Source organism: Mus musculus, chromosome 13 (genome assembly GCF_000001635.26).
Source record: "Mus musculus strain C57BL/6J chromosome 13, GRCm38.p6 C57BL/6J".
Classification (NCBI taxonomy): domain Eukaryota; kingdom Metazoa; phylum Chordata; class Mammalia; order Rodentia; family Muridae; genus Mus; species Mus musculus.
Window position 1 is genome coordinate 43,349,491 of NC_000079.6, and position 261,731 is coordinate 43,611,221.

Genomic DNA, 261,731 nt, shown 5'->3' on the forward strand with positions numbered 1-261,731 from the left:
CACTTGAGAGAGGCACACCCGAGAACTTCTGCTGGCATTCCTTGTGATCGGAATCCCTCCTGCTGACTCATGCCCATTCAGCGGGCCTGGCTGTCTTTGCTAGGTCATGCCACCACTGTTGATCTGCTGATTAGTGTTTGCTATACCAACACTGCCAAACTGGACTGCTGGTGTATCTATGAAGTGTTTGAGAGTGGATCGAGCTGCTGCTGCTGACCTGTGAACTGAACCGCTGATTTCCTGACAATGCAGATGGGATTTGCTCCAAAGAACCCTTTCTAAACAGGTCCATTCCCCTGTATTCTAATAACCTTTCTTTTCTACTACCACTGGTGGGTGGTGGGCTAGGAGGGAGGTTAGAGTGTTTAAGAACCATTACTAAAATTAGGTTGAGAAAAATCTAAAGTTGCACTCTACTCTTCCAACCCATGCACAATCATTTGAATGACTGCCACGTTTTCATTAAATGTGACTATAGACGTATGAATTTCTTGACCCTCAGTTCTACTCCACTGATCTATGTCTGTCCTCGAATCGGATCACACTGTCTGGTACTTCTTGTGCTTAAGCATTGGCACAGCGTTTCACTAACCGGATTTTGATCTGGTATTAAAATGAGAAAGGTTTACAGACTGAACACATGGCTCAACGCACCAGTTCTCCTGATAACCATAAAGGACCAAGGTTCCTACTCAAGTCTGAGTATCAGATAAACCACAGATAATAATACCTCTAAAATGGCCTTGCAGAATCTTTTTGAAACTCAGACTTTGCTGGGACATTCCGACTTTCTCTAACCCCACGAGATCTTTGGAAGTGTCTGGAGACTTTTGTGGTTGTCACAAGTTGGCTATGCTGCTGAGCTCTGGTGGGGATGGGCCAGGGGTCTGCTGAGCACAGGCAGAGCCTCCCAACAAAGAACCCAACAGGCCCACCAGGTCTTAGGTCTTGCCTTTCAGGTTCTCTAAAGAATGAATCTCTAGTCTCCCATCTGACAGTTGGGGGGGGGGGAGTTGGGGGCTACATGCACTTGGGGCCCAGGGCAGGGCACCAGCATCTACGTTTTAAAGCTCAGCATGACTTATTTTCCATAGTCACAGTGAGGACTGCAATATTTTTTTTTTCCTTCTTGGTTTTCTTCCATACCAAATAAGCATTCTAAGGAAATGCTGACCAAGATAAGATAGCATTTACACGAAGCCGAAGGACTGAAAGGCCAGCCTGCCCATGACCCTGGTGCCTTCCTTTTCTGGTAAATCCCACAGTCAGAACTAGCCTCACAGAGAAGTGCTGGAAAGATGAGGTAGGGCCTGAGGTTGCGTTGCCTGTCTCCTTCAGGCCAGGAGGGCCACCCTTCCTGAGGGAGCCGCACACAGCTACCTCCTCATGAACAGAGCCTTTCTTTTCTCTGCAGGGATATAAGCAAATAGCCTGAGGTGGGGACGGTATGGCACCGCTCTTAATCAAACAACTTGGAAATGAGCAGGGGAGGAAGGAAGCGCAGGGGTGGGGCGGGTCCTGAATGCTTTCTGCTTAGGAGATGGGTATGAACTCATGGGAGGTTATTTGAGGCTATTCATCCCTGGCACAATTCACAGTTGTCATTAAAGTGAATACCAGCATGTTAGAAATCAGGGATAATGGCCTCTTTCTTGCCATGACTGGTCCCTGTTTCCATCCTGTGTAGATCTCTGTGCCACACATGTGCTTATGTGGAGGCAGAATGAACACATACTGTGATCCGCCCACTCTGGAGACTTAAGATATTCTCAGGGAAAGAATTAGAGAATAGTAGAGTTCCATCCTCCCCCAAACTTTATTTATTTTTAATAAGACATATAAAACCAAAAAGGAACCAAATCTCTGTTGACTGGAAAATAGACGCTGGGTTTGGGGTGGAGGTGGTAAGAGTAAAAAATCTATTTGCGCATTCATTAAGAAAGCAAATTAAATCGGGCTTTGGCTACACAAAAGCTTTGCTTTTACGGAAAGAAGTCTGTCTGTCTGACTTGCTGCAGGAAAGAACACAAGAAGGGGAAGCTACACAGAAGGGTAAGCCCTGGGAAAGCCTGCTTGGGGCTCATGTGGTCCAGCATGGCCTAGGTGGGGGATGGGCAGGGCATATAGTTTCTTTCTTCTTGATAACCGGGAATGACCAGATATGCTGTCAAATAACTTCTGTAATGACTATACAAACTTCAATAGCCATCTGGGTCCATCTTTTATCTTTGGAGAGTGGATACTGTTGAAACTAGTATGTCTCATGAGCTACTGTGAAGCGTTTGTGTGTGTTCACCGCATCTATCTGTACCCGAGAACCCAGGTCTGTCCCCAGCCTTGTTTTCCAGCCTTCTGTCTTCATTTCAGTCATTTCAGGACATCAGGTAGCAGTTAAGCACTTTTCTTATTGCTGTGACCAGATATCTGCCAAGAACAGTTTTTTTTTCTAAAGAATTATTTATTTATTTTATGTATATGAATACACTGTAGCTGTACAGATGGTTGTGAGCCTTCCTGTGGTTGTTGGATATTGAATTTATGACCTCTGCTTGCTCCAGTTGGCCCTGCTTGTTCAGCTCACTCCGGCCCAAAGATTGATTTATTATTATAAATAAGTACACTGTAGCTGTCTTTGGACACACCAGAAGAGGGCGTCATATCTCATTATGGGTGGTTGTGAGCCACCATGTGGTTGCTCGGTCTTGAACTCAGGACCTTTGGAAGAGAAGTCAGTAATCTTACCCAATGAGCCATCTAGCCAGCCCAGCCAAGAACAGTCTTAAGCAATGACTTTAGCTTGTGGTAAAGGGCACCATCCACCCTGTCAGGAAAGGATAAATTGCAGGAGACTGCTCACACACAGGCTTGCTCACACACAGGCTTGTTCACACACAGGCTTGCTCACATCTCCACAGATTAGGAGGAATTAGAGTAGGACAGGGAGTAGGGTTGGGCTACAAAGTTGTAAGACCAATCCCCTCAGTGACCCATTTATTCCAGAGAGGTCCAAAGATGCCACCCCAAACAGTACCACAAACCGGAAAACCAAACGTTCAAACTCATGAGCCTGTGAGAGACAGTTCATATGTGTGATGGTTTGTATATTTGTGGCCCAGGAGTGGCACTATTAGGGGGTGTGGCCTTGTTGGAGTGGGTGTTTCACTGTGGGTGTGGGCTTTCAGACCCTCGTCCTAGCTGCCTGGATGCCAGTCTTCCACTAGCATCCTTCAGATGAAGATGTAGAACTCTCAGCTCCTCCTGCACCATGTCTGCCTGGATGCTGCCATGTTCCTACCTTGATGATAATGGACTGAACCTCTGAACCAATAAGGCAGCCCCAATTAAATGTTGTCCTTTATAAGACTTGCCTTGGTCGTGGTATCCGTTCACAGTAGTAAAATCCTAACTAAGACAATATTCAAACTGTGTGTGTGGTGGGGGTGAGGTTAGGCAGGGGTAGGAGAGGGGTAGGGATGGTAATGCTAAACAATCATGTCCATACTTCCTCTACTTCCTGTGGATGGGCCAAACTACTGGCAAGGTGCTAGGGATACTCCACCACCCATGGGAGAGTTCTGGGGCAAGGCTGACAGGAGGATTGGATTGTTTCTGTCCCAGCTTACAGACTATACTACAAGAGGACCAAGATCCCTTGGAAAGAAGGAGTAGGAAGAAGATACACATTTAAAGGAAAAAAAAAAAAAAAAAAAAAAAAACAAGAGAAGATTGTCAGCCCATTTCAGTCGGAGTGAGGAAGCCCAACCAGTTCTAGTCAAAGATTTCAACTATCAACATTAATCAGAAATTATATGTTGTGAGTCCACCATGTGGGCAAATGTCAAACAGAGACAAAGATCATCCCCTGGGGACAGTGCCTTGCCATTCTGTCTCTACTGAGCACGATACAAAAGAAAGTGAGTTTTCATGGCAGGCTAAGAGCTTGAAATGAGATGCAACAAAGGAGTTTTTATTTATTCATTTTTTTAACCTTCTATAATGAGAGCTGTTAGATGCTAGGCAGGCTTGCCAAAAGATCAGGGAGCCAGGAGCATGAAGAGGCTGGCTCAAACCCATCAGTTCTGCGTGGACACAGACCTGTGGCTCACAGCAACCAGTTGTTCAAATAAATCTGGGGGTGAGGTGGCCATATGTCATCTCTCTGCGTGTGTTACTTTAAACGTTGAATTGCACTGGGAAACCTCTTGGAAATGTTAAAAGCACTTCACCCAGATGAGAGAAATCACAAGAAATGTTGAGTTTCAGTATATGCTGTCAGATGAATGAAATATTTTACTTTATACCTACATACAAGGGAAAATGAAGTTCAGACTAGTCTATCAGTTGTTGACTGTTTTTTGTTTTTGTTTTTAAATCAACTAAATAGTCTAAGATAACCAGATCTTTTTCTTTTTTTCTTTTTTTCTTTCTCTGAGACTGGATCTTTCTGTGTAGCCCTGGCTGGCCTGGAACTCACTCTTAGACCAGGCTGGCCTTTAACTCAGGGATCTGCCTGCCTCTGCCTCCCAAGTGCAGGGATTAAAGGTGTGGGCCACCACTGTCTGACAATAGTCAGGTTATTAATGTGACTGCACACAATGGTTTTATTCCGTGTGTGCATATATCATCATCATTTTACACACACACACACACACACACACACACACACACACATTAAAATGAAATAAAGATATATCATGGGAAGATCTGCAATATGGCACAGTGTATAAATGTGCTTACCACAGCCTGATGACCAGAATTCAGTCATGTGGAGAAAACAACTGCCATGGGTTATCCTCTGACACACACGTACCCCCAGTACTCACATATACACCAAGGAATAAATGTCAAAAAAGTTAATGAGAAAAGAATGCACTGGTGGGAATGTTGCCAGAAGCACTGCAGAAAGGCAGGGTGGGAAGGTCTGTTTTATAAGCCTCGGGTGCTAACCGATAACGTTCTTAACCTTTACGTTGGCAAAAGCTAGGGGGTCTGTTCATAAATCATGAAATTATTTACCAAATAGTCTCAGGGCTGTTAGGTTACACCCAGACGCGTGCACTCAAGGACTATTTAAAGGGCAGAGATAGCCCAGGATGGTTTGGCTCTGGACCCGAAACATTCCAGCCCTCCCCAATCACAGAAGTTGCGATCTGTCCGTCAGCCTTGCGGAATCTTTAATATAGTCATGCCCACCCCCACCCCCACCCCACCCCCGCCGAGTCCCCCCAGGAACCTCAGTCTGCAAATGTAATACTTTAAGGATAGAGAACAGAGCTTTTTGTAGGCACGCTTAGCTCAAGATCCTGGGGCACATGTTTAAGGGTAAAGTGGTGGACAGGAATGTCTTTGCGCATGCTCAGCTTCCATCGTGACGTTCTGGCTGAGAATATATTAAGGATTACTTTGAAGGTGCTTTAGTAGAGGCATCTGCCCCAATGGTGCCTGCCTCACTTAGTGGTCAACAACTCGATACGGAAAATCTCCTGACCACAACTGTAGCAGTTCCGATGTTCTTTTAAAGAAAAATCTAAATCCCCAAATTCGTTGTACGGTCGGCGGTCTTAAACCATAAATGAAAGGAGCTAAACAAGAACCCAGAAGTTGTGCACATCTCCGTGTAGGTGAAGGAGATTACAAAGTGTGATTTAGTGCCTGAGGCAGCAGTTTAGCTCTGTTTCTGCAGAGTTATGACCCAGAAATGGCCACGTTCAGTAGTGTCTTAGTTACTGTTCTGTTGCTGTGAAGAGACGCCACGACCAAGGCAGCTCTTATAAGAAAGCATTTGTTGGAGCTGTGCTTACAGTTTTAGAGGGTTGGTCCATGATCATCATGGCAGGAAGGAGACAGGCTTGGTGATGGAGGCAGAAGCTGAGAGCGTTACATACTAATCCACAGCAGTGAGCAGAGAGACAGAAGGAGAGAGAACATGAGAGAGGCTTTAAAGCCTGCCCTCACTAACACACCTCCTCCAACAAAGCCACAGCACATCCAATAAGGTCACTGCTCCTAATCTTTCCCAAACAGTTCTACTAACTGGGGACTAAGCATTCAATCATATGAACAGCAGCCTCTGATACTGTTGCTGCTGCTGCTGCTGCTGCTGCTGCTGCTGCTGCTGAGGCATGGTGTCTCTTCACAGCAAGAGACTAGTAACTAAAACATAACACCTCTCCAAGAAGCTCTGATTGGCCTGGGATTCCGTGTATACACAAGGTTCATTTTAATCTCAGACAGATCCACCAGCTTCAGCAGGAGTAATACTGTCTTCCTCCTTGCTCTGGGTCTGAGTGTCCCAGAGCACATAGGACATCGGACCCTTGTCTTCGTCAGGGTTTCTATTCCTGCACAAACATCGTGACCAAGAAGCAAGTTGGGGAGGAAAGGGTTTATTCAGCTTCCACTTTCCACATTGCTGTTCATCACCAAAGGAAGTCAGGACTGGAATTCAAGCAGGGCAGGAAGCAGGAGCTGATGCAGAGGCCATGGAGGGATGTTCTTTACTGGCTTGCCTCCCCTGGCTTTCTCAGCTTGCTCTCTTATAGAACCCAAGACTACCAGCCCAGGGATGGCACCACCCACACTGAGTCCTCCCACCCTTAATCACTAATTGAGAAAATGCCTTACAGCTGGATCTCATGGAGGCATTTCCTCAAGGGAGGCTCCTTTCGCTGTGATAACTCCAGCGTGTGTCAAGTTGACACACAAAACCAGCCAGTGCACCCCTCCACCTCTGTCACCCTTGAGGTAGTCATGTAGCCTGGTGGCCAAATTATAGGTTTAAACCCCTCTCTCCATCTGAGGGCATGTTCAGCAAGTGCTGGAATTCCTCTTCATGCAAATGGAGCACTCCCAGCATCTCGGCACCAGCCAAGAATGCACCCTTGACCCAGAAACCCCTACCCACTCCCCAATAAAAGAGAGCCATTTTTCTGAAAACTGTCCCTGAAAAAGCTATTTCTCCTGGCACTCCTGCTGCCCTAGATCCTGGTCCCCATCAGCCCTGCTTCATGCCATTCCTTCAAGTCCAACAGCCAAGACACCCTGCGGGCAGACGCAGAACCAGGCTGGCAGTCTATGCCACCACTGCTGACATAATTTCTTTTGGTCTTACATAGGCCAACTAGCTTGGGGAACACAGCTCACAGTGTGGGAGAAACAAGAGAGGCACAGCTTCAACAAAGTGGCAGGTGAAGCCCACCTCTGAAGAGTATTCTCCGACCTCTACATTTGTGCCTGCACACACACACACACACACACACACACACACACACACACACACACTAATAATAAATAAAACTTAATTTACAAAGCAAATGTTCAGTGCCGGTCCAGTTGGTTTCTCCTGGATATCTGTGTGTGCTTGACTCGCAGCCATCCGACTCATCCATATGGCACAGTGGGTTATCCCTGCCTGTCCTACAGGTCTGTGCTCTCTGGGAAATAACCAGAGATCGAAAGGAGCCTAGCAGCGTTGGTCGGTGCAGAAAGGCCTGACTACAAGTGTGGACGGTGCAGCCAGTCAGGACGAGCGATTCTCACTGAATCTGGAGCTTAAGGAAGTGGGGCTGCAATACCTGTTAGAGCTTCCTCCACATTCGCTGGGGTCTTAAGGAACACAACTGAACAGGGACACCATCCCCACACTGTAGAACTGACTGAACAGGGACACCATCCCCACACTGTAGAACTGACTGAACAGGGACACCATCCCCACACTGTAGAAACATTGAACAACATCCCTACCCCGTAGAACAGCTGAGCAACACCATCCCCTGAGTAGCCCCGAGTAACCCCTGCTCACTGGTTCAGGAGCTGACTGTCCTTAGCGGTAAGGGCAAGCGGGTGCTGGGTTATGTGTGCTGTAGTGATGTGGCCCAGCTAAGTGCACTCCAGAAGGAAGGAGAAACTTTCTGGCTGGGCTGAGGCAGCAGGCACAGTGTGCAGGCTCCTTATTGGCCCATCCCCAGGATGCGCTGAAAACGACACTCTCAAAGATTTCCTTGGTCTCCATCCAATGTCCACCTGAAGCCCACCAGGCTTAGGCAACTAGGTGACATTCCTTCGTGAATTCTTTCTCCTTTTCCAGGTTTTATTGTCTTCAATTTTTTTTTTTTTTGGTTGTTTTTGGTTTGTTGTGGTTGTTGTTGTGGTTGTTTGCTTATTGTTTTCCTAGACAGGGTTTCTCTGTGTAACAGTGTTGGCTGTCCTGAAACTCAATCTGTATGTAGACCAGGCTTTCCTGGAACCACCATCCTGCAATCTTTCACTACTTTTTAATTTTTTTAAATAAATTTATTTATTTATTTGTTTATTTTACACTCCATATTTCATTCCCCACCTCTCCCATCCACCCTCCTACTGCTCCACATCCCATACCTCCTCCCTGCCCTGTCTCCACGTGGATGTCCCCATCCTCCAGCCCACCTAACCTCTAAACTCCCTAAGGCCTCCAGGCTCTTGAGGGTTAGGTGCATCATCTCTGAATGAACACAGACCCTGAAGTCCTCTACTGTATGTGTTGGGGGCCTCGTATCAGCTGGTGCATGCTGCCTGTTTGGTGGTCCAGTGTTTGAGAGATCTCGGGGGCCCAGATTCATTGAGACTGCTGGTCCTCCTACAGGATTGCCCTTCTCCTCAGCTCTTTTCAGCCTTTCCCTAATTCAACCACAGGGGTCAGCTGCTTCTGTCCATTGGTTGGGTGCAAATATCTGCATCTGACTCTTTCAGCTGCTTGTTGAGTCTTCTGGAGTGCAGTCATACTTTTTAATTTTTAGAATCAGAGTCTCACTAGATACTCCTGGCTGGCCTCAAACTTACTATGTAGTTCATACAGTCTTCAAAATCATCATCATCATCATTATTATCATCACTCTGCCTTAGAATTCAGAGCTGAGATTACAGCCATGAGCCTCCATGCCTGACGTCTCTCCTTATTTCGAGAATTCTACACGAAGGTATAACTTTTAGCTAAATATATCTTAAACTATTTATACTAAATAGAATATGGACTATCTAACACATTTACAAATGATAAGTAGAATATTGGCTATTTAATTCATTTTAGAAAGTGATTTTAGACTAGGGAGATAGATGGCTCAGAGGTCTAAAACACACATTGCTCTTGCAGAGGACCCAAGTTCAGTTCCCAGCATCCTTGTCAGGTAGTTCCCAAATGCCAGTAACTCCAGCTCCCAGGGATCTGGCACCTCTGGCCTTCTTGGCACCTACAGTCATATGCACATACCCACACACAATGACACAGGCATATAAAAATAAAAAAATCTTCTATATTAAGATTTAAAATTTAATTACTCTGAGCCTAGATGACCTTTTCCATTGATCCCTAATATTACCGTTTTGAATAGTCAAGAATGGTGGTAGATGGGGCTGGGGAGTGGGGCAAGATTTCAAAGCCAGCCTTGGCTATAGTGAGTTTGTGACCAGCCTGGGCCACATGAGACCCTGCCTCAAACAAGAACAGCAAGAACAAGTCGTTGCTAGAATGTAGGGGTGAAGACCCAGGGCAAGGTGTCCAGTGACTGTGCTGTTTGTGGCTGAGGTGCCCTGCTGGATTGGTTTAGAAGTCTTGGGACGGGTAGGTAATTAACATTGGCCTGCACAACCCTAGGCCACGTTTTAAAAGGGATCAAACCGGCATGCAATTAATCCTCCTGGTGCCTTTGACTTTTAAAGCGGCCTGACTGAATCCAGCCTTTTTCCAATGAATAATGCAGTGCTGGGCTTTTCTCCTTCGGTTGAATCCTGCACTCCCAGGCTCACCATCAGTTCACTCTCTAACCTTGGGCCAGCCACTTAACCCCGAGTCTGGATAGCTGCCCTTGAAGTAGATGGAGTCGATACTGATCTGGAGATTCACGGGATGATAGCTTATTAATGACTTGAAAGCACTTAGGATGTATCAAGTGTTATATTAAAAAAAAAAAAACAAAACAAAACCAAAAACAGTCTTCCTACAATAATGTATGGATAGCTAAGTGAATCGTGACGGCCAATTGCCCGCACGGAAATAAAGCACTTAGGTGCTTTTTGATGTTCTGTGAAATTTAAAGCATTGAGGAAAATGTTCATTTGAGGCAAGGTTTTTGCCAAAGGACAAATACATCTAAGTGAATGAGTGGATAGCATTCTGCTCAATTCCCTCTGAGGGTATCAGAGCAATTTGACATGGCTGATTATACACACACACACACACACACACACACACACACACATATATATATATATATATATATATATATATATATATATACATACATACATATGGATCTCCACATTATTTTTGAGCTCTCTCTCTCTTTTTCTCTCTGTCTCTCTATCTTTGTGTGTGTGTGTGTGTATAAGTCAGAGATTGGAATCAAGTGTCTTCTTTGATTAATATCCCCATTAACTTTTTGAGACAGTGTCTCTCACTGAGCCCAGAGCTCACTAATTTGGTTAGACTGCTGGCCACTGAGGCCCAAGAATCTCCCTGTCTCTGCCTCCCAAGATCTGGAATGATAGGCCCACACTGCCACACCCCACTTTTCAATATTATTTATTTAATGTATGAGTACACACTGTAGCTGTCTTCAGACACACCAGAAGAGGGCATCATCCCACTATGGATGGTTGTGAATCACCATGTGGCTGCTGGGAATTGAACTCAGGACCTCTGGAAGAGCAGCCAGTGCTCTTAACTGCTAAGCCATCTCTCCAGCCCCACACCCCACTTTTTATGTAGGTGCTGGGGTTCCAAACTCAGTCTCTCATGCTAGAGCGACAAGCACGCCACCTACTCAACCACCTCACCAGCCCTTTTTTTGACCTCTTGTGGCTATGAGGAAGAGAGATAAGTTTGTGGAATAGACAATGTAAGAGCAGGTTAGCAGTGTGCTCGTATTTAGCCACTCTGGTGGAGCATGCAGAGGAAGAGATCCAGAGGCAGTGGACAGCCAGTGTGCCTGTCTACTGTTAGAAAACATGAGGCCATGTTACTACAACACAAAGCATTTCCAGATCAAAAGAAAGGAATTAAAGCCAAGGCTTAAACGGAGTGCTGCTTGCTCTTACAGAGTGCCAGGGTCCTTCTTTAGAGGCTAAGTATTTGTATCCACTTCCTATGGGTTTTACTGGGAGGCAGTCTTCCTTTCATACCAGAAAGTAAAATTACCGACTTTTCCCTTCCCCAGGGCATAGAGGTTCTGTCAATCAGAGGCTTCTTATCTGGGCTTTGCAAGAGAGCCAACCAGTGGTGACAAGGAGCCAGAACGAGCTCTTTCTGACAGTGGAAGAGAATGCAGATGAACTTCTTCTACTGTGCTGCAGGTCAACCCCAGGATATGGTGCATGCTAAACCGGCTCTCCACTACGGAGCCATATTCCCTGCCTTTAAGAAATTTAACTCACTGAGGTCTGAAGAAATGGCTTAGTGATTGAGAGAACGTGCAGAGGGCCTAGGTTTGATTTCCAGCACCCAACATGGTGACTTGCAACTCCATTTCTAAGAGAATCTGATACCCTCTTCTGGCTTCCACAGGCACGGTATGCATGTGGTGCACACACGTGCAGGTGTGCACTAACACAGGCAACACACACACATAAAATAAATCTTATGAAAGAAAAGAAATTTGACTTTTGAATGGCAACTGTAAAGGCAGCTTTCACAGTAGGTGAGCCTGATCTAAGCCCAGAGATGGGTCCTGTGGTGTCAGGATGCTCTGCATGACACTGCTCAGGCAGAGGCTCCTAGACCTGGTCTTGGGGATTCTGTGAGCTACATATCCACTTTCACCGTTGCTATTTAATATGAACTGTTTTTAAAATACATGCCAAGATAGCAGCAATGCTGGAGATGGCTCAGTTGGGAAAGCACAAAGACCTGAGTTTGATTCCCCAGAACCCATATGAAAAATGTGGGTGTGGTAGTTGAGGTCTTGTAAACCCAGTGTTGGGGAGGCTGAAACAATCTCTACAGCTCATTGGCCACCCAGCCTACATCAGGAGCTCCTGGCCAATAGGAAGTCCTGCCTCAAAAAGCAAGGTGGCTAGGACCTGAAGAATGGTATGATATGTGTACATGCACGCATGCATATGTACGGACACACATGAACACACAGAAAGACAAAAAAACCCAATACATTGATTAATCCTCCTCATTCATCTCCTTGCCCCTTCCCGGGGCTATGAAGCTAACTATGAAGCTAACTATGAAGCTAACTATGAAGCTAACTATGAAGCTAACTATGAAGCTAACTATGAAGCTATGAAGCTAACTATGAAGCTAACTATGAAGCTAACTATGAAGCTAACTATGAAGCTAACATACTGCAGTTGAACAGCAGTGAGGTCTGCTTCTGCGTTCTGGTGCCTTGCGAGAACGCTTGGATCCAAAGCAACTTGGAAAGGAAAGGATTCATTTGGCTTTGACACTTGCACATCACAGTCCATCCTTGAGGGAACTCAGGGCAAGAACTGAAGCAGAGACCCTGGAGGAATGCTTCGCACTGGCTTGCTCTTTAAGGCTCACTCGGCTAGTTTCCTATGTATGCCTATGGGTGACACCGCCCACAGTGGGCTGTGCCCTTTCCACATCAATCATTAATGAAGAAAATGCCTCACAGACTTGTCTACAGGCCAATCTGGTAGAGACATTTTCTCAATTTAGATTCCCTCTTCCCAGGTGACCCTAGCTTGTGATGATAAATCCCTCTTTAATATAGATTCAGCTTCTCATTTCCTCTGGAGAGTCCTGACCAGTAGACGCTGTTTCCACTTGGGAGGGATAGGAACAGCTGTTATCTGGTATCAACAAAGCCAGTTTTCTAATTAAACCACTCCTTAAGCAGTGGCTCCTGTAGCTCGCCATGGTTAGACTGCTCTTCCTCTCGAGCCAGCCTAATCCCCAAATATCACCCGAGGGAACAAACAAGGTCACTTTATGACGTAAATGGTTGTGTTTCTGTCAACCAAACATCCACACCGTATTAGTACGGCATCCTCGGCTTCTTTTCTATTTTATTTCTCCAAGACAGAGGGCAAAGGATCGTGCTCAACCCGAGAGGCACTCCTCTGTCAGCAGTTGGCTTGGCAGTGTTCCCTGAGCGCTTCCAAGTGATGGATAATGAGTTACAAATATCTCTCTCTCTCTCTCTCTCTCTCTCTCTCTCTCTAAATTTAATTTAATATTTTTCCATTTGTTTTTTCAAAATAGGGTTTCTCTGTGTAGTGTGTAGCCTCTGGCTGTCCTGGACCTCTGTAAATCAGGCTGGCCTCAAACTCAGAGATCTTCCTGCTTTTGTCTCTGCTGGGATTAAAGGTGTGTGCCACCACTGCCTGGCTATGAATCCAGTTCTTTTAAAGACTCTGGAGGCCCTGGAATAGTGTCTCAGAATCCAAGCACTGCAGAGTTCAATGAGCCAAACACTTTAGTTTTATATCAGCCATTCCCACTTTCTTTTTTCTTTTTCTTTTTAAAAAAGATTTAATTATTTTATGTATATGAGTACACTGTAGCTGTACAGATGGTTGTGAGCCATCATGTGATTGCTGGGAATTGAACTCAGGACCTCTGTTTGCTCCAGGCCCCACTCAGCCCTGCTTGCTTCTGCCCAAAGATCTATTTATTATTATATATAAGTACACTGTAGCTGTCTTCAGATACACCAAAAAAGGGCATCAGATTCTATTACAGATGGTTGTGAGCCATTATGTGGTTGCTGGGATTTGAACTCAGGACCTTCAGAAGAGTAGTCAGTGCTCTTAACTGCTGAGCCATCTCTGTAGCCCCCCAGCCATTTCCATCTTCCTGTATTGTCAAGGGGCAGAGTCAAAAACAATAAGTATACAGTGCCTGGAACTGTGATCCCCCAAACCTCAGAACCACCATGGATTCTCTCTCAGCTGCTCAACATGCCTTCTTTTGTCTTTCCTTAGAAAGGATTGCTTTTCAGGGGTCTGTAATCTTTCCTGCTTGTGAGACTCTTCTCTATTACCCTCCCAGATCCCCAGATGCCTCTTCTGGTGGCATCTTTTACCATGTGCACCTATCATGGTATGGATGACCAAGTCTGAAGTCTGACCTGAGTTAAGTCTGAGCCTGGAAACTTACCACAGCCACTGCCATTTCTTGTCCTCGGACACTTTTTTGGCCACTGATTCCAAAATACCGAGGAAACATTGTAGCTTAGATTTTTTCAAAACCTACTTTTAATCAGGGTTCTCAAATGCTTTGACCCTCCTTCTAGCCCACAGTTCAAAGGTTGGGGAGAGAAAAATAGCAAACAAGACAAGGAGATGTGGACCTGTTTAGAAGTGGTTCTTTGGGGGTGATTCCAATCACTATTGTCAGGACACCAGCAATATAGTTCTGTAGTGTCAGGATACCAAACACAAATCAACAGTGGCAGCAGGATCCAGCAGAAACCACCAGGCCTACACCAAATTGGATCAGCTGGGACACCGGGAAACGTTCTTTGCCGTAACTCCATCAATGAAGCAAAGATCAGCAAAGGCTGGAGACCAATGAAGCATTGCAAAGCTAGCTAAGCAAGCATCTCACCCCATTCTGTTGAGTCCTATTTATACTCTCTTCAAAGCTCTTGGTGTCCTTCCATGGATCTTGCCTCAGCAAGACACCATGTGAGTCTGCATCACATGACACTACCTGAAATTTCCACTTCAGACCATCTCTTGTGTGAGGTGAGGTTGGGAAAAGGTGGCCTTTCCAAGCCTAGAAGAAAGGTTAGAGTGGCCGGAGCATCAGAGCTGGGATGTGGGGGAAGTCTCCTGGACTTTGATGAAATACAGCGTCTCAAACAACAATATGAACTAACCAGTACCCCGGAGCTCTTGTCTCTAGGTGCATATGTATCAAAAGATGGCCTAGTCGGCCATCACTGGAAAGAGAGGCCCATTGGACTTGCGAACTTTATATGCCCCAGTACAGGGGAACGCCAGGGCCAAAAAGGGGGAGTGGGTGGGTAGGGGAGTGGGGGGGGTATGGGGGACTTTTGGGATAGCATTGGAAATGTAAATGAGGAAAATACCTAATTAAAAAAAAAAAGAAAGAAAGAAATGGCAGACCCCGTGGGTGATGGAGGGCTACATATGCAATAAGAAGCTGAATGTCTCTCCCTGTCCTCCACGTATTGATAGTAAAGAATTAACGTGTGTGGCAGTTATTGTCACAAGCATGAAAAGCAACTGAAGAGCTGGAGATGTAGCTCAGTGGTAGCGTGCTTGCATAACACGAGAAAGGTGCAGGGTTCAACATCTCCAACACCAAAAGAAGAGAAGAGGGGGAGGGGGAGGGGGAGGGGAGAGGAGAGGCGAGGAGAGATTTTTTGTTTGTTTGTTTGTTTTGTTTTTTGGTTTCTCTGTGTAGCCCTGGCTGTCCTGGAACTCAACTCACTTTGTAGACCAGGCTGGCCTCAAACTCAGAAATCCGCCTGCCTCTGCCTCCCTAGTCTAGTGCTGGGTTTAAAGGCGTGCGCCACCACGCCCAGCGACATTTGAGTTTTAACCTGGGAAAGATAAATGTGAACTGTTTGCTCCCAAATTCTCGGATTATTTCCCTTTCTGGTTCCCTGGCTCCATCACCAATTGAAGTATTAGAAAAGCCATGCTGATGAGCCTGACCAGAGAAGTCTGTCCCTAAAGCTAGTCGATCTTGCACCAGCAGTAGTGATCATAACCTCTAGGTTGTGTTGGAGCAGTTTGGGCTAGCCCGGAACCGACTCGCCAGGCCACAGATTTTCAGGGGAATCGACTCTGATTTTGCTAAGCTCTGTGCTGAAATTGCATCCCCCAGTGTGCTCAAGGAGGCCACAGAGCAGGCGGTAGGTAGTTCTTGACCTATTTGGGCAGTGGAATGAGCCTTGGAAGGTCACAAAGACACATGCAAGTCGCCTCTCCTTCCACTGACTCGTGGTCCCACCAATAGTATGTCGCGCTCCGGGTCTCCGGCAGGGGCCGCTGCAGCCAGGGCTTGGCACCAGGACGTGGAGCGCCCCGCCCCAGGCCTCTCCTGCTCCACGGTCCCCACCGCTTTTTGCAGGTGCGTGTCTGGCACTGGTGGGGGTCTGGGCTTTGTTTCGGCTCCGCGCGCCCCATCCCGCGCATGCGCGATGGGGTGCCGGTGGGGTCGGCGGCGACGCTGTGGTTGGCTGGATGGGCCAGGCGTAGGAGTGAAACCTAGGGGAGCAGCTGGGCCCGGGAAGGCAGTGACCGGAAGGAAGGGCACTTTGGCTAAGGTGACAGGGACGGGTTGTAGTGGTGGCGGTGGGAGTGCAGAAAGGGTAGGATCACGACACAACCTGAAGGTGGAGCCGGCAGGATGTGGTGATCGTGGCAGCAGAGAAAGGGGGAAAGGTCAAAGCGCAGCCACGAGCCGGGAGGATGGTGCCCCAAAGTTTTTGAGAGGGGGGCAGGGTTGGGGGTAGCGCACTTTTCAACTCTGGGAAGATGGGAGCTCAGGAGCGACAGCTGCAGAGGTGGGCCGAAAACCCTCCGAGGGTGGGGGCTGGAGGGTGGGCACGCACGTGTTGGGAAAGGTGATCAGCTGGGTTCCAGGCTGTACCCTTTAGGTTAGAAGGCAGGTAGCCCTGAGCAGGTATGAGCGGAGAGGGTTGGTGTCAAGGCCTGGGACTCTTGGGGTGCTGATCTCATTTGGGAGCTTTTGGTGTCCAAAAAGTCTTTATGGAAGGCCTGTGAACGTTTCTGCAGGACAGTTGCCATGCACTCTGCCCTGTGCCTACTCCTGCATTTCAGTTGGTAGTGTATATTGCTGGGCTGCAGTGGGGACTTTTGATAAATGCATGGATTATATATAAGAAGAGATAGCTAAGCTGATTAATGTGTCTGTCATCTCGAAATTTTTTAGTAAGAACCTTACGAGTTCACTCGTTTTAAAGTTTTGAAATGTGCATCACTTCATTATCAACTTTGGTTGCTGTGCCCTACAAAAGACCAGTCAAACTTGCCCTTGACAGACATCTCCATGCCCCCATCTTGTTCCCCACACCCAGCCTCTGGTGACCACCATTCTGTTCCTTTCTATGCTCCTCGTGTGAAATCGGTCCACCTGCCCTGCTCTGCTTAGCTTATTTCACTTAGGTTAGCAGGGTCATTTTTTTTTAAAGATTTATTTATTATATGTAAGTACACTGTAGCTGTCTTCAGACACGCCAGAAGAGGGAGTTCTCCTCACGAATGGTTGTGAGCCACCATGTGGTTGCTGAGATTTGAATCCAGGACCTTTGGAAGAGCAGTCGGTGCCCTTAACCGCTGAGCCATCTCCCCAGCCCGAGAACTTGTTCTAATATTGTATTGTGTGTGCACAGGCTACACTTGCCTTAGTCCTCTGTTGATTGCCACCTAGATTGTTTCCATGTGGGTAACACCAAAATTAACATCGAAGTGTAGATACCTCTCTCCTGCCCACATTGACCTTCAATCCCTTCATAACAAGCTCGGAGGGGCTTGCTAGAGTACGTGCTAATTCTGGTTTGAAGTTGTTGAGTGATCTCCATATTGATTACCAAAACCGCTATGCTAACTGACATTCGCAGTATCTCAGTTCCTTTTCATCCACATCCTTGTTAATGTTAGCTTTTGTCTTTTTGATAACTAGCCAATTCCAGCAGATTTGTGCTGATAGTTCATTGTGGCTTCATTCCATGGTCCCAGTGTCTTCCTTTGAGAAATACCCACTCAGGTACCCTGCTCAGTTCTAAAAGTAGGTGGCTTTCTTGCCACTGATAGGCCTTGGTGCTCTGTTAAATATAAGCCATGCCATAAAACACCATCACCAGGTAAGGTTCCATGTGACCACAGTGAATGAGGACAAAAATCCAGACCACTCAGTAATCCTGTCTAAGTCACGAACCCAAAAGCCTGCTGCTTTTCAAGAATCAGATGACCAAAGCAAAACATTCCCACACATAAAACAAATAAACCTAAATAAAAACATCTCACAACTAACACCCTTTAGTTTCTCCATGATTTGTGCTGCCTGGAAGACACTGACAGTCCACATAAGATATTCACTCACATAGATATTGAAACCCTGGCTTCCCTTCATATCTCCCTATATACTATTTCCTACCCACACCTAATTCTTTTACTAATTTCTTGTGGATTCATAATTTTATGCATCCTAATAAGTACCAAATTCTTGTCATCCCTATCTCTCACTAATTAACCTTTCCCCTCCAGCAATGTGTTCTGCTGATCTCTATCCGGTGATATAAAACTCTCATTCTGACTTCTAAAAACTGGTTACATCCTGACAGTGGTGGCAAGCGCTTTTAACCGCAGCAGTAGGGGAGGCAGAGGCAGGCAGATCTTGGTGAGTTCAAGGTCTAGTCAGCCTGGTTGAGTTCCATGACGGACAGGAAGGGCTACATGGAGAGACCCTGTCTCAATTAAATAAATAAATAAATAAATAAATAAATAAATAAATAGTCAAAGTGCAGAGAACACACAGTTTGCCCTTAGTTCCATTTTTATCCCTGTGACTACATACCTTTCCAAAACAACTTTCAGAAGGAGGGGTTTGTTCTGGCTCACAGTTTGAGGGCCAGAGCATCATCACTGGGAAGGCATGACAACAGGATCCGGAGACAGCTGGTCACACCACATCTGCAGTCGGGAAGCAGAGCGGATGAATGCTGGTACCCAGCCAACTTTTCTCCTTTTTCATTTTTAAAGATATATTTATTTTATGTATATGAGTATACAGTCGCTATACTGTTCAGACACACCAGAAAAGGGTCTCGGACCCCATTACAGATGGTTGTGAGCCACCATGTGGTTGCTGGGATTTGAACTCAGGACCTCTGGAAGGACAGTCAGTGCTCTTAACCACTAAGCCATCTCTCCAGCCCGCTTTCTCCTTTTGATTCAGTCCAGGACCCCAGCCCATGTGACCGAGCCGTCTTCCCTCCTCAGAGGCCCCCTCAAAGATGATCTCAGAGGTGTGTTTCCATGGTGATCTAAATGGAGTCAGGATGACAATGAACATAACCGTCCCACAGAACTAACATTTTTGGGGGTGGGGAGGGAGGTGTTCGAGACAGGATTTCTTTGTATAACCTCGGTTGTCTTGGTACTTGCTCTGTAGACAAGGCTGGCCTGGACTTCAGAGATCCAGCTGCCTCTGGCTCCTAAATATTGGGATCAAAGGCATGTGCCACCACTGCCCAGCTAGCCCTAACCATTTTAAAGCCACTGTATAGTCATAGTTGGTGGCTGGGACATTCTTCCCCTGAACTTCATCCTTTAAAGCTAAAAGTTTTTACTTGTTATTTGTAAATAGACCTCAGATATAGTCAAATGAACCCTTTGAGTTTAGAGTTCTGTAAGTTCTGATAGACATGCCATGTAACTGTCACCATGATCAGGACACAGGACACATTCATTGCTCCTGCTTTCCTACGTCTGTACCTCCTCTCCTTCCCTAGTCTTTATTTATTTTGGCATGTCATAGGAATACAACCATGAATTCTGTACAAAAATTGATGTGTATGTGAATATATATATTTGTGTGTGTGTGTACAAATGTATATATGAAGGCCAGAGGCCATTTTTGGTTATCTTCTTGTATTGCTAACTCGTTTAAATTTTTTAAAAAACATGTATGTGTGGGTGAGTGAAGGTCAGGGGACAGAGGATTCAATTCTCTTGTGTTCACACCACAGCACACTGTGAAGGTCAGGAGACAGAGGAGTCACTTCTCTTGTGTTCACACCACAGCACACTGTGAAGGTCAGGGGACAGAGGAGTCACTTCTCTTGTGTTCACACCACAGCACACTGTGAAGGTCAGGGGACAGAGGAGTCACTTCTCTTGTGTTCACACCACAGCACACTGTGAAGGTCAGGGGACAGAGGAGTCACTTCTCTTGTGTTCACACCACAGCACACTGTGAAGGTCAGGGGACAGAGGAGTCACTTCTCTGTGTTCACACCACAGCACACTGTGAAGGTCAGGGGACAGAGGAGTCACTTCTCTTGTGTTCACACCACAGCACACTGTGAAGGTCAGGGGACAGAAGAGTCACTTCTCTGTGGGTGCTGGAGATCATCACCAGGTCACCGGGCTTGGCGACAGGCACCATCTCACTGGTCCTTCACTTTTGGAGGCAGGGTTTCTCACTGAACCTTGGACTTGAGAGTTTGTCTAGGCTGCCTGGCTGGCCATTTCTATCCTTTCTCCACAAGCTCCCTCCCCTCAGTGATGGTGCGCGGTGGCACACACCTTTAATTCCCAGAGCTTGGGAGGCAGAGGCAGGTAGATTGCTCAGAGGTCTGCAGAACAAGTTCCAGGGTAGCCAGGGCTCCACAGAGAAAAACTCTGTTTTGAAAAAAACAAACAAAGAAAGCAAACAAAACACAAAAGATTACCTAGTTGGCTTGTGGGCTCGGCCATGTGTCTTGACTCTGGTCTGGGGTGAGAGCGTCCCTCAGACTCTCAAATGCTACTTGCAGGTGTGCGGCCCCAGTTGAGGAGCCCTACAAGTCCAAGCCGCAGTCCAGTGGATAAATGAAAACAACCAGGCTAAATGTCTATCGGAGTTAAGGGTGTCTTTTTATTTTTATCTTTCTTTCTTTTATCTTGTTTTTGTTGTGGTGGTTTTTTGTTTGTTTTGTTTTGTTGAGACAGGCTCTCTCTGACCTTGAACTCCCTCTCCCCCCTCATCCACCATGTTCAAGGTATTCTTAACAGTACAGTCCCTTGCTCACAGTGACCTATGACCTCACTCCAGGGTTTTTTTTAGCTCTACTGGTGCAATGTTTAGTTCCATGTTCAATAAATCACAAGATAAGGATCCGGAGCGTAGGTCCCGACCGCCCGGGACAATCAAAGCCCTGGACTTCACCCATCTCCAAATGCCTAAAAGATATTTCTCTCCTCGGGGTGGCATACAGGCTTGTAATCTCAGGCTTTGGGAGTCTGCAATGGGAGGAACATTATTCAACACTACCCTGCAGTATGTAACCAGTCTCTCTCTCTCTTAAAAACAAAAAGCAAAATAAAATTAGAAATTGTGAGATGTTTGATACTTTAACACGGATCTCATGTTACATGTTCTGTGTGACTAGTTATCTTGAGTCAACCAGCAAATGTTTGTACCTATATACAAGTAACAACACTGAGAGTGAGACAAAGACACACTATGTATGTGAATGTTTTCTGATTGCTTCTGTGTGCTTGATAATTTTTCTACAGCCTGCCTGGGGAAGTAAGACTTCAACGAAAACCTGATGCGACCTCTCCTGATTGCTCCGGGCCGATTCATTTCCCAGTTGTGTTGTAGACGAAAGCCTCCTGCCTCCCCACAAAGCAAGATCTGCCTCACCATGGCTCGTCCAAGTTCAAGTAAGTCATCTGTATTACGCGTCTCCATGGGCCACGGTGCTGAGAGGGCTTTAGCGTGATTTCCACAGGGCACGCGACTAGGACGAGAATTTTAGATATTTGGTACCTACCTGGCCTCAGTTCAGCCTGGTCATAAACACAAAGGCGTTATCTTGACTTTCCACAGGAAATTTGGATCCATGAACCTTTTAAATCTCTACATCTGTGCTCTACAACAGGCTATGCACACCAAGCAGCCCAGGGAACTGTGTATAGAAAGACTAAGTATAGTAGATCACAAGGAGGTATCGAAGTGAAGCTGAGATGCTGAGCCAATGAGTGCCCAAAGCTCTCGTTTCCTGGAGAGGCTGCCACGCACCCACCCATCAAGTGTATAAGCTTGTATCTTCATGATGCAGGAAATGTTTTTAAAAAACGTTTATATTTATTTATTTAAGGGAGAGGGACATGTGTGTGCCATGGTGTGTCTCAAGGTCAAAGGACAACTTGTAGAAGTCCCATCTCCTAAAACCACGTGGCTTCCAGAGATTGAACTCAGGTCATCAAGGCTTGGTGACAATGCCTTTCCTCTGAGTCATCTCGCCAGCCCTGAGGAATACTTTTTATTGGAATATCCAAAATATATATATTTTTTAAGATTTATTTATTTATATGTGTGAGTGTTTGCCCGTATGTTTGCATGTGTGTGCCTGCTGGCCACAGAGATCAGAAGAAGGCACCAGATCCCCTGGATCCGGAGTTGCAGATGGTTGTGAACTGCCATGTAAGTGTTGGGAACCGAACCCCCGTTCTCTGCAAGAGCAACGAGTGCTCTTATTAGCTGAGCCGTCTTTTACTATTGGAGTATTGTACAGTATACTTTTTCTTTTTTCTGGTGTTAAGGTTCATGACATACAAAGGTGATATGGAATATGAATGTCCAGCTGGCACTCTGGATTGACACGGGTTTTATTTTCTGTTTAGATATGGCAGACTTTCGGAAGTGTTTTGCGAACGCCAAGCACATAGCCATCATCTCGGGGGCTGGCGTTAGTGCGGAGAGTGGGGTTCCCACTTTCAGAGGCGCTGGAGGTTACTGGAGAAAATGGCAGGCTCAGGTTAGTAACGCTTCCAGAACACCAAAGGCTTTTCTGAATGAAGCTTTTACGGAGTTCCGATCCAGCATCCACACAGAAGCGCAGGGGCCGTGCTGGAGACGGGCAGTGACCATTTTCTCCTCTTGGTTTTGCTGTCAACACAGTCTCTATCCCCGATGACTACGGGAGCAAATCTGGGGCCGGGCGATACGGAAAAGCACTTGTGTGAGCATCAGGCTTGAGGACCTCAGTCTGAATCCCAGCACCCACAGAAAGGGCTGGGCAGGCACGGCTCCGCATGCATGAAACCCAGCCCTGGGAAGGGGAGACAGGAGGCTCCTGAAAGCTTGCCGAGGCTACACAGCAAGCTTCTAGTTCACTGAGAGACTGTGTCTCAAGGCAAGAAGGCAGAGAAAAATAGGAAGATGCTCAGTAGTCTCTGGCTCCTGAATACTTCTGCTTCATAGGTGTATGCAATTGCATACTTATGTGTATGAAACACACACACACACACACACACACACTTCACCCCAGAAAGGGAGCCCCTGACAGACCAAAGTAATGAGTGTACCCACTGTCCAATTTGGTGACGTAGTGAGTCTTTTATTGTAGTTACTAACGGGAGTATGAGTGTGTGTGTGTGTGGGGGGGTGTTACTTATAAGGAGTGGGATAATTCATCAGTTGGATTGCTGGAAAGCTTGCCTCAACCAGTGTGACCCCAAAACTGTGTCCTATGTGGTACAGAGGACCCCAGAGCTTCTCTACACGGCTTGCAGGCAGCTCCGCAGGGAGCGTCTTTCTCTCTGGGTGGTCGATCTCACCTCGCGACAATTGTTTACTCCCTTCACGCTGAGGTTGGGTCCTCAGATGTAAAGCTAAATATACGAAGATAATTGGAAGTTAAGTATTAAACACTATAAAACTTCTGTGAAACTTGTTGAAGGCTCAGAGCTTGGTGTTTAAACAATGACATGAAGAACACTGCAACATAAGTTCTGTGGGGTTGAATGAATTTATTATTAAAAAGCTTTATTATTTATTTGATCTTCTTTATGTGTATGTGTGTATCTGTGTATAGGTATATGTACATATGTGTGGGTTCCCAAGGAAGCCAGAAGAGGGCGCTGGCTCCCCTGAAGCTAGAGGTACAGGCAATTGTGAGCCATCTAGTGTGGATGCTGAGAACTGAACTTGGGTTCTCTGCAAGAGGAGTGTTCTTAACCACTGAGTTCTCTCTCCAGTCCTGCTTGGCTGGTCTGTTGTTTTATTATTTGGTTATTAGTTTGTTAAAATAGACATGGATGAATGTACCCATGTTTAGCATACAGTTCAGTGAGTTTTAGCAGATGGATGAAGTTGTACCGTCAATACCATGGTTTTAAGTCAGGACATTTCTGTGTGATATACTATCCCTGGTTAGGTTTCTGAAAGACCATGGTGCAACTTGAGGAAGTAAAGGGTTCATTTCATCTTACAACTCTCAGGTCACAGTTCATCACCGAGGAAAGGCAAAGCAAAAGCCCAAGGCAGAAACCTGGAGGCAGGAATTGATGCAGAGGCCAAGGGAGGGGTGGGGGATGCTGCTTCTTATATCACCCAGTACCAACCACCCAGGGGTGCCACTACTCCAAGTGGGCTGGACTCTTCCATATCAATTGTTAATCAGGAAAATGTCCTACAGACTTGCCTACAGGCCAATCTGATGGAGGCCTTTGCTCAACTGATCTTTCTTCTCAGATGACTCTAGCTTTTGGCAAATCAATAAATAAATAGCCACTACACACCTATATACAGCTACACACACACACACACACACACACACACACACACACACACACAGACACACACAGACAGACAGACAGACACTATACATATAGCTACAGGTACTTATAAACAATACATATATACATGCACATGTACACATCTGCACATGTTACATGCACATAGCCACAAACTATACATATAGAAGTCCTCTCTGTTTCTTTAAGAGATATCTGAGATGTTCGGCTTATAAAGAGAAAAGGTTGATTTTAACTCAAAGTTTGGGAAGTTTTCGTCCATGTTCCATTGGCCCTGTGGCGTTGGGGCCCGTCTTGAGAAGACACATCATGGCCATGAGCATGGGGAACACAAAGCAGAGCAAGGCTATGGCTTAGAACCAAAAAAAAAGATGAAGCGACAAGGGCCTCTCACGATGCTTCGCTTTATCCCCAGTGACCTAAGCTCTCCCATCAGGCCGAAGCTCTCTTCTCAAAGGCTCACAGCTTTTTGCTTCCACCAAACGGGCGGGCAGCCGTATCTCCCACAGCTGGGCCTTGAGAAGATAGTGCAGATGCAAACGATAGCACTATTTCTTCAGTTACGTTAAAATCCATAGTCTTACATGTTTATTTCATTTCTATTTTTAGCTGTGTGTATGTGGGTGGGAGTGGTACATACGTGCATATGACGCCCTCTGAGAACAGAGGAGGACATTATGTCCACTGCAGCTGCAGCTACAGGGGAGTGTGCATAGCCTAATGTTGGCCCTATGCTTGGGCCCTCTTAACTGCCTAGGCATCTTTCTCATCCTGGAAATCCCTAGTTTTAGAGAGCGGCAAACTCCGTGTGTTGGATCCATTGTGATGCTCCCAGCCCCAGAATGCTGGCACACGATGCAGGCTTCAGACATTTTGGTTGTTTAGATGAAGACAAAATGAACCACCTTAGTGCGAGCCTTGCAGCTGTCCTTTCCTTCCTCCGAAAGGTTGAAGCAGGTGAAATTGTGGGATGCTCTGGCATTCCTCCCGCCCAGGAGGGGAGAAGGGAATAGAGAGCCTCTAGAGTCCAAGAAGAAAGAAGGTTCCCAGAGGCATCCCTGGAGAGCAGCAGCCAGTGGCAGGAAGAGCTTGGGCGGGGGTGGGGTGGGGGTGGGGGTGGGGGTTGGGGCTGCTCCAGTGTCAGGGGAAGCTCAGAGTTGCCAGTAAGATGAGAGGTGAGAGGGCATATCTGATTCCAACTCTGCCCCCAAGGGCCCTTGTATGTACTCTCACAGTTCCTAGGTTAGTGCACAGGTGCTCCTGGCCAGGGTATCCTAGGTGATGGGATACAGGGTTCCTGAGGGCCTCACATTGCACTTTGAAAGGAAAGGCTATTGTCCCTGCCTGGGGTTGGGGTGTGCCTGTGAGTGGGGTGCATCTTTGGTGTGCTTCTTTTCAAAATTAACATAGACTGGAATGAACCCGTTGGTTGTGTATTCAGTTCAGTGAGGACCTGAGGTGACACAGGCAGGATATGGGACATTTCCGTGACTGTTAAGAGTTTCCTTGTGCACTTCCTGTTAGCTTCCAACTGGGACAGCTGTGCTGTGAGCCTCTATCACAGGAATGAACTGTCTGTCTCAGAAGAGGGCTAGTGTCTTGAGTCCAGATATTTCTTGCATTCTGCTAATATATATTGTTCTTATGCATATGTGTGCATGTGTTCAATGTGGCTCATCTATATGTATGGTTCGGTGTGTGTGCATTTATATATGTAGTTTGTAAGTACATATAGCTGTTTGTATAGACGCTCCCGTCTTCCTAAGCATGGAGCATCCTTTCTTAAAGGGTCCAGGCCCTATTTTCTAGATTGGTCCAAGTTCTCCTGACCTTCCTTCACATGTATGTACATATGTGTAGTTTATGAGTACATTGCATTCTCTCTCTCTCTCTCTCTCTCTCTATATATATATATATATATATACACACACACACATATATATATGTATATACATATATATGGTTTTTATATGTACGTACATACATGTGATTTGTGTGTAAGTAGATAGAACATGTTATTTATGTAGTTGTATGCATGTGTGTATATATTTGTTCATGTATAAGTATATGCAACTAAATGTTTATGTTTAGTTGTATGCATGCATACATGTGTACTTCTAAGTACATGTAGCTACGTGTGTATAGCTGAATACACTGTATAACTGTGTCTAAGTGTGTATATATGCAGTTTGTATGTGGCTACATGCATATACTTGTGTGTATGTGTGTATATGTATCTCATTTACATGTAAGTATGTACAACTGTTTATATGTACTTATGGGTATGGATGCATATGTATGTAGATTATGTATACTTATTTACATGTGGCTGTATATATGCATGCAGTTGTGTGTATATAAACATCTACATGTAGTTTTAGCATAAATATATGTAACTATGTGTACCTATATAATTGTGTGTATATAAATATGAATACCCATATGGTTATAGCTCTGTATAGGTGCATGTACATGTCTAGTTTGTACACAATACATATAATTGTATGTAGTTGTGTAGATGTGTATAGTTGTGTGCTGTGTGCTTGTACGTGCTGTGCTTTTAGTTGTGTGTATGTATGTGTGTGTCTGTGCATGTATGTGTAGTTGTCTGTCTGAGCTCCTTTCTGGGCCTGATGTATTTTGCTGGGGCAATTTTCCTTTCATGTTTTTCTTGAAGATCCTACACAGTGAAATTGATTTCTCATAGCTCTATGGGGGTAAATTCCAACCCCAGATCTTTCCCCACATGTCACTTGACTCCCTGTTCATAATTTGTGAGCTGAGTGAGGGGGGTTTCGTTGCTTCTGTCTCAACAGTGGGAGAGTTAAGAGTGACTGGTTGGTCCCAGAGCTGGGATCTAAGCCAGTGATATGCACTCTAGCCTGACCTACTGCCCGCTCATTTCCACCTCCACAGGTCCCTCGCTGACCTCTGCCTCTCTCCCCTCAGGACCTGGCAACCCCTCAGGCCTTTGCTCGAAACCCATCACAGGTGTGGGAGTTTTACCACTACCGGAGGGAGGTCATGCGGAGCAAAGAACCCAACCCCGGGCACCTGGCCATTGCCCAGTGTGAAGCCCGGCTTCGTGACCAGGGCAGACGGGTTGTGGTCATCACCCAGAACATTGACGAGTTGCATCGCAAGGCTGGCACCAAGAACCTTCTGGAAATCCACGGTGAGGAGAACGAGACTTTAAAACACAGCTTGTCCATCCTACTCTACTAGACACCTGCCCTTCCCCCGAATGCTGTGGCGCTTCCCTCAGGGGCACAGTGGTGCCCAAGAGCACCTGGACAGTTGGTAACAAGGGACACCTTGCCCACTGGGCACAACTCACTTGTTTCCTGCAGCCTGGTCTTTGGAGGATGGACTAAGATCAATAGTGTCAACACCCCTGGGTTTCAGTTAGATAGGCCTTACCGGGGCATACCACAAGAAACCCCACGTTCCTCCCACAGACCCCACCACACACCAGGGAGTACCAGTGTTCCTGCCCACTGTGGCCTACACAGCCACAAGCCCCTGTCCCTGGGGCATCTATGGAAGAAGGTGGTGCTTGACACAGCTATCCATGGAGGGAAGCAGACAGGCCTGGGAGGGAGCTAGCATCACTGTGGCTTCAGCAGGACTGGACATGGCTGGCTGTGACTTCAACATCCTGAGGGCATTCACTTATCCCTTGTCGTCAGCAGGGAATTTGCTGATGAAGGCGTCATCCTGTTCCACCAGAGTGCCTGAGGGAACAAGCCCACCATGTTGTTGTAGCATCCATGGAGTTTGTCTTGCCTTGCTCTGGGTTCTCTCCTCTGTGGTTTTCTGCTCAAGGCCGTTAGCTTTAGCGTCTACAAACCCAAGGAATGGGTTTCCCCACGCACAGGTTAAGAAGCAGTCCACTCGTGTTGTCTATTCTGTACAGGTACACTGGAGTGCTACACTCAGCCAGCTTACGGGTACCTGACACAGAAATCTGTTCTCTGCTTGTCTTAGTTGGGTTTTATTGCAACTCTTATAAAAGAAAACATTTAATTGGGGCTGGTTTAGAGCTCCAAAGGTTTAGTTCATTATCATGGCAGGAAGCAGGCAGACATGGGACTGGAGGAGCCAAGAGTTCTACATCTTGGTCAGCAGGCAGGAGAAGCGACTATGAGCCATACTAGGCATAGCTTGAGCATAGGAAACCTCAAATCCCACCCCCTACAGTGATGCACTTCCTTCAACAAGGCCACACCTCCTAACAGCGCCACTTCCCATAGGCAGAGTATTCAAACATCTGAGTCTATGGGGTCCATACCTATTCAAACCACCACACTGGTCAACGCTGAACTCTGCTGGCTGTGTGTCAGTCATCAAATGTCTGTCCATTTCTCTACAATGTCAACCCACGAGCCATTTTCCTAGCCATGCAATACGTCAGCCTTATAGGGTTCTTTAAAGAATTGCAAAAGGTCGCATGTGCGTATTGGGTGGGTTTTTTTTTAAATTATTATTATTTTTCTGTTACAAATGATGAGAACTTTCCCCTGAGGTAACAATAAAGGAAGCCCCCTCATTTCATTAAATTCAGTTATGATTTTGAGATACACGTGGGTGCTGAGAATAGAGTTTACATCGTCCGCAATAATACCAAGTGCTTCTAACCACTGAGCCATCTCTCCAGCCTGAACGTCCCTCAGCTAAATTTCTTTGGAAACACCTTCACAGACGTGCCCAGAGGTGTATATGCTAGGTGATCATAAAATGTATTGAGACGACAGTCAAGATTAACCATCACAGCTAGCCCCTCAGAAAACTGTACCCTCTGGGGTAATCACAGGCCGTGTGATTGATGGCTCCATCTGCTCAGCATGGGGTAGAGGAGCGATGGTCCCTGAAGAAGGCAGATTAGGCACACTGTGACTGTCTGTGTGTACTGGTGGGGATGTACCTCAGAGCAGCCTGAACATGCAGTTTGGATTGTGGCCACCTCATTGTACAAAGTTGCTATTACTAGCACTTCTTCTTATTTTGTTAGTTAATTGCTCATTTTCTGAGTTTCGGTGCTAGAGGAGATTCAAGTTCTATTAAATCATAGGTAAGATTCTGTGACCTTTTAGGTGTGAATCTAAACCCTGAACAGCTGCCTCGTCTTCCCCAGCCCACTGGCCTTTTATAATTAAGCATCTAGTTAGTAACTCAGACCCTTAGCTTCAGGCAGAGCAGTTGCTTCTCTCTGGACCACTCCAGCTACGCCTGGACATCATTCCAGAGTCAGCTGCATGAGGTTAGCCATGCATGCAGTCATAGCCATATCTTCTCTAAGTCGTGATGACCTTGAAAGCATCTGGTTTTGGTTGGTTAAACGGTTGTACATGTGCGGTGGTCTGAATAAAAATGGCCCCCAGAGGCCCATATATTTGAACTCTTAGTCATCAAGGATTGGCAGTATTTGAGGAGAATTAGGAGGTGTGTCCTTGTCGGAGGAAGTGTATTACTAGGGGTGGGTTTTGAGATTAGGCCAGTGTTGCTCTCTCTTCCTGCGGAGCTGTTACAGTTCCAATGTCATGAGTGCTTCCATGTTCCCGCTATGCCCCCACCGTGTTCCCACCATGCCCCCACCATGCTCCCACTGTGCCCCCACCATGCCCCCATCATGTCCCCACCATGTTCCCATTGTGCCCCACTTTGCCGCCACCGTGACGATAATAGAATAGCCCTCTGAAACTATAAATAAGCCCACAATTAAATTCTTTCTATTCTGGGGGTTGCCTTGGTCTCTTGACAGCCATAGGACAGTGACTAAGACAGTGTGTTTTTATATTTCCCATGATTCCTAGGGTGGACCTAACCATAAAAATGCACGTAGGATGACTAAGTATTGTCTGGCCTCTCAGACAGGGAGACTTTAATACTGAGTGCTGAACTTGCTTGTCACTTATCTTTTTTTTCAGGAACCTTATTTAAAACTCGGTGTACCTCGTGTGGCACTGTTGCCGAGAACTATAGGAGTCCGATCTGCCCAGCTTTAGCAGGAAAAGGGTAAGTATAGCATACTGCAGAATAAACGCTATCTCTCCTCTAACTGAACATAACTATAAGGACATTGAAAGTTCACTGAAGATTCCAGTGGATATTTTTCTTCCTTTTTTTTGTTTTTTTTCCAGTGGCTATATCTAAAGTGCAAGACTAGATGCGGTACAGATATTTGATGAAAGGAAAACTTGACTCATAACTGTAAGGTGCCAGAGTTCTTTGCTGTGGTGTGATTCCAAAGTTTTATTTACACAAGTTCACATCCTGTCTCCACATATCTGTATATTAGTGAAAAGACCACAAGAAACACACAGCAAAGGGTTAACTGTGACCTTCAGGAACGGGGACATTATGAGTCATTTTTATTTCTCCTTCAGATCATAGGGATTTCCCTAACATTTTCATGATGGATGTGTATTATTGTTTACAATTAGGAAAATTTGGAGCCAACATAAACTACTGGAAAAAAAAATATCTTCTGGACCGTTTCAGAGCAGTATAAATGTATAGAAGCAAAATCCTAACATGGTGTCATTGGAGAAGTATCAGAATTATCCCACTCAGACTCCCTGACACAGCTTCCTGTTGAAGTCAGTATTGCGGGTTAACCCTACTAAGTTAGCACACATGAGCAAGCTTTGTACCATGCGCCACCAGGCAAATGCACAAAGGGCCACGTCACCTTCTTCCTCTGTTTCTTGACTTTACCATCAGTATTCATTCTCTTTAATGCTATTTGCTCCAGGGCCCCAGAGCCAGAGACTCAAGACGCCAGAATCCCAGTCGACAAACTTCCCCGGTAGGTAAAACAAAACAAAACAAAACAAAACAAAACAAAACAAAACAAAACAAAACAAACGTGGGATATGAGTCGTCCCCAGAGCTCTGGCTTTCCCGAATAAAGCCTCATGTGGTTTGCAACAAAAAAAAACAAAACAAAACAAAAAAACAAAACAAAACTGATGTCTATCTGGTGTTCAAGATTGGAGGGCAGGAGAGATGGCTCAGTGGTTAGGAACATTAGCTGCTCTTCCAAATGTTCAATTCCCAGCACTCCCAGGGCAGTTTACAACTGCCCACAATTCCAGTTTGGAGGGATCTGACACCCTCATACAGACATACGTGCAGGCAGAGTACCATTGTATATAAAGTAAAAAAAAAAAAAAAAGTATAAAAATCAAAATCTTAACTTTTTTTTTCCGGTTTAGGGAGATGCCTTTTAAGTGCACCGATGTAGCAATGGTCCCTGACCTCGCAGTCTAGGGTTGAAAGGACAAAAGATGAAGCATCTTCCAGTCCTTTTTAGAGAGCCAGGTTTACTATGTTGCCCAAGCTAGCCTCAAGCTCCTAGGCTCAAGTGATCTTTCTGCCCCCGGTGTTCAAGCAGCTACACAGAAACTGCCTGACTTTGATCTCTCTGTGTCTTGACAGATCCCTTGGGGTCTGGGAAGTTTCTGAAGCAGGGACGTGACAGAAGGTGATCTGTGCACCGGAATCACATTCTAATTACCATTAGAGAGCATTTATAGTATAATTAGTAAGTAGCCCTCGTCCTCTTCCTCTGCGTGTCTCCCAGGCCAAGACTGAGGAGGTGGCAAAGGTCTTGCAAAGGTGAAATGACAGAACTAAAAAAAATTGGGGCTGGAGAGATGGGTCAGTGGTTAAGAGCACTGGCTGCCGATCCAGAGGACCTGGGTTCAATTCCTAGCACCCACCTGATCATTCCCAACTGCCTGTAACTCCATTTCCAGGGGATCTGAGGCTCTCTCCTGGCCTTGAGGGCACTGCATCTTCTTGGTGCACATACTTAAATGCATTCAGAATATTCATACACATAAAGTAAATAAATCTAAAAATAATTGAAATATACTTTCGTATTGTTATAAAGTACATTTGATTTTTAAAATGTCGGTTTTTTTAAAACCAGGCACTGAAACAGTGCTTCCAAAGGGAGTTAGTTCCTCGGGGCCTGGAAGAAGATCAGTGCTAAAGGGCTCACTAGGCAAACAAGAGAACCCCAGTGTGGCTTCTCAAGACTCCCAGAAGAGCTAGGCCTTGCCACTGTACCTAAAACCCCAGGGCTGACAGACATCCTTGGGGCTTGCTAGACAGCCAGTCTAGCCAAAACAGCAACCTCCATGTTCAATGAGAGACTCTACCTCAGCAGATAATACGGAGGGCAATAGGGGCAGATGCCCTAGTTCATCTCTGACCTCTACCTACTCATACACACACACACACACACACACACACACACACACACACACACACGCAGGCCAGAGCATGTGCGCATAACAAAACAAGGCAAACCAGACCTCTGTGAGTTCCAGGACACCCAGACCCTGTATCTCTCCCTCCCTCCCTCCCTCCCTTCCTTCCTTCCTTCCTTCCTTCCTTCCTTCCTTCCTTCCTTTTCTTTCTTTCTTCTTCCTTTCCTTTCCTTTCCTTTCCTTTCCTTTCCTTTCCTTTCCTTTCCTTTCCTCTTTCTCTCTCTCTTTCTTTCTTTCTTTCTTTCTTTCTTTCTTTCTTTCTTTCTTTCTTTCTTTCTTTCTTTCTTGGGGAGCAGGTTCAAGACAGGGTTTCCCTTTGTATCCCTGGCTGTTCTGAAACTCACTCTGTAGACCATGCTGGTCTCAGTCTTGAACTCAGAGATCTACCTGCCTCTGCCTCCTGAGGGCTGGGGTTAAAGATGTGCGCCACTACCACATCTGGCCAAGAAGTCAGATTTTTTTTTTAAAGCTAGCCTTTTGGCCCAGGCTTGTAATCCCTGCTATTTCAAAGGTTGAGGCAGGAGGATCACAAGTTCATGCGTGACCTGGCCCACAAGTGTATTCAAGGTCAGCTGGGGCAATTTAGCCAGTCAGCCTGAAAGCCAAAAATTAAAAGGAATTTAGGGAGTTGGCCAGTTGGTAGAAATCATTGACCACATGCAAAGCCCAGGTTCCAGTGAGCAAGGTGGAGGAGAGAGGATTTCGGCATGGAGCACATGGCTGTAGACCACTCTCAAGAAATAAGTGATTTGAGAAAGCAAATGGAGGTCATTGGTGGAAAGAGGTGGTCCCTGTGTTGAGGGCAGCCCTGCGGTCTGGCCAATGGGAATACATTTGCATCAATAAGCACGGTATCCGGGGAGAGAAACAAGCTTTTAGTGTAAGGACAAGCTTAGCTGAAACAGTGCCTACCCAGCTCATCGAATGAAAACAAGACACGAACTTAGTAGAGAAGAGTCACCTCAGTGGCCCCATCCCAGGCAAGTTCCCATCCGCTAACCAGCATGGCAGCCCAGTTTCCTTGGTATCCTGGACAGTCCTGACCCAAGCAGTTAGAGGCAATCTAAGGGCGATGCTCTTCCAGGTGCGAGGAGGCAGGATGCGGAGGCTTGCTGCGACCTCACGTGGTGTGGTTTGGAGAAAACCTGGATCCTGCCATTCTGGAGGAGGTGGACAGAGAGCTCGCCCTCTGTGACCTGTGTCTAGTGGTAAGTCACATGTGGCCCTAGTCTTCAGGCCCTGGAAAGACTCGGGTGGAGTGTCTGTCTGCCATCTTCCTCCCTCCCTTCTGTCTTGTCCTTCCACCCCCTCTTCCTCCTTTTCTTCTTCACTCCCTCCTCCCCTCCCTCTCTAAAATACATGTGTAGAAGTCTGTAGTGTCCTGGAGAAAAACCAAGAAGCAATAAATAAGAGTTTATCTTTTTTAAAAGATTTGTTTAATTATTTTAAATTATGTTTAGGTGTGTGTGTCTGCATGTGGGTATGTGCACATAAATTCAACGTCCTTGGAGGCCAGGGGCTTTGGGACCCCTGGAGTTACAAATAGTTGTGAGCCACCTGACATGAGTGTTGGGAACTAAACCTGGGTCGTCTGGAAGAGCAGCAACTGTTCGTTGCTTGAGTTCATAACGGAGCCCTCTCTCCAGCCCCAAGAACTGATCTTAAAATATGAAACTAGGCACAACCATCCTCTGAGCATCTTTAAAAACCTCTCTTCCCCCACAAAACAAAAACAAAAAAACAAAAGGAGCATGCTTTTTTGTAGAGCAGTATAAATTTGGGGAGCATCAGATTTTCTTTATTCATCCACCATATGTGTACGCATGATGATTGTGTGTTAATGTGCCACGTGCATTTGTGGAGGTCAGAGGACAACGTCATAGAGTCAGTTTTCTCCCTCCCCCTTTACATGGTTTCTAAGGACAGAACTCCGGTTGCCAGGCTTTTACCGCAAGCTCCTCCACCTGCCCAGCCATCTCACTGGCCCTGGCCTAGGTTTTAAATATAATGCACACTCATTACTAAATGTCGTTGATAAAATAATGAATGAATCAAAGCCTAAGAAGGAAATTAGAAATCACCACATAATACCATCTGGAAATAATCTCCAGTAGCATTTTGACCTTTTCTTCTAGAGCAGAGGTGAACGAACCACAGCCTCTAGATTAGCTCAGTTTGCACCATTTTGTGAATAGTTGTGTTAGAATAGTTGTGTCTTTCCACACATTGACTGTGGCTGCTTTTGTCCCACAGTGTGAGAGCTGAGTCCTGTCGGCAGAGTCTGGATGGCTTATAGAACCTAACAATTTAACTGTATGGCTCTTTTTGCAAAGAAAGTTGGCAACTTCTGATCTAAATCCTTCCATATGTATAATATATATATATATATATATGCACATATATGTATACGTATGTATATCATATCATATTTTCTTTATTCATCTATCATATGTATATCATATCAGATTTACACACTCTATCACTTTATTCATATAATAACTCAATTAGCCTATTGCATTATTCCATGCCAACATATCCAAAGCTGCCACATCTTTTAGTTTACTGCATGTTTTTCTGGTACACAGATAATATCGTGAGAAAATCCTATCGCAGGACATCTGGGTTGTTTCAGACTGTTTTTTGAATAGCATCTAATGCAGCTCAGCAGGGTATTACATCACTATATAGCTAAAAACCAGGTTTGAATTCTTCATCCTCCTGCTTCTACCTCCCACATGCTAGGATTACAGGCATGCACCCTACCCCAGCTGTTACACATTTTGGCATTTGATACAGTGTTGCATGCGTACCTGACGATGGGATGTGTTTCTCAGGCGGTTTCCTTAGGACACATTCCCTGGACGTGGAATTAACTGGAAAGAGCCCACAGAGTTCACAGCTTCTTTAGTGTGTCTTTAAGAGCAGAGAGCCTTTGCGGCAGGTCTATTTTCATTCTGTATTTACTGCATACATCCCATATTGTGTGCAGCCTCTGCCAGGGTGGTCGTTAGTGAGGAAACAAACCTGCTTTCCAAAATGTGTTCTGGCCTTTGCATTCCTAGGGAGGGCGTGTGTGCACGTCAAAGGTTATCAGTGACTATTTCCCACCTTAGAAAAAGAACGTGGATCATTCACACAACTTCAAAGACCAGAAGAAATGTGATCTTTGAGTCATGTCCTTTGGGCCTTCTGAGTTCAATTTCCAGCAACCACATGGTGGCTCACATCTATCAGTAATAAGATCAGATGCCCTCTTCTTTGATCTCTGCCCATTTGTGTAACTGTCCCTTTGTGTCACATGTTCTTGCCCATTCCTGGTGAGCACCTTAGTACCTTTTGCACATCTCCACGCCGTACCTCCTGACATGTAGTGCGCCCTTCCTCATACCTCCATTCACGCATGGTCCTGCCTGAGCAAGTTTCTCTGTTGTTTCCTTTCCTCCCAGTGCTGTCACTATCTCCTTGCTTTGTAGGTGGGAACATCCTCTGTGGTCTACCCGGCTGCCATGTTTGCCCCTCAGGTGGCTTCCAGGGGAGTCCCGGTGGCCGAGTTTAACATGGAGACCACCCCAGCCACCGACAGATTCAGGTACAGGGACAACCGAACTGGGTGATGGGAGATGGAGGGTGGGCGTGGGGATGCCATCCCAACAGATAGTACAGTTCTTTTTTTGTTTGTTTATTTTTTGCTTCTTGTTTTTCGAGACAGGGTTTCTCTGTGTAGCCCTGGCTGTCCTGGAACTCACTTTGTAGACCAGGCTGGCCTCGAACTCAGAAATCTGCCTGCCTCTGCCTCCCAAGTGCTGGGATTAAAGGCGTGCACCACCACACCCGGTGACTGTACAGTTCTGATTTCTGTGGAGGACCAGAGAGGAGAATGTGGGCAAAAAAGAGAGAGTTGGTGACTTGACTTTTATGAAAGAACAAAATGGCATTAACAGCAGACTGGGTGTTAATGTGTGTTTCGCTACATGGGAGTTTCCATGGTTTTCCCGTTGGCACAATATATTCTTCTCCAGACTTTATACTTGCATCTGTAGTTTTCAACTAGATGTGTTAGCGGCCTTTATATGTAGGCAACAGACACCATTTCCCCATCAGATCGGCTTTCTTCGGTGAGTGCTGTTACAGTAAATACAGGGCGTTTCCTGATGCCCTCAATGTTTTGTCTGACTGGTCCCCAGGGATCCTTTGTCAGATTTGCATATGGCCTACACAGAGATGGTAGACCAGATGCCCTCTTCTGGTGTGTCTGAAGACAGCTACAGTGTACTCATATAAATAAAATAAATAAATCTTAAAAAAGAAAAAAGAACTTTCCAGATTCTGGTCTACCTGACACAAAGGCCCAAGGTAGAAAGATGCACACTGGGCAGTGTATGGATCACTAAGGGGTCCACCTGACTGCAGGGATGGTCAGAGGGGAGAGTCCAGGAGAGGTGATTATAGTTAATAAGGTAACCCATTGATTGGCATGTGGCAAGGAAAGGTACTTGCAGCTGAATGCTGATTCCTGGTGGAGACTAGACGTCTAAGGAATTAGCCCGAAAGCTAAGTAGAGAATGATGTCACTTATTTGAAGAGCCCTTGCTTTTAAGTCCCAGTGGCCACATTTGATGGGGTAGTTGGTGCTACCCTGGCTGTGCCATCATAAGTAGAAAGCAAGGCTTTCTCTGCCTGTGTAGCTGGGCACCGATTGGTCTCTTAATCTACGAGTTTACTTAAGAGAAGTCTAAAGAAAAATGACAAATGTTTGCCTTGAAATATATTGTTGGGAGCCGCGCCCACATTCGCCGTTACAAGATGGCGCTGACAGCTGTGTTCTAAGTGGTAAACAAATAATCTGCGCATATGCCGAGGGTGGTTCTCCACTCCATGTGCTCTGCCTTCCCCGTGACGTCAACTCGGCCGATGGGCTGCAGCCAATCAGGGAGTGACACGTCCTAGGCGAAATATAACTCTCCTAAAAAAGGGACGGGGTTTCGTTTTCTCTCTCTCTTGCTTCTTGCACTCTGGCTCCTGAAGATGTAAGCAATAAAGCTTTGCCGCAGAAGATTCTGGTTTGTTGCGTCTTTCCTGGCCGGTCGTGAGAACGCGTCTAATAACAATTGGTGCCGAATTCCGGGACGAGAAAAAACTCGGGACTGGCGCAAGGAAGATCCCTCATTCCAGAACCAGAACTGCGGGTCGCGGTAATAAAGGTTCCCGTAAAGCAGACTGTTAAGAAGGATTCAACTGTATGAATTCAGAACTTTTCAGCTGGGGAACGAGAGTACCAGTGAGTACAGCTTTACGAGGTAAGTCTGATCTTGAACTTTCTAAGGAAATTCAAGACAGTCTATCAGAAGTAAAGTGGAATATGTTTGGCCTTGAATTTTTTCTGGTGTTAGGAGCCCTTTTGTTCCTTTTCACATGTTATCAAGTGATTAAGATAGGGCTGAAAATTCTAGAGGAAATTCAGGACAAGCTATCAGAAGTAAAGTGGGGAGAGAGAGTAGGAACAAAGAGGAAATATGGTACACAAAATAAGTATACAGGCCTTTCCAAGGGTCTTGAACCCGAGGAAAAGTTAAGGTTAGGTAGGAATACCTGGAGAGAGATTAGAAGAAAAAGAGGAAAAAGGGAAAAGAAGAAAGATCAATTAGCGGAGGTCTCTAGGAAAAGGAGCCTGTGCTCATCGCTGGATGGGCTCGGGGAGCCAGCTCTTAGTAGCTCTGAAGCAGATGAAGAATTCTCCTCTGAAGAAACAGACTGGGAGGAAGAAGCAGCTCATTATGAGAAAAAAGGGTACCAGCCAGGTAAAGTGCTAGCTAATCAGTTAAGGAAGCCAAAAGCGGCTGGCGAAGGCCAGTTTGCTGATTGGCCTCAGGGCAGTCGGCTTCAAGGTCCGCCCTATGCGGAGTCCCCGCCCTGCGTAGTGCGTCAGCCCTGCGCAGAGAGGCAATGCGCAGAGAGGCAGTGCGCAGACTCATTCATTCCCAGAGAGGAACAAAGGAAAATACAACAGGCATTTCCGGTCTTTGAAGGAGCCGAGGGTGGGCGTGTCCACGCTCCGGTAGAATACTTACAAATTAAAGAACTCGCCGAGTCGGTCCGTAAATACGGAACCAATGCTAATTTTACCTTGGTGCAGTTAGACAGGCTTGCCGGCATGGCACTAACTCCTGCTGACTGGCAAACGGTTGTAAAAGCCGCTCTCCCTAGTATGGGCAAATATATGGAATGGAGAGCTCTTTGGCATGAAACTGCACAAGCGCAGGCCCGAGCAAACGCAGCTGCTTTGACTCCAGAGCAGAGAGATTGGACTTTTGACTTGTTAACGGGTCAGGGAGCTTATTCTGCTGATCAAACAAACTACCATTGGGGAGCTTATGCCCAGATTTCTTCCACGGCTATTAGGGCCTGGAAGGCGCTCTCCCGAGCAGGTGAAACCACTGGTCAATTAACAAAAGTTGTCCAGGGACCTCAGGAATCCTTCTCAGATTTTGTGGCCAGAATGACAGAGGCAGCAGAGCGTATTTTTGGAGATTCAGAGCAAGCCGCGCCTCTGGTAGAACAGCTAATCTATGAGCAAGCCACAAAGGAGTGCCGAGCGGCCATAGCCCCAAGAAAGAACAAAGGCTTACAAGACTGGCTCAGGGTCTGTCGAGAGCTTGGGGGACCTCTCACCAATGCAGGCTTAGCGGCCGCCATCCTTCAATCTCAGAACCGCTCCATGGGCAGAAATGATCAGAGGACATGTTTTAATTGCGGAAAGCCTGGGCATTTTAAGAAAGATTGCAGAGCTCCAGATAAACAGGGAGGGACTCTCACTCTTTGCTCTAAGTGTGGCAAGGGTTATCATAGAGCTGACCAGTGTCGCTCTGTGAGGGATATAAAGGGCAGAGTCCTTCCCCCACCTGATAGTCAATCAACTGATGTGCCAAAAAACGGGTCATCGGGCCCTCGGTCCCAGGGCCCTCAAAGATATGGGAACCGGTTTGTCAGGACCCAGGAAGCAGTCAGAGAGGCGACCCAGGAAGACCCACAAGGGTGGACCTGCGTGCCGCCTCCGACTTCCTATTAATGCCTCAAATGAGTATTCAGCCGGTGCCAGTGGAGCCTATACCATCCTTGCCCCCGGGAACCATGGGCCTTATTCTCGGCCGGGGTTCACTCACCTTGCAGGGCTTAGTAGTCCACCCTGGAGTTATGGATTGTCAACATTCCCCTGAAATACAGGTCCTGTGCTCAAGCCCTAAAGGCGTTTTTTCTATTAGTAAAGGAGATAGGATAGCTCAGCTGCTGCTCCTCCCTGATAATACCAGGGAGAAATTTGCAGGACCTGAGATAAAGAAAATGGGCTCCTCAGGAAATGATTCTGCCTATTTGGTTGTATCTTTAAATGATAGACCTAAGCTCCGCCTTAAGATTAATGGAAAAGAGTTTGAAGGCATCCTTGATACCGGAGCAGATAAAAGTATAATCTCTACACATTGGTGGCCCAAAGCATGGCCCACCACAGAGTCATCTCATTCATTACAGGGCCTAGGATATCAATCATGTCCCACTATAAGCTCCGTTGCCTTGACGTGGGAATCCTCTGAAGGACAGCAAGGGAAATTCATACCTTATGTGCTCCCACTCCCGGTTAACCTCTGGGGAAGGGATATTATGCAGCATTTGGGCCTTATTTTGTCCAATGAAAACGCCCCATCGGGAGGGTATTCAACTAAAGCAAAAAATATCATGGCAAAGATGGGTTATAAAGAAGGAAAAGGGTTAGGACATCAAGAACAGGGAAGGATAGAGCCCATCTCACCTAATGGAAACCAAGACAGACAGGGTCTGGGTTTTCCTTAGCGGCCATTGGGGCAGCACGACCCATACCATGGAAAACAGGGGACCCAGTGTGGGTTCCTCAATGGCACCTATCCTCTGAAAAACTAGAAGCTGTGATTCAACTGGTAGAGGAACAATTAAAATTAGGCCATATTGAACCCTCTACCTCACCTTGGAATACTCCAATTTTTGTAATTAAGAAAAAGTCAGGAAAGTGGAGACTGCTCCATGACCTCAGAGCCATTAATGAGCAAATGAACTTATTTGGCCCAGTACAGAGGGGTCTCCCTGTACTTTCCGCCTTACCACGTGGCTGGAATTTAATTATTATAGATATTAAAGATTGTTTCTTTTCTATACCTTTGTGTCCAAGAGATAGGCCCAGATTTGCCTTTACCATCCCCTCTATTAATCACATGGAACCTGATAAGAGGTATCAATGGAAGGTCTTACCACAGGGAATGTCCAATAGTCCTACTATGTGTCAACTTTATGTGCAAGAAGCTCTTTTGCCAGTGAGGGAACAATTCCCCTCTTTAATTTTGCTCCTTTACATGGATGACATCCTCCTGTGCCATAAAGACCTTACCATGCTACAAAAGGCATATCCTTTTCTACTTAAAACTTTAAGTCAGTGGGGTTTACAGATAGCCACAGAAAAGGTCCAAATTTCTGATACAGGACAATTCTTGGGCTCTGTGGTGTCCCCAGATAAGATTGTGCCCCAAAAGGTAGAGATAAGAAGAGATCACCTCCATACCTTAAATGATTTTCAAAAGCTGTTGGGAGATATTAATTGGCTTAGACCTTTTTTAAAGATTCCTTCCGCTGAGTTAAGGCCTTTGTTTGGTATTTTAGAAGGAGATCCTCATATCTCCTCCCCTAGGACTCTTACTCTAGCTGCTAACCAGGCCTTACAAAAGGTGGAAAAAGCCTTACAGAATGCACAATTACAACGTATTGAGGATTCGCAACCTTTCAGTTTGTGTGTCTTTAAGATAGCACAATTGCCAACTGCAGTTTTGTGGCAGAATGGGCCATTGTTGTGGATCCATCCAAACGTATCCCCAGCTAAAATAATAGATTGGTATCCTGATGCAATTGCACAGCTTGCCCTTAAAGGTCTAAAAGCAGCAATCACCCACTTTGGGCAAAGTCCATATCTTTTAATTGTACCTTATACCGCTGCACAGGTTCAAACCTTGGCAGCCACATCTAATGATTGGGCAGTTTTAGTTACCTCCTTTTCAGGAAAAATAGATAACCATTATCCAAAACATCCAATCTTACAGTTTGCCCAAAATCAATCTGTTGTGTTTCCACAAATAACAGTAAGAAACCCACTTAAAAATGGGATTGTGGTATATACTGATGGATCAAAAACTGGCATAGGTGCCTATGTGGCTAATGGTAAAGTGGTATCCAAACAATATAATGAAAATTCACCTCAAGTGGTAGAATGTTTAGTGGTCTTAGAAGTTTTAAAAACCTTTTTAGAACCCCTTAATATTGTGTCAGATTCCTGTTATGTGGTTAATGCAGTAAATCTTTTAGAAGTGGCTGGAGTGATTAAGCCTTCCAGTAGAGTTGCCAATATTTTTCAGCAAATACAATTAGTTTTGTTATCTAGAAGATTTCCTGTTTATATTACTCATGTTAGAGCCCATTCAGGCCTACCTGGCCCCATGGCTCTGGGAAATGATTTGGCAGATAAGGCCACTAAAGTGGTGGCTGCTGCCCTATCATCCCCGGTAGAGGCTGCAAGAAATTTTCATAACAATTTTCATGTGACGGCTGAAACATTACGCAGTCGTTTCTCCTTGACAAGAAAAGAAGCCCGTGACATTGTTACTCAATGTCAAAGCTGCTGTGAGTTCTTGCCAGTTCCTCATGTGGGAATTAACCCACGCGGTATTCGACCTCTACAGGTCTGGCAAATGGATGTTACACATGTTTCTTCCTTTGGAAAACTTCAATATCTCCATGTGTCCATTGACACATGTTCTGGCATCATGTTTGCTTCTCCGTTAACCGGAGAAAAAGCCTCACATGTGATTCAACATTGTCTTGAGGCATGGAGTGCTTGGGGGAAACCCAAACTCCTTAAGACTGATAATGGACCAGCTTATACATCTCAAAAATTCCAGCAGTTCTGCCGTCAGATGGATGTGACCCACCTGACTGGACTTCCATACAACCCTCAAGGACAGGGTATTGTTGAGCGTGCGCATCGCACCCTCAAATCCTATCTATTAAAACAGAAGAGGGGAATTGAAGAGATTTTACCCCGAGCACCAAGAGTGTCTGTGTCTTTGGCACTCTTTACACTCAATTTTTTAAATATTGATGCTCATGGCCATACTGCGGCTGAACGTCATTGTACAGAGCCAGATAGGCCCAATGAGATGGTTAAATGGAAAAATGTCCTTGATAATAAATGGTATGGCCCGGATCCTATTTTGATAAGATCCAGGGGAGCGGTCTGTGTTTTCCCACAGAATGAAGACAACCCATTTTGGATACCAGAAAGACTCACCCGAAAAATCCAGACTGACCAAGGGAATACTAATGTCCCTCGTCTTGGTGATGTCCAGGGCGTCAATAATAAAGAGAGAGCAGCGTTGGGGGATAATGTCGACATTTCCACTCCCAATGACGGTGATGTATAATGCTCAAGTATCCTCCTGTTTTTTTTACCACTAACTGGGAACTGGGTTTGGCCTTGATTCAGACAGCCTTGGCTCTGTCTGGACAGGTCCAGACGACTGACACCATTAACACTTTGTCAGCCTCAGTGACTACAGTCATAGATAAACAGGCCTCAGCTAATGTCAAGATACAGAGAGGTCTCATGCTGGTTAATCAACTCATAGATCTTGTCCAGATACAACTAGATGTATTATGACAAATAACTCAGCAGGGTTGTGAACAAAAGTTTCCGGGATTGTGTGTTATTTCCATTCAGTATGTTAAATTTACTAGGGCAGCTAAATTGTCAAAAAGTCTTTTTCAGTATATGTTACAGAATTGGATGGCTGAATTTGAACAGATCCTTCGGGAATTGAGACTTCAGGTCAACTCCACGCGCTTGGACCTGTCGCTGACCAAAGGATTACCCAATTGGATCTCCTCAGCATTTTCCTTCTTTAAAAAATTGGGTGGGATTAATATTATTTGGAGATACACTTTGCTGTGGATTAGTGTTGCTTCTTTGATTGGTCTGTAAGCTTAAGGCCCAAACTAGGAGAGACAAGGTGGTTATTGCCCAGGCGCTTGCAGGACTAGAACATGGAGCTCCCCCTGATATATGGTTATCTATGCTTAGGCAATAGGTCGCTGGCCACTCAGCTCTTACATCTCACGAGGCTAGACTCATTGCACGGGATAGAGTGAGTGTGCTTCAGCAGCCCGAGAGAGTTGCACGGCTAAGCACTGCAATGGAAAGGCTCTGCGGCATATATGAGCCTATTCTAGGGAGACATGTCATCTTTCATGAAGGTTCAGTGTCCTAGTTCCCTTCCCCCAGGCAAAACGACACGGGAGCAGGTCAGGGTTGCTCTGGGTAAAAGCCTGTGAGCCTAAGAGCTAATCCTGTACATGGCTCCTTTACCTACACACTGGGGATTTGACCTCTATCTCCACTCTCATTAATATGGGTGGCCTATTTGCTCTTATTAAAAGGAAAGGGGGAGATGTTGGGAGCCGCGCCCACATTCGCCGTTACAAGATGGCGCTGACAGCTGTGTTCTAAGTGGTAAACAAATAATCTGCGCATATGCCGAGGGTGGTTCTCCACTCCATGTGCTCTGCCTTCCCCGTGACGTCAACTCGGCCGATGGGCTGCAGCCAATCAGGGAGTGACACGTCCTAGGCGAAATATAACTCTCCTAAAAAAGGGACGGGGTTTCGTTTTCTCTCTCTCTTGCTTCTTGCACTCTGGCTCCTGAAGATGTAAGCAATAAAGCTTTGCCGCAGAAGATTCTGGTTTGTTGCGTCTTTCCTGGCCGGTCGTGAGAACGCGTCTAATAACAATATATATATTTCATTGTCTATATAATTATATATTCCATTATATAGGAAGCACAAATGAATGCTTATTAGTTTCATCTTTGCTCTTTTTGGTTAGCACACAGGCCTTCCATTTGAGATGGAATTGGCTAATAGGAGCCCACCTTTCCTCATTCCTATAATTTTCCTGGTGTTCCCTTAATCTTCCCAAAGATTCTGATCACCCTAGCCCTTATGAATAGACACCCAGACTTCCTGAACCAGAATTTACAGCTGGGGAGTAGCTGTTTGTTTTATTTAGGGTTTTACTGCTGTGAGCAGACACTGTGACCAAGGCAATTCTTATAAAGGACAACATTTAATTGTGGCTGGCTTACAAGTTCAGAGATTCAGTCCATTATCATCAAGGTAGGAGCATGGTAGCATCCAGGCAGACAGGCATGGTGCAGGCAGAGCTGAGAGTTCTACATCTTCATCTGAAGGCTGCTAGCAGAATACTGACTTCCAGGTAGCTAGGAGGGTCTTAAAGCCCACACCCACAGTGACATACCTACTCCAACAAAGCCACTCCTACTCCAATATGGCCACACCTCCTAATAATGCCACTCCCTGGGCCAAGAATATTCAAACCACCACACACACCTTTAATCCTGGCATTTGGGAGGCAGAGACTAGCTGATCTCTGTGAGTTCAAGGCTAGCCTGGTTGGTCTACACAACAAGTTCCAGGCTAGCCAGGGTTACATAATGAGATCCTGTCAAAAGGAAAAAAAAAATCTATTAAAAATTTAAAACACCATTAGCTATATGCTATTGGCTGTAGTTGTACATTCGTTTTGCTGACTCGCACCTCCTAATTCTGCTGTATGGCTTCTTGTGTTTAGGTTTCATTTTCCCGGACCCTGTGGGAAAACTCTTCCTGAAGCCCTTGCTCCTCATGAAACTGAAAGGACTTCTTAACCGCCCTGTGGAAAGAGGAGAAGGACCTGCAGTACGGTATCCTGGAGTGCTAAAGCAGGGCACTAACGGGAAAAATGGCTTTATGGATGGTGAGCTGAACTCTGGAAAAATATGGAAACACCCTTCAAGCCCCAAGCAGACAATCTGTTACGTGATGGGTTTCAAAATACCAGCAGCAAATGTGTTTGATCTGGAAGAGGCTGTCAAGTCCTTCCATATTATTTGATTTGAACTGAAATATGAGTAATTGGGATTTGATATTTTTTGGTTAGTTACTGGAAGGGAAAATTTTGTAATTAAATTGCTTTAGAAGGCAATTATCCTGATTGTATGTTTGCATCTTGGGCAAAAACAGAAAAAGAGAATTAAAACCCTGAAAGTTAAACCCTCATACTTATTTTTTTGTACTTTTTTTTTGTAGAAATGCAACTACTTTTATAACTGGTAACTTACTGTATAAGGATGTTCCTCCAAGAGCTGCCCTGGCTTGGGGCTTCGTTTCTTTTCAGTGCTTACTTCCCTTGGATGTCTTACCTTAAAGAATACTGAATAACTTGCAGCAAGAAGTCACGCAAAGCAAGAAGAGGAATGTCCGAGTAGAGACATCAGAATGAGGACAGGAACACTGCAAATCCACGTTGAAGCAGATGTGCTGCCTCTAAGGAAAGGAAGTGATGGATGACCGTTGCTTCACGTCATAAGTGAAGGAGAGATAGTCTTTGCCGGAGCTACAGGTCCTTGAGAGGATGGCCTTTTTAACCTTGCAATAAAGTAGCAAGAACGCTGCTCTGTCTTTAAGCTCTACCTGCTGATGCAGCCGGGGCCTGAATGAGAGGGATGAGAGGCCCAGAAGGAAGCTGTGGCCACTAACATAGTAAATGCCCTCCTTTGGATCCAGTCAGTTCTCCAGGTAACTATGGACCTGGTCCGCCTCCCCTCAGCCCCTTCAGAAATCCATTTGCTTTAATATCTTGGGTTTCTGTCCCTAGTTACGTGGCTATGACCAAAGTACCCGAGAAAACTTAAAAGAATGAAAGAAAGGTCCATCATGTCTCGGCTCACAGTTCAGAGGAAGGCATCTCAGCAAGGAAGACCTGGGGGAGGGAATGGCTTGGTCTGCGGCTGCGCAGGAAGCAGAGCCAGGGACTTCCAGTACTCCATTCGCTTTCCCGGTTCCCTAAGACTACAGTCCGCTCCTCCCATTCAGGGTATTTCTTCCTCAGCGAATCCTCTCTGGGAACCAGCAGGCACATGGAAAAGGTGTGCCTCACTGTTGCGTTAGGTGTTTGCCGAACCCGGCATAGCCGGGTACTGGAAAGCTGAAGACAGCAAGTTGGAAACGAAGAGGTGACAGACATCGGAACAAATGCCAGAAAGGCATGCAGAAAAGCTGGGGTCGGGTGGGTTGCGTCACTTGGATGGAGGCCACGTCCTATGCAACTCGGGGACTCAGCAAGTTTATTATGGGTAGCAGAAGGAATAGGGGTTCAGAAGTCTCTATGGGAAGACTGGAGGGGAGCCATTTCAGGTTGTAGTCGCCCACGAGGAAGGAGCTGCCCTTGCTAGTTTTTGCACACACTGCCAACATTGGCACAGGAAGCCTTTGCCATTTCCCTGAACCTGACCCAGGGAAAGCTTTGCCACTGGGGCATCAGGGTCCTTGACACTGACGTGGCTGGACCCATGTCAACAATACTCATTTACTCAGGACTTCGTGGCTCCCCACAGGTGTTTGTTAGTCCAACCATGTTGACATTTAAAATGATCTACCGCAGGCAACAAGGGAGAGTTGCGTGTACCATAGGTGACAGTCATTTGTAACAAATCCTAAAAGTCCTTTGCGTGAAGGAGATAGATTATCTGACCAATTGGGAGTCTGGAGAAGTAGCCAGGCAGCATGAGGGTCACACTGGAGGTGGTAAGCTGAAGCTAGGGAGCTAGTTATAATTTCAGTGATACCTTTCCAAGGTGTGTGTCTGTGTGTCTGTCTGTATGCAATGGCTATGCGTACTGCAGGGGCCAAAGCCCTTGGAGCCCCTGGAACTAGTCATAAGTGGTTATGTAGCGGGCGGTGGTGGCGCACGCCTTTAATCCCAGCACTCTGGAGGCAGAGACAGGAGGATTTCTGAGTTCAAGGCCAGCCTGGTCTACAAAGTGAGTTCCAGGACTGCTAGGGCTACACAGAGAAACCCTGTCTCGAAAAACAAAACAAAACAAAACAACAAAAAAAAGTGGTTGTGTGCTGCTTGACATAGGTACTAGAAACTGAACTAAGGTTCTCTGGAAGAGCAAGCAGTAAGTTGAAGTTCTCTTAACTGCCGAGCCGTCTCTCCTGCCCTCTGTGACACTTTAATGCGGCATCTACACGTATGGACCATCACATGCTTTTGGTAGGTTGTCACCGGGCTTCAGTTTAACCTCTCTCAATGCTAGTTACTGTAGGGGTCTGCTGATGCAAACATTTGTTTTCTTGCAATAGGTTTCACTTTAGTTCAGGCTGGCCCAGACTTTAAGATGTTCTTGCTTCGGCTTCCCGAGTGCTGGGATTTCAGGCGTGCACTACTCTGCCGGACTCAGAGAATGTTTTTCATTTGTATTTTCTATCTGACCGAGCCCAGACGTTTCAGAGCCACCCTCCCCATCCTTCTCTGCCTACGATGTCTCTAGCAGTTCTTGTTTTGTTTTGTTTCTGAGACAGGGTTTCTCTGTGTAGCCTTGGCTTTCCTGGAACTCACTCCATAGACCAGGCTGGCCTAGACTCACAAGAGTTCCTCCTGCCTCTGCCCCGCACCACTAGGATGAAAGGCATGCACCACCACCTACAGGCCTTGTTTTGATCTTTTTATCCACACTTATTTGTTCTTTTTAAATTGGAAACTGCTTCTAAACAAGAGGGGGGGGGGGATAAGGTTTAGAAGTAGGAAGTATATATGTTAACTAACCATTTGTCGAACATATAGTGTGACATTAGAAATCAATGACTTTAGAATGGTAGAAGCAACAGCCAGGTGACTTGAGTATTTAGAGAATAGTGTAACTAAACATGCCATGGTCTCTGGGTGGGACGTTGAAAGTCAACCGTTCTGCGTAGGGGAACACATATCAGAGAGGACAGCTCATCCAAGTGCACGGATAGATTAGGGAATGAAGAATCATTTCCTACTGTATAGCTGGTAAAAGACATCACGTGGGCCATGTATTCCCAAAAAATATATGGGCAGAGGATTGCAAGGGTTGGAGGGGGTGGGGGTGGTGATGGGGGTGGGTCGTACACAATACATACAGGGATGCATCTCACAAGCAACGATGGTCATTTATTTCGTTATTTATTATACCCTTGCCTCTGTTCCATAGATCTAAGCAACCTGGGGGAGAAAAAAAAAAAAAAAAAAAAAAAAAGGCGGCGACACCTAGCAGCACGAAACCACGCCCTCTTACCCCCCCCCCCCGTCTCAGCCATGAAAAGCCCCGCCCTCCCGCGCACGCGCCTCAGCACGTTTCGCGGCCTCCGAACCAGCAGAGGGCGTAGAGAGCGCGCACCGCGCACGGCTGCTTCCGGGTCAAGGGTCAGACAGCCGCCTTTCCGTTTGCCATGGTGCAGCTCCGGCCCCGCTTGTCGCGTATTCCCGCGCCGGCTGAGGCGATGGTGGACGAGGACCAGGCGGCCTCGGAGGAGGAGGAGGCGGAGCACGGCCTGCTGCTCGCGCAGCCTAGCAGTGGCGCGGCCGCCGAGCCCCTGGACGAGGAGGAGGACGCGGACGACGAAGCCCCGGAGGAGCTGACTTTCGCCAGCGCCCAGGCGGAAGCCCGGGAGGAGGAGCTGCGCGTGCGCGCGAGTGCTCGCAGGTGCAGCGCCCGGGAATGTTGGCGCCTCGGGACTCCCCAGGCTCGGCCGGCGCTGACCCGACTCCTTTCCTTCCAGGGATAAAACGCTGTTGAAGGAGAAGAGGAAACGGCGCGAGGAGCTGTTCATCGAACAGAAGGTTGGACGCGGGACTTGTCGCTTATGTAAACTCGGCCGGGGCTAGAGTTCCCTTGCTAAAAGCTCCTTAAAGGATAGGGTACTGGAGAGGTGCAAGGGCCATTGGCGTTTCTTGGAGTCTGCCGTAATTCAAAGTAGGCGTGGAAGCACTGACACTCATCTATCCCTGACAGTAGGTCTTACAGGCTTCCAGAGGTGGTGAGGTTTGCTTGAGTTTTTAAAATTCTAGGCTGGAGCTAATGATTTCTTTTTTCGCACCCCAGAGATCTGATTTCGAGTGGCCATACCTAAATACCTTTCAGTTAGTAGCCGGGATACTTGAACGTTGAGCTACTTTGGGTAAAATGACAGGGAATGTATTGGGCTTTCTTTTCTTTTCTTTTTTTTTTTTTTTTTTTTTTTTTTCTTCCGAGACAGGGTTTCTCTGTATAGCCCTGGCTGTCCTGGAACTCACTTTGTAGACCAGGCTGGCCTCGAACTCAGAAATCCGCCTGCCTCTGCCTCCTGAGTGCTGGGATTAAAGGCGTGCGCCACCATGTCCGGCCTGTATTGGGCTTTCTAAATCCAGTCTTAATGTTGTCGGTTTAGAGGCAGCAGGGACGTATTCACAGATTGGCCCGAATTCAGGACTGTTCGAAATGAGTAACGTTAGAAGTTATCTCCAGGCATACCTGTACCTCACTTTAACTTGTCATCAAATGTCTTTATCCCCAAAGAAAAGAAAGCTGCTTCCAGATGCTGTATTAGAGCAGCTAACTACAGCTTCAGAGGCCGAGTAAGTATTGCAGTTTCTACGTGCATAAAGTCTGTAGACCCTAAGAAATTCTCCCCAAACTTAAAAGCTACACAGTGCTTTTGGAGTTCCTCAACTTTGTCTAGCAAGATAGATGGTAAGTAAGTGACTGAGAACATTTAGTGTTGCAGCAGGAACTTAAACCCAGACTTTCCTTTAGCTTGCTCTACCTGCCGCCACCCCTTTCTCTGTTCCTCATTTCGTTTAGCAGCCGTGTTGCCAGTGCTTCAAACCCAAAGCTTGAGTTTACGCCCTGCTGAATTCACTCCTTGGTACATTCTTTTTGTTTTTCTAGACAGGGTTTCAGTAGCCCTGACTGTCATGTAACTCTTGCTCTGTAGACCAGGCTGACCTCAAACACAGATTTGCCTGCCTCTGCCTCTTGGTGCTGGGATTAAAGGTGTGCACCACCACACCTGACCTTAGAACATTCTAACTTCTCAAGTCTTTTTTCTTTTAAATCAGAATAGTAGTTCCAAATTGTTGGTTACTTTCCATAATTATTCAGATCTTTAATCCATGAGGTATATAAGCAGATGTTTGTGCTTTTAGGTGAGGTCCTTCTCTTTCCTACCCGAGGTCAAGTGTGGACCCTTTCTTCTCGCTCCCTCCTCCATAACTTCCCATCTGTACAGGCCTCTGTGCTTTCTCTTCCAGGCAGTTTAGTCACTCCGTAGGTACCTGGAACTCATCCTTGGTCTCCAGGGTCCAAACTGTTGTCTAAATCTAGTTTCTCAATACTGTGAGACTAGCACCAGCCTTTACTTGATCTTTGGAATGCTAAGTTAACAGTTCTGAGTTTCTATTAACAGTGCTCAAATTTAAGTTCTGAGGACACTCCATACTAGTCAAATGACTGGGAGTTGTGGCAGCGCTGTGTGGCTCAGTGAGGAAAGATTAAGGGCAGGGGTCATGAAATCGAGAGAGGATCTTGGATACTTGTTTTGAGTACTCTCTATTGCCTGCCAGTCCCATCTTTCGTTTTTTTTTTTTTTCCTCCCGCAGCATAAAGAAATCACCAGAAAACGTAAAAGGTATGACTTGTCCTTGGTTAAGTAACTTCATGTAATGGTAAAGTGCACTTGCAGAAATTTTTGGTTATTTGTGGTCCTTAGGCCTGGCCAAAGTTGGCTTAAGCCTGTTTTCCACTATTTTCTTCAAAATAAAACCTGTACTCACATGATAGGTGGTCACCAAAGTGAGTAACTTCCATTAGGTGTTAATTTATATAAATACTACTTACAAAGTGGATCTTATTTTTTCAGTTAATTTGAAAAAGAAAAGTGAACAGCATGCAAAAGGAAGAAACTCCAAGAAAGTTAAAGTACAGAAAGTGCAGTCTGTCGGGTAATGAGTTTTGTTCCGTTTTCCCCGTGGGATGCAGTTTCCATGTAGTTGATAGTATTGGTTTACTTGTAGAAAAGTATCAGTTTTGATAGTAACAAAGTGAGATCATGTAGGCGTTAGGAGTCATAAAGTACAGTCCCTGCCTTGTTTCTGTGAGGCCCTGAGTTTGACACCACCCTAACCCCATCCACCTTAAGGACGGAAAAAGTTGGGTTAAGGATGTTGGCCAAGTGGTACAGTACGTACGTAGTGTATGGGAGCCACCTTGGGTTGACTGTCCCCAGCACCATACACTACAGAGTTATGCAGGAGAACAAGCATGTACCCTCTAATTTACGTTGACCTTTTGTATTAATCACCAGTCAGATTGAAAGCTACATGGCTGTAAGGCTTAAAGATGAAGATCTGAGAGATTCAAGGCAAGAGGCAGCCAAACACTTCATCCACAGTTGTTTATATGGTTCAGATTCCAAAAGGACTACTGGTAATTTTCTTATGGACTATGTCTGTCTCTCCCTTAGTTTCTCACAATGACAAAGCAGTGATGTGTGATTCTTCCCTTTAGTAAACAAGTTCCTGTCTCTGAACAACAAGAGGTCACCAGTGAAAAAGGCTGCAGCCCAGTTTCTGACTAGCACCTGGGGTAAGATAGCGCGTTCATCTGTTGGCTTTAGTAGTTTTTACAAATAAAAGGTTTTTGGAAGGAGGTGGGTCATGATTTTAAGTTGAAAGATCTACTTTATGTAAACTAGACGCTCAGACTTTGTTTCTTGGGTTTTGAATACCTGTTGACTGTTTTTACACCTGGAGCTTCTGTTCTCTTATAGGAGCTCAGAAACAACAAAATGCCAAGAGGTTTAAAAAACGGTGGATGGCCAAAAAGATGAAGAAGAAAACTTATAAGTGAATCAAAGTCAAGTGAAATGAAAAACCTGCATTTTGCATGCATAGTTTAAGATTACTGGGTGCAGAGAGGGTTCATTTCTCAAAATTTAGTCACTGATAAATCATTGTAACGGATCATTATAAAAATCATAAACATATTTTGTTTGGGAAAACAGCTGGTCACATTTCTTTTCTAGAACACAATTGAGTGTCCTGGAGGGAGAAGCACTCACTTAAAGAGGAATCTTCATCTTTTGAGTGGCCCCAGGAAGGGGAACAGAGACCATTCATGAAGTCTTTTAGTACAGCTGAAAAGCTATTCTGGTGTTATTGATGTGATTCCTGTTGTCAAGGAATAAGAAGTCATTGTTAAAAAGCACAGTGTAAAAAACAAACAAAAAATCCACAGAACAGGTAAATAAACATGTGTTGGAGAAGACTTCAACCTCAGCTAGTACCTTTACCTCACCATGGACGAAATTCATTGGAATTAAGTGTTTTTTGTTCTTTAAAGAGAAAGGTAGGGGTGTGTGTGTCACACACATAGCTGGTGTGTCAGGAGACAATTTATATAGATTCTTCCCTACCATGTGTGTCCAGAGGTTGTAACTAAGTACCTTTACCTGCTGAGCAATCTTGCCAGCTCTGGAACAGCTTTTCAAATTTTATTTTTAACTAGTTTGGAGGTTTTGCTTGGTTGACAGTTACCTGTTAAGTTCCTATTTTTCTATTTCCTTGCACAGTGTAAGGTTTTAACTAATGCAGTTACCTAAAGGTAGTTTTAGTCTGTAGAACTTGAACTGACTCTAAGCAGTATATGAGAACCTAATACATAAAATTCAACTGACACTAATATCTGTAGAAGTAAATTTTTAATGGCTGGTTAATTATATCGCTACATTTTTTTTAATATCGCTACATTTTTTATTGCAATATAGTACTCATTTAAGCACTTAAAAATGGAAGGTGTACAAAGATTAAATTAAGACACGGTAAATTGACTAAATATTTGGTTTTTATATAAATAAAGGTCATAACCACACTGTTGACATGTAATACTGTTATAATACAACAGTTAAACTTGTGAGTCTACAACAGAAGTCATCTGTAGTTAAACAGGAAACAAAGTTGAAAAAGACCATGTTAAAACAAAACTACTGGGACTAACAGGTTGGGATTGTAAGTAGCAACAAACATACTCACTCAGCTCCTGAGTATTTCAAGTTTTACAGTACACATTAAAAATGATTTCTTCCATCAACACTATTAATTCAAACTGTCGGATGTTTATGCATTTTGCAAGTTACACTGATTGAATGCTTACACAGGAGCGGGGGTCGGAACAGCTCCCAATTTGTAGTTTACATCACCCACATGCTAACACAAACACAACTTGTTCCATTTCCTTCCCCCTTCTCCCCCCAACAAAGAAGGCAGGATTTTTGGTTTCTTTTAGGTAATTGTTTTAAAGGATTTCTGATGATCAATTTGAACGTCTGAAATTCAGTAATATTTAACTCTTAGACAACTAAGAGGTTAAAAGATGGAAAATATTTTCTCCTAACACTAAGTTAGAAAATCATTTGCATCATGCTGTAAACTAGGAAGCAATGTAAAGCGACAAAAACCTGTCCCCAGTACATAATTAAAAAAAAATCTAAATTTCAAATCAGCAGAGCCGGTCTACTTCCATGTTGACTGTTTGCCACAATGTGAGTGTGAGCTCTTGAAGTGCATAGCTAATGTAGGTAGTCTTCCACTGTGGCAAATGCACAGGACCCAACTCCTGACCGAGCCATCAGGCCTAGACACTGTGTGGCCTGTCCCATGGCTAGGGCAAGTGGAGGTTGCTTTGGCAGATTGTGGGTTTCTAAGGAAAAAGAATTAGAAAGTGAAAATAGCAATTAACAACCATTTTAAAAATCATCTTTCAATCAGGGCCATAAAATATTTTGCTACATCAGTGTCTGAGGATCTGAACTATCTGACTAGCAAAGCAAATTGATATTTCTAAGAAAGGTACTTGGGGAATGGAGGTACTTTTTTTAATTTTATTTTTTGATACATGGTCTCACTTTGCTTTCCTGTCTGTCCTGGAATTCAGAGATCCTTGTTAAATATATATATTCAACCTTTTACTTCTCAGTGAACATTGATGGAAAATATGTAACCTAGCTGACATCTGAGGTTGAGATAAGGAAAATCTACCATCCATCTACTTAGGCATGGCCAGCTGACAGTAACAAGAAAAGGCAGTACCAGGTTTTCACTCAAAGTTTCCAGTGATCATACCCCACCCACCCCTATAGATAAACTCCAGTGAGGGCTGTTGTGTTGAGCTGCCTCTAAGGTGTGCTCAGAAACATTTTTCAGAAGCAAGTGAAGGCCTGTCAGAGTACAGAGCAAAGCCATCCTAGAGTCGAGGAGGTTGACCTCTGATTAGTTCAGATACTTAAATAAATAGAATGTTCTTGGGTGTTAGGCATTATTACCCTCAGACATTCTGTAGACCAGGCTGGCATCCACCCTCTGAGTGCTGGGAGTAAATGTGCAGTCATTACAAAGGATGGCGTGAACTAAGGGCAACGGGACCCAACTCACATGCTAATATTTCTATTTGGAGATGGTGTCCAAACTTTTGAAAAACTAATCAGTCCTCTGCTGGCAAATTCACAGGGGCAAAACCAGTACCAATGGCTGCCAAGCCCTCTATCCAATTATCTACAACCTCAGCTCAGAGTTTACAAAAAACTCTCAAGGAATGAAGCATATAGAAAATAAGAGCATGGAGCAGACTGGGTCAGAAAATACAGTCTAATTAAAAGTGGTCTGAGGGCTAAGATTATTGAAATACTCATTTATTGATATATACAAAGGGAAATGTTTTAAGAGTTATAGGAAGTATCTTTGCTCACTCAAGTGAGCACGGGGCGGGGGCATTACTAGACTGACTAAAGGAGGCCTCTGCTTTTAATCATCTTTAAGCTTTTAAGATATATACAACACACAGTACATTATGCATTACATATGTCTGCTCATGAGTAGCAAAAAGATTGTTTAAATTTATCATTTTTAATACAAATATAAGCATTCTTAATAGATTCCTCCACCCCACCCTAGGTGTAACTCTGTAGTCCCGACTAGCCAGAAAGTCTCTTATGTAAGACCTGCTGGCTTCAAACTCAGAGACCTGCCTGCTTGCCTAGAGTTGAAGAACTCAAGAAATTAAAAGACACTACAAGAAAGGTAGCCACTCAGAAACTCATTGCCTAAAACAGCAATCAGATATTATTACATTACTAAAAAAGCAATCAGATATTATTACATCAGCTGTGTTAGCAAAAATAAGAAAATGTAATAATATCTGATTATTATTATAAAAAAGTTCATTGCCTAAAACAGCAATCAGATATTATTACATTTTCTTATTTTTGCTAACACAGCTGATCTTATTTAGCCACTGAAAATACAACACACAAACCAAATTTGTATTATTCTACACATAAATCCTAATTTAAGAAACTAACACAAAAGCCACTATTCTTATACAAATGGCAGTATTGACCCTTATCACTGGATTAATGATAAATACAAGCACTCCATCCATGGCTTCCTTTACATTTCTGTAAGATGAATATTAGCCTTCAGTCCAAGTATCAATGTCTAAATTACTCTTTACTCACCTAACGGTTAAGATTCTAAACCTCACCAGGCCAAAATTCAGCACAAACTTCTAAACTGGATTGGAGTCTCATTTTACTGGGGAAGTCAAGACTATGAAAGTCAGATGTAAAGTAACCCTTGATCTAAATTACCTCTGAAGAAAACAGCTTAGAAATTAACCCTGTGACATTTCATAGGCGTGTAAATACAGAATTTGCATAAAAGTATTCAGTATGCAATTACTATTTACATCACTGCAGTGACAGAGAAACTAACCAGACAGCGTTCCACTTCCCATCTACACCGACAAAGCCTTACTACTGACTCGGCCTGCAAATGTTTGAGTGCAGGGGTTGCTGGTACTGCTTATGTCTTAAGCACAGGAGCTGTGACATGGGAGCTTCAGCTACCCTTACTCCTTAGGGTGACTCCAGCTGTGATTCCTGAGTTACCTGAGTACTCCCTTCTAGCCTCACTTTCCTGTGGAGCAACTATCACAACTCATTGGAAACATGCCCAAATTTCTTTTACAGCAGCCAAACCAAGTTTTGCTCAGTCTATTAAACATAGCTACTGACAGAAAAGTTCTGTACCTTCCTATATTGTCAATATAGTCGCCTTTCTCACCTGAGCTAGTGAAGGTCACCTGTTAACTTGGTATTTCCTACTTCTTCCACAACTTAGCCCTAATGACATACACTTGGAAAAACAAAAGGCTATTCCCCAACCATGTCCATATCCTCTTCTATACAGGAGCAGCAGCAGCTTAGGCCAGGTAGATGAGAGAATTTAGAAGAAGAATGAATGCCTGTGATTCCCATTCCCAAAATGGATAGAGTGCCTTTTCAGTATGGTTTTTCATTTAGACACAAAGATGCCCAAACACCTTGTTCTAAATGGAAAGACTCATTAGTATTTATATATATGCAGGCAAAAACTTTTCCAAGATACATTCCAGAATCCACCACTTTATCAGAATCCATGTAATCTGTTCAGTATGGAGGAAATTTTCTGCTTTAAAAAGAATGATACGTCACTACTATTTTGCTGAAACAAATATTAGGACAATATCCTCTCAACTCCTGAGAGCGTGTACCTGAAGTCTAGGTGACTTGCTTTAGTTACTTACCTAATATTGCACTGTTAAGAGCTGAGCACACAGGTTCTCTCTGAATTGGGTCAAGCTGATTTCCAACTGGACTATTCCAAGGATCCGAATATGCTAGTAAGCTGAATGCGTCCTGTTGAAACAATGTCAATGTGTTCACAGCAGCTCCAGGTTGAAAGGTTAAGATAGTCTTAAGACACTGGGTGATTATATCCTTTAAACTTATGGTTTTATGTTTCAGAACACAGCAAAGTCTAACTGGCTTCCACTTTTCGTGTTTATTTCTGCCATTCCTCCACCACAAGCAAACCGGGGAAATTAACCAGTTCTGAAGGAATGGGCTAATACGAAGAAGGAAGAGACAAACGTCCAGATGCTTTCTCACATGTGACCTCTGATATCAATTTGACACCAGGGGATAAGCCCTGCCTTATTTTTGGACAAATATGGGCACTGAAGAGATTTCATTGACTACCATCTCAAGTTTAGTGGTAGTAGAATATTAAAGCCAAGATGGATCTTGTAGACTCCAGTATATTATTTCCAGCTATCCTGAAGCAATTTGTCTTACAGCTTTAAAACAACTGGCACATAGCTTCCTCTTTACTCTCCTTTACTTTACCATGGGAGGCACATGCTAGATTCAGACACTGCTTCAAGTCCAAGCTGTACTACTTGCTAGCTTTGTGGCCCTTTACCAAAAAATCCCAGATTGTCCTAAATGACAGTTTCATCATCGGACTGTGATTTTGGGTGATTACAAAGAGAAGTTATTACACAGAAAGAATTGTGTGAGAACCAATGAAATTAGCAATGTCCTATGGTGGTCTGAGTGAGAGTGACCCCTGTAGGCGATGTTTGAAAGCTTGGTACCCAGTTAATGAACTGTTTGGAGAGAGTTAGGTGTGCTTGCTGGAAGAGGTAGTTACTGGGATTGAACCTTGCGATTTCAAAAGTCTGCACCAAAGCCCAGTATCTCTGCTGCTGCTTGTGGACCAAAGATGTAAGGCTCTCAGCTGGCACTCCAGCACCAAGCTGTCTGCTTCTTGCATGATCATGGGCTAACCCTCATGTGAACCAGCCCCAATAAAACTGTAAGAATTGCCTTGATAATAGTGTCTCTTCATAGCAACAGAACAGTAACTAAGACAACTAAGGCAGTTATAGTATTTTTGTATTTGCCAATTCAATAGCCTCACCTAGAGTAATATTCCACACACAAGGGAATAAATACAAAATGGACAAGAGACTGTAGTGTGGGCTGGAGAGATGGCTCAGTGGTTAAGAGCACTGACTGCTCTTCCAGAGGTCCCGAGTTCAAATCCCAGCAACCACATCTGTAATAAGACCTGATGCCCTCTTCTGGTATGTCTGAAGACAGCTACAGTGCATTTACATATAATAAGTAGATCTTTAAAAAAATTAAAAGTGACAGCAGTGCAGACAGACAAATGAAGGGTTGTAAACAGAGGTTGCAAACTTATAAACTGGGAAGCACAGCACCCTGAAATGACGAATGCTACAGTTTCTGAAGAACACCTAGACTAGCTGCTCAAGCACATTTCCCTTATTCAGCATTACTGCATGTCTCTGCTAAAGCAGGTTCGAGGGCAGGGAAATACTTCTTGGTCAGTTGTATTCAGGCTTATGTCTTCCACACAGTCCGTGATAAAATCTGAAGTTAGTCTGAGGCTACAAAAATGGAACACACATGCCTCTAAATACACACACGACTCATCCACTGGCTTTTATTACTGAATATTTCATTGAGGTTAGACTGCCCAATCACAATGAGAGTTCTAGAAACACAGAAGTTTCTTAATATACCAGTTAAGAGTTACTGGTAACTACTCATAGGTATAGGATATAAGAAAGCTTCTATGTACCTGTATGGTAACAGTAACTGCTCTTTATGATACTAACCATGATTTTGTGTCCAACAGATGTAGTTCTCTTGCTTATCCCACACTCAACCTCCAGCTTACTGTTTAAAAAACAGTTCATTATCCCACAGAGCTAACTTATTAGTCATATTATTTCTAAGACTCTGATCAATACTAATTTACCCTGCAAACCACAGCCATCTGATGAGATGTTGCATCCCCACTGTGCAGCTACATTTTAAATGTTGCCAAGACTATGGCCAATGAGCAATTAGTACATAGACTCAAATTTAAACTAGGCATGGATCTATACCCTGACACCACCAAAAAGACAGAAATTCTCAACCCCCTTTAATATTTAAAAATAAAAACTCACAGAAATGATAGCTGTAATAAATTATTGTTGGCCAATATTTTACATTTAAGGCACTCAAAGATCACCTCAACTGCTTTCACCGGAGGTTGGTATTCCCATCCTACAGATTTTATCTGAGGCATCTTAGTTTAAGATGAGAGATGAAGATCACACAGTATTGTAAGACAGAGTTACTGTCTACACATCAATAAGAGCTAGAATTTTACTTGTAGTTTGGTGAGTACAGACAGGGCACAAACATCAACAACCAGAACCTCATCAGTGCTTTTAGCATTATTTCAACTGACTAACGGTAAACTGAGGCTAAGAGATAGGAAAAAAAAATGCACGGTTAAGGAGAAGCTAGATCCTAAAATACTCCAAAACCACATGACGAAAATGTTTTTCCAGCCGGGTGTGGTGGCGCACGCCTTTAATCCCAGCACTCGGGAGGCAGAGGCAGGCAGATTTCTGAGTTCGAGGCCAGCCTGGTCTACAGAGTGAGTTCCAGGACAGCCAGGGCTATACAGAGAAACCCTGTCTTGAAAAACCAAAAAATAAAATAAAATAATAAAAAAACATACCTTCCTCTTCAAGTGATATACAATTACATGTGTGATCTAGAAGGGTCTCAAAATCCCCAAGCACTAAAAAAAAAATCAACTCATAATCAAACATAACCCCAAATAAAGAATAACAAGGAATAATTTCAGAACCTCGTCTGCATTTCTGTTTTCCTCATATCTCCCAGACTTCTTACAGATTACTTAAGATGCTTATCTCTAGCCAAAGCAAGTAAGTTTGGAAAAACGAGGAGGGAAGAAGTTAGAAGTGCAATTGTCTTTAGGCAAAGATGAACTTTTCACCTAATTCAGTATAATCAAGAAATCCTTCTGAGATATGGTCACGTAATGACACTTTCTGAGTTTCATGTTAAACCAAAGACATGGTGAGATTATGGGAATATAATCATAAATATTCAAAGACAGTAGATAACCACACACTCCTTCATCCAGTTCAGTTAGCGAAGAGTTCTGAGAGTATACACAGTCAGATGACTTGAGTGTAAGAAAACCTAAGAATTCTTGAGCACATTTCATATCTCAAATATCACTTAAATGAGACATTTCCAATAGTGTGGTCCAGAGACAGTGTTTAGGCTACTTTCAATGAAGTGTCAAGCTCAAAATCACTCACGTTTTCCCTGCCCATTTCACTTACATTGATCAAATGTCTGATTTATGGACGCCATGCAGAAGCAGGTATAATAGACTATAGCTCACCTATTGTATTAGGGATACCCCCCAAATAAAAATAATGCTAGTTCTCATTTAAGTGGGGGTATATTTTCATCAAGATTTTAAAATGAGTATTTCCAGTTTTGGAAATGTGGTTTTAACTTCTAGTACCATATATACCAGTAGATGTAACACATTTAAGCAAAAACCATTGGAAAACTATCTCTCTCTCTCCCTCCCTCTCTCCCTCCGTCCCTCCCTCCCTTCCTCCCTCCCTCCCCCTCCCCCCCTTCTGTGTGTGTGTGTGAGTCCATGCCTGTGTAAAATCTGGAGCCTCCTCCAGCTCAGGTAAGCATTTGACCACTGAGCTGAACTGTTGTCCTCCATCAACAATTTTAAAGGGCTGAAACATCAGAAATATTAAGAACCAACGCCCTAAAGTAGCCCTCATCATCTTGCAGAGTACTGTTCAGATGCCTAGAAATTTACCAATGGCCCACACATTAACTTCCTTTCCTAACACTGCTCAACAGGTACTTCTGAAGAGCTGCATAGGGATACGTATTGGTGCTGCAGACTGGAATGTACTCAAGAGATGTACTTAACACTGAAAGACAAAATCTGGACGCCAGAAAATCCTCTAATGCAAATGTGGACAGTCACTTTCCTGGTAGACTATCCGTTTCTACCAACTCTTATATCTAGTAAAAAATAGGAATTTAACTCTCTTGATTGCTGCAGATTACCACTAGGAACTCAACTGTCATGTTACACAGCACAAGATGTGCTATGGTGACTACACTTCTCTTCCAACGTCAGCTACTGAAATGTAAGACAGAATGCCTTTAACTGAGGCTCCTATGCGAGTAATATTTACTAGTGCTGGCTTTCTGCCGAGGGTAAGATACTGGGTACTATCACAAGTTACTGACCACTAAATTCTCAGTTCATGCTTAGAACAAACACAAGCAGTCATCTGCCATTTCATGTAATCTCTAATTAGTCACAAGGGCCATTCTTTGCTTTCTAGGCTGTGCTGTGTTGTGATGTGAAATGTTTCTCACAGACTAGATCAGCAGTAGTAGGCCCTGAAACCATGTCTTTGAAGGCTATAGATGATCCCAGTTTCTTCCTTTCTCGTTGCTTTTTCTCTGCCACGGGGTGAAAGCCTCTTCCTCCATGTGTTCTTGCTTACAATATTCTGCCCTATCAGGGGCCAGAATCAATAGGATTTGGGGATGACTGCAGGTAATAGACAGGAGTTATCAAAGAGGATATAAAGCTATTTTTCTAGTTTTACTTCTTTCATAAATTTTTGTTTTTTATGGTGGTAGATGAATATGTAAAACTATATTTGATAGTGAAAATGTAAAAATATAATGTGAAGCCCCAGAGCATCAGAGCTGCTGTTCTAACGATGCCAACATTCACTGGGATAGACTACAGTCTTTGAGTCTCTGTAATTCTGGTGTGTGCTATTTTATTTGTAACAATTCAACTTTTAAACACTCAAAAATCAATAGAATTAAATGTAATCTAGTTTAACAAAGCACCCCATCTTCAACTAATACACAAAACCGTGGTTAACTTTTTATTGAAACTTTATCCTTATCATATGTCTACTACAGGCACATCCAGAAGAGATTTCAAAATGCATTTTAACCATTCTAAACATGAAAGATGATCTAATCCTTCACTGATCTCCATAAGACCAATGTGATCTGCTGCAACCCTGAATGTTTAGTAAAAAATACTTCTCAGGTTTGTGGTTTCAGCAGCACACTGCCACTGCACAGGGAGTCACAGGGGACACGGCACTGCCATGCAGTACAGTCGGCAATTATGACTGTATGTGTGTGGAACCCAAAGTTCTAGATCATGGCTGCTTAATGCCATTCAGGAATTCTGACTCACAAATGGGCACAGTTCTGAGGGGAAATCCCAGGTACACATTCCCAAGAGTTTCTACCATTTTGCTCAATGTTTAACAAAACTATATCTGGTACCTCTGACACATTTATAAGTCTCAAGGGAAAACACATGGTATGGTTTGAATATGAAATATTCCCTCAAAAGCTCATGTGTGAGGGACTAGGTCCCCAGGCAGAACTGAAGTCAGTGGAAGGTCCTGGATGCTTGCCTGCAAAGGCTCTAGTCTGTACTTAGCCCTATGCTCTCTCCTAGTCAGCCTGCTCTGCTGTGTTCCCTGCACTGAGGTTCTCTCTCTCTCTCTCTTACCACAGACCCAGGAACAACGCTGGCAAGGGGGAACAGACCGAAACCTCCACATAAGCTTCCCAGCCCCAGGGGTTTATCCCGGAAAGCAGGCGACAGACACCCTTACCTTCAGCATTTTCTTATTTGCTGTGTTCTTGCCACATTCTCTCCTCAGCTGCTCACTCATGGCTTGTAGCTCTCGGCCAAAGTGAATCATCCTCTCTATGGCAGCCTGACTTCCTCCACACAGCTGGCGTCTTAACTGACTGCAGTCAACTTCTGTAAGCAAAACAACAGCTAGTTCACTACTTAGTGCATAGAAAACAGTACAAAGTGAGATTACACGTTTTATTTTTAACATTGTATACTCTTTAGTAACTACTATTTAGTACTTTATCTAAATATAGCTATATATGAACATTTTGAAGACAAGGTCTTGTCAGTGACCTCCCAAGGGCTGGAGTTACAGGCATGTACCACATGCATGGCTGCTAAACACAGAAATTCAAAGATGTTTTATGTAGAATGTTGTAGAGAGTCTAGAATCCAGTGTTCCATGTGCAGCCATGAGACAAAAGAACCTTCCAGTGTCGCAGGCAGTTAAGTGTAACGCTCTACATGACACAGTATGGGGGATGACACAAGGTCATTCCCTCTCAGGCTTTAACAGACAACAGACAGCAAACAGAAATGGAATAAAACGTGCAAGTTAAGACCCCAAAAGAAAACACATGATATTTTATCTTACTAATGAAAAAGACCAACTACACTATTAAGGGAAATCTTACCATTAGAAATATTTTATATTATATATGTTAACTAATACTTAGTAACTGGCACACTGTATTCATAAAAATCACTATTAGTAACAGCATTCATATAACAATAAAGAAAATGGCTAACATTAACAAGTACTTGATATAATTCGCTTTTCAGAGATGAATTCACCTGCTCTTCAGTGACTAAGATTTATTTTACCCATTTTACAGATGAAAAAACTGAGGCACAGAGCAGTTAAGTGTTCTGTCTGAGGTCAAGCAGCTAGTAAGTAGCAGTTGCAGTTTTCAAATCCAGGTAAGTCTGGCTCTAGAACTCTTGCCCTACCCAGTATATATAAGTATGTCTAGATACAGAGGTCTTCCATCAACAGGGAAGATCAGACTGTCCCTTAAACAACTTCAATGTTTACCTTTCAGTCTCAAAATATGAAGAAACCTAACACTGCAGCAAATTATAATAATGTATAAGTCAATCATTTTCATTGTTTGATAAGAAAAGGGAGGCATTCGAATGCATCATTAAGGTGTTGTTTTAAAAAAAGAGAAGTCACATCCACAGATAGCACTAGACATGCCATATATTTGCATTTAATGAACTTAAAGAGACCAGCTTAGTTGAAAGTTACAACATAATTCCTACCCACTTAGACTCACTGACTACACTGAAATCAGTGTAAAAGCGCTTTCTATCTCCAGCCTTCACCCTGAGGCAGTGAAGTACAAAGGACAGCTGAGCCAGGAAGACTGGCTCCAGCCTCAGAGCCCAAAGGTTGCCCTGTCCAGCAACCCATGCTCACAAGTGTTCTGTGAAATGTTTCATCTGGAAATCTGGCTTATGCTTAGCTGTGAATCAGTCCAAGTAAAAACATAACCTTGTAGCCACCATTTTTTATTAAAATGTAAGAAATATCACTGCAGACCCATTTCGGTGTCACAATCTTCCATTTCGTGGTCATGTTTAGAGCTACCATTTAGGAAACCATTGGATGAAGTTTCTCCAACTCCATTGGAGTAGTGATCTGTTTCCATGTCTACATCATTACTGAAAATGAAGAAAACAAACCTAATTTTAGAAATTAGTTTAAGATAAATTACTACAACACAACTTTGTAGCCTGTAAGAAACTAATTTTCATAAGATAATAGCAATCTGCAAATGAGGTAAATGAGGTTAAATCTCAAATGTACCAAACCATACAGGACTGATCGTTAACAAATTTGCACTCCTGGAGATGAAGGAGCAGAGGCCCGTGCAAAAGTGTAATTATTCTTGTCACTTTACATAAGTATGGAAAAGTCATGTTTTGGCATAATACTTATTTTTCAAACTCACATCTGTACTTTTTTGTTATGCCTGAATCTTTCTGAGACAACCCCCTCCACTGCTTCCGTATGCTTCTAGACTGTTTCATATCTACATTAGTGAAACCTTGTTTTTGTTATCAGTCCTTGCTATTTAAAACTATGCTGTTTCAAAAATAACTAATAAATAAAACAAACAAAATCCAAGGTACTCCGTCTCACCTGCTTCCACCTTCTTAGATCTCCACAGCACTACGACTGTCCAGGCTGTCTTTTGGCTAGTGACTCTAAAGGACCATTAAATCTTCACTTTCATTTTTATTTTTACATGATCTATATTGCCCAGGCTTTGAATTTACAATCCCCCTGCCTCCACCTCCTAAATAGTTGAAATCACAGCTAAGTACCACCACTCCCAGCTCAACCACTTTTATTTTTAAACAGTAGTCAATGTTTTTGAACAGGTTCCATGCTTGCTCATGCTGCATCCTAACAAAACAAAAGCCAAATCCTAGTACAGATAACCCAGTCACTGTCAGCTGAACAAGGCTGTACACATGCACACGACACCTAACGCCTCCCTACCTCTACCCACCCCTTCCTGGGCAACAAATCTGTAAGGTAAAGAAAGGCCAGGCAGGAGGAGGCAAAGGACTCAGGACTACAGAACAGACTGACCTCGCTGGAGGGGACACCTGGCCCTGGGTCTTAAGGGCAGAACAGCAGCGAATGGGTAGAGCGCTTCAGAGAATGGGGGAGAGAAGCACTAGTTCCTAAGTCAGAAATCCTGGTAAGAACTTTCAGCTCTGCAACTGACTACCTAATTAGTGACCTTAAGAAACAGCATTTACTTTCTGATATTCAGCTATACATCTGTAAAATGGTTTAAAGAGCTAATGCCATCTTTAATCAACTTCACAATACTGGTGCAGAAAAGTCATTACTCAAGTACAAATACTTCTTACTGGTTAGCAGTTTTAAAAGTACTTGCTAAGTTTAATGTCTTGCTTTCTTTACTGCAAAGGAGGATGTTGTATCATCAACCCTGTGGCTAAGCAAGAATGCAGGTAATAATTGGTTTACTGAGCAACTTCCTGCCAAGAGGGCAGCATCTAAGAGAAAATGTCACAGACCAGCAGAAAACTTACCACAGGACAAAGGCAGAACTCTGTCAACAATCAAAATACCAACTATAAAGTTCTAATTAACATCTGGGCTTCCCACTCAGAATTTGTTTCCTTTTTATTCTAAGAAATCAACCGACTATGAAAGAGTACCCACCCTCTACAACAGTTCTTTCTCCTACTGTTCTCCATCTTTTGTGCCCTGCCCCAAGATCCTGTACCTTTTCCCCTTAAAAGTTTCTGTCATATGTGATAGATAACCTAGGAACTTCAGTGTCTTTCTAAATTCTCAAATATAATTTTAAAAATTGTATTTTCAATTTAAAATACTATTTGTTCTGAGATTCCATGCTAACAGTTGGTTCTCCTTCAATAAGTAATTCAGAACACTGTTTGAAAATGCAGTGTTTCTGATTCTAGTTATAGAAAAGGCTACATCACTGGGCAGACTGAATACTTACAAATTTGTTCTTAAATGCGTGTTGTCCAGAGATTATACTGCATGGGTTTTAAAAATCCAGGAATGTTAAATCTGAGAGTGTAAAGGCATATGATATGTTCATTAACATATATATCTTCTGTTTGTTTGTTTTCTGAGACAGAGTCTCTCTAGGTAGCCTTGGCTCTCCTGGAACTTACTCTGTAGACCAGAGCTCTATACACGAGGAACTTAAAAGCCTATGGGAAACAGAGTCCCTATCGTTTTACTTGATGGGAGCCCAGAGCTGCAGAGTGCAGTGTGGACTACAGAAGTTCTTCAGATAATTATCAGTAAAGATGGCATCAATGTTCTGGCCATCCCTAGGGATACAGAAATTAGGGAAGTCACTCTATTACCTGGTAAAGTTATTAACTTGCTGTGACCTTGATACATTGAGACTGTTTAGCTCCGGTACAGTCAAGCTGGATAGCTGGTGTTTACTATGGCAATATGATTGGTGTGCTTTATTTGATATTACACCATTGCTACAACTTTCAAAACCTGAGAAGAAAACAGAAAAAAAAAAAGTTACAACCTAGAAATGAACAGCAATTTGATTAGGTTGTAAATAATACTTTTATATTTGATTTACATTTAACAATTTTAGAATGTAGGAAAGCCAATGGGGTATTTAAATGTTTTTTTTTTTTTTAAAGCTGGATAGTGTATTAAAAGTTCATTGTGAAATATGACTTCCTCTGAGTTGAATTCCCGGTATCAGTTTGTGAGAACAACCAGTGTTATGAGGGCACTTCAGTGTTTACACCAAGGACTCTTATGGAAACTGGGTTAATAATTTCATTGACATGCTAACATTGTCGATACTCTTACAAATGCCTAGATGGTCAAGCTTATCTAGGCAAAGTGGGATAGCCTAAGCCTCCTAGGCTATAAACCTGGACAGCATGTTACTATACTATACAACATGCTCTAAGAAATCATAATATGGGACTGGAGAGATGGCTCAGCAGTTAAGAGCTCTCTAGCTGCTCTTGCAGAGGACCTGGGCTCAATTTCCACCACCCACATGGTACATCACGACCATCTGATAACCCCAGTTCTAGGAGATCCAATACCCTCTCTGGCCTCTCTTGACCATGCACACATGTGGTACACAAGCATACATACATGCAGGCAAAGTACCCATATATTAAAATGAAAACACGTATTTTTTTCTCTAAAGAAAGGAGAGTGCAATGACATATATTTACATACTTTGACATAGAAAATATTACAATAAAAATACCATGTGATTTTGTGATATTTTTCTCCTCCATCAAGATGCATGAGGCTACTTTACATAGTTTGTCACTAACAGAAATGTCATTATGTGGCATGTTATAATCATCACCTTTTATCTATGAATATACCAACTGTATGATAGATACTCAAGAGTGATGTCATCCTGTCACTGAGGCAAGTCTTGTCCTCAACATACAGGACAGTGACTCAAAAAGCCTGAGGTAAAGCAGTGCAGCCTGACTGCAGGAAAGAACAGAGATGGCACTGATGGGAGAAAAATACCTGATCTGCTTTACAGAGTTAAATACAGGCTTGGCAGGATCATGAGCTGGGAGGATGGCAGATAAACAGGAAAACAAAGAAAATGGAGGAGCAGAAAGTAGACAGAACAAAAAGAAAGATTTTTTGTTTCTCCTAAACAGTGACAGTGTATGTGTAAGGCTCTGGGGATGAGCAGAGTCCTTACACTGAATCAGTGGATATTACTGACAATCTTGTCGGAGTTCATCACTGAGAATCACCGGCAAGACAATGTCAACTGGAGGAGAAGGACAAGTCCAAACTGTCGGTCTTCTTAATTTAAAAGGACCCAAGAAAACTTACTAGAGCTGTAGATTAAATGGATAAAGAATTCAAAAGGGCTAGAAAAGCTTTTTGGCCAAGATCTTGATACCATTAATGATTTCTGAAATTATGGTATTTTCTGTGGAGGCCATAAATTAAACTGTTTTCTTTAGTAGTCCTGATAGGCATGCAATGAAAGAGGTCTTCAGTTTTAGATTCCTAACCCAAGCTTTTAACATCCGGCTTTATCTGGCCATATTCAGATTGCTTCCTGGAGTTTCATGAGGAAACCTAGGATAAAGTGCTGCAAAGCATGCAGTCCCACATGTGAAGTCAAGCAGAGTTTATGCTTTAGTTGGATCATTTGTGCACTGCAAGCTGTCTGCCGGGGGTGTATATGTGAAATTTAAACGTCCTTTTGACTTTGATAAAGTAGTTGAGACCTGTACTCTATGCATCTGAAGGTTTTAGACAACAGTGGGCTGAGAGGTTATTAAAGAGAGTGACTAATTTCTTTCTTAAGGAACCAAGTTTTAATAAAATTATCTATCTTAATAGATCCTTTGCTGTCATATTCTTTTCAAAGAGCAGTGTCCTGTGTTTTTGTAAAGAACTAAAAGTTTTATGTTAGGACTTCTGTGTTGAGGAGCCTTTTGATTTAAAACCTTCTTGCATTTATAATATATTTGTTAAGTTTTAATTTCCTTGATAAAATTAAAGCCTCTGAAAGAAAATGCTTCAGTAGGAAGAGTAACAGACAAGGATTTGGGGCAGTGTTTTTCCGACATAACTGCAAGTACTTTCGTTGTGGAAATATATACCTAAATAAAACCGTCCTTTTATGGCTATTCAAACTACTCATGTAGACTGTATATTTAGGTAACTACATTAAATGAGTATTATATGTAGCTTATAATAAGTGAGGATTAAAATTGTGCTTAAGAGGTCAAACTCTGTAAAACTTGTTGGTACTTCTTAATGTCTCTAAATCAGTACCTGGGAAAACACTACTTGCTTAATCCATTAATTCAAGAATAAAGAATGAGGGAGCTGGAGAGATGGCTCAGTGTTTAAGAGCACTGGCTGCGCTGCCAGAGGTCCTGAGTTCAATTCCCACCAATCACATGGTGGCTCACAACTATCTGTAATGGGATCTGATGCCCTCTTCTGGTGTGTCTGAAGACAGCTACAGTGTACTCATATAAATAAAATAAATAAATCTTTAAGAATGAAAAATCAAACAACAAAAATAAAGTTAAATACATAGAGCTAAGAGTCCATGCTGGGAAAGACAGAGATGCAAAGAGAAGACTGAGGATTAGAGAAAGGTCTGTAGCAGTGACAGCACGAGAGGCAGCAAAGGAAACTGTCATTCCGGGAACACCGGGGGCCAGAGTGAGCAGTAACAAGCCGAACAGGGGACAGGGGAGGACATGAGCTTGTAAAGAACATTAGGAGCAAGTCAGGAGAGACAGGAGCGCAGCTGAGCTTGGCCATCAGGGGGACAGCACAGCCAGACCCCAGTTAGTCCCACGCTTTATTAAATCCCTCACTGTGTTCTCACTATTGTCAGTGGTTAGTGACAACTTATTTTGAATGATGACATGTAGTTGGGGACATCTAGTAACAGTCTCAGTTTCTCATGAATTCTTAGTATTAGTGTCCTGCCCATGTTCTGTCATATGAAACAGGACACTGTACACATACAACTGGAAAAAGGTACAAGAATGCTTAGATTAAAAAAACTGTTTAATTCAAAATTACATAAAGGAGAGTAAAAATTTAAAAGACGTCGTCTCACCAGAAAAATGTGCAGTGCTGCTTTTGCCTGGTGCTAAGCTGTGGATACTCATTCCATGACTGGGGCTCATGCTTGGACTACTAAAGGGTCGAGGACTGACGGGATAACTGTCTTGAGATTTTGGACTTCGGCCTCCCAAACACCGCACTTCACTGTCTGTACCATTCACCATTTCTATAAACTGACGTACTCTGAAAGAAAAAAGTAAGTTTACTTAGGCATAATCATTACGTCATATGAAAACTGAAAATCAGTATTTACTTGGTATCATATCAAGTGAGTTAAGTAAGCAAGATTTGGCACGCATGCACCTGTACAGCCTTCTCTCTCCCACACAGCCCTTCCTGACCCAGCCCAGGCTGCACATCAAGCTCTCAGCCACAATGGACCTCAGTTGACTTTGTACTGCTTACAAGACTGAAATCCTAAGCTGAGTTTGACTTTGTACTGCTTACAAGACTGAAATCCTAAGCTGAGTAGCATCCCAACCCCCGTTTTGTTTTTTTATAGAGGGTCTTACTTTGCAGCCCTGGCTGGCCTTAAACTTGTTATATGCAGACCAGACCGGCCTTGAAATTTCTGAGATTCACCTGCCTCTGTGTTATGAATGGTGGGTTGATTAAAGGCATTCTTTTTAAGTAACAAAGATTTTTTTTTTTAAATGTCAAATTAGAAACCTAAAATGCAGAAAATACGTGTTGATGATGACGTGGAAAGATTGGAACCCTTCTACTCTGCAGGAAGGAAACCAGAGTGCAGCAAAGAACCAGTACATGGGGTTCTCAAAATGCTGAGCACAGCAATGAACCAGCAATTCTACTTTTAGGTAAATAAAGAATTGAAAGCCAGGCCTCAAGCAGATGCCTGTATGCCTTTTTCCACAGTAGAATTATTTAGTCTTCTAAAGTCAACTGAGGTCCATTTTGGTTGAGAGCTTGGTATAGCAGAGACAGACAGAAGCAACTCCATCAACAGACAGAAGACTAAACAACATGCACTGCTTACACACGATGGGATCATCTTCAGCCTTCAAAATTAAGGAAAATTCTGACACATGCTACAGTACAGATGAAACTTATAAGGAGCGTACACTCAGTGACTAAGCCAGTCACAAAATCAATAGTCTCTGAGGACTCTGGGCAAGTGAACAAGGGAGAAGCAGCTAGTGTTTAAAGGGCAGTCTAAGACAGAAAAGTCCCAGCAATACACAGAAACGCAAGTGCACCTAAATGTGTAATAATGGGTAAAAGAGCAAACTGTGTTCATACTTTACTATCACTTTTCAATATATCCAAAGAGCTACTCAAGCTATCTTTCAAAGAGCTGGCATTACTGCTTTCTAAGGAGACATTCACAGTGTAAAGATGGAATGATAAAAGCCAATCCAAGTACCATGTGCACAGAGACCCTAACACAAAGCACCTTCTCTAGTCACACACGCTAAGCATCTGCTCTGCTACTCGGGACATGCTTAGCTCCACATGTTCTTTAAAATGTCATTTAAATGTGCTATATTATCTAATTATATGTAAATAACTGAAGCAAGGGAGACCAAAAATCAAAACCGGAAGTTATGAAGATAATTTTAATTACTTCAGATGTACAGCATATAAAATAACATTTACTAAAACTTACTTTAATGTGAAAAGGAGATTGGGATTTCTTTCAAGTAAACTTGGGTATAACTGTTGTGTTGTTTCAATGGCTTCTCCCATTCGTCCTGCTAACACCAACTTCTGAATTCCTATTCAGAAATAAAAGCAAAAATATTAAACTCTACAAAAGCAGAGACAACCTTAAATCGCTCCAGAAAATAAGTAACAGTGAAAACCTCTAAACAATTATTGTCAAACTCTCTTTGTCTACTAGCTTTAAGTTTAGATTAGAAAATCCAAGAAAAAAATTAGAAAAGTTACTTCAGTAACTACTTTAAAATATCATAAATAAAAATATGTAAATATTATAGGGAAAACATGCATTGTACAGTATTATATTTTCAAACAGTAAGATTTAGAAGACTACACTTAAGAGAAGACATAAACTCTTACTGGCTCTTCAGACTCAGGCCTGGAGCCGCAGCCCTTGCCTAGGCTGGAGCTTCAGTAGACTAAAACCCTGAGTTAGTCACCTCCCCTGCTGAAGGAGGGCACTAGGGCAGGGGGAGGGAGCAGCATGCGGGGAGCACAGCACCAGCGCCTGGCTCACCCTAGCCGCCTGGCTCACCCTAGCCGTCGCACCTAGGACAAGATCCGTCCGCCCAGCCTACTGATTCTGTTTGCCTGTCCGATTTCCCACCCTGCCCATCAGGTGGGATCTACACTCACGGGCTGCAGTACTGACTTTGGAATGTCTGACTTACATCGGCTGTCAGTCTGCCTTGCCCTGATGAAAACAGTACCAGCCACAAGGCCCTAAGCAGTAACATACTTATGATCAACACTGCCTTAAATTTAGGCAGCAAATTAGAAGATATTTAAATTTCTTTCAAAGAAAAAACTTATTTCATATACTATCTCCACTACCTCATCAAGACTACCAAACCAACAAAAGGAAACTTTGCATCTCTGAAAGCTTAAGGCGGCTTTCCTGCCCCATCCTCCACCTGCTGGGTGCTGACACCTCCATCCCAACCCACAGGAAAGTCGGGTGATTTTTTAATGGAAACACAATAAAGCCATTTACTTTTAAAGTTCTAAGCTGCATTTCTACATTTAAAACTCCAGTGTGAACTTTTAAAACAAAACTGTCCTGAGTGTGGCATGAGGGTGAGCAGCTCGAGGTCAAGCCTGGGCTACAAAACCCTGCCACAAACAAAAACAAACACCTCAGAGAGTCAGTGCAGACAGATTTGGAGGCATCCACTTTAAAACAATATATTGGGGAAATTTTTAATAAAAATTAAGTTTTCTAAAAGTCAAAGCAACCAAATGTATGATTTAAAAACAAGTATTTGCTGTGTACCACAGTATTCTTACTTTGTCTATTCTTAATGGAAGCTAATTCTTCTAGAACAGTCTGGTCTGTAGATCTGGCAAAGGCCTCTGCTGTGGCACAGTACCCATGGTGGACTAAATAAGATGAAACCATTCTTAAAACAAAAAGAAGAAACACATCTTTTAGTCAGGAGAATACATGCTTCAGACTACAATTTTTGTTAACAAAGTACAACTTGGTATTACAAAAATCAATCTATTTCCTTGAAGCCTGGCTCTTCAATCTTCAATTTTAAAATAACTTGAGAGTAACATTTTGCTCTAGTTATGAATAGTCCAAAACATAATTTAAGATAAGACGAAAGACATTAAAATCGTCTTTTTTACATTTAATCCTTGGGTCCTATTACCCTGGTTCTTTATCCATGTTCCCATTATTCAATCCTACTAACCAAAATGTCTGTCTCACCTTAATTACAGACATCCCAAAAAGAGGTTAGTTCAGAATAAAACACCTAGCTTTGAGATAACTGATTAGTACTTGGTGTTCCGCAGTTCCAACAGCATTCTGTGTTCATCCTGCAGATGAGATGAGATCTCACAAGTGTGAGGAGAGACTCTAATGTTAGCCCAGAGAGAGAACTGCTCAGAACAGAGTCCACAAGAAACAATTAAACAATGTGGAATCAGTCTTGCATCAATTTGATCGTTTTGGACAGAAAATTCATTGTGCAAGATTTAAAGACAGTGATACATTTCTAAGACAACAAACTTCCTTTTAAAATATAGTTAGCAAAACTGGTAATCCAATATATTAATAAAAAACTTGTTACCTCCAATCACTATCTTCCCTAAACAATACACAAAAAGGTTTTCTTAATATTTAAATCATCCCCCAAGAGCTCCCAGGAACTAAGCCATCAACAAACATGGTGCCAGCTGCATATGTAGCAGAGGATGGCCTTGTCATGCAACAATGGGAGGTGGGGGTGGGTGGATGGAGGAACGTCCTCATAGAAGCAGGGGGAGGGAGGATGGGATAGGGAGTTTGGGGGGGCAGATAAGGGGATAACATTTGTAATGTAAATAAAATACCCAACAAAAAGAATAAAAGAAAAAAATTTAAATCAAAGAACCTTTAAAGCAATTATAAATATACTTTCACAACCATGGCATACTGATGATATATTTGAAGATGTTGGCTATTTTACTGGCCTAGATTATACAATCAGAATGGTTTAATTTAATGGTATTTAACTTTTGTATATATGCAGTCTACATCAGTCTTTAACAACTGTCACTTAATGCTAGTGCTATCTAGGCACTGTCTCTAGACTTTTGACAGACATATAGTCTAGAAAAGTCGAGTGTCACAGGAATTCAATTTTGTTGCTGCTCCTTACAAAATTCTATGAAATAAAGCATATAAAGCCACTACAAAGCTCTTCCTCCTAACAGATTTTAACACTTACTTTCTTCTCTGCTGCTGGCCATCCTCCATTATTATTAATGAATTCAAAGTATATATGCTGCACTTGGGCTAACTCCACAGTCATTGCTCCTTGGTCTTCATTTCCTTTACCTTATCCTAAGTGTCTAATGGTAACTTATATAAGAAATAGCATTAAAAATAGTTACTAAGGCTTTTTTATTTCTAAGATTACAGTTACTTACTTGTTTATTGTGAGTATGCATACACACACAATAGCACACATGTGGAGGTCAGAGGACCTGTAAGGGCTTGTTTCTCCTTCTAGTATGTGGGTCCCAGGAACAGAACTTGGGAGGAAAAGCTTGGCAGCAAGCCATCTTTCTGCCATCTTGGTGGAATAGCTTCCCTACCCAAGTTTTTAAATTTTAATTTAAATTTTGAAGTCTTTTGAGTAGAGACCTATGGGTAGATTCCTGGAATGAAATGCTAAATACAAAGTAAAGAAGGGGTTCGCTCCAATCATTAGAGCCACCCTGCTAACACTCTTACAGAGACGAGCAACCCACACTCCTCAGCGCTGGACCATCCCGTGTGCCCACTCTGGCTGTACCCTCATACTTGTCTGCATTGAGAGGAAGCATCAAACAACCATTCTTTTTCCTCCATATGTACCTGAACTACTGCTGACGATGATCACAGAACCCACAATAACATACGATCTAGGTCACCCTCTAAACTTATCTCTTTTTTGTCAACATTTTTAGAAGTTTGACTGCATAACCTACAGACTTCACTGAGTCATCTTAGTAAGGGTAAAAAAACTGAATTACGCTACTTTTATGGTCAAGTGTCTCTTTACTACCTCCATCCAGTTAAATCAGACAGACACAATTCTGAGGGTGCTTAAACCAATGCTATTTTACTCCAATTGGTGGATTACCTTTTGAGATTAAAATATAATCACTAGTACACACAAATGATTAGGATTTAAACTAGACTTCTGGAGATACATCTTTGAAGACAAAAAGAATAGTTTGCCTATAAACGTTCAGTGTTTGAATCTGTACATTTAAAATTCCTTGCTCTTACTTTTGGATCATGGTCTGCCATTCTCCTTCTCGATCCCCGATAGGAAAGCGGTCTATCTGGGCCTGTATTTTGGTTCTCCATTCTCGCATGTAGTCTTCTATATCAAACACAAAAGGATGTTGCCCAAAGTTGGCATCAACCACTTCTCCTGGTGTCTGAAGCCCCACAGTAGGATACAAATTTGGCTGTAAGACAACATATTTCCTTAAGTATCTAGTTATTGTACACTAAGGACTTCATTGCCTTTGCATTGCAAGTATAGAAGCATAAATTATATAATGAGTATTTTAAAACCTCAATCTAAATATGAGCAGAGGACAACTAAAACAAAATACATTATATGCTGGATGAAAAAGTGTTCTTTCCTTCACTGTAACCATCAAAAAAATATAAACTAAGATACCCACATGGGTGACTCTGGGGCCCTGCCACACAACCCATGTGGCCTTGCATTTCTAATGCATGGAAATTTAACCCATGTCTTCAGAATATCATATAACAGTTATTAAGCTTTAAAATTAACTCAGCCTTTATATAAACTACATATCTAAAAAATGTATATTATAGCTGGTTCACAGAAAGTACCATTTAAAAATCACTACAATCATTACCAGACTATTTGTAAGGCCTGCCTTTACAAAGACAGTTATAAAAACTTGCTTTAAGCAAGACACAGTGTGGCTATAAGGATTCACCACCACCCCCCGCCCCTGAAAGCATGGAACACTTCACAAATTTGCAGGTCCTCCTTGCACAGGAGCCATGCTAATCTTCTCTGTATCGTTCCAATTTTAGTGTTTATGTGCTGCTAAAGTGAGCACACTTTGGGGACTTTCAATGCAAAACTAAAACCTCAAAAGTATAATTTCAAAGGAAGAGACAAATCTGAATATTCAAACTGAAATGCATTCAAATATACCCTAAGTTATTAAAGTGAAAAAAAAACCTCATCAAATATAAAAAGAAGTTATCTTCAAATACACACAGACAAAATGCCAGATCCCTTCTTTTTGCTGTTACTGACTGTTGCATTTAAAGAGATCATGTCCTAGTACTCTCTAAATGCCAATTTCACTCCTTAGAATCACTGTGAGGTGCTTGCTGCCATTACACAGATGCACAAACTGAGAACCAGAAGTTAAATAACTTGCCCAGGGTTGCTCTACTACCAACAAGCAAACTCAGCACACAGGCTGCCAACACTAGAGCAAGTTTCATCTTCATCCCGGGACTCCAACCCTCCCACTTTAGTGTCTGGACGTGAGCCTTGTTTCTTTGCTTTTATTTGTAGGTATCACAAGTATCTTCACTACAAACAAGGTAAATATATTTTGTAGCAGACTACAAAATATTTAAAAGTAACTTCAACAAGCAACATAAATCAAAAACAAAGTAATATGTCAAAACGAATACAAAATTGTATTAGATCATTCAGATAAGATATGTGGTAAGACAAAAGTATTGATTCTTTGTGCTGGGGAGATTATGGCTATGTATGTCCTCTTTATTGTGACAAGTCTCAGGTAGCCTTGAACTCAGCCTCCCAAGTGTTAAGATTACAGGGGTGATCCATCATGCCTAGCTTTAACTCTTCATAATCAGCAGAATTAACACATTAAAAATTTAAACCCAAAGCAGGTAAGACACTCAGGATAGTCTTCTCATGTCAACACTTAGAAAACATGAGACCTGAGACAATCCAAAAGCACACAGCTTGTTAATGGCATCGTGTAAAAGAAAAAATTTCTTCTAGCATAATAAACTTTTCATCCAAATCCATCACAGAATTAATTATTAAATACTTTAAAAACAAAAAATATAAGGAACCAAAGGCATCAACAAAGGTGCAAGACAATTCTGTAATTTCAGGACAAAAACTATAAGCTTAAGGAGGAGTGGTTTACCATGCATTTATATACATTTAGAATATAGATCGGAAATTCCTCTTTTAAAAATTTATCATCCCCACCAGGCCGTGGTGGCAAACAATTTTCATTCCAGCAGGCAGATCTCTGTGAATTCCAGGCCAGCCTGCTCCTACAGGAACAGTTCTAGAACAGCCAAGGCTACACACAGAGAAACCTCGTCTTAAACATTTTATTCCTACTAACGTACACATTCAAATGAATATTTAACAATTTAAGTTTTATTCTATTATAAATATTTCTTCTGAAAACAGCAAAACAACAATAACAACAAAAAACAAAAGCAAATAAATGGCAACTACGTTCAAGTCAGCTTGTTGCCTTGGAAAGTAGCAATGCTCTAAATGAGCAGGGGCTAGAGAGGGTGATGCAGCTAAAAGCCCTTGCTGCTTTTGCAGAGGGCCCAGGTTCAGTTCCCAGCACCCACATGGCAATTCACAACTGTCTATAACTCCAGTTCCAGGGAATCCTACTGCAGCCTCTGCTAGCACCAAACATGCATGTACTATATAGATATACATGCAGGTAAAACATGACTATACCTAAAATTTAAAAATCTTAAAGGAGAACAGCTAATGACAATAAAAGGAATATATATGTACCCAATTTCAAACTGAATTGGTGTTTTAAAAGATATTTCTCAAACAAGGGAAAATTATTTTTTAAAAATACAAGGTCTAGTAGAAAGCTATCCCAGGAGGCTGGGAAAGGGTCATCATAGGTCCCAGCCAAGCTGCATCTCAAACAAACAACAAAACGATGTAAGGTTGTCAGAACTGGGTAAAGATGCTATGACCGAAGAATAGTACAATACAGTCAAGGACAAGATTTTTTGCAAATATACTCCCCCAGGATTCAATGCTCCAAACAACTCAAAAGAAAGCATAGATAAGGGACATATAAATATTTTCTAAGCAATTCCTGTAAGGGAAAGACTAGAGTTTCCTTTATTCTTGCAGTAGAAAAGTGAAATATAGCCTGCGGAAGTCCCAGAAGACTTTAGAGCCCTAGAGACCCAGGCCATCAAAGGAAACCTGTAAGAACTACCACCATGTTTACCTTGTTCAGTGACACAAAGTTGCCACTGCCTCACTCTACATGGGGCTAGGGGAGGCTACCACACATCACCAAAGAGGGACAGACACACACACACAGACAAAACTCACACACTGCTGAAAACCAGGTATGCCTTCGCTGAATGATCCCTGCTACGCTGGCCAACCACGAGGAAAGAGAACTACTACAGCACGGCCGCCGTCATGTGTTAACATGCTCAGGGCATCAACAGCAAAATGCCCAGCAACAAAACCCTGTAACAGTTACAAGTGTTTTTATGAAAGAGCCCCCAATAGTTAAGGATGCCATCATCTTACCTGCAGAATTTACCTGCAGGGTAGGTGCAGTGGATAAGAATTTGCTGTGAAAGCAGGAGAAACTGAGTTTAAGTCCCCAGGACCCGTGTAAAAGCTGGGCATGGTTATGTGTGCATGTAATCTCAATGATGGGGCAGAGACAGTGGATTCCCACCAGAAAACAGCAAGCTTCAGGTTCAGTGAGGGCAACAGAGAGAGATTCCTAATGTTTTCTTACTTTGGCCTCAGGGTGTGTGTGTGTGTGTGTGCGCGCGTGCAAATGCACACAGACACTACCCTGTCTGTCACCACCACAAAACTTTATTTCCTTGGCCTGCTGCCAAGCTTCTCTGCCATAACAAGACTCCTATCCCTTGGAACCAGAAGCCAAAACAAGTTCTTCCGTAAGCCATTTTTGGTAGTTTTATCACTTATCTTTATCCTAGCAACTGGAAAGTAATACAGCTTCTCCCTGGATTGTATCTTCAGCTGGCTTTCAGCAGGTATTCTTTCTTACCTCACTAATTAATTCTCAATTTCTTTTTGATAGTTTCTTTTTGTTTTGTTTTGTTTTTTGGTTTTTGTGTTTTTGTTTTTCGAGACAGGGTTTCTCTGTGTAGCCCTGGCTGTCCTGGAACTCACTCTGTAGACCAGGCTGGCCTCGAATTCAGAGATCCGCCTGCCTCTGCCTCCCAAGTGCTAGGATTAAAGGCGTGCACCACCACACCCGGCTTTTTGATAGTTTCTTATTTTCACCTAAACTTATCATGCCCTAGAAATCTGTCTACTTCTCTTCTGTGTCAACACACACCTACAGTTGTCCACGTGCACTTAAAACTTGAACACTTAGCCTTACCATGGATGAGTCTCTTTAATTCCAGTTTGCAAACCCAACTGTGTATGTGACCATATTTGACTCTTCTACCCAACTAAGAATCACCCTGCCCCCCAAAATGTTCCAACAGATGTTGTGGTGTCTACCAGGAAGGTTATGGCAGAAGGATGCCTGAGCAATTGCTCAAGCAGAAGTTTAGGGGCAGATGGGGCAACATGGACAGCTCCCACCTTAAGATTAAAAGACCAAGTGCTGGGGTGTAGCTCAGTGCTAAGCTTTTGCCAACCATGTGCAAGAGTCTGGGGTCTGATCCTCAGACACAAAGCAATAAGCAAAGAAAGCTGCTCTGCTTATCACCAAGCAGCCCCACCTCCACCATGGACTCAGGTCCTCAGGCCTACCATCCTAAGTCAAGTCTGCTTTCTTTTTTAAAAAAGGTTTATTTATGTGTATGAATACAAGATTACAGAGGCCAGAAAAGGATGTCAGATGCCCTGAAGCTAGAGTTACAGGTAGTTATGAGCTGCCTGACATGGGCTCTGAGAACTGAACTCTGGTTCTTTGGAAGAACAATGTATGTTCTTAATTGATAAGCCATCTCTTTAGCCCCCAAACCTGGTCTTAGACTCTGTCTGACCACTTTTCTCTCCTCTTAAATACTCTTGTCCTGCATATCCACTGACCTACTCTGTCAGAGTCTCAGCTCAAGTTCCACTTTGAGCAAAGCACACAACTTCTACAGCTCTTTCTCTCCAAAGTACATAAACTTCAAAATATAACAATTCACTATTTTTCATGTGCTCATTCTGTAAATTTCCTTACCGTAGACACTAATCTCAAAACCTAACTCCAGACATCTTTACTGGCTGCTAATGGACACAAAAGCACAGGAGCTGATGATTCCAACAACACACCTTAGGTGAATGCACAGTTACAAGTGTACAATCCTAGCTGAAAAGCTCAAACATAACCAGGAACCACACTTTAAATGAGCACATAGTATCAAAAGAGTGTTTTGGGGCTGGGGAATAGCTCAGTGTAAAGGAATGCTTATTGCACGGGAAGCCACAGGTCCAATCCACAAGCAAAGCTTTCTGGGTGTTTTAGGTAATCCCACGTGAGCTGTGCAGCAGGACGCAATGCGTTTGGAGCATTTTCTGAAGCTCCCGAGGCCTGGGGAAGGTCCTCTGTCTGATGGCAGCTCATGCACTTAGAATGAGGGAGGCTGCTCCACATGCCTACTTCTAGTTTCTTGAACTTCTTTTAGTTAAAAATAAATAAGATCTTTCAAAAAATTAGGTCTTACCGGTAAGTCGGTGAAAGCAATACCTAAAAAGAAAAAAGAAAGGTATTAGTTGGCTTTTTTTCGAAGGAGGGTAATATCAAAAACCTAAATATCTAACTAAAGCAATGGGGGACAACAGGAAAGGAAGAAGAGGTAAAAGAAAAGCCTAACTTTGTGTGACTGCTGTCCTATAGAGATCGTCAGTCCTACTGGTCACACACACTTTATTTCTGGGATACAGGCATTAACTCGAGAGTTTTAAAGTGATCTTAGATAAGCCTTCAGTGCTATATGAGAACACTGGCTGCAACAGTGTCAGATTTGATAATTTCACCCAAAAGTTGTATTATCCACCTCAGTACTAAATGCTGGTCTAGATTTAGCTTTTATAAAAGCAGTGCATGCCCGCAATCCCAGCACTCAAAAGACAGAGGCAAGCTCAAGGCATCCTTGGCAACACAGCAAATTCAATCTGAGCTTGGGGAGACTCTGTCTCCAAAAATCAAAAATAAATAAAAACTACTTTACGTAAAAAGAACAGACATTTTCTAGTAAAAAAAAAAAAAGTGAACACAAGAAAGCATTGTACTTATTTCTAAAACAACAAAACAAAACAGTTTCTTGACAGGATGCCTGTTATCCTAGCACTCAGGAAACTGAGTTACAAGGACCTCTATATGAGGCCAGTCTAGGCTACATGCTGAGACCCTGTCTCAAAACACAACCCAACAAATCTATTCTTTCTTGAAGGATGGCGAGTGCTCCTGAATATCTCAACAGGAATTTCAACATAACCATGTGCCAAAGAACTGGAACACCAGTAATGGCATAAGTATACTGGCAGTCTGAACTACAAAGAATACAACAAAAGAGGTTAAGCATTTCTATAGCATCTTACTCTACTGTTTTTAAAAAGTAACATCTCAAGTAAGGGCTGATGAACCCATCAGCCTCTGCACACATTGGAAGCATACAAACAGCCCTAGCACAAGCACCTCTCTTGTTCTGACAAGCATCAAAAGTGTAAGAGCATCTAGTACTATGCTGTGCCAAGAGAAAACCAATCTCACCTGAAGCTATCTGACTCTACTTATTATAGTAATAAAGTAAAAAGGCACGATGAATATAAATATCATAGGCTGAACAATTCTAAGCTGAAAATCCAAACTCTAAAACTAACGGTGCCATTAGGGCCAAGTTCTACCACAACACACGTGATAGGTCATGTTCAAAATGCAGGCAGACTAAAAACAGGGCCTAAAATGACTGTTAGGTTATATGTGTCAGGCACATAGGAAACTCCAGTGATATTTTCCGCTCACACTTGGGTTCCATCCCGTAGGATATATCTCCTACAGATATATACACACAAATATCCTACAATCCAAAATCTTCCATGTTTCTGGTCCTAAGCATTTCAGATAAGAGATATTTAACTTGTGATTTATTTTTGTATGTAAAAATGCTTGTGACTGGTAAAGCTTGCTCTGTGCATCTCTCAAAGGAAGGCTCAGCTCGGCGCATTGCTTCTGTCACTCCATACAAAACATCCTCACTACAGCTTCACTCAGTGAATAGGAGCCAAAGATAAAAACTTACTCCAAAATCATCAGGAAATTAAACAATACAAAAAAAGTGAGAGGACATCTTAACAAATCATGATATCATTTTAAAAACATTTTAGTGTAGCCTAATTATTTTTCTCAAAGATATGTGCTTATATATAGGTCTCTAAATTTACATTGTTTTACTAAAAATTCTTTGTCAGTAGTTACTAAAGTTTTTTCTCTTTATCAAGAATGCTAATAAAAATTCCAGATTAGCTCCAGAGATCGGCACTTTTGGCCATGGGCAAATAAGTGTGCACACCTACATAGTTCAGGGCCACAAACAGGTGCCTAGAGAGGAAGCTGGGAGAACTACAGACATTTCACTTTCCAAGCTCGTTCCTGACCTGCTGAGAAAGCTTTCTGAAATGTTATCTCTAAGTAACAAATGATGTCTGATTTAAAAAAAAAAAAGTTAAAAAAAATCTTGTTACTTAAGCTCTCTTATTTTTCCAAATAAAAACCTCTCCATTTTTCTTTATATAGTAAGTACATGTTCAATTTTAAAACCCTGGTTTCAGCCAGAAACACAGCTCTGCCAATCTTATTGTAGAAATATCCCTCTACAAACGCCCTTGGGAATAGGAATGGATAGGGACTGAGTAACATTTTATCTTCCAGATTCCAGAGTCCAGACAGTCCTGTAAGTGGTCAACTAGGTAGTACTTTCTAGGTAGTAATGGTGTCTCTGTCACCACTATTCAACTCTGCCACTGGCCCAGGAAAGCAGCCACAGAAAACCTGTAACTGATGTAAAGGAATGAATGGGTGGGGCTGTGTTCTACTGCAGCATCTTAGGGACGCTCTGTTCACAGGGATAACTTCTTCTTTAACCAGGTCACCTCTTCAGCCCTGGCACCCAGACAGAGGTACCCAGCATCTGTAACTGCTCAGGTATCACTTCAGCTTTCTCTAATGAGCTTACTATGGCAGCCGTGACAGGCATTCTGTTTTTATAAACTGAGAAATGTTCAGTAAGCTGCCTAAGGGCACATGGCAAAGAAACCTCTTGAGTCAAACCCAGTCAAGACTGACTGCAGGGCTCTGACTAACTATTATTATATTTCCTATGTGCTCAATATTTATGAATTTATGAATACCATCAAACATTTCAAATTTACAGAAAACTAGAACATAATTCCATCATAGGTACCCTTTTCTTAAGCATCTTACCTTTTAAAATGGCTTTCTTATTCAATGAAAGGGTTTGAGTTAAATGTTTGTGAAAATCTAATAGGAAAAAAATCACATCACCTGTGATCTTCCCATCTCCCAAAATAAAATTTCTTCTCTGAAAAGTTTAAAAAATTAGTGTTAAAAAGGCTAATCGTGGTTTTCTAAAAATGTCTTGTTTTGCATTTTTGAGCTGTCAAACCCAAAAGCAGATTTCCCTTAAGTTTATGATCTTAAACAGTTTAAAAGCAGCTGGTACAAAACTAGTGTCAGTTAACTACTTTGCATATAGTCTGCACGGGGTCATTAAATGATACATGGATGAGAATACTTGTTGTTTTTTTTTTCCAGACCTGTAATAATTTTTAAGTCACATAAAAGAGAAGAGTTTCAGAACTAAAAAAAAAAAAAAAGAGAGAGAAGAAAGGAAGGCAGGCAGGCAGGCAGGCAAGCAAGCAAGCAAGCAAGCAAGCAAAAATCTTAAGGCAGACAGGAGCACAAAGACTTTATACATGGGCTGTGCTGTGGTACTACAGAAGTCTGCTGCGATGCAAATGAAACTTAAGAATGAATCTTCTTTGATGTAACGGCACACAGAGGCTTGCCGTTTAAGATATTGCATTATATACATAAGCAGACTACTTGCAGTTCAACTTTTACAGTGTTGTTCAGAAGTAAAGCAGCTTCTACCCTCTAAGATTATTTACTTTTTATTTCTATCCATTAGAAATAATCTACTGTGAGCATATACTTTTCCCAATGGTAAAAATGAAGTTTTAAAAAACAGTAGTCTCATTACCTTCTATATTTCTTGCAATTTAAAAAGAACAGTGGGTTAGAGAGATGGCTCAGCAGTTAAGAACTCTTTCTGCTCGTCTAGAAGACCCAAGTTCAGTTCTCAGCACCCACACTCATCAACTCAAATCACCAGAAGTTCAGTAGACCCCACACCTCCTCCTGCCCTCCTCCAGTACCCACAAATGCATGGCACACACTCACACAAACATACCCAAGTGTACACATAAATACAATAAAAACACATTTTTTAAAAAAGGAAAATTACAGTAACTACACACAATGCTACTAATGAACGAATGCACATTTGGCTAGAGCCTTTCATTTTGTATTATTCCTACAACATGATTCTTTGTTTCATTGCCATACTTTAGCCCACGTGTCTTTTTATTTCTGTTATTTACTTAATTCTTTCCTGTGCCACAAACTTGTCTCAGACACCATCCTTCAGCAACACCATTAGCAGGCCTAAGGTGTAAGCATGTCCACTCTGCTCTTTTACAGTTCACTTCCGTTAACTGCTCCCCCGATATTCTTAGAACTGAATGTTTTAAATTGTACTAGAGAACTGAATAACTAATGAAGTTTTTGTCCAAGCCAAGCTTGGCATTTCTATCACTAGGACTGGGTGGTCACTTCTAGTATTACTTCTGTACATAAGTTAGCCTTAACTGAATACAAGTTTTTATCACTTCCTTAACATGGACATGGATAGAATAATTAAACAGAATCACATAATAAACAAAACCATCATGCTTAGTAAAATAATCACAATATTTGGCTATTTTGTATTTAAAACAACATCTCAGTACCTAAACTATGTCCATTCTTCGTGTAAAAGCAGGTATTGTTGATAAGATTAACACAACAGCCAATGACATCACCAGTTGTAAAAGTTGGTCCATACGGTTGTCCAGTTCCAGAAGAACAAAATGAATGTCCATCATCCCCATGGTAACCATATGAATGTTTATCCCAACCTGGAGAGACAGGTTCAGTATATTTACAATGATAAACAAGGCTCTTCATCAGTCACTTACCACTAACGTTGTAAGATGACTCAGAACGGCACGACAGATATTATACAGATAAAAGCTCCAAGTGTCCATCTACATTCTCAATAACTAAATTATATAGTGATTTCAGCATTAGGATGCTGTCTACAACATTAAGGAAAATAAACTCACCACCCAGAACAGTAAAAACAAGTACTGAGGAGAAAGAATTTCTACCAGGAATGTGAACATAAACAGCAGTCATGCCAGGTTATGTTTTTCCATGCATTAGTTCTTTAGCTAATATAGCATAGGAGTTTTGCTTTTATTTGAATAACACACACATGCTTTAATGTAAAGTATAACTTTCAGTTACCACAAACTTCTCAAGGTGATCCAGAGGTAAAAGTCATGTAATTTGTAACCATTTTATACACACAACTATACACATTCTTACCTATTATAATTAAGACCTCACTTAAACCTTCATAACTTTTGGCAGAAGCATGCGATGAAACCCCATCCAGTTCTACAAGAATCCAGTGAGGTGGCAGCAGCACTGGCTTGCTGTGTGCCCACTCAATGCACTTACTGTAGTGGTCTGCACAGGTCAGTTAGCTTTTTAAATACAAACTTTCTGCTACTATTGATTTTTAACATCAGGAAACAGAATCAATTCCTTCTGCTAACTGGTTTTCACACAGCATTCCACATCAGCCACACACTCCTGAGCTCACTTCTGTCATCTGTCCCTACTCTCACACGGGCACACAATTAACATGGGCTAAAGGTCAGGATAAGACTGGTGGCAAAAGAACCAGAGACATTAAAATATTTCAAGTGGCTGATACAGTATATAAAGTTTAAAAGGATGAAACATTAACAGAAAAACAAAGCATAGGTATTATGTTATGTAAATTCTACAGAGGAACATGAAATTTAATTCACTTCCACTTAGAATTCATAATATAAAGTGATCAAAATCTAAAAAGCTATTACCTTTCAACTATTTCAATTACTTAACAATTTAATGCAGAAACGTCAGTCCTAAATGTCAGGCTCTAACAATACTATAATTCACTTTCAAGTGTACCTGGTAGTCTATTCATGTTCACACCTTGAGCAGAAAGACCAATTCCCATGTAGCTGTTGGAGAACAAAGGAAAGGAAATGCAGGTTATTACAGTCAGGTACGGACATAGCACTACATACTCAAAACATAACTAGAAACAAGCCAAAACTGAGGCTTCTAAGATAGCCACAGAAATGTTATTACAATGTATTCCATAGCAACAAAGAGCACTATTAACCAGCAATAAGACCTAGATTCAGTAAACTATAGTAATCCTTCGTATATACATTAAAAGTATTAGTAATGGCTGCAGAGCTGGCTCAGTGGGTGAGATGGCATTCAGAACCAAGCCTGATGAACGAGTTTAATCCGTAGCAGATATCTACGTGGTGGAAGGAGAGGACTGCCTGTCACCAGCTTCCTCTCCATACACACACAATGCCAATACTACATTCTACATGCCAAGAAGGAGAAACCTGAGAGACCTCTAAAGTATCTCACAATATAACAAAGGAACAAAAAGTATAATCAGCCATGGAAAACAAAAAACAAGATCAGGCAGAAATTAATAAAATAGAAACTAATAATAATACACATTATTAACAATATCAAGTTAGTTCTTTGAAAAGATTAAGAACAACAAATCCGCTGGGCAGTGGTGGCGCACACCTTTAATCCCAGCACTTGGGAGGCAGAGGCAGGTGGATTTCTGAGTTCAAGGCCAGCCTGGTCTACAGAGTGAGTTCCAGGACAGTAGGGCTACTCAGAGAAACCCAGTCTCAAAAAACAAAACAAGTCCTTGATCAAACTAACCAAAAGAAAAAAAAGACTCAATTTTAGAAAATTAGAGATGAAAAGGAAGCCTTTACGACGTATATCATAATTCAGAAAATTGCAAAGATATACCTTAAAAATATACAGTCCACCAAGTTGGAAAATATAGGAGAAATAATGTCTACATATGTATGACCTAGCAAAACTAAACCAAAAGGAGATAAATACTTCCAACAGATTTATATAACAAATAGACAGAAACAACTGGGTGTGGACGAGGAGGAACCACCCATGGCCAATGATGGCTCAATAGGTGAAGGTGCTGGACCACACAATAGAACAAAGAGCTAACTCCCCACAAACTAATCTCTGAACATCACATACTGCCCCTGATAAATAAATGTCACAAGATTTTAGTTTTAAAAATCAATCAATCAATCAATCAATCTGCCAAGTCATCAAAATCCAAACCCAAATAGATTGACTGCTGAATACTTCAAGAATTTTAAAAGCAAACACCAAAGGGCCCTAAACTAAGGGATAGAACAGTACCAAATTATTTTTATAAAGCTAGTATTAATCCTGATACCAGTACCAGATAAAAACATTTAAAAACAAAACTATAGACCAATCTTTCTAATGGACACGTATGATGATTTTGAGTCTTCCCTATTTAGTGTATGTTGGCTACAGATTTATCATACACAATGTTTATTGTGTTGAGATATATTCTCAGTGTCTTCAAGACGAAAGGCCTTATATAGATGCATATATTTGAATACTTAGTCAATGGGGAGTGGAACTCTTGGAAAGGATTAGAAGGATTTGGAAGTTAAGGTCTTGATGGAGGAAGTGTGTGGCTTTGAAATGTCAAAAGCTTATGCCAGACCCAGTCTCCCTCTGCCTGTATGCTTGCAGATCAGGATGGAAAGGTCTCAGCTACTTCTCCAGCCCCATGTGTGCCACCTACTCCTTGCCATATTGACAATGGACCAAGCTCTAAAACTATAAAGAAAAGCTTTCTTTTATAAGAGCTGCCTTGGTCATGGTATCTATTCATAATAAGAACAGTACCTAAGACAACAAAGATAAAAAAGGGGGAGGGACCACCAAAACATTTGCCAACTAAATTTTATAAAACACCAAGGAGATCACTGACCATGATCAACTTGGCTTAATTCCAGAGACATAGGAATAGTTGGTTATAATAAACACTACAAATTTTATATATAAATGGACAAGTACAGAAATCACATGGCCATCCCCTCAAAATGCAGATAAGAGCCTTTGAAAGTATTTCATGTTAAAAGTCTTGAAGACACTAGGAATATAACACTATAATAAACACTATGTATGATAAACTTATAGTCAACATTACACTAAATAGGGAAGACTCAAAAGCACTCCACTAAAACCAGGAACAAGACAAAGCTGCCCTCTGTTCAACTCACTCTTATTCAATATGGTACGAAGTCTTACCTAAAGCAATAAGACAAAAATTAAACAAAATGGATACAAATAGCAAAGAAGTCAATCTATCTTCATTCGCAGAAGATTATGATTTTACGTAAGAGTCCCTTAAAGACTCTACTGGAAATCTCTTAGAAGTGATAAGTTTTGAAAAGTGTCAATATACAAAATTAACATGCAAAGCCCAGTCACCTTCATATATACCAATGCTGAGAAAGCTATCAGGGAAATAAGCCCATTCACAACTGCGGGAAACATACAACACACAACACACACACACACACACACACACCCCTGGGAAAAAACTAACCAAAGTGAGAGATCTCTACAAGAAAATGATGTTTTTATTCATCTATTTTGTATGTATCTCTGTTTGTGCAGGTATTTGTAACATGGTGTACATAGATACCAAAAGACAACATGTAGGAGTTGTCTGTCTCCTTCCAACATGTGAATCTTCATGTAATGAACTCAGGTAGTCAGGCTTGCCAGCAATCTCCCTTACTTGTTGAACTGTCTCATCAATCCAGGAACTTTAAAACACTCAAAAATGAAGATATGAGAAGATGGAAAGTTTCCATACTCATGGATTTGAAATAATCAATTCTGTAAAATGATTCCCCTAACCAAAAGTAATCTAGAGATTCAATGTAAACCCCATCAAATTTCAATGCCACTCTTTATATAGAGATTGAAAAATCTATCTTAATTTTCATTCGTAAGTTTAAATTCACTCAGGCTATAGATGACTCAGTAGTTAAAATAGTACCTGGAGGATCTAGGTTCAATTCCTAGCACCCATATGGCAGCTCACATATGACTGATGCCCTTTCTCTGCCTCCAGGGGCACCAGGCAAGCATGTGGCACAGACACAATGATAACAAAACACATTAGAAAGACCTCACTCAGGTAGTGTGGCACTTAGTTATTTTCAACCTTCTGGAATCAAGAACTGCTTGTACAATAAAGTGCACCTGTAAGAGATTATCTAAATGGGCTTAATTGTTATGGAACAATCTGCCAACTGTGGGGGCCTCCCGGGCTGTGGCTCTAGACTGAATAAAAATAAGGAAGAGAACTGAGTATTCATTCATTTCCTAACTTTGGAGGCAATGCCACCGTCAACCTCAAGCTCCTGCTGCCATAACTTCTCCAACAGGAGGGGCGTCGTGACCTTGAACTGTGAACCAAAGCAAACCTCCTTCCTTGTTTTTGCCAGCCATTCTGTCCTAGCAAAGTGTAAAGTAACTGAGACAGATATTCAAAGCATTTATGAGCAAAAATAATGTTGTATGCTATGGCTAGAGCCATAATGTTAAGTTACATTCCCGAGCTTCAGTAACACAGCAGCATGGCACTAACCACAACCAACAACAACAACAACAGCAACAACAACAGCACACACATCAATGCAGTAAATTGATGGGAGAGCCAGGTACAAAGACACATAGCTAATCTGGTTTTTTTGTCTGTCTGTTTTTACAAAGATGCCAAAAAATACTCAGGAAAGAAAAGACAGCTTCTTTAACAAATGGGCTCTAGTAAACTGGAAGTCTACATGTAGAAGAGTGAGAGTAGACGTGTACTTTCACCATGAACAAAAGCAACACCAAATGCATGTATCAAAAACCTTACCATAAGACCTAAAACTCTGAAAACACTTGAGGAAAAAGTGGTAAAACGTTTCAAGATACAGGCTCAGGCAAGGGCTTTCTGAAAAGGACTCAGTCATTTGGGAAATAAAACCAGCAAATAGACAAATGGGACCTCATGAAATTAAAAAAAAAAAAAAAAAAAGTTTCCATACAGCAAAGAAAACAGTTAACGGAGCACCCTACAGTATGAATCATCGCCAGCTATACCATCAACAGGTTAATATCTAGAATACACAAAGACAATAAGATAACCAATCAAAAAATGTGCTACATAACTGAACAGCATTCTTAAAAGGAAATACAAAATGCCAATAAATGCTCTTAAAAAGTGTTCAAAATTCTTAGCCATGGGGGAAATGCAAATCAAAACTACTCTAGAGAGTCTATTGTTTCAGTCAGTATGGTAGTGAAGGTCTCTCCCTCTGTATTCTGTGACAGGGTCTCACTGAACTTGCTGGGTTAGCGAGAGTGGTGGACAAGTGAACCCTCAGGAACCACCTTTACCAGAACCCTACCTACCACTGGAGTGACAGACAAAAGCCACCATGTCTAGGTGGGTACTGGAGATCTCAACTCAGGCTTCATGCTTGCAGAACAATAACTTTATCCAATAAGCTATTAACAACCTGGAGACATTTTCTTCAGTGACACAGCAAGCACACCTGCATTAGCACTGATGGCTGCTGAGGGGTATGGGCAAGCCCACCATTATCCCTAGGCAGCTGGCCCTAGGCTATAAGACAGCTAGATAAACTTGAGGTGAGTGAGTGAGCCAGCAAGCAAGGCTCCTCCAGGCTTCCTGTCCTTACTTCCCTCAATGATACTGTAGTCGGAAGTACAAGCCAAACAAACTCTTCTCTCCTCAAGGTGGTCAGAGTATTTTATCATATATCAAACTAGAACATGGATATTCTTTTGTGATGATTACTTTGTTCTAATTTTATAAATGAACAGACTAGAGTCCCTTGTTTAGGTAGATTGTCAGTTTGCTCAGTTTTAGAAAATAGTCATATAGAAACTCCAACATGTATTTTGTAGTATAATATTATTAACAACTCCAAATATTTTTCATGAATTTGACATTATATCCAAATAAGAAGTCATATCCCATTTTGGGGGTTCTGAAGGTTCACTGTGTCCTCTTGGAAACATATTTTGTATTATTTAATATTTCTCACATGAGATCCTCTATACTTGTTTTTGAGAAACTGTAATCCTAAATGGCTGTTTTAGCGACAATGAAAGATTTCGGTAGCATATATTAATGCTATGTGACAGCTTCATTAGAACATACTCTTATGTGCATAATTATTTGATGGTGTTATCAGCCTTACTCTTTCTCATCTTGCTCCACCCTGCTGATCTTCCTCTCCCCACAAGCCCCTCTTTTACGCTCTTGTCTTTTGAGTTTAAAAGGTTCCCACAGACCTGCAAACAGGTCAATCCGATTTGGGCAATTCTAGCCTCAGATGGCTGTAGGCTTTAATCAAGCTGACAATAAAGGCTTTCTAGAACAATATACACAAATTTCAAAACCTTATAAATACCAATAGAAGCTGAGATTTTAAACAGAAGTAAATACAAAACACCTACAAGTGCAAAAACTGAAAAAGCAAATTGAATACAATTTGTTAAAGTCTATAATTTGTCTACAATTGTATGATTTTGTGTCATTTGATAATGTTCAGCTACCATTCCTCACAAAGCATCCAGTAAAGGTAAGAAAAGGAAATTACTTAGGTATGATACTGTTTCCCCTAACTCTAATACAGGCCCCAACAAAACAATACTGTGAAAATCAGTGAAGCCATTTCCATTTCAAACAATAACAAGGAGTTGCTTGTATCTGCTAAACACTGTTTTGGAGATCTTTAAAAATCTAATATAAAACAAAAAATAACCAGTACAACATTAGAAAACAAGGTATTCATTTGTAATTGGTATAATTATATGCATACAAAAACCACAGAAACTATTCAAAGCATTAAAATTAACTAAGTATTTTAAAAGAGGAACTGGATATTAAGAAAATCAATTTCGTATTCCAGCAAAAGACAGCTGAAAATAGGAGCACTGTGTGTGACAGTCACAGAAACCCTAAAATAGTAATAAAAGTTTTCTAGCAAAGCTGAAAAACAATGTATCAAATCTACAGGCATAACACAACATGTATCTAGATAACATGACAATACAAATAACTGTCTTTCTAAAACAGTGCTTCTCAACCTTCCTAATGCTGTGACCCTTTAATACAGTTCCTCATGTTGTAGTGACCCCCAACCATAAAATTATTTCCATTGCTACTCGTAAGTGTAATTTTGTCACTGTTATGAATCATAATGTAAATATCCGTGTTTTCTAATGGTCTTAGGTGACCTGTGAAAGGGTCGTTGGACCCCCAAAGGAGTTGAAAACCACAGGTTGAGAACAGCTGTTCTAAAAGCTGTAGGTACACTGAGTACATTTCAAGACACATTCCAATCCAATTTCTTAAACTAGGAAAAAAAAAGATTTTAAAGTTTATATACACAAATATAGAGTTCCAAGAAAAGACAAGACTTAAGTAAATAGCAGGCCATTCCTTGCTTAACTAAAGGTTAATGAAATTCTCAAGATTACTAGTTAGAGCCCACTGTGAATGTAGGTTGGCTGCAGACTGGCCCATGCAGCCTGTGCTGTTAAAGCATAGCAACAGCAGCCCAAGCTCACTGGGAGACACAGGCTGTGACTGTGTACCCACTCCCCAGTGCCAAGTTTCTTTGGAGAAACAAAACCTCACAAAGCTCTACAACAGGGGTGTCCTGGTTTACTTTCGATTTTACAACAAACCCTAAGACCAAAACCAACTGAAGGCAGAAAGGTCTTTCACATTCCACTTTAGGGAACATTCCATCACAAGGAAAGTTGGAGCAGGGACTCAAGTCAAGGCCATGGAAGAAATGTTGCTTTGCCATGGCTTGCTCTCTTTGCTTTCTTCTATACCCCAGGACCACCCTGAGTGGAAGTGGGCTGGGTAGGTCCATCTACATCAATTATTAATAACACTAATTAATAAAATGTCCAACAGATTTGCCTGCAAGCCAGCTCTGATGGAGGCAATTCCCCAATTAAGCTACTTCTTCCCAAGTAGCTCCAGTCAAAAACAGCTGATCACCAAGCTTATTGTTTAATGACAAAGACTGGACCAAACCTTTCTCATACTAAAAGAAAACTAAGGAAAGCAGAATACCACCTGTTACCTGAACTATGGCATGGTTAGAAGGCAAGAGGGAAATTGAACAAGGATCTAAACCAGTTATTAATGGACTGGTCACTAAATCTGCAACACTCTTCAAATTTTCCTGAGGCAAGACCTAGAAACTCCAAAAAGAACTCTAGACAAAGGTTCTCAACCTACATGTTGTGACCCTTTTGTGGGGGACATGGGCTCAATGACTTTTTCACTGGGGTCTTAGTAGATAGCCTGCTTCTCAGATACTTATGATTCATAACAGTAACAAATTACAGCTATGAAGTAGCAGCAAAAGAATTTTATGGTTGAGGGCCCCTATAACATAAGAAACTATATTAAGGGGTTGCAGCATTAGGGAGGTTGAGAATCACTGCACTAGACTGGGTTCCAAGGAGTTGGAATAAGTATAAACTGTACTAAAAAAAATTAAGTTAAAATGCTAATCACACAAAAAATTGATGAAAAAGATAAAAAAAAATCGTAATCAAAATGAGGTTGCAAAATCCTAAAATACAAAATCAACAGCACCAAGAATCCATTCTGGATGATCAACTCAATGGACTGCAGCATTGAGTTCCTGACCATTAGCAGGCTGTGAGAGGACAGACATGTATAAATCAAAGGGAATCGTCATGCAACTGTCCTCTCCTCCTACTTGAGTGTGTTCGGGGAATCCAGTCTTGCACAAATACCTTTTACCCACTGACCTATGAACCTGGCAGCACCTTTTTTGTTAATAAGTAGGTATTTTTATATAAAAAGAATTATAATCACACACACACAGAAAAAACCAGTGGTACACTACTCTATTGAGTTCACTTATCTAGTAATTTTTCCACAGTTAAAGAGTACACTGCTAGCTGGGCCGTGGTGGTGCACGCCTTTAATCCCAGCACTTGGGAGGCAGAGGCAGGCGGATTTCTGAGTTCAGGGTCAGCCTGGTCTACAAAGTGAGTTCCAGGACAGCCAGGGATATACAGAGAAACCCTGTCTCCAAAACCAAAACCAAAACCAAGCAAGACGAAACAAAAGGTGTACTGCTAAATTGAAATGTATAACATGAGAAGGCTAAACACTGACTTATCTTTAAGGTACATTGAGAAAAATTAATGAAAGGAACAATGTAAAAAGATACCAAGGAGGAGAGTCACCAACAAACAAGTGCTATCTGTCACCTGACACCCATTCTCAACAGCTCATGACAAAGCCTAGTGGTAGGCATAGGTCAAGGTACTGATGGTAATAGCAGGCAGACTTGAACTTCAATGCCCAAGGAAAGCAGTAAGAATGAGAAGAAAAGAAAGAGCTATTAAGGCATATAAAAAACTAATCATTTATGAACCACAGACTCTTACCAAAGAATGTTTTGTGGATTTATTTCAGCAGAAACAGATGAAAGAATGCATGGGCCAAGGCAACCATTAACACAGAAAAGAACAAAAAAGTCATTAAAATGATAGTAAATGTTATTGAAATTTTTAAATCTATTATTCAAGGAGTAAAATATGATCTGATCCATCTTCCATCTAAAGGGGGGGAGAGAAAGACAGACAGACAAAGAGAAAAAGAATGGAGCAGAAAAAAATAATTCATAACGATCTCCCAAAGTTGAAAAGACAAAAAAAATATAGATTCAAAATAAAATAAACCTTTAGGTAAGTTAAATACAAAGAGAATCCGTAAGGTAGGGAAAAAAAAAAAATCACAGTTGTTCTCACTGTAAATGGTCACAGGCTGTAACATGTGTTTTCACTACTAGTCATCAAGAAAATGCAAATTACAACTGCAGTAAGCTGCCATTACACAACGCCAAACAGTTACTACTTAGGACACACAAAAGCAGTGTCACAAAGGCACTGTGCTAAACCTACCTCATCACCTAAAATTCCACCAGAAGAAACACAGACACATATTTCCATTTGACCATGTCACATGTATCAAGCTGACAATTAAAACAGTGGTTCACAATTAATGGTGGTACATAGATCCAGCTAAAGATATACTTATGACAGTTATTAGGGGGTTACACTTACCTTGAAAAATATCAAAAAGAAAGATGAAACAAAGGATGGATACGGAAATGAGATGTGAGATAAAGCAATTGCTGTCACTTCTATACTATCACAATATAGGAAATTACACAACAAACAACAAAGTGCTGGGGCTGAAGAAACAGCTCAGTGCTTAAGAGCAGTGGATGCTTTGCCTGAGTTCAATGCCCAGCACACACAGCTTACAGCTAGTCTTAACTCCAGTTACAGGGGATCAAACACTTTCTGCCCTTTACAGGTATTTCCATGTCCATGGTACACAAACATAGATATAGGCAAAACACCCAAAATATATAAAAACAAAGAAAAACATGTTAAGAACTTATAGAGGAGGGAAAAAATGAGAAATAATATGCAAATCCTTTGTCATGTTAAAAAATAACAAAAATTGAACATGATTTAGCATATGTTAAAATTACAAAATAAAGTAGACACTTGAAAACAGCCTGATGTTTAGGTGAGAGGTCACAGGATATGGTGTTCTGAATGAAAATGGCCCCCATAGGCTCAAAGAGTGGCACTCTTAGGTGTGGCCTTGTTGAAGGAAGTGTGTCACTGGGAATGGGATTTGAGATTTCAAAAGTTCAACCTAGGCCCAGTATCTGTCTGTCTGTCTGTCTGTCTGTCTGTCTGTCTGTCTGTCTGTCTCCTCCCCTCGCAGACTCCCGCCTGCTGATCCAGATGTAGAACGATTGGCTCCTTCTCCAAACCATGTCTCCCGGCATGTAGCCATGTAGATAATACACTAAACCTCTGAACTGGAAGCCTGCCCCAATTAAATGTTTATCTTTATAAGAGGGGCTATGGTCATGATCTCTTTATAGCAATAAAAACCTTGACTAAGACACAGGGCTAAAGTTATTGTGAAGTGACAAGAAGAAAGGTATCTGGCAGAAGCAAGTTTGCAAGTGCAAGGATGGCTCGTAACACACAGAGAAGTGAACAGCTGGTAAATGTTTGAGGCACTGTGTAGTAGAAAAGGCTCAAACAAAACAAAATAGTAGGATTTGCTTATATACGCAAGCAAAAAAAATAATTGTTGTGGCGCTATAGGTTTATAAAAAGTAACAATCATAAAGATTTCTTCAGATCAATATTTTGAGACAGAATATTAATTCTTCAGTATTTTCAATTAAGTTGTGCCCAACACTACACATCAGAAACAACCAGGATTAAAGATATAAGACCCATTATCTTCACATCTATTCTATTTATTCTTGCCTCCATTTATCTTTTTTTTGTTATTTTTATTTTTTGACTACTACTAAACTATAAGTCTTATAAATTTAAAATATATCTTTCAGACATTACATTCTTAAATTAGCGTATTTTTCACATTCTGGTAATTTAAGATACAACTTTTAAAAGCCTGTTTACTTTCTCACACTATTTTTTTTTTATTCTCATCATGTCTCATGCCTTCATGTTGCCATGTTCACACAACTCTGTTATTATTGTTTTAAGCAATTAGTGTAATTTAACCTAACAAGATTAACAGTAGACTTTAACCAAACTATGGAAGCCAGCTCCCAGTGGGAAAATGTCCTCAAACTGCTGAACAGAAAAGAATGCAAACTCTGTATAAAGCTAACCTATACTTTTAAAACGGAGAAATTAAGAAATTCTCAAACGAATCCCACTTAGGAGGAAGAAAAAAATATCCATGGGTGCAGAGGCAGGGAGGACCTCGGTAAGTGAGGAGATGGCTAGGGAAATAGAGGGGCAAGATCAGGTCTGAGGAGAGACAGGGGGAAGTCCCAGAGGGACAGGAGAATGAATGGAAATGATGCAGCTGCCAGGGGTTGGGCATGGAGAAGTCCCAGAGGCTCCCAGGAGTCAATGCATGTGACCTTAGCAGAAATGCCCAAAGTTGGGCTACAGAACCTGAAGAGACCATCTCCAGTAGCCAGAGAGGATCCCTAGTGGAGGGGTGGGGACATCAACCCACCTACAAAACTTTTGACCAAAAATTGGTCCTATCTAAAAGAAATGCAGTGGGGGAGACAGAGCAGAGACTGAAGGAATGGCAGAAGTGACCGGTCATTTTGAAACGGATCCCGTGGGCAGGCATCAATCACTCACACTATTAATGATGCTATGTTGTGCTTACAGACGAGCATAGCAGAGCAGCCCTACCCAGCAGCTGACTGAGAAAGAGGCAGATACCCACAGACAAACATTGGACTGAGGTAAGGAACCCCCGTAGAAGTGTTAGGGGATTGAAGGCGCTGAAGGGGATGGCAACCCCACAGGAAGACCAACAGTGTCAATTAACCTGGACCCCTGGGAGCTTCTTGATGCTGAGACATCAACCAAAAAGCATACATGGGCTGGTCTGAGACCCTGATAAACAGTAGCCCTTGTCTGGGCTCAGTGGGAAAGGAGGTGCCTATACACCTAGTGGAGGAATTGGGGGTGGCCTCTCAGAGGTGAAGGAAAGGGGGTGGGAGAGGAAGTCTTCAAGAAGGGATCGAGAGAGGGGCAACATTTGAGATGAAGAAATAAATTGTCAAACAAAAACAGAATTTGCCATTAGCACTCTACTCTCCAAGAAACAGTAACGGGGTGGGCAAAGTACTCAGCAGGAAAAGCTGCTTGGTCACCTAGGCTACCACTTGAGCTCACTCTCTAGAACCCACATGGTGAAGGAGAGAACCAACTCCCACGTGTGGTCCTCTGACCTCCACACATGTGCTCAGTACCTGTTTCTCCCACCCCAATTAAAAATGTAAAAAATATTTTAAGGAGATACACAGAAAACTATGTAAATATATTTTTTATAATTTTGTCTTCTGATTTAAACAGAGCAATAACTATAAAACTCTTAAAACCTATAAAGATGTAACTGACATAATAACACTACAAAGCAGAGGAAGAATATAGAATAAATGTAACTAAAGTGATATAGGATATAAGCACTAACATCTACAATAGACCAATGAAAGAAACTAATCTAAATAAATGACCACCATGATCGAGAATTAGAGATTTAACATGACGATGGCAAATTAACATAGAGATTCAAACCAGCCCTTCCCAAAAAATATAACCTGCTTTTTTTGATCCTAAAATTCATATGGAAATACAAGGTGTTCCCAAGAGCCCAACACAATCTCGAACAATACTGAAGAATTCGCACTTCTCTGTTTTAAAATATACCACAGAATACAGTAGTCAAGAAGAAATACTTCTATACTTGGGCCTAAGATCATGGCAATAGAATCCAGAATTAGACTAGCATCTAATCTATGTTAAGATGATTTTTTTTTTCCTGCTTGCCTTTGGTTTTGTTGAGACAGGGCTACATGATGTAATGCAGGCTAGCCTCAATCTCCTTATATGGCTGACCCTCCTGCATCTACTTCCTAAATACCGTGATTGTAGGTATGCATCAACATGCTCAGAAACATGGTAAATTCATCTCTGACAGAAGGAAGAAGTTAGTTCAACAGGGGGAAAACAATCTCTTAGCACGCAGATAAAAAATTTCAAAAGTAGGAAAATAAACAAGGAAGCTAAGACTATAAAAACAAACTATGAAGTCAGTCCTCAGGACTTGGTCTTAGGCAGTGACCTCTTAGATCTCATATCCAAAGCAGAAGCAAGAAAAGAAAAACAAACAAACAAACAAACAAACAAAAAGCCCATAGACTTCCTAAGAATACATTTTTGTGTATGCTATTAACCTAACTCCTATGAGACCTTATATTAAAGATATACTTACCTGGGTTTCTTTTTTTGTTTTTGTTTGTTTGTTTGTTGTTTTGGGGTTTTGTTTTTGTTTTTTTGAAACAGGGTTTCTCTGTGTGGCCCTGGCTGTGCTGGAACTCATTCTGTAGACCAGGCTGGCCTCAAACTCAGAAATCCACCTGCCTCTGCCTCCCAAGTGCTGGGATTAAAGGCATGCACCACCACTGCCTGGCATACCTGGGTTTCTAACACTCAGAAATTTATACCTGTATTCCAACAAGAAATCACATAAAAGGCAAGAGAGCAAACAGTCTGAAAAGCAAAGCTATGATAGAATCTGACATCTCAAACTGGGGATTCACAACAACTGGTCAATGTGCTATGGATTATAAGGAGGAACTGAACTCAACATGAGACATTAAATATCCCCAAATAGACAAAATTGGTAGAGAGTCGAACCAAAGAAAGAATTGGTGAGCACAAAGATCCCAAACTGAAATGCCATGGGAAGACTTATTAGAAAATAAAAATAAGCCAGGTGGTGATGGTGTACACCTTTAATCCCAAAACTTGGGAGGCAGAGGCAAAGGCAGGCGGATTTCTGAGTTCCAGGCTAGCCTGGTCTACAGTACCAGGACAGCCAGGGCTACACAGAGAAACCCTATCTCGAAAAAAGAAAACAAAAACCAAAAAATAAATAAATAAATAAAAATAAAAGTAGACACAAATACAAAAGCTAGTGTACAATGTCCAAGCAGTACAGACAGGGGCTGCCACAGGGTAATCCATTCATTGCAACCTCCTCAGGTATGGCTAGGATCTTAAATAATTTCAGAGTGAGTCAGTATGAAGCCAAGTTATTAGGAGATGAAGAGCAAGAGACAATGTACTTTTAGATTAAAGCAGGGACTTGAGAGAGTTGCCTAACTAAATAGAGCTACTTACAGGACTTGGTAGCTTTTCAAAAGTTAACCCTGCTTAAAAGCTGTGATTTCCAACAGGTAATAAGGACACATGCTCCACTATGTTCACAGCAGCCTTATTTATAATAGCCAGAAGCTGGAAAGAACTCAGATGTCCCTTAACAGAGGAAAGGATACAAAACAAAAATGTTGTACATTTACACAATGGAGTAATACTCAACTATAAAAAACAATGAATTTATGAAATTCTTAGGCAAATGGGTGGATCTGGAGGATATCATCCTGAGTGAGGTAATCCAAACACAAAACACACATGATATGCACTCACTGATAAGTGGATATTAGCCCAGAAGCTCAGAATATCCAAGATACAATTCACTAAATAAACAAACAAACAAACAAACAAATAAGCAAGCTGGGATTTGCAACTAAGTTCAAAGTTTAAAAAGAATGAACTGGTACTTCTTTCTCGCTGAATCAAGCGTCCTGAGAAACATGGCCACAACAACACAGCAAACACATCATTTGTAAAAAAAGCACACAGGTGGAGAAACATTTGTTTGTGACAAGAAGAACAGACACAGATGTAACAGGTGTGGGGGTTTGAAGAGATCATCTCCTTGGTCCTGGGCATTTGATTTGGTGGCACTGTCTAAGAGAGGCTTAGGAGGAAGTATGCCACTAGAAAGAGCCTTTGAGAGTTTTTAAAACTCACATCATTTCTAGTTTGTTCTCTCTGCTTTATGCTTGTGGTGCAAGGTGTTAAGCCCTCAGCTTCCCGCTTTTAACTGCGGAAGCATTTCTCCGGCCATTTTTTGGTTTTGTTTGTTTTTTGAGTCAGGGTCTCCCTAGGCAGCCCCACGTAGGCCTGGGACTTACTACAATAGGCAAGGCTGGTGGAGATTCTCTTGCAGAGTGCCAGGAGTTAAAGGAGTGGGCCACCACCCCTGGCATATTAGACAGACAGACAGACAGAAGATGGCAACATGTTCATGCGGTTGGAGTACAACCTGTGGGAGTTGGCTCTCCCTCTACCAAGTAGGGCCCAGAGATTCAACTCAGGTCAACAAACTTGGCAGCAAGCTCCTTTAGCCCCTGAGCCATCTCACCATCTCATCAGCAGCTCAACTCTTTACCAACTCGGGATTCTTTACTAATGTTTTCTACCCAGCCACAAGCACTAATCCTCATTGTACAACATGTCTACCAACCACCAAATCATCCATTAAAAGTACAAAGGTCAATGACAAAGGTTACTCTCACCTGAGGCCAGCAGAAGCAAACAGCCAATACTCAACATAGAAATAAGCATACTGTCTTTGTGAAAAAGAATGAAAGGGGGCTGGGAGCGGTGGAGGGAGGGAAGGGAGATAGAAAAAGAAAGGAAGGGAAAAGAAAAGAAAGTAGGTAGGTCAATCAGTCGGTCAGTCACTTCATGTAATGAATATAATAAAATGTAAGCTGGGTATCATAATGATTTCATACAATGTTAAAAAGTTTCTCTTTTGTGATCCAAATACACCTTAAACCCCATTTCTCAGTGCTGTTAAAATCAGTTTGAATAAAGGAAAACAGGATTAAAAAACAAAAACAAAACACAAAATGGCAGCACAGATTGAACTGAACTGTAGGGGTTTTCAAATGTATTTAAGTTGGACACACAGTATGAAGTCTTGGGTTCAATCACATTATTGCTACAGTAACAAGTATTTATGCTATTATCTGTCTCACAAAATATTGATTTCCATCTTTGAATTAAGAATATTGATACCTGGGAGGAGAGGATATATGGGGCTTTGGGGATAGCATTTGAAATGTACATGAAGAAAATATCTAATAAAAAATGCCTTAAAATATTGATACCTTATAACTTTTAAAAAAACCAACAATTGTTATATATAAAATTACTGCTACAACAAGAATTGATTGAGATCCCAGGTGTACTGAAACTAAGCAACTTTAGAACAGTGAAGGAATACACTGGTTGTGTATCTCGGGTCACTTTTCACACAGTAATTAAGTGCCTTGTTAAAGAACTTATCTTTTCTCTTACATCTTCCCCTCTCTCTCCATGTGGTCATGGCTGGACCCACTTCTCTATTCTCTCCCTTTCTCTGCCTCTACTACTCTCTTAACTCCCCTCCCCATGCCCTAAATAAACTCTATTCTATACTAAAAAACAAAACAAAACAAAACAAAACAAAACAAAACAAACTCATCTGGTTCTCCAACAAAAATGCAGCTTCCACCCTCCTTAATGCTTTCAAAATGCAAGTAAGCAAAAGCGACCTAGAGATTCCCAACCGGATGTCAAACACCATCTGTCACAGAAATAGACAAGTTCACCTTAAAACTGATTTGGAAACACAAAAGGCCTCAGACAGCCAAAACAATCCTCAGAAAACAAAACAAAACAAAAAAAACAATGCTAGAAGTATCAATATCCCCGATTTCCTGTAGTTATACTACAGGTACTGTAACAGAAACAGTTTGGCACTAGCACAAAAGCAGCCAGGTAAATCAGTGCGATGTAAACCTATACAGCTATTGTCCTCTGACTTCTAACAGGATGCCAAAAGTTTCACTTTTTTAACTCCCAAAAATTTAAAGGAAAAAAAACCCAGCCTCTTCAACAAACAGAACCAGGAAAATTTAATGTCTACACAAAGAAAGATGAAACTATGTCTCCCCATGCACAAAATCAAGTCCAAATGGATCATGACCTTAGCTTAAGACGTGAGACTCTAGAACTGGCAGAGGCAAGGGCTGCTGGAACAGAACTCTACACACTCACTACTGTACAACGGTAAAACACTGTAGAATGAGAAGAAAATTTCATGGCAAAGGAACTCGTTAATCAAATGAAGGGAGAAGCTACAGAAGGAATGAAAATCTTTACTAGCTACAAACTAGCAGGACAGATAAATACCTGGAATACACACAGAACTTTTAAAAATTTAACAAAAACAAACAAGACAACTCAATCAAAGCATGGCTATAGAACTGATAAAATTCTTAAAAGAAGAAGAGCTCTAACCATCTGGGAAGCTCAACTACAATGAGGCTCGTCTCACCCCAGTCCAAATGGCTATTATCCAGAGAACAAATGCTAGCATGGCGACTGGGAAGGGAACACTTATTCACTACTGATGACAGTGTAAACTGGTGCAGTCACCATGGAATCACTGTGGAGCACACTCAGAAAAGCTAGAAGTACAACACAGCATAAGCCCAAAGGACGCCCAACACACCAGAGACTCCTGCACATCCATGCTTGCTGCTGTTCTGTTCACAATAGCCAGGAAACAGAATCAGCCTAAACGTCCCTCAAGAGAACAGATTTATGTAAATATATGGTAAAATACACAATAGAACTTAATGAAAACAAGAAAAATGGACGCATGTTGTCTTTCATATGCAGACTCTATCTTTTAATTTTTCTGTATGTGCATTTGTGTAGAAGCCAGGAAACCAGAAAGGGGCCCATGTGAGACATAAAAAGAAACTTCACAGGAGAGCAGGAAGGGTGGTAGAGCACAGAAGATACGAAAGTAAAAAGGAAACTCCCAGGAACGGGAGGCTGTGGGGGCTGGGGCAGGAAGCTGTAAAAAGGGGACATCAATCAAAAACCAAGTAGGTATGAATAATGGATAAGGAAACCTAATCTTTTGTGAGCTAATTAAATACAACTCTTTGAGTTTTGGTTTTGTGGAGTCTTTTGGTTTTATTTTGTTTTTGTTTTGTTTAACAGGATTTCACTATATAACCCTGGCTGGCCTAGGACTGGCTACATGGACCAGGATGGCCTTGAACTAAGTCACGAGGATCTGCCTGCCTCTGCCTTGCAAGTGCTGGGGTAAGTGTACACCACCTCATCTGGCCCTACATAGAAAAGCAGAGCTAGTGAGATGGCTCCGAGTAGGGGTTCTCGTTACATACATACATACATACATACATACATATAAATGTAATTTTTTAAAAGATAAAGATAGTTCATGGTGAAAAGGGCTCAATGATCAATTAAAAATGTAGACTGGCAAGATAGCTAAGTGGGTAAATCACCTGCTGAAACCCTGACCATCTACATTCAATCTCTAGGTCCCATGTGGTACTAGACTGAAGTCCCTCAAGTTCTCCTCTGGCCTCCATACACAGGATATGGCACAAATGCACACATGCACACTCTCACGCACACACAGACTAAATTGCAGAAATTCTATTATTTTGAAATTTTTCATATTTGATCATACACATTCCTGTCCCCCAACTCATCCCAGAACCTTCCCCGCACCCACCCAGACCATGGAGTTGTTTCTGTGTTGTGCATCTACTCCTGAGGACACAGCCTGCCTTGGAGTGCAACTTGACAGACTTAGTGTTCCCAGCAAGTATCAAGTGCACAGCTTCTCGGTCAGGAGTGGGGTGGTGTGTCCACATCTACCTCTCCATGTTAGAATCCTGTCTGGCACAAACCTCTGCAGGTCTTGGGCACACTGTCAGTCTCTGTGAGGTTGTATATGCAATAAAAATTCTTTTTCTTAACCCAGGCAAGGGAGTGCCCACAGCCCACAGCTTACAACTCACTCAGTCACAGTCTCCGGTGCTTACAGGTCTAGCCGTGGACAAAAGAAAAGAGTGCCCTGTCCAGGTTGTCTCAGGTGATGTGTTTGCCCAGTACACTTTGTATTTCTGTCTACTGCAGATGCAAAGTACACACACACACACACACACACACACACACACACACGAATCCTCTCAGGAAGCTTTGCTTCTCTCTTCAGTTGTCTTTCACTGTAATGTATAACCCTGGCATCTTAGCAAATCCACCACAACCCACACAGGCTGCTTTTTTTTTTTTTTTTTGGTTTTTCGAGTCAGGGTTTCTCTGTGTAGCCCTGGCTGTCCTCGAACTCGGAAATCTGCCTGCCTCTGAGAGTGCACCACCACGCCAGGCTCAGGCTGCTCTGGCTGGGTAAGAAAGGAGTAGATCTGTGAGATGATAGACTCAGCCAAACGAGAGATTTATACATTGTTATTTTCGTAAGGCTGCTCTTCTTTTTTTTTTTTTTTTAAAGATTTATTTATTTATTATATGTAAGTACACTGTGACACTCCAGAAGAGGGAGTCAGATCTCGTTACCGATGGTTGTGAGCCACCATTGTGGTTGCTGGGATTTGAACTCCAGACCTTTGGAAGAGCAGTCGGGTGCTCTTACCCACTGAGCCATCTCACCAGCCCCCAAGGCTGCTCTTCTTAAACCTTACGAAAAATAACAATGTATAAATCTCTCGTTTGGCTGAGTCTATCATCTCACAGATCTACTCCTTCTGTACCCAGCCAGAACTCAAACAATCCATTTGCACAGACCATCACCATTCATCTCCACTGAGACTGTCCTTCCGGTTTACCTTAATTTCGTTCTGTATAGAGACCCAATCCAGCCTTCTTATCAACCTAGTACACACAAGCACCGAGTATATGTAAACTGCTGACACAACAAATGAATGGCTTCATATTTACTTATTCTTTTGGAGGCAGGGCCTCACTCACTATGTAGTTCTGGCTGACCAGGAACTCACTATGGAGAGGAGCTCTAGCCTTGAACTCGATCCTTCAGCCTCCGACGATCTTCAAGGCAAAGGTTGTCACCACCACACACAGTCCAAGTTTATGAGCACCTTGCTGAGCACCAGACAGCCGTCACCAACAGAAGCAAACGTCCTGAGCTGCCATGAACCAGGTGCTCTACTGCATGCTTTAAATGCATTAGTTATGTTAGACCCATGAGGCCAGAAGTTCTGTTTCCTTTTCAGCACTCAGACTGAAACAGTTTACTGAAAAAGTACAAAATCCAGGGGGTGAAGAGATGGCTCAGTGGTTAAGAGCCCTAACTGCCCTTCCCAAAGTCCTGAAATCAGACCACATGATGGCTCACAACCATCTGTAATAGGATCTGATGCCCTTTTCTGGTGTGTCTGAAGACAACTATACCATTCTTATTAAATAAATAAATCATTTTTCAAAAGGGAACAAAATCACAGAATCAGTGAACAGCAGAGGCAAGACTTACCTGTTCACTATGCTTTTCAAGAAAAGCAATGCAGCTCGTAAACCAGGGGCTTACCTTAAAAATCGGCGCACACCTTTAATCCCAGCACTCGGGAGGCAGAGGCAGGTGGATTTCTGAGTTCGAGGCTAGCCTGGTCTACAGAGTGAGTTCCAGGACAGCCAGGGTTATACTGAGAAACCCTGTCTCAAAAAACCAACCCCACCTCAAAAAAAATTCACAACACAGCTAAAGAAGGATGTCCAGGCCACTTGTCAATCATGGGGTGTGAACATGGCTGAAAGACAGGGAAGCCAGAGCCTCATGTTGACCTGTTTCCTGTTCTGCAGTGTTAAATGTTACCAAGCTTGTCCTGATCACCACTGTCTTCCAACAGCTGGTCACCACCTCTGCATGTCAGTCTGTTCACATGTATTACTACTATTTTATACTTGATTACTTATTACAAGCCTATTTCTGCTCTGTCCTATAAATATCTAAACAGTAGGGACCCTATTTTCAGCATATCTACAGGCTTGTCTTCATCTTTATCAAGCCTTGTTAATTTTAACTCTTACTCCAGGTTTGTGGTGCATAACAGGTAATCAACCCGTGAACCCTCTTCTTTGCTTTTAGTCTCCACCACAACCACTCCTAGGCCACACTCTCTAGGTACCTTGGTCAATGCCATTACCATGGTACTCTTTCCCACTCTCCAACTGGCTATGCTGCATATGGATATCCATTCTCTCACTTTCCTATTAAGAGTAACAAAGGCTTGCTATTACCTACAGAGTTTAGAATTGCTATGAAGGCTCCCTCATACCTAAGTCCATTCTTACTTCTGTCAGGTTCCATTACAATCCCCTAAAGTCTCAGTAACACTGAGCTATCATAATGCCCCTGCCAAAGACCAAACAAATTCATACTCTTCCTAAACTACCTTAGCCATTTACCACCTTCAGTGGTATTTTCCTCCAACTGTCTCTCAACTTCTTACTAATCTTAAAGGACTAGCACATACTATTTCCTTGATGTGTGTGTTTTCTTGAGTCAGAACTACCCCTCGGTTCCCCCATATATGATCTCAATCTTCATTCAAAACACTTAATCCAGAGGTTTTTGCATAATGACTGCTCTCTACCCTACCCCACTGTACTTTTTAAATATTAACCTGGATGTGTTTCCTGAATTTCTACTGCATTCAGAAAGCTGACGAGGAAGTGTAAGTAAGACAACCACGAAAAAGTATTGCTGCTCAGGCTATGAATGTAAGCCTGCAATGTATCACAAACACAGTAAGCTGATAGCATGCTGCTTACCTACATGCCCTTCTCTCTGCTCACACCTTCCTCTGTGAGCACAACCGACTGAAACTAGGAGGAAGAAACCCTTCAAACTTTGTTTCTGAAATCAGTGTCTATGTATACATATGCATGTGGGTTTGTGCACTTGAATCAGTGCCTGAGAAGGCCAGAAGAGGGTGCAGAAACCCATGGAACTGGAGTTACAAGGCCTTCCTGAGCTGCTGTCATGGGTGCTGGGACTGAAGTGGGGACCTCTACAAGGGCAGTAACTTAACTGCCTTAACTTAATCTTCATAGCTCCAGCCCCAGACCACCACAACCACTACCACCACTTCTTTCTCTTCCTCTTCTTTCCTTCCTCCTCCTCCTCTTTCTCCTCCTCTTCCTTCTTCTCCTATTTAATTTTATCAAAGCTAGACAGGAACCTTTCTTTTCTACTCTTCATAAAAAATAGTCTTTAAAGCCAGGTAGTGGCACACCTTTAGTCCCAGTGCTCAGTGCAGAAGCAGACAGATGTCTGTGAGTCTGAGGCTAGCCTGGTCTACAGAGTGAGTTCCAGGACAGCCCAAGGGTTGATAGAGAAACCTTGTCTTGAAAAACAAAACATAAAAAACAAAAACAAAAAGCCTTAAGTCCATAATAAGCTCAAAAGGAACACTTTGAGGGTATAACAGGCAGAAAAATTGAGGAATAGAACAAAGACTAAAAGATTTGCCAATTCTTCTAGAATCACTGTCAAATAGTGGTATCAATATTTTGTTCGAAGAGTTAAAAATATCATATGAATGAGTTATAACAAAAAATTTTCAAATGTTATTCTCTCTCACACTTTGAGTTAACAGTTTCTCTACTGCCTCTGTGTCTATCAGTATGCATAATTTAAAACTTGACTGAAATTCCTGAGCTGAAATTACATTCATAAAATAAAATTATTTTTAGAAACTTCTCACCAATCATAAAAACATAAAGTAAGGATAAACCCTTAATGTCTCCTAAACAATGGCCATGTACATAACACAATATTAGCCTTTTTTAATGAAATGTGTTCAAATTCTATTTTTAAATTTAAAAATTGACAGGTTACCGATCAGATAAATTGTCCTTATAAATTATGTTTATTTTTATGAATAAAAATTTAAATAAAAAACTAAATCAGATAATTACATATATTCTTTCATGCAATAAAACAAATTTCCTTTAAGCCTTATTTTCTAGGCAGGAAAAAAAAAGCCCATCATATCCAAGTCCTCACTTTCCTCAGCAGGCCAGGGACAATGAGAGGGCAGAATCCGAGCAGTGCCCTCACACACACCACACTCCACCAGATCCTCTATTCTTTGTCATCTGTCCAAAGAGGAAACAACACTAAACTTGTCCTTTCATTAGAAAACTTGTCAATGACAGTTTTCCTAGAAAACTGAGACCCTGGATTCAAATTTTACCTGTTCTGTTCTTAAATAAACACAGCTCAAAGAAAAGTCTACTTAAAGTAACATAAACAGATGAACATAAATCTCTTCAAGGAAATTGCAGAGTGGCGAGTGAACTAGTCTATTCACCGGGGTGCTGCAGCAGGATTGCTTCTCAAATGCATTGTTAGGCTGAAGATGCTACAGTTAAGAGGTACCTCTTATGTGCCATTTTAGAAATGGCAGAACTAGAGACAGAAAACCATTCATTTCTTCACACGTATCTAGCTTTGAAATATTCCCTACCCTTAAGTCAGTAGTATGCACCATTATTGGCATGATCAAAATGTAACGACGACACATTATTTTGTAAGAGGCAGTGACACACAAAAAAGATACCTGGAATTTAGAACTTACAAGCCAGACATCATTACAACAGTTAAACAAACAAACAACAAAACCCAGTAAGAAAAGGAAGTGTAAGGACAAAGTAATAACGCTGTGTGTGTGTGTGTGTGTGTGTGTGTGTGTGTGTGTGTGTGTGTGTGTGTGTGTAAAAATGTCACAATGGTTTGTAGACTTTATCAAAATGATTTTTAGAAGTGGAAAAAAAACAAAACAAAAACCCTGACAATACACAAAGACACAGATCAAGAGGAATTCTCACACTGTTGGTGGAAAGACGCATTAGTCAGACTACTTTGCAAAAGCTATCTCAGATTTCTCATAAAGCAAGTTACCTACAATTTGGCTATCTTGTTCCTGAATATTTACCCAAGTGAAAGGAAAACTTCCATTTACAGAAAACTTTGCACATATAAATGTTGATACTGGTTACATTTGTAATTGTGGAAGCTTACCCTTCAATTAGGGAGTGGGCTAGCATACTGGTTTGATCATCTATACCCTCAGCAATAAAAAGGACTGTTCTCCAAAACATGCAACAAGAATGAATCTTGAATTCATTATTCAGAGCAAATGCTGGCAGACTTAGAAGGCTACATATTATGATTTCATTTATACACCACTCTAGAAACGGCAAAGGTATAGGCAGAAAACCATCAGTGGTTGCCAGGCTAGACAGAAAGGGCTCTATACCAAGGAACAGAACGACGGACTGCACATATTTGTAAAACCTCACAGATCTCTGTACCAAAAGGGTTAAACATAGAAGGAAAAAGATGAGAAGTCCTGGCTATAAACAGATGAGAATGAAAAAATGTACAATTGTCACATCATAAATGACTGGTGAAAAGTTTCATATTTTAGCCCTAAAGCTATGTTCCAAATGATTTTAAGGAAGAGACAGAGCCAAGTCAGGACTGTCTGAGAAAGACAGTTACACACAGGGAGCACCTGGGAGGCAACTGCCAACCACCGTGGGAACTCCAGAGATAAACTTTATTAAGACCCAACTAAGGGGGGATGCAGCGGAGACAACAAGAAAAGGATAAAGATTAGAAATCCTCAGGTTTATGGCAACAGGGGAAGCACTAAGCTAACTGCTTCTGAGAAAAGCTTTCAAACAAGCTAAATTTAATGACTATGGAACACTCAACTGCAAACATCTTGGGAACTGTATCTAACTGTAGCTCAAGGGAATATATGAGACATAAAATTAGATTTAAGGCTCAAGGTATTTGTAGCCATGAAAATTTAAGGTTGAAATCCTTCATAGATGGGATACATAGAATGAAAGCTCTAGAGGACTCTGACAATCATAAGCAATAACAGCACTATGGAGCCAAATAAACAAGTTGAATATACAACTATAGAGTTCAGCTTTCTCTTGGAAATCTCTGGTTTTATGTTTGGTTTGACAACCCTGGCAAATAGGCAATAGGACAAGCTTTTCCCTTCTGCTTTTGGTATTGCTAGCACTGAGTTCAGCAAAGTGAAGAATAATGTACTGGACACTTACTTTTTGTTAATCAAACACAGGAAGGTCAACAAAAGGATTCAAAAACAAACCAAAACAAGACCCACAAGTCAACTTACCTGAGGAGTCCAATATCTTGGTAACTGGACAGAAGACCCTATAGCTGTTTAAAGGACTCTCTAATATCTCAGTACAGTATCAGAAAATAATATGACTTTAGAGAATTAGTTCTTAACTAGAGATATGCACCAAAATTCCCTGTGGTGGACCTTTCTCAAAATACCTACATGATTACCAAAGCTCTATTTCTAAAACTTCTGATTAAGTACAGGGGAACGCCAGGGCCAAAAAAATGGGAATGGGAGGTGGGGGGAGGGTATGGGGGACTTTTGGGATAGCATTGGAAATATAATTGAGGAAAATATGTAATAAAAAATATTAAAAAAAAGAATATTTTGGTGCCAGGTGTGGTGTTGCACGCCTTTAATCCCAGCACTCAGGAGGCAGAGGCAGGCGAATTTCTGAGTTTGAGGCCAGCCTGGTCTACAGAGTGAGTTCCAGGACAGCCAGGGCTATAGAGAAACCCTGTCTCGAAAAACCAAAAAAAAAAAAAAAAAAAAAAAAGAAGAAGAAGAATATTTTGGTTAAGGCCCAAACTGTATATGTAGTAGCCCAATAAGTGACTCTAATGTACATTTACCATAAGGGCACTGAACCAAAGCTGGTTCCACAATCAACCAGAGAGTGTTCACTCTGAAGCTTCCACACCACGCACTAACCTCCTCTAGAAAGCTCGGAATCAAGAGCACAGAAGCATCCACTTTCCAAGTAATACCTCAAATCCTACAGCCCAAGCCCTTCAAGACACCTAACAAGCCCCTTACTGACTTGACTAAACAAATTGTACAAGATCTAGCTTCTCGGCAGAATTTACAGAAAAGTGAGTCACTCTACTGCTTAAACCTCAACTCGCAGTTTTAATAATGACCCTGCCAGAAAGACTGTTAAAATCATGAGCTAAAGCTTTAGTTCAACTAGTACTTAACCAGAACCAGAACCAATACCGTAATATTTAGAGTCTATTTTTCTAAAACCAAGATTTTCAAGATTACAACTTCCCAATTATAGCATACACATGTATGAATCACTTCAAATGTAAATATCCAGGAATAGAAATGGTTATGCCAACCAAAATTTACACTTACCCATCTCTTCCCTTACTGACAATTTTTACTTCAAAATAATAAATCCCACAGGCCGCTGGTATTGGATGCGTGGCTCGAACAGATGCTGCATCTTTGGGGGTTTTACCATGACCTGCCCGTGAAAAAGAACAAACCACAAATGAAATTTTCAAATGAAAATCTTAATTCGAGAAAATAAGGCACTTGGATGAAGTTTAATTCTGTTATCATCATTTCAAGTAACTGAAAGACACAGTGAAACATTTACCATTACAACAAACCCAATATGAAAAATAGCTGAAGCTGCCCAAAGAACTCTTCATACTATCACGGGCTATATTAAGAGTTCAGAATCTGTCCAGGCCGTGGAGTATACACCTTTAATCCTAGAAGTTGGGAGGCAGAGGCAGGCAGATCTCTGTGAGTTCCAGGCCAGCCTGGTCTACAGAGTAAGTTCTAGAACAGCCAGAGCTACACAGAGAAACCCTGTCTTGAAAAACAAAAGAGAATCTGAACATACTGATTCTGGTAGCGGCCCTTAACGAAAATTAAAGTTCTGGGTTTGCTTTAAAGATTTTTAAAAAATATTTACTTATTGTGTGAGTGTTTACGTGTATGTGTGCCACCTGTGTGCCTGCTGCCAAAGGCCAGAAGCAGGTGTTGGGTCCCTTGGAACTGCAGTTATAGGTTACTGTGAAGTTGCCATGTGGGTACTGGGAATCAAACTCAAGTCCTCTGCAAAGACTACTGAGCTATCTCTCTGGTCCCCAAATTAAAGAAATTTAAGGTTACGTTTTAAGTTATTCCTGATTGGAAGCACATGAGATAATGATCTTAATTTTATCAGATCTAGATCTGCATTTAATTTGTAGCATTTCTATACATTCTTCTGCAAAGTGGACCGCTTTTTAAACTGGAGATATTTGTATGATCATATAATTTTAAATAAACTATATTAACAGATACAACTCATTAAGAATTTATAATTCCATTATTTGATATATTCTTAGAATTTCTGAATAGAGACTGACCCACAATTCTTGAGTCAAGATAGTCTACAGGAAAGTACAGCTTTTTATTTTTTTCTGATTTTAAGAAATAACATAGCCAGGCAGTGGTGGCGCATGCCTTTAATCCCAGCACTTGGGAGGCAGAGGCAGGGGGATTTCTGAGTTCGAGGCCAGCCTGCTCTGCTCTACAGAGAGTTCCAGGACAGCCAGGGCTATACAAAGAAACCCTGTCTTGAAAAAACAAAAGAAATGAAACGAAAAGAAGAGAAAAGAAAAAAAAAGAAAAGAAAAGAAAAGAAAAGAAAAGAAAAGGAAAGGAAAGGAAAGGAAAGGAAAGGAAAGGAAAGGAAAGGAAAGGAAAGGAAAGGAAAGAAAAGAAAAGGACACAATGCTGTTAACATTACGGACCACCTGTTGAGCAATGGCTTTTAAACTTTCTTTAAAAAAAAAAAAAAGATTTATTTTATGTATGTGAGTACACTGTAGCTGTACAGATGGTTGTGAGCCACCATGTGGCTGCTGGGATTTGAACTCAGGACCTTCGGAAGAGCAGTTGGTGCTCTTTATCCTCTGAACCATCTTGCCAGCCCGCTTTTAAACTTTCTAAACTTGTCATTCCTCATCTCTAATCCCAATGCTTTCCATCATTCACAGTCACCTTACTTTATTTACTAATTATTCACTCCTTCTCCAAGATTGAAATGATCCTGAAAGCTGAGGTGGGCAAGCATGAGCATGTTAAACTATGTCCAGAAGCGTGCAAAGGAAGCAGACAGAGAAGGGACTGAGCAGTGATGGGCAAACACCTGCTCTTGCAGAGACACAAGGACTCACAGACAGACACTTACACACAAACATGCCCATATATACCTAATTAAAAACCAAAATACAAAATTAAAAAGAAAAAAAAACTACAAAAAAATAGGCAGGACTCAGCAGTAGCTCGTCAAAAATACTCAGAATGTGAGTGAATCAGATCTCCATCCCCCAGGAGTGCTTGAGAAAACTCTCCCCCACTATGCAAGTGACGTAAAGAGATATGTGTCACACAGTACAGCTGTCATTTACCATCCTTTACGGACAGTAGAGTTCTCCAACTCACCACAGTTGCTCTAAAACTAAATACTGCTTTCAAGTTAAAAATTATATCTTATAACATACAACACACACAAATGAGGTATGACTCTTAGCATTCACTTTACCAAATTACTAATATATGCCTTATCATTTAAAGAGCCATGTTTACCACTGCAATGCCAAGTAAGTACTACATGCTCACTGGCTCAAAAGAAACTGAACTGAGTGGATTCAGTCAGGCTACTCCTTTTTTTATGATGCTGGTGGTGGTGACAGGAATCAAAGCAGGACCTAAATATGCCTTTCCATTCCTTTCTATTAACATTAAAACCAATTTTCTTATTTCTGTATGCTTGTGTGATGTATATGTAGAAGGGGAATATGTATGTGCCACAACACACATGTGGTGATCAGAGGACAACATCCAGGACTCAGTTCTCCCCTTCCACTGTGAATCCTAAAAACTGAACTCAGCTTATCAGACTTTCTGAGCCATTTCACCAGCCCTCCATGAAAATTTTTGATAAAGGCAAAAGTAAGACTCAGCCCTATGAGAGTCAATGAAGTCAGCTAGGAAGAAAAAAAATAGTATGTACTTTACCAACTGAGCTATGTATCTCCCCAACCGTAATACACACAGTAAGTACTGAATAAACAGACATTTATTGAATTGCAGTAACGATGAAATAGCTTTTCAGTAAAAATATCTTCAAATAATTAGGTTACCTCGTGCAGTATTCATGCAAACTAAATGCACATTTACAAATTAGACAGCCATAGTTGGGCCTCCTCCCTATGAGCTATTGGCCAGCAAGGCCTCTATGGCCCCTAAAACAATTATTTGCCATTGCTTTTAGTTGCCTATCAAACCTAGATGGTTAAGACTATCACCACAGACAAGCTTTAGTTATAGCACAGAGACACAAAGCTAGAGCTGAGCTGGACACTTCTTCCCTACTGGTCATAGTCCCAAAAGGTGCTGTGCAGGCTGCTGGGGGACAGAGTCCTCCTCACCTGTGGACACTGTATGATACTCTAGTACTGACCTGCCAGGCACCTTGTGCCTAGTGGTGAAATAAACAGTAGTGGCATCATCAACCACACACACTTTTTGATTGGAGGTCTACTCATACCTGATTCTATAAACCTGGCCGAAAGCCCATGGCTGAGAAGGACACCGGTTCTAGTGGGAAAACTACTACTGTTGTTTTGCTAACTGGACCATGATGTGTCTGTAAACTGGCTTCTAAGTTTTTATGTTTATGCCCATAGACTAGTGCTGCTGTCAGCTTCGGTCAAGAATTAAGAGTAAGTAATCACTGAATGTTCAACCGGAATGGAAATCTATGCTACCTTCTCCAAGGCTCAAGGAACATCACAGAAGAGATATGGAAAGAAGGTTAAGAGCTAGAGGAAGGAGTGGACTACTATGAAATTGCTGTGTTCTAAGCATGGCACAGCAAACAGGATTACCTACACAAGCTTGGGTCTGTCAACATTGTGTTTCATAGGAAAGAGCTACATGCAGTTAATGGTTATTAGGTGAGGGAGAGACATTTTTCTTCAGAGGTGTAGCCATTGAGAAGATGTTCTTGCTCCTGTAAAGAACCCATCACCCAAGCTGTGTAAGTAACCCTAATGAAACTCACTGGTTTAAACACACACACACACACACACACACACACACACACACACACACACACACACAGAGGCAGGCGGTAAAGGGCATTAGTTGGAAGAAGGAAGAAAGGGAGATAGTGGGCGTAGAACAAGGGAGAAAACCCTGACTACACATTCTAAGTGGAATTCTAAATCAATTATTTTATTATTGGGTTTTTATAATAAACAGTAAATTTTGGCAGTGACCAAAACTTATTTTAATATACCAAAAATTTTATTCTAACAAAAATTCTAGTAATACCACAACTTCTAGGAATAATCTCAAGATATACTTAAGAAATAACAGTTATCTAGTACTGTAAAAAAAAAACAAAACAAAACACTGTTTTAAGAACATTGTATTTAGTAACTTGTTTAATATTCAAAACAATCCAATGGAAAAGTATTACGCAGCCTCACTTCACAACACAGAAAACAAAGCGAGAGAAACCATGTCTATTTTAGAACCCTGATGATTTGGGGTTCTGAAGCCAGGATACGTGCTACAGTTTAAATTCAAGAAGCCCGATCCAGCAAGAGCTCTGACTCCACATGAAAGATTATGGACATGAAGAATTCTGGGCATCACTTCACCTCTATGCCCATCTAATTCTTCAAGGCAGAAGGAATTCTAGAAGGCATACAACTTCTCAAAGTGGTAGGTACTTTTGTATGGAATTTTCTCATTCAACACTGGTAACAAAGGATTTATCTATCATCATTTTTTTAAATGAAACTTTTACAGAGATGATGATATGATTTGTTCCAAATTGGTAGACTTATGTTAAATCTATGCAATTAAAATCCCATGTCTTCATTTTGCAAAATACCTGTAAGTTCTTCACAATTTTAAATCTTTTAAAAAGCCTTTGTTATGTGTTCCTAAAACATTATAGACTAGATCTGTAAGTGTGAAAATTAAAATGACTTGATTCGTTATTAAATTTAAAAGTTACAGGTGGCCTAACATGTACAATGTTCTCTAGGTCAATGGTTCTCAACCTTCCTCATGCTATTCATCATATTGTTGTGGCCTTCAACCATAAAATTATTTTGTTGCCACTCTATAACTGTAATTATGCTACTGTTACGAATCATAGTGTAAATATCTTGATATGTGACCCCTGTGAACACACCCCTAGCAGTTTCAACCCACAGGTTGAGAACCACTGCTCTAGGTCAATCCCCAGTTCCATTAAAAACAAATAGAATAAATGGATGGATCTGGAAGATATCATCCTAAGGGAGGTAACCCAATCAGAAAAGAAGACACATGGTATGCACTCACTGATAAGTGGATATTAGCCCAGAAGCTCAGAATACCCAAGATACAAATTGCAAAACACATGAAACTCAAGATGAAGGAAGACCAAAGTATGGATACTTCAATCCTTCTTAGAAGTGGGAACAAAATACCCATGGAAGGAGTTATAGAGACAAAGTGTGACACAGAGACGGAAGGAATGTCCATCTAGAAACTGCCCCACCTTAGGATACATCCCATCAACAACCACCAAACCCAGACACTATTGCAGATACCAACAAGAGCCTGCTGACAGGAGGCTGATATAGCTTGTCTCCTGAGAGGCTCTGCCAGTGCCTGACTAATACAGAAGTAGATGCTCACAGAGCACAGAGTCCCCAATGAAGGAGCTAGAGAAAGTACCCAAGGAGCTGAAGGGGTTTGCAGCCCCAGCCCCCTAGGAGGAACAACAATATGAACCAACCAGTAACCCCTTGAGTTCCCTGGGACTAAACCACCAAACAAAGAAAACATGTGGAGGGACCCGTGGCTCTAGCTGCTTATGTAGCAGAGGATGGCCTAGTATGCCCCAGTATAGAGGAATGCCTGGACCAGGAAGCGGGAGTGGGTGGGTTCGGGAGCAGGAGGAGGGGGGATAGGATAGGGCATTTTCAGAGGGGAAGCTAGGAAAGGGGATAGCATTTGAAATGTAAATAAAGAAAATATCTAATTAAAAAAAAAAAAAATAGAGCCGGGCGTGGTGGTGCACGCCTTTAATCCCAGCACTTGGGAGGCAGAGGCAGGCGGATTTCTGAGTTTGAGGCCAGCCTGGTCTACAAAGTGAGTTCCAGGACATCCAGGACTTTACAGAGAAACCCTGTCTCGAAAAACCAAAAAAAAAAAAAAAGAATTTGGGAAGTGTTGGGAGTGTGACTCAGCTTATAGAGCAAATGCCTAGCATGTTCAAAGCCCCAGGCTCAATTCCCAGCACAGGAAATAATGATATAAATAAGCAACAACAAAAATACAACTTTGAAAAAAAAATAGTGCTATCTCTTAGACAAAGCAAGTAAGATCAGATACACTGAGCCTGTCTCTAATTTTGCTCATCAGATACAAATTATTTTAAAGTCTGTAGTTTTTTTTAAAAAGGAGAGAAGAGAGGAGTCATGCCCAGAAGTACAGGTTTGTCATTTCACTGAGGCAGGAAGGTGGAAATTCATTGCTTAGCCTAGAAACTGAATCCAAGTTCAACCTGGGCTAGTTGGTGAGATCCTATCTCAAAATAAAATGTAAAAGGAGGCTAGGGATATAGTGGTATCCTGACACAGGCAAGAAGGCTCTAAAGTCAATCCCTACTGGGGGGTGACATCCAAACAGAACCATAGATACCCACACTCTGAGTATGGCTTCATGAATCTCACTTTAAATCTTTTTTTTTTTTTTTTTAATGTTGGGAAACAGGGGGATGTGTCATGTATCAGAGAATAACTTTATAGAGTCATTCTTTCCTTCCACTTCTGTGTAGGTTCTAGGGATCTAACCCTGGTCTTCAGGTTTCATAGCATGTGTTTTTACCTACTTCATGCTGATTCCCAATTTTAAATCTTTTTCAGACAGGATCTCTCTATGTTAACTGTGGCTGTCCTGGATCTCAATATATATATATATATAAACCAGGATAACCTCACACTAGAGATCCACCTGCCTCTGCCTCTCAAGTACCACTAAACCTTGCTAGACTTAAATCTTTGTAACTGCAAAGCCCTCAATGCTAATTAGATGTTTATATAAATCTACAAGAAAATTACTTTAAGGGGGCTGGAGAGATGGCTCAGTGGTTAAGAGCGCCGACTGCTCTTCTAAAAGTCCCGAGTTCAAATCCCACAACCACATGGTGGCTCACAATCATCTGTAACGAAACCTGATGCCCTCTTCTGGAGTGTCTGAAGACAGCTACAGTGTACTCACATAATAGATAAATCTTTAAAAAAAAAAAAAAGAAAATTACTTTAAATTACATTACTTTAAAACTCTAAAGCTAGCAAGACTAGCTCTTGTTAGACTGTATTCAACAATCTGTTGATTCCATTTACCTGAAAGGGGAAAAGTTGAATAAAACCCACTCCTATCTACTCTTCAACAGCCAGCCAGCCAGCCAGCCAGTTAATACCTTTCTGGGAAGAGTTAAGTCTGCCTTCTCACACAATCCCTTAAGCAATACCACTGAAACACTCCCTCCGAAGCCTCCCCTAGCCTAGAAGACATAGTGCTGCAGCTCTTGCTGGCCCTGTCTTCTGGATGCTCCCTTTCCTTTCCTGTTCCAGCCACAGTGTGTGTGCTGCTCCTGTAACTGGAAAGCTGTCCTTCCTTAGGGTGCTCAGGTCCTCCCCACACTTGACTGCAGAGGAACTTCAATCCAGCAACATGGCTGCTCTGGCAAGGAATCACATCCAGAGACCCTGTAGGCCTATAAAATCTGGCCACACACATCATAGATTACAGTATGATCTGGCTGGAATACAGACACACCCTTACAATACAGACTTCCCTAACAATGAAGGTAAGGTTAGTTTGCAGAAGGAAGCAGCCATGTTTTAAGGTGATGCCTAATTGAAAGGCAGACAAAGTGACAAATCAGAGAAGGATTTGACAGAATGAGTCAGAGACAGGATATTCTCACAAAAACAGCACAGGAAAGAGGCTACTTAAGAGCAGTGCAGGGAGAAAAAGGAGGGGGGGGGCAGTTTTACACAGACAGTTTTACAGAGACAGGTTGCAGAGAGAACAAGGTAGACACAGGTGAAAACATAATGCCAGAGAATAATAAGCCAGAAGATTAGAACATATTGCCAAGCAAAATTAATATGAGACCAAGCAGAGCAATTCAGTCAGAAGCCAAGAGAAGGCAGATTGAATCAGTCATCTTAAAAGATCAGACTGTACAGAGGCTAGAAGCTTCAAGGCCTAGGCCTAGGAATAATTAGAACAGAGAAAGAAATGTTCTGGCCTCGGCCCAAACTGTGTATGCATACAGTTTGGGTAAGGCTCCCATCTCAACCTTCATTTGAGGACATAAAAGTGACATTTACACTTTAGACCTTGGCTCAAGCTTATCTGTCTCCAACATTGGCTAACTTCTGACTTGGTCTTACCTCATTTTTACACACTCTTCCAGCAGCATGTGTCTCTCTTATATGACACTAGCATGCTAGTTCTTATTTGTGATTATCATAAGCTTTCTACTCCAAATTAAAGCACACCTTCCCAGGCCTACATTCTAGATTCTGGCACCTACCTGCAACTATTCCACCTCAGAAATACTAAATTCTAACCAGGCCTGTTCTGCTACGACAAAATATATTCCTTAAATACAAATTAGTTCACTTGCATTAAATATGGGAATGGTGCTAGCATAATATGCCACCTACTATGTATCAGTTTTCTCAATAACTGATACATTTTTAAAAGCTTAGCAATATACAACAAAGGCCTTGAAGAGAAAGAGCTGGGATTCTTACAGAAGAATATCCCTGTGGTGCACAGCATTTCAGGAACCACTAAGCATGCCACTGTGTTAAGACATCACCATCAGGGCAATACAGCAACGGTCACAGGTTAGAGGTGCTAGTAAGGTTTCCTCTATGAGTACAGATTCACCCACCTCACTTCCACCACACATGTACAACAGTATGAGAAGCTAAAAGTATGAGAAAATTAGCCCACAGTCCCTCAAGATAGACTTTTACCAAGTAAAGTTCAGGATACAGTTTGAGTTTGCTTTGCTCTTACCTAGACTCCATTAGTGTCTAAAGATACTGAGGTCACACTTTCCCCTCCTCCCTAAGGTTATTTCAAACATGTGTTATCCAGTTAAGATTATTTTATCAAGCTGGGTAGAGTGCTTTAAATCTTCAATCGCAGCATTCAGGAGGCAGAGGCAAAGAATCCTGAGTTCAAAGTTATTTTCAGCTTCATAGTGAGTTCAAGGCCAGCCTGGGCTATATGAGACCCTATCACAGTAGTTCTCAACCTTCCCATTGTTGTGACCCTTTAATATGGTTTGCTCATGTGGTGGTGACCCCAAACCCTAAAATCATTTCATTGCTTCTTTATAACTCTAATTGTGCTAGTTATAAATTATAAGGCAGGAGCTGGGCGGTGGTGTTGCACACCTTTAATCCCAGCACTTGAGAGGCAGAGGCAGGTGGATTTCTGAGTTCGAGGCCAGTTTGGTCTATAGAGTGAGTTCCAGGACAGCCAGGGCTATACAGAGAAACCCTGTCTCAAAAAAATAAATAAATAAAATTTATAAGGCAGGATATCTAACATGCAATCCCTGTGAAAGGGTTGTTTCACACACACACACACACACACACACCTGCAAAGGGGTGGCAACCCACAGGTTAAGAACCACTGCCCTTTCAGAAAGAACAGGAGAGAAGTGATTGGTGGAGAAGGAAGTTGGGGAAGGAGAATGAAAGGGGGTGGAAAGAACCTAGACTATTTTATCAAACTGGGCCTGGTGGTGTTGGCCTGTCGCCCTGGCTACTCAAGGTGTTGAAGTCATTGCAAAATCAATGACTACTTGGGCAACTTATATAGACCCTGTCTCAAAACAAAAATTAAAACAGGCTAGGGATATAGCACAGTGATAAAACATTTATCCAGAATGCACTGAAACTCTAATGCAAAGTAAATCGCATTCTTCATTCTACCCTGGAATTTTTGTCTGTCTCCTAAAATGATTTGTGTTCATTACGGGTCTTAGTATTGCCTAAGTCACAGTAAGTACCACGTCTCCACAACCACAGTACCGAACAAGATATTCTCATTGTCCTAAAAATACCTTCCATGCTTAATCTATTTGATACCATTTCTTGAATGACCACTTTTTTTCACTGTCTCCACAGTTTTGCCCTTTGTACTAAGTCCTTTTAGACAGGTTGCCTTCACTTAGGAATATGTAGTTCAAATTGATACATGTCTGCTTGACCTGATGACTCATTTCATTAGTCACTGATAATATCCCACAAAATCAAACTTAAGTCTCTTGATCTCATCACCAATTATTGAGAGGTATCTTGGTCACTACCACTTTTTAAAGACCATAAGTAAATCTACTGCAGATACTGATGCAGGGCAGAGGTGTAGCTCAGTTATAGTCTTGTCTCCAAAGCCCCATTTGGAGGGACAAAATTAGTTCAGATGCAAGTTTCTGTGAGGTTTAAGTAAGAGCATACTTGGCGATACAGCTGCTGGGGAGTAGGGTAAAAATATATTTGGCTTTGTCAGAAACTGCCAAACCATTTCCAAAGTGGCTGTATCATTTTGTATCCCCACTAACAATAATGCAAGTTCCTGTTGTTAGGTGTCCTCAGCAGCAACTGGCACACTGTCAGGCTATCATTACAGTTTAGCCAATCTAATGCATGTGTAGTTCCTTTTTTTTTTTTTTTTTTCCATTTTTTATTAGGTATTTAACTCATTTACATTTCCAATGCTATACCAAAAGTCCCCCATATCCACCCACCCCCACTCCCCTGCCCACCCACTCCCCCTTTTTGGCCCTGGTATTCCCCTGTACTGGGGCATATAAAGTTTGCAAGTCCAATGGGCCTCTCTTTCCAGTGATGGCCGACTAGGCCATCTTTTGATATATATGCAGCTAGAGTCAAGAGCTCCGGGGTACTGGTTAGCTCATAATGTTGTTCCACCTATAGGGTTGCAGATCCCTTTAGCTCCTTGGCTACTTTCTCTAGCTCCTCCATTGGGAGCCCTATGATCCATCCATTAGCTGACTGTGAGCATCCACTTCTGTGTTTGCTGGGCCCCGGCATAGTCTCACAAGAGACAGCTACATCTGCGTCCTTTTTTTAACCAGGTCAAGCACTTACACCTTGAAGCAGGAAGCAGAATCTAAGGCTGCAATCAGCCACATGCAATACTGGCAAAAATACCAGTGGAGACTGAAGTAGGCTTGTAGACCATTAGGACTGTGATAGCTGCAGTGCTCTGCTGCAGTGTTAAAACGTTCCACACTCTTAAGTAACTACCCCCAGCCCCAGGCTTCCAGAGTTCTGTTATTTTTAACACACAGCTGTGTGGAAAACAGAGTTTTCTCAGCAATGCATTTGTGGCACAGGAGCAGGAATGTATGCCTGTTGTCGTCCCCCTTTAACTTTAACTCTCTAAATCTTTCCTTGGGAGTTTTCCCTTCTTCGAGGACAAGCTTACATGAGAATCTCTTACAAGGCCTCAAATGCCCTTCATGTGCCTATCCTTCTACCACCCATACAAGCAAAGCCAGGGCCAGGGCCTTTCCTTAGGATCAGTCACCTTCCCTGCTATGGCCCAGACCTCAGCCTCTTCTGAAAAGTCTAACAATGTAGCAAATGATGACACTGTGAACTTAGAACATCACCTGCCCTTTCCCAGGGCTACCTAGATATCTTTAGTCAACCTGTTTCAATTACTCTAAAAGGCTTGCCCACATATTTATTCTTCATTGGCAGCAAGCTTTTAAGTTCATTTTGTGAAGAAAAATGGAGGCCATTAGATGTGGTCATAGTCAGCTCTCCACTCTGCTACCCCAAAGTGGTCTGTGTCCACACCGATCTATGTCTTCCACTATTTTAAGAGGGAGAGAAGGAACTCTCCTCTCTAAGACCAATCACCTGTGCTCCAAAAACACTCCCACTGGCCTTGACCCCATCAGCCCTCAAGCTTGCTTTAATTTCACCTCAAGCTTTATGATGTCCCCACAATAAACACATTGTTCTCACAAAGCTGTGCCTCTGTTATAAACCATTGCTGCTGTCAGTATTATCATTAAGGTTGGGAATGAATAACTTGAACTAAAATTCCAGTCTCATACAGTGTTAACATCATTTCAGTTTTAGCCACAAACTAAGTTAAGCTCAACTTAGAAATGACATAACTGTTGTCACCATGCTTTCAGATTCTAAGGGAAGTCTTGATTATGTGGGATTTGCATCTACCTTGATGACATCAGAATCTAGCCTTCAGTTAAAAATGGTACCAACTATCCATTATTAAAAATAGAAAACATTTCTTTCCATATCCTCTCTACTTGAACCCCTCCCCCCACTTATTCTTTTAATCTCTGACACTTGAGTTTTGCTCCCATCATGGAATACAAACTCCTTTCCCTAAGGCTACCATGGCCTCAGTCCAACCCCAAGGATAAACTTTCCTGGCCTAATCAACTACACACCACTGCACCAGGAGCCTCTTCCTCCTCTCTCATTCCCTCCGCTCAGCTCCCTTGGGCACTACTCTTCTTTCCACTCATCCTCCACAAAATCTTGTCTTCTTGGGCCCCCATGTGCTCTTCATGATGCAGTAAGTGTTCTGCCTCTGCCACAGCTTTCTCTCTCCACACAAACACTCTCAGTTCAACTACCACCCCAAGGTGAGTCCTAAAACTGTGCTAACAGACACCCCTCTTCCCAACCCTTTCCCAGGAGGAAGTGCCTCACACTGCCCCTAATGAAGAAAGTGGGGCTCAGACTATGTTGGTCCCACAGTACTGCATTTTATATCTACCCTCACTCCGAACTAAATCAACACAGGTGTTATGGTTTTGCTGTAAACTCGCCCTCACAGGTATATGTGTTTGAAATTGGTCCCTTGCTGTTAGCTCTATTTGGGAAGGCTGTGGGGCCTTTAAGAGGTAGCATCCATTGAGCTGGAACCCATGAGTGGCTGGGAGTGGGTCAGAGGCCACAGAAGCTCTCCTTCCAGCCTAACTGCTTCCTGATCCACAGTGACAGACGCAACCAGCCTCACTCGACAGCTGCCACCCTGGACACCTCTATGCCTTCCCCACTATGGAGGGCTGGGGACCCTCTCAAGAGTGGACAGAAGAAAACCAATCCTCCTCCACGTTGCTTCTGTCCGTTATTTTTTGTCACAGTGATGAGAAAAGTTACTAGCACCCCACCTGAAGCTCACCATGCACACAGTAACGACCCAGGAAAAGCTCTAGCCAATAAACTGAGAAGTAGCTCAGTAGACACCATCCTTCCCCCAGACTTCAAAGGAGAGGATAAACAAGCCATAGGGAAAGACTCAAAATCTGCAACTGTAGCCGAGTCTCAGCTACAGAATAGGCACAGCCTTGTGAGTGTCCATGTAAAGAACCTTGATTCCAAAACAATTACTATGCTCCTTCTGTAAGGCTCCCCCCCTTCCGCATCTCCTGGTTTCCATGAAGAACGAAGATTAAAATTCACATTTCTGAGGCTTGGCATGGGGGCACAAATCTTTTAATTTCAGCATTCAGAAGGCCGAGAGGCAAGTGGATCTCTGAGTTCAAGGCCAGCCTGGTCTACATAACAAGTTCCAGGCCAGCTAAGGCTACACTTCGACAATCTATCTTAGAAACAAAAGGTTCCCATTTTTACTTATCCTCAGGGATATTAAAATACAGTGCTACAGTGCTAACATCTTCCAAAATCTATTTGACTCAAGACTTACTTTAAGAACTCAATAGATCTAGGAACCCAATCCTCCTTGATTTCTCTCATTATTCCTCATATCTCAGTATTACCTTCAAAATCTCACAGATATATCTGCTTTTCTCTACCCCTTCCCATCTATCTTTCAACCAGTTGTGTAGTCTGACAAAAATAAAAATGAAATCTCTGGACGATTCTCCAGCTCCTATAGAATAAGGTCTCAGCTTAATAAATGTTCATTCACTAAGGTCCCTCCCTTCATGCTTCCAGACCCAACCCCTTGGAACACTGACTGCCCCCCCCCATGCTTTTGATCTCCCTTCCTTCACCCAATCACACACTTTACTCTCGTCGTTTAAGCTTGACCACTGAACTTAACTTCTCCAAGAAACTGCAGATTCTCAACCTTTGGGGGGCCAAACTACCCTTTCACAGGGTCACCTAAGACCATGGGAAAACAGGGATTTACATTGCGATGCTAACAGTAGCAAAATGACACTTATGAAGTAGCAACTGAAATCTTTGTATGGCTGGAGTCACCACAGCATGAGGAACTGGATTAAAGGTTAGGACAGTGAGAAGTACTGCAATCCTTTCCAGGGTCAGCCTGAGTTAGATACTATCTTCCACTGTACCCTTCTAACATTTTTCTTACCATTCCATTTTATGTTCCTTGAGTTCTGTGAGGTCAATGACAGTATTTTAATCATCTTTAAGGCCAGAAACCAGTACCAAGTAAACATGTCAAAAAGGGCTGAGTGAAAGAATGAGCTGAGTAAACAAGGCATGCATACAAACTTACCAGAATTTTCTACCCTATACGCATTATTACTACTTACATTTTTTTCTGAGTATAATTATTAAATATAATCAAAGCCAATTATCAAATTTTAGCAAAAAGATGCAAGGGAAAACTCAGTTCACATTTAATTTCTTTCATTTTCTTGTTTTGATACAGATCATACTCTGAAGGCCAGGCTGGCCTACAAAGTCCACCTCTACCTCCCACATATCCTGAGATTACAGGTATTCACCACCATGCCCAGTATAAATTCTCTGATTTTTAACATTCTCTTAAATCACCCCTTTATAGCTTGAGTGTGAGTGTATGAGTGTGCATAGGAAATGAGGTGTCTTCCTCAGTCACTCTTCAGTCTTATTTTATGATCTCTCACTGAATCCGGAACGGGCTGTAATCTGGCTGACAACTCCCCACACCTGTGTTCATGGGGCCAGCCTCCCTCTGGCCTCAATCACACACCCACACACCCTGGAGTTTCGGGCACAGACTGACACAACCTGCTTTCCTGTGTGCGGTGGTGATCGGAGCTCCTATCCTCATGCTTGTATAGGAACCACTTTATCCACTAAGCAATCTTCTCAGCACCCGTGCAATCTTTAACAGACCTCCTCCTTGTAAGCAAATGATTGTTAAATACTCGTTCAGCCTTCAGGTGTGCTAGAAGAATGGCTCACTGAATAGGAGTGCTGCTAATGACTCCAATTCCCTAGGACCAACAACAAGAAAGAAAACCAACTTTTCAAGTTGTTCCTTGACCTCCACATGTGCATGCCTATAACATGCAACCACACATAAGCCTGCATGCACACACATACATAAAAAAAGGTAGTAAGGAAAAAAACTACAAAAATGTTCAGTGATGGTATTTTTAGTAAGGGTTAAAAAGTAGTAACTGCTGGGACTTGGGGAGATGGCTCAGCAACTGAAGAGAGCTTGACACTCTTCCAGGACCAGAGTTTGGTTCTTAGCACCTATACCAAGTGGGTCACAACTGCCTGTAACTCCAGCTCCAGGGGAATCCAATACCCTCTTCTGGACACCAGGGCACATGCACTCAGGTGTACATACGACCCCTGACCAAGCCAACTAAAAACAGTATCTACTTATTAAGATATTGTTAAAGATGCTTCAGTTAAAAGGTATAATTCACCATTTCATCACTTCCTTGGTCTACCAAGGTTCAATTCTTTGACATCTGTCCTAAGCATTTTAAGGCAGGAGTATAAAGTGCCCACCTTTTCTGAAGCATTACTAAATCTCAGTTCACCTTTCCCCTAGTTTCAGAAACACCCTTGATGTCAAGTGTCTTTCAGAAATGAGATTAACGTACACAAATGGAAAGATGTAGTAAGAATGAAACAAAGATCACAAAATTTGGTGACAGCAAAAATTACATTTCTTTAAAGTTTTAAAAAATGTACTTATTTTTTTGTGTGTAGAAGTGTTCTCCCCACATTCATGTATGTGTTCCTGGTGCCCAGAGAGGTCAGAAGAGGGCATCAGATTCCCTGGAACTGTAGTTAAGGATGGCTGTGAGCCACCATGTCAGTGCTAGGAATTAAACCCAAGTCCTCTGTAAGCTCAACAAGTGCTCGTAACAGATGAGCTGACTCTTCAGCCCCACAAAATTAATTTTCAGTCCTAGGTAACTTGTGACTTGAAAATTCTAACCTTCAGGTTCGACACACCTTCCCAGTTAACACACAGACTTGGGTAGGATCTGTTAGTCTCTGTAAAGCATCCTGATAGAGGGGAGGGGTTGGGGTGGGGGGGGGGGTGAGTGATGAAATTGGGTATTAAAACATTAGGCTCACCAAATCCAATATCATAGTCTTTAAATGTTTCTTTAATATTCATCAAAAATAAAGTTATTATTAAGTCTAAACCTGTCACTTTAAAAATTAATACTGACAACTTTTTAAAATAAGAGGGCTATCCCCAAGTGTAAGGACACGTGCCAACAAGCCTGATGACCTGGATTAGATCCCTAGGACCCACATGGAAGAAAGAGAAAACCCACTCCCACAAGCTGTCCTCTGAGCTCCACACCTGTACCATGCCACACAGACAGGAACGAACACACACACACACACACACACACACAGTGTAAAAAGGAAAGAACTCAACATACACTGTTCTATAGATACTGAGACTCTTCTGTAATTCAATGCACTTTATCTAGCCATCTATCAATGTTAACACAGTGCCTTCAGATCACTAAAGATAAGCTGCTTCGATAATCAGCATTCCCAATTTAGAAAAACATTTTAAACACAGGATGTGTTCAGAGGAAAAGAAATAAATGATAATTCTTGGAAACAAGTATGATCAACCTTTTAAAATTTTATAACACAGAAAAATACAAATAGTAACTTTTCATGTTAAGGAAACAAGAACACAAGAATACATTACATAAAACATCTCCCCTTAAATGTGTTTTATAAGTTTTACTATTCACTACCTACAGCACCACCTTTTGCTGCTGAGACACACAGGAAAAACAGCAATGACAGAAAGCACAGACTTTAAATAACAAGGCTAGATGAAGGCTTGGAAAAGAGACAGTCTTTGTAATTCTGGAAAGGGAGACAAAGAGGAGAGAAAAATGGGGAGAGGGATGACAACAGCGAATCTGTCCTCCAGAACCCATGCTCTATGTTTATGAAACAGCGAGGTTTCCAGAAAGTGAATCTCAATGTTACACAACACAGTGTAATAAAAAGGCCGACAGAAAGAGTAACTGCGACAACAGTATCCTAACATTGGAACCCCAAGCACACAAGCATGCATTTGGCTCTGGCCCAGATGATTCATTTTACATAAAAGAAGTAAACACGACTAAGCAAGGTGTATCACAAGGCTAAGTAAGCCATAATCACGAGTTTTAAGCGAAAATTCCTTACCGAGTACCCAGCTGGACTCCCACATCACTCAGAAGAGGCTGAGGCCCTCTCTTGTGACATACCTAGTATCACCAGTGACTGCTAGAACTCAGGAAAGCTAGGATTCTTTGTTCACTAATCTCCCCTACACACACAGTCTCTGCCTTTACAAGCTTTTTATTTACTATAAACTACAAATTTAAAATAATAAAGTTTTGTCAAATCTAACAAAAGCATTCTGGCTGCCAAAACAGAAGTAAACACTTCATAACATAGCACTCACTGTTCACACAAATTTAAAAACAAAATTAAGTAACAATCTACAAGGAAAGCAACAAAATGTCCTAACTGAAAGGAAGAAGAAAAAAAAAACTTCAGTATTTTGAAATTTTCAGCCACTTACACCAAGGAACATAACGTTCAAAATAATAAGTACTTCTTTGGATCTATGGCAAGAATAAAAAGGAATGTTCAACAAGGCCCATCTTTGTGTAGATTCTTTACAGCCAAAGCATTCAGCAGATTTCTGTTGCCATAAGCGTTTCTAATTAAATAGTAGCCGATTTGTCAAGAGTCTTCGCAAACCCTGTTCTGAATTCTTTCAGAATCTTACAGCAAGGTTGTTTATATCCTCACTAGGAGCCAAAGACCCTTCCTTTAGAGCCAATCAAAATGAGCCTGCTTAGAATGTAAAATCCTCTGCTTTAGATTTAGGGCCTAAAACACCGACTGTGTTCAAACTGATACCACTGCATTTTTTTCTTTGCCCCTTCCACACAGCTAAACTTGACGTATGCCATTAATCTGAGCTACATTTCAAAAACCCCTTACTGGCATTTATAATCTTCTATACAACCAGTTTGCTTAAAGCTTTGTTTTAACCTAGGAAAAAGTGGGGATGGGAGAAAGCAGCAGCCTAAGGTGGTTAACTTTGTTAACTGCAGGTGCAAAATATAAGCCAGTTTTGGTTTTTTTTTTTTTGTTTTTTGTTTTTGAAAATGCTAATCGGTATGTTTTAAAACCCTTGTTTTCAACAAAACTTCATGTAACACCAACCCGGAAACACGGGGCATTTCCAATCCGGAGGGGGGGGGGGTCTGCTCCCCGAAGAAAACAGGGAATCCTGAGGTTCCTCTCCCAGTTGCTTTCAGTAAGGTGCAATGATGGCCAACTTGGGCCCCTTGTCCTTTTGTCCCCCTAGACAATCTCTGGCCTAATTTGGGACAAATCCTCCACTGATCACGCCTCCCTCCCCCTCCTGTGGATCTCTGTTCTCCCTTAATTAGAAACTGTACCTCGGAATCGTGCCTCTCACCCCTGCTGCGTAAGAGGAGATGGCCTGACCCTCCACCTGGAGAACAATGTAACCCAACTCCGGCCCATAGATTTATCTCCAGGAAATCAGAAGGTGCGATGTGTCTGGTCATCCCGGATTCCCTCAAAGCGTCCAGCTCCGGGCCTAGGGATCCCAGCTCCTTCCCACCTGGGACCCCACTCTCACCTTCCCTCGCCCAGAGCCTCGCCCCGCACCGTCCGATCTCTCCGCCGGACCCCGCGCCCCGTACCTTTGTAGTGCACCCGCAGGTTGTTCTGCGAGAGGCCGATGTAGCTGAACTTGTCCTTCGGGCTCCAGGACCGGGGCAGCGGCGTCTCCTGCTCATCCACAGCCGGGTAGAGGCGCTTCAGCCGCCTCTGCAGCTCCTTCTCCTGCTCGTTGAGGGCCGAGTCGCCGTGCGGGAAAGGGGCAGCGGCGCTGCTGCCCGCCGCCAGGCCCGGGACCGGGACGCCTGCGGCCGGGCCGGGGCCCACCGCCAGGCCGGGCGGCGCGGTGGCGGGGGCGGCCGCCGAGGCGGGGGGCGGCGGCGCGGCGGTGGCCGGGGGAGGCGGCGGCGGCGGCGGCGGGTGGAGCAGCAGGGCGGCCGCTGCGGCCCCCAAGCCTCCACCGGGCGAGCCGGCCGGGGAGGAGCCGGCGCTGGCGGCCGCGGCCGCGGGCAGGGCGACTCCGGAGCCCGGGGCCCCGGCGGCGGGCGGCGGCGGCGGCGGCTGCTGTTGCGGCGGCGGTGGCGGCGGCTGCCCGGACATCCCGGCCGCGACTCAGCCTGCGGCACCTCCACTCGTCCCTGCTTCCTCCTGCGCTTCCCGGGGGCGCTGTCGCTGCGGCCGCCGGCACCAGGCGCCCAGAGTCCGCCCGCCCCGGAAGCAGGCGGCGGGCCGCGCGGCCCGGCGGAGCGCGGCGGTTGAGGAGACCGACCGCGGGCGGGCGCGAGGGAGCGTTGGCCAGGCGCTGGCGGGCACGCGACCGGGAGCGATGCGGTGGGACAGCGAGGGGAGCGGGCGGAAGGGCGCGCGGCCCTGGGCGACGCGGTGAAGCGGGGAAGAGAGACTGCGAGGAGGTGCGAGCGGCCGCGGCGGCCGCTGCTCTCGCGGCTGTTTCCCGGCGGGCGAGCGAGCGGGCGGGCGGCGCGAGACGCTGCGCGCGGGCGGCGCCAGGCGAGGAGGCGGGCCGCGGCGCGAGGGGCGGGCCTGGTGCGCGCGCGGACGGCCTTCTCCGCGGCCTGGGGCTCGCCGGCGCGGGCGAGGACGCGGGCGCGGGTTCGGCCGCGGGCCTCCGGTGGCTGCGGGATCCTAGCTGCGCCGACCGGCGGCCTCGTCGCGTCTCGACGGGCCGTCCCCCTCAGCCGCCGGGAGGCCGCAGCGCGCCCAGGCGAGAGCAATCGAGCCCTGCTGCGCCGCCGGGAGCTGAGCCCGGGGTTTCTAACGCCTTACCGCCTAGCTAGCGGGTCAATAAAGGGCCCTTGGAAACCATTTCTGAAGGCGAAGTCTCCCGCTTCATGAGTGACCCTCTCGTTAATTAATTAATTTATGAGGAGTCCGAGTGAACTTAATGGGGGAGAAACAGCCACGTTAGGAATACCAATCAAGACGGGCAGATCGTCAAAGGGCAGGAATGCGAACTGTGTGAGCGTTTAGGAAGGGCTTCTGGAGACAGACGTCAAAACATTTTATAAGCTCATTAATTCTCATCATAGGCCTCTTTGTTAGGTAGCAGAGAATTATGCCCATTTTTTTTTAAACATGGAAATATTTACTGAGGTCAGCAGAGTTTTAAAAAAGGAGACTTCCTACTTTGCAATTCTCAGTAGAGTGCTTGGTCAACCCGTGTGGCACAATTTGCCAAGTGTTGCTCTCTGACCCCCACATAGCATTACTAGTCTGTTTTCGGCACTTCCCTTTGTTTAACCTACCCTTTCCTTAGCCCGGCAAAAATCAGGCTTCACTCCCATAATCTACATGGTACAGATTCCGATGCTGTGTTAGCTTCCGGAGATGATATGCTGGCTCTGATTGGACCGTATAAGCATGGAATGGTTGGTTAATAGAGAACTAGTTATTTTGTTTTTGAAGCGAATGGGTCAATGGTGACTTAATCGAAGACTCCCATGGACATAGCGCCTAGCCAGTTGTAGCAGTCCTTCTGCCTAATTTCCATCTTAAATTACCCACACTAGACACTCCATTGTTCATTAGTAATAAAATGCCCCATAACTCTAACCTCGGCTCTACATTTTTTTTAACAAATCACAGCATGTTTACATGACGCCACTGAATTTAAAAAACACTAAAACTTTCGTTTATACTAAAATAAAAGGAGTTCAATGGAAGCCATGTTCTACATATTGGTAGCCAAGATGGACCCCACGGGCTCCAAGCCTCATCAAACAACCTTGACATTCATTAAGATTTTACACATGGACTGGTGAGACGGCTCAGCAGTTAAGAGCACCGATTGCTCTTCCAGAGGTCCTGAGTTCAATTCCCAGCAACCACATGGTGACTCACAACCATCTGTACTGGGGTCTGATGGCCCCTCTGGTGTGTCTGAAGACAACTACAGTGTACTTATATAAATAATAAATAAATAAATATTAAGAAAAAAAGATTTTAGTCATGAAATTTTTCTGTCAGGGCACTTAGAACTTTTTACATACCCTAGGCACTGTTAAGGGAATGGAACCTTCTGAAACCTTGTCAAAATCTTTTTCTTGGAGAAACTGGTTGTCCTCCAGTCGGTGTCAACAGATTAATGAACTGTAAGGGAACATTGTAAAACGGCACTTTCCCACATCAGCAGAAGCAGAGAACCTTTGGGGATATCAGTGTGGTAGATAAGATAACCGTACCTTTTGACTTCTCCGTTCAAAAAATTAAAAACCAGACTCCGGAGATGGCTCGGTTGGTAAAGTGTTTGCTGTACAACCTTGAAAACCGGAGTTCAAGTCCCGATTAAAAAGTGGGGTGCGGTGGCCCACACTTGTAATCCCAGTGGAGAGACAGAGACAAGAGCGTCCCTGGGGGGGCTGGATGACAAGCAAATCTAGCTTACTGGGTAAGTTCCAGAACAGTAAGAGATCCTGTTTCAAAACCTAAAGTGGATAGCTCCTGAAGAAAAACACCTGAAGCCGACTCTGGCCTCTCTATATTTGGGAGCACACACACATATGCACACGCATACCCTTACTTATTAATAAGCAGAGAGTGAAAAGTAAAAGCCGAGCAACAAAAGGGAAGTGCGGAAATATTCATGGTAAGGGAATGCATGGAAGTAACTGAAATGCCCAACATGAAGAGACTAGTTGAAGAAATTATCCATATACCTCATAATGGGATTACGGTTACAGAAGCACACGCTGCCTATCTGTGCAATTTTTCTTGTTTTTCCTCTAAAAGCCTCCCTTTCTGGCAGTGGAATTGCCAAAAGAGAGCCAAGCAATTAGATAAAGGCACCATTCCCCACCCCTCTCAAGCTAGTCGGTGGATCTCAGGCCCAATTTCAGACACACTCCCTAGAGGCCGCTTGCATGGGCACACACTGAAACAAAGATTTTATGGCCTTTTTAAAATGTGGTTTAACTGACACGGAAAAATGACTATGATGTACTAAATGAAAAGAGGCTCTCCAATAATTATAGCACTGTCCAAATCATTACCTAAAGACATGAAAGGATGTCATAAAAATGTTTCAATGATAGACAATTAAAATGTATAATTAAAAGTAAATTATTACAAAATATTATAATTGTACATAGACAATGTGTAAAAATCCATTAGCCATGAACTTGTTCGCTCTTCCTGGGCCTAGAATTTTCCATCTTTATCGTATATTACAATATTTCTGTTCGTCCACATCTGCTGATTTTCTCAGTGACAATAAGAGCCGAATCTGGCTGTCCTCAGCAGACACAGACCCTAATGGACATTATTGGATGGTTCTCAGAATTGACTAGAAATCTGGACAACCAGAAAAACAAAGGTCAAAAACATTAGGCCCAGGCCCTGAATGGAACAGAAATCAGCCCCGAGTGTCACCTTTACGTCAGCCCCTCCAATTTCTGACTTCTGATCTCCACACCATTCATCCATATTTCACAGTTGGAAAGCAGGCATCCCGTGCCTATGACAGATTAAACCAAGTGTTATAGGGATGCCAACTGATGGATGCTTTTGGCTCAGGATAGCCCTGCAGTGCCTGGAGTCCTCAGAGCTCATCTTCCAGACAGTATCCACTGAGTATCTGACATCTCATCTTCTGACTATGTCCTGACATGGAGTGGTCAAGAGCATACTATCCTAGTGGGAAAGGGACCCTTGACACAGAAGGTCCTCAACACCGGAAAAGAGGTTCAGACACTGGCCAGCGTCATATATGTCCATGATAATATCCTTCTAGGTACTGAAAATTGTCACAAAGGATATGTTAAGATTTATATATGGGTTTAGGGTTTGTATTAGTTATCAGTTGCTACATAGCAAACACCCCCAAACCTAGTGACTTAAAATTTGTTATTAATCACATCTATGGAGCAAGTTTCTTCGGTCTTAGTTACTATTATACTGCCATGAAGAAACACTACGACCAAGGCAACTTATATAAGAACAGTTAATTGGAGGCTGGCTCACTGTTTTACAGGAAACATGACAGCAAACAGTTAAGCATTGTGCTGGAAAAGTAATTGAGAGCTCACAACTTGATCTGAAAGTTGCAGGCAGAGAGAGCGACAGAGACACAAAGAAAGACAGAGAGACTGGGTCTGGTATGAGCTGTTGAAACTTCGAAGCCCAACCTCAGAGATACACCTCCTCTAATAAAGCCACACCTCTCAAGCCTTCTCAAACAGCTCATCTAAAGTCTTCAAGCATAGAAGCCTATCAAAGCCATGCTCATTCAAACCACCACACCTTCCCTGCGTCCTCTGCTTCAGACCCTATCCCAGCCATTCAAGGTGTGTCAGCTTTGACTATGAGTCATCTTAAGATTTGATTGGGGAAGGGTCTGCTCCTAAGATCGCATATGTGGTTATTGGCAGGATTCGGTTCCCCCAGAAGCTATAAGGACCCTAGGCCATTGCTAGCTATTGGCCAGAAGTGGCCTCAGAGCAGGTCTCTGAAATGGCAGCTGATTTCACCAAAGTGTGCAAATCAAGAAGATGACAGCACCAAAACAAAGCTCATGGTGTTTTGTAGCCTAGCCACAGAGGTGACACCTTGTCACTTTTGCCGTAATGTCTGTTAAAAGTAAACCGCTAAGCCAGCTTATCACATTCAGGCAGAGTGACTTAGACATGGCCATTTACAACAGAATTTGACATTACTATGACAAGTTCCCATACCTCCAGGAGACTGCACTTGCTCCAACCTTATCAAACACAGATTCTAAACCAGAGATTGACAAGCCTCATGCAAATAAGCTATGTGCTTGATATGTTAGGTCCTGTGGGCCATAGCGTGTCCATTGAAACTACTCAACTTTACCATGGTGGATAAAATGAGTCACTGACAACATATAAACAAATGGATGTGGTTCTATGTCAATAGAACATTTTTTTTACCAAAATATACAACAAACTGGACACTACAGGAAGTGGTTGGTGATAACCGCCTTAGTCCATTATGCAAGACAAGGTCACTAGGGATGTCAGACATCAAGAAGTCCAGTTTGTTACACGCAATATATACTGCACCTCTATCCTGGATGGCCTTGCACCATACCTAAATAGACCTTGTATATTTCTGCAGCTAGCCTGTAACAAATAAAGATGAATGCCAATAGCTATCTCTGGGTAGGGAACTACAGCAAGAAGAGCTGGGCTTAGTTTTCAGTCTGTGTTTATTATACAACTGTTTGATGTATAGAATGGGAGTAAGGGAGAGAAGAAGGGGATTACAGATGAGGCTGGTGCCAGTCGGTGCACCAGTTCATAAGAAAGGACTGAGAGCGAGCTGGTGCTCTGTAGGAAGCCATGCTTCTAGTCCAGGGGCAGATACACCAAGTTCTGAAGAGGGATGGTTCTGTGTCTGAATTGTTCCACTATTGTAGACAGAACACAAAGGTGACACTGCTGGTGAGTGTCACACACCCAAGGATAGTGTTTCCAAGGTCCAGGGTTCAGGGCAAAAGAGTCGTAACCGAATCGTGCAAATGTGCTATTTCATAGTCATGGTTTATTTTTTAAACATTTACAACCCACTATTCATGAAACAAAAATCCACGTGGAAAACCAGTTATTATAGAGGAAACTGCATATTTCATTCATTTGCTCGAGTTTAGACAAAAAAAAAATTCACAATTTTGGATGAAATAATCTTCATTGATAATAATTTGACAGGTTCATACAGTCTCAACCGCCTTCTGAATTCCCCCTTAATTTTTTCTTTCCAAACTCCTGTGGCTTTTCTCTTACTTGGCAAAGGTCATGCCCTCTTTTCCGCACAGATGTCTCCCGTTTTTATTGCTGCTAACTGACATGCGGAAAGCATTCAAAATGGAGCAGCCACGGAAAACAAGACAGCAAGAGCTCATGTCCTCCCTCTGTGCTTCTGGATCAAAGGTCAAGTTCACGATGAAATGGTAGATAGGGAAGGCTGACCCAGAAAGTCTGAGCCCCAGGGAAAGGCTCCTGCCATCCTTGGAGGGGCTGCTATAGTTAAGCCCGATGCTCTCGTACTCGGGCAGCCAAAGACATAGTTATGAAGGATGACACAGGAAAAGGGCCATGGGAGCCAAAAATAGACAGTGTAGGGAACTAGAGGAGAAAAGGATGGTCCTTCAGGGCAGAGATAAATAGCTCTCCAAAGTGCCAGATATCATGGGGCTGTGACTTGCCTACCCACTGTGGGTTGGCCCAAAAACTGGCCTGCATGCCTTCCACCAACTATCTAGAGCCAACTGGATGAAATACACATCGCTAGGCAGCACACGGACCGGAGTCCACTGGAAACTGGGCCCAAGACTTGGTACATGCTCTGCCACTGACAGAGAATCCTAGACCCTAGGAGGACAATGCATTGTTTTTGGTTTCCTTTTGCTTTGTGTTTTTCCACGGGATCTCCCTCTGTAGCCCACATTATGGAACTAAACTACCTCTGACTTACCAGGACCTTCTGCCTTAGCCTCATGAGTACAGGGGTTCACATGCCCACCAATGGCCCAAACACCATTTTTGAAATAACTTACGGTCCTTGCCATTAAGAAGTGTGTGCTTTGTGGGAAAGAATGTTACTTACACAGTCAGCCTCTCACAGCATGAAAAATGCTCTAAAAAAGGCAAAGATCAGGGAAGCCAGGTGGTGGTGGTTGTCTGTCGTCTCAGTACTTGGGAGGCTGAAACAAGTGGGTACTGAGTTCAAGGCCAGCTTGGGCTACTTATTAACCTTCCTCAAAACAACCCAAAATACCAGGAGTGTCAGGCTGATATGACAGGAAAGGGGATTCTCCAACCTAACTCATTATTCTGAGTAACATGAATTAATTCTTCCAAGTTTCTTTGTATGTGGTTTGCAGCATAGAGAGATAGCTGAAGGATGTTGTTGTTGTTGTTGTTGTTGTTTGTTGTTAGAAGTCAGGTTGCCTTCAAAGAAGGCACAGCATTAGCATGTGCTTGAAGTACCACAATTTGAAGTGATTTAGTGAAACCATCTCAGAAATCATTTCTCTCACTATGGCTATATATGCTTGGTAAGGTTTTAATATTTCTGTTGTTTCCTTTAAGCATCTTCAAAGATTCATGAGGAGAAGTATGAACAGCAATGTGTGAGGCTTTCTAAACCTTAATGTCTCAAAGATGTTAAAACATCTGTATCTTTAAAATGATGGTGCTCTTTCAAATATATCAGCCATTTTTCTTCTTCAGCCACAGGTATTTAACTTAGAAACAGAAACCAATTATTTCAAGGCCGGCAGCACTTGCTATGGAGTTATTGGTTATCAATAGTCCCTCAAATACAGGCTTTGACATTGTCCAGTTAGAAACTAGCTATAGGTAATAAATGTGATGGGTAAATTTGCTCCACACAGGGCTTTGATATTCATGAGACCTGGGTCGCACTGAGTCTTGTGCCATCCCATAAAATTTGGTCAGTGTCTTAGTTAGGGTTTTACTGCTGTGAACAGGCACCATGACCAAGGCAAGTCTTATAAGGACAACATTTAACTGGGGCTGGCTTACAGGTTCAGAGGTTCAGTCCATTATCATCAAGATGGGAGCATGACAGCATCTAGGCAGGCATGGTGCAGGAGGAGCTGAGAGTTCTCCATCTTCATCCAAAAAAAATCTTTTGAACAATCTTTTATGAATCTTTGAAGATGCTTAAAGGAAACAAACAGAAATATTAAAATCTTACCAAGCATATATAGCCATAGTGAGAGAAATGATTTCTGAGATGGTTTCACTAAATCACTTCAAATTGTGCTAGTGGAAGACTCACTTCCAGGCAGCTAGGATAAAGGTCTTAAAGCCCACACCCACAGTGACACACCTATTCCAACAAGGCCACACCTCCAACGTGGCCACACCTTCTAATAGTGCCACTCTGTGAGCCGAGCATATACAAACCATCACAGCCTGGCACAAAGGCACACTGGCGTTGGATATTGAATGGCTGGCTAGGTGACTCAACGACTAGGGGCATGTTTCCTTCCAGTGTACCAGCCTCTCTACTCATGGAATCCTTAGTGCTCGGCAAAATGATGTCAAAGACATTCTGAACTGCTTCTAAAGTTAGCGTGAATATGGCTGTTCAGTGTGTGTACTTGTGTGCTCACACTGTCCTGATCAGATTTGAGGGGTTTGTAGCTTTTTGGTTTTGGTTTTGTTTAGAATACCCTCTGTTTTATTTAGGGTTTCTTTGCTGCAATAAAACACCATGGCCAAAAGGCAGTTAGGGGAGGAAAGGGTTTATTTGCCTTATGCTTCCATATCACTGTTCATCCTACCAAAGGAAGTCAGGACAGGAACTCAAGCAGGGCAGGCTCCTGGAGGCAGGAGCTGACCCAGAAGCCCCGGAGGGGTGCTGCTTACTGGCTTGCTTCCCCTGGCTTGCTCAGCTTGCTTTTTTGTAGGACCCAGGACCGTCAGCACAGGGATAGCACCTCCTACAGTGGTCTGGGCCCTCCCCAATCAATTTCTAATTAAGAAAATGCCTTATAGCTGGCTCTTATGTGTTGCGGGATAATTGATCACATTGTGAAACCCAGGATTGTGAACTGGGAAAACCATTCTTATGTGTCTGAAACCCTGGCGCATACCTTTAACCGAAGAGCTTTCTGTAAACCAGAGCTAAATAAAGTCAACCATAGGTCAAGAGGTGGAGCTAGCAACCAGTTGAGAGGGAGTGATCATAAGAAAACTCAGGAAAGAGAAAGGAGGGACTTTCAGTGGAAGGGCGTTTAAGGCAGCATGGAGAAGGAGAAGCAGCCTTTCCCTTCTGGGTCATCGGTGGAGTAGGACGGTCAGCTGGCTGCTTTCTCTGCCTCTCTGAGCTCTCAGGCTTTCACCACAGCATCTGGCTCCCAAGTCTTCATTTGGTAAATGGAACACTTGGGATTTTTGTTGTTGTTGTTGTTGTTTTGTTTTGTTTTGTTTTTAAACAACATGTATGGCGGCATCTTTTCCACTGAGGTTCCCTTCTTTCAGATAACTCTGGTTTCTGCAGCAAGGTGACATGGGACTAGCCAGCGAGACTAGCCAGCACATCCTCCCTGTATGGGAATCCTCCTGCCTCTACCTCTCAGGTGCCACCTTTCCTGGCTATACTCTCTTTTTCTTTTTCTTTTTCTTTTTCTCTTTCCCCTGTGTGTATGTATTTGTGTGTTGACATGATTGTGTGTGTGTTTGTGTGAATGTGTGTGTGTGTTTGTGTGAATGTGTGTGTGTGTGTGTGTGTTTATATACATGTGCTTGCATGTTAAAGTCTGAAGGGGAGCATAATCACTATGGAAGCCGGACTGCTCACTGAACATGGAGCTCAGTGAGTTATTCCAACTAACCTAAATAACCAGCTTGCCTAGGCATCCGGTATTTCTGACTCCAGAGTGGAGGGGTTATATGTAGCCACCAGGCCTGCCCAGTTCTTACATGGGTCCTAGGGATCTAAACACTGGTCCTCGAGCATATACCCCATGTGCTTTACCCACTGAGCCACCCCTATGCCACACTTCCCAGATCATATTCTTCAAATACGCAGCTCTTTTTCCCTTTGCGCACACAAGCACACTTTGAAGTGTTCCCCCCAGAAGACACCCATAGCAAGTGCCTAGAACTTGTGAAAAGGGGACCTGGTGGATGTGCTTGTGCGACAGATCTTGAAAAGGAACAATTCTGTGGACTGGAAATCCCATGGCAAGGGTTACTGTGAATGAGGTGGAAGGAAATCTGAGACCAAAAATAGAAGATATACCTTGTCTTAGTCACTTAGTCTATTGCTGTGTCAAAACCCCATGACCGAGACAACTTATAAAAGAAAGCATTTAATCTGGGGCTCGCTCTCAGCTCCAGAGAGTTAGAGTCCGTGAACCGTCATGGTGGAGAGCATAGCAGGAAGGAGGCAGACGCGATCCTGGACCCGTAGCTGGGAGCTTACATCTAATCCACAACCAAGAAGCAGAGAGAGCTGACTGGGAATGGCGTTCACTTTTGAAACCTCAAAACCCAACCCCCCAGTGACATGCTTACTCCGGTGAGGCCACGCCTCCTAATCCTTCCAAAAACAGTTCCACCAACTTCAGAACAAGCATCCCAACATATGACACCATTGGGGCCGGCCTCATTCAAGCCACCACGTACCCAGAGGAAGTCCCAGCAAGGTAGTGCAGACAAGAGATATGACCACAGCCAATAAATGTTTCAGCCATCCAACCCGGAGGAAGCAAAGAACAGATTCTCCCTACGGAGCTGGAGCAAGTATGTCTTTGTGGCTTCTTGACTTTGGATGCCCAGTCTTTTGAATTAGGGTAGTGTAAGTTTTCATTACAGTAAGGCAGGCATAGAAAACCTGAATACAGACAAGCACACCTCGTGCTGTATAGGATGTGTGTGTGTGTGTTTGTGTGTGTGTGTGTGTGTGTGTGTGTGTGTGTGTGTATAAAGCCATGAGAAGATTAAGTATACTATGTGTTGTGGAAGGTAAAGTGAAATAATAACCCTATTTCCCCAGTCAGGATTGTAATGCCTTTAGCCTGGTGGTGGTGGCTCATGTCTTTATCATTCTGGAGGCAGAGGTAGGCAGATCTCTGAGCCCGAGACCAGCCTGCTCTACAGAGTGAGTTCTAAGCCAGGGTTACACAGAGAAGCCAGAAAGATGAAAAGAGTTGTGATTGTCATGGCCTTAATTTACATGCACTTTTCTGTAAGACACAGAGCACCCTGTGCCACCTGATTTATGAAACTTGATAAGGCAAATCAAGTCTCCTTGTGTCATGATGTTCCTCACATTCCCCTCCCCCTTCTTTCTCTCTCCCCTCCTCCACACTTTAGTACAGAGACAGGTTATATAAGTATCTGGGCTAGTGGGAAAGTAATTTTCTGATTGGAATGTGAGCAGGGATGTCCTACTAGCAGAAGCCTAAAGGCCATAAATTATCTTTCAGGACACCATGAGGAGCTTGCTGTGGCTGCTGAAACTCAGGCTTTGAGCCATCATTTGCTGCTTCACACCACATCTACCCGCTTACCCACTCAACCTCATCATGAGAGCATCATGGGCTACCAGGTGTTCCAGAGCAGGTTTCTAGAACGCCAGGGTCTGCCATGGCATTATCTGATAGAAGTGGTTGAGAGAGGCATCCCAAATTCATCCGAAGGGAAAGCAAGCAGGAGAGCAAGGTGTGTGAAGCTGTGTAGCCAGACACAGACATACACTCAGGAAGTCTGCCTTTAGCCTCCCCTTGGGAGCTCATGAGCACAGATACATCACATAATTGCCCCGTCTCCCTGAGTGAGAGCCCAAACTCTTATAACCTCTACTAATTACTCATTAGCTGCAAGCCATATCACTCCCACGGGTGGCACAGTATCCCTACATGTGTGGCTAAGGAGTCATTGGCAACCAGCACTCCCAGAAGCCTTCAGACAGGTCCTGCTCGGGGCACCAAGGGCTCCAAAGTGGTACATGCCTCCTCCTTCCAACATTTCTCAAGATCCTGTGGCTACTTTTTAATTTCATCTCAATGAGTACAGTTGCTCGATAAATATCTGAGAGAGAAGTAAAAGGAGATTTTTAAAAAGAGACACAAATGTTACTGAACATAGTAGGAACTTCCTGAGTCTTACAACTCATATCAGGGAGGTACAGTCAGCAAATATGCTCACAGTCTTTTCATACAGTGACCAGCTTTTAAATGCCAGGTTTAAAAAGGAGCCCAAGCCCATAGCTTTGTGTGATGGCTAATCTTGTTGGTCAACTTGACACACCTGACATGAGAGAATCTCACTTGAAGAATTTGCCAAATGATGTAGGCCCGTGGGCACACCTACGGGGCATTTTATGGATTTCTAGTTGATGTCGGAGGGCCCAGGTCCCTGTGGGCCTTAGGCCTGTTGCTTAGGCTTGTCAGCCTGGACCTTCAAGAAAGGCAAGCATCTGTCTAAGAAATCTCAGCTGACGAGGGAGCCAGGAAGCAGCATTCTTCTGTGGTCTCTGCTTCAGTTCCTGCCTTCGGGTTCCCCCTTGGACCTCCCCCTCAGTGATGAACTGTAAGGAGAAGTACAAGCCCGATATACCCTCTCCTTCCCCGTCTGGCTTTTGGTCATTCTGTTTATTCACAGGGAGCAAACTAGGTCAGCGTGGCTATGCCCACCCTCTATGCCCTGACTCCGTTTGGTTCTGAGGTCTGGACAGATGCCTTGTTCAATTCTGCTGGCCGTATACAGGTTTGTCTGTGCTTCGGTGGCTTGCCTCAGTCCTGTACTGACTCAGTAGGTGCAAGTCACATGTGCTTATTGTTTTCTAAGTATGCTGCACAAGTACGCCTCTTCTCCTTGCTGCAGTGCAGACCCGTGACGGCTTGCTTTGCTGGAGGCTGTGCTCTCCTATTTAATAACTGCTGAAGCTCTAACAATGAGGCGAAGGCTTCCTCTCAAACAAGCATTGCAAATGCAAATACTCCAGACAAGCACTGTAACGAGAGTGAGTGAATTCAGCCAGGTATCAAGTAATAACAAACCGGCGGGCACGAAATCAGAAATCAGAGTGTTTACAATACCCTACAGGACAAACAGAACACCTGTGCAGGGCAGGGCTGACCAATGGGTCACCCGTGGGTGGCCCAAAGGCTCTGAATTCCCCGAGCTGGAAATGCCAGTTAATTACAGAAGGCCTGGATCTATCTTCTGTTTGCCTGGGTCACCCGGGAGCCCAAAGCTGGCGTTGCTTGTCTCTGCCTACCTTGGATAAAACAAAGCATCAGATTCGCCAGGCATGCTGCCCCATCCTGAAGAACCAGAATCGAGGATCCAGGGACACTCCCTGCCCCACCCAGGGAAATCTGACTCATAAGGGCAACTAACACCAAACCCCCTTGTTAAGAGTGGGTTTCTCCCATTCTGTTCCTTAAGCTCTTCCTAGTGATGTGAAGAAAGCTTGTTTGATAAAGCTCGATTCTAGGTCTTTCTAACTCACAGAGGGTTTTGTTCTTTTTCGTCGTGAGCATGATTCTTTTCATGATTTGATTATGAAGCCAAATTACATAAGGTCCCATACCAAGTGTTTGAGCGGATGTGAAGAAATCAGTCCTCTTTACATACGCGGCCGGTGTGGAAACAGTAAGCCAGTTTCTCAAAGGCTTAAAACATAGACTCACATATGACTCAATCTACTCCTGGGTATCTGCCCAAGAGATAACATATGCCCACATATCTTGGATATATTCATAGCAGCATTTTCTCAGTAACCCCAAAAGGAGACAACCACAATGCTGCCTACCCACAGCAGAGTGGATACATTAAATCTTGTACAGCCACACAGTGGGATGACAGACAGACAGCAAGGGACAGAGAGGGATAAAGCTCTGATCAACATCACAACACGGAAGACGTTTGACAACACGATGCTGTTTTCGAAGAGTGCTTGCCACGAGAGAGCACATGATCTTCACATATTTGAAGTCTCCAGGGTAGGCAGCCTCTAGAGATCGAAAGGAGATCTATGGTTGCCAAGAGCTGGAAGAAGGAACAGAAGCAAGTAGACATGGAATTTCTTTTTGCAGTGGTGAAAGTCTGTAAACACATTATGTTGATGGTGGTATTAACCTCTTGAATATACTAAATATAAATCGAATTGCCCATATCAAATGATATAGATTCATCAAATGAATAAATTAACAAGTAAATTATGTGTCAACCAAGAAATCATATGGTATGGGAAATGTAGCTCCATTAGTAGTGTTTGTTTAGCCTGCATAAAGCCCTGAGTTCAATCCCTATTACTGCACAAACTAGGCATAGTGTTTAATGCCAGAGAGCCCAGAACTTGTTAGGTTCCAGGAGTCAACAGCAGCCCCAGCTACATAGCAAGTTCGAAGCCAGCCTTGACACACTCGAAAACCTGACTAACCATAAAAAAGCCGGGCAGTGACGATGCATACCTTTAATCTCAGTGCTCTGGAGGCAGAGGCAGGTAGATCTCTGAGTTCAAGGCTAGCCTGGTCTACACAGTGAGTTCCAGGACAGCCAAGGAAACCCTGTCCTGAAAAACAAAACAAAAATCCCAAACCAAACAAAATAGTAATAATAATAATTAAATAAATAATACAATTTTAAAAAGAGGGGCTGTCAAGATGGCACAGGGGTTAGCACACTGGCTGTTCTCCCAGAGGACCCCAGTTCAATTCCCAGCACCTACATGGTGGCTCACAACTGTCTGTAACTCATTTCAGGGATGCTGATGTCCTGTTCTGGCATCCATGGGCACTGGGAAAGTGAGATATACATGCAAGCCCAACAGGCATACTTATAAAATTAAAAAAAAATTTTTTTTAACTTTTTTTTTTTTTAATGTTCTTACAAAGATTGCAAGACCGGAGGCATGAGTGAAATCCCAAGCTTGCTGAATGCTAATCTGAATAAGAAAGGTCTCCTGGAGTCTTGGTCTGCAGTTGGAGGCTGTGTTTGAGGGGGCTTGGGAGGAAGTATATTCCTTAGGAGTGGGCATTGAGTGTTTAAGGCTTACCCCTAGTTCACTCTCTGCTCCATGCCTGTGGTTCATGAAGTGAGCTCTCAGTTTCCTGGTCCTGCTGCCATGCCTTCTGCTCTGCCATTAGGGACTCTTGACTCTTAAGTTAAAATAAGCTTAGACCGGAGTTGTATACCCAACTAAACTCTTTCTTCCATATGCTGGTGTGGTCATCATGCTTTAGTATAACAGAAAAGTAATTACTATTGGTTCTCAAAACAAAACAACAACAACAACAACAACAACAACAACAACAATGACGTGTGCTTTGGAAGCTCATCATGACCACCAAACTCTCCATGTGGGTCTAACTGGCACTGCTTTCCCCTCTTGGAAAGCAAAGCAAGCAATCACAAGATGTTTGCGCAGTAGATCCGTGTGAAGCTAGGATATCCTACAGTTCGGAACAGAGAATTCTGCCCAGTTCAATTTCCCGAAATTCTAGAGGTTGTCTGGGAAGCTGTGGATTTTCTCTCCTATAGCAAAGAAGCGCTCATGAAGTCTGGCATATGGTATACTCAGAATAAATAGCTCCATCTTCTCACCAAAAGCAGTTCTAAAGGTTTGTACATTTGTGCTTTGAAAAAAAAATATATAGATACTATCAACTTTTGAAGGATTGAAAGAGGTAGGAGTCTTAGAAATGTTGCTGTTATTCAATCGTGGGAGTCACACAGCTACGAGAGGCTCTCCCCAGGCTTTTGATGCCTGTTCCTTGCTTTGGTTTGAATGTGGCCTAAATATGTTCCCCAAAGGACCATGTGTTGGAAGCCTGACCTCAAGGTGGTGGTTTTAGGGGGAAGTGGAAAATTTAAAAGGGGTGTGTGTGTGTGGGGGGGGGGGATGTCTTGTAAAAACAAGGTCAGTAGGTCACTGGGTTCATGCCCTTTAGGAAATATTATTGTAGTTATCATGGAATCCTGGTTTGTTCCCCCAGAGTAGGTTCTAGTCTAAAGAGAAAGGCTGTCTTTCTGTATGTCCTCCTTCTATATTGTTTACCATATTGGGGCATAGCCAGAAAGCTACCCCAGAATTGAACAGAAAAGTCAAGACCAGGTACTTGGACTTCCAGGACCATGAGCTAAATAAATGTCTTTTCTTTATAAATTTCCCAGTCTCGGGTATTCCCTGATAGCAAAATGGACTGATAGAGTCCATGTAAGGATGTCTCTGTCATCTGACTTGGGCTCTGACTTCTACACTTCATACTTGTAGCATGCAGTATGCCTCCCACCTTATGAGAACTGACCCCTCGTGCCAGGCCTTGCTTGACACGCAGGCCCCATCTAACCTTTATGGCTTCCCTACACTGAAGCTCACTCCCTGGCCTGACATGGAAGACGTTTACACCCCCCACCACCACCACCCCTACCCCCCCCCCCCCTGTCTAATCCATTCCAGCTGAGTCATCCAGAGAGAAAGGGAAGGGACAGGGGAAACAAGTAACAAGATCTTCTTTTCAATGCTTTCGTTTCTCTTTAGTAAGTGCCACAGTTCCCCTCCCCTCCCCCAAAGATGATAGCCTGGATCAAGCATTCCCTCCCTCAGCAGATGGTGTGAAGTGTGAGTGGCTTTACAGCTCACTAGCTGGTGAATTTACAGCTCACTAGCTGGAGGATGAAGCAGCCAGGAAGCAGGGTGGGATGGATCCCCAGTCCCTGCCCTCCTTCTTCATACCTTGTTCAGGTTTTTACATATGTAGTGTCAAATGCCCAGCTTCCCTGTTTTGTTTTGTTTTGTTTTGTTTTGTTTGCATTAAATTATTTCAGAGCGGCACTTCAGCTTCTGAGATTCCTTTTTCTTCTGTGGAAGTCTCTTACCTGTTCCCGGCCAGCTCTAGGCTCCCCTTTACAAGTCAAACACCTTTGTACCCGCCTTCTAGTGCTTGATTCCATATGGCTTCACATTGATCGGAAACTTTCTTGTGTATACAATTTTCTTTCTCCCCAGGGTAAGTAGAAGTTCCTTGAAGACGTATTTCCCAGTGACTTTCCAACCCATGTTGAGTGACAGACACCAGAATAGAGTGTAGGAATAATTCCAGAAAGGTGGCCACTAGCCAGTTCATGTTTTGTTTTGTTAAGCTTGCTGTGTTGAGGGTAAACATACCATGGAAATGTTCAATAACTGCAATTAAAGTCAAACTGATGCAAATATCAACCATGATCTCTCAAGAACAACTGATCATGGACACATGTGCAATACATGACACCCATCATGATGGAACACATGCAAACACAGGATAGCTTCAATTAGACCCCTGTTTTTCTGTCTCCTGCACATCATATTAACACTAAATTGGAGACTTCCACTGAACATGGATGCGTAGTTACTTTACAGACTACAGAAAGATACCAAGTATGACGTTGCATATCTGCAATCCCAGTGCTTCAGAAGTGGAGCCGAGAGGATTGGGAGTTCAAGGCCATCTTATGCTTCAGAGCAAGCTCAAGCCCACCCTGAGTCACAGCAGACCATATCTCAAAGAACAAAAACAACTAGGCAGAAGCTGGAGAGATGGTGCAGTGCTTAAGAACATGTATCACTCTTGTGGAACACCCACACTACCAGGCTGTTCACACTACCAATAAGTCCAGCTCCAGGGGATCTGACGCCACCTGCTGGACCCCACAGGCATGTGCACTCATAGGTGCACATACGCTTATGCACATGCACACACATTCACGTAACTTAAAATTAAAACAAAAAATATTTGAAAGGAAATAAAGCTGAAGGAGAAGCATCAGAGGTTTAGATGGTCTTCTGCTACAGAACTGAGTTTAATAAAGTCAAGGCACTTGCTGCAATAGGTGATGAGAATCTGTTTCCTATCGTAAACGCTGTTGTAACACAGTGATGTTTAAGAATGCTGCCCCTTGCAGATCTTTGAGCTATTCCGTGTATGAAGCTATACGTGCTTTGAATGTGAGAGTTATTTATAATAACAAGTCAGATGTGTATCTAATACCAAAATCTCTAAGTAACTATATAGAGCTGTCCTTGCTGTTATTAGCCTCATGTAGCCTTGCTATGTAGTTGAGGCTAGCTTTGAACTCCTGATCCTCTTATCACCAAAGTGCTGGGATTACAGGTATGTGCCACCATACCCAAGAGGTTAGATATTAACTAGGGTAGAAGATGCATTAAATACCTTGCCCCAAATCACTAAAAAGTATCCAGTGTGGAAAATCTTGATCTTTGTGATCATTGTATTAAATGTTTACATATTTAATTTTATTTTATATGCATTTGTGGGAGGACATCAGATTCCCTGGAACTGGAGTTACAGACAGGTGTGAGCTGCCATGTAGGTGCTGGGGATTGAACCGAGGTCCTCTGGAAGAACGGCCAGTGCTGCTAACCACTAAGAAATCACTCTGCGCCCCCTCTGTGCCCCCAACTCTGCCCTGCCCTGCCCCCCACCCAGTGTGTTTTCTTAGAATCCTATACCTAGTACCTTTCCCCTCTCCTTGGTGTTCACAATTACAAATAAGATCGTGGCTTTGGGCCGAAAGCTATATTCTAGTCTTCCCTAATCACCCCGATCGGACATCCTCCAAACAGCTCCACAGCATACATCACACAGCCACCACCCACGTTACATCCGTCACCTGCTGCCAGCGTGACAGTTGCGGTTCCACTCTGCTGCGTCTGGCTCCTTTAAGGGATGGAAGCAGGGAGGAATGCACGCAAGCTGCCAGAACAACATGTGAGCTGTGAACATGATCCTGAACTCAAGCACGTGCGGCAGGGTGATGAGAAACGTACACAGCGCTCTTTCTTTCTGGCAAAAACAAGAGGAGACAAAAGAGACGTCATAGGGAGGAGATGGAAAGGGGATTTTTTTTTTTTTTTTTAGATCTTGTCATCATAGCCATTTTTAGAGGATGTTTACCCCATCATATATAAAGGTTGTTTTTGTTGTTGTTTTTTAATAGATCATTTGAGTCTCGTTCTATAAATAATTGGACACTTGTGTGTACGTGCTTGTTTCAGGTTAGTTTCCCAGGGAATATCGAACCTCTATATTCACTTTGTTCTCTGTGTTAGGGGCTTTGTTGAGATTGCTCTGGAGTTCTCTAGTTTCCATGAAGTACTAGAGGGAGGTACTCTGGGCTGGGCACAGACACGGGGCTAGCCTCTAGGAAGAACAGTCCTGGCATTTCTCCTGGTCTATTGTTTGCTCGCTAGCACCCACGATATTCATCCCGGGATGAGGGTGGGTCCCCAATATAAAGGAGGCAGGAGGGCTGGGATTGCAGCTTGCTAGTGGTGAACTTGTTCACATGCAAGCGTGTGTGAGGTCCTGGGTTCAATCCCCAGCTCTGCAGGAAAAGAGAGCAGACTACAACAGACAGCATCAATCAAATACACATCCAGGCTGAGAGGTTCATTATCTGCAAATTGAGTAAAAACCTCCGAAGCTTGTTCTCAAGGGAGGTATGATGTTTTAAGGATTTTTTTTTCCATGTCTATTTATTTACTTACTGCCAAGTGTGTCTCTGTGTGCCTGTGGGCACGCATGTGGTACAGTTGCCTGTATGAAGGTCAGAGTACACAACTTGTGGAAGTTGGCTCTCTCCTTCAATGACGCAGGTTCCAGGGATTGAACTCCAGTTGTCAGGCTTGGCAGCAAGCACCTTCACACACTGAGCCCTCTCCTCAGCCCATAGACACAGTGTAGTGAATACTCTTTTGTTCTGGACGTTCATTTGTATCTTCAGCTTGCCTTTAAGTTCTTCATGCCCTTAAGTTCTCGCACTGATGTTGCTGAAGAGTGCTAGAAAGGAATTGCCTTTTCCTGTCAGAGTACAATGGGACGGAAGGGGCATGAACCTTTCAGTAGCTCACTTTTTAATCAGTTAATTAGTTACTACTTACTTACTTACTTAATTTTTAGACTCCCCTCCCTCCTCTTCTCTCAGTTCCTCTCCTCAACCCCTCCTCTTTCCCCCTCCCCCTCAATCCCCTCCTCCTCCACTTCTCTCAGAAAAGGGCGGGCCTCCTAGAGGTATCAACCAACCACAGGATAGCAAGTTGCAGTAAGACTAGGCACCTCCTCTCCTAATAAGCCTGAACAAGGCAACTCAGTAGGAGCAAAGGGTCCCAAAGGCAGGCAACAGAATCAGAGACAGCCCCTGCTCCCACTGTTAGGAGTCCCATGGGACCAAGCTACACAACTGTAATGTACATGCAGAAGGCCTAGGTCAGCCTTACCGTAGCTCACCTTTTGCTCCTTAAATAACAACAGACATGTCACTGTGTTTGTCTGATCTTCAGTGTCTGCATCTGCAAAATGTGGGGAGGGGCGACCACTTCTGTAACTTCAGGTGCTCAGGGAACAAAAGGGGATGCTCTTCCCCCTGTTTGAACTGGTTAATGCTTTTTAAAGCATTTGCTCCAGACTCCCCCGTTGATACACACCTTTCTACCTCTCCAGTTTGCAGGCTAGGAAGCCAAAGGCACACAGGGACTCCGTGCCTTGTCCCAAAACCCAGATCTAGCAAGTATGTAGCTGGAATTTCCATCCTGGCTCCAGTGCCCCGGCTTGGAAATCCCACCTCCATGCCCCGGTGCATTTTAGATCTCCAGGTCCGTCCCACTTCAACCTAGACCTTCAGAATAAGGATCTTTAGCTTCCCAGGTGAGTCATGTGTACAGCAAACGACTAAGAAGGTCAAAACCTACACTACTACTACAAATGTCAACTGCATGATAATAATGCACCCGTTTATACATAGAAAAGTTAACTTGGAAGTCTCTAGATTTTTTTTTTAACAGTTAATTATAGAAGTTAGACCCAAGGAAAATCTGTCTTAAATTAGCCATGGGCCAGATTTGTCTATTAACCTATTTATTTATTTTTGTCATGTTTGGGAGTTGACCCTAGAGCCTTGGGCATGCTAGACCAAAATTAGGTTTATACCCTGTCTTATCCTGAATTTGAATTCTGTCAAAATCTTGCCATGATTTTCCTCTGGCAACTCCTTTGGAAAATTTTCCTGATTTTGCCTTTTATAGGACAATAAAATCTTGGTGAGTTGAACTCGACTCTAAATTGTTTTACAATCATTTGTAATGTGATAACATCTTTGATTAATTTAAGAAGAAACCATTTAGCAAACAAATTGCCAAACTAGCCCAATAGGCCTGTTGTGGTGATCATTAAGAATGGCTCCCATAGCCGGCGCGGGCGTGGTGGCACACGCCTTTGATCCTAGCACTTGGGAGGCAGAGGCAGGTGAATTTCTGAATTTGAGGCCAGCTTGGTCTACAGAGTGAGTTCCAGGATAGCCAGGGCTACACAGAGAAACCCTGTCTTGGGGGGGAAAAACCCACAAAAACAAGAATGGCTCCCATAGATTGAAGTATTTGAATGCTTAGGGAGTGGTATTGGGTGTGGCCTTGTTGAGGTGGGTGTGGCTTTGTTGGAGGAAATGTGTCACTGGGGTTGGGCTTTGGGATTTCAGAAGCCCAAGCTAGGCTCAGTGTCCTCTCTCTCTCTTCCCGCTGCCTGCCAATCCGATGTAAACCTCTCAGCTTCCTGTCCAGCACTATGTGTGCCGCCATGCTTCCCAGCGTGATGACAATGGACTAAATCTCTGAACTGTAAACCCTAATTAAAAGCTGCTGGGGTTGTCTGCGGTTATAGCGTCTCTTCACAGCACTAGAACTCCGACTAAGACGACTTGTAAAGGAGCGTACTTGACAACCTAAACAAAGCCAGCTCCCTTTTCACTTTTAAGGATTTTAATACACGATTGTTCCCGATTCTAAGTGAGACATCAACATTTATTAAGAACATGACAGTGCCTCTTCAGAGTCAATCTGGAAGTACTTAACTAATTGGAATCTAGTTTAATGTGCTAGAATGAATTTTCCTAGAAATAATTTGATAATTCATACACTTTTAAAGGTGATATAAAGTCTAGCCCCCTCTTGAAACACCTACCCTTGCAACTAAGCTGAATTAATTAGGTTTCATTTTTGAAAAATCAAACTTTGACTCTTACTATATAGTTATTAAAATATTGATCAAACCCTTAGCAAAGAGAGTTTCTCTGACTCCTTTCTTGCCTCAATCCCTCCATCTGTATAATGGGTATGTTAGGCAGTTATAGGCAGGATCAACACTTATGGCTGAAATTTTATTAATCTAGGACTGGGGAGATGGCTCAGTGGGCAACATTCTTGCTGTAGAAGTTTGATGGTGTGAGTTTGAATTCCCACAGGCAAAATTTAAAAGCTATATACAGTAGAGTAGTGAATTTATCTGTAATCTTTGGGCTCCTATCCGGAAGTTCATAGGCCATCTAGCCTCTAGCACTTGAGGATCAGCTCTGACCTCCAAACTTTGTGTATTGTGGCATATGGTGTGCCACACCCACAAACATACCTCTCTCTCCCTCTCTCTCTCTCTCTCTCTCCCTCTCTCTCTCTCTCTCTCTCTCTCACACACACACACACACACACACTCTCTCTCTCTCTCTCTCTCTCTCTCCCTCTCTCTCTCTCTCTCTCTCTCTCTCTCTCACACACACACACACACACACACACACACACACACACACACACAAACAAGAGAACTCTGTGCAGTTGAGGACACCATTCCCAACCATGTGTCTCTTGACTCCTCTTCTGCATGCAGAGTTTCTGCCCTAATTAAATGAGTTGTACACAGGTCAGGAGAGAGACCACGCCCGGCACAGGAGAAGCACCGTTGACGTGTTTAATAACTTTAATGGATAAGGTCTTGACTCAAGGGAGTACTGCCCCCGCATAAATATTACAATATATGCCAAGATAAACGAATTTGAGCCTAGCATGGTGAGGTTTACCTGTAGTCCCAGCACGTAGAAGGCTAAAGCAGGAAGACTGCAAATTCAAGAGCAGCCTGGTCTCCATAGCAAGATTGTCCTCATATAAACAAGGCAAATGGATTTAAGAGGGTGGTAGGAGAAACGTCCTTTCTTCCACCACCCGGGAGCGAACTGATTTGGTAAATAATAATTATAATCACAGTCTTCCTTTTGGAAAGCTACAAAGGGAACCGATACAAAGACAAGAGGTAATCTAGCCTAATGCTAGACACAGGAATGTGACTCCCCAGAGAGCCGGGTTAGCGAGGCGAGGCAGGCGAGTCTGCTCTGGTATCACCAGCTGCGAGGCTTCACCTAGAGAGACTTCTTTAGTGTTATGGGGAAGGGGGGGACTGCGGATGACAAGACCCAGCTGTGGTGAGGGCAGGGAGAGGCAAGGCTCACAAAACTCAGGCCTCCTTGCTGCCACTGTTCGATCGGATCTGCCGCTGCTGGCCGCTGCCTCTTCATCGGATTACCATTGTTTCAAACCACACTCCGCCACTCCCCCCTCCCCCCTTCCCTGGGCAACCGCTTCCTTCTGGAGGACGCTCACCCTGTCGCCATGGCTATCACCTTCGTGGACTTAATTCGCAGTGTTTTATTCAGAATCCTTCACTTGGCCTATTCTGAGACTCGCCTCCCTGAGCCAGGCTTAGGAGAAAGACCAAAAGAGATGGAAACCCAGTCACACTGGTCATTTGGTAATAATTAGCATCGGCGCCTGTCTCTTGGGAGGAGCAAAATTAGGCGATTCATTTCTCATAATATGGTTTTGCTATGCGGTTCTTGCTGAAACATAAATGTCTTCAGGCACATTAAAAACATGCATCCTGGATTTTTCTTTGCCTCCTGTTTAGCTCTGCGTTGCAATTTTTAAGGTCTAAACGTTAGTTGCTGCCTTACTTGGTCATTTTTTCTTTCAGGTAGCATTCGCACACAGTTGCCTGGATTGTTGTTGTTGTTCGTTTGTTTGTTTTGAGGAAGGAGTGTACTGACACACATCACGTTGGGTGGAGACAAAGGAGAAAAATCATGACGGACCCTCAAGAACCATCCGAGATTGTCAGAGAAATACAGAAAAGGCGGAGTCATGGTTTGAGTGTCAACTTTTCCCCATCGGCTCAGGTGTTGATTGCTTGGCTCCCTGATGCTGATGCTATTTTTGGGGGGATAGATTGAGATTTGGGCTGTGTGGGCCTGGGAGAGAGCACCTCTGGTGGAGGGGCTTGTTGCCAAGCCTGGTAACCTGAGGTTGAACCTCCAGTTTCACAGGATGGAAGGAGAGAACTACCTGTAAGGGGTCCTCTAACTTCCTACAAAGATGTATCTACCCACCCCGACACCCACCACACACATATCCTGTCCACTCACCACGCGTGCATACACACTAAAAGGAATTTTGTCATTTAAAAAATTTAAAAATACAATGATTAAAATAAGCTTTGGACAATAGGGCCAAGGTTGAAGTAGTGGGTTACTGAGGGAAGTCAGTCACTAGGGGGTGTGTCCTAGTGGTGAGGTGGCCTCAGTGTCTTGGCTTCTCCCTCCCACTCCCCCCACCCCCCTCTCAGCTTTCTGTCACCAGGAGCTGAACAGACTCCTGCACACATTACTGTGGCCACGGCCCAGTATCAGGAGCGCAAGACCATGGACAGAACTCTCCGAACCTGTGAGCCAATCAATAGATCTTTCTTTCTTCTCTCACATATTGTGATCATAAGTACTGCAAAAAGAAAAAGAAAAGAGGTGTTTAAGTGGAAGGTGATAGGTCTCATAACACAGATAAAGGCTACAGGTATACCCAAAGTATCATACTTTTCTAGCATAGTCTGTGCTGGCTCACTTTTGTCAACTCAACACAAGCTAGGGTCACTTGAGAACGCCTCCATCAGACTGGCCTACAAGCATTCTATGAGCATGCCTCCATCAGACTGGCCTGCAAGCATTCTGTGAGCATGCCTATGGGGTAGTTTCTTGAATAATGATTGCCATGGGCGGGTCCAGCCCACTATTGAGGATCCCACCCCTGGGCAGCTGGTCCTGGATTCTATAAAAAAGCAGGCTGAGCAAACCAGAATGCAGCATTAAACACCATACCACCACCACACCACCCTGCCCCCAACAGCCTCTGATTCAGTGTCTGCCTCCAGGTTCCTGCTTGAGTGCCTGACTTTCCTCCATGACAAACTGTAAGCTTTAAGAGGAAAGAAGCCCTTTCCTCCCCAGGTTGCTTTTGGCCATGGTATTTTATTACAGCGGCTGACAATCAACTAGAACAAGGAAACTCCCAGCACAGAAAATTAGAACAAAACCAAACCAGAAAAATCTCAGAGTGCTCTGTGTGCATGTATGGGTATGTATGTATATGTGTTCATGTATATATGTGCATGTGTGTATGTATGCATGTGTACATATGTATGTACATGTATATATGCATATATGTGTGTGTGTGTGTGTGTGTGTGTGTGTGTGTGTGTGTGTGTGTGTGTGAAATGATTCTCTAGGTACCATATGAAGGAACTTAAGACCCCCAATTTTTTTTACTCCATACAGAGTCAGGTCCAATTAAAAAGTATAACAAAATCAAATAAGTGTCAGCAGAATAGAATGTACTGTCAACCATACACAGGTTCAAGTGTCATTTGTGACATGCGAACTTTTCCCCCATAGCCCCTAGGTATACACAATTACTACAGATTGAGTAAGTGTGGATGGAGACTCATTGGTCATTTCCAAACAACATCATGAAGCCCTTTCAGAATGACTTCCACCATTAAGCAATGCTTAAGAGGAAATGTGCACATCTCTTGGTACGTTTAATGGGGTGTGAGGTTGGCCCACTTACAGTCTTAGAAAACCTTTGCTTATCACTGTGTGAGCTCTTGGACCAATGAGGCATCAGGATGGGGGGGGGGGGCACAACAGCTGCCTGAGGGGAGTTGTGAGTGGAAAGTTAATGTTTAGAGGGAAAGTGTCTGTCACGGGCTCATGTGTTTGAACACTTGGCCTCTAGTTGGTGTCACTCTTTTGGGAGGCTGTGAATCCTTTGAGGAGCAGGCCCTTGCTGAAGGAAGTGAATCTCTGAGGTGGGGTACAGTCGAGGCCTGTAGTCTGGCCCTACTTCCTATCCTGTCTCTGCTTCCTGGCCTGCTGAGAGGTAAACCTCATGACACCACTGTCATGGAGTCGCTATGCCTTCCTCATGGCATATGAAGGACTGGATCCTCTTAACCTTGAGCTCAGATAAAGCTCTCTCTCCTTAAGCTGCTCCTTGCTAGGGGTCTAGTTTTAACAGTAAGAAAAACAACCAACACAGAGAAAGACAATACAACAACAGAGAGAGAGAGAGAGAGAGAGAGAGAGAGAGAGAGAGAGAGAGAGAGAGAGAGAGAGCTCAGCTGGTTTACCAAGGCTGCCTTAGAGAGGTTCCATGACTCCATGGCTTAAACAGTCAATCTGCTCAAATGCTGCAGATCTGGAGGCTGCAGGTCAAAGTTTAGGTGCACGTGTGAGCACCGCCCGTTCCTTCTCTTGGCATGAGTCTCAACACCTTCCAGGATCCCCAGCTCTGGTGATGCCCAGCCAGCCTTAGCAACCCTCTGATGAGGCTCATCCAGCCTTAGCAACCCATGTGGCAACACAACTCCAGTCTTCCCCCTAGAGTCCTACCTAGGCTGTGGCTTAGTGTGTCCAGGTCAGCTCCTTTCGCTCTAACAGAAGTCATTCTAGAGGCCACCCTACTCTCCTGTGACCTCACCCTGACTTATCTAGCTCTGGGATGGCTCTATGTCCAAACCTGCCTACATTCTCAGGCTCTAGGGGTTAGAACTTCCAAGGATGACTTTCGTTTGTGTTAGAGACAGAGTCGTGGATAGGTAGCCAAGGCTGGCTTTGAATTCTTAGTCCTCCTGCCTCAACCTCCTGAGATTACAGATCCACCACTATGCTCAGCTCGGTAGGATTTTTTTTACACTTAGGGACACAGTTTGACCTATAGTAGTAACTGAAGAAGGGTTGTAAGGAAGGCCAGAGCACCATACAAAGGCCTCACAGGGAAGAAGAGATAGGGACTTTTCTGGAAACAGAAAGAGAAGTAAGCTGAACATGGTGGATTAGACCCATAACCCCTGTACTCAAGAGGTTACGAGTTTGAGGCCAGCCTGGGTTATAGAGTGAACTCAAGACCAGCCTTGGCTACATGGGAAGACCTTATATTAAAGAAAGGCAATGAGGGGAAGGGCGTGGGAGGGGAGAGGCGGGAAGGGTGAGGTAAGAGGTGAAGTGAAGCTGCTTTGAAGGCTGGGACAGATCATGAAGCATCTTGTAACCCAAATACGGGCTTAATCTAAAGGCCAGGAGTCTTCATCGTGATCTTTAAATGTCAAAATGAAACAACAAAGCCATCCTTCTGCCTTTTGGCCCTCTGCTTGCTAAAGCTCTCCAGCCCTTAGAATCTGGAAGACATCTCAGGGAAGAGCCGAGCTCAGAGACCTGAGGAAACTTCTGGTTGGTCCCTGCCTCAGGTCACTGCTGGCATGACCTAACTAGCATGCAAGGTACTGACCCATGCCCACATCCCTGCCTCCATTCACCACACCTACTGTTATGGTTCATGAAGAAAGTCACTGTTTGCTTATCCTAAGTTCTTGGATGATACCTTCTCTTCCTTCCCTTCTTACTCCTACCCCTCTTCTTCCTCCTCCTTCTTATTCATGTTTGTTTGTTTGTTTGTTTATTTATTGGTATTGGGGATTTAACCCAGGGCCTCATGAACATACTCAGTCAATGAACTACATTCCTTAAACAAACAAACAAACAAACAAACAAAAAACTTCTTTGAAAGAGATTCTTGTTATGTAGCTCAAGTTGACTTCAGGTTTGTGATCCTCCTGCCCCAGCCTCCCAAATGACAGGATTGCAGGAATGTAGGTCTTTTTTGTTTGTTTGTTTGGTTTTTTTCCTAACTGTAACCAGCTTTATTAAAGATACTTTTATAAACAATCATGGTATTTCAGGCAGGACATGGGCAGACAATCAACAATATACAAGAACTTCCAAATTCCCTTCTTGTATAGACTACCAAAATCAGAAAGCCATTATAAAACCCCGTGAAGTCTTCATTCAGTGCTTTGAAAAGGGGGAAGTAGCTTAGAGTGAGGGTTGACATCTCACATTAAGGATGTTGTTTAACAACTTTTCACAAGCCGACCTTGTTCAGGAAATGAATATGGCAGAATTATCAATCTGAAGATCCACAGTCTTTTATAAAAGGAACCAGCGCTCTTCTGAGAACACTCAATGAAGTCACTGCAAAGTGCACATCGCCCAATAGACTGGAAAACCAATGTTGGGGGCCAGGTTCCAACAGGTCTCTGATTTTTAAGGGAATTAAGTCTTTGTTAATAGTACAGAGGGAAGAGGATATAAAAATGAATGTAGAGTTTTCCAAGACCACAAGGCATTGTTGTGCCTTAGTGGACACCTATGTCAAAACTAGGATATCTCTCCTGGAAGCCAACAGGAGCCTTCCAAAATTATCAGGGAAAGAGGTTTTCTATCCTAAATCCAGCTTGGGAGATATTTTGTTACTGACACATGATCCTTCCCCCACCCAGTAATGAAGTGTTCTGTGTGCTAACAATATAGCTTAAAAAAAAAAAGTAAAACAAAATTCTGCACTATTATAAAACTTGATAAAAAAATAGTATTTCAAACTGTACAGTCACCAGAGGTACACAGTTATCAAAAATGCACACGTGTCACTTGGCAACTCCAGCACCTTCAGCTTTCTGTGCCTGGTCTGTTTTGGCATCTCCATTATCTGCAGGATTATTCACATCCTTGCCAGTGTCGGCTTCCCTATCCTCCCCTTGGGTACCTTCTCTCCCTTCTTCGAAGGGGTCTTTTTAGGCTTGGGCTCTGGCTTTAGAGGAGCAGGTTTAGCAGAAAGCCTTGCAGTTCTTCTCTGTGGCTCATCCTTCACCTTGGATTTGTCTCCTTTAGCATCCCCTTCAGCCTTTCTTTTGGGCATGGTGGCAGCAGGGACATCGGCGCTGAACACGGGTACACAGCGGCATGTGAGTTTGGTCCATCCTCACTGCTTCTTCACACTGCTCCTGTTTGTTTTTTCACGTATGTCTTTAGTTAGGGTTTCATTGCTGTGAAGAGACACCATGACCGAGGCAACTTTCATAAATGAAAATGTTTAACTGGGGCTGGCTTACAGGTTCAGTTCATGGTTCTGTCATCATGGCAGGAAGCATGGCAGTGTGCAGGCAGACATGGATCTGGAGGAGCTGAGAGTTCTACATCTTGATCCATAGGCAGTCAGGAGGACACTCTCTTCTGCACTGCGTATAGATTGAGTTTATATATGAAACCTCAAAGCCCACCTCCACAGTGACATACTTCCTCCAACAAGGCCACATCTCCTAACAGTGCCATGTTTTTTGGTGGCCAAACCTATTCTAACTAGCACATGGTAGCTGGGGGCATAGCTCAGTTAGTACAGGACTTGTCTATGTGCACAACCCTGGATTCTATCCCAGCATTACATAAACCAGGCATACTGTGCGCACCTGTATTTCTAACACTTAGGAGGTAGAAACTGGAGGATCAGAAGTTTGAAAACAGCCTCACCTACATAACAACTTCTAGGCCAGTCAGTCTCATAAAAAACAAAACCCAACAACAAACAATAGAGCTTTGTAATACTAAATGAAACAAGCCAGTTCACACTATTATTGGCAAATCTTTAATTCTAGCACTCAGGAGGCAGAGGCAGGTGGATCTCTGTGAGTTCAAGGCCAGCCTGGTCTACATAGCAAGTTCCAGGACAACCAGAGCTATATAATAGAGAGACCCTGTCTCAAAAAAAAAAAAAAAAACCTAAAAACAAGAGAAACCCTAAAAGTAACACACACACTCACACACACACACACACACACACACACACACACACACACAGTATTTATGGAGGGGACCCCATGTTCTATAAAACCTAAAATATTACAATCTGCTTTCTTACAGAAAACACTTGCTGAGCTCCAGAAGGGACAATGATAAAAAGAGGGGGCTGGGCTGGAGTCATCTGAGAGATGGAAGGAGACATTGATAAACAGGCCACTCAGACACGAAAAACATTACAAGTCTAGGAGCCTGGAAGGACAGAATTCTGAGTGTAGCCAAGATCTGGGTAAATTGAAGATGAGAGAGTGCTTTAGAATTGGCAATTAGAAAGTAGGTCACTGTGACCTTTGGCAGAGAAATTTTGAAGGAGTATTGCTACTCAAATTTTTGAGTCCCAAGGGGAAAAACACTGGGAGGGCAGGGGAGGGGAGGGGAGGGGAGGGGAGAGGAGGGGAGGGGAGGGGAGGGGAGGGGAGGAAGATGCTTATACAAAATGAGTGTGTAGTATAAGTTAATTGAGAACAGTTGCAGGCTGCCTGGTAATTAGCAGGTTTGAATGTGAAGATGGTTTGTTGAGCAAACACGTTCGGCCTTTTAGTCTAAGCTATGATCTTTTCATTTCCGATCTGTCTCCCCATGAAGACTTGGGGAGGGAGGCAATCCATCCTCCAGGTTGCCAGGTTGTCATCGAGGTAGCAGGTGCTCCCCAGAGAAGAAGTGATGTCATCAGGCCATCCAGCTGTAACCAGATCAGGCCGCCCAGCTGCGACTGGTACCCAGAAGCTGCCTTTGCTGAAAGCATTGGCTTCTCTCCTGGGCCCACAACATAACTCAGGCGGGACAACCTGGCATCTCTGCCTGCATTCGGCACATCTCCCTTATGGTAGGTCACCTGCTTACCTCTGCACACAGGCATGTTACTCACAACGATTAAGGCACAGCAATAAGAATAACCAGGGCATTGCACTGTCATCCTTCACAACTTCCCTTTCTAGACTCCCCCACAAAAGGACTCCAAAGGTCTCCCATCATTGTCCCAAATCTGTAGTCACCTAGGACTCCAGAAACAGCAGAACTTCACAGCATATCACTCCATTACGAGACCTCCACTTGCTTCCTTCTCAAGCAAAAGACTTCTATGACATCTTCTAGAACCAGAACTGAGACAAAGAGCCACCAGACCACACTAGATCAGGGCTGCTTAATTATGCATACCTGTTACCTTTGCCCCAATTACTCTTGTACTTAATCCTAAAGCTCATGTCAGTATGGGGAAGATGGACTTGTGGGGGATCCTCCTCATCTGGACTTCCCAATCTAGCCACATTGGTTAACTCTCTTTTCTCTGCTTTTGGGCACATTTGTTTGTTTGACATATTCGAGTATGTGGCTAAGCCTAGCTGGTGGGGCTGTTTCAGCTGCAAATTGTACCTTCAATTCCAGTAACAAGGTTTTTAGTCTCAACTTCTTTCCTATTCTCTGGATGGCATTTTAAAAAAAGAAATTACATTTTGTGTGTGTGTGTGTGTGTGTGTGTGTGTGTGTGTGTATGTGTGTGCATGAGTGCATGCATGTGCACATCTGCATGTGTGTGAGAGGTCAGAGAGCAATTTTCAGGAGTCAGTTTTGTCTTTCCACTATGTGGGACTTGGGAGCAAACCTGACCTCTTATACAAATGATTCACATAACTGGATATTTCATTTCACATAAATGGATATTTCACTTCAGACACTGTATCTCATTCTTTTTTCAACTTCCCATTTTCAATTCTTTCTTTCTTTTTTTGTAGAATCGTTACGATGGAAGCATAGGTCACCTACAGAGCACCACTCAGGAGAATCATTTACATCCACCTCTGTGTGATCGTCATCCTAAGCAAGAGTTGGAATATTTCATCACACAACGCTCTCTGCTGTCCCCTTCTCCCTCTCTGGTCTCAGAATCACTGGTTGTGGGCTGTATCCTTTCCCTGAGGTTTCATAGAAGTGGGAGTGAGGGTGTGGCTGTTACCCACAGTGTTTATGAGTTTGCATGTGGGCATGTTTTCATTTCTCTTAGGAGTGGAAGTGCTGGGTCATAGGACTATGTGACTTTGTAAGTGACAAAGTGGCTGTTCCATTTTGTACTTAGCTCCAGGAGCTCTTCTTCCTTGCCACCACTTGGAATGTAAAATGTAGCCGTCCCAGAGGCTGTGTTGTAGCATCATATTGTAATTTTTAAAACTATTATTATTATTATTAATGGGTGTTTTGTGTCTGGTGCCATGACAGGCCAGAAGAGGGCATTAGCTCCCCTAGGACTGGCATTACAGACTGTTGTGAGCCCCTACATGGGTGCTGGGAACCGAACCTGGGTCCTTGAAAGAGTAACAAGTGCTCTTAACCACTAACCTTCTCTCCAGCCCCCATACTGTAGCTTTGACCTGTCTGTGAGAAGCAGAAATATTGACTGTTTTTCATATGCTTATTGGCTAACTTCATATCTTCTTGGCAAAATGCTTGTTTAAATCTTCTTTCCAGATTTTAAAGATTGAGTTTTCTTTTCCTCTTGGTGACCTTCGGAGTTATTTACACGTTATACATTCAAATCTTTTCCAACATACAAGTTAAAAGCTGAAGTTGGGCTGAGTTGTCACGGTTTGAATGTAAAGTGTCCCTCAGAAGCTCATGGACTTGAATGCTTGGTGTCCACTAGTAGTGTTGTCTGGGAGGTTATGAAACTTTCAGGACTTGGTGTCTTCCTGGAGGAAGTGGGTCACTAAGGGCAAGCCTTGAACCCTTCTAGTCCAGCCCTGTTTCCTGTTCACACTCTGCTTCCTGAAAGTAGATGCAATGTCATTGGCCAGCCTTCTGCTCTTAGATGCAATGTCATTGGCCAGCTTTCTGCTCTTGTTCCTCCCCCTCCCCCACCACTACCCATGACGGATTGTTTCTGTCTGGAACTGTAAACCTTTTCTCCTTTTGGGGGATGCGGGGTGGTGGTGTTCAATACAGGGTTTCACTGTGTAGCCCAGACTGTCCTGAAACTCGCTCTGGAGACCAGGCTGGCCTTGAACCCACAGAAATGCTTTTGCCTTTGGTTGCAGAGGGCTTTGACTAAAAAGGCTCACACCACCACCAGCACCAGGCTAGACTCTTTCTCCTTAAGCTGGCTTTTGTTGGATTATTGTACCACAGTAACAGGAAAGGAAACTAAGACAGGGTTTAATTTATTAATTTTTAACTTTATTGTTCATGCCTTTTTGTCCCACAAAAGTCTTCTAAACAACCTTAAAGTGTGGAGACTCTTTAAACCTATCTTTTCTTCTACAAGCATGTGACAGTCACATGAAACCCACGATGGCCTAAAACCCACGATGCAGTCAGATGTGACCCTGACTTTCTGACCCTCCTACCTCTAGAGCTAGGGTGCTGCCATTATTGACATGTGCTACCAGGCCAGGTTAATACAGTGTAAGGGGTCAAACTTGGAGCCGTGTGCACACTGGACAAAGCACTCAACCCACTGAGCTATAACCACAACTCCTCTTTAATAATTTTATAATTCCAGCTTCTTAAAGCTCTAAGTTTATGATTATTTCAAGTGCAATTTTGTATATGCTCTGAAGATAAGATTAAAGTTCATGCTTTCTTTGTTTTGGTATCCAGTTTTCCAACATATTATATTTAAAAAAAAAAAAAAAGCCTGTGCTCTTTGAATTACTGGCCCTTTTGTCATTGACCATATATTTGACCCTGGCTTCTCAACTTTGTCCTATTCCTTAATTTATTTATTTCCCTTTGCACCTGCATCACATTATCTTGCTTATTTATAACATTAAAAATTAGTGTTGGAGTTAGTCAATGTAATTTGTCAAACTTCATTCTATTTTTTAAATTCTTGGTTCTTCCATGTCCTTTGAAAAATCCCATAGGTTTTGAAAAAAAAATTTTTTTTTAGTTTGCATACAAAATGATGGGTTTCGTTGTGATATTTGAGAATGAGCTTGCCAATTTCCTTTAAAAGTGTGCCGAGACAGGGTTAGAGATCACATCAATCCACAGACCCTTCTTCAGTAAGTGACTCTCATTCAAAGCTTTCTGGCTGTTTTAACGCAGGATGGCTGCATGTCCTGAGATAGTTTTATGGTGAGTCCGTACTCCTTGGAAATCTAGTTCTGGTAGATTTGTTGAGGTCTGGATTTAAAATGTACATTTTAGACACTATTCCTGCTTATCTTCCCTAGGCATAATGTAAAACATGGGTTCGCTTTAAACAACAACAAAATCAAAACAAACAAAACCACCTTTTTGTTGTTGTAGAATAGAAGCCAATTCTTGTGTGTGTTGTGTTTCTCATGGACAGGTGAGGAGAACTAACTGATTTGTGCCACTTTACATGTGTGTGAAATAAAGTTATCACAACGCATTATGTCCACATCACACAGACTAGCTTGCATCTGAAGAAGTAGTTTAGGGACAGAGTGCTTATCTACAGGAAGGGAAAACTTGTGTTTAGTCCCCAGCACAAGGGAAAACTTCCACTCGCTATAGTGTTAGCCCAGCCAGCAGAGGATACGCCTTATGAACCTCAGTGAGATTTATGTGAGAATGACCGTGTAGAAATGACTTTTCTGTTACTGTGATAGAATACCCCGACAACAGGCAACCTAGAGGAGAAAATGGTTTATGTTGGTTTATAGTTCCAGAGCAGAGCATCATGGTGAAGAAGGCAAGCTGCAGCTTCACTGAGCCAGCCTGGCAGTCAGGAAGCAGAGGGAGGGAGGGAGGGAGGGAGGGAGGGAGGGAGGGAGGGAGGGAGGGAGGGAGGGAGGGAGGGAGGGGGGAGAACAGGAAGTAAGTCCAGGCTCAAAACCTGCCACCTGTGACATACTTCCTCTATTCAGGCTCCACCTCCTAAAAGGTCCATAGCCTTCCCAGACTGCAGTGCCAGCTGGGGACCAAGCAGTGTTCAGGCACAGCAGCCTTTGGGGAACATTTTATATTCAAACCACAATCTAAAGCAACTCAGCTTCTTCCCTTTCCTGAAGCCAAACAGTAACAGATTTATGCCAAATCATCTCCACTGAAAGTGCACCACCGCATCATTGTAAAAATAGATAAATAGGTTCATGATATTCACCCGCGGTGTGCGGAGGCGTGTCTCTATATGTCAGCATTAGAGGAGGAGAGTGTGAAGATGGCGGAAAGAGGCGCTGGATGTGAGCGAGATGCATTTAAGAGAAGGTTTGGAGGAGAGGAACCGAGAGCAAGGAGGGAGGCTTCCACCTGTGGAAGATTTACCTCCTCAATCACGCAGCATCTGCCCTCTGGTTTTAAACAGCATGATTCAGTGCTGATGGGACAAATGATCTAGTCCCCCCTGCTTCCAGAAAGCAGGACTTCTCAGACTCTCCGGTGCATATGGAATGCCAGGGCATCTTACTGATACACAGTCTGAGCGGTGCTTTAGAGTCTGCGTTCCCAGAAAGCCTTCATGAGGTCTAAAGGCTACTGGTCCATGGCAGTATTTTAAATGACAAAGCACTAAAAATGTATCTACCTAAGTGTGTGCGCAAAGTGAATTAAACCATTAGTGCTTCCTCCTCATTCCTCTTTCTCCATCTCCCGTTCTTCCCTCCAGACTGCTGCTCTTCCTCCTCCTCTTCCTCCTCTTCTTCCTCCTCTTCTTCCTTCATCCCCCTCAGTGGTGTTTACAATGTATGTTAGTCATCCCTCCACACTCCCTCCTCCTTCATCGTCTCTGTCTTCTGCCGAGACATTAACCCAGGGCTTTGTGCACACTGAGAACACATTTATCCCTCAGCCATCCTCTGAGCCCCAGCACCACTTCCTAAAGGAGAGATACCCATCATTAACATCTCAGTGTGAATTTGTTCATTGGATTCTTGCTCGCTCAGTAGCCATAGGCTACAAGCAAGGGACTAGTAATGTAGCAAGGGACTAGTAAGTACTTAACCAGGAAGTTCTTCATTCAGCTGGGGTAGAGCTCACTGATACAGCCCTCACCTAGCAGGTGCAAGGCCGTGGGATCTGACACCCAGCACTGAAAAGAATAAAACAAAGAGAAAAAAAAGAAGAGAAAATACCATATTGCTGAGGGGAGAGGGAACCATAACACATTAGCTAAAACTCATTGTACATCAAAGAAGTATATACCTACATGCTACGTTACATAACGAGTCATTACGTAACTCGGAAGCACAGTGTTCTAGGCATATGATAGTTCCCTTCTATTTAGATCCCAACTGTGTGATCAAGAGACTTCAGGCCTCATGAAGAAAATACAGCTGAAAGTGGGAGAATTAAGTTGTTTTTTTTTTTCTTTTTTAAATTATACACCAGTGTCTGTACTATGCTAAGTGTGTTCATGGCATGCTGTATACTGTCACTTAAGCTCCACTAACAGACTAGAGGGAGGGAGAGTCCTCGTCCTTATCTTCCCTATGGGGACCCTCCCTCAAAGTCTTCGGAGTTTCTACTTCTTGAAGTCATTCAACTTGAAGGCTGCTATTCTTTTTCTGTTGCCAAACTCATTTTTAAAATTTTCCACTTGTTCTTTCAACAGACATCCATTAAGTCCCTTGTATGTCTAGTGGGGAGCTTGCTTAAGAATCTCGCTTAAGAACGAGCAGGGGAGTGCCTTTCTAGAGATGTGAATGGCACGGCTGAAATGCTTTGCCTTACAAAGCACCATATCTAAGTGGTGTCACATGTAAGTGCCATCTCTTGTCCTCGGGACAAAATGCCCGGGGGAGGGGGACAGAAGCTTAAGGAAGGAGCGGCTTATTCTGGCTCACAGTCTGAGGAGATCCAGTCATCCTGGTTGAAAGGAAGGGCGGCAGGAGCAGGTGGCTGACTGGTCTGATTGCTTGTGCTGCCAGGAAACATGCAGCTGAGCAGGATATTGATTGGACCAGGCTACAGAAATTCAACACCTGCCCAGAGTGACCCACTTCTACGGAGGCTCCCCCACTTAAACATTCTGCAACCTTCCAAATCGCCACCAGCTGGAACCAAATGTTCAAGTACTTGATCCCCTGGGGGACATTTTACATTCAAACCTCAGCCTGTGGGATAGATGCTCAGTTGGAAAGCAAGCGCCAAGGCAGAGCAGCTGGAGCTTGCGGTGATGGGGCAGGCTGTTTCTTAGGGAGATTGCTCTAATCTAAGAGGGAGCAGGAAGCCAAAGCCGGGAGAAGATAGAAGAACTGGGAAAATAGATCCTGTAAGAACAAAAGAGAAGCCATTGAAAGAAGTAAAAGAAAGTAAGAAAATGTTGAGTCCTTTTATTCTATGGAGACTCTGGGGTCTCTAGAGGCTGTGAGGGCTCACATTGTATCCAAGCAGCCTGCTCCCTTTGAAGCCTGACATTGACGAATGGAATCATTCATTCATTCCACACTTATCTAACGTCTTCTGTCTTTCAGGCATCCTTCCAGGTTCTGGAGATGCAACAGTGAGCAAAACAGATGCCTAGCTCTCGTGGGAAGGAGACAGTAAGCCAACAGGCGGATGAGCATGTAAAAACATCAGAAGAGACCACAGTTGGTAACGAGGCAAAGTCGGAGGTTAGAGACCGTGAGACCTGCATTGATCCATACGTATAGGAGTTCCTTGGCTCTTTGCTGTTGCAAAAATGGCTGGGCAGAAAAGCAACAGTAATGGTGGGAAGGTTTGTCCTGTAGTTCAAGGAGGGACAGTCTATGGTGGCATGGAAGTCCTGGCAGAAGTAGTGTGTGGTCGTTCCCAGAGGGACAGGAAGCACAGAGACAAATGATGGCGTTTTCTGTTTTTCCTTTTTTGTTCCATCCAGGACTCCAGCCCATGAAATGATGTCATTCACAATCAGGGTGGGTCTTCCCTGATCAGTTAAGTCTCCAGAAAGGCCCTCCTAGACACACATATGGTGTGTGTCTTCTACCTGATTATAAGTACAATCAAGTGATACTAAGCCATCACAATTTTCTGTTTTATATAGGACATTCAGGATTGATACCTCTGGTGGCAGTTATTAGAGTCCTGGAGGAAGGGAAGGAGAAGGCTTTATGTGTAGAAGCCCTGTCCGCTCCACACAGACAAACGACTTACACACTTTAAATCACAGTGACCCTGGGAGGCACAGAACTTTCTCTTACTTAGTCCTTTGAATCTACACCATTGGCGTAGCTCACGAATATCTGCATATGGCCTCCGTAGTACCTTATTAAATAAGATGCCTGCATGCCTTGTTAAAAACGTGCACCTTGTCAATGAACTCACCCCACAAACAAATTCAGATGGGATAATGCTGCCCTGTGGGATGGAAAGAGCTTTTCTGATCAAGTGATATTGCAGATGCCACCGCAAGGATTAGAGAGTCAGCGAAGGGTAGAGGGAAGGGCTGAGCAGTGTGCTCACCTTAAGGGTGTTACTCTCCGGGTGACATGCTCCAGCCTTGAATTTCCAAGTACCAGAGTCTTAGTGTAAACCTAAGCCATCCCCCTGTCCTCTGTGAGGGATTCAGGGGTATGCATATCCTTTGTACTCACTCCCATGTTCTGGCCAGCTGTGTTCTGCATACTGATAAATATGTTATTACATGCTGATCTTTAAACGTTATATGTGTGTGTATATATGTGTGTGCACACACATATGTGGGGGCAGACATTGTGTGCCATAGCACCCATGAGGAGGTCAGAAGACAGCTTTCTGGAGTTGGTTCTCCCCGAACTGAACTCAGGTTGTCAGGTTTGCCCCACAAGCCCGCTTTTACCTGGCGAGCCAGCCATTCTCAGCCTTCCCAGTGCTGGTATCCTTGATACAGTTCCTTGATGGTGTGGTGTGATCACCCCAGCCGTGAGATTATTTTCATTGCTACTTTGTAATTGTAATTTTGCTACTGTTATTAATTGTAATGTAACTCTATGATATGTAGGTGGTCTTAGGCGATTTCCGATATGTAGGTGGTCTTAGGCAATTTCCCTGTGAAAGAAGGAACCCGGAGGGACCCACAGGTTGAGAACCACTCTCCCTGAATCATCTCCTTTGCCTCCCAACCTTACTTTTTGAAACAAAGTCTCTTTCTCTGACCTGTTGATAGATCTGGCTAGGCTGCTGACCAATGAGCTCCAGGGCCTTTCCCACAGGGCTGGGGTCACCGGCACATGCTGCTGAACCCTGCACAACAGGTTTGGGGGATATAAACTCTGTTCCTCGTGTTTTCATGGCCATTACTTTACAACAGCCATCCCCCCCAGTCTCCTGGTCTTTAATTTCTTAAGACCTTCCTCCAGACCTGGAAAACAGCCCGGTGGCTCCTGATACTTGTCTCCTTTAGATCCTGGGTATGACTGGCGTTGTGCCCTGAGTTCTTTCTTAGTCTTTGCTTCACTGCCAAGCTTGGTTGGGCATTTATTCAGCAACATCTGGAAAGATGATTCTCCTGCTCCATGTTTTAGTTTTTGAAAATGCACACCACGCTTTCATCTCACAGCCGTACTATGATGGCCTCAAGGTTTGTTTTTTTTTTAAACCTCTGTGACAATTTGAAGAAAATATTATATAAGGACTTTTAGCTATGTGCTAGGTAGATAGAGAAGCAGAAGTGTGACTATAGGTGTACCCTGGTTTGGAAAAATAGATGCATGGAAATTTCTATAATTGGTCTCTGTATGGAGAGCTTTTGTGGTTAAGATCTCCACTGTTTTCCTTTAAATAATTTCTTCAGTGTAGTTAAAATAAGCACAGATTTTTTTTTCATGAAATGGAGTCCCTATCCAATGTCAACCTCCATAGAAATTCACTTACTAGATGAAGAGATGCAGTCCCACACCCTCTCTTCTACTCAGCACACACGCCAGGGCACCCTGCTCTCATCTTCCATGTCAGGAAACTACTCGGCTGTTCCCGTTGTGCCTACGGGCAGTAGTCAGCTTTCTCCCACTGTACCAAATGGCTGAGAGAATCAATCCCTTTACAGAGAGAAAAGCTTTACTTGGCTCCCAGTTTGGGAGGCTTACTTCTTTTTCTTTTTAGAGTATATGTGATGTGATGTGATGTGATGTGATGTGATGTGATGTGATGTGATGTGATGTGATGTGATGTGTGTGTGGTATTTATACATGTGAACATTTGTTCTTATATGTGGGCTCCTGTGTGTGTATGTGTGTGATGTGTGTGTGGTGTGAGTGTGTGTGTGTGTGTATGTGTGTGTGTGTACATGCTCATGTGTGTGGTGTGAGTGTGTGTGTGTGTGTGTGTACATGGTCATATGTACTTGTGTAGGCCCACGCTGCCTTTGGATGCCCTCCTCAATCACTTCTCCACCTTATCTTCTGAGACACGGTCTCTCACCGAGCCCAGAGCTCACCCTTACGGATTGCACTAGGCTGGCAGGCTTCGGGAGCCACAGGAGTTTGCATGTCTGTCTTCCCGTTGCTGGGATTGACAGGGGTGTCCTGCCACATGCCTGGCTTTTTCTGAGTGTGCTGGAGATCTGAGCTCAGGTCCTCATGCGTGTGTGGCACTTTGCAGTTGGTCCATCTCCATCTCCCCAGTCCTTCCTCGTCTTGGAGGTCCCACTCACCATGCATCGGCTCTGTGAGGCAGTGGAGCTTGTTGGCATCATGTAGCAAAATGTTCACCTCAGGACCAGAACAGGAAAGAGGGGAAGGGGGAAAGACTGGTGTGCCAATATCCCCTTAAGGGCATACCCCTGATGACTAGAAACCCTTTCATCAGATGCCACTTCTTAAGGGTCCCTCCATCCTCCAAACGTGCTGGGGACCAAGCCTTTAACACTTGGGTTTTCCACACTGTAGTACCCACAGACTTGGCTTGGCCCAGACTCTGGAGCCCGCCTGGCTTGCTGGCTTACTCTCGGTCCAAAAACCTGCTCCAACCACTTCCCTTTCCTTTGCTCCTGTTTCCCATAAACCCCTTCAGAAGTTGTCCATGCTAAAGGACTCATTTTCTCTCCTTTATGTCTTGACTCCATTTAGATCAAGTTATCACCTTTTACGCCGCTTTTTTTTTTTAAAGGACACCAACCAAATCTAGCTAAGACAGCTCGCTGTCTGCTGAGTTATCCTCACAGTGGTCCATTATTCTTTCTGCCCTGAACTCTTCATTTTTTTCAAGACAGGGTTTCTTTGTGTAGTTGCAGGTATCCTGGAACTCTGTAGACCAGGCTGGCTTTGAACTCAGAAATCCACCTGCCACTGTCTCCTCAGTGCTGGGATCAAGGGAGTGTGCCACCACGCCAGCAGAACTCCCTCTTTACTTGGCATCTTGACCATCCTTACCTGATGCTTCTCCTCACAATTCCCAATCACTCTTCATTGTTTTCTCCTTATCTCCCCAATCTTTATCCACTGGAATAGTCTGGAGCTCAGTTCTCAAAGCCAAACAGAAGGGCTTCCTGTAGCATCCCATCCCATCCCAGTCCCATCGATGTAGTACCCAAACTAAATGACAGGGAGTGCAAGGCCTGGCTCTTTCCAGCTGGAAATGCCTCTCTGCATTCATTGGGTCTTCAAATGCCCCTGTGTGCATGTGTGCGTGCGTGCGTGCGTGCATGCATGTTTAAAGCATCTGCTGTACCGTGTGGCTCATCTTCTATGCAGGCTCGTTCCTTCTTCTACTTGCTTTCTGCAGCTCTGCCCCATGAGAACCTCTTAATAAACATCATGTGTTCTGAGTGCTACCACACATACCAGTGCTCGGGGACCCAGCTTGTGAACTGACCTCTTTGCTATTCCTCAACTCTTCGAGCACCCGTTGGCCTCAGAGCTTTAGCAATGGCTCTTCCTTGGAGCCCTGCTTTCTCATATTTACAAACTTGATGCCTTTCTTGCTTCAGGTCTCCATTCATATATCCCATGGCATTCCTTGGCGGCCTTATGCAGAACAGCAACTGCCATCATCAACAGTACCAGTGCTCCTCCAGCTCCCTTAGCAGCTCAAATGTCCTGTAGTTTTTATCCTCAGCAGATCCACAGTCCCTTGTTTTTCTCTCCTTGTACTCCAGCTTCCCAAGGGCAGAGACTTGGCTATTTTGTTTCCTGCTATTTATAGAATAGCTAGAACAGAGCCTGTTTGGTATCAAGTCAGGATGGCGATGGCGTGGCTCTGACTCGATTCTTGTCACTTGTTCACCTGCTTTATCCCTCTGGGGAAGGTTCCATCCTGAGAGCCACTACTTTCTTTCCTTCTCGTTGTCAATAGCTAACAGAAGCATCTTAGGGGAGGAGGAACTTTGAGCTTATGGACTCAGTGTTCAGTCTTTTCCTCTCGTCACCCCACCCACACCCCCCGCCACGGGGTACTTGGACAAAACATGGTGGCAGGCAAAGGAGCTTCTTCATGGGGGCCAGCAGGCAGAGGAAAGGGATAGGGGAGGGAGCCAGGAAACAGAGAAAATGGATAGAGGAAGGAGCTACTGGAAGGTGCAACCCAGGGACAGGGCCCCAGTGACCTACTTCCTTCCATGAGGCCGTATGTCCTTACCCTTCAGCATCTCCCAATAGTGCCATCAGACGATGAATCCACGATGAATAACTCATACATTAAGTCAAAGTTATCAAAGATCAACTGTCTCTGGAGATGTCCATCAGATGTCTCCAAACCTAAGCTTCATTAATCCACAAAGAGTCTCTGAATATGATCAAGTTTATGATCAAAATGAACCACCTCAACTGCTCTCTGTCTTGACCCCTAGCATTCTTGTTGTGGACATTGATCCCAGAGGCATGGGCACACAACACTGAGCTGCATCTGTAGTCCCGATTCTATTATATTCTCTGTCTTAGCTAGGATTTTACTGCTGTGAACAGATACTGTGACCAAAGCAAGTCTTATTTTTTTCTATTAGATATTTTCTTCATTTACATTTCAAATGCTATCCCGAAAGTCCCCTATACTCTCCCCCCAACACCCTGCTGACCGGACCCTGATATAGCTGTCTCTTGTGAGGCTATGCCGGTGCAAAGCAAGTCTTATAAAGGACAACATTTATTGGGGCTGGGTTACAGGTTCAGATGTTCGGTCAATCATCATCAAGGCGGGAACATGGCAGCATCCAGGCAGGCATGGTGCAGGCAGAACTGAGAGTTGTACCTCTTTATCTGAAGGCTGCTAGCAGAATACTGACGGCCAGGCAGCTAGGATGAGGGCCTTATAGCCCACACCTACAGTGACACACCCACTCCAACAAGACCACACCTACTCCACCAGGGCCACACCTTCTAATAGTGCCACACCCTGGGCAGAACATATGTAAGCCAACACATCCTTCAAGGCTAAGAATCTGCTTTAAGGTTTCCTCAGTCTTTTTAGAGGTTTTAATCTGGTATCCAGGCCCCAGTTCCCAAAAAGAATCCCACCTCTTGAGCTGCAGAGGCCCTTGTATTGTCCCTTGTTAAAACATACCTAAGTCAAAGATGCTGCCTTCGCCGGGCGTGGTGGTGCACGCCTTTAATCCCAGCACTTGGGAGGCAGAGGCAGGCGGATTTCTGAGTTCGAGGCCAGCCTGGTCTACAAAGTGAGTTCCAGGACAGCCAGGGCTATAAAGAGAAACCCTGTCTCGAAAAACAAACAAACAAACAAACAAACAAACAAACAAGACACTGCCTTCATCAACGATGTGCTATCAACACAGGATCTGTTTTTAGCCTTCCTGAAAGCTTACATTCACATTAGGCACACCTCCATCTCTGCATCCCAGAGGGCAGTGACCCAGGGGAGGAGAGTCGCACTGGGGTCAGGATAGCTTGGGACATGAGTCCCAGCTCTGTTGCCTACCAGCAGAGCAGCATTGGAAGCTTACCCTCCATCCTCCCACCCTACACACACACACACACACACACACACACACACACACAGATTCTTCTCTGGCGAAGTCGAGTTTGTGATGCTAGTCTTGAGGAGCTGCTGTGTAATAAGATGCTAAAACATAGGAACTTGGCCAGCACATGGCTGTCAGCAACGGAGCTTTGCTGTACTGAAGTCCTGGAGCACCTGCCCCGTGGTGCTATATGGAGAAACACAACACCCTCAGCAGAATGCTCTGAGACCAGGCAGCTCCTGGCTCAAAAGGAAGCATTTGCTGTGGACCCTTAGTACAATGTGGAGTTCCATGATAATTCCACACATATTTTAGGAAGGAAAATCACATTGTCAGCCAAGTCTGCTAGGTCCGGGAATTATCTCACATACAAACAAAACAAAACAAAACAAAAACCCAACCACGGCTTCGGTTTTTTGTGTGTGAGATAATTCCCAGACCTAGCCTCACTCCTATTAGGCAAGAGCTCTATTATTGAGCTGTATCTGAGACCCCCAAAGGGCAGCCTTCCTGAATAGCTCACCACAAAAAGCTGTAGCGGATCAGTGGGCTTCTCTTTGCTACCTTTCTTTTGCCAGATCTAATGGAAACAGTTTGCTAGATCTTGCCAAACTCCCAGAAAGTTTCTCTAGGTCCCACCACTTTGCTACTGAAAAGGAAGGGAGTTGTTGCTGCAGAGGTCGGGTGTGGTATATTTAACTGAGTGCCGAAAGCAAATTCAACACAAATAACCAATGTGGGCAGATTGCACAATTCTCAAGTTATTTTTGTGATAGGCAATGTTTTTCTTTCTCATTCCGTCTTCCTGTCTCTCAAATTGGCTATTGATTCCCAACGAGTAGAAAAGCACAATGCACTTATGGCCCCGGTGGATACTGGCACCACCAGGAGATACTGTGTTGATGCTCTGTTTTGATGGACTTCCAGCATAGGAAATACGGGAAAGGCACCACTATCGGGACCTTTCCCCTGTAACTTGGAAGTAGGACACCATCAGCTCAGCGAAGTCAACACATCACACAAGAAGGCCACAGCAACTCCTGGAGCCCGAGAGAAGCAAAGCCATGTGCACACACATTGTGAAAGGGTACTTAATATTCTGCGTGACTGGGTTGGGAGCTCCCTCAGCCAGCCCGGTGAGCTGTCTCATGTTGGTTTGGCAAACGACCTCGGCGGAGCATGTGACATACACACTCAGCTCCATGCAATCCACCCCTGCTGGATTCTCGACCAGCTGCATCTTTTTCTGAAATGTGGCCAGAGAGAATGTGTCTAGAGTTATTGTTGATGGCTCTTTAATCCACTTCGTGGAATAAACAGAATGGAGTCTGACAGGCCTGGTTTTCTTCTCAACATATACTGCCCAGTCTAATGGATGGGGTGAAACTGTCTCTGCTTTCCCAAAAGCCAGGCAACTTCCTTCCTTGTTTTCAGCCCACGATAATTCAGCCTGCTTTTAAACTTCAGTGTGTATGTGTGTGTGTGTGTGTGTGTGTGTGTGTACTGCATGCTATGTTAGAAAACAATCAAAGTTAATCCACATGAAGTGTTGGTCTCTCTTACTTCACTGGCTCCTCCTCAGTTCCCTTCCCCAGAGGCCACTGTCTCAGGTTCCTCCCTTGTCCTTTCTGTGGCTCGGCAGAGAAGAGAGGCTTCGAGTTCTGAATGGCATTTTTATACGTTCAGCTCAAGTGGCTGATGAAATGCCTTTTTCCAAATCACACTCTCCATGGCAACATAGCTCTGGAACACACACACACACACACACACACACACACACACACACACAGACATATATATTGCCCCACGCCCGTCATCCTTTGAAACACAAAATGGAGGGGAAATGGGGCAACCGAGGAGCGAAAAGAAGGCACACCATCGCAGTCAACCGCGGTGGTTAGTGGCTTCTCAGATGCTTCCAGACAGCTTTTTATACAGAAATAGCTCCGTGAGAGCAGCCCGGCCTACTCAGACTGCAGAACAGAGAGATCCCTGGAACCTGCCTTTGTGTAACTTTCCCCTGGAGCTCAAGTCGAAACACATCTGAGCTTGGTAGGGCTGTGTGCCATTACATCAGCACACAAACAAACAGCTGAGCTCCCCGGCTCGCCTCCTTCTTTCTCCCCAGAACCAGCAGCCTTTTTAGTTTGCACCTGTTTTCCCCAACCTCAACACCACCCAGAAGTGGGAAGCCCTTCAGGTTTTCCATCATGGGGTTGAGTAAAAATCTAATTCTCACACTCTAGAGAGGAAGAATAAATACAGAGTTCTCTCTCTCTCTCTCTCTCTCTCTCTCTCTCTGTTTTGTACATTTGACAAAACTAAATTTGGAAAAATCCATTTTTTGAGGCCATTTTGGAACTAAGCGATGAATTAATTTGTTCTCAGTTAGAAGGTCTATTGGTCACGGGGACAAAGGTAGCTGATAGGAGTGGCAGGGTCACTTCATAAGTTGCGCTGGAAATTCCTTGGAGCTGAAGCCTGAGGGAAGGTGTGGAGGAATGTTTACTTAACCCCTGCATTAGCATAGACAACGGTACATTGTGCTGGGGATTGAAGGCATGACCTTGCACTTTCTAGGCAAGTGCTCTACCCCCTGCCCCTGATGCAGAAGAAAAAGCACACTCTATGTTTTAGTAAAGGGGCTGGGGAAATAGCTCAGTTAAAAAGGTGCTTGCCACACAAGCGTAAGGGCCCAAGTTCAATCCCCAGAACCCACATCTCAAAGGCCACATGTGGTAGCAGGTGCTTGTGATTTCAGTGCTGGCGTGGTAGAGACCGGTGATTAGCTAGGGCTAGATGGACATCTGGCAGAGCCTAGGACTTGCTGAGTCCTAGGTTGTGAGAGATCCTGTCTCATAAAACCAGGGTGGCTATACCTAAGGAGCAATAGCCAAGGATGCCCTCTGGCCTTCATAGCCATGTGCACACAAGTACAACTGCACAGACAATGCGGAATTGAATTAAAAAATACCCCTCGACACATGCTTTCAATTCCAGTTCTCCAGAGGCAGAGGCAGGCAGATCTCTGAGTTCGAGGCAGCCTGGTCTACAGAGTGAGTTCCAGGACAGCCAGAGCTATACAGAGAAACCCTGTCTCTAACTCCAAATACTCTACCCCATCCCACCACCCCCACCATCCCCCCCCCAAAAAAGAAAGAAAGCTAGGTTTTAATATTGGAGCCAATATGGGAACACCAGAAAAGGGCTGCTTCTATCCTACAACAGACAATCTTAGTCCTGATAAAAGAAATAGTTATTTGTGTATACGTTTTGGAATACCTGGAAAGATCAAGTTCCAAGGACATATTTCTTTGTCTTCTGGCTAGTGCCTGGAGATCCTCCATTTGTTGGGAAATATTTGAATTCTACAATCACAGAGAAAAGTATTGAAAGATCCTGACAAAATGTAAAAGGTCACAGAAGCCCTGAAATTGGCAAGATAGATGTCATTGTTAGCAGAACTAGCTTCACTGATTTAGAAAAATAGAGGTGCACAATGCTCTGGCCACTCCTTGAACCCATGTGTGTGCCCACTGATGAAGCCCATTGCCAGGTGTTTGTGATATTGGTTGCTGGGATAGGGTTGGAAAATCTCCCCAGCCGGAACCAATCCGGAGTTGCTACACCTGCACCAGACTCTCTCCTTGTACCCCTCCCATACCCATTTCTTGAGAATAGACATTGTTTAGATCTGGAAATCCCCTACTCCCACCTTCTCCTTTCCCCCCTGAGGGCCTATAAAAACTGGGACCCCTTTTTCCTCGAGGTCAACTCCTCTACCCCTGCGTGGGATATGAGTTGTCCCCTGAGTTCTGGCTTTCCCCGAATAAAGCCTCATGTGGTTTGCATCAAGCTTGGTCTCTTGTGAGTTCTTGGGTGTCCGCTATTGCCTGAGGCCTGAGCGAGGGGCTCCTCTCGGAGTCTTTCAGTATAATATGCAAATTTCTGTGAGAAGTACTGTACCCATAGTGCTCATGTCCACAGCACTTAGGTGAGAGCAAAGTCTTACACCCTCACTAGGCGTGACTGTAGATGGCTTCCTTTAGTCTCTGTGGGGCTGCCCCATCCCCACCGCTGTCCCAGTGCCCCTTGCCTCTGTGCGCTCATCTATGCTCTAGTAGGTGGGTGCCTTTCCTCTCTCATAACCAGATGCTGTGTGGCCTTTCTAAGGCCAGATGAGGAAAAGCGGTATTGTGTCTGCTCTGGCCTCTTAGAATGCTTGTTCTAAAGAAATTCAAGTGGCACATCTCAAAACAAAGACAAAAACAGGGATAGGGAGGTGGCTCCATCAGTGAGCGCCTGTGCCACAAATGTAAAGGCCCGAGGTCAAGCTGAAAACACACATAAAAACTGGGTGCAGCCGGACGTGGTGGCACATGCCTTTAATTGCAGCACTTGGGAGGCAGAGGCAGGCAGATTTCTGAGTTCGAGGCCAGCCTGGTCTACAAAGTGAGTTCCAGGACAGCCAGGGCTATACAGAGAAACCCTGTCTCGAAAAACAAAACAAAAACAAACAAAAAAAACCTGGGTGCATACACCTGTGATCCCAGGGCAGGGGAATCAGAGACAGGGTGAATCCAAGGAGCTTGGTAGTCAGCCAGTCTGGCCAATAGGTGAGCACCAGGTTCAGTGAGAGACTGTTTCAAAACTTAAGGTGGAGAGGGATAGAGGAAGATACACAACATTGATCTTTGATCTCTATACCCATGTGCTTCAAGTACGCAAGCATCTATGCATATGCATGCGCACACCCACACACACACACTCCTCTTGGGATGGCAATGTTGTAAGAAATCCCAGGCTGTCGTGTGGCATGGTTTTGTTGGGAAATAGATGCTTGATCAACCCTTAGCTATCACACATCACATATTTGAGTGAAGACATCTTGGATGTTCAGCTCAATAGTCTGTATGGTTCTGGTCTCAACCAACAAATGTAAGGGGGACTCCAAGTGAAAACTGCCTAGCCCGGCCCAGCCAGCCCAGAGAAGCATCAGAAACAGTACAAAGTTGCAATTCTAAGTCACTGGACTTTGGGGTGCGTTGTTGCATAGCAACGGGGTTGATGAAACAGTTTTCACATTTCCTGGGCAATGTTTTGGATCTTACTGTCCACCCCCCAACATTTATTTCATTCCTTCTTTGCTGTGCATTGTGGGGAATTAACCCCAGGTTCCCAGGATCCCTGCTAAATCTATGTGTTCCTTTGCTATCCAAGTGTGGTCTGATGGCACCAACATCACCTCGGAACTTGCTAGAAAAACACATTCTCAGGCTTTCTCTGGACCAAATGACCCAGGCTCTGGAGCTAGGGCTCTCATTCGCGTTTAACAAGCCTTTCAAGGCAGGCGGAGGGATGGAGCTCAGTTAGTAGATAATCGCCTGGCACACAGGAAACCCTGGGTTCAACCTGCAGCCTGCCACGAACTAGATGTGGTCATGTTTGCCTGTAATCCAAGGCCTCTGGAGGACCAACAATTCAAGGACATTTTTGGCAACAAGTGAGTTTGTAGGCAGTCTAGGCTAGACCCTGTCTCAAAACGGTCCTTTGAGGGATTCTGGTATGTGTTCAAGCTTTGGACTGTTCTCTACCAGTCGTGGAAATCTGGTCCCTCCTGGCTTGTGATTGGCTTAAGAACCCAGGCCCAAGCCAATCAGCACATAGCATTCCTTGGTGAGAGTAACTTCTTGTGGCTGAAGGAGCTGCTCTTTTTCTGAGGTAGGTGTTCCCATATGAAGGGAGCCAGCTGGAATACGGTACTGACAGTGATGGACAGAAAGCAGAGATTTGGAGAGGACACAGGTATTCAACCAGCCCATCCCACCTTTAAATGTTGTATTTTTGGGTCAAATCTATTTTGTCATCTGTTGAGTTACACAAAGCCACTAGCGCACCTCCAGATACAATGAGCTTCCCATGTTGTATTTTACAGAGGGAGATTAAGAAATTTGCACTAGCCAGTTAGGAAATGAATTGCTAGGACCTGAATCCAGGGCTCTGACGTTAGAGCCCATCTTCAGGTTAAAGCTGGAAATGAGAGGTGAACTTCACTTTCTTAATGGGTTGGGGTACTGAGAAGACACGAAGGCAGCGAGTATCCAACCAAAGAAGCAATGTCATGGAATGAAGAAATGATCCCCGGAGGAGGGAGGGTACATGGAACAAATGCCTTTTGCCTGATTCTGTCCAGAGCCTGTGCTGGTACTTGGGTCCTTAAATGAAATGATGTTCGTTCTCTTCTTTCACGCAAACAGATTGGCATAATATGTTGTTTTGCAAGACCCACAGGAGAAGAGCATAAAGCCGGTGTTCCTTGGACAGGCAGGCAGCCTGGTCCAAGTGCATCTATAAACCGTAACCGCCCACACCCAAAGGCAGCGTGTAAGACAAAAAAAGCAGTTTAGAAGATTCCCATTAGCAAGGATAAAAGGTAAGAGCCTCAGACCTTGTCTGCAACACACATATAGCATGGCATAAATTGTGTGTCTTACAGTCTGCGGGGGTGGGGGTGGGGGTCCCTAGCCCATGTGCCTCTCTCGGGGGATGACCACGTCTGAGGGAGGCTTGTGCCTCGTGTTCACTCCTCTGTCATCTGCATTGCGGGTTAGCTCTCACCCACTCCCACCACACTCCTGCTTTCTCTGGCGCCCCTTCAGAGCTCTGGAGCTAATTTTAACCTGTAAGCTGAATCTCAAAGCAAAGAAGTCCTAGAGCTCCGGGTGGCTTGAAACTAAAGGAAACAGGCCGTAAAGTGTTCAGAGAGATAAGGCAAGCCAGGAGATAACTGCTTTCCTCTCTGACCATTGAGCAGAACTTGACAATAAGGGCAGATCATCTTTGGTAAATGTCTTGTCATGGGACAGCAGGCATTCACTGAGGCATTATGGAGCATTATTTTGGAAGGGAGCTGGTTAAAAAAAAAGTGCTATGTTGTTTCTAGGCTTTGGGCCATGTGCATATATACTAATATACTCAAGGGAAGGTGGGTTAACAGCAGTTTTTTTTTTTTGCGGGGAGAAGAATGGGATGGGGCAGGAAGCTTCCTAGAAGTGTGATTCGTGCAAGAGTGACGGCAGTTCAGGGAACTGTCGGGAATACAAAGTTCCCCCATTTGCTAACGGCTGTTCTCTGTGTTTGTTTTTGATACAGAGGACCACTATGGGCCAGATGAAAGGGACTCATCTCTACCCAGGGCACTGAGCACTGTTTAAGCACTCTTAAAGTCGGCTAATACTAACGATCAGCCCTCATTGTAAGCACTCCCTCTGATGTTCATTTTCCAGTAAATAAGCAAAGATGTTGGGGGATGGGCTATCTGACTTCCTAATTGGCAGCTGTTGGACTCTCCTTTGTTGCCCTGGCCGCCTTGAGCAAAAGGACTGTCAATCAAAAGCCAGCTGGACTACACTTAATGCCAACACTGGCTGTGTCGAATACTCCACAGGCGCTTTGAGAGGACAACGCTCTGAATGCAGCTGGCTGTTCCTGCACCTGAAGGGGTGGCCTCGGCCAGGGCTGTTCAAACAGACAGCAACTGGACTGTTTGGTATCACAAGCCTCAGTGAACTCAGGTTACCCTGTAACCACTTCCAACCTAAGCCAGAGGGGGAGTGCCATGGAGAGAAAAGCGGCTGTGACTAGGGCTAAAGAGACAGGGCTCTGATTGGTGCAAACACAAACCCTCATTTGCATGTGGTTTGCTCTGATTGGAGCAAGCTCCCCTCCCTCCTCTAGCTACAGAAGCAGGCAATTTAGTAAGCATCCTGGCAGACGCACCTTCTTGTACTGCCTTCCCATGTAGCAATGTTATGCCCAATAAAAGGCTTCTCTTGAGTGATCTTCTCTTGCTTTTTTAATAGCGTGGGCTGAGCTGATAACACGAGGAAAGGAGCGGGAGAGACAGTGAAGCAACTGGAGGTTAGGTGACTGCTGGGCCAAGCTGCTGAAGCAGTAAGTGGCTACTTGGCAGCTGGAGGCTACAAAGCTACAGAGTTAGAGAAAAGAGAATGCCGGCCTAGGGACTGGAAGAGTTCTAGAGAGCTGTCAAACTATTTGGGCCAAAAGACCTCTAACACCCCAAGCCCAGGAGCTAGAACATACTGGCCACTGTCAGCGTGAGGAAATCCTGATGCCTGCTACAGTCAGTAGTTGCTAAAGACTACTGGGAATCCTGACTTCCTAAGAATAGAAACACAGTGGCACTTGCCTTTAATCCTACACCCCCCACCCCCAGTAGGTGGAGGCAGGTTATGTGCAGCGCGGAAGGTTAAGTGAAATAATAACCGTATTTCCTCCATCGGGATCGTAATACCTTTAGCCTGGCAGTGGTGGCTCATACCTTTAATCCCAACATTTGGGAGGCAGAGACAGGCAGATATCTGAGTTTGAGGCCAGCCTGCTCTACAAAGAGTTCAGGGAGCTGCCAGGGCTACAAAGAGAAACAGAAACTCTGCCTCTGAAAACCAAACTAAACCAAACACAAACCCCAACAAGAACAACAAAACAAAAAAATCCAAAACAACAACAACAACATCACCACCACCACCAGCAGCAGAAAACCCAGTAGCATGAAGAATCCAGTTACCCAAGGCCTCCAAGGAGCTATTAACACTAGTGGGACACTGCTGGCTGCTGATTGGATGGTCTTGAATACAAACATTGTTGAGAACAGCTAGCCTCCTACCTACCCACAATTGTCATCAGGTTTTGTTTGTCTTGAACTCTGAATGACATTGCTCTCAAGCTTAAAAATAAAATAAAGCCCCCCAGGAAGTGGAAGTTTTTGTAGTGTGTTATGACAGACTCAGGTGGTATTTTGCTGAGGCAAGCCCATGCTAGCTGTTGTTCTTGATTTGATTCCCAGCATCCACACAGCAGCTTACAACCAGTTGTAACTCTAGTTTCCAGGGGATTGGGTGGCCTCCAAGGGCAGTAGGCAGGCACATACATAAAACGGATAGGACACTTATCATACATGTAAACCAAACTGGAAAAAAAAAAAAAGACAAGAAAGCAAGCAAGCAACCAAGCAGAAACAGGTTGCTTCCTGAAGTTGTATATTATTTTTATGTTTTTGAGGCAGGGTCTCACTATGCAATCCTGGCTGGCTTAGAGCTTTCTGTGTAGATTAGGCTGGTCTCAAACTCATAGAGATCTGCCTGCGTCTGCCTGCCAAGTGCTGAGATTAAAGAAGCTGTACTACCATGCCAGGTATTATAGCAACTTTTTGACATTAAAAAACACATCCGAGGCTCTGATTTGCTTGGGGAAGATTGAGGACACGTGGTTCCTATTCCCATGGACTCAGTGGGAAGCTGATGGCAGGGAAGACAGACTCTGTGCAAATGAAACAGAACCTAGGCATGCTGCGAATGCCCTCAGAGACCTGGTTCTGGCTTTCCGTGGATCTTTCATTTATGCTGAGGGTGGTCCACAAGGCTGAGTAAGAAATGACGAGACACATGAACAACGATGTCACAAAGAAGACAACAGAATCAAACAGCAGGCCTAAGCTTAGGTGACTCTAAGGCCTGAACAGACGGTTCCATGCTTAGAGCAACTCCTTTGTACTTTAAGAGTGTTGCCACTTCCCTTGGGACATGATTGGGCGTATTCCTGCCCTCTCCCAGTCCCTGTCACAGCCTGGTTTGTACTCTAGCTGTTCAAGAGAGCAGCTTATTGAGTAGGCTACCACACTGTTCTCAGTCTGTCTATCTTGGTAACCTAAATGGTAGCTCTGGAGCCTGTGAAGGGAAATGCGTTCATCTGGGCACTTGCACAAATATAATTACCACCGCCAGAGAATGCTTTCAGCTATTGCACATAGACTGTGCAATGGTTTCTAGGCACGCTCGGGGTTTGACTGTTTACAGAACATTTTCCTGCTTGGCTTCATTTGATTCTCACTGAGTGTGGTATCTCTTTTCTGGCACCACTTCTAAGCTAGGTGCTTGGGGCAGGGGAGTTTTCTGTGCCTTGGTGCCCTCACCTGGAACCTAGAGATGACTCCGGTGCATACTTCCCCTCGGGTGTGATGGCCAAGGTGAACAGGTGAATGTCAGGGCTGGACCAGGAACACAGAGAGGGCCTCCAATGGCCCATATTCTTAGCATCACCAGCATCATTAATTAGAATGTGGAGAACCGAGGTGTTGGTCTTCTCCTCAAACTTACATTGAAACTTGAGTCTCTGATGCCTCTGGGAGGCGGGGCTCTGCAAAGTAATTAGGTCATCAGGGTGGGCTCCTCCAGCTAGATTAGTGCTTTAGTAAGAGACTGAGATTCCTTCCTTCTGTGTGTGTCCCTGCAGGGTGGGGGCTCAGCAAGAACATAGATCCATGAGGACAGGGATGGTGGGCACACAGGCGCATCTCTCCACACGTGGCCAGTGAAGGAAGACCACTGCTCCCTCCTCCCTCTAAACAGAAGGGAATCCTACCAAAGCACCAAGCTCTCTGGTTAAAATAACACACCAAAGGTGAGGATATATCACCATCCGACATTTTGAGAAATTCCCAAATGCATGTGTGAACTTACTCTCTCCCGCTATAAGCATCTCCCTCTACAATCTAAGTTAATTCAGGATTATGGCAAGCTTTTAAAAAACTAGTCATGTGAAAACTAGTCAATTTTGAAAAATAATTTTGAAAAAAAAATCAAGAACTAGGGTAGAGCAGATGGCTCAGGGGTTAGGAGCATTTCCTGCTTTTTCAGAAGACCTGGGCTTGGTTTTAGCATCCACATGGTGGCTCTCAACTGTCCGTAACTCCAGCTCTCCTCTTCTGGCCCCCATCAGTACTGCACACTGATATTGTACATATATGCAGGCAAAACTGAAATCAACCACAGAAAATAAAAATAAATCTTGAAATAAAGTAATTGAAGAGCTAGCTAGTAAAAACACTGTTGAAACAATAAAGTAAAACCACCCCCACGCCTTTGTTGTTAAAAGGGACACTTCTGAAGTGTTTGTGACCACTAAGGGATGGCCACTTCATGCAGATTGTGCAGCTTCCCGTGGTGTGCAGTTAGTTTTGTTTTTGTGACATTGTAACCAATACTGTTTCCCCAACCTAACAACCATCTTTAGCCATGTCAGACTTGCCCAATTCCTACCAAAGAGGCTGAAAATGCTAATTAGGGCTTCACTTTTGACTGTGTACTCAGTCCTGGTCTGTGACACTTACGGGGATGAAAAGCCACTCCCCCTTTTATCTTAAATCCTGTCATATTGAGATATGACACTTGGAGTTGGGGCAGCCCTCTTGTGATCAGAAAACCTTCAGCTTGAAGCTGAAAGCTAACACAGAGGGAAGTAAGACTGGGAAGATGAAGCGTTCCCGTGACAAGAGTTTTCATGGGAAGAGGCAACACACACACATCTACTTACTATAGATAGAGAACCCATGACACACCAAAGTACAGATAGTACCAAAGTCCAACTTGGTGAATCAATGAGTTTTATTGGTGTTACCTACTGCAATATGGGTGACTTTCAGGCGCAGAAATGACTCAAAGACAGCTGCATCACTAAGTTCACCCCAGCACCCGTGACAGCTCATAAAGATGGGAACCCACAACCCACTGCACAGCCTGCAGGCTTTTCAACAGAGAATGTCCTTTCTAGGTGACTCAGTTGGTCTAAACTGTGGCTGGACACCAGCTCTACTGGTTCCTGCTTGTTCCAGAGCAGCTGATCTGGTCTGAGTATCTTTGCAGCTTGGCTCATCTGAGTGGCTCTCAGCTATCTTTAGTGTTTCCTCTTGGGGAGGGAGGGGCTTAGTGAATCTGCTCAGTTTTGGAGGCTTCCTGAAGTTACTTTGAGTTCCTTACCTTTTGTCTTAAGGAACATTCCTGTAGGATAGAATGTTTCAATCTAGGAGGAAACTGTTATACAACAGTGCTCCTTGTTGGTTCCACTGAGCAGAGGATCACTGATTTCCATCCTAAATAACACAAATCACATTAAATAACAAAAGCCATTAGGTATAGGATTTTTTTTTTTTTTTTTTTTTTTTTTTTTTTTGTGGACAACTGAACACATATACTGATAGAAATGTTTTTAAAAACAGCCCTCTTACGTTGGAGAGATGGCTCAGTGGTTAAGAGCACTGACTGCTCTTCCAGAGGTCCTGGGTTCAATTCCCAGCAACCCCATGGTGGCTCACAACCATCTAAAATGGGATACAATGCCTTCTTCTGGTGTGTCTGAAGACAGCAACAGTGTACTCAAAGACATAAAATAAATAAACAAACCCTCGTAGGTGTTTTCCTATGTTTAAGTATATTGATCGTTTGGACTTTATCTTTTCCCTAGAAAGTGTTAACCACTAGGGGTTTCCATCCCTGGTGACTCCTGAGGTTAGAGAGAAACTGTTACATTGTCTCTCCAGGAGATCCACGGCACTCCTCCTAACAAAAGTAAGGGTAATAAAAAATACTGGGATAGGCAAAGACTTCAAGGCAGGCAAGAGAGCTCCAGTGGATAAAGGTGATTGTTGCCAAACCTAACAACTGGAGTTGTGTGCGGGTCCAGGGGTGGACACACGGTACAAGGAAAGAACTAACTCCTCTAAATTGTCCGGACGTTCACATGTGTGCTTCAGCATGCATACCTACACATACACAAATGCCAAAGAGAGGACAATTCTGACGTCCATGCTGGAAGGGAGGTGACACCAAGCCAGCAGCTGTGTCTTCTCCTGGGAGTATTGGCATTGGGGGGTGTGAGGGGGCTGGGGATGGCGAGTGAGCTTTGACAAAGGGCACTTGGAGCAGAAATGATGCACAGGGTTGAACCTGCAACCAAGCACAGCTTCCTGAGCTTTAATACTAAGCTGACCTGAAATTACAGAACGAGCAGCAGGTGATTGGGGTTTAATGATACATCCGAGCGCGCGCACTGAGGGGAAAAAAAAGTTTGGTTTCAAGTCAGGGGCTGATTATCACTATATGCTGCAGACACTTAAGCTTTAAAACGGCCTAAAAATAGTTACCAGTGGTGCTGGGGGGACAGCTCAGTGAAGTGCTTGCTGCACAAACAGGAGGACTAAGTTCAGATTCCTAGCATGCACACCAGAAAGCCAGGCACGGTGGAAAAGTGCCTGTGACCCCAGCCTTAGAGAAGTGGAGACAGGAGGATTCCTGGGGTTTGCTGTCCAGACAGTAGTTGAATCTCACTGAGCCTCAGCTGCAGTAAGAGACCCTGTTTTTAAAAAAACTAGAGTGCTATTAAGGAGGATACCCAGTGTTCATCACTGGCTCCCACATACATGTGCATGCTGCATGCACACACATGGATGTGTACATACATGCACACTTACCTGCATATTTGTGTACCACGTAAGATAGAATACCCTTGGCTTTCACTAAGCAATGCTGATGCTGGTGGTAGCAGGCAGCCTAGCTCATCTCCTGAGCCCCTTGATTCATGGCCTCGTGGCTCCATAGCAGGGACCTTCTATGGAAACGGCAGGGCTGACGGAGACCCGTGTCTGGCAGGATAGCAATCAGGCTGAGGGAGACCGGTGTCTGGCAGGATAGCAATCAGGGACACTGGAAATCCATGTCTAGAAAATACCTTCCTTTCAAACTCTTGGGAAAAATCCAAGTCCCCAGTCAATGGTTTTGCTTTGCTAGTGCTGTTGAATGGGGCTGGGCAAGATGAGGCAGTCCACAGCAAAATATAAAACAGTGCCCAGTGATACTAAGCCGGATCCAAGATGTGCTCAGGGCTTCAGCCTGCCCCACCCACCGGCTGTTCTTCTTTGAGGGACCGTGGCTTGCTCTTAAACCAGTTTCTTCTTTCTTTGGAACGGGGCATTACCCTGTATCCCTCAATCTCTGGTGGTCCCTTACCTCAGTTTCCTAAGTGCTGAGAGGGACAGCAGGTGTGAGGTCCCAGATTGATCCCTGGCAAGCACCTAAACAAAAACAAAAAGCCCCCAAAACCTGGCAACACCTGGCGGCATCTAGTTTCTTTGTCTTAATTCTGGTGAAAGATTTCTGGTTGGAGAAGCGGAGTCTTGTTCGACAAGATGTTTCCTGGCTGTCCTGACCTTCCATTTCCTGACCTCCCCAAAGCCCTCCGTGTGAAAGCCTCCAGGGCAGCCATTCCTGACTCAAGGTCAGCCCGAGGAGTCCCACCCCGGAGGGACATTTCTCAGGTAGAGAATTTGCTGGCTGCTCCCCAGCCCCAGGGCTAACTTCAGCACCACTGTGGCCTTTCAGAAGGGACTCTCTGGTCACCAGGACTGCCCACAGAAGGTACTCAGTGCTGTACTAGTAGGTCTGAGATGAGTCTGTCCACGGGGACAAGGTGAGGTACAGAGGAGGAGGGAACTCTTGACGCCCCTAGACTCCTGTGTTTTCCTACCTTCGTTAACCCCTTCATAGTAGCTGTATCATTTCTCCTCACACAGGGACTTAAAACACTGTACACACAGGTTAAGAAAGAAAATTCTTTCAAATAAAATTTATTTTGAAAATCAGACATTCATTTTCAAATATATTTTCTCTGTAAATACAAATTTTTTTTAGGTATTAAATTTATTTGTCATTTACCCGAGGCAATAGAATGGTATCATTTTACAATGGGTAGAATTAACAGCTTCAATACTGTTGTTCAAGATAGAAGGTATGGTCTAGCTTCATACATTCCTCCTGAACCACAGGAAAGGCGCATTAGCCACACAAACACGAATCTGTTATCTTAGATAATAAAATAGATTCACTCTATACAATGATAAAATACAACTGCATACTTGCTGAAGCAATAAAAGGATTACAAAATTATCTGGATTATCACTGAAGGAATGTTAAGTACAAATCTGTAAAAAGATATTTCCTGAATACAATTTCAACCGGGCTAAACATTCTCAAAGATCTTACATACATATAGAATAAATTATTCCTGGTTAACCCGCTTTTATTCTTTAGTGCTATAAAAGCTGTAACAACTTGGTCACCTTGAAGTCCCAAGTTCTCTAGGGTAGGCTCTGCCAGTCCTGGCACACAGCACACAGGGCTGGGGAAGCAAAGTACTTGCCGTATCAGCTTGGGAAGGAGGGTCAAGGAAAATCGAGGGAAGATGGTACCAAGGCACAGCACAGGCCCACCCAGGCCAGGCTTGCTGCCCCCAGAATCTTGGTGCTTAAAGCGTTCAGAGACAGACTCCAGCAAGACACCCGCCTCGAGTCAGGCCTTTCTTCTTGACTGTGGCGTTCTAACTGACTTGCTTGGCATACTTGAAGGGAAAATCGTGTTGCCAGATACTAAGCAAGAAAAGCAGCCAGGAGACTAAAAGCAATACCGAAAATCAAAGCAAGTGTCTCCAGTAAAAAGCCCCAAAGGAGTTTAGCAAAAGTATGCAGGCAAGGAGTGAAACTGGGCTTAAGGCTCTTTTAAAAAAGCCAGAGGGAGCTTTGTGCTGCCGTGCTAATGCTTGTAATCCCAGCACTTGGGAGGCTGAGGCAAGATGACAGAACATTTGTGCCAGTGGGTTTGATCCCCAGCAAGTACCACAAGAAAAAAAAGAGGGGACAGAAAATGCAATGCCTAGCAGGAAGGCAGAGGAACAGTTTAGGTATGATGACAGTGAAGGAAGTCCACCCACTGGACTCTTACCCTGTACAGCTATTGCAAAGGTCCCCACAGGCTGGACTCAAGGCTGCTGCCTGGAAACCTGCCAGGTCCCTCCTAAGAGCTCCGCAGCTTCATGGAGGTTCAGTACAGTGTCTGGTCACACTATCCTCACCATTCATGTATGTCTATGGCAGCGACAGCGGGGACATGTACATTTATAGATCAATTCTTTCCAACTTTATTAGGAAATAAAGGGGACAGAGTCTTAGACTCTCTTAAACTTCAGATATGCACACCACCCACACCCTCAGTGACATCGTTTTCTAAGGCCAAACACGATTAGGGTGCTACAAAGAATGCTAGAACAAAATCACACATAGCCTGCTGTGGTGTAGAGCACTTCAAGCAGACATAAGGATGTGTTTCTTAAAGAATACTTATCAGGACACGGTGAAAGGTATCCCCTGTTTTTAACCTACCCAGGTTAGCCCTTATTGTAAAACATAACTGCACACGGCGCTCTTTCCTCCCAGGAGTTGGTCTTTATTAAGAGTATGTGGGCTTTGAGCCCTTTCTCTGACATCAAGCAGTCAACTGTGGTTAAGACTTTTTTTTTTTTTTTTTGTCTTCTTGGAAAGGATAAACTTCTGTTTCACCGTGATACTGTTCTAATACAAAAGCACTCGATTTCCATAATATGTGGGGCTCAGAATCTTTTTACGCAAATGTTTTCTAATGAGGCAAGAACTTAATGGTTTCTCAAACTTGGAAATTACAGCCAAGGAACAAAAGGTAGCTTTTATTTTTAGCAGTGTGCTTGGAACAGTGACAAGGGCTGATTTATTCCACCAATCCGATGGCGCGGTCTCTTGTGGTTTCTGCACTATGTGCACCAGCTTGTGCATTTGTGCCTGTGTGGGGCAAGCCAGGAAGGGTCCCCCAGTGTCACTGCTTCCCAAATGCTCACTCTCATCCGAGTGCCAGCAATTTAAAGAGGAAAAGAGAACGCACTTCTCCAAAATAACTGCAGCTGCTCCAGGACCTATCTGTTTCCGATGGAGAGCTGAGGCGGCTGTGGGGGTGTCTGCTACCACAGAAGAAGTCAATGCACAGGGGGGCACTGCCAAGCACTGGGGCTCTCTCACTGGGCAAGTGACAACCTGAGCCGCTCACAGGGAAAAGTGTACTTATTCTAAATGCGTGCACACTGTCTAGATAGCCCATAGGAGCGAAGTGCCGCGTGTCATCTTAGGCAAAGCAGGTGGACACCAGAAGGAAGTTCACTCCAAACCACACACTGAAGCAGGGTTTCATTCCAAGAATTACAAGATTTCTAGGTAGATAATGCCAGGAGTGTGGTGTTAGACTCCCACATCAGGAAGGGAAGGAAGAGGAAGAAGAGGGAGAGGGAAGGCTAGCATTCGGAAAGGTAGAGGCTGGGCACGGTGGTGTTGAAGCCGGATAGTGAGTTCAAAGCCAACCTGGCCTACAAAGCAAGACCTTGTCTCAAAACCAGAAAGGCAGGTGTGGCAGCAGTAAGAGAACTTGTGCTAAAGTCACAAAGTTTCATTAGGTACCTAGACTCCCAGTTGCAAGGCACATTAACAATGTTACTAAGACAATGGGAACCCAGAGACAAAGGCCCCTAAGGTGTGGCGAGTCCTGCATCATTAACACTGCAGCTGCTGCAGCAGAGGCAAGACTGCGTGGGGAACGGCTGCTGGTCAGGCACAGAAGGGCTCTGGGCTGATGCCAAGGATTCTTTAGACTTAAAGCTACCTTGTTTTCCACATGCCTTCCCACGCTCTCCACCTTACAAACTGCTTAAAGCTGTAGAGAGTACATTTATTTCTTGTCAAATGCTGCAGGTTCGCCTGAAAGGAGTCTTGAAAGTGTGGTCCATCCACACGGCTCAGCCAAAAAGCCAACTAAACAGAGCTGCTCCGGAGAACGATCACAGAAATCCCAACTTTCTTCACCTTGGTTACGGATCCACAGTTTGCACAGAAATAAATAATATGCATGAAGTCGAATTAGGATTAAAACTTGAAACAAGAATAAAAAAGGGGGGAGTTGGGTGGGTGGTATAACAATCTGGTACTCTTATGGCAAAACAATGAAAATGTCTTTAAATAGACACTTTATTATATCCACAGGCGATAAAATCCCAGAGCCACTGTTAGGCACGTAAACACAGACCCTGTAAGAAAGAACAATGGAGAACACTGTTAGCCCCTGAAGGGGGTTTCTTTTGTACTGTGTCAGGTGTCAGAAGGCACTTCGAGGGCAAGCGAGGAGGGATGCTGGCTACTGAGTAAGGATGCTGCTCTTCCATTCTCAGGCCAGTCAGGACCTGGAAACTTCATACTGAAGGCCAGAAAACAATAAAGTATTCCTTCTTTGGCTTAAAAATTACAAAAGCAAAAACAGCGTCTGTACTGGCTAGTTTTGTGTCAACTTGACACAGCTGGGGTTATCACAGAGAAAGGAGCTTCAGTTGAGGAAATGCCTCCATGAGATCCAGCTGTGGGGCGTTTTCTCAATTAGTGATCAAGGGGGAAAGGCCCCTTGTGGGTGGGACCATCTCTGGGCTGGTAGTCTTGGGTTCTATAAGAGAGCAGGCTGAGCAAGCCAGGAGAGGCAAGCCAGTAAAGAACATCCCTCCATGGCCTCTGCATCGGCTCCTGCTTTCTGACCTGCTTGAGTTCCAGTCCTGACTTCCTTGGTAATGAACAGCAGTATGGAAGTGTAACCCGAATAAACCCTTTCCTCCCCAACTTGCTTCTTGGTCATGATGTTTGTGCAGGAATAGAAACCCTGACTAAGACAAATTGGTACCAGCAGAGTGGGGTATTCCTGTGACAACCTGACCATGTTTTGGGGAGGACTGTGGAAGGACTTTGGAACTTTGGGCTTGAAGATCTATCCGTTGTTAAAAGCTCTGTCAGATGTTGTGTAGGAGTTTGGAAGATAATGTTGAGAACACTGCAGAAGGTGGAGGTCTTGTTTGTGAAATTTCAGAGGGAAAATTAAAGACTCTTTTCAGGGCCATTGCTGTTTTGATTGTGAAGATTCTGTAGTTCTGGTTAGCTGGGGCTGAAGAATCAGCTGTGATTAACAAGATACCAGAACTACTAAAGCAAAAACTTTGCATTACTGGGACTATTGATTCTGGTTAGCTGGAGCTAAGAAATTAGCGGTGATTAAGAAGAGACCAGCATCATTGAGGTGACATCTTCTGGGAAGTGTTTTCTGAGAGCACAGTGGCTGTGTTCCAGATATAGCCAAAGTTGTACCTTGTGCTGTGGCTGGACTTGGTAATGTGTAAGGGTCACCCAGGTGGTACTGGTTTTGAAGGCATGAAGGAGTTGAGCAGAGCAGCTGAGGCTTGGCACTGTGAGAGGCCATGGAAGGCCATTGGTGAAAGTCCAGCCTCAGTTGCAATTGATGGCCCAGGACTGAAGGGGTCATGCAGTGTTTTGGAGATGCCAGTACCATGAGATGACCACCAAGAGCAGCAGCAGCAGTGGAGTACAGGCATCTGGAGCCTAGAGGATGACGCGTGTGCTACAAAGGGCATGGCTGGAGAAGTGACCCAAGCCCTTGGAGGAGCCCAGAAGATCGTAAGTTGGATCCCAGACATTGGACGGTTGGAGATTGACTTTTGCTTTTGATTGTGGCTGTGCCCTGATATTTTCCCTCTTGAAGGAAGAAACTGTTTTAGTGGAGCCCACAGTTAAGAGACTTTTAATTGTAAAAAGACTTTGGATTTTAAAAGAGATGGATATTTTAAAGAAATTGAAATTTTAAGAATATGTAAAGACTGTGGGACTTTTAAAGTTATTTAAATCTTGGGGATGAATAAGAATGTAAGGGTTGAGGCTTACTAGTGATGTGTTTGTGTGTCAAGTTGACAAGGGGTCAATTGTACTGGCTAGTTTTGTGTCAACTTGACACAGCTGGGGTTATCACAGAGAAAGGAGCTTCAGTTGAGGAAATGCCTCCATGAGATCCAGCTGTGGGGCGTTTTCTCAATTAGTGATCAAGGGGGAAAGGCCCCTTGTGGGTGGGACCATCTCTGGGCTGGTAGTCTTGGGTTCTATAAGAGAGCAGGCTGAGCAAGCCAGGAGAGGCAAGCCAGTAAAGAACATCCCTCCATGGCCTCTGCATCGGCTCCTGCTTTCTGACCTGCTTGAGTTCCAGTCCTGACTTCCTTGGTAATGAACAGCAGTATGGAAGTGTAACCCGAATAAACCCTTTCCTCCCCAACTTGCTTCTTGGTCATGATGTTTGTGCAGGAATAGAAACCCTGACTAAGACAGCGTCTCTACAAGATTGCCCTGTGGCTGGAGAGATGGCTCCGTGACTGCGAGCTGACTCTGAGTCCCCAGAACCCCTGTGAGAAGCTGCGCACGTAAGCCAGGAATGCTGGCTCTGCTCTGTGTGTATGGGTGGGGGTCAGAGGGCAGATATAGGATTGCAGGCGTCAGTCAGCCTTGCTCCGGATCCCGGAGAGACCCTGCGAAACACAGCAAGGAAGCCATGTCACCCTCCGGCCTCTGCAGGTGCACACAGAGGTCCCCCTAAAGTGTCACCAATGAAGGACAATGAACACAGGCTTTCCATTCTATTTCTACACTATTTCCTGTACTACTTCACTGGAATCCCTAAACCATAGAGAAAGGACAGCATCGTCACAAAGGTAAGGTCCCATCAGTTATAAAGTACAATGGTGTCTTAACTACTAAGGAAGAGAACTGCAAGTTAAAGGAGGCCCGAGTACTGGGAACCGCAGGGTGTGCTGACAAGACCGTGAGAGCAGGAGAAACGTCGGCCAATGCCATGTGCAGCCTGCCTCCGCGTGCTTAAGGACAACGACCACGTTCTTTTCAACTGTTTGGAATACTTGGACGTGAAGCGCCTTACCCGCTAAGTATTTGATTGTATCAAGCTTGTGCGCCTCCAGCATCGTCTTGAGGCCAGCCACCTCCGTCTCTATCTTCCGGTCTGTCTGAGTCAGGGCTCTGTCTTGCTGGGCATGCTTTTAAAGCAAAGGGGTTGAGAACATTAGAGTCTTGTGGGTACCGCTGGGGTCCCTGGTGCTCCGACCCGGAGCTCTTTCTCAGTGCGAGTAGTCCTGGTTTGAGAATTGGAGCTGGGACTTAGTCTTGGCTCTGATGTCCTCAGGTCACAGTGCACTGCCCAGGGCCCTTAATGTCCCCTGTCTCAGTTTTGTTCTGTTTGGAAAAAGGGGATTAGAAATGAAACAAACCAACAGCCCATCACTGGTCTTGCCCTGTAAGAGCTATCCAGAGACTCAAGGGTGATGACCTCCATGAAAAAGGTTTTGAGAACCAGAGACTGCTTAAGCTGCTGTGGCGTTAGGAGGCCAGACTGGCCTTGATGGTACTGATGTGTGGTCCCTGGCTAGCCCCTGAAGGGGACGGTGGACTCAAAAGTTCTGCCGACACATGAACACGGCCTTAGATCTGACAGCGACAGTGCTGTCTTGATACTATTTCTAGTCACATTGTTCCAGGCTGTCTTCTCGCACAGGTCAGACATCAAGTATTTTATTAACATGAGGCACAGCTACCAGGGGCTGATTTATGTCCTTCTCCAAACATAAGGCAACTCCAGGCAGCACATCTAACCCTCAGTGGGCACTGACCCTGGCTGTTATCCTGATGCGTATAAACACTGAGAATATTTTACTAAAAATTCAAGCACAAGTAGTTTCTTATGGATACCAATGTGGGCAAATAATGAGGAAATGAAGCCATTCCAGAGAAAGGTCCTCTTGTCTTACAGATGATCTGGAAGCACAGGCCCCAGGCAACACAATATGGGTATCACCCATCCCATAAGCTACAGACACACTCTCCTGCTAAGCTATGTAATATATACAGAAAGAAACACACACACACACAGACACACACACACACACACACACACGCATCTTTAAAACATGATACTAAATTATGCACATAAAATTGTTATTCATGGTAACTGGTAACTCATGCATATATTTTACAAAGAAAAAGATCCCCAACTAAATGTGCACATCGTCCTGTGACATGCCAGACGTTGGTTAAAAACTAAGCACAGGGAGAGGCAAAGACGAAAACAGTAGCAGAAAATCCAACCTAAGTCCTTACCAGCGACACTATTTCAGTCCTCAGTTCCAGCATCTTCTTCTCGTTCAGCGAGTACTGAAACAAACATGCGGCATGCTTAGAGTCTCATCCATTCCTTCCGGTGCCTTAAACACGCAGTCCTCACTGTGTCCTGGAACATCTAACAGGAGACCGACACCCTGATCACTGTTGCCCGCCTGCTCTTTCTCTGAAGTTTAAGCTTCTTATATTCACTGACTGTGTGGCTGGCTTAATATCACCCGGGCACAGCTAGAGTCATTGGGAAGACGGATCCTCCGTTGTGAGAATGGCTCACCAGGCTGGCCTGGGGGGCGTTTTCATGATTGATGTGGAAGGCCCAGTTCACTGTGTTGATGGTTGGGTTCTCTAAGAAAGCAAGCTGAGCAAGCCATGGGGAACAAGCCAGTAAGCAGCATCCCTCCATGGCCTCCGCATCAGCTCCTGCCTCCAGGTCTCTGCCCCGACTTCCTCCGATGGTGACTACAGGCTGTAAACGGAAATAAACCCTGTCCTCCCCAGGCTGCCTTTGGTTATGGTGTTTCTCACAGCACCAGAAAGAAACCAAGGCATTGATGGTGTGGTGTGTGGCCCCTTTCCACTTCTCTTCTCTCTTTCTTGTTTTATTTTATTTTTTTAAAATCTCTTGGCTGTGACATCACTGGGTCCTGCCTACGATTAGAACAGCATTTCTTGAGTCCCATGAATATGGGTGTAGATCTATGTGCCTTCGGGTTTGGAAGGGCTGATAAAGGGGAGGGGCACCATTTAATTTAGGAATGATACTCCCATAACTACAAGTATGACAGACATCACTGACATTTATAGAAGCAGTATAATATTGGGAAAAAATAGCTCAAGAAATATAACTCTGTAACAAGATATATTACTGCTGTAAAGAATAACATGGATGCACGAGACCCAGCAAGGCTTCCCAGGCTGTCTTAACAACACTCAAAAGAATCTCTGCTGTGGGAAACCGCAGCCCAACGTCCCTGAAAGCTGTTAGCTATTAATGCTAGGAAAAAAAACTTAGTACTGCTCTGTTGACAATAAAATAAAAATCAGACATGTTTCCATAGTAATGAGCATTAGTATCTAACTTAGCAAAGGGCAACCTGTACAACCTGTAGTTTAAAGACAACAATGTTATCAGGAAAAATGTTAGATGCCCTTCAAGTACCTAAAAATTTATACCTATAAAATATTGTCTTCAAACTACTGGAGCAATCAATGGAAAAATGCAGTGGTCAGAAGTAAAAACACGCCCCCGAACTCTGGAACCCTGAACTAAGGACCAGCCCGTGACCAAGGAACCTAGCTGATTACATAAGTTGGGTTTCAGATCAGTGCAATTCCTCAGATCACCAGCAGAGGGCAGAGTGCAGTGTGCAGCAAATACTCAGGGAAAAGAAAGGCCTACATCTCCACAATGTCACAATTGAAAAAAAACCACATATCTGTGGCTCTATCTCCTGGACCTCTGGACCAGCTGTAGAAATCTGCTGTAAATATTACCACAGCCTATTTTTTTGTTGGCTGTGTTGAGTATCAAGCCCAGAGCTCTGCACATGCCCAGTTAAGTGCTCTTCCACCGAGTCACAACCTTAGTCCTAATTTACCAAAAAGATAAAGAATTCCAATCCCTTGTCTGCGTCTGCATTACGGAGCTCAGACATTTATTAGTGGTGCCACGCAGCCCTGCCTTGTGCTTCAGGGCACTGATGCCGGCTCCCTCCCTTGGTAAATCCTCTACTTTTTATGCATCTCTACTCCCTGGAGCTCTCCCAGTCTCTGAGATATATTTCTTTCCACCCCGGTTCTGCACAACCACGTCACTACCTTCCTAAACCAAGTGAATTACAGCAAAACCTAGCAAAGAGTTTCTCTTTTAGACACTAGTCAAGGAGTTCACGGAAGCTTTCTATAGGCTACGTGACTAGATCCTTGGGACCCCACAGCATCACGTTAGAGACAGCCATTATTCCGGGTAACAAAGCTCAGTGTAACCGCTGAAATGCAAGGCAGTTCAGATGCGATCACACACTTGTCTGAGTTCTAGCTTCAGGCATCACTGGGACATAAGGACTGAAGACGAACTCAGCAGTGACCAGAGCAGGAAGAGCTGTGCGGTTTCCTCTGCATGGGAGCCGTGTCTTGCTACTGCAAAAAAAAAAAAAAAAAAAAAAAAACAAACAAACAAACAAACAAAAAAAAAAACGCTCCACACGCCCTAGCCTTCTTACGCCACAAGTAACAAAGGTACCTTTAATGTTACTCAAGCTAAGGAGGGTCTGAGCAAGAAGATGGGAGAACTCAGACAGGAATAAAAAGTCAATAGAGTGTGGAGGGGTACTGTAGCCCAGGGAAAGAGAGTGTGTGTGGGGGGGGTGAGGGGTCGGGGGTTCTGTGTCACTGGTATCACAGTAGAAAGTATGAAGCCTAGAGTCTGAGTCTCAGAACTGCGAAAAAGCTAAACAAAACAAAAACCAACCAACCAACCCCACCAGAATAACGCAACATCTATCTATTGAAACACACAACTACTCATATCATTTAAAAGACAATGTAGAAATAAGCTTTATCAAAGTTCAATGTAGAATGTAATATGATGGTAATATTACCTAAGTCATAAAATCAGCTAACTTCAGTTAGGGCTGTGGGGATTAAATCAGCATTTAATAGATTACGACTGAGTGTAACTGTCTTATAAACATCTGTGTAACATACACTCTATTATCTTTGAAATAAAAGTTTCAAATTCTGTTTGACGTTTTAATTTAAATGTTACTTGTGAAACTAAATTTAAGTCCTGATCTAGAATGCAATTAGAATTTAAAATCAAGTTGTGAACTCTTACAAGTGTCTAATGATATTTGTGTCTTGCATATAAGAGTAAGACTTCAACAAGCATTCCAGTCTAAAAAGAAATAAATTAATGATTTACTTTTAATAAAGGAACATACCAGTTCTTTTACTCTGCTTTTTTCTAGATTGAAGTTTAATTTGGTATCTGTCCGGACTTTGGTCACTTCATCCTGGTCAGAGGGCAGAGGACAAAGAGAATAAGAAGCCACGGTAAGAGATCTGAGCCTTCTGAGACTTAAGCTTGGGACTGCCCGCTGCTTCTCCCATGGGAGCTGGTCAGAGACATGGAGCCAGGCCTCCTGGTGTCCTGGGACTCAGGGTCAGCCACGTCTCCAATCAGCTCTGTGTCTAGCCCTTGTGGTTATCTGCACAGTCCCCTTTGACCCAAATGTCAGCACTACCCGTAGGGCTCAACTGCTTATGATGTGTGAATAAAATTATCTAGAGCATTTTAGAAAGTAAAGATTGACCAAAGGAACAAATAGTCAGCAGAAGGTTTCTCACTAAGGCTCATCTACATCTTTTCTAACACCACTGCTCTTTCCTGAAGTAACCAAATGCTGGGCTAGCAACCATCTAACCCGCATAGAATCCTACAGAGCCACCCTCTCCGAGACGGGTCTCAGGGAAGGCTACTTTAGAGGAGTTTTGGTTTACAATGATTTAGCAGGCCTGGTGGCAGAGGCCTGTAAGCTCCCACACGCAAGAGACACAGAGGGAGCTGGAGAGCTGGAGTTGCTCACAGGGAGACCATATCTTAAGAAAGCAAAATATTCCCACAATGCAATCTTGTTAACGAATGTGGCCACAGACACGGGTCGTCAAAACATCACCTGACGTGTGCTTTGGAAGTATATTATGCATATTCCACATAGAGCTGAGTTTTCCAGTACCTATATTGTACTTGTGACTTTAATCTACTAATAAGTATATATACTTTCACTTTCATATATGCCAGAGGACAGAAAGGGGAACTTACCATCACTTGTTGCTTTAACTGGTGCAGTTCAAGTTTTATTTTCTAAAAACACAGTAAAAAGAAGAAAAGTCAAGGACACGTGACAGAGGTAAACATTTAAGCCCAAGCTCACCAATGGCCTCATTACCACAATGCGACTATATACACAACACGGAACCACCTGAGCTGGGTGGGTGCTGCAGCCTGCGCTCTCTGCTCTCGGGACATTGAGGCAGGAGGACTGTGCAATGAATTTGAGGCTAGCCTAGACTATAAAGTCTATAAAGTCAAATACTAGCCAAGGCTATATAAAGTCAGACTTCGTCTCAAAAAACTAAAAACAAAACCAACCAACTAAACAAACAAAAACCCCGTTTACAGTCATCCCATTAATGCATGTGCAGACTGGGAGAGCAGTCTGACGTCCTCTTGGGGGGGTCACATCAAATGAGGAACAACTGTTTGTGACACACACATCTGCATTCAGGGACCCTGTCTTCCTTTTAATTCCTCCTTCCCTTTTCCTTTCTGCAATTCTGCCCCCTACGAGCCAAGTTCAAGGACACCTGTAACTCAGCAGGCAACAAATGGCTCTTCCGTACAGGGCTTCACTAAGACTAAAGATGAAAGCAAGATGCCAAGACAGCATGCCCCTAAGCCACACACCACACTTTAAAGACACAGGAAGTGGGCTGGTGGATTGCTCGGTGGGTAATGCATTGGTCGTGCAAGCCTGACAGCCTGAATTCGATCTCCAAAACCCATGGACAGGTGAAAGGAGAAACCCAGCCCCACAAGGTCTGAATACTGTGGAGCACACACATGCACATACACACACATCGTACATATACACAAAAAAAATGGGGCTGGAGAGATGGCATAGTGGTTAAGAGGACCAAGGTTTGGTTCCCAGCACCCACCCAGTAGCTTACAACCATCTGTAACCCCAATTCCAGAGGATCTGACACCTTTTTCTGGCCACTGTGGACAGGGCACATAAGTGGCGCACAGACATACATACAGGGAAAACGCTCCTAAACATAAAAAAACTTAAAAGGAAATACTATTTACTTATTTATCTATTTGCCTTTGGTAGGAAAGGGGGTATTTTATATAACTGCCTATCCTAACTCTGCAGACTTGGAAGTCCTCCTATCCACACATTAGAATGATGTGCATATTAATACAGCATCATCGACAATGAAAACAGAAGTTCTCTTATTGAAAGGCATCCATCAAACAGAGGTCTAGGATGGGCGAGACTGGTTCAGTGGAGGTTTAATCATCCAGGGTCGTGGTTTCCTCCTGAGAGGAGGAACTGGCAGGAGGCTGGGCAGGATTTCCAGGGCTGGGAACGTTCTCATCTTGCTGCGCTCAGCAGTGCACACTCTGAACAGTCACTGTGAGTTATTTCTTGTGCCCTTCTAGGTGTGTGTAGCTTAATGTCTTAACATGAAGAATGCTACGCCTGGCTGCGCAGTTTTACCTCATTTTCTGCTCTGAGGGCTGAAAACTCACTCTTCTCCAAGATGACCATATCTTTTTTCACGTTAGCAATCTTAGATAATACCTGCTGGAGAGCGATTTCCTAGAAAAAGAGAAGAGTGGCACATGGGATCTAGTCTGGCCCCCAAACCCAACGCTTTTCCCCTCTACCTGCTAACAGGGCTAAAAAGAAACCAGAGCAGTGTGTGAGGCTGGGATGGTCACCTCTGCTCCAAAGTGGGAAGATAAGGAGAAGGACACTCGTCTGCAGTGAATGCAAGTAAGCCACAGCTTTAGAGGGAGGGAGACCGCAGGGGACAGGACACTGTCACCTACAGTCCTGTCCATGCCTCCCGGCATTAACATGAGCTTGCCTGGAAGAGTCAGTGCAGGCATAGTGAACATCAAGCAGAAGCCATAATGACCAACTAAACGGCTTTGATGAAATATTTTTATTACCATTTTAGCCTCTGAACTATGGTTAAAATGACCATACACTTTTCAAGAGACTGTCATCTAAAAAATGGTTTGAGTATTTTTTCAGGTAATACCCTCTTTTTGGATTCCCCCCTCCCACATAGACCAGCCCCGCCTACGTTACCTGCTGCATCTTGCTGACCATGTCTTTGTAGATGATGTTCATGTTGGTCTCTGTGATCTTGACCAGTGCAGACACAATGATTTCTGCTTGTTGAATGGTAAACCCTAGGCGAGCACACAGAAACAACCAGACTCAGAAGGATACAGGTGGGTGGTCAGGGATGTTTTTCAGGGACTAGATGTATCTGAGCAACTACAGTTTAGGGTAGGTGGGAGGAGAGGACATAAGAATATTGTTAAGAGCACACTTTTCCAGACAGGAGATAGTGTCCAAAGGCAAGTTGAAAAGTGTGTGTGTGTGTGTGTGTGTGTGTGTGTGTGTGTAAAGATAGACAAAACAGAAACACCTGCAAGTGTTTCAGTGGCCAGGTTCATCTCTAATGCTGTCCTCAGACTCCGAATCAAGAAAAGCAGGAACATTTCTGCTTATCAACACAACTCTACATGTACCTGCTTCTCATCTCTACTTTTCTCTTACATTCTAGCCTGAAAAAGACAATTTGGTGGAAAGGCCTGCTGTTTCATTCGATGAGAAAAGCTGAACAGACTATCACATAGTGTTTGATCATTTTTCCAAAGTCCACGATTGCAGCTGATTTTTGCTACTTTGTGGGCTCTTCTTTTTCCCACCCGTTATCCCCCCAGTTTCACCCCCTAACACCAGATAGAAGAGAAACAAGGATAGAGGGGAGAAAGGAATTAAGAAAATTCCTGAATCTAGTTTCTTTCCTTTTATTTCTTCTTTGGCCACGGCTACTTAAAAAACAACCACCAACCCCTTGAACCAGCAACAAACCACCAATACCACCTACACAGGCTCTAGCACTTATATACCCTCTGAAAAGTTCCCAGAATTCCAAATGCCACACAGTTGCAGAAATTATCTAAGGCTGGCAAGACCACGCCTCTGCTAGAGCATGAGGCAAATCACAGTCAGCTGCTGTGGACAGTCTGAAGCAGCCCTGTGTCTCCACACCTGGGATTAAAACGAGAGCACATTCTTATATCTCTGTGTTTTTAAAAAGAAGCCAAAATTCCAGAGTTCTCAAAAAATGTCACTACATACTATCTACCTTGCTGCATTTGATATCAAAAGGATTGTTGGGATTTTTTTTATGTCTGTGGTGCAGATGTGCAACAGGAGCTTGAAGAGGGAGGGCAGGCAGGACTCCTGCAGCTACACAGAGAGCCAGGGTGTCTGCCTGAGGCAGTGACCACTGCAGCTCACCTACGGCGGGAAGCTTTTCAAACATGAATGTGTCCGACTGGATAAACTCAGTGAAGTGAACACAGGCGTGTTTACTTTAAATGCTCTATGTTAATTCAAAGCCTGATATGGAGAATACATGTGGCATATAACAGAGTAGTAATCAGCATAGTTCTCTGAGTATTAATTATAAGATCATATCCTATATTCCAAGTGCACGCTCAGGGAACCAAGGGCAGCCATTTGCTCTGTGTATGAGTACGTGCATGCGCATGTCTATAGAGAGGCCAAGGGCTGATAGCACAGGGCCTTCCTCCGTCACTTTCCACCTTACTTTTCTGAGGTATGGCCTCTCGCCGGCCCTGCAGCTTGCTTACACAGGCAGAGGGCTGCCGGCGAGCTCTTTTGTCTCCCCTCCTGATGCTGGGTTACAGACTCATCATTATGCCTGGCTGTCTACACGGGCGGGTGCTAGGGATCTGAAGTCAGGTCCCATGCTGCTTAGCTTTCTGTCCCTGGGTAAGAGAGCTTTCTGCTCTTGCAGAGGACCTGAGGTTGGTTTCCAGCACCCTTTTAGAGCAGCTTACAACGATTTGCAACTCCAGTTCTGGGGTACCTTATGCCCTATTCCGGCATCTGAGGGCACCCTCCCCACATGCATATATAAAAATATAACAAAGCTTAAAAATTAAAAAAACAGAAAAGAAACGAACACACACACAAAACAAAACAAACCACAACCCAACATGGGACAGATGAGATGGTTCAGAGCAGAAAGGTGCTTGGTGTCAAAACGGAAGATGGAAGACAAGGGTTCTATCCCCAGAACCACGTGCTGCAAGGAAGAACCCTCCACAGCCACAGTTAACACACATAAAACAAAACAAAACCACCAGCAAATCCAAAAACAAGCAAAAGTGGACTTACTGTCTTCAACAGAGAGAGGCTATTTTAAAAAGTCTCCATTGTATTGACAAAGCAAAAACCGTCCTTAAACGGGGTGAGGAGAGCAGTTAAATTTGTAGGTGCTTGTACTGGCTGGTTGTGTGTGTCAACTTGACACAAGCTGGAGTTATCACAGAGAAAGGAGCCTCCCTTGAGGAAATGCCTCCATGAGATCCAGCTGTAAGGCATTTTCTCAATTAGTGACAAAGGGTGGGAGAAGCCATTGTGGGTGGTGCCATCCCCGGGCTGGTAGTCTTGGGTTCTATCAGAAAGCAAGCTGAGCAAGCCAGGGGAAGCCAGCCAGTAAGCAGCATCCCTCCATGGCCTCTGCATCAGCTCCTGCCTCCAGGTTCCTGCCCTGTGTGAGTTCCTGTCTGGACTTCCTTTGCTGATGAACAGCAGTGTGGAAGTGTAAGCTGAATAAACCCTTTCCTCCCCAACCTGCTTCTTTGTCCTGATGTCTGTGCAGGAATAGAAACCCTGACTGAGACAGTGCTTACCTAGCATGTATTAACTCCACTCCCCTGCACTGTATAAACTGTGTAAGTTGGTACATCATGTCTGTAATCCCAAGTGGAGGCAGGAGGATCAGAAGTTCAAGGTCACCCCCAGCTATACAGTAAGTTAGAGGCCAGCCTAGAATACATAGGTGTCTTTCTCCTTAACAAAGAGGCTTTTGTTAGCTTTGTCTCCCTACTCCATACACCTGGGCAGAGGGCACAAACCTTAAGAACTGCTTCCATGACACAACCCCATGTCTGTGGGGGCATTTTTCAAATCGCTAATTGATCTAAGAGGGCCAGGCCTACTAATGGCAGTGTCATCCCTGGGCAAGTGAGCCTGGGCTACTTAAGCAGGCATGCTGAGCAAGCTAGCGGGGACAAGCCAGTAAGCATCATTCTTCCACAGCCTCAAGTTCAGTTTCTACTGAGTTCCCCGTCATGACTTCCCTCAATGATGGACTGTAACATATAAGCCGAAGAAACCCTCTCCTTCCCAAGTTAGTTTTGGTCATGGTGGTTACCACAGCAACAGAAAGCAAACCAGAACCCCAACCAAAACCTTCCTGAAGGCTTAAAAATCAAAAGGAGAAACACTTAGGTCAGCTGCACTGATCCAAGGTCGGGGGAGTGAGGCAGGGGACTTACCATTTGCTTCAAGTAAGCACACCAGAGCGTGGGTGTCAAAGTAGAGCTGCCGGCTCACAGAGAGGGGCAAGTTCTCTTTTCTGTGCTCCAGCTGATGGCACTTAGCAGACAGGCTGAGCTCTAGAAGGGAAAAGGAAGGAAGCTAAGATCAAACTCAGCAGTAAGCAAAAGCCATCTGAGGCTACAGGTTATGTTTCAATACCGCAGAAACCTACCCTGTTAGCGCAGTGCCAGAAGCCACACATAGGATGTAACCCAGTATGAAATCCGGTTGTTTCTTGTATAGTTAGAGTAGTTCACTCATTTTCCCGTCAACTTTTTCCATCCCAAGCGGAAACAGTACCCTTCAGCCAGTGTGCCATATGTGTCAAACAGGGTCTCCCTCCGCAGTCCAGACCAACCTGGAACAAACTGGCCTCAAACCCAGTGATGACAGTCCTGGGATGACAGGCTTGAGCCAGCACCCAACCTTCTTCCCCACTCTTCATTACTACAATCAGAGATCGAGTTAGGCCCTGCTGTCTGCGTACTCTGTAGATTTCATATGCATGAAGTCAAACATGGGCTTAGCATGGTGCTTATTGGTCATCCACATGGCAGAGCGTGCCAGCACTTATTTCTGTGTCGCTGAATACTCCATGGGACAGCATCACCAGTGTTCATCCACTTCGGAGCTAAAGGATGCGGGCTGCTTACACTTTGTGGCTCTCCTGAATGGTCCCGTGGCCATTGCTTCAGTCCTCTCGAGTGTATCCCTGGGAGCTGAACTGCGTTGAAGGAGTTGCCAGATTCTTTCTCAAGAGGCCTCACCAATTTTCTTACTTGCCAGCAGGCAAGGAGGCTCCCAATTTCTCCTCGTCCTCGCTAACTCCTGTTACGATGCTTGCTTTATAAATTATCACCACCCTACTAGGTACAAACAGTACCTTGTTGTGGCTTTCACCTGTACTTTTCAAATGATGTTGCGTCCTATCTTCTCATGTGCTTATTGGACATCTGGATTATCTTTTGTGAAGGTATGTCTACCTAAGTGTTTTGTCTACTTAAAAAAAATATTTATAGCCAGGTGTGGTGGTATATACCTTTAATCCCAGCAGAAGGGAGGCCGAAGCAGCTGGATTTCTGTAAGTTCAAAGTCTGGTATACAAAAGAGAATTTTATGACAGCCAGAGCTACATAGAGACCCTGTCTCAAAAACAAACAAACAAACAAACAAACAAACAAACTCAGTTGTAAGCCACGCCATGTGGGTGTTAGGAACTAAACTCACATTCTGTAGAAGAGCAGCAAGTGTTTCCACTGCCCCCCATGTCAGAGTTTCTCTGTGTAACAGCCCTGGCTGTCCTGGAACTGGATTTGTAGACCAGGCTAGTCTCAAACTCACAGAGATCTGTCTGCCTTTACCTTTCTGGGATTAAAGGCACACACAACCAGGCCCACCATGCCCAGCTCCAGCCTCTCTTGAGCCAGCTTTTTCATTGATTTGAATTGGGCTTTGGTCTCTCTACTATGAAGAGTTTTTCCTCCCAGTCACACTGGCTGCTTTCCTTTTTACCCTCAGTTTAGCATTTTCAGAAGGCCCTCCACACAAGAAGCTAGGAATAATTTTACACTTTGTAACTAAACTGTAACAACACGTCGGACCTAGATTATGACCCTCTCCAGTAACCTGTTCATGGGTTTGAACTCACTTTACCCCGGGGCTTTTCCATGACCATGCACATCTAGTCCAGGACTAGAAGCCGCTCTGTAAGGTTACCGGAAGACTGTCTAGGGTGGGGGATGAGGCTTAGTCAATAGAGTGCTTGCCTAGTGCACACGAGCCCCTGGATCCGATGCTCAGCCCCATATAGAACCAAGGGTGGTGGTGCATATTTGAAATCCCAGCATAAAGGAAAAAGCAGGAAGTTCAGGAGTTGGAGGTCATCCCTGGCTACATTGGGAGTTTGAGGCCAGCCTGATCTATATCATGAAGAGTCCCCCACACCCATCCCCAAGGCCCATCTAACCGATTCAACAAGTGTTGCATAAATGAAAGCGCTCCTCAAGGGGCCCTCCTAGGTGGCCGCAATCATCTTAGCTCTCAGCTGGACGATCCCCCTGGCCAAGTGCTAGAAAACATGAGTCTAGGACTGTGGTTCGCGACCTTCGTAATGCTGTGACTCCTTCATACAGTTCCTCATGTTGTGGTGACCCCCTCACTATAAAGTGATTTCACTGCTACTTGATAACTGTAATTTTGCTACTGTTATGAATCATAATGTAAACAGCTGCTATGCAGGACATCTGATATGTGACCCCTGTCAATTGTCCACCAGAAGGGTTATGAGGTGGAGAAACGCCTACCGTGAATGGCAGGATCACTGCAGCCTGCATTTCCTTGTTTCTAATGAGACAGCAACTTCTGGGACTTATAACACTAACGTCATCCCCACTCTACTGTATCTACACAGCAGAACAAAAACAAGCTGTCATGGTTTGAATATGCTTGGTCCAGGGAGTGGCACTATTAGAAGGTGTGGGCCTGTTGGAGTGGGTGTGGACTTGTTGGAGTAGGTGTGTCACTGTGGGTATGGGCTTTAAGACCCTCATCCTAGCTGTCTGGAAGCAAGTCTTCTGCTAGCAGCCTTCAGATGAAGATGTAGAACTCTCAGCTCCTCCTGCACCATGTCTGCCTGGATGCTGCCACATTCCCACCTTGATGATACTGGACTGAACCTCTGAACCTGTAAGCCAGCCCTTATAAATGTTGCCCTTGTAAGAGTTGCCTTGCTCATGATGTCTGTTCACTAAGACTAAGACACAATCATAACAAGGGATGGAGAGAAGCCCCAGCAATTAACGGCACCGGCTGCTCTTTCGATTCCCAGCACCCACACGGTCATTCACACGTGTACATATGTACCGTATGCGTGCCTGCCTGTAGACACCCCAGATTAATGTCTGGCATCTTTCCCGATCAATCTGTACCATATTCACTCAGGTAACATCTCTCGATTGAACCCAGAGCTCGTGGATACTGCTAGAGATCACCCACAACTGTACCTTCTGAGTGCTGGGATGACAGTCAGGTCACTGCGAAGCCTAGTATTTATGTGGGCTCTGGGGACCTCAACTCTGGTCCTCCTGCTCTAGTATTTTATTTACTGAGTTGGGTCCCCGGACCCACACACCACCACTGCTAGCAGTGGTTGGCACGTTTACGGTTTTTTTCTTTTCCTTTTTCCAGAAACAACCAGAAATAGCAAGCTTATTTCAAGAAAGTTGGCTTCTAAAAAGTAAGGAAAAGGGCTGGCTACTTGCCAATGGGAGTTCAACCCGAGAGGAAAGGGAATGCCACCTTGCCCTGTCACATTGAGGACCCAGTAGTTCTGAATTCCCAGGAATCACAACAGGAAGACATTAACTTGAGGAGTGTTAGAATGTAAGGAGTAATTCTCCTTTTTGGAGACCTTCCTTCGCCATAGCCAAAGGGTATTAAAATCCATAATTGTAAAAGAAGTCCAAAGATACCCTTGAATAGGCTAGAAACCAACTGCAAAATTTCAAGGCACACCATCCTGAGGTAGATCTGTCCCACTGTGGACCTCAGGCACAAAGCCAAACTAACAACCCCGGGGCCAAGAATAAAGGAGCAAAGTGCTGATGGCTTTAAAAGGGGGCACGAAAGTTTCCTAGTGTTTCTGCTGTGTCCCTTAAGATGTACGGAGCCTAACACTAAAACGGCACGATCTTGCTAACACAACGAGAAAGAACCTCCTTCTTTGCTCCCAAACCATAAATTATGAGCAAACACATTGGCAGGCAACAACAGCTTGTGAAAACTACAGCAAGCAGGGGTGTGGTAGCCCAGTCTTTAGTCCCAGTACTTAGGTGGCACGAGGGATCTCTGTGAGTTCGAGGCCAGCTCGGGCTACACAGTTCTCACCTGGTCTCAAGGCAGAACCAATGAAAAGAGCACACAGGATGGCAAGTTATGGGAAAAAGAAACCAGACAGATCTCCAACTCCCAATCCTACAAAACTCGGGCATAAAGCTCACTGCTCATTTTCCTATCTGCATATAAAGCGTCCTTCATTTTTCAGAACTATTAGGAGTTTCTCCTCTAGCCATATGTATTCTTAAATTTTAGATGCAGGTAATTCTCATAGAAAAAAAAATACAGACAACCAAAGCATGGGTGCATATGGCCACTAATGGCCAGAAACAGGTTACTCAAGAAGTAATTAAGCCACGTTTGCTGATTGGCCTGTGCGATAAGATTTTATCTACTATTTACTGTGAGCACATTCCAGCTAGTTTACTTTCTTATGCAGTTCAGCGGTGTCCCTCGCCTCCTTCAATTACCCAAATGACACATCAAAGCTCTGGTCACTCAATTTAAACGCACAGAGTTCTTCAAGTCTAAACATAAAGCCTCTATTTTTCTTTATACTATCTGTCAAATTAGTACAGTAAAATTAGCATGGATAAGTGTGTGTAGTCATATAGAAAAACACCTGCTGCATATCTTGCTTGAAGTAAGCTCCGGAAAGAAAAGATTTTGTTGAACAAATTACCCGAAACAGCTAGTAAAGTGCCAGGCAGAGAATGGGCGACAGCGGGCCATGAATGAATCAATAGTTTGGAATCAAAACGAAATGTCATCTCTTCATTCAGGGATCTGCGCCCCTCGGTCCTGAATGCACCGGCTTCTAGCACTTTTTCCACTTTTCCCTGGCTCCAACAGGTGTGCAAGGGCAGCCCCGAGTACGCGTGTCATCCGGAGCCAGGACACCGGGGCTCTGGGCTGCGAACCCTCGCCCTGGCGGCGTGGCTACAGCCCGGTCACCTGTGTGACCCGCTGTCCCTCCCTCCCTCCGTCCTTTCTCACCTCTCCGGCTGCTCGCAAGCGCGGCCACACGCCGGGCGCCCAGCCGCAGACGGCCCAGCGCGTTCCTGCCGGCGCCGAGCGCGGCCGCGGGGAGAACGAGCCCCGGGCGCGAGCGCTCAGCCAGCGTCCTACGCGGGGCGGTGGCAGTGGCGGTGGCGGCCAGGCGCGGGGAGGGCACGAGCAGGAGGAACAACAGCGGAGACGCGCGGGCCGCCCGTCCGCGAGGCCTCAGCCAGCTTCGTCCACCGGGCAGCGTGGAGACGCCCGGGCGCGCCGGAACTCCGCAGCCGGAGGACGGGAGCCGCTGGCGACTCGGTGTGCGCCTCGGCCGCTCGGCCGCCACGGAGCCGCTGTCCATCCCCGAGCGGGTCACAGGCCCGAGCGCGCACGCAGGTCGCTCCCGCGCGGCCCCGACTCCGAGTCGCCTCGGGAGCGAGCGTGGGCCGCCGCGCAGACCTGCCCTTTCCGCCGTCGCCACGCCTCCTCCCCATCGCCGCGGGCCTCGTCCCCGCCCTCCCTGGCCTCGCCCCTAGTCTGGTCGCCCCAGCCAGGCTCCTCCAGGCTTGCCCTCTGCCGGGTCCGCCTTTACATCCCCACGCCCCTGTTCCCTGCCTGTGGCCTGCCCTAACCTCGTCTCCCAGACAGGAACTAGGGTGAGCCTTAGCCATTTTCCGCTGCAGAATCACGTTGCTCTTTCGGCTCCTACGATTTACAGTTTCATTTCGCAGTTGCCCTTAAGAATGTTAATGGCTCCTTTGCCCTTCGCAGACCTTTGAGAAGTTCTTGACCAAGCTCGACTGGCTTAGATTTTTATTAACTAGCCGGGATCTCAAGTTCCCTAGGGTTGTATTTTAGGGACTTATTTACCGGGCATAGGGAACTATGCTTTCAGAGTCCATACACTCACAGCTAAATTTCCAGTTTTGATTTTGCTTTTCGTTTTTGAGACAAAGTTTCACTATGTAGCCTCCACTGTCCTGGAACTCTCTATGTAGACCAAGCAGACCTTGCCCGCTGACTGACGCGATTAAAGGCATGGACCACCACTTGGGACTACAGTTTTTGTTTTGGGTTAGAGCACATTAAAAGGTCCTAGTGTGGAAACGTAAAACGTAGTAGGGATATGAATGTTAAACTAGACTATGGCATAATAAGATATTTGAGACAGGCAGTGTTTTAGTTCCGAACTTTTTGAAAGACTGCTGCACTTTGCAGTTACCGGTCCTTTGTGTTATTTTGAGAAAGTTTGTTGGATGGATGAATAACAAGTACAAGGGACTATGCTGGGACAGAGAGAGGGAGGGGAAGGAAGGGGAGGGGAGGGGAGGGGAGGGGAGGAGAGGGGAGGAGAAAGAGAGAGAGAGGGAGGAGGACAGAGGAGAAAATGAAAGGACAAGACTGCCCCTCAGTATGTTGGTGGAGAGAGTCGCCAGAAAAGGGAAAGCATAGCCAGAGGCAAGAGACATCTGGGAAAGTCCAGAGGGTTGAACATGACCTTGAGCCTGGTCACGTGGGAGAAGTAGGAGGAGAGAGAGGCGAGCCAGGAGTTTAAAGGGTAGAGAAAAGGGGTTAGGTCACTAAAATGGTTGGATTATATGAAGAAGGGCATCTAAGAGAAGGGCAGCCCAGTCCCTGGACTGGAGACGTTAGGGTAGAGGGCAGACTAGGGCAAGGATCGGGTTAAGTAGTAAGCACTGACAGATGCTAAGAGAACCAGGGGCCAGGCCCGCTTTGAGGTGTTAAACAAGCACCTTAGTTAGCCCTTTGTCCTGGGTTTAAGACCTAACAGTTGTGTTCCTGAAGTGACCAGTACTTAGCGTTCCTCCTCCTCCTCCTCCTCCTCCTCCTCCTCCTCCTCCTCCTCCTCTTTTTTTAGCTAAGGGCTAAAAAATGTAGACAAACTGATGTGGAAAGTGCTGGGACCCATAATAAAAGAGCAGAGCTCTGGGCAGAGGAGTGTGTAAACAGATGCGGAAGACAGGTGCAGGTGACTACAACATGCAAATAATTTAAAAATTAGGTACAAGTCCGACACTTAAAAGGTTAAAATATCAGTTTGTAAAGTGGCAGGTAACACAAAATATTCACCTACAGCCTTTCCTGTTGATGAATGTTGCTCAACACCCAGCTCGGAAAATGTAATCGAAGGAAATAATCCAGAAACACTAGAAACCTATTCGTTTAGACCATAAGGAGTTTTTATTTTTATAGGTCAAAAGTGTTGAACATTTGGTAATTTCCTATAGGTTGGTCTAATACATGCACAAAGGAAAGACTAGATGTGGTGGAGCAGTCCCAGCTTGCTGGAGTGGAGGCAGAAGGATCAGGAGTTCACGTGCATTCTTGACTGCATAGCAAGTTCAAGGCCAGTGTAGAATACAAAAGATAGAGTCTGTGTGTGTACTCCCGTGTGCATGTGTGCTGGAGTGTGTAAATTATGTGCCATTATTTGTGACTGGAAAAGTGAACAGATAAAATGCACCCTGTTAGAGGCATGGTCACAGGACAGTGGCATAAACATGAGTCTTTAAAGTTGACATATAATTTGCAAACATTAAAGCCCACACATTTTATATGCTTAATAATTGTAGGTAACAATAGCATATACCACCCAAAGAATGCTGGGCCATTTTCCTTTCTCTGGAATATTCCTTTGTGCTCCTTTTCAGTTTCCGAAATCACCAACCCAACAAGAGGTACCCGGCTTGGATTTCAATCCCACGGACTGGTTTCCTTTGGGTCTTGGACTTCATACAAGTGGAATCCTGCATAAAACCCTGACGAGGGTCTGATGCCTTCCGTGAAAGTCATCTCTGCTGCATCAAGGGCTATGTTCATTATTAAATACTACCTCACTGTAAGACTAACAGTGACCACGCAGTTATCCATTCTCCTAGTGGCCGACACGTGGTCTATTTCTACCCTGAGTAAATCACTGTGTGGACATATGTCTTAACCTGTCTTATGGAAAATATCTAAGACTCAAACTGCTAAACCACATGATGATTGTAATTGAAACTTGTAGATAGCGATGAATTGTTTTTTCAAACGGATGCCATCCTTTTATACTCCCACCAGCAATGTGTGGGATTTCCAGGACTTCTCATCCTTGGCAGGTTGAGGATTTCTGCCCCTTTTTGGAAGTGTAACACTGCCTGCTGGAGTTTTCAGAGCAACTACCTAAAGGGGAGAGCCCCATGTGACGCTGACGTTTTCACGTTTGGGGAACATCAACTCTAAGTAGATTTTGAGGAGCTAAATATGTCTACTGTAGTCCCTACAGCACCCTGTTATAAGATACAGTCAAAATATACAAAATGTAATATTAAAAAAATGTTCAAATCACCAAAAAGGGAGACTGAAAGGGACAACAACAACAAAAAACCCACAGAGGAAAAAAAAAATGGCAGGCCTACATCCAAACATGCCAATAATTACATTAAATATATAAATGTTCACAGTGAGAAGTTGACAAACTTTAAAAAAAATCCATATACCAAATATTTTGGCTTTCTGGGCCACATGCAATCCATGTAAGATATTTTCTATTTCAGAAACAGGCCAGTGTTTTGGATTTTACCAGAGAGCTATAATTTGTCAACCTCCACTTTCAACACACCAATTAGAAGAGATGGTGGGCATGAACTTAAAACAAATCTCTCAAAAAGTTAATAAATAAACGAATATTAATTAAATTAAAAATAGACAAATATAAAATTTAAATGGACCACAAAAAATTAAAGAAGAATGAACCATGACTTAAGAAACACTTCAAGAAATGTGTGTGAATACAATGTAGCTGGGTTCAAATTAACCAAGGGCAAGGCATTCTCTCCTCTTCCTGGACAGACAGTGTTGCGTGCTGACAAAGTACCCACACAAGCCCCTGGATTCCGTGACTAACCTGTATCACAATGTTAAAGACAATGAATAGGATAATAAGAAACAGAACACATTTGGTCCTCTGCAGGGATGGGATGTGGGTGTGGGTAATAATGTTTTCCAAAATATATATTTTAATAGTATGTTAATAAAAATAGTCTTTGTGTTTATATCTATTCCATAAATTCATTTTTTCTCTTATTTCAGCAAATCACTATGTTATAGTGTGAAATTTTTTTTTACATAATTTATTTTCTTAAACTAGGGAAAACTACTTAAACTCCTTAAAATTATGGAATAAAAAATTGAACACAATTTGAATGACTTACATCAAAAATATTAAGTATAAAAATACTTAAATTTATAGTTTTAATAACTTACATAAATTTCCATTAAAACTATGAAACATTTTATTAAAGGACCAAATAACTGCAATTATCAAAATTATTCCAAGCTGGTATTTCTATTTAATATTTTAAAAATTTCATGCAACCTTTGGGCAGTGGTCATGCCTTTGATCCTAGCCCTCTGGAGGCAGAGGCAGGTGGACTTCTGAGTTCAAGGCCAGCCTGGTCTACAGCATGAGTTCTAGGACAGCCAGGGCTACACAGAGAAACCCTGCCTCAACGTGCCCCACCCCCAAAAAAAGCCCCAAAACCCAAAATCATGCAATCTTGGTAAATTTTTTACACTGAAATACTGTAGCTTCAGTGTGGAGTGTCTGTGGTGTGGTCTCTCTAGTCAATTAGATAAAAAATTGGGATCATGATCTATCTATGCCATGTCTTGCTAAACACTGAAATGTTGCCAAGATGTCATGTGTCACACCTGTAAACAATGCTCTAATTTTCTTTGTATCTGCAAGACCAACAAATTAGATATAAAGATAAGAGAGAAAATAGACACTTGGCCTTCCAGGAATCAATACTTTGTTAGGCAAGGATCTATTGCTTTGTCTAGTGGTCTATTGATTGGCCTTTCCTTGCTTGGTGTCTTCCTTCCTTCCTTTTATCACAGACATGCTAGGAAGCGGGTAATGCACCATGAACATTTGTTATATGTTTTTTTTTTAATCATCATCATCATCTTCTTCTTCATCATCATTATTATTATTTAGTGTGTATGGATGTTCTGCCTTCATATATGTCTGTGCACCAGCCATATGCCTGATGACCGTTCATCCTCTGGAACTGGAGTCACAGATAGTTGTGCGCCACTGAACCAAACTTGAGTCTTCTGCAATAGCTCTCAACCTTTGAGCCATCTCTCCAGCACAATTAATCTACCCTTGACACGCCCTTACAGACACACCCAAAGGTTTGTCAGCAGTTTTCAATCTGTAGGTCAGGACCCCTTTGGAGGGGTTGAACGATCCTTTCTCAGGGGTGGCATATCAGATAACTTGCATATTAGCAGCAGCAAAATTATAGTTAGGAAGGGGTAAGAGAAAATAATTTTCTGGTTGGTCACCATAACGTGAGGAACTCTATTAAAGGGTCACAGTATTAAGAAAGTTGAGAACCACAGTCCTAGGTGATTCTAAAGCCAGTGTAGTTGACAAAGGAAGTTAAAGCATACAGTATACATGTAATTTTTACCCTAAATATTTTCCAAGGGAGGCTGGTTAATTTCTTCTATGTGGAGCTTTCGGAGTTAGAAGACTGACAGCATTTTGGAAAAACTGAGCTATCCCACAAGCCTCTGGAAACTGCAGCTTTCATCCTGGAGACCTGTGTTCATTTTGCCGCTGGCCACTCAGTGTGGATTTATGAGATTTCTCCAAAACATCACTTACATAAGGTATAAAACACCACCAGATGCTTTTGAATTTTGCGAGGATAATTATAGCACAAACAAAAGAAGGTCTTAGTCATCCCTCACTCTCCCTGCAACCCTAAATCTGTCCACCAGGGGGAGCGTTCTCTCACTCTCCAGGACGCCAAGTCCCCTGTTGGTTGTGAGCTCCCTTCATGTTCCTTCCCGCAGCACCAGCTGGTAATTCCAAAATTTCTCAAGAATTCATTGTGTTTAAACATTCTCCGTGTTCCCGTGCTTAAACTATTTCGAACTTAAAAGACATATCGTTCCCTTTTGATGTTTCCAAAAGGGTGTGCTTGCTCACGTTTCCACAAGAGGAAAAAGATAAACTCGTTGAAGACAGGGAACACCATTTCATCCAGGTTTGCCCAGTTTTGTTTCTGGATAGGCTCACGGAGCCTCATTATGCTTCTCTGGTAACAGATTGGGGTATGGGAATGTCTAACTTCCAAAAGTTAAGATTAAATGGCCTGTCCCGTGTTATTTGAGAGCATGGGCACCCATAAAGACCCCACACCGAGTCTGCCAAGAGTGATACAAGTTTTATTTTAAAGAGATTGAGATCATGAGCCGTCCATCACTCCTGCAGTACACGCTCAGTGAATAGAGGCTCGCTTGATGATTTATACTGTATAAGAATTCAAAGAGCCTCAGGTAAGAAGAAACGTATAACTCTACAGGGTATTATACCCTTCAGAAATGTCTTTGTGCATATATGTGTTTGTGTGTGGGTGCGCATATATGTTGGTGATGTGTATGTGTGTGCCTGAATGTGAAGCGAGTCGTCCTTTGTGTGAGGCAAGGTCTCTCATTGACTTGAAACTTTGCCAAGTGGGCTAGGCTCTTTGGGCAATGTTCTCCAGGGACCAACCTGCGTCTGCCTCACATCTCAGTGTTGATAGGTCCAGGGAACCATGGGGTTGGCCTGGCCTAGCTGCGCTGAGAGGCATGCGTCATAGGTTTTTCAGGTTACAGTCCCTGGCTCCTTGGGGTACAACATGTCTTTCGGTTCCTGAGCAATGATGCCCTTTCTCAGACAGTGAAACATTCAGGCAGCTTTGTGTGTTTTGTATGTTCTCTTGGAAGTCAAGGAAGCACGGAAGCTTGACAGGACAGTTGGTCTTAGCCATTCGTGTCCTGTACCTTTGTACGGCTTGTAAACTGTTGTATCCCGGCAACCACAGCTACTGTTGATCCTGGCAATTGCCATTTTATTCTGTTACTGAAAAAAAAAAAGAAAGAAAGAAAGTCTGATGGCTCTCAATAAAATTGTCACAGCCTCAGTCTTGCTGGGGCTCCTCCAATCTGAGCCTGGTTTCACTCGGATGACCCTGGCCCGATAAGTAAGCGAGGGTGCTCACTGAAAGGGTTACACACCGCTGCAGGCAGCAATTTACACTGGCTTCACGTCTGCAAGGCAAGAGTTTCACTCACAGCCATCTCCCCAGCTCCTAGAATGTTCCTTGAGACATTTTAGTTGCACATAACAGTATAACTTGAGCTATGATAGCTTAAATAAGTAGGGATTTATTTACTCTTTCAAAGCACGATTAGAGATTGACGGTTCAGGCCTGAATCGGTGCTCCACAATGTCCTGAAAAGACTCCAACTTCTGTTCTTCGCATCTGTTTTGTTTAGCGTTCACTTTTCTTTTAACAAAATCATTTTAAAATGTGTATCTGTGTGCGCGCGTGCACATGAGAGCTCACACGGAGGGGGGGTGCGGGGGGGGGGGGAGGAGGGGCGGGGTGCGGAGAGGCAGGGCATGAAGAGGCCGGATGTATTGGATCACCTTAGAGCTAGAGCTACAGATGGCTGCGAGCCACCTGACATGGGTGCTGGGAACAGAACTTCGGTCGTCTGCAAGAGCAACAACGACGCATCTCTCATGCTTTCCGTTCTCAGGCTGCAGGATTCATGGGCACAGGACGGAGGCTGTATCCCCAAGTCTCACAACCACCTTCCAGATTGGGAGAAAACGGAAGGTCAAAAATGGCCAGAAACTTTTTTTTCCAGCTAAGGATTTAACTTTTCTTCCCGGGAAGGAGGGCTCCTGGAGGCCTGCTGCACAAATCTCACCAGCTGGAACTATGTCACGTGGTCACCGTTGGCTGCAGAGAAAGCTGAAAGCGAGGCAATTTGCTTTCTGCCTCCGAAGAAAAGACTTGGAGGGAAAGGAAATGAAATGGATACTGATGAACCTCACGCTCTGTGTCAAAGACTTGGCCTAATTCAGGGTGCAGGCGAGGCCAGCCTTTCAGGCGGTGGCCTCCTTTCTTATTCTGGGAACCCAGGCAAACCGCAGCTCTGAATCAGGGCACAGCTTGAGTGGGAAAGGGAAGTTTGTCTTTTATTTATTTTTTTTGTTTCTGAGACAAAGTCTAACAATGCAAGTCAGGCTGATCTCAAACTTGCAATCCTCCTGTCTCAGCTTCTCAAGTGTTAGGGTTTCAGGCATATACCAACTTCTTCGCTAACGCTGAGCCAGGGATAGTGACTCAAGCCTTTAATCCCCACACTCCAGAGGCAGAGGATTTGCCTTTCTATGAATTCAAGGGCAGCCTGACAGACACAGTGGGTTCCAGGACAGCCAGAACATTGGGAAACCCTACCACAACCAAACCAAACCCAACCCAAACAAACCAAAACCTACTTACTGAGTGACCGTTAAGCAACTGAAAACTCACAGCTGAATAATGTTTATGTAACCTCTGTGTTCAAAGATGGAGGAACACATGCTTGCCACACTGTATTATGTGATATCTGTTGAAGTTTGGTCTTAGTTTTCCAATTGCTGTGGCTGAATCCCTCACTAGAAGGGACTAGAATGGTTTGTATTGGCTCACAGTGTGAGGGGGATACACAAGACCACATCTGTAAAAGCAAAGCAAAACACAGAGTGAGGCAGGGTAAGGTCAGCTCTGAGGAGAGCTGGTACGTTTGGGGTTGGCACCTCTGCGTTGCGTCCGAGACTCTTGCAGCGCATTTGCACACCTTGTGTGTAGAAGGCATCCTGGGGGCACAAGTCAAAAGTGCAGCCTGAATGGTTAGCACAGCTCAATGACTAGAACGTTCGTTTAGCTTGTGTGAGGCCCGGATGTCTGCAGGCTTTGGAATGGTGTGGACAGGCTTCGTTCAGGGGAGCACCACAGAACCACCATAGTCCCAAGCAACAATGCTTTTTTTTTTTTTTGAGTGAGTGTATTAAGTCTCAATAAAGCAACCATGAAGTCACATAAACTCTCCAAATCAATTTAAAAAAAAAATGTTGTATATTTGTTACTTTTATAAGTATTCCTTTGGGGACGTATATGGTCATATTTTACTGTATACACATGTATACAACACTCTCAGGAGCACAGATGAAATTTTTAAAAGTACTTTTTAAAAACTGAGATGAGGGGTGGTCGTTGAGAGAAGCTAGCGTGAAAGGTAACCTGAGAGACAGTCTTCAGAGTCTACCTCCCCGTGTTCCCACCACAGCTTTCTCCTGTCATGAGTTCTGAAGATAGACCACAGAGGGAGGACTCCGGGCAGTCTGCTCTCAGCGCCATATTGGATGCAGCTGGTCTGGTCTTAGTGGAACCTTCAGTTGTCTGTAGCCCTGGCTAATACCTGAGACATGAGAGACCCTGAGCAGAGTGTCCAGGCCAAATGCTCCCTGATCCCAACTCACTCATGAAGTTAGAGAAAAAAATGTAAATTGCTTTAAGTTGTCAGGTTTCTTGGTGAGTGTTATACAATTACAGAAAACTAATAAATAGAATATGTTTGGAAATATATGTGCCTTTTCAAGAAAACAAACTTCTTGTATCTATTTTAGTACCCTCCTTCCTTACTTCCTCCCTCCCTCCCTCCCTCCCTCCCTCCCTCCCTTCCTTCCTTCCTTTCTCTCTCTTTCTTCCTTCTTCCTTTTTTCTTTCTTTTACTTCCTCTTCCTCCTTCTTCTTCCCTTCCCCCTCCACTTCCCCTTCTCCTCCTTCCTCTCCTTCCTCTCCTTCCTCTTCTTCTTTTGTTGTTGTTATTTTGAGTTAAATTCTTGTTGTGTAGCCCGGGCAGCCTTTGCACACGATCCCCCTCCCTCTGCCTCTGCAGTGCTGTGATCATAGGCAGGCAAGTTTTCAGTATTTCACTTTCCATAGAAACAACCTTTGGTTTTATAACCTTGCTTTGAGATAGTAAACCCTAAACGGGTTTTACATAATTTCTAATTTTGAGAAGCCTTATCTTTCAATACTGAGGAATAATTAAATAGCTGACTATCTCATGTCAGCACTCATCACACTTTGAACCAATATCTGAGAGTAACAAGCTGATGAGTGTCAGCGCCTGCTGACAGTTTGCACTTACTGTCATTTCATAAATAAAAGATTGCTGTAACACGACTAGCCGTCGTCGCTTAGTCACTTCTGATTAACTTCCATACGTTAGTTATATTTGTGAATTATTCATGGTAAATAACAATTATTCCACCCTGGCTTGGCCAGAAACAATGCCCTTCTTGTTAAGCGAGTGAGAACATAGAGACTTGTTCTACAAATTTTTTTTTTTTCATTCCAGCTCCTCCACGGTTGCTGAGACTTTCTTGGAGCACATGAGACTCACCCTGTGCCCTATAGCTGGCTACGCCATGGCTCTCAAGGTTGCTGTGGATGGTGGGTGGGACCCAAGAACCCGTGATGGAGTGGATTTTTTCCCTTCCCCATCTTCTTAATGCTTTATCTGGTGTTGTCTTAGGGTTTCACTGCTGTGAACAGACACCATGACCAAGGCAACTCTTATAAAGACAACATTTAATTGGGGGCTTAAGGTTGAGAGGTTCAGTCCAGTATTATCAAGGCAGGAGCAGGGCAGCATCCAGGCAGGCATGGTGCTGGAGGAGCTGAGAGTTCTACATTTTCATCTGAAGGCTGCTAGTGGAAGACTCACTTCTAGGCAGTTAGGACAAGGGTATTAAACCCCCCACATACAATGACACACCTACTCCAACAAGGCTACACCTCCAAATAGTGCCAATCCCTGGATCAAGTGCATATAAACCATCCCAGGTGCCAACCTCTCTGCTAGCTTCGGAAATTTATTCAGGCTTACTTTATGCCCTCGCACTTTGAAAAATGAGAATGATTAATACATTTTCATGATAAATTAATGATTTCATTGATGATAGACTAGGCTGTGTTAGTTTTATGTCAACCAGATGGAAGCTAGAGTTATTTGGGAAGACAGAACCTCAATTGAGAAAATTCCCCTATCAGACTGTCCTGTAGACAAACCTGTAGGGCATTTTCTTGATTGATGATTGATGATTGATGTGTGTGTATGGGGACAGGGAGGGCAGTGTTCTAGTTCACTGGGAGCAATGCCACCTCTGGGCTGGTGGTCCTGGGTACTATGAGAATGCAGGCTGAGCAAACCCTAAGCCAGAAAGCAGTACTCTTCCATGGCTTCTGCCTCAGTTCCTGCTTCTAGGTTCCTGCCTTGAGTTCCTGTCCCAAACCCCTTCAATGATAGCCTGTGACATGGAGGTGTAAGATGAAATAACACTTCCCTCCTCAAGTTGCTTTTGGTCCTGGTGTTTTATTACAATAGAACAGTAATTAAGAGATGTACAGTCTGTTCGGTTTCCTGAACCTGTCGTTCCATTTGCTGTTGCTGTTCGTGAGACAGGGCATCAAGTAGCCGAGGCTGGCCCCATACTCTTGGTCCTCTTGTCTCTGCCTCCCAAACGCTGGGATTGTAGGTGTACACCCTTCCTCCTTGTCTTAGTAGTGCTTTAAAAAATGCTTTGCCTATCCATACAGTCGTGAGGGCTACTGCCAGTACCCACATCAGGTAGCTCAAAACTCTCTCTAACTCCAGTTCCAGGAGATACAGAGCCCTCTTCTGGCTTCTGTGGGTACTGCATGCACACACACACACACACACACACACACACACACACACACAAATAAAAGGAAAAAAATGGGGTGAGGGGAAGCAAAGAAAAAAATGCTTGTTAAGTCCTCTTAGACCCTGAAGAAAGAAGCAGCTATGTAGCGCTGAGGGAGTGCAGGGAGTGGGGAAGAAAACCAGGAAGAAGGAGTATGGTGAACTTGACAGGTTTGGGACAGGCTGGTTTGAAGGCGTTCAGCATCCTCTAGAGGCCTATAGGGGTCTTCCCTGTCATCTGCAAGGGCCCAAGGGAATTAGTGCCCAGGAGAATTGGTCCTGAGGTGGGACAGAGAACCCTGGCATGGGTGGATTCTGAGTTGGTTGGTTTGTATACATCAAGTGTGCTCGCAGGCGTGCCAGGCTTTAGTTAGCTTTCTTATAAATTTTAAACAGTTACTTATTTTTGCGTGTGTGTATGTGTGTGCAGTGTGTGGAAGTCTGAGAGTGACTCGTGCATGTTTCTTATCCTTCCTCCATGAGTGTTTTAGGGAATTATACTCAGGTTGCTAGGCTTGGCCTCACTGCATAGGCCATCTTGCCAGTCTGTTAGTTGTCTTTCCATCTCCAGGACACCCGAGATAAACAGTATAAGAGAGGGAGGGACTCATTTTGCCTCAAGAATCCGTTTCAGCTCCTGGCTATTCTGTCCCCTCTCTGTGGGTCTGTGGTGACTGAGTGTCATGACAGGAGCTTGTGCAGCGATGTTCCCCTCATGGTGGAGGCTTGTGCCTGAAATGGTATTTAGCTCAGGGTGTCTAGAAGCTACAAGGGAGAAATGGAGCTGTGTGCAGAACACGTCTTTAAGGACACACTCTCAGTGGCTTACTTTTTGTAGTTAGGTCTTTGTTGAAGTTCCCACCACCTCCCAATGGCTTGTTAAACTGTGATTCCATTGGTCAGAGCAGAGCCTTCATGATCCAGTGGGCTACCCAAAAGCGCCACTTCTGAGCCCAACAGTATTGGGGGTCATGCCTGGAACACAAATCTTTGGCTGACATTTAAAGTTCAAGTGTGATGCTTACTGTCTGTTGGGGTTTCTTACCTCTGGGAGGGTTCATCTCCCCAGGGTCAACAAGGTCCCCAGGGAAGGTCAAAGCATTAGAGCCACAGACATGGAAAAAAAAGATGCAGTAAAGAATAATAGTAAAAGATGCAAGTTCAGACTTCTAGCACAGAAACATCGAGCAGGGCAGTGGACCCCCACCTACCCTCCTCCCAGCATCAATAACCATCCAAACCAGTCTCTGTTTACCACCTCCCACATTCGTCTTTTTGTTTGAAAAAAAAATCCCAAGTGTCTTATCATACTGTCCAGAAGTATTTCAGAATCTCTAAAAGAACTGTTTAAAAAAGGGACTAGAAGCTGAGCGTGGTGGTGCATGCTTTTAAGGCTATCATTCAGTAGTCGGAGGCTGGCACATCTATGTGAGTTCAAGGTCAGCATGGCCTACATTGCAAGTTCCACACCAGCTGGGGATATATGGTGAGACTCTATCTCATAAAAATGAAAAAAAGGAAGAGGAGGAAGAGGAGGAGGAAGTTTAATCTCCAACATCCATATAAAGATCCAGACACGGTGTCATGTATGCTGAAGTGGCAGGGGGCTTAGAGGAGGAGACATGAATCCCTGCTAATCAGTCTAGTGAAAGACCCTGTCTCAAAAACAAGGTAGATGACTCCCAAGAAAGGACAGCCAAGGCTGACCTCTGCCTCCATACTTTAAAAAGGAAACGGGTTAGAAATCATCCCTGTGCGGTCCTGGGACTGGAGTACAGGCCTCATCTGTGCTAAGCACATCCTCTACCACTGAACTACTGAGCCCATTCCAGCAAAGCCTGACAAGAGAAAGAGACTCTCTTCCAAGGGAGAGCGTGGATAGTTGGACAGACGACAACTTTGACAGGTGAATGGGGCAAGAGAAGCGGGTGTTGGGGAGAGGAGTGTGGTAGAGTTTCCAATGAGACTTTCTGGTAGAGAGTTAAGAATGAGAAGGATCTGGAGCTGCTGGAGAACTGGAGATCCTAGACAAGAGTCACTAGATTGGCCTTGAAGTTATAGAGGCACAGCTGGAGTTATAGAGGCACAGCTGGAGTTATAGAGGCACAGCTGGAGTTATAGAGGCACAGCTGGAGTTATAGAGGCACAGCTGGAGTTATAGAGGCACAGCTGGAGTTATAGAGGCACAGCTGGAGTTATAGAGGCACAGCTGGAGTCCTCTTCAGGTGCTTAGTTCACAGAATTCTCTTCTCTTCTCTTCTCTTCTCTTCTCTTCTCTTCTCTTCTCTTCTTCCTCTCTCTCTCTCTCTTTCTTTCTTTTTAAACATGAATATTTTTGACTAAATTAGTTGTGTATTTTACTCAATATACTTTTTTTGTTTTTGTTGTTTTGTTTGTTTTGTTTTGTTTTGTTTTGTTTTGTTTTGTTTTGTTTTTTGAGACAGGGTTTCTCTGTATAGCTCTGGCTGTCCTGAAACTCACTTTGTAGACCAGGCTGACCTCAAACTCAGAAATCTACCTGCCTCTGCCTCCAAAGTGCTGGGATTAAAGGTGTGTGCCACCACTGCCTGGCCTCAATAGACTTTTTAAGTTATAAAGGAAAAATACTGATTCTTAATTATTATCTTAAACAAGGAGTTGAGACATTCCACTTGCCAGGAAATTCACCCATTTGCCAGGAAATCTACATCGAAGAGCAGAATAAGGCCTCATTTGTTACAGGGTTCTTTAACCATGCAGTGTTGTACTTCTTAAACTATGCAAACGCCTTCTGTCAACATAGCCACCCTTTTCCTGTACAGAGTTGGAAAGTGACCATTTGTTTGGAGAAGTTCTCCTCTTATCTAGCACTTGTTTTACCCTGAGTATGTTTCATTCTATTCTTCATTGCATGGTTGTATTATTTAGTGGCTTTAAATGTTTTTTTTTGTTTTTTTTTGTTTTTTTTTGTTTTTTTTTTTTTGGTTTTTGTTTTCTAAAAAATTACATTCCATTTTCCTTGTGCCATTTCTTGTCTTAGCCAGCATGCATCTGTGATGGAGCGGAGATATAGCTGTGTTTTCTATTTAATATAGTCCTTCCACTTAAAAGACTGTGGGATATTTAAAATACTTACTGTAGGTTGAGATTATGTTCCAGGCTGATGTGAAGTAGTCCTATTACCAAGCACTTGATTTTAGTGAACACAAAGAACACGTTTACTACAGGACTTGGCTTTGTGTGATAATCAGTTTCCATTGCTGTGTTCAAATATTTGATAGAACCATCTTAGGGAGGGAAGGTCCCATCCTTGGTTGCTTGGCTCCTGGGCAGAACACCACGGTGGCAGGAGCAGGTGAGAGATTCTTCTTGGCCCCATGACAGGACAGACATAACACCCAAAGGTATGTCCCTTTCCAGAACCTCTCAAGATAGCACCACCAATGGGGACCAAGTGTTCAACACAGGAGTCTGTAAGGGTGCTGCATATTCGATCATCACACTTGGTCCTGATAGAAAGGCAGCTATGGCGATGGCCCATCAAAACAGATCTCCGTGAATGGCTGCCGTTGGACAGAATATCTAGTAGGTACTGCTATGGTTTGTAACTGAATTGTCCTTTATAGGCACACAGATTTGAACACCTACTCTTCAGTTGGTGGTTCTGGTTTTGGGGGTGTGTGTAGAACCTTTAGAGTTGGGGCCTAAGCTTGAGAAATCGGGTCACTGAGGAGTGGACCTTGATAATGTGGCCTAGCTGTTTCCACCAGATTCCCCTCCCCCACTTCCTAGTCCTATGATGTGTCAGTCCTCACCAGGCCTTTTCTCAACGAGGGATTGTACCTTCTTAAATGGTTCCCCTAAATTTCTTTAAAAAGAAAAGAAAACGATACATTGGCTTTAAATGTGTGTATATGAGTGCTTTGCTTGCAGGTATCTATGTGCACCACGTGTGTACCTAGCGCCTGCGGAAGTCGGAAGAGGCCATCTGAGTCCCTTGAACAGGTGGTTGTGAGCCACCATGCGGGTGCTGGGAACGGAATTCCAGTTCTTTGGAGGAGCAACACCTTTCTCTTATCGGACATTTAATCACAGTAATGAGAGAAGAACTTAATACAGGCACTAAGAGAAGCAGCTCTTTCAAGGAACTTCAGGAGCGCGTGGCATCTAGGGAGAGAGAGAAGCAGCTTTAGTTTCCCTTGATGGAGAGGGTGACTGTGGCCAGAATTGGCATTCCTGAGCTGGCAGTGACACCTGTGCCATCTGTCATGGCAGTGCAGCTCTGGCCTGTCCCCAAGAAGCGACATCAGCGCCATAACCCCCTGTGAAGCTGGGGGAGATCATTATGTTTCAAAACTCTGTCTATTGTCTCAAAGACAGTGACTTGATGCATGTAGAAATATGTATTCATACAGTGGGGGATGATGTTCACTCCAACTCCAAGGCTGTAATCCTAAGTTCTTGCGTGAGGCTGGCTGGGTATAAGGCATGATTGTAGCATGAACCCTTGAGCAGGTAAGCTACCCAGTCCTTCTGTGCCTCAGTTTTCCCACCTACAGAATGGGATTGCTCACACTACCTACTGCATAGCTGAGAAAAAGAATGGCATTGTGAAGGCACAGCACAGATCACTCAACAAAGGCTCCCTGGATGACCATCAACGCTGTCACTCTCTTGCTTTGCTGTGGAAACGACCTGCATCAGGAATCATCAGGGTGAACAGGCCCCATCCAGTGGACTCTAACAGAATTGAAATGTCTAAGAGGTTTCAGATAAGTAACATTTATACATTTATAAATATTTATTTATATTTAAGGTGTATGATAGGATGTCTTGGCTTACTTGTCTTGATAAAGCTATATCTATATTTATCTCTTTATCTCTATCTAAATTTATTTCATTCTGTGTCCTTCTCCAGGAAAGGATTATCTGTGACATGCAAGTCTTTCTCGGGAAGCAGGGTTGCATTTACGCATAGCCACATGAGTTGTCCTCTGGGCTTTAAAGCAGGTTGTTTATAGCATCCAATGCATTGTAATTGTTATGCAGGCAGTTGTCGCACGCCACTGTTTTAAAAATTCACATTTTTTTTTCTGTGTTGCTTTATTTGAGGCAGGGTCTCATTATGTAGTAGTATATAGGCTGTTCAAATCTGGATCCTCCAGTCTCAGCTTCCTGAGCGAGATTACAGATGTTCAATACCACACCCATCTTGCATTTAAGTTAAAAAAAACTTTAAAATATTTATTTACTTCTGTGTCTGCAAGAAAGACAGAGAGAATGAGAATGAGTGTGTATGTGTGTGTGTGTGTGAGAGAGAGAGAGAGAGAGAGAGAGAGAGAGAGAGAGAGAGAGAGATGAGGAGTCACGTGCTTCAGTATGGAGGGCAGAGGACAACCCGTAGGAGATGTTTTTCTCCTTCCACCTTGTAGACTGTCAGGGCTGAACTCATGTGATCGTACTTGGCAGTAAGCCCCTTACCTGATGAGTAATTTCACCTGCCCTAGAACAGGATCTTCAGTCTGTGGTTGGTTAAATTGCAGATGTAGAGCCTGAGGATGCTGAAGCCATTGGCACAGGGGGTCAGTTGTACCTGATGAATTGGGTTACTATCGTCAAGCAAATAGGTATCGCCTGTCCTTTGATCATTTTAGATAACTGTTTTCTCCCTCCCTCCCTCCTTCTCTCCCTTCCTTCCTTCCTCTCTCCCTCTCTTCTTTCCCCCCTCCCCCTCTCTCTTCTTCCTTCCCTCCTCCCCCCTCTCCCTCTGTAACACTTAGAGTGCACTGTCTCAGCAAACTGATGGCATGTATTGTTTATCCATTCATTATTTGATGAACACTTGATTACTCTCACCTTTTGGCTATTGTGACTAGAATGTTATGAACAAGGACGGACAAATGCCTGCTTTCAGTTTTGAAGGGTATATACTCAGAAATGGAATTGCTAGGTCATATAACAATTTCACTTTTAGAAAAGATTTGCTCATTTTTATTTTATGTGTGTGGATGCTTTGCCTGAACTCATGTCTGTTCACCATGCTTGTGCAGTTCCCATGAATGCCAGGAGAGGGCGATAGATCTTTCCAGAGCTGGAGCCATAGAAAGTTAGGAGCCACACCACGTGGGTGCTAAGAATCAAATCTGGGTCCTCTGGAAGAAATTCTATTGCTCTTAACGTCCGAGCCATCTCTCCAGCCTCAATAATTTCAATTTTATTACTTTGAGGAGCTATCAGACTATTTTGCAGAGTGGCTACTTACCCACTGCCCAAGGACCCCTGCGTTCCTGTACTCTTTCAATATTTATTTATTATTACCATTATTTTTCAATTCTAGCCATCCTAATGGGTTTGGAGTACCTTTTCTCCCAATTTATTTTTGTTTATTTGCTTATTTTTGCATCTGCATCTGCATGTGACTATGACTGCACCTGTGTGCACGCGTGTGTGAAAGCCAGAGTTGATGTTTCTTGGTGTCCTTGCTCTCTCTCCATCTTAGTGTTGGTGGGGTCTCTCACCTAAGCCCAAAGCTCTCCCATTTGGCTGGTTTAGCTAGCGTTGGCGCGCTTGTTCTCTGTTAATTGGTACAGAGACGGGAGGACTGTAATTACGCAGGATCCATTGTCGCAGTCTCTGGGTAAGGAAGTCAGTAGCTCTTGGCAGCGATTATGGGATGGGGCACGAGATATATTGAGCTAGAAAACGCTTTGCCACGCAGAAGTTAATTGGGATCACAGAAAATGGCTCATCACAGCCATTTATTGTATTTTAATAGACTTGGGCAGGATAACGGGAAACAAAACTCTTTGGTGCTGTTTGTAGTATGCCGAGGAGCTGCACACAGTAGGTCTTGTTGGTTTCAGAGTTCCTGCAGGAAGTGAAAGGTGGAGAGGGGGGTGCTCAGGTGGAATGCAGGGCGTGGGGTTTGAGGAATACAGTCAAAGCTGATGCAAGGTATAATCTGGTGAGATTCTTCCTCGGAGCAAACCCATCTACTGTTCTCATTGATGGTTACCATGGATATTTAAGGCAGTGGGAGAAAACGTTCCAACCTGGTGATGTGAAGTCTCGGGGCTTGGCTGTCTCTGGCACCCCTGGCTCCAACGTTCTTTATCCCTTTTGCTTCTGTGAGGGTGATTCCAGGAGCGTTGGTTACGTGCTTTCTTATTTACCCAGGCGCTCATGCAGCCAAGTTGGTCTTGAATGTGCTGCGAGCTGAGGATGACCGTGAACTTTGTCATTTGTGTGTATATGTAGGTCAGAGGTCAAAGGTCAACCCCAGATGTTCCTCAGAAGCCCCCAAGGTTTGTTTGTTTGTTTGTTTGCTTGTTTTTTTTGATAGGGTCTCATGAAACGAAGTTCAGTCTGGTCTCAAACTGGCTATGTATTTTATTTTATTTTATTTTATTTTATTTTATTTTATTTTATTTTATTTTATTTTTATGTGTATGCATGCTTTGCCTTCACGTATGTCCAGGAATCTTGGGCATCTGTGTAGTGGCTTCAGAGGTCAGAGGAGGGAGCCGGAGCTCCTGCGACTGGAGTTACACGTGGTTGTGAGTTGCCATGTGGATGCTGGGCTCGAACCCTGGTTCTCTGGAAGAGCAGCCAGCGCTCTTGACCACTGAGCCATCTCTCCAGCCCTCAGGCCGTGAACTTTGATCCTCTTTCTGATCTTTTTTTTCCAAGCACTGTGATTGCAAACCTGTATGACCACTCCTGGTTTTAGGTGCTGGGCGCTGAGGAACCAACCCAGGGCTCTATCACGTTAGGCAAACACTTTTCCAACTCCTTTCCCCCTCCTCCGCCCCACTTTCAATTCCCACTTTCATTTTTTGAGACAAGGTCTCTCAGCTGGCCTTGGGTCTTGCCCATTAATTAGACTATGGCCACAGAGTCCCAGGGTCCATCTGGTTCTACTTCCCACTGCCGGTATTATAAATGTATACGACCAATCTGGCTTTTAATGTGGGTTCCTGCTATCAAACGTGAGTCCACATGCTTCTATACCAAGGGCTTTATTGAGAAAGCTATCGCCACAGAATAATGACCTTGAATCGCAGCTCCGCCAGCCTCAATCCCCACCCTGGGTTATAAACCACCCTGGGTGAGGCTTCTGCAGTACTGGGGCTTGAACCTAAGGCTTCCTGAACGCAAGCTAAGAACTCTTCTTAACCGAGATCCCAGCATTTCATTCCTGTGCACAGGGGAGTGTTTGCCTGTCTCTTCCATCCTATAAAAGGACTCAATGGTCACACCCACACAGAAATTGTAACCCAGGCTGTGGAGAACCCGGATCGGGAAGACTGCCTGGGTACCGACCGCTAAGTGTGATGGGCAGGGATATAAAGGGATTTCTGAAAGGCACGCGGTGAATAGAGGGCAAGGAAGACCGGCTCTCTGTGTTCCCACGAATTAGGGTCTCCGCCAGATATTTGGGACGCCAGGCAAGGTCTAAGCCAGGCAAGGTCTAAGCCAGGGTGCAGAGAACTCCCTGAGAATTTCAGGATTGCAGGCCAAGCCAATCTTGGGTCACAATGTAGAGCAGGAAGCGGCCACTAGAGGTCGCAGAACTACGGTCTGAAGGGACTAGAACCAGTGAGCAAGTGAAGCGCCCAAGGGTGCCGATGAACACTGTTGCTCGCTGCCAGAGGTCTGCCGGTCAGTGACTGAAGCCGACGAGACTCCCTCAGGACACGCTTTCTTGTCCAAGTGAAACCACAATGCACTACTCAAGCGTAGTGAAATGACCCGAAGAGACTTCATGTAATTACTAGCTTTTCAAATTTCTTCTGCTCCACGCTGCCAAAAAGGGAGTGTGGGTGTGGTTCCACAAGACACCTGGATTCCAAGCAGGACTAAGCTGGGGACTGGTATAGGGTGTTATTAACATCTCCGGAAGAAGGCATCGCTAGATATACAGAGGGTCAGTTCATAATGTCAAAAGATTGAGGTTACAGGAAAGAAATAATGTACATATACAAAAACAGAGATTTGATGTGCTTCCGAGAGAGCTGACAGGAACGTTAAGAAAAGTAGACAATTCTACCACCTTCTTAGGGAAACACTTTGAATACACGTTTCTTAATCATTGGCAAAGTATTAAAAATCAACAGGACATGGAAGATTTCAACAGTTCCACACACACTAGCAATGTATCAATTCAATGCATTAGAAAATCCTGGACCCAGGGCTGGAGAAATGGCTCAATGGTCAAAATTGCTTGGTGCTCTTTCAGAGGACTACATTCCAGCCCTGGCATCTGTGCCAGCAATTCACTTCAGGGTTTGATTATAGAGCTTTAAAATCCATCTCAATAAATTTCAAAGACCACAGTCTAACTATAATGTAATGAATTATAAGGGCCAATGATAGAAAGGCAGAACTTTTCTATTTATATAGTAGAGAGCGCATTTCTAAATACCATGTAGCTTTAAGTCAGAAACCACGCAGGGCATGGTGGCACACGCCTTTGATCCCAAAACCCAGGAGGCAGAGGCTGCTGGATCTCTGTCAGTTCAAGGCCAGCCAGGGCTACATAGCAAGTTCAGGACAGCTATGGCTACATAGAAAGATACCGCTTCCAAGGTGTGTGTGTGTGTGTGTATAGAACTATTGAAATTAAAAAACATTATATATAGAATAATATGGCTTATCAAGGTTTAAAGACGCAGCCAAAGAATATTTATGAGAACTTTTAAAAAGGAAAGTTACAATTTGAATTAGGAGATAAAGAGCTGTGTGGTGGTTTGAATGAGAATGCCCCCCACCCCCATAGGCCCATATATTTGGGTGTCTAGTCCCTAATAGGTGGGTTATTTAGGGAATGACTTGGAGGTGTGACCTTGTGTGTCACTAGGGATGGGGTTTGACATTTCAAAAGTTCATGCCAGGCCCAGTCTCTTTCCCTCTTCCTCTCTTTCTCTGTCTGTCTCTGTCTGTCTCTATCTCTCTGTCTCCCTGTCTCTCTGTCTCTGCCTCTTTCTCTACTTGCAACTTGTGGATCAAGATGTAAAGCTTTCCACTACTGGTCCATGCCATGCCTGTCTGCTTCCCGCCATGATGATAATGGTTTAATCCTCTGAAACTATAAGCCAGTCAAATTCATTCTTTTACAAGAGCTGCCTTGGTCATGGTGTCTCTTCATGGCAGTGGAACAGTAACTAAGACAAGCAGAAAAATAAAAAGAAACAAAACAGAGAAGAAACAATGGAGAGCGTGAGCAAAAATGTGGAACATGAATTTCTAGCAGTGTTTTATAAAAGGAAATCTTCAACAGACATCACGGTGAAGTCACAAAGCATCAAAGACAAAAAAAAAAAAAATCGTAAAACTTGCAGCCCAACAAAGAACAGGATTGTGCTGTCAGTGACAGGGTCAAGAACAAAACTAGCCAGATGTGGCAGCTCATGCCTGCAATCCTTGTCATCTGGAAGCTGAGGCAGGAGGATTGCCTAGACTGCAGGGTGAGACCATGTCTCAAACAAAACAAAACAAAACAAAACAAAAACAAAAACAAAAACAAAAACCCAAACTAAACCAAACTAAAAAACAAAGCAAAGGGCTGGAGAGATGGCTCAGCGGTTAAGAGCACTGACTGCTTTTCCAGAGGTCCTGAGTTCAAATCCCACAACCACATGGTGGCTCCCAACCATCTGTAATGAGCCTCTTCTGGTGCATCTGAAGACAGCTACAGTGTACTTACATATAATAATAAATAAATACATATTTTTTTTTAAAAAAAGCAAAACCAAGAGAACAAAAATAGAAGCCAGAAATGTCAGAGCCATACATTCAAACTGATGCAGGCGTGTATCTGGTCATCTAGAGTCGCTTCCCAGCCAACCAACTTTATAGAAGAGTGGTGTGGTGGCATATGCTAACTCCAGCATTGAGGAGGCTGAGGCAGAAAGAGAGCCATGATTTGAGACCTTGACTTTAAAAACCAAAACTGAGCCACAGACAATTTTAACGAATATTCATTGATTTTCTTTGGTTTTACCAGAAGGTTGTCTCTGAAGGAATTACCAAAAGTCACACTGTGAGAAGGCAGAACAGTCTCAGAAGATGCCAAGATGAGATGTGGTGGGTCGGGCCGGCTATACAGAGGCTCCACAGCGTTTGAGAGGTGTGTGTGCTAAGACAGCTGAAGGTACCGGAAGTCATGACTGCACCCACCTTTGTGCGTACTTCGTGTTTCCTTCTGTACACACGTACTGATGGTTAAGTTCAGCTTATACATGACGAATAATGTTGGCTTGCAGGTCTTAGCCAACCCAGTATTATTATTGTTATTTAAACATTTTCTTACTCAGTTGGAGCTCCCACTTTTTGGTTTAAAGGAATCACTGGATGGCTTCTCTTTGCCACGACCAAATTGCGGATAGAAATTGCCGATGGGTATCTCTACTCTAACCCTTCCAACAGCTGCTCGAAATTCCTTCTGGCAGAGTGAGTGTGGGCCTGGATGTGTGTGTGTAGAAATGTATGTGAGCCGAGTCCTAATATGTACATGAGTTTGAGTGAATGTATAAACATACAGGGTATATGAGTATTTGTGAGCATGTGGGGGTGTGTGCACTTGTGTGGGAGAATGTATTTGCGTGTCTGTGAACATGTGGGATATGTATGCATGAGTATGTGTTTGAATGTGAAGGATGCGTGAGAATATGGTGTTTGTGTGTGTGTGTGTGTGTGTGTGCGCGCGCGCGCGCGCGTGTGAGCATGCGCGGTAAACAGTGGTGTGAGTCTGCCTCCTTCCTGGTGCTCCCCCACTAGCAGCTCATGTACATCACTATAGAGCCTGCTCCTGTTTAAAGCCCTTTTCTCTACAGACCCTGGCTCCCATTAGCCCAGGCTCTCCACTGGGGGCTTTTCTCACGGGACTTTGATGCTACACACCGTCCCCTTATCAAGCTCAGTGGCGGTCCATTCATTCTCAAGGAGATGCTAATAGAGGTTTCCCATAGTCCAAGTCAGCGGCTACCTGTCTGCTGTAACAGGAGCTTTTAAAGAGCAGCCGGTTCCACTGGATGACAGCGTTTGCAAGTTTCCCTTTATGCAACAAATCATGCTCTTATAAATGACATAAAGCCTGATAGAAGTGTTTTCCTCTAACTTCAAAATTCCCTACTTAAATCAAGAAGCGTATCTCCTCTAGAAACGTCTGGCCTTCACAAACCCCTCTGAACACCCCATCCTTACGGGAATTTGAGTGTGCTTGGCTTTTGGAACCGATACCTAACTAATTCTAGAAGTTTCTAGTGCTTTCCTTCTCTTAATTGCTCTTTGGGTTTTCTCCAGCGTGGTAGCATTTCTCTCCAATTAAAAGGTGCCAAAAACATGGCCACATTTCTTCCCCCAGCTCAGAGCGAAGCTAATTTACTTTATAATTGAGCCAGTCCTTCTCCGAGTACAGCTGGTTTTGCTGTTAAGGAGACAAAGAGTCAAATTTCAAAATCCAGGAAGGATAATTTTTAAGGAATACAGCATTAAAAAAAAAAATCGAGATTTGCAGTCTTATCTGTAACAGTGTGGTTGTCCAACTCTAGTAGGATGGAGGTCTTGTTAGGAAAGTGCAAGTCTGGGCTCCCTTCCGGTTAAAGCAGAATGTTTAAGGAGTGGGGGCTCACCATGTCTCCGTGACTCTAATCTGTCTGAAATGATTTCCATTGTGCATTTATCAGCAACGATCGTTTGTCCCTTTTGGAACGGACTTCCTAAATGTTCAAGCCTTGGAGAATGCCTGAGATCGGACAAAGGCGAATGAATGAACCATACTCATAATCTTGGATTTTTTTTCTTTTGCGTTAAAGTCTCGAGTAGCCCAGGTTAGTCTTGAATTTGGTATGTAGCAGAGGTTAGCTTTAAATGCTGGGTTATCCCTTCTCTAAGTCCCAAGTGCTGAGATTAAAAGCATATACTACCACTATGCTAGGCACTTGATTTTACTTCATCACCATAGCAACCTAGTAGGGTGGATGTTATTCTCCCCATTTTAGGACTGGAACATCATTACTGTCGTCATCGTCATCATCATCTTCTTCTTCTTCATCATCGCCCCAAAGTCACTGGGTTAGTAGCTCCTGGTATCAGACTCTGAGCCTGGTTCTGCTGGATTTTAGAGTTTCTTCTAGAGACTCGTATTGAGAATTAGCAGGGTTGTGTCCAGAAAACTGAAATGTGGACGACATTACCCTGTCCTCAAGGTGTTCCACAGGACACAGATGACAGGCAAGGTTTGGGAGTGCTGACAGCTAAGAGGGTGGTGGATCTCTCTCTCTGAGAATGTCACCTCTGGATGTTCAGATGAACTTTCTCTCTGCAGTGTCATCTTGGGCCAGCCCATTGATTTCTACCTCACATTGGCCGACTGATGGGAACACATCTTCACAGTCGTGTCCTTCTGAGAGGCCGCTGTCCTTCCTCAGATGACTTACACAACAGCCACATGGCTTCCTTACAGTCTCCATCTGCCAGCAAAGCCGTTCTGCAGTCAGCCATGTTCTGTGAAACAGATGCTGTTTTATCTCTGTGCCTTAGGCTTGAGGCTCCCGTAGCTCTTTGTAGAAATCTGGAGTCTTTGGAGTACCATGGTTTTTCTCTGGCCATTGTTCCTTCTTGTTCGTTGTTCTAGTCTTTGGCTTTGTGTATCCTTTGTTTTTGCTTCCTGACCTGAATTCCTTTACCCCTGGATCATCCCTTGCCTTGCTCATGCTGATCATCTGGTCACTCAGAAGCCTTCTCTGACCATCTAGAACGAATGACTCCCCATCTTTACACTGTTGTTGTAGCCTCCTTGCTTGTCCCCATCCTTCAAGAGGGCATGATCACTCCTGTGCTATTCTGGCATTTTGAGTAATACACTCTGTCTCTGACTCAGTCTCTGTCTGCCTTTGTCTCAGTCTCTGTCTCTCTGTATCTCTCTGTCTCTCTGTCTCTGTCTCTGTCTGTCTGTCTGTCTGTCTGTCTGTCTCTCTCTCTCTCTCTCTCTCTCTCTCTCTCTCTGTGTATACAGGTTGCTGCTGGCATGGAGGGGTGAGCAATGATGGAATTTCAGACAGGAGTAATATCGCTGCTTTGACTGACAAAGGCTGTCTGCATTGTATTCATTTGCTGGGGCTTCAATAACAAAAGGCCACCCACTGAGGGGCTTAAACAGCAGAATGGTATCCCCTCAAAGTTACGTGGTTAGAATGTTAAGGTCAGGGCTGGAGAGATGGCTCAGCAGTTAAGCAGACTGACTGCTCTTCCAAAAGACCCAAGTTAGATTCCTGGCACCCACATGGCAGCTCACAATTGCCTATAATACCAATCCCAGGGGAATCTAACACCCTCTTCTGGCCTCTATGGGCACCACTCACAACGTGGCACACAGACATACAATCAGGCACCCCACCCCATACACATAAAAAAAAAAAAACAAAAAAAAAACAACAAAAAAACTTGGGAAGAACAACAACATAAAAGAAGTTTAAGGTCAAGGAGTCGTCAGGGTTGGGCTCTGCTGTGGCTTCTGTTCTTGGTTCACAAGGCGCTGCTTGCTACCAGGGTCTTTCTGTGACCTTCTGTGTGATCCCATCCCTGGCGTCTCTCTATATTACTTTCCCATTGCTGTGGCAAAAATGCCTGACATAAGCAATACAAGGAGGGTTTAATTTGGTTGGTGGTTACTGACGACATGGTGGGGACATGCAGGCACAGAGCAGTGTCCCCACCCTTGCAGGTGGGACCTGGGAGCTGACGCCTTTACCTTTCGGCTGATCAAGAAGAAGAAAACCTGGGCTGACCTGAATCAAATCCAACCTTTAAGATGTGGCCTAGTGATCTACATATGCTAACCTGGCTACTTGTCCCAAAGGTTCTACAATGTCCCCAAACTGTGCCACCGGCTGAGAACCAAGTGTTTAAGCACATGAGGCTGAGGGGCATCGGGCATTCAAACCACTGCACTCTGTGCCACTTCTTGTGAGGATTCAGGTTGCGCCATCCCATTTCAGTGGCTTCATTCTTTTTTTTTTTTTTAAAGATTTATTTATTTATTTATTTATTTATTTATGTGAGTACACTGTAGCTGTACAGATGGTTGTGAGCCTTCATGTGGCTGTTGGGAATTAAATTTTTAGAATCTTTGCTCGCTCCGGTCGGTTCTGCTCGCTCAGTCCCTGATTGCTCCAGTCCAAAGATTTATTTATTATTATACATAAGTACACTATAGCTGTACTTCCGATGCACCAGAAGAGGGCATTCTTATTACGGGTGGTTGTGAGCCACCATGTGGTTGCTGGGATTTGAACTCAGGACCTTGGGAAGAGCAGTCAGTGCTCTTACCCACTGAGCTATCTCGCCAGCCCCAGTGGCTTCATTCTTAACCCAATTGCCTACTTAGAGATTCCCCTCTTCGAATATAGTCACATTCTGCGGTCCTTTGGGTTAGGCTCTGTCTTGGGTAGTTTTCTATTGCTGTGATAAAATGCCATAACCAAGCCAACTTATAAAAGAAAGTATTTAACTTGTTGTACAGTTTGAGAGGGTTAGAATCCATGATGATGGAGTGAAGGGATGGCCGAGAGCTCACATCTTGATCCACAACCTCGAGGCAGAGAGAGCTAACTAGGAACTGCTCAGGCTTCTGAAACCTCAAAGCCTGCCCCAGAGCCACATCTCCAAGAAGACACCCCCCCGCCCCTCCAGTGCTTCCCAAACAGTTCTACCAACTGGGGAACAAGACTTCAAGTATGTGAACCTATGGAGCCATTCTAATCCAAATGACCACAACAGGACCAAATCCTGTTCTACTCTCAGGCCCTGGGGATTGGCCATGCTGACTCAGCACTCCCCGAAGGATGAGGTCAGTTCTGGGCTGTGGCTATATAGGAAAACAGCCACACTCCCTCCTCCCCCATCCCCTTCTCTCTCTCTCTCTCTCTCTCTCTCTCTCTCTCTCTCTCTCTCTCTCTCTCTCTCCCTCCCTCCCTCCCTCCCTCCCTTCCTTTCTTTCTCTCCCCCCTTTCTTTATTCCTTCCTTCCTTCCTTCCTTTCCCTCCCTCCCTCCCTCCTTTCTTTCTTTCTTCCTTCCTTCCTCCTTCCTTTCTCTCCCTCCCTCCCCCCTCTCTCTCTTTCTTTCTTTCTTTCTTTCTTCCTTCCTTCCTTCCTTCCTTCCTTCCTTCCTTCCTTCCTTTCTCTCCCTCCCTCCCTCCCTCCCTCCCTCCCTCCCTTTCCCTCCCTCCCTCCCTTCCTCCTTTCTTTCTCCCTTCCTTTCTCTCCCTCCCTCCCTCCCTTCCTTTCCCTCCCTCCCTCCCCCCTCTCTTTCTTTCTTTCTTTCTTTCTTTCTTTCTTTCTTTCTTTCTTTCTTTCTTTCTTTCTTTCTTTCTTCTCCAAACAAACAAACCACATCCACATCACCCTTAAAATCTGTTTTGAAAGTGCTTGTCTGAGACCCTCCAGGGACAGGATACCCAATAAGGCAACTTATTCAGCATCTATACATACTGAAAATTCTAGTCTTTCTTAGGGAGAATTTAAAACTAAATGTGAGTGAAGAAGTTTCTCTCTGGGGGACGGCATGACTCATGAAGAAAAGATGTGAAGACATTACCAGCCAGGAGGGTGATATTTATATAATCCTTTGTAGTTGAAAAAACTCACAGTAAAGAGTACCAGATGACATCCAGCCACTGTGACCCACTTTATACACCTATTTTCTCTTTCCCTGGGTTCGTTTTTGGAGCCTTTGCGTTGTTAAAAATATCCAGAACCTATTTCGACTTCAGGGCTTCCTTTCCAGTAGGTGACTGCTTCGTTGACTTCTTTCCTTTCTACCAAACGGAGCCCCTGTGCTTGGCACACAGCACGGCCCACAGGCATACAGGATATTACGTGTTGTAGGGCTTACGTTTAGTATCTCACGTTACCTGGCTACTCTTTCAAGGCAAGGAGGATTATGGTTGACTGGGCCTGGATGGTAGATTGTAGAGTAGCTCAGGGAAGTTAGGTCATAGTTTAGTTATGTTTTACCCAAGAAGAGGTGAAGAATCTAACAGTCAATAGATTTGAAATGAGTTAAAATTTGTATCATGTTTTAAGTGGACTCTGGATCTAGGGTAGTTTGGGTAATCAGGGCATAGACATTTCAGTGCTCCTGGAAGGTTCTGGCTCCTCTGGCATCTGCGCTGCCCTGCTTTCCTCTAGGTGATTTTTTCCCCCACTTATAGAGGCCACCAGCTGTTCTGTTACGAGGCATTGGCTAATCATAGCTGGCCCTGTGTGCACTGTGCCAGGAATCTGAGGAGCCTTGCAGTCCAATTTTAAAATTAAATTCTGCATCCAATTTTGGACTGATAGCCTGTGCCAAATCTGACTTCAGCCAAAGTATATTTATTGAGGTAAAAACATATGAAACCCAGGAATTACCAGGGCTCAAGTACTCTGAAGCCCGGCGTGGAAACAGAGGTGCCCTTAAAGCACACACGTACACACATACACACACACACACACACACACACACACACACACACACACACACACACTTTTATTAAGCCCTTGTTAGGTTTATTACTTCCAGCATTCATCAACTAAATATCTGTTGAGTTTGTTTCTGGCACTGATCTTGATCCTGGGACCAAAGATAGAGAAGACAGTGTTTGAATCGTCTGGGCTGGGAGCTGGGGAAACTTTTCCATGGGCCCGTGTTTGCGACTTTCCTTGTCACTGTGCCCAGATACCCAACAAGAGCAACTGAAGGAATGGCGGATCGTGGTTCAAGGGGTAGGAAGACACGCGGTGGACAGCAGCAGAAACGTGTGGCAGCTGCCTGCTCACACCTCAGTAGCCTGGGAAGCAGCGAGAGTGACTGGGGTTGAAAGCTAGGTGGGGTAAAATATTTTTCCATTACAAAAAGTCATGTCTTAAATAAACAGTTAATCACAGGGGAGTGTATTCAGCACTTAGTAGTAAGGGGAAAATGGCTAGTGGCTACATTCTAATCCCAATTCCACTAAGGCATGTGTGTGCACTAATGCATGTGTGCAAACACACACATATATGTACATATACTTATACCAGAATGCATGAGGGCTTCCTACATACTAAACAGGTGCTCTGATACTAAGCTATAGTTCAAGATCCTAAAGGGAGGGGGAGGGACCCGAGGCTCAGCAGATTTTAATTGTGGTAAGGATATTATAATAAATTAGTTATATGACAGATTGAATGTAGCTTTCGTTCCTTAGAGCAGCTTCAGTCATTTCCCAATAGATCTCGCTATCCTAAAGAGTTTGAGAAAGAAATGAATCTTTCTCCCTCAGCACGGATTTCAGTCATCGTTCGAATGGCAAGCTCATTCTGGAGCAGGGAGGTGCCCTTATGCTCTCTTGCGGAGTCCTGCAGTCTTGGTGATGATGCATTTTTGACTTGCTGGGGAGTAATAGTGAAGGGGAGAACTCACCCTTAATGAAACTGCTCCCCACTGCTCCCCAGATTTTCCCTCTTTGTCCTTTTGGTGTGAAGCTGCAGTTGTCAGGATGGTGGTGAGCCAGGATAAGACTCCGTGATGAGATGCTCTCATTAGAAAGAACATCAATATGAACTAACCAGTACTGCCAGAACTCCTTGAAGAAACACATGGTGGGACTTGTGGCTCTAGCTGCATATGTTGCAGAGGGTGGCCTAGTTGGTCATCAATGGGAGGAAAGGCCCTAGGTCCTGTGAAGGTTCTATGCCCCAGTATAGGGTAATGCCAGGAGTGGGTGGGTTGATGAGCAGGGGGAGGGGGGAGGGGGAAGGGGGAAATGGGATTTTCAGAGGGGAAACTAGGAAAGGGGATAACTATTAAAATGTAAATAAAGAAAATATCAAATAAAAAAAATAAAATTCAGTATATGCCTAAAAAAAAAGATTACAAAAAGGGGTAAGATTGGATTGGCAAAATAGTTTTTAGTGATAGCATTACAAATAAATGATTATGTCTATATTTATGGGTTATAATAAGACATCATCCTATGTATGCAAAGTATGACCTGAGTATGTAAAGGTATATCGCTTGTTCTTTAATCTAGTTAGCTGTCAATGTTGTCGTAAGGACACATCAATAGTATAGTCCCTTAGCTCTTTTAAAATACACAATCTATTATTATCAGCTTAAGTCACTTGACTTTGATTTATCAGCATTCTGTATGACTAGTGAGATGTTTAATATCTTTTATAGTCCCAGTGTTCAATTTGACTTTCAGTTCAATACCTTTCCTGTCCAGTTCTGATAAAACACTACAAGTCTAAATGCAAAACATTTATAGTATCAACACATACATCTTGAGATGTTACTCAGTTACAGGCAAATTTTCCCTTCTTTTGTAAGTGTATTCTTCATCAGGTAAACAGAGCTAGTCACTCTACTTTTGAATGTTCAAAACGTAAGAATCACATGTTCTGTCTTTATCTATTATGCGTTTAGATATCCTGAAGAAATATAGCAGTTATTCTGAGCTAGTACACTTGGATATGTAAGTACTTTATCAGGCATGAACCCATCAGGAACTCACAAAGCAGGGCAGTGGAGTGTCAAAGAAACAGGGTTAATTACGCAGAGCTTCAACTCTTGACTCAATTTCAACTATTACCTTTCTCCACAGTAAAACGCTCTTATATTTAAAAGTAATGCTAGTGAGGATAGAGCCACTTAAAGTAATGCTGATTCACAAACACTTCAGTGATGCAAAAGTATAATTTAATAGCAGGAGAAGTAGAGCTTTGAATGGAGGAAGGAGAAAATTGTATTATCCAAAGGCTGCCAGAGGTGAGCATGTCCAATTGACTCTCATTTCTTGCGGCATTTACTTGGATATCTTGTATTTAAAAAAAAAAATCAGGTCAAGTTTTTTATGTATTGATTCACTTTTGTGATTGATTCTAGTAATGAATAATGGCCGTTTCCACAAAGATTGGGGAAAATACTTTTTTTGTGGGAAAGATGTTTGCTAGGGCAGTTGAGTTTTTAAGCAATGAAGAAAGTGTGTGTTTGTGTGAGAGAGAGAGAGGGAGAAAAAAAAGAAGAGCTCTCAAGGCAGAGATAGAAAAATCCTGGGGTTCCCTGGCCGGCCATTCTAGCCAGCTGGTAAGCCCCAGGTTCAGGAAGGGGCCCCTGCCTCCATACACATTTAGGTGTGTATGGAGTACTTGTGCACACACGCACACAAACACAAAAAATAAACACACACATAAGAAAGAGAGAAACAGAACAAACTCTTCTTAGCATTCACAAGGTTCTGGGCTTTCTCCTCATCACCAACAACATGCTGAGCTTCTAATTCAAGGAGAGACTGTGTCTCGAGGCAAGAAGGCAGGAGAAATAAAGGAAGATACTCTATGTTTTGCTCCGGGCTTTGTATGCATACGCACAGGTTTGCAAGCATGTATACGCATGTGCACACACCATATACAGAAAACACATGCACCATAGAAGTAAGAAAGAAGTGCAACCCAGTTTTTTTTTTTTTATCACAGAAGTAGCATGTAATCGTCGTAAACATGCTACACCACAGAGATGCATACATTTAAAAGCAAAATTTCTTTTCCCAGAATAACTACTGCTTGTACTTTGCTGTATCCGCTTCCAAGGCTTTCAGCGTGGACCGGCTGGTGTTGAGTGTGGGTGTGGGCTGGTACGACACTGCAGTTGCTGCCGTCTTAAAAGCATGCACAACATCATGTACCTTGCTTTTCTGCGTTGACTGTCTTGTCTGTGACACCTTGCCACCCTGGTCCTGGTAGAACTGCTGTATTTGATCTGATAGCTGCATCTGAAGATCGTAATACGATTTCGTTATCTCCTCTCCTTTGATGGGCATTTGGGTTAGCGCCAAGGTTTTTGTCCCCCTGTCTCAAACAACGTTGCCGCGAGACGCTTGTATAGGTGGTTTATGTTCAACAAGCAATTACTGCTGTGAAACATGACGAGGAAATGTTGGCTACACAATTCTGTCACCTCGGAGTGCTGAAACCTGCATTATTTAAACCCCATTCAAAAACTTACATTAGAAACAAACCATTTCCATCAGAACCGGGTTAAAGTGGGGATGCATGTTAAAGAACCCTCTTACTCCAGATGGGATACAAAGCTTCTTAAATTGAAATTCATTGCATGGGGCTCTGATGGGCCTTAACAGATGGAAAACAATCTCACTTGGCCGGTTATGTAATTCAGTGATTATCGCGGAGCCCTTCAGACGGCGGCGGCGGCAGGCAGAAGGTGGACAGGGGAAAGCTCTGTGGGAAAGTAGGGCCGTGAGTTCCCATGGCTCGCACACCCTTTGCGTGTGTCTGCTAGGGTCAGAGACTCCACATCTGAGAAGTGAGCAGTGCAGTGCGATCTGACTTAACGACTAACTTTGGGATCTTGGAAATTCACGGAATTTCTTACGTGACCTTGGCGGCAAGGTTGGGGGCGGCCATTCTACCTCTGAAATGTGCCAGATTGAGCCTTGAGTACAGGATACTGTGTTCATTCGAGAGCTAGTTGTTGAGCTCTGTATGTCAGGAATGTAAGTTGCTAGGGGACCTGGGTGTAAATAAAATAGAATAAATAGAATCTCTTTTTTAATTAATTCATTTTTTCTGTCAAAAGTGAAACTGTTTTGCTCTTCAGCTGAAAGTAACCAACCAATCTACCTGAGTCACCAAGTCACAGCTCAGCAAAGCCTCCCCGCTGCGCACTGGCTTCTTGGTAATGTGGGGCTGACATCATAACGAATGTGTTAACCAAATCGAAGGATCCTCACTAGAGTCCATCCATTTGAAGGGATACTATTTCTCCTGCCTCTGGGCTTCATTGCTCAAGTTAGCAACAATGTCAACAGACACTGAAGCCCTCTTGCTCCCTGTCTTCCATCCTCCCTCCCTCCCTCCCTCCCTCCCTCCCTCCCTCCCTCCCTCCCTCCCTCCCTCCCTCTCTCCTTCCCTCTGACCTGTTAACAGGGAGCAAGCATCCAGAACAGATATTATCATATAGTAGACACAAAATAAATCGTATCGAGTAAATTGCTATAGATATTTGTTATATAGATACATCTTTCGACTTTGGTTACAGGACACAGAAAAATCACATTCTGGACCTACCAGGAAGTACTCCCTGTTGGCTAGCCTTCACACTGATGGAAAGCTTTATGCAAACTTTGGGATGCAGGGCACATCAATAGTCTTATCTGGTGTTGGACTCAGCACACTTCAATAACGACCCACCAGGCAAGAAGAGACCATTTCTGCAATAATGCAAGGCTGGTTATGGGGGTAACCAGTGGCTTTCTTGATAGGATTTGAGGTCTGCTTCATAGGAGACAATTCTTGGGGGTATACCAAAAAAAAAAAAAAACAAAAAAAACACACAGATAAAACCAAAACCAAAACCAAAACAACAACAAAACAAAACAAAACAGAAAGAAAACCATGACAGGAAAATCATACGATCTACGGGAGAACCTATTGTTGTTCATTTTCTTTCTTTCTTTTTTTTATTTTTTAAAAGATCTATTTATTTATTTTGTGTATATGAGTACACTGTAGCTGTACAGATGGTTGTGAGCCATCATGTGGTTGCTGGGACTTGAACTCAGGACTTGAACTCAGGACCTCTGCTCACTCGGCCCCTGCTTACTCTGGCTCTGCTCGCTCTGGCCCAAAGATTTATTTATTATTATATGTAAGTATACTATACTATAGCTGTCTTTAGACACACCAGAAGAGGGTGTCAGATCTCATTATGGATGGTTGTGAGCCACCATGTGGTTGCTGGGATTTGAACTCAGGACCTTCGGAAGAGCAGTCAGTGCTCTTAACCGCTGAGCCATCTCACCAGCCCGATGTTAGTTTTCTAAATGATTATATTGTCAAGTTGCCTTGCAAACATGTATGTTTCTAGCCTTAGACTTACACAGGTCAGAGAAGCTCTTATTGCTGCGGATAGTGGTTTAAAGTGCTTAGCTGTAAATAGTACCTGTGCATCACTACCCATCCCAGGCTCAAGGAATGCATTGAAGAAGATCCTGACAGATCAGTGTTTGATGGCTGCTTGAGGAGGAGAGGTGCTTTTCTTTAGGAGCGTGGCCACTGGTATGTTCCCTGTGCCCCAGTGGGAGACGCCATGCCCATGTGCATATGAGCAGCACTAATTAGATTAATATATTAATATGTTGCTAATAGATTAATAATTATAATATATAAATATTATAGCACAAACTACAGTATTTTATATTAATATATAATATATAATGTATTATATAATAACATATATAATGTATATTAATCTATATGTATTATATAGGGGAATTGGGAATAATGAGGGGTGAGTATAAAAAGATACATTGTATATATGTATGAAAATTTCAAAGAATAAATAAAATTAAAAATTTAAGTTTTATTTCTAATTTCTCAGATTTTATATCTAGTTCAGAACCAGCCTGCTAACCAGACACACAGCAGATGCCTTAAGAGTTATGTGTAAACTGTGTCTCTCCGGCCAAATGAACTTGCCTTATTCATTTTTTTTTTCTTTTGTACTCAACCTATTCAGGACTCGTCTTTCTCTTCCCTTTGATTTTTAGACAGGGTCTCACTCTGTATTCCTGGCAGGTCTATAACTCACTCTGTAGACCAGGCTGGCCTGGAAGTGAGATCTGCCCGCCTCTGCCTCCTGAGTGCTGGGATTAAAGGCAAGGCAAGCAACCACACCCATTGTGAACGGTTCTTTTTAAATTTTAATTTTTCACCCATCACTTCATCCATCCATCCATCCATCCATCCATCCATCCATCCATCCATCCATCCGTCTCTCTGTTTGTCTGTCTGTCTGTTCCTCCATCCATCTACTCATTCATTTATCCATTGAGGCAACTACATGGCCCTGATTGCCCTTGAACACACTGTATTTTTCTGAACTCAGTCTTTCACATGTTAAGATTACAGGCATGCACCTAGTCAGACTTTTAAATTCACATAAAACTGGCAGAGCAGATAAGTATACACACAGAGACACACACAGGCACACACTGATGAATCAGGGAATGAATTGTATCCTTTTCAAAAGTGTGTTTGGAGGCAGATCTGGGAAATGTTTTATACTTGTTTGCAGAGCTGGCATAAATATTTCAGGATACAATTGAGCCTTTCTCATTAACAGCCATTCTCCTGCCTCTGTGTGTGGAAGTTTCTAGCTGTGGAGAGAGTGCTATTAAATCACTCTGCAGCTCCTAATTCCATGGCAACTGTGACAGACGGCCGTTTTCCTGCCGTAATAGATTTGGATGATCCTCATTTTAGTCAAGACAATGACAGATTCTGTTATTAAACCGTCTTTTAACCTCAATTAATCTCCGTGGTTTTTTAAAGCCCACTCTCAGTTAAAGAATGTTGATGCTAAACAAGTTCAAATCTACTTATTTTTTAAATTGAATGCTACAGTCTGAATTACTATTCTGGAGAGACGGATGCTATTTGTAACAGCATTCCTAGGTGGCCCAAAGAACCCTTTTTCCCTTTCTTGCAAGTTGAGATAATAGTGACCAAACCCAAGCTTGTTTGGTTTTAGAATTTCATCACAGGCTGGAGCCATTGTGAGTAATCAAATGTCTCCCCAGGTCACTTCGAATGTTCTACCCATAGATGGCAGCAAATGACCATTCTGCTGAGCCACCAGCCTTCTGGCCAGTCACCTGTAGGTCACACATCCAAATTACTTGGTACCTCTCTTTTTAAAGGTTGTGGTAAAGTTACCAGAATTTTAAAGATCAAAACCTAGCATCTGGCAACCCCAGTAAACTGGGCTCAGCCAGTCACTTGTTCGCATTATGCCAGTTAAAGAAGCAAGGAGTAGCAAAAGGCAGAGGAAGAAAGATTTACTCACTGGGGTCGTACCGAGGAGATGAACATATAAAGAGATGCAGAGACCCTTCAAGATGGTTTGGGGCACGAATATGAGGTTTAGGGTTAGACAGACAGAAAAAGGTTTGCACAACTGAGCAGTCATGGTAGAGATGTGATGCTGCCCATCATTGACCCATTGCTGTGTCTGTGCTAGGATATACACTGGTATATACACACTGGTATATACACACTGGTATATACAGGTTGGTATCAGCACTGGTATCTGCTCCTGTGTGCTTCTTGGTTGTTGTCAGAGTTGGGTGAGCTCTTCCTGGAAGGGAAGTTCCTTCTCCGGTTAGTGCCAGGATTTCGACCTTTTCCTTCCTCCAGCATGGGATTTTGGGGGATATTTTAGTTCTTTTAAAAATAAATAAATAGTTAATTAAACGTGTATGGGCATTTGCCTGCATGTTTGTGCACCATGTGGATGTCCACTGCTCATAAATGTTGGAAGAGAGTGTTGGATTCCCTTGGGATTAGAGTCTACAGAGGGTTGTGAACTGGTGTGTGGATGCTGGGAATCAAACCCACGTCTTTTAGAAGAGCAGCAAGTGTTGTTAACTGCTGAACCATCTCTCCAGCCTCACATTTTAGTTCTTTTGAAAAAATTTTTAAAAATTATTTATTTATTTAATGTATATGAGTACACCGTAGCTGTCTTCAGACACACCAGAAGAGGGCATCAAATCTCATTACAGATGGTTGTGAGCCACCATGTGATTGCTGGGAATTGAACTCAGGGCCTCTGGAAGAGCAGTCAGTGCTCTTAACCTCTGAGCCATCTCTCCAGCACTGATATTTTAGTTCTTAAGGACCCATTGATCTGATCGTCTGATAGCACAAGTATGTCTCTTCTCTCTTGCTGGGGCAGTTACTGTAGGATTTTTTATTTGGATTACTGCATTATATATATTACAAAAGATACAGAGAGTATATGTCCATGGTGACTTTACAGTAGGAGGCTCTAAACACACAAAAGGCTGTTATTTAGGTGTCGGAAATGGCAAAAGTCAAAATTAAAATAATGATCTTTTTTTGATAATTGATCATAGATATTTGGTCTATGATTGTCTTGATGGTCAACTTGGTTGACTGAAGAACTGTGTATGTGTGGGTGGCTGTTTGCAGAGAGGATTCTCTGAGAGGTGGGGGTCCTGACCTGAGCCTGGGAAACAGCATCCCATATCCCGGGGACCTGGGTAGAGTATGAGGGAGGAGGAGAAAGCTGGTCAGCACAGATGTTCCATCTCTTGTCCTCCACGTGAATGGCTTTGCTCTGCCACAACCTCCCTGTCAGGACAGACTGAACCTTCTGAGATGCTAAGCCAGAATAAACAGCTTACTTCCTTAAACTGTTTGTTCTGGTATTTGCCAAAGGGATGGAAAACTGATTAAGATCATATCCCTGGAAGACACTGGAATAAGTGTGTTTCTGGGTTTTCACAGAAATGGGAGAAGCTGGACATATAAAGAGAAGCCTGTTTGAATTAAGGGTGTAATGTCTTACTCTTGCCATCTGCCTCGGCTGGCATAACTTTGGATACATGGCTTCGGTGTTCACGTTGCAAAGACAGAGTGGTAGTGAACTGGATCCTCAAACTCTTGTGACAACCTTGGTGCTGAACTCTTTTCAAATGTCTCTGGTGGTCTATGGTTTCCTAAAGTATCAGCAGTAGATAGTTTATAAGAGCCTGTGACTTACCTGCAGTGACACACACGTTAGAGGAATGTAAATCATACCTACAGGGACAGCTAGTGTTTGTTGTCAGATAACAGCACATGCTGGATAAGTAGAAATATTGGGACCCTCATACACTGCTATGGGGATGAAGACTAGTCTAGCTACTTTGAAAAACAGGCTGGTGGCCAGAGTTATCACAGGATCCTGAAATTTCACTCCTACCTTTACACCCAAGGGGAATGAAGATATACGACCACACACAATTGTGTGCATGAATCGTTATGGGAACGCTGTTTATAATGGCTTGAATGTGAAAACAATGTGAGTGTCCATCAGTTCAACGACAGAGGTAAGAGCACTTACTATGGACGTAGGAAGATCTTAGTTCAAATCCCCAGAACTCATGTAAAAAACTGGATGTGGCAGCTGATGCGCCTCTAACCTCAACATCGTGTGGCGTGGATGCGGGAGGGTCTCTGGGGCTTGCTGGCTGTTAGCCTAGCTACAGGCTCAGCGAGAGACCCTGTTTGAAGGGAACAGGGCAGAGAGTGGTAGAGCAGAGCAGCTGTAGGAGTGTGGGCATGTGCCCTGGAACACACGAGTGAGCACATACTGCTATTTACACAAAGGAAAAAAAAGTATTATCCATCAGTAAAAAGTAGGAAGTACTAACTCATGCAACAGTATAGATGATCTTTGGAGACACATTAATGGGGAAAATACAGTTATAACAGTATGATTGTGCTTGTATGAAGTACCCAGAGTGGGCACATCTGTAGAGAAAGAAAGTCTATTACTGTTTGTCCTAGGCTAGTGTAGGCATGGGAAGCAGGAGAGGATGTTAGCTTAAGGATACAGAGCTTCTTCTTGACGTGATAAAAGTCACATTCTCAAGTGCATTATGATGATGGCTTCCTAGCTCTATGAATACCATAAAACCATTGAACTAGACATTTATAGAGTGGATGAATCCAACGGTATGTAAATTACAGCGTCAAAGCCTCGCTTCGGAGAGACTTCGTAGTCTGTTGTGGCTCCTTACCTTATGCAGGTTTTTGTTTTGCCAGGGACTACTCTAAACACATATGGAGCATATGCCGGCTCTTCCCATCTTTACAACACTCACACCAGGTAGACAATTTAATCTTCTCTGCTTTATAGGTGGGGGAGCCAAAACATGGGGGACGGGGGAGCGATGAAGGGTTTCGCTCAAGGTTACTTAGTTTGGAAAAGGCTTCATTAGAATCTCTTGGGTAGAACTAGGAAGGTTCCAGAATCTGACCTGTTCGTTAATCACAGTCTGTCCTGCCTGGAAGAGCGGAGGTTGTTCCATGTAGCCACCTAGTGAAGTCCTCCCTGACTTTGTGTCTGGGGAAATAAGGCACAGTTAAGGTAGAGCTGACTTAGAGTCAAGACTACCACCCTGGAGTACATCACTCTCCATTATATCACCCTGCCTGGATGGTAGAGGGTTATCTGGGAAGACTCTGAGCCATCTGCACACATACAAGAGGTTTTATTTTCCTTATAATTTATTTTTATTATTTCTGAACCTGGGAGGATGAGTTAGGTCAAAATGCACCATTGTACCATTGGTGGTGGGTGGGTACGCATTCAAAACAGGGAAACTATGTAGCAAACTACAAAATTGGTTGGGGATTTGGGAGTTTTTAGAGGAGACATGAGAGGATATGCAAGCATATCTGTGAATTATTGCCCATTTCATTCTTCATTTTGTATTAGCAGGCGGTGCCAAGGGAACTAAACGGACGGGAAGACCTTCCCTTAAGACAGAGGAGTTTTTTTGTTTTTTGTTTTTTTTCTTCAGGGGCCGCAGAAATGGCTCAGCAGTTACTTGCAGGCATGAGGAGCTGAGTTCAAGTCTCTAGCACCTATATAAAAATTTGGGTGCTGTGAGGCTTACCTGTGATCGCATCACTGGGGAGTCAGAGACAGGCAGATCCCCAGAGCTTGCTGGATAGCCAGTCTATCTAATCAGTGAGCTCTGGGTCTGGTGAAAGACCCTATCTCAAAAAAGTTAGGAAGCAATTGAAGAAAACCCCTGATTACTGGCCTCCTCTACATGTATAAGCAAACACATTCACCTACACACACACACACACACACACACACACACACACACACACACACACACACATACACACACACACACATGCACATACACAAATGCACATACACACAAATACACATACAAGTACATGCACATATACATACACTTACACATGTACACACACAGACACACGTGTGTACGTACAAACACACACATGAATGCACACACACCTACAAATACATACTCCAATGTGCATACACAGACACACGCAGATACACACACAAATACATGCGCACACACACAGTAGAGGGAAGAAACTCCAGACTGAGCATCTCATATCTGAGCTGCTTGGAAGCAGAGTGTTTAGGATTTGTAGATAGTTTTAGAGTTTTGAATACTTGCATAGACTCAGGAGGAATTTAACACAAACTTAGTATATTCCATTATATTACATATGCACATAATTCAAGGGCCATTTTACAATATACTTGTAATAATTTTGTTCTGGGAGCATAGTTTCTTCATACGGGATCTTTTTACTTGGTGCGCTTCAAAATTTCAAATTTGGGAGCCTTTTGGATGTTGGATTTTTGGGTCAGGGATGCTTAACCTGTATTGGGCATTCCTTTGTCCACTTCTCTTTACTGCCTAGTTTAAGCTGAAAGGCTATTTGCAGTCTTACATGTGACCTCGAAGGCTTCTCTTAGGGGAATTGATTAGTCATGTGTTCAAAAGACCAGGGCAAGTAAAGTGTGCAGGCAAGATGTGGACGAAGAATAAACCCAGGTCGATATGAGAAAGAACAATGGCGGCCAGACAGGAGTCGAGTGGACACAGTGAGACACAGAGGGAGACACTGAGTGACAGGCATAGTTCAGGCTGCAGGAAGTGGCCGGTGGATAGCCGGTCTGAATGAGAGCTCACAGTGATTGAAAGGAATTCACCTCCAGGCAAGGGTGAGCCTCTAGATTCCCCAAGACACACAAACTGCCATTTGATTTAGCAGCTACTCTGAAATGAGTCAGTAGGGATAGGCCTTCAGCTTAAATGAGGTGACACAAGATCCATGTGCTTGGTTGTGGCATATCAAAATGTCCAGGACAGTGACACAGCTACTGTCGAAATCAGGTGGAGAGCGTCGGTCTTTCAGACTCAGCTTGCCATCATCAGCCCTTCCCATAGCAACGAGGATGACGCAACGAGGATGACACTAAGAGCCAGTTATTACTCTGAGATTAGATTTAGGTTGTTTTACACAGAAAACCCCATAATCACAACTTTACAATGGAGGAATAGCCTTTAAGAACCAGTGTGAACCAGATGAAATGGTATATAGCACCCAGCAAATCCAAAAAGTGTTCTACCCAAGAGTCCCTTGCAGTTCTTCCCCACGAAGCCTCATTCCATCTAGAAAAGCACATTTCACCACATCTCACTCACCCTCTTGTTTGCATTCGGGCATGGGAAGACACAGCGTGGGGCTGTTTCGGATGAGATGTATTTGGAAGGGGGCTACTGCACAGGGCTGAGAACACAGAGTCGAGAATGCTCTGAGAGGTCGGAGTGGAGCTCCTGACTCAGGACCGTTTGGTTTGAAAAATAGATGTTACTGGAACTGCATTTGGTCCATTCCCGCCTCCCTTGCAGTTACTCCCAAACTACTTCCTATGAGGACTTGAATCATGTTTACCTACTCAAATGTGAAAATGGCCAAAAAATGTGGAGTGTGGGCTTTGAATGTGTTCCCAGGTCCCCTAAGGCTGTTATGGCTTTCTTCTCCTTGTTATTCCAATCTGCATTTACTCTTATTGGAGTAAGAGTAGGGTGGGGGGAAGGGGGAGGGGGAATCGTCTCCAGTGCTGGGGTGTTCAGCAAAGCAAGACAACTGCCCAGGAAAGGAAAAACACTCTCCCAACAACAGAAGTGCTCTTGAGTAATTAGAGGCCTGGGAAAGGAAGCTTGGATTGCAATTGGGCAAGCTAATTTCCACACCATGTGTGACATATTGGCACCTCTTTGGTTTGTCTTCACCCCATATCCCACACAACCAACTACATCTCCCACCCCCCACCCCCACCCCCCAGTCTAGAGAGACAAAACCATCCTTGGGAGTGTGTACACTTTCATTTGACAGCTCCGTAGAGCATTGAAACGGAACCTTAATGGAATTCACACCTAGAATGAGGCTCCATGCTCGGGGCAGGGTGGGATTCTGGGAAAAGATATCAACTTCCATGTGCCAGAGGTGTTCATATTGACCTGCGCATGTATTACTGTAACGTAGATCGTGAGAGATGTAGACCTATGTGTCATGGGAGACGCCAGATGAGAGAGTTTCCATCTCACCCCAAAGGATTTTTGGGTCTTGAAGGAAGCTTTGAAGAGGTGGGTAGTTTTTGAACTTGGGAAAGCTGGGGAGATAGTGACACCCCCCCCCCCAAACAGCACAGTCACTTCACCATAAGAGAACTCTGTGCTTTGCTTTAGTCAAACAAATGTGGGGCTAGTTGAGAAGGTATTGCGATAATCTCCTATTAAACACAGTCCTTACTAGGGGTGTGAGTCAGTTTCCTGTTGCTATGACAAACACTGAAGATAAATCAGTTTATAGGTATAACCACTTAGCTCATGACTGGGGTGTAGGACTGAGGAGAGTTGGGGCTTCACCACTCCCTTAAAGGGCAAGCACTCAGTCACCATAAGACCTTTCATTAAACCCTGATTCTTAAAGGTTCTACACCTTGAAATTATACCAAGCTGGGGGCCGGGGCTTTAACATGTGGGTAGGCCTTGTGGGGTGGAGTGGGGTGGGGGTGGGGTAATAGCATCCATATCCAAATGGGACTAAGGATAGAGACTTGAAGTCTCAATGTAAGAGAGGAGACTGGAAACCTCAATGTAAAGGTAGGGGTTGGTAGGAAGTAGGAAATGGGAGAAAGACAAAAGTGTCCTCTTCTTCTCCTCGAAAGGGTTAAGGGAACCGTTGCCTTGACTGCCTTCCAGGTAAAGTGAGTTACTTAAAGTCCCCTGTGACTCCAAACTCCCGATGGGCTGACACAGCAGGCAGCTTTGGAGGATTCTGGGGAGTGGGGAGTGGGGGTGGGGCAGTGCTGTTCTCAGGATGCTGTCCTGGAGGAGGCAGACAATGGCGTGGGTCTTGGCAATCCTGGATATCACCCATGGGAACCTGGACCAGAACCAACAGCCTTTTAACTTCGAAGATGCTTTCATTATTAAATCACACGCTGCTTTGATACTGCTTGGCTCTGTCCATCGCGAGCTCATAAAGGCTGTCAGGGAGCATGCGCGAAAGCGTGTGCGCCTGAGTATGGCCTCATCAGGGACCAAGTCCTCGATGCTGCAAGGATGAGGGACCTCGGAGGCCAGCGTGGGTGTGACAAAGTTAATATTGAAAGATTCGGGGGAGGCAAGTTTGAATCAGGAGGAAATAAAGTTGGAATCTTGGATGACCAAGAGAAAACTAGTTTTTTGGGGCTAAATTTTGCTCTCCTGACTGTAATCTTGCTAAACAGTGTGCGTTTGTTTTTTTTTTTTTCCTCTCTCACAGAGCTCTGTGAGCTCTGACTTTTGATAGTGTCTCAAGGGGTGTTTCCTGCCACCATAAACGCCCTGGCTCGTGGCCCCGTGAAACAGAGCCTTCAGAACCTGACCAGCTGATTCTGTCTCTACGCGTTTCGCAGCTGTTGCTCCCTCTATCTGGAGTGAGATCTGGCATCGTTCCCTCAGGACCAAAGGGACTATTCCCTCCTGGATGCTTCTCTGGGGCCCAGGCATGATCTGACAACTGCCAAAGAGCGCTGTGCGTTTAGATTGTCGCCTTGACCTGCTCTTCTGCAGACCACCTTCCCCCAGGGCTTGGGCTAGACCTTACTCGTGTATAAATTTCTGGTCTAGCCCACAGTCACATTGGAGGGGAGTTTGGCATCTATTTTGTGAAGGAATACCATCTTTTCGTAAGCTGGCGTGAGCCGAGGGTAGCTCCTCCTTTTCATGATCTGTTCGCACACTGAGATGTCTATAGCTCTTCTTAGGAGAGGCTGACAGAGTGGCCCGCTCTTTGGCCTTCATCTGCTGACTTAGATTCGTGAACATCATCTGGCGCCACCCTTTCTTTGGTAAGGAAAAGACGCCACTCAAAGGAGATGGAAAGACAGACAAAGTTGTCAGGATATTATTTTCCATCAGCCAAGGGAAGGAAATGAAGGACAACTGCTGCTCGTGACCTAGAACTGGGGACGCTCTCTTCCCCAGGAGGCTGGCTGCCAAGGGCCCACCAGGTGCCTTTCCAGAGCTGAAAAGATCCACATGAGGAAGGCCAGGTGAGTCTCTGTGGTCCAGGAGCTCATATTCAGAGGGGCTGGGGACAAGGACAGTATACAGGTGAGCAAGTGATAACTGAAGGATATTAGAAACAACCCAGAGGGTCATGTGTTCACAATACACGGGGTGCCAACGTTGTCTTTGAGAAAGTAGCATTAGAGGGAAGAATAGGGAGGCACAGGGAAGTCGTCTCTTGTGAGTCACGACAAGGTCATACCAGGTTAAGAATGGGGAATGGGAGACTGAGAAAGAAGTGCTTTGACGGGCTTCAAGAACAGAAAGCAAGCTTTTGAGGCCCCTGTAGGACTCAGGCAGGTCTTGAGTTAGTTTTTGTAGCTGTTTATCTTCTCTGCTACGGATTGATTGGCATAGGAGGTAGTCTCAGCTCTGTGTGCCAGGAAACCGTCGCTCTCTCAACTTCCACCCTCTGTGTCCTGGAAGAAGCTGCTCACCAAGAGCTTTCTACTCAGCTCAGGAGCGCTTCTTTAATCTTCTCATCCATCTTTACTCTCCCACCCCTGCCAACCCACGGCTGTTCCTCACTTGATCTAAGGAATTATTTCTTGGGTTTTTCTGTTTTAACTGGCCATTACAAACTCACCTTGCTTTAAAAAGGTCTTTTAAAACTTGCTAGTTGAGGGATGGTTTCTGTCCTGGTGTGGATGTGTCCTGCCCCCCCCCCCTTCCCCGCAAAGTTCTCTATCAATATTTTATCAATAAAACAGTGTTGTGAGATGTTGGCTGCGTAGGAAGTGATTAGGCCATAGGAGTCTATTGCCAGGAATGGATTAATGTCCCTATTGTGGGAAGTGGGTTTCCAGTAGAAAGATGAGTTTAGCCCTGTTTTGTTCTGCATTTTACCATGTTAAAGGAGTAACTAACAACAACAACAACAACAATCCTCAAAAGATATGGGCCCTTCACCTTGGACTTTCCAGTTTCTAGAAGTGTAAAAAAGAAATCTATTCTTGGCAAATCACCCAACCTTAGGCATTGTGTTAGGTTAGAACAAAAGGAACTAAGGTACGGTAGGGGATATTACACCTTTGGTCTGGAAATATAAAGTGAGATTTTAGTAATAATAACATAGTTTGGTCTTGTGAGAAAAGCACTCTCCTAAATGGCTCTTTGTGAAAGTTAACCTGAGTAGTTAACTTGGCTGGATGTATTATCATGGGAGATGAACCTCTGGATACATCCGTGCGTGTGTTACAGAGAGGATCAGCTAAAGGGCAGAGACCTACTATAGATGGGGTGGTGCTGTTCCACGGATAAGGAACAGAAGAAGAAGAAGGCAAGCAGAGCTTCACCTTTCCTCTCCTGCTCCCTGGCTGTGGACCACGACTTCATGGTTTCACTGCTGTGCCTTCCCCACCAAGACAGACAGTTCCTTGATATTGTCAGTCAAAACAAACACTTTCTTCACAAAGTTGTTTTCTTGGTGAGGCATTTTTGTCACAGTAACAAGGAACCTGTTCACGCTGGCTAGTGCCTGCTTTGTCCAACGGGCTGGAGTTAGCTCCACTCTAGGTTGGAGGAGGCCCCACCCCAGGGAACACAGTAGTTCTGGATCTGAGACATCAGGCTACAGTTAACAGGGGTTTGTAGGGCTATTTCTTGTGGCCTATGCCCATCTATCAAAGCAAGGTACACATTCACATGGCTGGCTAGATGTCAGTCGGCAACACTGGCATGTGTCTTTCTCCTGTGACATGTTGCATACTTTGCGCATTAAGAACCTGTCTGGTCACGACACCCTAGGCTTGCTTTTGATGGTGAAGGACGTTCAGATGGCGTGTGCTCTTCAGAAGATCTAGACACCAAGAAGGCCTTTGAAGTGTTTTTACTACTGTAACGATGCATATAACACATGGCTCTCCTTTGATACCTGCGTCGGTCTCTCACTCCAATGGTATTATGATGTTAGAGACACATGGGATCGCTCTGATCGATGTGTTTTATGAAAAGGTTACTGGCCTCAACACCCTCATTTAATAGATATGGGAACAAACCATTCCAATCCTGCTAAAGGCTCCTTTGTGGCTGGGTGAGGATCGATAAGTAAATGACTTAAACAGTTAATATTGGAAGTAGTTCACATTCTGGCACTTTTTTTTTTTTTTTTTTTTTTTTTTTTTTTTGCCAGCGGATGAGTTAAAGGCGTGAATGTGAGAATGTTGGACTTAATTACTTTTCTGTGGCTGTGTCTAAATGCCTGGCAGAGATGTCTTAAGGAGACATTATGTTCATGGTTTCAGAAGCCTTAGCCTGTGGTGACTCTGCCCCACTGAGCTGGAATAGAACAACGTAACAGCAAAAACAAAGGGTAGAGCGGCATCTACCCTTCCTCATGGACAGGAAGCAGGGAGCAGGGGGCGGAACAGGATGGCGTACCCTTCAAAGTCCTCCCCACCCCTCTCACAAGTGACCTACTTCCCTACTTGGTGGGGACACATGGTTGGGCCCTTCTTCCACTCCTCCCTAAATAGTGCCACCCACTAAGGACCAATCAGTAACATGGCCTGTGGAGGGGCATTTGATAGTCGAACTGTGAGCGGCCCAGAGAGGTCCCGAGAAGTGTTCTGTGTTTCACTTACCACTGAGCAGGGGGGAACTAAGTATTCTGTAAACAACATTTTCCAGCCTTACCACCTAAAGTTGATCTGTTGCCAACAAAATTTACTTGAACGAGATTAAAGCACACCAAAACTTGACCTTAACGAAATCTTATCAATACCACATTAATAATTTGGCTGTGCTTTACCGTGTTGAATCTTGCCATGGGGAGCTCTTGGCAGAGAGTTACAAAGTATTTACTTATTTATTTATTTGAACTTTCTGTTTCCACACAGTTCTCCCCACTGGCAAGTGATATGTCTGTATTTTTAAGTAGGCTGCGTAATAACCACAGGGACGAATGAAGGGTGAGTACGTCTCTGCTCAGCCTGCCTTACTTTCATTTCGTCTTCAGAGTTTTCAGGGTCTGTGCTCCTCCAATTAGCAGCAAGGTTTCTCACGCCAGACAGCCCCATGGTTCAGTGTTTGGTCAATATTGATTATTACCCAATTTTGTCATCCTATCTGGTTTAGCAGAAAAGATATTTTAGAGCCTAACCCATCTTTTTAGAGTGGGTTGCGGGGAGAGGCAGTATTTTCAGCTGTATAAGTAATTTTTGTGAGACATCTCAGCACTGGTGAGAAGGCTGGCTGTCCCTTTAAGGTCTCTCTGTCTCGCTGTCTCTGTGTCTGTCTCTCTCTCTCCCTCCCTCTTATATACTTGCCCGTGCATATGCATATAGAGGTTAACTTCCGGTGTCTTCCTCAGTCACTCTCCATCTTATTTTTTGAGACAGAGTCTCTCACGGGTACCTGGAGTTTCCTGTTTTGGCCAGGCTGGCAGGCCAGTGAGTCCCTGTTTCTGAGCACCTCTCCCTACCCAGCGCTGGAATTACTGGCATGTGCTGCCATCCCCAGCTTTTCTGTGGGTGCTGGAGATCCGAACTCTGATCCTTGCGTTTATTCAGCGAGTGCTCACCCACGGAGCCATCCGAGCTATCCATCTAAATTCTAATGTTGTTAAAGAGGCAAGGGTATCCCGGAGTCTTGTTTTGTTTTGTTTTTTTGAGACAGGGTTTCTCTGTGTAGCCCTGGCTGTCCTGGAACTCACTTTGTAGACCAGGCTGGCTTCGAACTCAGAAATCCGCCTGCCTCTGCCTCCCGAGTGCTGGGATTAAAGGCCTGCGCCACCACACCGGGCTTATCCCGGAGTCTTAAGTTAATACATCATACATGTGTCATACATGTGTCAGGCAAGATTCTTGTTCTCTAGCTCCTTTTTTCCCCTTTATTTTTCCTGGAAAAATCACTTAGCTGAAGGGTGCCGAGAACAGTAGCGGGGCGCCTCTCTGCAGCATTTGAAACAAATCTCATATGAATTGTTTCAGGTTGTTGAGGCCAAGAGGCTAACAGGCCCCTTGGCGTGAGGATACCCATACCCCTTTGGAACAGTGTGTGAAGGCATGTCTTTCCCTCTATTTGCCAGGATATGTGAGTTAACGTTTGCTTTTTAGGGCCTGTTCCCCCAGTACTTTAGGGCAGCCAGAGGGGACTCTCTGAATTCTGAATTTCCAGCTTTTTTTAAGTGTCCTAAATGTTTCCTCCCCCCCCCCCACTTCTCAAAATAATTTAAAAAGTTACAGAAGAAAGCACAGATGTGAAGGCACAAATGAATATTTTGAGATAAGATTTAAGATAAAAACACGTGTTTTAAAAATGGGTTTTGGATGGGTTCACATTACCTCATTAAACAATGTCAGAATGTGGCTGGAAGGCAGGCCTTCAAAGAACTGTTGTTCAATTGAGGTGGCTCCCCGAGTTTTTCTCCTCCTCGTCCAAAATAAAGAGCTCAATGAGCCATGTTTAGACACAATTGGGATTTTCAATTAATTTAAAGATTTATTTGTAAAAGATAGTTGTTTTCTTTTATTTTTTAAAAAAAATTCGATTGCATATAAATTTGTATATACAGGTAGGTGTGTGTGTGCGTGCACGTGTGCGAGCTGCTCTCTATGTGTACAGCTGTCACAAGATCCATGTGAAGGTCAGAGGACAGACTGTGGGAGTCTGTTCTTCTGCCATGTGGGTTCCAGGGATCTGACTCAGGCAGTCAGGCATTACCAGCTGAGCCCTTTTGCAAACCTTTCTGTTCATTTCTGGTTATGTCAGGAACTAAAAGCGAACACATGGTTTTTTATTTATTTTTTTTTCCCTTTTGTCAAATCTGTGGTGTGAAGTCATTTAGAGTCTGGCAAGTCTGCTGTGCGGATGTTGTGAGCTTGGACATGGGAAACAATAAATTTGAGCTATAATTGAGGGAAAAAAATGAAGATTTTCGTGGACAAAATCTAAGTCAGAGCCCAAGAAGATCCTTGCACAAACGCTTCAGCAGGGAGGTACCACTGACTGTGTGTTGGAGTTTTTATTAGAAAACACCGTTTGCAAACCACTGAAGGTATCAGCTGTGTTTTGTTAAATCTGGGAAGGTCAATATTTATCAGGATGAAATTGCTATGATGCTTTTCTGGTAATTGAAGACTTGGTTTATTTTGCTCTCCTGGAATGAATCAAAATGTTTGTGTGTTGTTGTTGTTGTTGGTTTTTTTTTTTTTTTGACAAATTTATATCCAGTTTATGGGAGGGGTGAGGGCTAAAATCTGATGGCTCTAAAAATCTACAACAGCCATTCTTAGCTTGTGAATTGTGACCACTTTGACAGACCTCTATCTCCAAAAACATTTATGTTACAATTCATAACAGTAGCAAAGTTCCAGTTATGCAGTAACAATGAAATACTTTTATGGTTGGGGTCACCACAACATGAGGAACTGTATTAGAGGGTCACAGTGTTCAGAAGGTTGGGAACCACTGGTCACACTGATACTAGTCCTGGTCACACTGATACTGGTCTGAACTGAGGTTGATGAAATGAGAGACAGTGGTAACAGAGAATACAAATAAAAACACTGAAACAGAAATTATTCTGCTTCATAATCTTTGGGGATTATGCTCAGTGAGGGCCCCTACTCAGCAGCTCATGGGCACTCGTCTATCTCATTATGAGTCCTATTTATAGGCAATAAGTTTGGATCGAACAATCTGATGTTACTGTCTTGGCTGAAATTTTACTAAGATCTAAGTATATGAGCAAAATCTTATGATAGCTTTCTAATCATGAGAAATTATTTGCTATAAATTACAAGCTGAGAAATATTAATGAGGTAGTTTTATTATGTTTATTTGAATTTCTAAATTTTTCTGGTGGCACATCTCACTCTATGTGTAGCCCAGGCTGGCTTGGAACTCCCTTTGTACCCAAGGCTGGCCTCAGATTTATGGCACTCTTCCTGCCTCAGCCTTCTTTATGTGAAGATTAAGAAGATCTGCGGGGCGGTGGTGGCACACATGGTTTGATTCCAGCACTTGGGAGGCAGAGGCAGGCAGATCTCTGTGAATTTGAGGCCAGCCTGATCTACAGAGAGAGTTCCAGGACAGCCAGGGCTGGGACACAGAGAAACCCTGTCTAAATAAATAAATAAATAAATACCAGCTGACATTAGAGCTCTTAATTGTATTTTACATATAACATGAATTTTAAAATGCTGTCCAATATGTCCCATAGAAAATATTTAAAATTTTAGTAAGCATGTTTGAAATAAGAAGAAACAGGCATTAAAATTTTATTAATATATTCTATTTAATTGTATATATCTAAAAGAGTATTTCAATCTGTAACCCATAGGAACATTATTAATGACATAGCACTTTAAAAATCTTATTGCTCTAAGTCTTGAAGGCTTGGCATTTTTCACTTTCTCAGCACGTCAGTTTGGATTAGCTAGTGGCCAGCTCACACGCACGGCTAGTGCCTGCTGTACTGGACTGTTACACTTCAGAGGATCATTTTAGGAGAGTGAGTTTATTACTTACTCTCATTTTAAAGAATCACGAGAATATGAAAGACCAGTTGTGTTGGCTGCATTAGTCTAAAGGAATGGAAGTGAGAGAATGAATGTACACATATTAGAATATGTATATTAAAAAGGGATTTATTAGAGTGGCTTCCAGGATGTGGTCTGGGTAGCTAACAATGGCTGTCTCATTGGAGAGAATGAGAGTCCTGCAGTTGTCATGTCCTGGAGGCTATCTATGTAGTCTCAATCTGGTGCTGAAGGCTGGAGGATTCCTAGAGAGCTGCTGGTCTTAAGTCTATATTGGGATCCCAAAGAAGTGTATTCTAACATCAGTGAAGATGAAGGCAAACACGTGAGAATGAGGGCAAACACTC

The 261,731-nt window shown here is 43.8% G+C and overlaps 4 protein-coding genes, 3 long non-coding RNA genes, 1 other non-coding gene and 1 pseudogene across 22 annotated transcripts; 5 read left to right on the forward strand and 4 right to left on the reverse strand.

Moving 5' to 3' along the window:
• Positions 1–15,898: 15,898 nt before the first annotated feature.
• Positions 15,899–45,713, forward strand: Sirt5 (sirtuin 5). Of its 11 annotated transcripts, none has more exons than XM_006516951.2 (9): positions 15,899–16,054; positions 21,229–21,378; positions 22,342–22,475; positions 27,205–27,430; positions 30,183–30,270; positions 31,010–31,063; positions 33,619–33,742; positions 36,008–36,123; positions 36,244–37,186. In XM_006516951.2, exons 2-9 carry the CDS (start codon positions 21,264–21,266, stop codon positions 36,437–36,439), a joined length of 1,053 nt encoding a protein of 350 aa, XP_006517014.1. In that variant the 5' UTR covers positions 15,899–16,054; positions 21,229–21,263; the 3' UTR covers positions 36,440–37,186. The 11 variants fall into 11 exon arrangements, with proteins under 11 accessions (XP_006517014.1, NP_849179.1, XP_006517016.1 ...); NM_178848.3 differs by lacking the exon at positions 36,244–37,186 and adding an exon at positions 45,247–45,713 and having other exon boundaries at positions 16,045–16,054; XM_006516953.2 differs by lacking the exon at positions 15,899–16,054 and adding an exon at positions 16,101–16,490.
• Positions 45,714–48,885: 3,172 nt separating this feature from the next.
• Positions 48,886–53,368, forward strand: Nol7 (nucleolar protein 7). The gene is made up of 8 exons (NM_023554.2): positions 48,886–49,168; positions 49,245–49,305; positions 50,021–50,079; positions 51,103–51,131; positions 51,363–51,444; positions 51,807–51,928; positions 52,010–52,087; positions 52,272–53,368. The coding sequence occupies exons 1-8, from the start codon at positions 48,915–48,917 to the stop codon at positions 52,349–52,351; spliced, it is 765 nt and encodes a 254-aa protein (NP_076043.2). The 5' UTR covers positions 48,886–48,914; the 3' UTR covers positions 52,352–53,368.
• Positions 53,183–131,793, reverse strand: Ranbp9 (RAN binding protein 9). Of its 2 annotated transcripts, NM_019930.2 has the most exons (14): positions 130,922–131,483; positions 112,222–112,333; positions 86,600–86,652; positions 85,324–85,491; positions 80,958–80,980; positions 75,540–75,724; positions 73,061–73,173; positions 71,721–71,829; positions 70,086–70,276; positions 66,835–66,979; positions 64,493–64,614; positions 62,921–63,072; positions 57,122–57,233; positions 53,183–54,199 (listed from the first exon to the last, which is right to left on the reverse strand). In NM_019930.2, exons 1-14 carry the CDS (start codon positions 131,436–131,438, stop codon positions 54,069–54,071), a joined length of 2,133 nt encoding a protein of 710 aa, NP_064314.2. In that variant the 5' UTR covers positions 131,439–131,483; the 3' UTR covers positions 53,183–54,068. The 2 variants fall into 2 exon arrangements, 1 of the variants encoding a protein (NP_064314.2); XR_001780794.2 differs by lacking the exon at positions 73,061–73,173 and having other exon boundaries at positions 53,185–54,199; positions 130,922–131,793.
• Gm52048 lies at positions 59,811–67,170 on the forward strand. The gene is made up of 2 exons (XR_003950637.1): positions 59,811–61,246; positions 62,820–67,170. It is a non-coding gene; the product is annotated as a predicted gene, 52048 (long non-coding RNA).
• Gm26064 lies at positions 76,252–76,360 on the reverse strand. Its single transcript, XR_003950779.1, has one exon. It is a non-coding gene; the product is annotated as a U6 spliceosomal RNA (small nuclear RNA).
• An 8,220-nt stretch (positions 131,794–140,013) lies between the features above and the next one.
• Positions 140,014–145,266, forward strand: Gm32878. Its single transcript, XR_382265.2, has 3 exons — positions 140,014–140,217; positions 140,327–140,424; positions 142,279–145,266. It is a non-coding gene; the product is annotated as a predicted gene, 32878 (long non-coding RNA).
• Positions 145,267–159,480: 14,214 nt separating this feature from the next.
• Positions 159,481–159,752, reverse strand: Gm7214 (annotated as a pseudogene).
• Positions 159,753–167,318: 7,566 nt separating this feature from the next.
• Positions 167,319–182,295, forward strand: Gm32939. The gene is made up of 4 exons (XR_382266.3): positions 167,319–167,898; positions 168,061–168,201; positions 180,713–180,888; positions 181,608–182,295. It is a non-coding gene; the product is annotated as a predicted gene, 32939 (long non-coding RNA).
• A 6,620-nt stretch (positions 182,296–188,915) lies between these two features.
• Mcur1 (mitochondrial calcium uniporter regulator 1) lies at positions 188,916–210,854 on the reverse strand. Of its 4 annotated transcripts, none has more exons than NM_001081059.3 (9): positions 210,279–210,701; positions 205,406–205,525; positions 202,107–202,210; positions 201,507–201,608; positions 200,042–200,083; positions 199,161–199,232; positions 196,198–196,251; positions 194,966–195,080; positions 188,916–192,239 (listed from the first exon to the last, which is right to left on the reverse strand). In NM_001081059.3, the coding sequence occupies exons 1-9, from the start codon at positions 210,634–210,636 to the stop codon at positions 192,184–192,186; spliced, it is 1,023 nt and encodes a 340-aa protein (NP_001074528.1). In that variant the 5' UTR covers positions 210,637–210,701; the 3' UTR covers positions 188,916–192,183. The 4 variants fall into 4 exon arrangements, 2 of the variants coding, with proteins under 2 accessions (NP_001074528.1, XP_006517046.1); XR_001780828.2 differs by having other exon boundaries at positions 190,647–192,239; positions 194,966–195,276; positions 210,279–210,854; XR_003950490.1 differs by having other exon boundaries at positions 190,647–192,239; positions 196,198–196,336; positions 210,279–210,854.
• Between the last annotated feature and the right edge of the window lie 50,877 nt (positions 210,855–261,731).

Bases quoted from the DNA above. Each gene is read 5' to 3' on its own strand.
- Sirt5 (XM_006516951.2), top strand. From the start codon at position 21,264: ATGCGACCTCTCCTGATTGCTCCGGGCCGATTCATTTCCCAGTTGTGT. The intron at 22,476-27,204 runs GTTAGTAACGCT...CTCTCCCCTCAG, and splicing joins GGAGAAAATGGCAGGCTCAG to GACCTGGCAACCCCTCAGGC. The intron at 31,064-33,618 runs GTAGGTAAAACA...ATGCTCTTCCAG, and splicing joins CCAGTCGACAAACTTCCCCG to GTGCGAGGAGGCAGGATGCG.
- Nol7 (NM_023554.2), top strand. From the start codon at position 48,915: ATGGTGCAGCTCCGGCCCCGCTTGTCGCGTATTCCCGCGCCGGCTGAG. The intron at 51,132-51,362 runs GTATGACTTGTC...TTATTTTTTCAG, and splicing joins ATCACCAGAAAACGTAAAAG to TTAATTTGAAAAAGAAAAGT. The intron at 52,088-52,271 runs GTAAGATAGCGC...GTTCTCTTATAG, and splicing joins GTTTCTGACTAGCACCTGGG to GAGCTCAGAAACAACAAAAT.
- Ranbp9 (NM_019930.2), bottom strand. From the start codon at position 131,438: ATGTCCGGGCAGCCGCCGCCACCGCCGCCGCAACAGCAGCCGCCGCCG. The intron at 86,653-112,221 runs GTAAGTGTAAAT...GTTCTCCAACAG, and splicing joins GTCAGTAAGGGAAGAGATGG to CTACATGGGAATTGGTCTTT. The intron at 66,980-70,085 runs GTGAGACGACGT...TTTTCTTCTCAG, and splicing joins CAGCACTGCACATTTTTCTG to GTTTTGAAAGTTGTAGCAAT.
- Mcur1 (NM_001081059.3), bottom strand. From the start codon at position 210,636: ATGGACAGCGGCTCCGTGGCGGCCGAGCGGCCGAGGCGCACACCGAGT. The intron at 195,081-196,197 runs GTAAGGACTTAG...TTGCTTTAAAAG, and splicing joins GGACTGAAATAGTGTCGCTG to CATGCCCAGCAAGACAGAGC. The intron at 192,240-194,965 runs GTAAGGCGCTTC...TCTTTCTTACAG, and splicing joins TACAATCAAATACTTAGCGG to GGTCTGTGTTTACGTGCCTA.